The 233,279-nt window shown below is 35.7% G+C and overlaps 2 protein-coding genes and 2 non-coding genes across 9 annotated transcripts; 2 read left to right on the top strand and 2 right to left on the bottom strand.

Annotated features, from left to right (window-relative positions):
- The first annotated feature begins 23,013 nt into the window (after nucleotides 1-23,013).
- Herc4 (HECT and RLD domain containing E3 ubiquitin protein ligase 4) lies at nucleotides 23,014-206,935 on the top strand. Of its 5 annotated transcripts, none has more exons than XM_076834176.1 (26): nucleotides 23,014-23,273; nucleotides 24,521-24,551; nucleotides 25,016-25,319; nucleotides 48,297-48,456; nucleotides 60,324-60,400; nucleotides 63,909-64,130; nucleotides 65,265-65,356; nucleotides 68,199-68,329; nucleotides 90,562-90,722; nucleotides 96,694-96,770; nucleotides 97,423-97,547; nucleotides 99,188-99,247; nucleotides 99,367-99,478; nucleotides 99,962-100,151; nucleotides 101,530-101,702; nucleotides 112,352-112,471; nucleotides 121,026-121,049; nucleotides 123,318-123,416; nucleotides 124,822-124,989; nucleotides 125,222-125,365; nucleotides 150,386-150,552; nucleotides 151,217-151,283; nucleotides 153,618-153,700; nucleotides 157,696-157,879; nucleotides 160,833-160,935; nucleotides 205,816-206,935. In XM_076834176.1, coding segments are annotated over exons 3-26 (2,967 nt in total). In that variant the 5' UTR covers nucleotides 23,014-23,273; nucleotides 24,521-24,551; nucleotides 25,016-25,093; the 3' UTR covers nucleotides 205,818-206,935. The 5 variants fall into 5 exon arrangements, with proteins under 5 accessions (XP_076690291.1, XP_076690288.1, XP_076690287.1 ...); XM_076834173.1 differs by lacking the exon at nucleotides 205,816-206,935 and adding an exon at nucleotides 162,546-163,191 and having other exon boundaries at nucleotides 23,014-23,257; XM_076834172.1 differs by lacking the exon at nucleotides 205,816-206,935 and adding an exon at nucleotides 162,546-163,191.
- Nucleotides 167,148-194,380, bottom strand: Sirt1 (sirtuin 1). Of its 2 annotated transcripts, XM_076834177.1 has the most exons (9): nucleotides 193,895-194,380; nucleotides 191,744-191,860; nucleotides 189,153-189,394; nucleotides 186,212-186,364; nucleotides 175,128-175,275; nucleotides 174,306-174,385; nucleotides 173,590-173,776; nucleotides 170,651-171,205; nucleotides 167,148-168,359 (listed from the first exon to the last, which is right to left on the bottom strand). In XM_076834177.1, exons 1-9 carry the CDS (start codon nucleotides 194,307-194,309, stop codon nucleotides 168,031-168,033), a joined length of 2,226 nt encoding a protein of 741 aa, XP_076690292.1. In that variant the 5' UTR covers nucleotides 194,310-194,380; the 3' UTR covers nucleotides 167,148-168,030. The 2 variants fall into 2 exon arrangements, with proteins under 2 accessions (XP_076690292.1, XP_076690294.1); XM_076834179.1 differs by lacking the exons at nucleotides 186,212-186,364; nucleotides 189,153-189,394; nucleotides 191,744-191,860; nucleotides 193,895-194,380 and adding an exon at nucleotides 175,771-175,870.
- On the bottom strand, nucleotides 183,747-183,856 carry LOC143381703 (U6 spliceosomal RNA). The gene has a single exon (XR_013088873.1). It is a non-coding gene; the product is annotated as a U6 spliceosomal RNA (small nuclear RNA).
- Trnaa-ugc (transfer RNA alanine (anticodon UGC)) lies at nucleotides 191,279-191,363 on the top strand. Its single transcript has one exon. It is a non-coding gene; the product is annotated as a tRNA-Ala (tRNA).
- Nucleotides 206,936-233,279: the final 26,344 nt, after the last annotated feature.

Below are 233,279 nucleotides of genomic sequence, written 5' to 3'. Positions count from 1 at the left end.
ATAATTAGGCAGATAATAACTGTACTTGGAATTGGATTCCAACTCTAACAATTTTTTTTTTTTAACTAGGGATTAAACTCAGGATGCTTAACCACTGAGCCACATTTCCAACCATTCTTTCTTTATTTTTTAATTTTGAGACAAGATTGCCCTGAGTTGCTTAGGGCCTTGCTAAGTTGCTGAGACTGGCTTTGAATTTGCACTCCTCCTTCCTCTGCCTCCCAAGTCGCTGGGATTACAGGTGTGTGCCATTGTGCCCCGATCCAACTCTGCCACTTATTATCTGAGAAACTTTAAGCAAGTTATTGAAACTCTATGTCTACACTTGCTTATCTCTAAAAAAGAGGAGCCAGAATTATGAGCCTGCAGTCCCAGCACTGGGGAAGCTGAGACAGGGGAATCACTTGAGCTCAGAAGTTCTCTACCAGCCTGGGCAATGTAGCGAGACCCCAACACCCCATCAAAAAATAAATAAATACATAAATTAAAAAGGAAACTAGTAGCTATCTCTTAGGAATGCTGTAAGAATTGAGTTACTGTGCTCAGAACAATGTCTGGCTTCTGGCAAGTAGTCAATAAATGCTAACCACCATTATTTCCATCATTATTCTTCTAAAAATGTTTTTTAAAATAAACATCATTTGTACACAGTTGCGCTGAGCTGTAAACTTAAGGAAAGGCCAAAGGCTGAATGGACCTCCTAGACTGATGACTCAGTCCCAACAGCAGTTCAGGTTTCCCTACTGATTCAGTCCTTGGCTTCTTTCCTGAGACTGACAAGAATGTCAATTAGTGCCAAGAGTGATGAGTTTTCGTAACATGGGGTGCTGTCCATTAGAGATGTGAATCAGATCACTTACATCTTGTATAGAACACTGAGAGTGATCAACCAAGTTCAGATTCAACCCAATGACATATAGGTAAAATGCTTCTTGTTACCATGCTCCTGAACCATCTGCTTCTGAATTCTAAATTCTCAACTCACTCACTGCCAATGGGCTAAACATAGCTAAAGGATTTAAATTATAATTTGATCTGACAACCCAGGTATCAAACAAGATTTCTTCAGCCAAATAAGTAGAGTGGTGACAAATATTAGAACAGTATATCTACTCTACAGTATGTGCTTTATGACAAGAAAATAATAATTGAGGGTATTGGTGAATATCTATCTTATTTCTCATCTAATCTAAAAATGATGCATGGTATTTAACACAGACCAACAAAGGTATTGTTAAGGTAAGTGATTTAGAGGAGAGAAATCTAGGAAAATGGGAAATATCTTAGTCTTTCTGTGATCCTGAATTGTCTAATAGATTAATGTTGAATGCATACTAACATCCCATGTGGAATAAGACAAGGCAAATTTAGACCTACTAAGTAAACACTCTTAATGATAATGGTGGTGAACTGGGGCAGATGTTAAATACAAAGAACAATGATGACACATTATTTACATGATGAAGTGTTAACATTGTGTTTGAAAAATGTTTTATTGGTTTGTTTTTATTAGCTATTTCTCATCAGAATCCTGTCAACAGATCTGCTTTAATACTCATGTTTTACCTATGAAGAAACTGACATATGAAAATAACAATTAGAGTTATGTGGACATTCAATACCAGAAAAAAATTTAGGAGTTTTTATTTGCATAACTGGGCTTAGTGGCTCACACCTGTAATCCTAGGGACTCAGGAGCCTGAGGTGGGAGAATTTCAAATTAAGGCCAGCTTTAGCAATTTAGCAAAATACTCAGCAACTTAGTGAGACCATGTTTCAAAATAAAAAGTGCTGGAGATGGAGCTCAGGAGGAGAGTGTCTCTGAGCTCCATCCCCAGAACACCAGAAATACAATAACAAAAACAAAAACACCAGAGGTATTACTGCGTAGACCATAATTTATCTTTTAGGTTGTGGTAAATGTGATTTGTGTCCACATACCTAGAATGATATGATTTAGGAATTATTAGAAGTATTAGTTGATTTTTGTTGTTGTTATTGTTGCTAGAGATTGGACCTAGGGACACTTTACTACTGAACTGCAGTCCCAGCCCTTTTTATTTTTTATTTTGAGTGAGGGTCTTGACAGGTTGCTCAGGCTGGTCTTGAACTTGTGATCCTCCTGCCTCAGCCTCCTGAGTCACTGGGATTATAGGTGTGTGCCACCAGGCCCAGCTCAATTGATTTGTATACATTATCACTTATCCATCCAATTTATACCAAAAGATGAGATGTCTTAGCATCATAACTCCATTTTGATTCAATTTTGCAAGCAAAGATACTGATCAAAAATCTATTTTAGGAGATCGGGATGCATAGTGGTAGTAAGCTTGTGTAGCATGTATGAGGCCCTATGATCCCAAGTAACACACACACACACACACACACACACACACAAAATTTCTTTTAAATTTTATTTTCTGATAACACATTTTTTTTTTTCCATTTTGACTTGTGGTAAGATAAAATTTACCATTTTAACCATTCTTCAGTGTATGGGTTGGCATTAAGTATGTTCATACTGCTGTGCTACCAATCATCTCCAGAACTGTTTTCATCTTGCAAAACTGAAACTCTATACCCATAGAACAGAAACTCCCCAAACCTCTCATCCCCCTAACCCTGGCTTTCATCATTCCTCTTTCTGTGAATTTGACTACTCTTAACTCCATATAACCTATTCTCAATAAACATTAAATAATATTTTATTTAATTTCTTCAATTATTCACTTCTGTTCTGTCTCTAAAGTGTTGGTAAGGCACTGTTTTCAGGGTCCACAAAAGACTAGTCCTGGGTGCTCTGAGTTTGTTAAATTGTGAAATGGCAGGTACTTCAAATGGGTGTAAGGGGAACTTTGGGTGTGTGGTTTAGGATTGGCTCTCTCATCTTGCCAGTGCTGGGATGTTTCTGCAAACTATGATGAGAAAGAATTATTCATATGCACTGACTTTCACGTCTTCCATCTTTCAGTTACAAATACCCACTTTCTGTTTTCTTTGAATGTGTTTAAATGTAAGACCTAGTAAGATTATTTCAGAGAAGCATAATTTACATATCACGAGGAAAATTTTGTGATAAAACACTGTTAGCCAGGGGCTGGGAATATAGCTCAGTGATAGAACATTGTGCCAGGCCCTCAGTTTGATCCCCAGGGGGGAAAAAATTACTTCTAGCTACATTTTTAGAACATGGTTTTGTCAATTTCTAATTTCTCTAATACTTGAGAAAAATACAATGAACCTCAGCAAGGCCAAAAGCACTGGTTCTTAATCTTTTCAAGGATGAGGACTCCTTTTCCAACATTAAAAAAATATGTGGCTCTCTCAAGTGATGATAATTGTTATTTTTAAAGAAGTCCACCAATTTAGAAAATACCTAATGACAAAAAGAAACCATAAATTTAATACTTATTACTTCAAACATATTTGTATTTCATTGATTGTAACACTATCAGACAATATTATTTATTCTGTTTTCAGATAATCCTTAACGTACACATGGATTTTGGGATCCATTATAATTACTTCATGGTTCTCCAGGGTTCTTCCTCACAAGTTAGAAATCACTGATCAAAGGGAAAAAGCAGGTTTCAGCCCCAACTGTCTTCTCACTAGCTGTGCAATCTTGGGCAAATCATTCTATATACTTTAGTTACCTCATCTTTTCAGGGATTGCAAAATGAGGGAAATCTTTGTTTTGCTAATATCAGGAAACATCAATGAGTACAAAATTGAGATAATATATAACATTTAAAATCTAAATGTGATATACAAAATACAATGAGATATATAATTGAATTGGATATTGTAGAAAACACAGAGAAGCATCATAGAGCCCTCCTACACTCTGAAAATTAAAGTAGAAAATCAAAATACAATGAATAATACATGTAAATTTAGGTACTTTAAGAAAACAGCACATGTGTGCAAACCTATAATCCCAGCGGCTAGGAGGCTGAGGCAGTATGATCACAAGTTCAAAGCCAGCCTCAGCAATTTAGCTCAGCAAATTAGTTACGGTTTATGTGAAAGCCATTTAAAATTAGAATTCTGGCTGATGCAATAGTTTCTTGGGAATTTGGTTAATGTAAGTGCTTAAAATAACTGGGTCACTTTTTAAGAATGTTTGGAGAAAAAAAAAACACTTACATTTCTAAGTTTGGAAAGCTGAAAACCAGCAAGTGGAACTGGGTAATTTCATCAAGTAATTACAAGCTATAAATTCTTATGACAGGTAACCAAATGGACTTCTCTAAGAAGTACTCTTATAATTCAATGTATAACATTTAGCATGAAATAAACACAAGGCAGGTGTTTCTTGGAGAACTTGCCATAAAATATTTCCACAGTATAAACAATGGGTATGACATTTGACCTATGATCTGGTGTTATTCTATTCCTCTCCTCTCTCTCTTTTTCCTCTCTTGGTACTGGGGATTAAATCCAGGGTGCTTTTTACTTACCCTTTTTACTTTTTACTTTGAGATGATAGGGTCTCACTGAGTTGCTTAGAACCTTGCTAAATTGCTGAGGCTGGTTTTGAATTTGCAATCCTCCTGCCTCAATTCAGTCTCCTGAGTCTTTGGGATTACAGGCATATGCCACCATGCCTGTCTCAGTGTTACTATTTCTAATCTGGAGATGTAGATAAATTGAGGACAAGAGAAAATAAATAAGTTATTTAAGACCGTAATTGTTATCAATTCAAACTTGAAATTATAATTATGTGCCACCTGGTCTAGTATACAAAACTATTTTCTATGGCCTTTATGAAATAATATCACGGTTATATAATGTGCATATCCATGACTGTATCTCCCCTTCCTGTTTTTATAAGTACTTACTTATTGAGCAATCAAAGGATTAAGATTTTCTTTAAATCTGCTCTATAAGTTTTATAATATGAATAATGCTTAGGAAGGACAGAAATATGGCCATTTACTAAGAATCTAATACCTGTCTATTGTCTAGATACACTATATCTTACTTCATTTATTATTTACTAAAATGTCAGAATGTATACCATATACATTCTTTATAAATGCATATATTTCATTCCATCAAGTTGTATCAAAGATTATCATCAAATAAAAGTCATAATTATTGCAAATAACTTATTAATAATTTAATCACATATAACATTGACTTGCCACTAAAACTAAATAATGTTAGAGTAATGGTTGTTAAGTGTTCACAAAAAATGAAGACTGGAGGCAATGATGTTTCCCCTTTAGGATGAATCAACAGGTGATACTACAATAGGTTTCTCTTTTCTCTTGCCAACACTTGTTACTTATTTTTTTTTTTTAATTTTTAAAATATTTATTTTTAGTTGTAGTTGGACACAATACCTTTATTTTATTTATGTATTTTTATATGGTGCTGAGAATTGAACCCAGGGCCTCACACATGTTAGGCGAGTGTTCTACTGCTGAGCCACAACCTCAGCCCCACTTGTTTCTTTAAAAAGAAAAAGAACCACAAAAGACTACTGTATAATTCCATTTGTATGAAATGCCTAGGATAGGCAAATCTACAGAAGCAGAAAGTAAATTAGTGGTCGCCCAGGGCTGTGGGTGGGAAGATACGGGAGGAAAAGAGTGACAACTATTGGACACAGATTTGGGGAGAGTAGGGGGTGATGAAATGTTCTAAAATTGATTGTGGCAATTTTTTCACAACTCTGATATTATTCTAAAATCCACCAGGGCGTATATTCTAAATAGGTGAGTTGTATGGAAGGTGAATTATATCTCAAAAAAGTTATTATTTTTAGTTCTAAATTTCTGCCATTCAATTTCATAATCTCTCACCTGCATCCCACGCAGGCGATGGAATTGGGGTTCCTCTGTGTGAAATAGGCTAGCTGAGGAATAAAAGCTAATGAAGGGAAAACCACAGTACATGGGAAGTAATTTGTTAAAGCAGGGGTAGGACGGGTGGTGGATCTTAGGGATGGAACTTCCACCCTGGAAAGAAATCGAGCTGGGTCCTGCACTTGTTTTATTTATGAGTGGGAACATCAAAGCTTTTTGATGGAATGTTCTTTGCCAAATAAGGTAGAGGGTGGGCTGTCCAGTTCCCAGTGGGTTACTCCGGAGCTCCTAGAGCTGTCTCATTAGTAGAGTGGGTCAGAGATCTTATGCCCTGGGCAGTCTGATACACACGGGAAAGCTGGAATCATTCCCAAGGGGAGACCTAAGTCCCCCATGGCTCCGTACCCTCAAGTAGCTTTACAGGAGGCTTCCCCCAATAATCCCTTCAGTGAGTATCAAGAAATCCTTTTTTTGGGGAGGGTTTACAAGGAATTGAACTCAAGGGCAATTAACCACTGAGTCACATCCCCAGCCCTTTTTATTTCTTATTTTGAGACAGGGTCTCACTAAATTGCTAAGCCTGGCTAAATTGCTGAGGCTGACTTTCAACTTGAGTTCCTACTGTCTCAGCCTCCAGAGCTGCCAGGATTATAGGTAGGCACCACCATGCCTGGCCCCCCCCCCTTTTTTTTCTTTTTAAATTGGTACATCTCAAATATAAAGAATGGTGGGTTTCATTGTGGCAATGTTCACATTTACATAAAAACAATTTGATCAACTTTACTCCCCGATACCCTCTTTCCTCCTGAGAAACCCTCTTGATATCCAAAAAGGGTTTTAACATTAACAAGTTTTAACTTCAAAAACCAAAAGGTAAACTGGGCATGGTTATGCACCCATGTAGTCCCCAGTGATTTGGAAAGTTGAGGCAGGAGAATAGCAAGTTTGAAGCCAGTAACTCTAAAATTAAACAAAATTAAATTAAAAGATCTGGGGATGTTGTTCAGTGGTAAAGCACCCCTGGGTTCAATCCCCAGTAACAAAACAACAACAACAACAAAAAAGGCAATAAAACATGAATTCCAGCTCAGGAGACAGAAACTTATAGAAGTAATGGAGAAGGGACTGTGGCTATAGATCAGAGGTAGATCACTTGCCTAGAATGTACAAGCATGTCCTGGGTGCAATCCCCAGCAGCAGAAAAACAACAAAAAAACCCAATAGAGAATGATGGAAGAATACCCTGATGGGATGGTTCATGTAAAATCAACCATTACTAACTTTATCAAATAATATCAGAAAATTCTAATGCTTCGCAGGAGTTTATCATCTGTCCCCAATTAATTCAACTGCTTTGTACTTCATCCATGAAAAAAGCCCACTGTTGCCCATTGAGTCCTATTTGTTTCATCTCTAATCTTCCTTTCTGGCTCTGCAGTATTTCATCCTTTTCCTCTAATCATTTGCTGGTGCCCTTTATTCCTCTTTTCTATGTGATTTTACATATTTTCTGACATCCTCCCTATTTATTCCAACACTTGAAGCAGTGCTTACACACCCCAGAGAACTCCAATTTAATGAGCTGTTTGAATGAATACCATGGGTAAGGATGCATATAATTCTTTTTTGCTCTCTTAACTGTCAGATTCCTGGAGGCATGTCTTTACTGGGCAATATTCAATCTTTGAATTCTCTGGAAATTCCTTTAAGAAATCTCTTGCTTTGCCTCTCAAGTTGAGCTCCGAGAGTGGGCCTTACCTGGCACAAACAGCAGTGGAGCTCCAAAGGCTAAGGAAGTTTCCACAGGGACTCCCGGCCCCTCACCTCATTTGTTGAGGGCAATGGGAAGGCTGCCGTGGCTGTCCCTTCCTGGGCTTGCCCATCCTTCTAATTTTAGGCTGCTTCCTCATGCTGCTGCCATGGGTATCAAAGCATGTGGCTCCCCTTGGAGGAGCTATTTTCTCCTATGAGCCTCACTTGTTTGTTTCCAACTTCTCTCTCTTCTCCTTTCCTTTCCACCTCTGTGGGGCTGAACTATCTCTTTATTTCTCCCCTACTCCTTCCCATTAAACCCAGGAACTCGCACATGCTAGGCAAGTGCTCGTGCACTGAGCTACATCCCCAGCAACTTTTTACATTTTATTTATTTTTTGGTACTGGGGATCGAACACAGGGGCACCTAACTACTAAGCCACATCTCCAGACCTATTTTGTATTTTATTTAGAGACAGGGCCTCACTGAGTTGCTTAGTACCTCGCCACTGCTGAGGCTGGCTTTGAACTCCAGATCCCCTGTCTCAGCCTCCCGAGCCTCTGGGATTACAGATGTGCCACATTTTATTTTGAGTTTCGATAAATTGTTGAGGCTGGCCTGAAACTTGCGATCATCCTGCCTCAGCCTTCCAAGTAGCTGGGATTACAGGCCTATGCCACTCATGTCTGTGTAGAATTATTTCATACTTAAAAATTAAAAAAGAAAATCTTTCAGGGCCTGGGAATGCAACTCAGTGGTAGAGTGCCTGCTTAGCCTGTGCAAGAGCCTGGGTCCCATCCCTAGCTCCAAACAAAAACAAAACAACAACAGACAAAATAAAACAAAAACAAACAAACAAAAAACCCTTTCAGAATTATACTCAGTCTGATCTGAATTTACCTTCAAATCCAAGAGATCAAGGGAAAATTTTTACATTCGATTTTTTTTTTTTTTGGTACCAGGGATTGAACTCAGGGGCGCGTAACCACTGAGCTACATTCTTAGCCCTTTTTTATTTTGAGACAGGGTCTCACTAAGTTGCTTAGGGCCTTGCTAAATTGCTGAGACTGACTTTGTACTTGTGATCCTCCTGCCTCAGCCTCCCAAACCACTGGGATTATAGGCATGCACCACCGTGTCCTGCTTCACATTACATTTTATTTGTACCTGCTGAAAGCTAGAGTTCCAGATCATGTTTATCTAACAAATTTACTGGATTCCTATTATGGATAATATGTTATCCTAGGTCACAGAAATGCAATGATGAGCAAGGTAGACATGTATTTCACTGATGAAATCTTTTTTAAAAAATGTTTTAGTTATAGATGGACACAATACCTTTATTTTGATTTTTATTGATTTTTTTTTTAATGTGGTGCCAAAGATCGAACCTAGTGCCCCACACATGCTAGGAAGTGCTCTACTGCTGAGCTACAACCCTAGCCTCTCACTGATGAAATCTTTTTTTTTTTTTAATATTTATTTTTTAATTTTTCGGCGGACACATCATCATTGTTTGTATGTGGTGCTGAGGATCGAACCCAGGCCGCACGCATGCCAGGTGAGGGCGCTACCGCTTGAGTCACATCTCCAGCCCATGAAATCTTGATAACAGATTTAACAATTTCTACTATGTTCTGTGTCCTCTATTAAAATCTCGAAATAGGGGCTCAGGTTGTAGCTCAATGGTAAAGCACTTGCCTAGCGTATGTGAGACATTGGGTTTTATCCTTAGTACCACATAAAATAAATAAAACTGGGAGCAATGGAACACACCTGTAATCCCAGCAGCTAGGGAGGCTGAGATAGGAGGATCTCAAGTTCATAGCTAGCCTCAGCAAAAGCAAGGTGCTAAGAAAGTCAGTGAGATCCTAAATAAAATACAAAATAGGGCTGGGGATGTGGCTCAGTGGTTGAGTGTCCCTGAGTTCAATCCCTGGTACCCAAAATAAACAAACAAATAAAATAAAGAGACTGTGTCCATCTACAACTAAAAATAAAATTAAAAAGATTTGGCATATAGTTAGACTTGGTAGTGCATGCCTGTAATCCCAGCTTGGGAGACTGAGTCAGAAGGACTGAAAGTTTGAGGCCAGCCTCAGCAATTTAGCAAAAACCTATCTTAAAAAAAAAATAAATAGGATGGGGATGTAGTCAGGTGGTAAAGCACTCCTGGGTTCAATACCTAGTACTAGAAAAAGAAAGAAAAGAAAAAGAAGAAAACGATCTTGAAATATTAAAATCATGAGTAGAGCCTCTTTCCTCAGAGAGGTCACAGGTATTTCAATACATAGAGTGTGATTCAAAGAAACAGGTCTTATAAATTCCTGTTGAAATTTAGCATTGTGAAGATGAACAGATTCATTTATTCAGTTAATCAGTCAAAATGGACTTGAAGTGTTCTTTGAAAATGTTATCCTGCTAGACACTGGAGGTAATAAACAAAAGTACATATGCTATAGATCCCTCCCTTAGAAAGACTACAATATAAACAAGAAACAATTGTTAAATTCACAAAAAATTAATGGATGTTTAGTAAATATGTGTCAATTATTTGTTTGTGTGTGTGTGTGTGTGCGCGAGACACTAGGAATTGAAACCAGAGGAGCTCTATCATTGAGCTTAATTCCAGCCCTTTTTTATTTTGGGACAAGGTCTTGCTAGTTTGCTGAGGATCTTGTTAAACTGCCTAGGTTGGTCTTGAATTTGCAATCCTCCTGCCTCAGCCTCCCAATTTACAGATGTGTGCCACTGTGCCCAGCATGTTCACAGTCTTCCCTAAGGTCTTCTTAATTATCTTTTTCCCTAGAAATATGTATATTTATTTATTTTTGGTACCAGGGATTGAACTCAGGGGTACTCCACCACTGAGCTACATCCCAGCCCTATTTTGTATTTTATTTAGAGACAGGGTCTCACTGAGTTGCTTAGTGCCTTGCCTTTGCTGAGGCTGGCTTTGAACTCATGATCCTCCTATCTCAGCCTCTGGAGCCACCAGGATTACAAGCAAGCACCACTGCGCCTGGCTCTAGAAATATTTTTGAAAGATTTTTACAAACTAAATAAAGTTTGCTAATAATTTATTTCTCATATTTTAGTAATTAAAAATAAAAAATGGGGTGTTGGAGTTGTGGCTCAGTGGTAGAGTGCTCGCCTAGCACGTGTGAGGCCCTGGCTTTGATTCTCAGCACAACAGAAAAATAAATAAATAAAACAAAGGTATAAAAAAATAAAAAATAAAATTTTCCAGCTAGAACTTCTGACAAACATAAAACAACTTGTATTCATTTATTCTTAGGAATACATATCTAAAAAGATCTAAGTTCCTTACCTTCAGCTAGCAATCCAGTGATGGAGAATATAGGCAACTGATTATGCTGCAATGTGGCAAGCGCTATAGCAGAGGATGGCACCAAAGAGGAGGGTGTTTTATAATTGGCACAGATAGGGCAAGTCTTCAAAAAGGAAGGACTGCTTAAGTGAGTATTGAAAAATGAGAATCTTACTAGGTTGAAGAGACAATATGAACATGTAAGGCAATGGGGTGAGTATTGGGGGTGTATACCTACAACCCCAGCAACTTGGGAAGCTGAGGCAGGAAGATTCTAAATTCAAGGCCAGCCTTAGCAACTTCAAGGGATGTGGTTGCTGGGGCTATAGCTCATTGGTAGAGCACTTCTGGGTTCAATCCCTAGTAACTTCTCCCAAAGATATTTTTTAAAAATGTAGGGAGATGAGAAAGAGTGTACTTGATAATTCATAAAACCCGGATAATTTGTGATTTGGGGAATGTGGTCAGGGATAAGGTTGTAGAGGAGGATAAAGACTTGATTATGAAGGACTTTGAATGCTGATGATAAAGATTTTAAAGAACTATGATCAAATCAGCATTTAAGAAAGATCCACCTCAGTGACTGGGAGGTGAACCCAAGAGTCAAGACTATAGGTAGTTCATGGGCTGGGGCAGAAATTCAGGGTTGAATTAATGACAACCTGAACTGAGACCATGGCAGGAGAGATGAGGGTTGAAATAATTAAAATCCAAAAGCAAAAGCATACATTGTCTTCATATATTATTGATATAAACAAAAAGTTGTTTATTAATTTAAAGGATCTAAGTATGCAAGTGCAGTAGACAATATGGAAGCTCTATGCAATATTTTGAGATTTTCCTTTATACCCACCTGAACATTTTGTTATTCTATGGAGATAGAGGAATTGAAAAACCTAGAGAAAGCATTCTAGGATTTCAAAGTACAGATGATGACTATCAAGATAACAAGACATTTGGAAAGAGTAGTTGGGAAGAGATCCTGAGTAAAAATGAAAACCCCAAGATTCACTGAGTAAAATTATTTTGACCTCTATATGTGTTCAATACAGTTTGGAGTAAACTTGGTATATACTATACAATATTCTTGAAAAAATACTAGAATAATGTTCAATGTTATGTTAGCAGTATGCATCTCTTGGTGGTATTTTTATTGTTATTTTCTTCTTTATACTTTATTAAATTGCTATAAGCATTAATATCTTTCAATAAAAGCTATTTTAATGTTTGAAAATGGGAATTCCCTGAACTAAGAAAATTTAAATTTAAAACAGAAGAATTTTATACCAAAAAAGAGAAACCATTTTATCCAGTTTATTGGTAACTGAGTGAGAAAAGGATGATAGGATGTTTCACACTTACTATAGATTAATTTCAGTATATAATTAAATTATCTGACTTGCAATACTTTTAAAAAATGCTTCAAACTAAGAATAATTCTAACAGGTACAATTCCACAAGATTTTAAAAAATATATAGTTTTTAGACATTGATGGACCTGTATTTTATATGTGGCGCTGAGAATCGAACACAATGCCTTAACACATGCTAGGTAGTTAAGGACTCTACCAGTGAGCACAACCCCAGCCCAACCATAGGACTTTTATTTTATTGTCAACACCTGTCAGACTTGTGGATGGAAGCAATTTGAAAGTTATTGTTTAGAATTTAGCTTGCTGGGTAATACTTTCTTTTAAAGGTTGAACAAATGAAGTTGTGTGTTGTTAAGAGGAAACTGTACACGATTCTTCAATTTACTTCTTTTTTTTTAAGAGAGAGTGAGAGAGGAGAGAGAGAGAGAGAGAGAGAGAGAGAGAGAGAGAGAGAGAGAGAGAGATATGAGAGAATTTTAATATTTATTTTTTAGTTATCGGCGGACACAACATCTTTGTTTGTATGTGGTGCTGAGGATCGAACCGGGGCCACACGCATGCCAGGCGAGCACGCTACTGCTTGAGCCACATCCCCAGCCCCTCAATTTACTTCTTAAGATTCCATGTTTACAAAGAGTAGTGTTTCTTGTTTGGCTTCATATATATTTACATATATATACATATTTTAAAAACATCTTGGATTATGTAGTGTTTTTCCTGGGCAAACATTTCTGTCATTTTTCATATGGTTAAACTGTATTTAGTCAACATGGAGGTGGCAACTATAATTTATCTTCTAAGAACATTCTGTCCTTCTAGTGACTACTGCTCAATTGTTCCTTCAGGCTATCAGATCTTACAGCAAGATTATAAGAACACATTTTAAAAACTCTAATAAAAACTGTCCATAAAAATGTCAGTGCTTTAATTATTTCTGGATACCAGTTATTAGGACAGAAAAAGCACAAGTAACAGTAAACATATTTTTCCAAAAAAAGCATAAGTAACAGTAAACATTTTTTTAAAAATTGCATTTAATATGCATAAAAATATCTGTATGCTAAAGGCAACTAACAGTTGACTCTATAAACATAGAATGTATAGTTAACAAGAAAAATTCTGGGGGATGGGGCTAAAAAGTTTTTCTATTTCTTTGCTTTTATGGTCCTTTGTTTTGCTTTCATAAAATTTTCAATGCTTAACTAAGAATTTGAATGTGTCAATTCTATTTATAAAAAAGTGATGATCAAATAAGATGCTTAGCAAGGCTGTTTCCTTTATAACATTATTTTGAAAGTTATTAATAAAGGATTCAATAGATGAAGGTATTCATGCTCTGGCTAATTTCTGTTAAAAAAAAAAATAAGCAACACTGGGGCTGGGGATGTGGCTCAGTGGTAAAGCATTTGCCTGGCATGCAGGAGTGCCTGGGTTCCATCCCCAACACTGGAGAAAAGAAAAAAAGCAATATTGTTAATTTTACAAAGACGTGTAGTTACAATTAATTTCATTCCTGATCCTATTTGATGGCAGGGAGGCATGCCATTTAAAAAATATACATTAAAAATAAAGGGAGCTGGGGGATGGGGATGTGGCTCAATCGGTAGCGCCCTCACCTGGCATGCGCAGGGTGCTGGGTTGGATCCTCAGCACCACATAAAAATAAAAATGTTGTGTCCACTGAAAACTAAAAAAATAATAATAATAAAAAAAATAAAATAAAGGGAGCTGGGAATTTAGCTTTGTGGTGGAATGCTTGCCTAGCTTTCAAGGGGCTTTGGGTTTGATCCTCAGCACTTGGAAAAAAAGGAAGAATAAAAAATGAAAATATACACAAACAATCTTCTCAGACTGTATATATCTGACAGCTAATTAGAACTTTCCCGCTTCAACTATCTTTTTGGTTCTGGGGTTTGATCCCAGGGCACATACACATAATCACTGAGCTATACTTCCACCAGCCTCCAACTTCAAATATCTTTTTTGAAAGGTCTCATGACTTTTATGAAAGTGTGACTGATTAGCTCTAAAATTTGAGATTCCTCCTTATTATTGCCATCTTAATTTTTTATAAAGAAAACACATTTAAAAGATTCACAGTAGGCGCAATGGTGCATGCTTGTCGTCCCAGTGTCTCAACTGGTTGAGGCAGGAGGATTGCCAGTTTGAGGCCAACCTCAGCAATTTAATGAGCCCCTGTCTCAAAATGCAAAAGGCAGGGGCTGTAACTCAGTGGTAAAGTGCCCCTGGATTCAATATCAAATACCCAAATAAATAAATGGATTCATATAAGTATGGATCTCACACTATTACTTTAGTAATGCTCAGTATTAATTAGAACTCATAGAATCCTCATCTTATGATTACTGTGAGATAGTTAATTTGAAAGCACAGTTTTTTCATGCAATTTTATTCTTTACTGATATCAAAAACAAAGTAGTTTGAGAACATTTTCTGATGAGAAAGAGTAGTAACTAGAGTAATCGCATTACAATTCAAATGCATGAATACATCCCCACATACTGGTCAAGGTCCACATTACATGTGATTTTTCAAGTTTATGTCTGTTTTAATGTCATTTCAATTCCTGTAATTAGAGGATGGAAAACAAACACAAATAATCACAGGGTAATTAAAAAGAGAGCATTTAACATATTTCTAATATTCAAAATCGAAAGATACTATTGTTTTATACTGAGACACTGAGAAGGAAACTGAAGCCAGAAAATAAATTTGGAGTGGCAAAGGAGGTTGGGATGATTGTGAGAATGAAAGTTGAGAAGGATTCCTACAGTTAATGCTCAGAATTATTATTCTTTATGTTTAGATTGACATATTTCATAGCATATAATATAATCAATACAATTGTTTTGCTTGCATGTATTAAAATAAAGGTCCATATATTCCATTCTGCTTTCTCATTTATGTGGCAGGAGAGTTATTTCTCCTGTTTCATTTATTCCTGGGACTGGCCCATACCCATCTAACATAACAGTGAAAATATTTTTTTTATTTTTTTGTTGTAGATGGACAGAATGCTTTTATTTAATTTATTTATTTTTATGTGGTGCTTTTGAGGATTGAACCCAGTGCCTCACACATGCTAGGCAAGAACTCTGCTACTGAACCCCAGCCCCTAAAAAATTTTTTTATTGATAAAATTCAGAAGAAAGAAAGAAACTGCTATGGGAAGAATTATATCCCCCATAGAACTCATATGCTAAAATCCTATCCCCCAGTACTTTGGAAGGTGACTATAGTTGGAGATAGATCATTTAAAGAGGCAATTAAGGCAAAATGAGGTCACAAGAATAGGTCATAATCCAATATGACTGAAGTCTTTATAAGGAAAAAGACAAGGTTAGGACACAGAGAACACACAGACAAAAGGAAGACCTCTTGAACACACAGTGAGGAGGTGGCCATTTACAAGCCTAGGGTAGAGACCTTTAGAAAAAAATCAAACCGACTAACACCTTGATCTTGGACTTCTGGCCTCCAGAACCCTGAGGAAATAAGTCCCTTTATTTAAGCTGCCCCTCTGTGGTATTTTGTTATGGCTGCCATAGCAAATTAACACAGAAACACACTGTTGATTTTTTTAAACTTAAAGACAAAACAGAACATTTGGCTAGGCACAGTAGCATATGTAATTCTGGTAATTCCGGTAATTCCACAGACTGAAACAGGAGTATTGTAAGTTTGAGACCAGTAGGACAATTTAGCAAGACCCTGTCTCAAAATTAAAAATTAAAGGAATGGTGTGTGTGTGTGTGGTTCGGTGGTAGAAGGTCCCTAGGTTCAATCCCCAGTACCAGAAAATAACAACAACAACAAAAAAAACCAAAACACTTGATTTTTCCTGGTCAAAACTTATCTGTAAATATCACTACTATTCATCAATTGCACAAGTCAAAAAGTTACCAGTGGCTCTAATCCTGTGTGAGCCACCCATATTACAACCTTGTTGATCCTATCCCCAAAATGTGTTCTGAATCTACCTTCTTCACTTTATTTCCATTATTACCATCTTAGTCTCCACCATTATTATCTCCCATTTGGCTTTTTACAAAAGCCTTCTAAATAACTTCTTCAATTTTTACTCCTCTAATTCAGCAATCCTGTCCTGTTCAGCATCAGAAGTTATCTGTTCTTTTAGCATATACACTAACTACTTCTCTCCCCGCTTGGAATAGAACTCTTGGGCATGCCTACTTGATCCATCCTATTTCCAAGCATATTTAGTATACCTGTGCTTGACCTCCACTAATTTTCTCTCAGTTCCTAGAAAATGTCAAGTTCTTTTCTCCTCAAGGGCTTCATTTGTTCCCCTCACCTACAGGGTTTTCTCATCTCTTCATAGTGCTTGATCCTTCTTTCCTTATTTTCATATTTAATGACAACTCCTCCACTGAGACTTTCACTGTCCATCCTATTTCAAGGATTCACTATTCTTATTTCTACTCTTTTTTTGGTATTACAACTTACAATATACTTTTACTTGCCTACCTGATTGATTTTGTCTGTCTCTACTAGAATTGGAGAGCAGCACAGCTTAAGTGCTCAGTAAAGACTTGTTGAATGAATCTGGTGAAACATTTGCCTTGTGTATGTTTTAGGCTGATGCCATAATGCTAGAAAAAAAGCCAAGAAAAAAGATAACCTTGGAATTTTAAAGACAGGATGAAAAGAAGGAAACTCTCCAGATTAGAGGGACTCATTGAGGGACAAACAAGATATGGCTGAACAATTCCTTAATTCAATAGACCTAAACTTAGATTTAGGTCTATTGATAGATTCCTAAAGCAGGAATGGAAAAAAGTGACTAGAGGCTTTCCAGTTGCACACTCAAGATGGAACCTGTGATGTGACAATTGGTGACAAGTTCTTTTGTATGCTTAACAAATGTCCAAAATTCTAGACTAAAAAGATTATCTACAGGCAGAAGATACATAGATAATGTTGGTCTTCCACTCATCTGAAGAGATTTTCAAAATATATTTACTCCATAGGTCACCAGAAGGTAGGTGAGAGACACCACATTAAGGTTACAGAAAATTAGGAAAATGGAAGAACAGATATGACTTCTTTTTTTAAAAAATGTTTTTTAGTTGTTGATAGACCTTTATTTACTTATTTATATGTGGTGTGAGGCACCCAGTGCCTCACACAGCTAGCAAGTGGTCTACTGCTGAGCTACAACTTCAGTCCCCAGATATGACTTCTTGAAAAAGGATTGTAGTGGGTTGAATAGTGTTCCTCTCCAAATTCATGTCCACTTGGAAATTCAAATTATGACCTTATTTTGAAATGCTTTTGCAGATTTTTTCTTTGCAAATTATGGCTTTAAAGATAAAATTAAGTTATAGATCTAAATTAGGCAGACCCTAAATCCAAAGACTGGTGTCCTTATAAGGGAAAGGAGAGGCAGATCATAGAAACACAGGGAAGAAGCCTGTATGAAACTGGAAGTTGTAGTTATACTGCCACAAGCCAAAGGATGCCATAGCCATCAAAACCTAGAAGGATCAAGGAAAGATTTTTTTTTCTAAAACCCTTGGAGGGCATATGGAATCACCGACATCTTGATTTTCAACATTTGGACTTAAGAACTGTGAGAAATATTTCTATTGTTATAAGTCACCCAATTTGTGAGAGCAGCCCTAGGAAGTTAAACACAAAAATCAAAAGAAAATCAAGGAGTAATTTAATTTTTGTGCCATTTATTTGTTCCATTCCTTCAGTGGTACAAATAAACCCAAATTTGCAATCTTAGATACTTAGCCCTAAAATGTTTGCCATTTCTCAAACTATGTTTATCAAAACAGAAACTTCTAATCCACTCTAGGGGACCAAATAATTTGGTATGTAATTGATAAAATGCGGATCCTCCAAGCATTAATATTTTAAAAGTTTCATAAAAAATGAATAGCTTGACTTAAACCATATATAAACATGGATATATATTTTGCAGATGAAAGGAATATTTGATTAGCTAAAATTCCTACATTGAATTTTAGGTGAATATAATAATTATGTACTTCTACATTTTGAACCTATTTTGTTTTGGAAGCAAATAATATTTCTCTTACCAATGACATTTCATTTTATATCCAGGACTGAACCCAGTGGACTGAACTCACTTTTTCACTAAGCTACATCCCCATTTTTTACATTTTTATTCTTTATTTTGAGACAGAATTTAAGTTGCTGAGGGTCTTCCTAAACTGTTGAGGTTGGCCTCTAACTTAAATCTTCCTGCCTCAGTTTCCTGAGTATCTGGGATTACAGGACATTGTGCCTGGTTATCATTGCCATTTTAAAACCATAAGATTAATATTGTTTATAGAAATTTGGAAAATAGAGAAAAAATCTGCTCCAATCTCCAATGTAATGATTTCTACTATTTTAGCACATTTCTTTTTCTTTCTTTTTTTTTTTTTTTTTGTGGTATTGGGGATTGGATTGAGGAGTATTCTATCACTGATACACCCCGAGTCACTTTTTTTTTTTTGGTATTGGGGATTGAACCCAGGAGCATTTTACCTTTGAGACAGGATCTTTCTAAATTGCTTAGGGCCTCATTAAATTGCTGATGCTGGCCATGAATTTACAATCTTCCAGTCTCAGCCACCAGTCATGGGGTTACATGCGCATCACCAGCTCAGCCCTAGACCTGCCCTTGTACTCCCCTGCAGGCCTCAGTTTTTTTGTTTTTTACCAGTCTTTAAATTGCCAGGTTGTCTTTAAATTTGCAATCCTCCTGTCTCAGCCCTCCAAGTGGTTGAGATTAAAGGCATATGCCACTGTGGCTGGGTTCTTTTGCATTTTTTTAAAAAACATGGCTACAAGTAGGACATATAATTTTGTAGCCTCATTAAAAAATTGAATCATATACATTTTGTATTTGTATTTAAAATCACAATTTTATCAACCACATATCAAAATTTGCTTATGCAGTTCTCTAATATTGTAATTCAGGTTGCTTTTCATTTTTGCTATTTGAAATAATGCTACAATAAAAATCTTATTCATATTTTTGTTTGCTGCCTTTTTGTTTTTATCTCTCCTAATAGAATTGAGAGGGCGTCATATACTTGATGCTCAATAAAATTTTGTTAAATGCATCTTCTATTTTGTTAGGCTGGAACTCAGAAGTGATATAATACAGGTAAACAGTTTACTTGTGCAATATCTCACAATAAATATTGTTATTATCATGAAAAATATTAAGGAAAAATTTTTGGCTCTTAAAATATATTGTCAAATATATTTATTTATTAAAAGAATTGTGATAATTTACAATGCTGTCAGCACCATTAATTAATTCACTATTTCTCTCTCGTTTTTTTTTTTTTTTTTTGGTTGTTACAGAGAATTGAACCCGGGGGTGCTTTACTACTGAGCCACATCCTCAACCCTTTTTATTTTTTGAGATAAGGTCTCACTAAGTTGTTTAAAGCCCTGTTAAGTACTTAAAGAGGGTCTAGGGCTGAGCAGGTGACGTGCATGTAAATTGCTGAGACTGGCCTTGAATTTATAATCCTCCTGCTTCAGCTTCCTGAGCCACTGGGATAACAGGTGTGGACCACCATGTCTGGCTAATTCAACATTTCTTGAGTACATATTGTAGTCCAGAAACAGTTCAAGATGCTAAAGGACAGAGCCCTGAACAAAATAGACAAAATTCCTGCATTTATGGAATTTTCAGTATAGTGTAGGAGATAAAGTTATACATCTATTTACATAATATATAGAATATAATGTATGGATTAAATGTAATTGCTCATCTATTTCTTATTTATCTATATGTTACAACTAATAAACGTAATGTTGTATAGTTATGTGTTATATAATAAAATGTCATATGACTAAGAAGGAAAATAAAGCAGGATAAGGTAACAGGGAACAAGAAAGTGATTTTCTTGTGCAGGTTGATCAGGGAAGTTTGTGAGTAGAGACCTGAATGAAGTGAGACAAGATATAGCAGGAACAGTATGGGTGGATGGAAAGGAACAAGAACAGTGAGACAAGAATAAATAACTCTTTAAAGGATCTCTCAACCATCTGAACATTATCTTTTTAATTTGAAAATGGTCTGTAAAAAAAATCACTGTACTCATTAAAAAAAAAAAAAAAAAAGAAAGAAAGAAACGAAACTCCTATACTCTTGTTCTAATTTTTTCCCCCTGGTACTATGGAATGCATTTCCCAATATTTTCTTACCACTTCTAGTTTGGGAGAGGCTACTAGTAATGGTAAAAGCTAGCATTTACAAGATTCTTGACATATACAAGGCACTACATGTGATTTTATTATTATTATTGTCTTTTGCACTATTGGGAATTGTACCCAGCTACATTCTATTATGAGTATCCACGGTCCTTTTGATTTTTTGAGACAAGGTTTCACTAAATTGCCCAGGCTGTCCTCAAACTTGCTATCCTCCTGCCTAAGTTTCCCAAGTAACTAGGATTATAAGTGGGGCCACTGAGCCTATCATTTTATCTTATTAAATTCTCACAACAATCCACTTAGATTCGTACTATTAACATAGGAATTATGACTAAGTAATTTTCTGAAACGCAGAACGTAAGTAAATGTGTTTGGGGAGTTAGAAGGACAGAAGTCTGAAGTGAGCTGTAAGGTTTAGGCTCTGAATCCAGATAAACCAACACTAGCTATAGTCCCAGCTATTCTGGAGGTGGAGGCTGGACAATCTCAAGTTTGAAACCTGACTGGGTAACACAGGCAATACTGAGACTGAAAAAAAAAAAAAAAACCAGTCCCACAAGAAAGGAGGCTGTTAAGAATAAAGTATGTTTTGTGGGTAGTCCCTCCATTCCTAATGTTGAAATTACACTTTCTTTGCTAAGCATCTTTTTTATACTTATTTTTGTAACATACTGTTATCAGTTAAATTTGGTTCCTCCACAAGTTTAACCTAACCTCAGGTACCTGTGAGTGTGCCTTTATTGGGAAACAAGGTCTTTGTAGATGCAATTAAGTTATAAGCTCATAATGGATTATATAGGGTGGATCCTATCCAATAGCTGGTATCCTTATAGAAAGAGGGATATTGGGACTCAGAGGCACAGAGGAAACACCAAGAGAAGATGGAGGCAGGATTAAAGCGATGCTTCCACAAATACTGTCAAGAAAACTAGAAGAGGCATGGGAAAACTTTTCTCCCTGAAACTCCAAGAGGGAACCACCCAGCTGTCAATTTTTGTTCTTCTGATCTCCAGAACTGTGAGACAATAAATACTGCTGTTTTAATATACTGATTTGTGGTAATTTGTTATAGCAGCCCCAGGAAACTAACACATATTTAAACATATTCTAATATAGACACTTCATAATTTGAAATATATTTCTCAGTAAAAGATATACAGCCTTGTGGATTCCTTCTAGGATCTCAACATTCACTCTAAAGTCACAAGTCTTGGTAAATCTTAACTTCAAAATGCCTTGTGGCAAGTTCTCCAGTTTTAAAAGCGATTGCAGCCACTCCCCTGGTTATCCTGTTAGAAAGGTCTGTGTATCCTTGAGCATACATCCCTCATTAATCATTTAAACTTGAGAGACAGGGATGACTTGCATGAGATTTTGTTGGTCTTCCTCCTTTCGAGACTGACGATGATCAGATTACCAGTTACCAGGTTTCCTCAACTATTTCCTCCTAAGGATAAAAGAAAGTTGAAAGCGGTATTAATGGTTTCTCAGGAAGAGAGTCTGCCATTTTTCTTGATTATTATCGGCTTACCTTTTCTCCCCCACTCAGGTCTCGCTATGTTGCCCAGACCGATTTCCAACTGGACTCAAAGAATCTTCCTGCCTCAGCCTCCTGAGTGTGGGATTGGCTCTACATATACATATACAAGGCACTTGTACAGGCGCAGGCCACCACATCTGGTTCTGAACAAATCCTTTTTTCTTGCTGTCCACTCCATAGGACCTTTTCATGTTGTGAGTAAACGGACTCGGTTTTGGTAACAAGATGGTGTTAACACTGGCCCGTGAAATCCAGCTTTTTTTGAAGCAGGAACTCTAGCTATATGCCTTATTTACTTTTCTGATTGAGCTCTCCCAGGGAGAACTCAAAAAGTCTGAGCCAACGCTATATCAGGAACCTGAATTGGTGTTGATGATAATTAACGCGATAAGCTTCAGCCATTGCTATCAATATATCTCCCATCTTCAGATTAGCTCTAATTGAGTCTAGACCCGTCCGCCTTTACATAAAATGCAACCCCATCTTGGGGTTGCATCTGATTATTCAAAATCTCCTTAGGGAAGGGGAAAGGCAGAATAAAACAACGAAAATACTAATGTGGAGCAGAAAGACTAAATAAAGAGGTTTCTTTTTTTTTTTTTTTTTTCATAAAATGGCCCTTGTGCACGCAGAGCGTTAATAAAAACACAGACACCTTCTCTTGTCTTCACAAACTCCAGCTTCTGTATTTGGCGCTTCCCATTAGTCAAAGGAACGCAAAGCTGCCCACCGCGCAGGCGCATGTGTACCCTAGAAGGGTTCTGGCGCAGGCGCGCGTGCCGGGAAGTGGGCGGACTCGCGCGCGTGCTCCGCAGTTCACTTCCGGCAGGCCCCTCCCCCTCCCCCGGGTAGCCACCTCCTCCTCCCTTCTCCTCTCTGGCCTCTCCCTCAACTCTCCACCCCTTACGTTCTCCGCCCTGCTCGCTTTCAGTTCTTCCCCTCCCGCTCCATCCGGGTCGCTGACTGCTGTCTCCGGACTGGACAGTGGTGGCGGCTGCTTTTCTCTGAGGAACCTGGTAAAGTTTCACAGGGACCTGACCGGGGAGCAGCGGAGCAGCGGCCCGAAGCCGGAGGAGCCTTGGTGATCGCCGCCACTGGCTGAAGGAGGGTCCCAGGAGCTGGAGACGTGCTTTAGCAGTCGCGCAGCCTCGCTATTTGGGGAGGGGCCGCCCTCGGTCGCCTTGGGCTTTCCCTGCCCTGAGGGGCCGGGTGAGTCGTTGCCCGGGTGGGTTCGGGGGGCGTGTGGTGGCGTTAGGGAGGGGGCAGGCTGGGCTGGGCGGATACAGGCCGGCTAGGCGAAGGGCGCTTTCTCAGCGCTTCCTGGGGGTGAGGGGCGGGGGGTAGGGAAGGGTCGGTGCTCCGTGGCCCTCTGGCTGGAATGTCGCACCTCCCTGGGGAAGACCTCCTTTGGGCTGAGGCCGCCGGGTGCCCAGACTGGTCTACTGGCCTCTGCGTCTGGGAAGCTGCGGTAGTTGACTGGTCGGTCCGCGAGGTTGGGAGTGTGCAGACGATTTCCCTTCCCCGACCCGCGTGAGCTGGTGTAGGTGCCTGTTGAGGGACAGGATGGGAGTAAACTGCTTCTCATTCTCCTACCTGTTGCTGGAGAGAGAACGCTTTTCCCGTATCCCTTTAGGACTTTTAAGAGAAGAGTGGTTAAATCTAGGCGCGCTGAAATCGAGGATATTTTCCTGTCCTCCTCTTAAAACAAACGGGGGGAAAATACTGGAAGACAGTGCAGAACTCTCGGGAACTGTAGAGTTCTGATGCCCCAAAAGAATGAAATCAAACTTCTTTTAATGGATGGGTCATGGAATGGGACACCTTCGGCACTTGCTAGCCATAATGTAGAAAAATTGGTTTTGAAACTTTGAAGTTTTGGTGTAAGAAATGTAGGTGATTACAACAGGAATAATGTAGTAGTACCGGTATTATTTAATAACGTAGTGCATTTGAAAATTTGTGCAGGTTTAGACTGAGTAGACTATTTGTTATTTATTTCTTTGCAAGCGAAGAAATATTCAGTCAATGTACTGGAAAGTTCTACAGATTTCGCCACCAAACTATCAGTGTCCCAGCCCCCATTTCTGTTCTTGAAAAATCAGCAGTCCTGGTGGGGTGATTTTACAATTTTTTTCCCCCGTCTCTAAATAGTTGTCCCAGAGGTATACGTACACATAGACGTGGATTGCCCAGGGAGAATTTTTGAGTCAACTGCCGCTCCTAACACAAAATGTTGAATTTTGGGGAGGTCTTGATATTGAAATTGCGTATTTATTATAATCACATTAGTTTAGTGTTTAATTTGCAGTGAGGTTGGAATGTTAGTATTTTGACTAAGATCTCTGGAGGTGATTGTTTTAAAGTTAGGACTTAATAGAATTTTTTGTATGGCCTATTAGTATGAATAACTGAAAGTCATTTAAATTATTGGAAACTTAAATTTTTCCATTATTGGTTTTATTTCTTTTACAGAAAAGAACTTCAGTTTTCTGTTGATGTGGAGGTAGGTGTTGTATTATTTAATTATGCTATGATTTGAGGGAGATTGCAAGGTTATGCTTCTGCAGTTGGCTGTATACTTGACTTTGGAGGGGCATTAGAAAAACATCTTATTTCCTGCTCTTATTGAAATTATTTAAAGTAAAAACAAATAACTGATTAATTTCATCCACAGTTATTTTCATAAGTTTAATCTATCACAAGACAACAGAAAGCCAAAACTGGTTAGTGTTTTAAATTTTGCAAAGAGTTATAGAAAGTGACGAATTTTCCCAAAGCATTTTTGTATGGAGCATTTAAAAGTAAAACAACTAATTGGTTTTAGAAGCTAAATGATACTTATGTAGCATAGTTTAAAATGTTTAGTGTTTACTGTATAGTGATTATTGTAGCCTATCACTTGATCAAAGAGCAGTTATATATCTTGTTTCCTTTTGAAGTCATGTTAACTTTTTTCTGTCTCCTCAGACATAGGGTACCTCCAACTTCCCAGTGTTTCAGAAGTGAGTTTTGTATTGAAACTGGAAGACCAAAATAATTACAAGCATGTTGTGCTGGGGAAATGCATCCTTTGGACAACTAGGTTTGGGTGGAATCGATGAAGAAATTGTATTAGAGCCCAGAAAAAGTGACTTTTTTGTAAATAAAAAAGTCCGGGATGTAGGATGTGGACTCAGACATACTGTATTTGTTCTGGATGATGGAACTGTGTATACGTGTGGATGTAATGATCTAGGACAACTAGGCCATGAAAAATCCAGAAAAAAACCAGGTAAGTGGAAACATTTTCTTTTGTTATTTCTAATAATTATTTTTAAGTTTGAAGTATTGTATTTCTGTAGTCTTAAATCTATATTCTTTATCAAACTTTAAAAGCAAAGCAGGAGTTAATTATATCCTTAATATTTGCTTGCTTCTTTTGGTTTCTTTTTTTACTGTTATTATAAACCCTTATAGTATGGTGTGTAAAAAGTGAAATAGAGAAAACCAGCCTGCAGTGTATATACATCTTCTTTGGTATAAAGGAATATAGAACTCTTTAATAAGCTCAGTCACCCTTAACAGATTTTAATTTTGTAATTTATTTTGATGTTTTTGTATATCTGGGGGGGAACCCCATAAGATAATTTTATTTGGTTTAATCAGAAATATCATTTTTACTACCATAATTAGCTACTTTCAAGTATCAATGCTGTCTATGATGGTTTCATGAATATGAGGTATTCTGAGTTTTCAGTAGCTGATCAAGCAGAATTTAAAATAATTTTTTTAAGAAAATGAGAAATTTGAGGAATTTGGTAACATTTCATGTTCTGTTTTGCTGGATATCTTAAATATTTCTATATTTAGGAATATTACTATGTTTAACTTTTGATTATAACAAAAATTAGTATCTTAAGGTGGTAAATATGGGTAAGAATGCAACTATATTGACTTGGTTTCTTTAGACTTTAGCAGTAATGACACTTAAGTATTTTCTATTTTCTATCGCAGTTATTTTTTATAAGTTCATTTTTAAGTGGTTTCTGTTGTTAGTTACTTTTGAGAGTTAATACAGATATAATATATTCAGGCACCTTTCAGCTTTCATATCATCTCAACACCATGCCAAACTTCAATCTTCCGATAATGAAAATTGTAAATAATGTAGTTTTTTATCCTTTGTTGTGAGGGTCTTAATCTCTCTTGTCTCTTCTGCTTTAATTTGTAATTTAGTTTTAATGAATGATAATGGTACTTAATGTAGTTGGTTTAATTATTGTAGAACTCAAGGTAAATGGCAAGTTCCTTGTATCTCACTAAGAATATTTCATGGAATCTTACCAGATTTTCATAATTTCAGGCATTGAGATGTCACTTGGTAGAAATGAATGAATGGTACGGCTTTGATTTTTATCTGTGCCGTAGAGGCAAATGGGCCCTTTACTTTTTTTGTTTAGCTTTGGAAATTTTCATGGTATTGGGGCGTCTGCTCTTCTTTATATTTACCATGCTCCATAGAAATAACTGAACTTTGTATATCTATAATTTCGGAAAGGGTGAGGGCAAGTAGAAAATACAAAGCCAGCACATAAAAATTGTCAATACAGTTACTGCAGTTTTCTAAGATTAAGAAGATTTAATGTTATTAAACACTTGTTCTGTGTCCAGGACAAGGGTAGACACTGTATGCATAGCATGATGATAATGCCTGAAATAGCTTCTAATTTTATAGGTGAGATTCTGAGAAACTTAACTAGCCACTTCTTTGTGGTTTTATTGACATTGTGTTGATTGCATCGTGACATCTATATCATCCTATACTTTCATCCTGAAGAATTATGTGATAATACGAAGTTAGGAGTGTGGATTTCCTTAACTTAGGAAACCTCTTTAGGATTACCTCATTGTTGTCCAGGGTATGTACCACAGTCTGGAATAGAAACATGATAAAATGAGCTTTTTTTTTTCAGAAATTGAGCCTGGGTTGGGAGTTAAAAGCAAACATAAATGAAACAATTGGATAGAATTAAAATTTTAAATGATGTGCTGAATACTTTCAGTTCAGGAAATTTAAATGATGAGAAATGTCACTGTGGGATAGAATTAAAATAAGAGTTCAGGGAGAAAATGAGGGCTTAAGTTTAATATTGTCAACAATAGCTGAAAAATAAGTCTGGTATGGTAGTGCATGTGCATGCCTATAATCTCAGTGGCTGGGGGAGGGAGGCATGAGGAACAAAAGTTTGAGGCCAGCCTCAGCAAGAGGCCCTAAGCAACTTGGCGAGACCCTGTCTTAAAGTAAAAAAATAAAAAGGTTGGGGATGTGGCTCAGGGGTTAAGCACCCCTAGATTCAATCCTGGGCACATCCCACCCCCGAAAAAAATAAAAGTCTGGAGCTGAAATTGCTTAGTTTTATACAGGGAGGATTCTGATCCTGAAGAAAGTCTTTTATTATTAGAAGTCCTGGTTCAGTGATGATATATTGAAGTATTCCTAGGGTTCAGAGGTAGGAAAAAGTGAAAGTTCAAGGACAGTTGATTGTGATAGGGATTTCATTTTTTAACCTCAGTCTTGGTTTAAGCTGCTTTAGTAGTAAATTACGTGTTTGAAATAATTCCTAAATTCTGTAAATGTGCCCCTTTCCTAATCCTTTTTTAAATTTATGAGTTCGAGGAATGGATTAGAAGATAAAAAGTTGTTGGATCTTACTGGATTTTAAAGTCTTCTAGTAATTGAACCAGTCTGGTTGTATTTCTAGGATCATGTAGTAAGTAAGCATGGTTCATTTCATCAGAGCTTTAAATTTGTCAGAGAAATCAGAAAGAATGGAACTAAGAATTATTTCTAACATAGTTTGACTTTATAAACGTATCCTGTAACTAATAAGGAGTGAAAGAGAAAGAGTAAACCTCATTAATGATAAGTTATTCTTGAGTCACAATAATTTACTAGAGTACTTGGCTTTGTAGTTTAGTAAGTAGATTTGGCCTGTGGTCTGTTAGGAGAGTGTTTCCATTCTGGACATTTTCTGATCCACATAGAAAAGTTTTTTTTTTTTTTTTTGTTTTTTTTTGAGAGAGAGAGAAATTTTAATATTTATTTCTTAGTTTTCGGCGGACATAACATCTTTGTTTGTATGTGATGCTGAGGATCGAACCTGGGCCGCACGCATGCTAGGCGAGCTCGCTACCACTTGAGCCACATCCCCAGCCCACATAGAAAAGTTTAACTGATTTATTATACTAAGAATGTAGATTAAGTTCACATTCACCTCATTTCTCTTGTACGTGTATTCCCCTTGCTATGACTACTAGCTTTTTCTGAATTACATCCAGAGAGAGACTTTCTGTTTCATTTACATGTATTTTTCCTGTGTAAGAACTTTTTTGGGGGAGGTGGGGAGTGTTAGGGCCTATATTCAGAACTTTCTAATTAATCTTTTTAAGCTAGTGTCTCAATTTCCTTTTCCTTTTTAATTTTTTTTTGTACTGTCTAAAATTCTTCTTTTTTTTTTGTACTGGGAGTTGAACCTAGGGACACTCTACCACTGAGCTATATCCTCATTTTATTTTTTATTTTGAGACAGAGTCTTCTAAGGTGTTGAGAATCTACTAGATGCCAAAGTTGCCCTCGAATTTGTGATCCTTTTATCTCAGGTTCCCAAGTCTCTGGGATTACATGCATGAGCCACTGTGCATCTTGGTTTCTTAATCTTTTTCTTTTGGTACTGGGGATTGAACACTGGTACTTTACCACTGAGCTACATTCCTAGCCCTTTTTATTTTTATTTTGTGATGGATCTTACTAAGTTGCCCAGGCTGGCCTCAAACTTAACAATCTTTCTGCCATTCTCCTGCCTCAGTCTCCCAAATCCCTGTGATTGTAGGTGTGTGCCACCATGCCCTGCTGTGCCCCTCAATTTCTTAATTCATAACAAGTAAAAAATCTAACTTTCAGCAAGACATATAAGTCCATTTAAATGAATTGTTTTTTTACTTTCTTCCAAATTCACTTCTGAAAATTTTAAGATAACTTGTAGGAAGTATACTTTTCTTAACAAGTTTCTTTATGGAGTATATATCCAGTCATAGCTATAACTTGGTGACCATGGTCCTAAATGTTTCGTACACCTATTTCCATTTATTTCATTTTAGAAGTGATATTAAACTTTTATGACCATAATTTGTAAATGCTGTGTCATAATTCTATTTCAGTAGCTTTTTGTGCTTTGCAGAGTTCTTTCAGATGGTTTATCTCATTTAATCCTCTCAATAGTCTTTTAGGTAGTGCAAGTGTTGTGTTGCTCATTTTACAGAGAGGAAACTGAAGTTAAAAGAAGTTGAGACTAAAAACAGGGTTACTAGACTAGCAGACATTAAGACACCACTCTAAATCCTGTAGTTTTACTTTTATCCACAAAGATTTTACCCTGCCATAGTGAAACGGTAGAATATTTGTTCACCTAGGAAGAAAATAGTTGTCATTGGTATTTTAAAGTAATTCTGAAGGTAGGAAAAAAAATTTTTTAATTACTATTTTGTAACTAAGGTTATACAATTAAGACACCATGTTCTATTACCCCTTGTTGCATAAATTCAAGTCATTTTAAGAACCACATAAGATTGAGAGTTGTTTTCAAGATGTAATATCGTGCCATCACAAACTAAAAATCCAAGTATGTATAGTTTATTCTTGGATGGAAGACTAACTTGATTAGCAAAGCCAGTAGTAGGTAAAGTTTTGAATAATGTGATAAAATTAATTATAGTTTATACTTAGCATTTATAGAAGATAAAAAGATAATGAACATTGATTCTGTTTCCTGTATTACTGTAACAGTAATTTCTGTTGATCAGTCCAGTAATTAAATCTCACAGCAGTAATAACTTACTTTCTGCCTTTATTTTCTGTTCTGTTCTTTCTATTCACAAAATAAAAATCTGCAAATCAACTGTTCTATAAAATACAGTTGAAATTTAAAAAGTATAAGCATGGGAAATTATTTACTGGAGAGTGGGTTAAAAAATATCAAATATTTCTTACTGAACCAAAGAAATTCATTATGTTTTATAACTTACAAATTTCACAATATCTTCTAAGGAAGAGAAAGATGTAGGTGATATGATGACTTGAAAAAAAGTAATTACTGGGGTCAGGACTGCAAGCTTGCTTTGGACACTTGAGAAACATTAGTAGGCAAGAATCTGTCAAGTGTAGGGAAAAGAAAAACCCATAATGCAAACAGATACTACTGTTAGAGAGATGTATAATAATACTTTACTTTGTGTAGGACCCTACATCTGAGGAATATCAAGAGCATTACACAATAATTCATGGTTCCTTTCAAAATGCTTGTGACACAGTTTGCAAGAATTATCCTCATCTTAGGGGATAAATTTACGGAGAAATGGCAGCACAAGTTGGTAAGTAACTTGTCGAATAGCAGGTGACTGGTGAACAGCTGTAAATTGAGTCTGAAAGTTAAACCTACCAGTCCTCCTACCTTATTCTAAATTATACTTATGTTTAGAATTATTTGAGGCAGATCAAATATTAATGCACAGGTTGTTTTCCTTGCCATTCTGCTTGATGGCTTATCAAAATAAATTGTTGAGATGATAGCATTATGGTCATGACTCTGTGTGGTATGAGGAATACTGAATTTAAGTGCTGAGAATCAAACCCAGGGCTTCTTGCACATGAAGTAGGTACTCTACCAATGAGCTACATCCCTCAGCCCAAGAATATTTAGATAAAACATAAACTTACTGTGGTAACATCTAGACTTTTCTCATTTCTCTATGTGCGTATTTCCCTTTGTTGTCTTAACTGCTACGCTGTTAAGCTTTTTGTCCAAGGTCTATAGAAATTGCTGTGCAGGATTGATTTGGTGGCAAACATTGGAACTTGGATTTCTCACTTATATTGTATCAAGGCTATCATGTATATACATTTATCTGTCTTTGGGATGTATTGGTTTGGTGATGCTTTATGAAACTCAAACCAAACAAAAAATAGTAATAACAGTAGATGCCTGATCTGAGCAGATTTTAACAACTGGCAGCTTCTTTAGAGGGTTTTCTCTTTGTGTTTTTGTAGGGTTGGATGTGAATCACTTTCCTTAATAACAGGAATATCATAGATTTCTGTTTCAGGGTTTAGGCAGTTATCAAGGATTCTTGTTGGAAGGGACAGCCTAGGTGGTCCAGTGTCCATCATCTTAGGAGGTTCTTAGCATTCCATGTCCTTAGTATGTTATATGAATGTAGTGCTGTTAAGTTCATTCTCACAAACCCCATTTATTTTAAAAATTACTTTAGTACTTGGGTGATATATTAAAAAACTTACAGAGGACATGTACTCAATGAACTCATAGATTAAAATTGTGTTAGTAAAATGGATAGTGTTTATGAAGAAACCACATAATGAGCCCATAGCTTATTTCATTTCTGCTTCTCTGGGCTTGTTTTTCATGTTGATGGAATTAAAAAGCAGTAATTTTAAAATATTAATGAATTATGACAGTTTTTTATGTGCATTAAAGGCTATACTGTATAATCAATATACAAAAATTTATTCAAGTTACTATAGGCAAAAGAAATTTCTATCATTCTTTAAACCGTATAATATATATATATGTGTATATATATATATATATATACATATATAATTTTTTTTTTTTTAATCTGCGTATACTCTTTTGTCTTTTTAGCACAGTAGGATTTCAGTTTAGCCTTCCTTGATGGTGAGGAAAATATTCTGGAAGCCTTTAGTAATGTTTTCCACAAATTAATTGGAACTGTCCTAATTATTTTTATTTTTAAATTTTTTTGCAATGCTGGAGATTGAACCATAAGGACTTAAGCTTAAGCTTGCTAGGCAAGTGCTCTACATGTGTGCTGCATCTCCAGTTCTACTTTCTTATTAATATCAAGTTTAGCCTCATTTTATTCCTTTGCTAGGTGTCATTATTCTGAAATACACATTTTTAGTTTTTTTTTTTAAATAATTTTTTATTTTTATTATAAAAGTGTAACATGTTCTTCTTGCCTAGTATACCCTGGGTTGGTTCCTTAGTACCACAATCAAGTCAAAACAAAACAAAACAAATAAAAATAGTTCATGTTTGTGATACAAAAATTGGAAAGCATTTGAATATAAAAATTGACCCTAATGCCATCATGCATAGATAATAAAATTTTGGGACCTTTTCTGTACTCATGTTTCTGATTATAGTCTGAGAGTGTGTAATTCTAATGCAACTTTTTTTTTTTTTATAAAAAGTATTTTTTTCAATTTTCAAATATCATTGAGGGATATTGTGAATGATCATTTAACATTTCATTACTTAGATATACCAAAAATTTGGGTTTCTTTAATTTATTTTCAAATTTTTGTTATAAGTAATGCTGCCATGAATGTATATATTAATTTAGTGTTTATTTGCATCTGTTTATTTCTTAAGGAAAGAAAGTCTTAATTTTAGCTAGTCTAGAAGAAACAATAACTGAATTTAATTTAACGTATGTATGTGTTGCTAGGGATTGAATCCCAGGGTCTTATGCATGCTAGCTAAGTGTTCTGTCACTGAGTTACTTCCTTGGCCCTGTTTGAGATAGGTGTTGCTAAATTGTCCAAGCTGGTCTTCAATTTGCTATTTTTCTGCCTCAGTCTCATTGCTGGGCTTATATATGTGCATCACCATGCCCACATCACCATGTGCCAGGCATGGTGGCACATACCTGTAATCTCAGTGACTTGGAAGGCTCAAACAGGAGGATCTCAAGTTCAGGCCAGTCTGGGCCACGTAGTGAGAACCTGTCTTAAAATAAGCAGGGTTGGGGCTGGGAATGTGGCTCAAGCGGTAACGCGCTTGCCTGCCATGCGTGCGGCCCGGGTTTGATCCTCAGCACCACATACAAACAGAGATGTTGTGTCCACTGAATACTAAAAAAAATAAATATTAAAATTCTCTCTCTCTTCCTCTCTCTTTAAAAAAAAATATAAGCAGGGTTGGGGATGTAGTACTTCAGGTTCAATACTCAGTACAGGGTGAGGGGAGGGAGGTAAAAAGACAAAATTGAGGTCAGATTATAGAATTAAATTTAGGAGCTTGAATTTAATTTGGTTAATATCCACACAGATAGTTGGTCATGGGAATTAATATGGGTTACAAAAGGAAGGATTAGAAAGGAGAGAATTTGGGGTAAAGAAATTAGGCTGTGATAATAGTCCTTCAAAACAAGAAAGGAGCAGGTAAATGGAGGAGAGATTTGGGAAGCAGAAAGAATGGACAGGTTTTGATTTAAAAGTGAGTAGTAAGATGGGTAATGTGGTTCACGCCTTTAATCTCGTGACTTGGGAGGTTTGAACTGTGTTTCAAAGCCAACTTCAGCAGTTTTAGCAAGGCCCTAAGTAACTTAATGAGACCCTGTTTCAAAATAAAATATAAAAAGGCTGGGATGTGGCTCAGTGGCTAAATGCCCCTGGGTTCAATCCCTGCTATAAAAAGAAAAGGAAAAAAGAATAGTAAGTGTTAAGAACCAGATATGATTCCAGGTGTAATCATTAATAAAAATGAGAATCCAGGAAGAGAAGAAATATGAACTAGTTTTATTTTAGGAGGGGAGAGAAGATTCTGATGACTAAATTTTGTTGTAGATTTGGTAGCAATATTCAGTAGGTAGTAAGGAATTTAGTACCATATTCGAGGAGAATATATTAGGGCTAAAGGCACAAAATATTTCATTTCTAGTTTTGCTTTTCAAGTTTGGAGTAGGCTGACAATTCCAGTTGTAGATTTCTCTCCTTGATCCAGTGTATCAAGTAACTAATAATCTATTAACAATATTTAATTTTGCGCTTTTGAGAAGCTGTTTAAAATGCCTGGCAAATAGGATGTCTTTGTAAATTTAAGGTAACCTGAATTATTGCCTATTATGCTTCATCTGTTTTGTAATTTTTATATACAGATGAATGAAAATATCTGTTTGCCAGGTGCCTTCTGATATGATCATTTGGATTTTGTTAATAGGTTTATTTGCTTATACTTTAATGGATACAACCTGTTAATTACTATGTTTGCATTACTTCCAGGTTTTTCTAGGGAAAAAGCTTTTTGAAGTTATAAGTAATAACATAGATACAAGTTGTTTTGGTTGACTAATAGAAATAATTTTAACTATAAATTGGATATGTGCTGGCAGTTTAAGCAAGATCTCTTGGGAAATATGTTCTCTGAGGCAGTGCTATTTTTGTGATAGGGAAATGGAAGGCAGGGAAGGAATAGGCTATAAAAGAGGTCCTAAGGAGCAGCATTAGGAGTATCCGAAAACAACTGGAAAAAAGTGTTTTATTTCACCTGTTAGTTATTAGAAGTCTGATTTTGTTAATTTTAAGGATGGCATGATGAGAATAAAGTAGAGCTAAGATTGCTTCCTACAGTTGATTCCATCTATTTACAGATAGTGCAAGTATACTTTCTGATCCAAGGATAACTCGACTATGGATTTCATAACCAGGCTCTCTTAACAGGAATGAACTTTATGAATTTTTGAAGAGTAATTAGGTAAAATGCTGATTGGGTGTTACCAGAACAGAGGTTTATTCAGTTCAAAAGTTGAGTTAGTCCCTTTAACTGTGAATAAGGGGGGAAGTGTATATTTAGAAGTTGGTATGACTGTGTATATGAGAAGAAATATACAAACCGTAGTATTGGAGAAAAATTTAGTAATTAGTAATTATAATTAATTTATAATATTGAGAAACTATACTGCTGATATTAAGAAATATGTCAGGAACAATGATGAATTGATTACATCCTATCTAAAAGTCTTATAACCCTTGAAAAGTATGCATTTGTGCAGATTTATTTATCTATTTGTTTATTTATTTATTTATAGTACTGGAAATTGAACCCAGGAATGCTTTACCACTAAGCTGTAACCCCAGTCCTTTTTATTTTTTAATTTCGAGAGAGGGTCTCACAAAGTTATTGAGACTGGCCTCAAACTTTCCATCCTCCTTCCTCAGCTTCTGGAGTCACTGGGATTATAAGCATATACCACCACACCCAGCTTTATTTGCTCAGTTTTATAGGTGAGGAATATAATACTTTGATAGTTTATATAACTCATCCAAAGTTAAAATTAACACTTAGTAGAAACAATAGGCAGTTGGAACAATGGAAGAAAATACACCATTTGTAATGGGGGGGAAAAAAAGAGAAAGATGTAAAATAACCCAGGTATAGAGTAGTAAAAAATATGCAAGACCTGTATGAAGAATTAAAAGCACTACTGAGAACACAAAAACTTAAAACACATGAAAATCACATTTGTGAATAGGGATGCTCAGCCACATTAATCTGTTTTCTCTCGTTTGTAAAATATTGTGGGTCTAATAAATTCCAGTTGGTTTTTTGGGAACCAGACATGGTTTTTCAAATTTATATGGAAGTTGCTGGGAAAACTCTGAAAAATAGAGCAGTAATATGTTAAATTCAATATCAACATGTTTTAATTTAAAAACTGTAATAGTTACAATTATTCCAAATAGATGTATTAAACCAACAACCAAATATTAAAGCTAAGACATAAACCTATATCACCTTAAATCAATAGGGAATAGATTTAGGTGGCCACTATTCAGTAAATGGAATTGGAATGTAGGAATGACATCTAGAGAATAAAAATGCTGGGTTAATTTCTCATTCCAAGTACGTATTTAGATAAATTCCCAATAAGCCAAATATTTAAATGTAAAGACTAATAAAAGTACTAGAAGAAAACAGACAAATTTATTTTGGGGTCAGGGAAGCCTTCCTAACTAAAATGTGAATAGACATAAAAAAAAACTAAACTATTATTATAAAAGAAAAATAATAAGCTAAGCTGAAATTACTGTATACAAAGTTAAAAAGACAATTAGAAGGACATTGATGACTTTTGTTAAAGAAGTAAAGCAGTCCTGGAAACTAATGGGATAAAAACAACCCAATAGCAAAATGGACAAAGGATATGAAACAGGCAGTTTTACAGAAAAGGAGATACGATTTTTTTCTTTTATTTTTCCATTTTTTTATTGGTACATTATTATAGATAATGGATATGTTATGCCATGTTTATATATGCACATAACATAATTTGATCAGTTTCACCCCCTAGTATTTTCCCTTTCCCTCCACTCTTCTTCCCCTTGTCTGCTTGCTGTACTCTAAAAATATTTTTTATTTTTAATTTTTTGATTTTTATATTTTTGGTACCAGGGATTGAACCCATGGGTGCTTAATCATCAAGCCACATCCCCAGCACAGGGCCTCACTAAATTGCTTAAGAGTTTTACTAAACTGCTGAGGCTGTTCTGGAATTTGTGATCCTCCAGCCTCGGCCTCCAGAGCTGCTGGAATTATAGACAAGGACCACCACGCCCAGCTACGAATGGTTTTTTAATGAGTACAGTTTAACCTCATTCACATTAAGAGACATACAAAATAGTATGCTAAGGTAACCATTGTTTCCACATATGAGGTTAACAAAAATCCTTAGTTTTAAAAGAACACTGTCAGAATTGTCAGTATACAAGTATTTATATGTTTGTGTTAATGTAAATTGAGAAATCTCTACAGGGACGATTTGTTAGCATATGTCAGATTTACAAATGAGCATATCTTTTTATCTAAAAAGTTCCATTTCCAGGAAATTGTCTATTAGCTGTATTTGTAAAATAACATGTACTGCAACATTGTTTATAATGACAAGACATTAGAAACAATCTTAATGTCTTTTTGGAATTGGTAAAATAAATTATGGTCCACCTGATCAGTGTAATGCTGTCTAAGTTTTGAAAAGGATGAAAGAGTTCTTGGACTGACACAGGAAGAATTTTCATATACATTAAAAAGAGCAAAGTGTAGAACATTGTGTAGAAAACTGTATTTTGGGTAAGTCAAAAAGAAAAGTATACATTTATATTTATTTAGATACATTAAATAAAAACTCTGGAAGGATACATATAATTAATAACTGGTTACTATTGGTGGAGAGGTAGGAAAAAAATTGGTGAGAACTACGTTGATGGAGGACATAAATGTATTACTATCTCTCTCTATATTTTTTATTTCATTTATCTACTTTTTTTTGTAAGGGGTGAGTCTGGAATTAAAGTGCTTATATACAAATCCTGCTCTTTTGCTTATTAGGTTTGTTATCTTTTAGCATATTGCTTATTCTCTGTGTGCCTATGTGTCCTCTTCTGTAAAATTAGGATAATCGTACTAACTAGGGTGGTTGTAAGGATTAAGATAACATGTAGTACAAAGAATAATGTCTGGCATATGGTAAGTATTCAATAAATGTTTCCTTAAAAAAAAAGCTATTAGAGTGAGAATTTAAATTTAGGTGTGCCATATACTAATAACAGTATTATTATATTTGCCTAATGCCTGTTATATATAGAAACAATGCCTGTTCAGTATAGACTATGCTATTTACATGCTTGCCTCTAGATAGACAATGCCTGTCTTTTCATTTAGTAGCTATAGTTCAGGCTTTTACTCAACAAACAAGTTCTAGGCATGAAAGAACTTTGCATTTAGAGTTTAAATACCTTATTTGAGTTCTTTTTCAAGGATTATACCAAATTAAAAAAACAAACAAACAAACAAACTTGTGATGGTATTTTGGAATAAGGCATACAATGGATGGGTTCCTTTACCTTCAGACTTAAAAAATGATACAGAACAAGAAAAGATGCCATTTTTCTTGTGAGAAGAACATAAGTAATGGAAATTAGGTTGGTTATTGATTTTAATAGATTATTTCATGATGACTAATTATAAGGTATGGTTGGTGTGCTGATATTTTCATGTACATAGGTACTGCATACACTTTTAAACCCTGCCCTGCCCCTCCCAAAATGTTGAATTGACCTTAAAATTTAAAATAAATGCATTTGCTGGGTACAATGGCCACTTTGGGAGGCTGAGGCAGGAGGATCTCAAGTTCAAGGCCAGCTTCTGCAACTTAGCGAGACCCTGTCTCAAAATGAAAAGGACAGGATGTAGCTCAATGGTAAGGTACTTGGGGGGCAAGCATTATATTTAATAAATAAATAAAATGCATTAATTAATTAAATAAATGCATTTGATTATACCTTCTTACTCTTAATTTGCATTTGTAGTTATTTCCATATGAATCTAAGTAAATTTTTTGCTTTGTGTATGAATTTATTAATACAGACTGTGGGAAAAATTTAAACATCAAGAAAATAAAAAAGATAGTTATAACTGAAATTAAAATTAATAAATTTGGAGAACAAATGAGGAACGTTTGAAATGGAAACCATTGTGAGAAATGGAAAAGATAATGAAAACCATCTAGGTTCTCCAGTCTCCTTCTCTTCAAAACTGCAAAAATAACTTATCTTTGGGGTGTTAGATCAATGGTAGAACTCTTGCCTAGCATGTGTGAGGTCCTAGATTTGAACCCAGTACTAATATAAAATAACAACAACAAAGTCACTCATCCTTTTTTGTTTTTGTTAGTGCTTCTTGAACTCACCTAGGTTTAAACCTTAGATTCACTTTGTGGTCTGCTTCTTTGCCTATAACTCAAACATTAAATCAATTGCTAAAATGTTGTCACCTATTTTCTTAGTAACTCTTTTGTCTTTATTATTTTTGCAAATGGTTAACTCTGAATTCGAGCTAGTTGAACTATTGGGCCCTATCTCTGTCTAATATTCTTTGTTTTCATTCTACTTACATCATTTGTAGTCTATGCAAAAACTGTGGCAACAGTTCTGATTTCCCTGCTCCAATTTACCCTTCTTATTATTCCAAGTTAGTCTTTCTTATGGCATATTTTCATTTCTGTCTCTTGAAATTTCTCAGTTAAAATACCATCTCCTTTATACTACCTAGTCACGCTTATAAGTACTTAAAAGAAAAAATAACAACGACCTATGTATTATAAAATAAGCATATTGTGAAAACAAGTTATTAAAACATAATCTTGTTATATTTGCATATTAGCAAAAGACTATCAGGTCAGTAAATAGGGAAATGTTTATAACTGTGTTTTTCTGTGAATTAGGCATGGGGCACACTCATGGTATTATGAGGATTAAATTATTAGTCTTTAGTACAGTACTAGCATATAATCTATATGTATGTTAACTGTCTTTTGCAAATAGAATATGTAATAGGGGTTTGAACTTGTGAATATATCAGTTGTGAATTTCATAATTCAGATGTTTCTCCATATAAGGTTTTTTTAAAAATTTTTGCTTGTAAACTAACATATGTAAGTTATTTTAAATTAACTTTAAATTAAAATATTTTTTGTGGTGCTGGGGATCATGCCTTGTGCATGCTAGGCAAGTGCTCTACCACTGAACCATACCATTCTCCCCTAACTTTAAATTTTATAAGGAAATTTATATTTTGGGTATGGGTCATGCCATTCCAAATTCCTTTTGGTAACTATTGGTAATTTCAGAGAACAGAAGTTTTCATTTAATTTTTGAGATTTTAGTTTTTCTTTAATTCTGAATTTGTTTTGCAGTATAGCTTATGGTCATTATAAGCTGGATATTAGAGGTTCTTTCAAATGTGTCAAATAATTTTTACTTCATCTCACTTAAACAATATTTTTTTTCCTTTTCAGTAACAGAAAAATTTGTGTATTCAGTGAAATATCTTTTGCTAATTTGTTTTTGAAATAAAATTAACAATATGATTCTTCAAGGGAAAATAAATCTGACTATACTCCTTTTATATCTATAGAAAATAAGACTGTGTGTAACATCTTTTTTTAAAAAAATGGAATTTAGTAATACTTCAAATTTCATGATGGTATCTTGTGAACCTTAAAAGTTAAAATTTTTAGATGTGACTCTTAAGTGCACTTTACATTGCTCCATTTGGAGTTTTGAGTTGTTCAGAGAGAAAGGAAGAGGACATCTATTTTTAGCAACTATTGAGGCACGGTAGGATAAGATTTTGAAACTTACTGTCTGACAGAATTAAGCTCTGAACATCTCAAAAAAACCAAACCAAAACAAAACAAAGCAAAACAAAAAAACATAATATAGGTATTTAACAAAGTATATTCTTTTGACTTTTAGTGTTGTAGTTATCAAGATGGTTGTTTGTTACTATTCATAGCAATAATGTTTCCTATATCCCGATAATTTGAATATAGAATCAACAATATCTTTGATTATTGTTCATACTTTGTTGGAGTTTAGAGTCCCTCCTCCTTTCTTTGTGCAAGTGTTCTACCTGTAGCCCATCAAGATAATTTCTTTTCCTTCTTTTTTTTTTTCCCTTGCTGTGCTGGGGATTCAACCCAGAGCTTAACACGTTAGGCAAGTGCTATACCACTGAGCTGTTTTTTTTTTTTCTTTTTTTTTGTTTTTAATTAAAAAACAAAACAAACAACCAAAAAAACCCTAGGACTTCATGAAATTCATTGATACACTAAGTTAAGATTAACTATGGACTTGGGTCAGACTTGTTAACTGTAGTTTTCTACCAGATAGTCCCTGTTTAATGAACTGATTATGTTTTTAGAAAACTTTGGCTTGATTTCCTCTTAATTTTTTTCAGATTTTATTGTGTATATTTGAAGTTTACAACATGATATTTTGAGTTACATAGAGTATCTATCTATCTATATAGAAATTAACCTACCTATCTCACATAGTTACTTTTTGTGTATGACAAAGAGAAGTTAAAAATCCACTTAACAAAAATCCTTAATATAATAGAATTTTATTACCTTTAGTCCTTATTTGGTACATATAATCTCTAGACTTTCTTCTTCCTACCTATCTGCTGTTACATCCTTTAACCTACATCTCCCTATCTACCTCTTCCATGGTAATCTCTTTCATTCTCTTGTGTTTTAAGCTCTGTTTTTTTTTTGAGGTCAAATAATATTCATTGTGTGTGTGTGTGTGTGTGTGTGTGTGTGTGTGTGTATGAGTGTATGTGAGTGTGTGTCGTATTTTTAAAAATCTGCTTGTCAGTAGGCATTTAGGATTTTTCCATATCATGTTGATTATTGTGAATAATGCTGCAATGAACATGAGGGTGTAGATATCTTTATGAGGTGATTTCATCTCTTTTGGGTATTTTCAAAGAAGAGGTATTTCTAGATCATACAATAGGTACATTTTTAAAATTTCTTCAGCAACCTTCTTATTGTTTTCCATAATGCTCGTACCATATATATTCCTACCGACAATAAATAGAATGCGCTTTTCTTCACACCCTTGCCAACATTTGTTATTTTATTTTTCAAAAATATTTTTTAATTGTTGATGGACCTTTATTTTATTTATTTGTATGTGGTGCTGAGAATTATAGCCAGTGCCTCACACATGCAAAGCAAGTGCTCTACCACTGAGCTACAACCCCAGCCTCATTTTTTTTTTTTTTTTTTTTTTTAATAATATCCACCTGTACAGGAGTGAGGGGATGTTTCGGAGTGATTTTAATTGCATTTCCTGTATGATTAGTCATCTTCAACACCTTTTCATTATATCTGTTAGCCATTTTTGTGTCATCTTTGGAGAAATATCTGTTCAAGTACTTTTCCCATTTTTAGTCAGGTTATTGGTTTTTCTGCTTTTGAGTTGTAAGAGTTCTTTATAAAATTGTGATCTTAACTGTCTATCAGATATGTGATTTGCAATTATTTCTCCCAGTCCATGTTTTTGATTGTATCCTTTGCAGTGCAGAAGTTTTACAATTAGATATAGTCTCATTTACTTATATTTGTTTCTGTAGTATGAATTTTTGGTATGATGTCAAATTCAATATCAAGGAATTTTTCTCTTCTGGGAGTTTTTTTTTTAGAGGGTTAGAGGGGTTGGACTCAGGGATAGTCGACCACTGAGCCGCATCACCAGTCCTGTTTTGTATTTTATTTAGAGACAGGGTCTCACTGTCTCTAAATAAAATAGCTTAGCACTTCGTTTTTGCTGAGGCTGACTTTGAACTTGCAATCCTCTTACCCCAGCCTCCCAAGCTGCTAGGATTACAGGCGTATGCTACCGTGCCCAGCTCTTTTAGGAGTTTTATGGTTTCAGTACTTATATCTCTTACACCATTTTGACTTGGTTTTTCTGTGTGGTATAAGATAAGGCTCCAATTTTATTCTTTTACATGTGGAAATCCAGTTTTCCCTCCACCATTTATCAGAGATATCTGTTCCATTAGGTCTTCTTGGTGGCCTTGTTAAGAATTGGTTGACTGTGTATGTTTGGATTTATTTATGGGTTCTCTGTTCAGTAAGTTTATGTTTCTATGCCAGAACCATACTGTTTTGATTACTATAGTTTTGTAACAATTTTTCCCCGGGTGTTAGGTTTGAACCCATGGGCACTTTACTACTGAGCTACAGCCCTCCACACCCCCTTTTAATTAATTAATTAGGTCTATATAACAGAATGCATTTTGATTCATTGTACACAATTGCAGCACAGCTTTTCATTTTTTTGGTTGTACATGATATAGTGTTACACCATATTTTCAGTCATACAAGTACCTAGGGTAATGATGTTCATCTCATTCCACCATCTTTCCTGCTCCCATGCCCACTCTCTCCCTTTTGCACAAAGTTCCTCCATTTTTCCCATATCCCCCTCCCCCATTTATGGATCAGCATCCACTTATTCGGCCCACTTTTGTTCATTATTAGAACATTCGGCCCACTTTTGTTCATTATTATTGTTTTCAGAATAAAATACTCATTTTTATTTATTTCTTTATCCATTTACTTATTTTACGGTGCTGGGAATTGGACTCAGGGCCTTGTGCATGCTAGGTAAGCATGTTACCACTGATGGCCAAATTGCAGAGCCTGGCCTCACACTTGTGATCCTCAAGTCTTATTCTCCAAGTAGTTGGGATTACAGGTGTGCACCACAGTGCCTGATTTGTAATGTAATTTTAAATCAGAAAGTGTGATGCTACCAACTTTGTTTTTTCTTTTTCAGTATTATTTTGACTCTTTGTTTTTGATATTTATGAGTATGTCTTCATATGAATTTTAAGGTTGTTTCTTCTATTTCTGTAAAGAATGCCACTGGATTTTGGTTAGGGATTTCTTTTGATAGTATGGGCATTCTTTTCTATTAATATGGGATATTTTTCTGTTTATTTTTTCTATATTCATTTTTTTTTTTAATCAGTGTTTTATATTTCAATGGACTTTTTTTTTTTACTCCTTGGTTAAATTCTTTGGCATTTTATTAATAATTTTTATGCTACCATAAATGGGATTGTTTTCTTGATTTCTTTTTCAACTAGGTCACTTTGGGGGGGGGGGCGAGTATTGGGGATTGAACCCAGGGGTGCTTAACCACTGAACCATATCCCCAGACCTTTTTATTTTTTATTTTGAGACAGGGCCCTGCTAAGTTGCTGAGCCTGGCTTTGAACTTGCGATCCTCCTGCCTTAGCCTCCCAAGTTGCTGGAATTATAGGCAGGCACCACCATGCCTGTCTTCATTATTCAGCTAGGTCATTATCATTTAAAAAAAATTTTTTTTTTAGTACTAGGGATTGAGCCCAGGTGTGCTTCGCTTACTAAGCTACTTTTCTAGCCCTTTTTATTTTGAGATAGGTGCTTGATAAATTGCCTAGGGCCTCACTAAGTTGCTAGGGCTGGCCTCAAACTTGTGATACTTCTGCCTTTGTCTTCCAAGTTGCTGGGATTGCAGGCATGTACCACTGAGCCTGACTTAGGTCATTATTTTTGTATAGAAATGGTGCTGATTTTTGTATGTTGATTTTTGTATCCTTCAACTGGACTGGATCATTTATTATGTCTTAATGGGGGTTTTGGGTTTTTTGTTTTGTTTTGTTTTTTGTTTGTTTTTTTTGTATGATTTTGGGGGGATTTTCTACATGTAGAATCAAATCATCTGCAAATAAAGATGTTTAACTTCTTCCTTTCCAATATGGATACCTTTTAATTCTTCTAATCTTATTTCTTTTCCTAGTTTTTGAATTTCTGAAGCAGTTATCTGTTTTCAAAGTTGGTAACAGTAATTTAATGGGGCTAGAATTCTGGAAGAACAAAAATTGTTTAGGCTTTTTTAGTATGCAGAAAAGGACACTGAGCTCAGAACAGTTCAAAAGTGGAAATATTGATTTTTAATACATTGTTTTAAGTATTTCTCTAAGGCTCTAATTTTAAAAAGTATTTTAAAATTTTAATTTAATTTTTGAGTGTTAGAGCTCAAACCTAGAGCCTCACACATGCTATGGAAGTGCTCTACCACTGAGTTTATACCCATAGCCCAAATGTTTTTAAAATTAAATTGTTTTGAATAGGCAGTATATTCACAGGTTCAGATCAAAGCAATATATATTGAGAAGCTTTTGCATTTGACTGTTAAAATTTCCCCTCTGCCTGTATCCTTTATAGAACTGTCTTTGTTAATTTTTTAATTTGTGTTTCCAAAGTTTCTTCATGTAGACATAAGCAAATATATATTCTTATTCCCCCTTACCTTATTAAAAAAAAAAAAAAAAGGCAAATTGTGTATTCTCTTTTGACATCCTGCCACCCCTATCTTGTTAATATACCCTGGGAGAGCTTTCCATATCAGAATGCAAAGTAAAGTTTGCATTACTTTAGTATACCCTACCAGTATACTATTCAATGTGTACAAGGAATCCTTTTACGGATATTTAGAAAATTTTTAGGCTTTTACTCTTATATAGTGTTGAAAATTAAATTAAATTGTTTTGAATAGGCAGTGTATTCACATGCATTCGCACACACTCATGTTCAGTGTATCTGTAGGATAAATTCCTGAACATGGAATTGGTAGGTGGAAAGGGAAAACTCCTGTTTTGTTAGATAATGCCATGGCTGTTTTCTTCATAGAAGTTGTTCTATTTTGTACTCCCACTAACAGTATGCAACTGTGCCTTTTCCAGAAGTGAAAACGGGTACCTAGGTATGTGGTTCTTCTTCTTTTTTTTAATAGGCCTTATTTTATAGCAATTTTAGGTTCACAGCAACATTGAATGTTCTCATTACCCCTATGCCCAAACCCATACATGGATTACCTCTTCACCATTGATATTGTGCATCACAATGTGCATTTGTTAAAATCAATAAACCTACATCAACATGTTGTTATCACTAAATTCCATAGTTTACCTTTAGTTTACTCTTTGTGTGACTTATTCTAAGGGTTTTAACAAGCATATAATGGTGTGTATCCACCAATGCAGTATCATGAGGAATAGTTTTGACTGCCCTAAAAATACTCAGGGCTCTACCTGTTCATCCCTTCCTTGCCCAAACTTTGGCAGTCAGTCTTTTTACTGTCTCCATAGTTTTGCCTTTTCCAGAATGTCATCTATTTGGAATCTCATAGTATGTGGTCTTTTCAGATTAGTTTCTTTCACTTAGCAATATGTATTTTAAGTTTCTTACATGTCTTTTTGTGTCTTGATAGCCCATTCGTTTTTAGCATTGAATAATATTCTATTTTCAGGCTGTACCAATTTTGTTATCCATTTAACTAGTGAAGGTCGTGCTTGTATGCTTCCAAGTCTCAGAAATTATGATTAAAGCTGCTATAAACATCCATGTGTGGACATAGTTAAGTACCAAAGAATTCGATTGTTGGAATACTGGATCATGTATTTGATTATAGTTTGTAAGAATCCACCAAATTATCTTCCAATTACACTGAGCTATATCCCCAACCCTTTTATTTCTTATATTGAGACAAGAGCTTGCCTAGTTGCTAAGGGTCTCACTAAATTGTTGAGATTGGCCCCCACCAATGAGAGAACTCAAGTTGTTTCATATCCTTGCCAGCATTTGGTGTTGTCAGTGTTATAGATTTTGGCCATTCTAATAGGTGTGTAATTTGTATCTTCTTGTTTTAATTTGCAATGCCCAGATGGCATCCAGTATTGTGCCATCTGATCTTATGCCTACTTGCCATCTGTACATCTTCCTTGGTGAGATAGATACCTGTCTGAATCTTTTGCTATTTTGTAATTGAGTTGGTTTGTATTCTTAACTGTTGAATTTCAAAAATTCTGTGTATGTTTTGGATAAATCCTTTATCAACTGTCTTTGTAAATATTTTCCTCTGCTCTGGGACTTACCTCATTCTGTTGATAAAACTTTATTGATGGTTAGCCCATATAGAAAAGTATATTTTTGACTTTTCAGTGTAGTTTGAATGTATATTTCTTTCATTAGTGAAGTTGAACAACTTTGATATGATTAAGTGCTGTTTCTATTTTTCTGAGAACTTTCATTCAGTTCACATCTTATAGCCACTGATGTAAATTATGAATCTTTTTTTTTTTTTTTTTGCCTCTCAGAAGTCTTTAAAAATTGTGGAGGTTAGTTTTGCCCAGATGAGGAACATTTTTTCCCTGATTTTTTAAATCTGGTTCTCAACTTTGCTTTTATATTTAGTTTTGCTATAACAAGTAATTTTAATTCCCTCAAATTGGATACATGGGAATCTCTTCAGCTAATGATCTATCTTAAGAATTATTGTCTTCCAAAAGTCTTCCTAATGTTTTTAAGGATAACATAAGTATCTGTTGTTCCTATTGTCTTTTTTCTGTCTTACCATTAATTACATCCTTATTTCACCTGTTTATGCACAAATTGTAAACTCCTTGAGGATCAGAACTGTTTTATTCATTTTTGTGTATCTAGTGTCTGAACAATGTTAATAACAATGTTAATATTTGATATAAATGATTGTTCTTTGTTTCCTGGACTTTGATTTTATAACCATTGCTATCTAATTTAAGTACTCTTACTTTGTTATTGATGAACATTAGTTTTACCTGTCTTTTTTTTTTTTGCTACTTCCTTTTAGGGTTGTTCTGGAGAGAAATTGATTTATTTTGGGAACCTTTGTGAGACATAAGATCTTTTCTAAGTTTCACTTTTTTATTCATAATTAGATTTGTAGGAGTGTTTTGATGGAAGCAGATCCAAGTCCTTTTTCTTTCTTCTTTTTTTTTTTTTTTTTTTGTGGTGGTGGTGGTAGGGAAAACAGTGTTTTATATCTTTTTTTCCTTTTTTGTGTTTCTACAATGTAATTTTATAAAAACATTTAGATTACATACAAAAATGAGATTAAGTGTAAGCTTTCAGTTATTAACTCAATACTTTAAGGTAAGTAACTACAATAATAAATCATTATAGAGTTGTGTAGTTTCTTAGAGGAGATATCTAGGGCTAACCTCTCACTACATCTAGAAATCTAGATGTAGTAATCTAGAAACAATTTGAATTTCTCTACATGAAAGAATGTGAACCTCCTGTTGCAGTTTTTTCCATTATTGAATTGCTACATTTGTAAATGGAGCTAAAATGTGCCAAGAAACCCTAATTGATCCAGTTTTAATCACTTTGACACTAGGCTTTTAGTTTACTGAAGTCAGTAATTATAAATTTCTTACTAAACTAAAAAATATTAATTTAAATGGTATTTTTAAAAACCCCAAGTTTTTAATGGTACTAGTGAAACACTCACAAACATTGCACATCTCAAGGAAACTAGAGAAACAATTTCCATACTGATAATGTCAGTGGCTGTCTCCTTTACAGTCTGTTGAAGTCCAGTATTTTAAATGAATTTCTGGCTTAAAACTTGAACACATTTTAACCACATATGGAGTTTCATATTTGTTGATGTTAAAATGGCAGTCCACAAAAGAACCTATCAGTTATGGTCATGTTGCCTTTCTGTTCTTTACTCAGCATATCCAACAGATGCATTTTTTTTTTTTTAATGACATATGTAAAGAAGTTATTTTTCATTCAAAAATTACCAGTTCATATAACATTAATTTCAGAATCACTTCACTGCAGTGTCTGTATGGTATGTGTGGGTCAATTATGGTTTTATTGTTAAAGTCAAACAGCCAAGTTGTTTAAATGATTCTTTTTTTTTTAACCTGGACCCTTCTTTTATTGATAATGGTTTTGAATAGAGTGTACATTATGAGAGAATCTTTGTGAACTCTTCTTGACATTATGTATCCACTCAGAAAATTATCTGTATTTTACCACAACAATTATTACACATGGAGCATGAATTTGTTAGATTTTTCAAAATAACTGATTATTTTTAGTGTGTATTTAAACATTACCTTAGCTTTTTTTAAATGTAAAATGAAGATTGAATATATTATCATTGGAAGTTCAAAATTAGAATGTAACGTCTCTCTTCTTGACTTCTGTTCTGTAGAGCAGGTTGTTGCCCTGGATGCCCAAAATATCGTAGCTGTTTCATGTGGAGAAGCTCATACTTTAGCACTTAATGACAAGGGCCAGGTGTATGCTTGGGGTCTCGATTCTGATGGACAACTTGGCCTACTAGGATCAGAGGAATGTATCAGAGTACCCAGGTAACAAAGGTGACCACAAAGAGGTCCTTAATCTTTTAAAATGTGTTTGTTTATTTAAATCATTCTGCTTACTGTGAGCATGTAAGCATTGTCATCTAATTATTTCTTTCCTTTGAATCCTTTAAGAATTTTCTAGGTAAATTAAATTTGAGTTGACACACTTGGGTTGAACTATTTATTGATCAGCTACTTTTTAAAATATATTCTTATATTCCTCACATTCAACAGATTTTATGTTCATAAAGAAAAGGGACAGGGAATTCCTACTTTAAAATAACTTTTATCTTAGTAGCATGGACTGATTTAAGCTAAATATACTGTCTTGAATATCCCAGCTGTTGAAATATTTACTAAATATCAGTTGGTTCACGATACTCTTTTTTTCAGTGTGGTTTTTATTAACTATGGCAGTCTAAACATGCTTATTATAAAAAGAATTTGCTTTCCACTTTTTTGTTTTACTTAACAGTGATCACAGTTTAATTTATATTATTAATGTAGAATTGCAGAATTATTTCACAATTTAAAAATGATGCCTGATCAGTATTATAGTCTTACAGAATTGTATAGGACATAATCATTTTTTTAATATTAAAAACTGAGCATAAACAAATCTAGATAAAAATATAAAGATTTTAAATGAAGTATTTATTTCTTAAGATACTTAGATTTTTATATTATACAAATTCTGGTCTCTTTAAACCCTTTTGTTCTTTCTTCCTGGTGGTAATAGTTTTAGGGACAAAAGAACTCCAGGGAACCCCAAGATATTCTTATAACTATTTTTAGATTTATTCTAGGTAATAAAAAAATTTTTTTTTTGCACACATTTATGTGTTCTGTTTTTGACATTGATAAGGTTTGTTTTGATTTAAGGAAAATTTTGTGATAGGACTGGGGGTGTAGCTCAGTGGTAAAGCACTAGCCTAGTAGGTTCAATCCCCAGTGCATCCAAAAAAAAAAAAAGGTTGCAACTACTAGGGTAAAGTAGAACACAGGAGAAGATATATTTCAGAACAGTAATTTGCAGTTTGAAATTTAATGTTTGTTCTATTATTGAACTATCCATTGAGACATTTGGATACATCATATTCGTATGTTTTCCTTAGTCAACATATAACCAAATCCTGCAAAACTCCTAAAATTTGGTTCCTGTTGTTTCTTCTGCAATAACAACTAAATAACGTAATTCCCAGTTTGCTTATGATGTCCCTTAATGATGGTGCTGTTGGGAGAAAAATATTTTTCCTTAAACTGAGTAAATTAAATTTCTTCAGACAGTTTAGTTTTGACTTCTTTCAGAAAATGGTAATTTTTAATTAGATGGTTATTGACTAGATAATATAGAGCAACCGTAGAAACAGTGACCTTAAATTTAACCTACCCTTTACTGCTTTCATTGCTTCTTCCAAGTAATTTTTATAGAACAGGATTTTTAAGATAAGTTTTAAAAAAATATTTGTATTTTTCAGATGAAAAAGGACTTATATGTTAATCATCTTAATTGATTCATAGCAGAGCTTTCTAGTTTCCCTTATTTTTACTCTACCAGTTGCGTAATCCTCATTTTGTTGTGGTTCACTTCTGGCATTTCAGTACTGTGTAGGTGAAATAGTAAACAGAAAGAAAGGTAATTAAAAGGAGATAGTTTTATTGTGTGAGAATTTTATTTGAAGGTTGCCTATTGATTTTGCAGTGCTGGAGATCAAACTCTAGACCTCATGCATGTTAGTCAAGGACTCTACTACTGAGCCACCTGAAAAAGAACTGAGTTTTTTTTTGTTGTTGTTGTTTAAATATCTGACTTTGTATGTTAAACATCTGTATTAACTTAGGTATTATACTGTTTATCCTTCTCAGGTTTTCAAATTTTTATGTATTGGATCTGATTTGTATGAACATATATACATAGTTTTCACTAATTCTATGTTTTATAAAAGATTAGCAGAAATTTTCTTTTTAATTTTAGTACCAAATCATTTTTTAGATATAAGACTTATTTTCTAAGTACCAGATGTTAAACCAGTTTTGTAAGTTTCATGCACATTATCTATAAGGGGATTTCTAAAAATTAGTGTTGATAAATTTCCATATGAACAATCAGAAAACTGAAGATTCACATTAAGCTATTTCTCCTCCTCCTCCACTACAGGGATTGAATCCAGGGACTCAGGAATGCTAGGGAAGCCCTGTACTACTGAGCTACATCTCTACCCTCCTTATTTTTAATTTTGAGAGTGACTCACTAAGTTGCCCAAGCTGACCTTGAACTTGCTACCCTGCTGCCTCAGCCTCATGAGAAGCTGGGATTACAGGTGTGTGCCACCATACCTGGCAGGATATTACTTTCTTGACACAATTTTGGTTTGTTTTTTGGCTTGGTGCTGGTGATCGTTCTCAAGGCCTCATGTGTGATGGTCAAGTGCTTTACCACTGGGCTACATTTCCAGCCCCCAAAACCATTTTCATGCTTGCAGATAAGAACATGAAAATTAAGCAAAATTAAGCAACATTTCAAAATTAAAAGAATATGACAATAATAAATAGGTTACATCTGAAATTCTTACTAGTTGGCTAATTTTTTCCTACTTATAATTTTGTGTGGTTTTGAAGTCACTACTTTTTGGGGAAGGTGTGGAATTAGTCAATTATATCATCTATAGAGTTCCCTGTAGACTTGATTTCTGGCTAGATTTTTTTTTTAAAAAAAATGGAGAACATAATACTTGTATATAGAAAAAAGCTTAAATCTAACTTTACCTTCCTTTCTTTCTTTTTTTTTGGGGGGGAGGGGTACTAAATATTTAACCCAGGGGCACTTTGTCACTGAGCTATATTCCCAGTCCTTTTTATATTTTATTTTGAGACAGTCTCATTAAATTGCAGAGGCTGGCCTTTTAAGTCCAGCCTCTCAGACTTTCAGCAAAAAATTATAGCAGAATGATAGTAATGATAATTCTCATGAGTATATAAAACTATTTCTGGACTAATTAAACGTTCAAATTGTCATCTTGTTCAAAAATTTTATTTTCTTGACTCTTTTAAATATTTTGTATCTTTGCCTGATTTTGATATTTGAAAATTCAGAAACACTTTAGATTAAAGGGAAAAATTGTTTTTTTTGTTTTATTTTGGCAGTACTGGGGATTGAGCCTGCCTTTTGTATGCTAGGTAAGCTACCATTGAGCTATTCCCACAGTCCAGTGTATATCTTAATGGTAGAAATAGATTAGTTGTTAGCCTAAATTTTTTAAAGTTGAAAAAAAAGTTGGTGTTAAGGTTTAAAAAAATATTTTGACAATCTGGGAATTGAACGCAGGGCATCAGATATTTCTTCTGTTCCTCAGATACACCTTCTCTAGCCCCAACGTTAAGATTTTTCTTAAACCTAAAATTACTAGGAAAGTTGCTATTTACCTGGGAAAAAGAAAATTGTTCATTTGTGTAATTTTGTAGATGGAGACAATACCTTTATTTTACTTATTCATTTTTGTGTGGTGCTGAGAATCTAACCCAGTTCCTCACACATGCTAGGCAAGCTCTCTAACCACTGAGCTACAACCCCAGTTCTCCCCCCACCCCCCACCCCCCGTGTTTTATGGGAAAAATATTTAATGCTTTGGTTCCTCAATTTTTTTTTATTTTTTTCCTTTTTTGATACTAGGGATTGAATGCAGGGCCGCGTTCCACCTGAGTTCTACCTCTGACATTCCCAACCCTTTTTATTTGAGACAAGATCTTACAAAGTTTCTTGGGCTGGCCTTAAACTTGTGATCAGTCTCAGTCTCCTGAACCACTAGGATTATAGGCATGTGCTATCCGGTCCTCCTGGCTCAGCCTCCCAAGCTGCCAGGATTATAGGTGTGCATTACTGTGTCTGCCTTCTTCAACATTTTAATAATATAATGTAAAACTTTGTACTAGTCTTTGTTAGCAGTGATTGGAATTTTGTCTTTAGAAACCCAGCTAGTAGCAATGTTTAGTTGCTGTCTATATTGCCATTGTACAACTGTTGGACAAATGGAAGAATACAGCAGTACTAAACATATTAAGTATGCTAGAGCATATTGTCATATTTAGCAAACTGTCAAGAAAATTTTACTTTGGACCAAGATGGCAATTCAGATGTGTTTAATAAATCCAAAAATACCCATACCCCAAGACAAGGATGTATAAATCTGATTTCTGAGATTTAATCTTTTCTTTAAAATTTCAAACCACTTCAAAATTCATTCAATAATTCACTCAGTTCTTTGCAGTAGGTTATTTTAGTGATATCATTTAAAATGTTTGATGTGCTCTAAGCTTTAGTTACTTGAAATTTATAAGCAGAATAAAATATTTGCTCTAGAGTCTGAGTTCTTAATGTCTTTTCAGAGATGATTATTTGGGAATTTTCATGTTGTGTGTGTGCATACATATGTATACATTTATACTTATTTATAAATTTTATTATTTTATTTGCCTATTAAGTGCATTTAACTTATTTTGAAAATTGAAAACATTAAGCATATCTTTTGTGCTTGATAAAGAATTTTTTAAAAGTTTATTTTTAAAATCAATACATAGAAACAAAATTGTACATATTAATGAGGTATTGCGGTGTTTTGGTACATTAGGTTAACCATTTCTCCCCAAACATTTATCATTTCTTTATGGCAGAAACATTAAAATCCTTCTAGGTTTTTTTCTTTCTTTCTTTTTTTTTTAATGTATGTGTGTGGTGCTGGGGTTTGTAACCTAGGGCCTTGTGCAGCTTTTTGAGATAGACATTATATAGTTACTCTCTATGATTACTCTACTATCCAGTAACACACTGAAACTATAATGTACTCACTGACCAACCTTTCCCAATTCTTCTATTTCCTCTAATTTCCCCAGTTTGTAACCATCATACTACTTCTCAATTTCTATGAAATCAGCTTTTTATATTGCACATTAGTGAATCATGAAGTACTTGTCTTTCTATGCCTGGCTTACTTTATTTAACATTAATGATCTCCAGTTCCATTCATATTGTCACAAATAACAGGATTTCCTTCCTCTTTTTTTTTTTTTAATAGCTGAATCGTATTCCATTGTGTGTATGTACTACCTTTTCTTTATTCATTAGCTGATGGACACTTAGAATATTTCACTTCCTTGGCTGTTGTGAGTAGTGTTGTGTAATACAGATAACCCTTAGAGATAATGATTTCATTTCCTTTGGATATATACCCAGAAGTAGGATTGTTGGATTATGTGATAGTTCATTTTTTAAATTTTTAAATCCTTATTGCTTTTCATAATGGCTATACTAATTTACATTTATACCAACAGTGTGTAAGTGTTCACCTTATTCCACATCCTTGTCAGCACTTGTCATTTCAATAATAGTCATTTTTAAAAATATTTTTTAGTTGTTGATGGACCTTTATTTTATTTTTTGTATGTGGTGCTGAGAATTGAACCCAATGTGTCATACACGCTAGGCAAGCGTGCTGCCACTGAGCCACAACCCCAGCCCCAATACTCATTCTTAATAGAGTGAGGTGATGGCTCATTGTGGTTTTGATTTCCTTTTCCCTGATGATTAGTGAGTTGAGCATTTTTTTTACATAAGTGGTGGTCATTTTTAAGTCTTCTTTTGAGAAATGTCTATTTATATCTATTGCCTGTTTTTAAATCAGGTTATTTGCCTTTGAGTTTTATATGTTCTGGGTAGTAACCCTTTGTCAGATATTTTCTCCCATTCCAGTGTCCTAAAGCATTTTCTCTATGTTTTCTTATATAGTACTATATTATATTGGGTTTTATATTTAAGTATTCTTAAATGTTTTTATTTGTGTAGTATAGTTATCTGTGAGAGAGGATTTCATTTAATATAATCATACATGCATGGATTATGGTTAAATCTTTAACTCATTTTGAGTTGATTCCCCTCACCGTAACTGGTGAGATAGAGGGCTAGTCAGTCTCATTCTTTTGCATGTGGTTGTCCAATTTTTTTAGCACCTATTTAATGAAAAGTCTTTTTGTTTAATGTATATTTTTAGCACCTTTGTTGAATGTTGACTGTAGCTTTCTATCCTTCTTCATTGGCCTGTGTGTCTGTTTTATGTCAGAAACATGCTATTGGGATTATTATGGCTTTGTTTGTAATATACTTTGACAATTGTTTTTTTTTTTTTTTTTTGTTGTTGTTGTTGTTGTTCCATACACATTTTAGCTTTTTTTAAGTTCTTTGAAGAATGTCATTGATATTTTGATAGGGATTGCACTGAATGCATAGATCACTTTGAATGGCATGGAGATTTTAACAATATTTTGTTTTTTCCTCAATCATGAATTCAAATGTCTTTAACTTTGTGTGGGGCGGGCGGGGAATGGAATTGCTTTCTTGATACCTATTTCAGGTAGTTTGTTGTTGGCATGTATAGCAGTGCTACTGTTTTTATTTTTTAATTTTTTTTTTTTTTCTGGTAGTAGGGATGGAACCCAGGGGTTCTCTCCCACTGAGAGACTTTCCCAGCTCTCTTACAATTTCTACTTTTTATTTTTCATTTTGAGACAGAGTCTTGCTAAGTTGCTGAGCCTGGCCTCAAACTTGTAATTCTCTGCCTTAGCTTCCCCAGTCTCTGGGATTACAGGTGTGTGCCATCATGCCCAACTAGCACTACTGATTTTTATATGTTGATTTTGTATCCTGCAACTTTGCTGAATTCTTTAATTATAATAGTTTCTTGTTGGACTCCTTGGAGGTCTTTATATCATAAGATTATGTCGTATACAGTTACAAATTGACTTCCTTCTTTCCAATTTGGATGCCTCTATTTCTCTTGCCTGATTGCTCTGGCTAGAATTTCTAGTATTATGTTGAATAAAAGTGGTGAAAGAGGGCATCCTTGTTTTGTTTTGAGTTCTTAGTAAGCTTTCAGGTTTTCTATATTCAGTATAATGATAGTTTTGTTTTTGTTTTTGTTTTTTGGTGCCATGCTGTGGATCAAACACAGGGTCTTGTGCATATATATACAAGGCAAGTACTGTACCACTTAGTTATATCCTGAGCCCAGCTTTTTATACATGATCTTTATTATACTGAGGTATGTTTTTTCCATATCTCTTAGATTTAACAATTTTATCATCAAGGGATGTTGGATTTTATCAAATGAGTTCTCTGCATCTATTGAGATGATCATATAGCTTTTGTCCTTCTTTCTGTTAATGTGGTATATCACATTTATCAAATTGAATATGTTGACCCTGTCTTGCATCCCTGGGATGAATCTTTTTGATGTGCCGTTATCTTCAGTTAATATTTTATTGAGGATTTTTGCATCTATGCTTCTCAAAGTTGTTGTCCTGTAGTATTTTTGTTGTTGTTGTTGTGTCCTTGTCTGATTTTAGTGTCAGGGTAATGTGTATTTGGATTAATTCCCTTCTCTTCAATTTTTTTGGAATAATTTAAGAATTGTTGGGATGTAGTTTAGTGATAGAGAGCTGTCTAGCATGCATTAGTCCCTGAGTTCAGTCCCCAGCACTGCCATAAAAAAACAAAAACAAAAAAACAAGAATTGGCAGTAGTTTACTCACCAGTGAAACCATCTGTTCCTGGCTTTTCTTTTCTGGGAGACTTTTCTTTTGGGCGTGCTAAGGATTGAACCCAGGGCCCTGCCCCTGCTTGGCAAGCACTCTACCACTGAGTTCCAGCCCTACTGATTCAATCTCAGTACTTGTTATTGATCTGTTCAGGTTTTCTGTCTTCATGGTTTAATCTTGGTAAGCTGTTTGTATCCAGGAATTTGTCCTTTTCTGCTAGTTATCGAATTTTGTGGTGAAGAGTCATTCATAATAATCTCTTTTGAGCCCCTCAGTTGTAATGTCTCCTTTTTTTTAAAGATTTGTCTTTTCTTTGTTATTTTGACTAAGGGTTTGTTAGCTTTGTTTTTTTCAAAAAACCAATTCTTCATTTTTTTTTCATTATCTCTGCTCAGCCTTTTTTTTTTTTTTTTTTTTTAATTTTAGATGGACACAGTACCTTTATCTTATTTATTTTTATTTGGTGTTGATGATTGAACCTAGTGCCTCACACATGCTAGGCAAGCAGTTCACCACAGAGCTACAACCCTGGCCCAGCTTTTTTGTTTTAACCCCTCTTGTTCTTAATCTGTAAGATGCAATGATGGGTTTTTTTAGTTCTTCTGCTTTTTAAATATAGATGTTGATTGCTTAAAAACTCCCCTGTTAGTACTGTTTTTATTGTCTTACATAGATTTTGACATGTTGTGTTTTGATTTTCATTTGTTTGAAGAGGTTTTTGATTTCTTTCTTGTTGTTCAAGAATAAACTTGTGCACTGGGAATATAGTTCAGTGGTAGAGTGCTTGCCTAGTATGTGCAGGGCCCCGGATTCAATCCCCCATGTTGCATCCCCCCCCCAAAAGTTCCTTAATTTCTGTGTGTTTATATAGTTTCCAAATTATTTTACTTCATACATGTTTTTCAGTGCATTATAATTGTACATAATGTTGAGATTTATTTTTACTTGTTTGAGTTTTTAAAGTTTTTCATGTTATTGATTTCTAGGTTTTTGTTTGTTTGTGTTTGTTTTTGGTACCAGGGATTGAACCCAAGGGCACTTAACCACTGAGTCACATCCCCAGCCCTCTTTTGCATTTTATTTAGAGACAGGGTCTCACTAAGTTGTTTAGGCCCTTGCTAAGTTTCTGAGGTAGCTTTGACCTTGCAGTCTTCCTGTCTCAGCCTCTTGAGCTGCTGGGATTACAGGTGTATGCTACCTTGCTTAGCTTGATTTCGGTTTTGAAAAAAAAAATTGAGACCTGTTTTATAGCCTATTATATAATCTGCTCTGGAAGCTGTTCCACCTAGTGATAAGAAGAATGTATTCTGCATGTGTTGTTTGGAATGTCCTGTAGAAGTCTTTTAGGTCTGGTCCATTTGGTCTGTGGTGCAATTTAATTCTGCTCTTTCTCTGTTGACTTTTTGTCTGAATGAGATATCCATTGTGTAGGATAATAAAGTCCCTTACTATTATTTTATTGGAGTCTGTCTTTCCCTTTTAATACTTGATTTACATTTAGTGCCCCTATATTATGCATATATGTATTTAGAATCATTTCCTCTTGATGAGTTGACACCTTTATCATTGTACAGTGACTTTCTTTGCCTCTATTGCTTTTGATTTAAAGTCTGTTTTTATCTGATAGGATTATGGCTGCTGCTCCTTCTGGATTTAATTTGTGTAATACCTTACTATATTCCCTTACTTTAATTGTATGTGTGTCCTCTGAGGTAAAGTTGTTTTTTTTGTTTTTTTTTTTTAACAAACATTTAATTGGGTTTTATTTTTTCCTTTTTTTTAAAAAATCCATTCAAACACTTTGTATCTTTTAATTGGAGAATTTTTTTATCATTGACAGTGAAGGTAGTTATTGATAGGTGGCAAGATCTTAGTACAACCATATTGTAATTTGTTTTCTGGTGTTACTGTAGTTCTTCTTCTTTTTTTTTTTTTTTGCTTTCTTACTTTTACAGTTTTCCTTTGTGATTTTGTCATTTACTCTGGTAGTATGTTTTGATTCCTTATTAATCGTGTTTGTCTCTGCAGATTTTTGTGGATACCATAAGGCTTACAAAAAAAATCTTTTGATATAGCAACTATGCTGAAATAATAGCACCTTAACAAGATTGTAAGATTAAAAACAACAAAACAAAAAACCACTACTAAAAAATACTACACTTGACTCCATTCCTCTGCACATTTTGAATTTTTCATATCTCATTTTACATCTTTATTTATTGACATTAATATGGTCATTATGGTTTTGGTTTTCATCTTCATATTAAAAATATGAAAAGGTTACTTGTGATGAATTCTATAACATTCTGTTGTGATTAAGTATTTTCTAATTTGTTATCTGTGAAAAAATGGAACTTGGGAAAACAATGTAGTAAATTGTTACCATTCAGAATAATTTTTTTTTAATTTCTGAAAGCTGAGGAAACAAAGCAGATCCCTATCTCTGTTGTTAGTGTTTAATAATCTACTGGAAGATGAAAGGAGATACTTTTTTCTTCAACATAGTAATGCCACAGTAGAATGTATTTCTTTGTGTAATATGTACTCAAGAAATTAGCATTTGTGTTATAGGGCAGTATTTTGGAAAGGAGGGTCACTGAGTTTAAATTACTTTGCAAATTTAGAAGATTTTGGGTAAACTTTATGACTGATTTAATACTAAAGCTTCTGAGACTTTACAGATTCATTTATCCTTTAACAGTGCATTCCTTACATAGTATTTGCCTAGCACTATGGTAGGTATTAGGGATTCTAATGCATATAAGTTACATAGTCGGCCTTTATAGAACTTATTATTTAGCAGAGGAGATTAACATTAAATGAATACTATGTACACTGGTAATTAGTAATAACATGCTGTGAAGAAGAAAAGCATAGTGTTTTATGAGAATGTAGTATTTTGAAATGTTTGGTTTTGCAAGTTCAAGTAGATAACTGGAATAGTTTTTTCCCCAAAATATTAAATATAATGAACAGATGAATGAAAGACGTGTTTAGTGCACATAATAATAGTAAGTTTACTGTTTACTAAGAATAAACGGCATAGTTGTAATTTCCATGTTTTTTCATTCCTAATTCTTTCTGCATTACCAGTGTTTAATTTTGCTATTGGAAAAAAAAAACATTTTGTTACATTTGAAAATATGAAGCTACATTGGATCCTGCTAATTTGTTGGATTCTGCTAATTTGTTGGATTCTGCTAAATTTTAGCACTACAGACTCTCAAGCTTTGTAGTTAAGAACATAAATCCACTAAATAAAAATATATCTAATAGAACAATATGGAATTAGAGTAACTCTCCTTTTTCCTGCTCACAATTTGATTTGCTGAAGCTGCTTCCCGAAAATCATGGGTATCGACACTCTATTCAGAACTTGCTCTGGACTCTCATTTGGCAGAATCAGGTCAGATGGCAGTATCAGGTAAAGGGAAATAAGAAACATGTTTTTTATTCCCCCCCGCCCCTCCCCTTTTTTTCCTTGAAAGCATTCACTCAGGAAAAACAGTAGAAAGACCAGGAAAAGGGGAAGTATATAACATGATTTGGGATGGTTTGAAGCACAAGGTTAATAGATATTTGTAGTGGTTTTTTTTTTTTTTTTCTCCCCCAGTTAGCCTTTAGAATTGCATTGCAATTAAGCAAACATTAGAAAGGGAGGGTGGGATTATAGAAGTATTAGAACAAAACACAGATGACAGAAAATAAGATTTAACATATCAGTGATAATCATAAATGTGAGTTGATTAAATTTTCCTAGTAAGAAAGTTAGATGTCACTGATTGATTGATATGTAAACAAAAGGATGACCTAAAAGGAATAGATTTCATAATTTGTGAATTGGTAGAAAATATGATAGGAATCCTTATTGGTTCTAAGGAATCTAATAGAGAAGAACATGTATTAAACTAGACCAAACACCAATTTAAATCATGTACATTTATTTTACAAATATATTGCTTTCACACAGTATAGATTTTTTAAAATTTATAATAAAAGGAAATTCTGAATTGTCAGAGCACTATGAAGAGTATTTGACATGTGAACATTGTTCACTTTGCTTAAGTATTTTCTTTGAGGGTTTTTTCTTTCATAGCTTTTACTTTTTTTATATTTAGATCTTGATTACTGATTTTTTTTTAATATAAATTTTTTGGTAAATTGGCCTTAATTGAGGTCAGTATGAAACTCTGCACATAGTACGTATTCAGTAAATAGCATGAGTAAGTGACATTCAAGATCCATGTGTTAAATGGAATGAATTGATCCTGCTCTTTCTTCTTTTCTAGAAATATTAAAAGTTTGTCAGATATCCAGATAGTACAGGTTGCTTGCGGTTACTATCATTCACTTGCACTTTCTAAAGGTAAGCATTGTTTTTATTTTCTTCCAATTTATTACTGATGCTTTGAGCAGAAAGGGCTCTGACTTTTTAATCTTTTCCAAGATTGTCCTGGTTTTTCTTGATCCTTTTCATCCAATATAAATTTTAGTATTAGCTTGTCAGTTTTTTTAAACAAAGAACTTGATGGAATTTTGATATTTTGTTGTCTGTAAATGAATTCGAGAAAAATCTTTATAGTATTGAGTCTTGGGATCTTGAACATCTCTCTCTGTTTTTTAAGTCTTTTAACATTTTCCTTAGTATTTTGTTTTATGTGGAGAGATCTTATACGTTGTTTAATTAGTTTTTTTTAAACCTTTGTATAATTTATTTTTATGTGGTGCTGAGGATTGAACCCAGTGCCTCATATGTGCTAGGCAAGCACTCTATCACTAAACCAGCACCCCAGCCCTTTTATTAGATTTTTTTTTTTCCCTCTTAGGTGTGCATTTTTTTTTTTTTCTGTTTGTGAATGGTGTCATTTTTAGTTGTTTATTATAGTGACGAAATTTATTTTTGTTTTTAACTTTTCACATCATAATTAAAAACTATTTTTTCATAGCTGGGGAAGAATGGCCTCCAATCTCATTTTAAGCTCACAGATAAACTTTTTGTGACTAAAAGTAGAGAAAGTATTTAAACATACTGTTAGCTTTGTGTTCCTGTTTTACTGATTTTTTTAGTTGTTGATAGGCTTTATTTATTCATATGTGGTGCTGAGAATCACACATGCCAGGCAAGTGTACTACCACTGAGCCATAGCCCCAGCTCTTTTACTGATTTAATTTAATCTTTTTTTTTTTTTTTATTAATTTTTTTTAAATTTAATCTTTATATTCCAGCTGAGAACTAGGACATAGGTTAGTAAAGAATCTGCCATTCTTTTTCTTTTCTTTTTTAAGACCATTTATGAAAATAAGTTCCTGGGTCTTTTTTTTAATCATCATCATTATATTATTAAATTCAGTGAATGTCTAGGGTGAGCTACTATGAATAAAACACTGGGATAGAATTGTGAGGAAACAAACAAACCAAGACAGTTTTAGGGGCTTTAAAGTCTAGTGGGAGAGGCATATATCCAAATAGTTTGAGGAAGGAAAAAAATAGTTAATATTTTGATCAAGATAGAAGTAAAATCCTTTGAGGTAAATAAAAAGTCATTGGTTCTGATTAATAGAATGGTAGCATAAGGAGAAGATTGCTATTTGGTATGAGTCTTCAAAGATAAATAGAATTTAAGAAATATAGAATTATTAAGTGGTTGGAGTGTTGACAAAGGGGATAGTACTAGTAAAGACATGGAGCCAAGAAGGTGTTGTAATTGAGTATTGGCATATGGTTTTATGAATTGTGAAGGTTATGGGAGATATATTTCAGTTGAGGCTGAAATACAAACAAAAATGTGTTACAAAAAAGGACCTTTAGTGTTGTATTAAGGAATTTGGATTTCTGTAGGCATCAAGGAACGAGGCATCTCTGTATTCTTTGCTGTTGCTCTACTGCCTTCTTTTTTGATATTTTGGTATGTAGATCCAGCATATATTTAGACCCCAAGAATATACAAATGAGGGCAGTTTTCCATTTTGACCTTGTTTTTTTTTTTTTTGGTGTGTGTGTGTGTGTGTGTGTGTGTGTGTGTGTGTTACACAGCTTTATGCTTTAGTATCACATTCATCTAACAATTCGTTGAACATTTAGTGTGAACTAGGTACACTGTAGTATATAGTGATAGGCAATACATAGGCCCTCATGATACAGCCATACAATAATGATACATACTACCATATGGTTGTAAAAAAAAATAAAATAAAATAAAGTTTGAAGTATCTAGAACATTTAATAGGGAGGACTGTCCTTAATCTGGGTAATCAGGGAATGAAGACTTCTCCTGATAGAAAGTAGAAGGATACCAGATAAAGATGAGGGGAAGGTTTAAACAGAGGGAACAACAAATGTGTGAGGAGCAGCTATTGAAAAATTCAAAGGAAGACAACTGGGATTAGAGTACAGTGAGTGAAGGAAGATACGAAATGAGATTGGAAACATGTAGATCATACAAAGCCTTACATTCTTCAAAGTGTTGTCCCAAGAGCAATTAGAAGACACCAAATTTTTTTTTCAGGCAAACAAAATTACCAGATCTGCCTTTTTATAATATTGCTATGCAAATATGTAAATGTCTTGTATGTATATAGAACATTTCTGAGAGGCTGAGAGGACTTACTAGTAAAGGGTAGAAATAGTTGTCTTAGAAGAAGAATTTAGGGACTTAAATTATGGAGGGAAGCTTACTTTTTTAAAAATTTGATACTGGGACTTGAACCCCAGGGTCTCTTTACCTCTGAGCTACATTTCCAGTCCTTTTCCATTTTTTATTTTGAGACAAGATCTAAGTTGCTTAGGGCTTCACGTAAGTTGCTAAGGCTGGTCTGAAAGTTATGATCCTCCTGCCTCAGCCTCCCCAGTTGTTGGAATTATAGACACATGCTGCTGTACCTTATAGATGTTTGCTTTTTAAGTGTGTACGATTTTGTAGTAGGAATTTTTAAAAAATGCTTGTGTACTGTACTTGGGTTGTGGCTCAGTGGTAGAGCATTTGCCTAGCACTTGAGGCACTGGGTTTGATCCTCAGCACCACGTATAAACAAACAAATAAATATTTGTGCACTGAAGCACTTAACTAGTTTAATGCCAGTTGTTGGTTTAATAAAGATAAAAAGATGTCTGAAGTTATGAAATAGTCTGGCACTGGGGGAGTAAAACAAACAAACTGGGGAAACTTATATAGCCAGGTACAATGGTGAAGAACAGATCTGTCATATTTTTCTTTAGAAAGGAAATTATATATTATCTAGTGATATGGATATGTATGATATAAGAGAGGAGGGGTTATTAATGATGGTTCCCTAGTGTATTACTGAATAAGTTACTATGTTATTTATTGAAATGGGCAACACTAAAAAGAGGTACAGGTGTGGAAGATAGAGTGGAGATCATGAATTCAGTTTGGAACATGCTGAGTTAGAAGTGCATTTGACATATCCAAGTGTGAACGTCAGGTCAACACTGGGTTATATGGATTTTGCTCAGGAGAGATTTGAACTAATGATAGATTTTGAATGTGATCAGCATACAATTGATAATTGAAGTTTTGAGCTTTAGATATTGAGGAATATTAAAATAGAAGAATATTAAAAAGAGCTAGCTATTGTGAAGGATCGTAAGGACAAGATTATCCTTACTTAGATAATTCTCCATCAGTGTAATTAATCAAAATAAAATGTAGAATGTTCTTATAGATAATACTCTAGGTAGTATAAATGTTTTTTATGTTTATATGAAATAAATCTAAATGCTAAAAAGATCATGAATGTTTCCATCTACTGAGAGGAGCAATGTCCCAAAATAGCAGATGATCTTCAAATCAATTTTTTTTGTATGTTAATAATAATTTTGTGATTTTGTTATTTGTTTTATTTTTGTTTTACAGCAAGCGAAGTTTTTTGTTGGGGACAGAATAAATATGGCCAGTTGGGTTTAGGCATTGAATGTAAAAAGCAAGCTTCACCACAATTGATTAAGTCTTTGCTTGGAATTCCTTTCATGCAAGTTGCAGCTGGAGGAGCCCATAGTTTTGTACTTACTCTTTCTGGAGCTATCTTTGGATGGGGACGCAACAAATTTGGTCAGCTAGGTCTTAATGATGAAAATGGTAGGTTCTCATTATAGTTCAAATGTACTTTTTAAAAGACATGCTCTTTCGAGTTGAATGATTTTTATTGTGTCAGAAAAAAATGTGTTCATATTTTCAGAGGATAAGACTGATATGTTAATTTAAAAATATCTTTTGATAGCATTTTGAAGGAATGGTGGGAGGCAAAAAAGGTTTTATTGTAAATTATAGAAATTATATCTGAACAACATTTTTGGATGTTCCTTAAAAGACAGTTGAAGAGCATTCCTTCAGATTGGTAATCAGCATGTTTCATTATTGGCCACCATCAATTGAAAGAAGCCGTAAAATTATTTTGGGAAGGGGCTGGGTGCTTGCCAGAATACTGCCCCTCAAGAAAGGAAAACAAAACAAAAACTTCTGTAACCTGAAGTTTTAAATTTGTATTTCAGAGAAATACTTACATGATCTGGGTCATTAAATTAATTTTTTGGTTGCTTTCTCTTCTGACAGCGATGCTAGAGTCTTGACAATAAAATACTTTGAATCATAAGAAATTTTAACTATCTGAAACAATCAGGATCTTGGATATGATTTTTCATAACTGCAGTTGATTAGCCAATATGGTGCATTACAGAAATGGTAATTTCATGAAGTTCAGCATAATTGTGATGACTGAAATGTACAAAAGTGAGTTGTTGATCTAGTAACAACTGCTAATGATAAACAAATAATATTCTTAAAGAATTAACAAATAAATCTATATAAGAAAAATGTGCCATGATACAACAGTATATATCATTACTGCTACAAAAATAGCAGAAAATAGAGTTTTCAATCTACTAAGTAGAATCCTGTGAGCATAATCACAAGGTAAATATATAAAGAATGATGTGTATATAGAAAATTAGAAGCAGTTAAATAAATTTTTTAACTTCCTTGATTGCTTAGTCCTGTGCTTATTGGCATATAGGTTGCTTAACACTTAAGTATTTAAATCCTTACTTTATACAGTATAATGGATAGATAGTAGGCTCGTACTATAAAATCATTGACTCTTAGTTAAAATTATTCAGTCATCACTGTGTTGAGCTTGGGAAGCTGTGTAGAAAACACATTTAAAAGAATTTCAATTTAAAGAATATTGTTAACATCTCTTGTTGGAATTTTCAGATAGGTATGTTCCTAATTTACTAAAGTCACTAAGATCTCAGAAAATAGTTTATATTTGTTGCGGAGAAGATCATACAGCTGCGCTAACCAAGGTATTATACTCCTAAAACTTTATTATTACTCATAATAGTTCTTTCATAATTAGTGAATGTTTCATGATTTTTATATTAAAACTTTAGGTTGAAGTTGATGTTTCAAAAATAACTAGTAAAAAGACCTAGATTATTATTTATTCTTAAAAACAATTTGCATTAATTTTCAGCCTTAACATTATAAAATATGAATTATGAAATACTTCTTACATGTTATGTATATTGTGTTTCTCAACAGTTACATGAAATAACTGATTGAATAATATTTTTGAAAAAATTATCCCATTTTAGTTCATCAGACTTGCCATGCTATGTGTATCAGTCCCGTTTATATTACATAGCTTTATCTAATTTGAAGTTACCTTCTATTTACTTATAAACATTTTAGAACATGTAGTAGAGGAAACTTAATTTCTGTTATTTATAGCCTGAGTATTGGACAATTATAGTGAACTTTCAACACAGTTTGTCGATGGCTTTAACTTTTTCATCTCTCAGTTTCTTGGGTGTGTGCTAACTCACTATCAGTACTGCTTAGTTTTTTAGTGTCTAGGAGTTAAATGAAAATGAAAATATTCAGGCTGCAGATGTAGCTCAGTGTTAGAGTTCTTTCCCAGCATGAGAGAGCACCAATCCCCAGCATCAAAACCCAAAGCAATAGCAAAAAACTCCATTCTATTAACCTTAACTGAAAAAATATTTATTATAGTCATTCATGTGAACATAAAGAATTTGGCAAGGTTTTCATTGACTAAATTAGAAAATGGTGTTTTTATTTCTTTATCTTTGTCCTGCAAGTAGATAAAATTAAGAAGGAAATTATCTTTTAATAGACTTTTAAAATTCTGTACTTTTATTCTCTCATATTGAGAATTTTTGGCATGACGAAGATTGTTTTTAATCATTGTCAAATTTAGTGAATTTTAAAAAATGACCAATTATAGTAAGTTAATTTTTAAATATTTAATCTTACTTGCTGTTAGTAAGGAAGTCTTTACTGTAAGTACTTACCAATCCTGTTATGTTTTGTTGTTTTTTTTATCATTCAAATTACAATTGTAATCACTAAAGTCTTATTTTTAATCACTTTTTTTTAATAAATTTTAGTCATTCTGTCTTTGATATTTGAAAGAAATAATTCTATATAGAAATAACAAAAATATTTTGTGTCAAAATATGTTTCATATGGTATCTAATTTTGTGTGGTAATTTGTAATAAACTAATAATACTTTTCAGATTGAATCTATCAAATAACCATTTACTATCCCATTTACTATCCATTGAAAGTTTTAAAAAATGTTTTCTACCAATCTTCTGCATTTATCTTTCAGAAGACAATAATTGGTGATATTTGTTCACTAGAATTTTTGGCATACATTATTTTAAAGAAAACTAGATTTTAAAATTCCAAAAGTAAATATTTATTTTCCTTTAAGTTAGAATATATGCCTCATATCTATATATCTTCTACTTTTGTGAAAGAATTTCTTGTGCATAGATTAGCATTGCTTTATGAAGCAGCTTTCTTATGTAAATACCTACATTAGGATAACTGCATTAAGAAAGTTTTAAAAGCTGATTTTTAAAATACAATAAATGGAAAGACATGTAGTATTAGTGAGTATGGAGATACCACCAAAACATTCAGATTTTTTAAAGTTCATTTGCAAATTAATTATGTAAATCACATATAAATATACCTTTTGACTTAGCAATCCCACTTTTAAGAATCTACCCCAGAGATAATGAAATTTTACATCAAAGGTCATAGTTTTGCTATTAAAACAATTCCACAATAGCACACCTGTAATCCCAGCTAGGTAGGAGACTGAGGCAAAAGGATAATAAGTTTGAAGCAATCCCGGGCAACTTTGTGAGAACTTGTCTGAAAATAGATATTAAAAAGGACTGAGATACAACTCAGTTGTGGAGTAGTTGCCTAGTATCCATGAGGCTCCAGGAATGAGCCCCATTACTGCAAAAAGCAAAAATTCAAAACAAAGCATGGCCTGGATTTTAGATGACTTAAGAAGTTAGTATTAATTTTGTGAGTGTGGTAATAGTATTAAGATTCTGTATTTTTTGTTAGAGACTTGAGCCATCAAATATATATACACCTTGATGTGGGAATTGACTTGATGACCACAATTTACTTCAAAGCATTCCAGTGCTTTTTAAAATTTTCACATAAAGTACTTCTCAAAAAAGGTAAAGAGGAGGCATAAATATAATAAGATGTCCATTCTTTTTCCAGTTACTTTTGCCAGTTAGTGTAACTGAGCAGTGGCTGTATAATAATTGTATTTTCTTTCTACTTTTTACATTTGGTGCTTTCTATAAATTTTAAAAAGAAAAAAAAATTGTTTATAAAGAACATTTACATTGCACTATCTGCTTAAAATCACTATTTGTGCACTCTGGTTGCATGTACTTTATGCAGAGATTTATTTTCAAAGCATAATTAGCTTGCAAAATTTTATTATGGTACTATCTTTAGGTATTTGTGAAATTTTATAAATGTGTACTTCAAATTCAAGAATATAATGAGGTTAAAGGCAATGCAAATAAGTAATCATTTAGCAAAAAAATCAGCAACAACAAAAAATCCCCCAAACTTTAAGTCTTTCAATGTAAAATATGTGAAAATTATATACCTTTTGGACTGGAATTCTCTTATTTTGAAGACATTTTTTTCTTCAATGAATCATCTGTTAACTGTTAAATTTTGAAGACAATTATAAGAGACAAAATTGAGTCCATATGTAAGATCGGCTTATTTTTCTGAAAATCAGTTATTTTATTGATTTAGGCCTTCTAATAAATGGTTTTGTCTTTTTTTAGGAAGGTGGAGTGTTTACTTTTGGAGCTGGAGGATATGGTCAGTTGGGTCATAACTCTACCAGTCATGAAATAAACCCAAGGAAAGTTTTTGAACTTATGGGAAGCATCGTCACTCAGATTGCTTGTGGAAGGTAAGGTGTTCTAGAAAAGAGCATTTTGGTCTTGATGCTATTATTATTTAGGGTTTGTTTAGTAAATTGTTTTAGGTATCTAATAATCTGAAATGAAACATTTCCTGCTAAATGCTTAATTTGCTGCTAAGGAATCATCAGTATAGGAAAACCATCTTTTATGTAGTGGTTATATATTTTTTTTTTTTTTAAGGGAGTGCTCTCCTGTTTTTCATAGTTGCTGTATCATCTTATATTTCCACCAATAGTGCACAGATTTCCATTTTCTCCATATTCTTAATAACACTTGTTAGTTTTTCTTTTCTCTATGTTTTTATTTGTTCTTTTTGGTTATACATGACAGTAGAATATATTTTGACATATCATACATACATGAAGAATAACTTCCCACTTTTGTGATTATACATGATATGGTGTTACTCTGGTCGCATATTCATATTTGAATATAGGAAAGTTATGTCTGATTCATTCTACAGTCTTTCCCATTTCTCCCCTTTCCTTCCTCCCACTCCCCCAGTTGTTTTTTTTTCAAGTAGCCACCCTGGTAGGTGTGAGGTGGTATGTCAGTGTGGTTTTTCTTTAAATTTCCTTGATGTTTAGTGATACTGAGTATCTTTTCATGTGCTTACTGACTATATGTACACCTTTGGGGAAATGTTTGTCCAAATTCTATTCCCATTTTTGAACCTAGGTTTGGATTTTGTATAAAAGTTCTTTCTGTGTTCTAGATGTTAATCCTCTCTCATGATTTAGAGCTATTTTCTTCTGTTTTTTTGGGGGTTGCCCTTGTATTATGTTGATAGCGACTCCTCCCATTCCTTTGGCTAAATTGAATTGTTTCCTTATTATTGTGTGTGTGTGTGTGTGTGTGTGCGCGCGCGCGCGCGCGCGCGCTGGGGATTGAACTCAGGGCTTTGTGCATGCAAAGCAAGCACTCTGCCAATTGAGCTATACCCCAGCCCCTGTAATTCTTATTATACATATATAGCACAGTTTTTCATATCTGGTATATAAAGTATGTTCACGCCAATTCATGTCTTTATACATGTATTTTGTGGGGGTTTTTTTGCATTACAATTCTTATTACACATATATACCACAAATTTTCAAATTTCTGTTTGTATATAAATTATGTTGACACCCAGTTGAGTCTTCATACGTGTACTTTGGATAATGATGTCCATCACATTCCACCATCCTTGCTAATCCCCTTCCCCCTCCATTTCCCTCCCACCCCTCTTCCCTATCTAGAATTCATCTAATCCTCCCATTCTCCCCCTCCCTAGGGCGCTATGAGTCAGCCTCCTTATATCAGAGAAAACATTGGCATTTGTTTTTACAATTCTTATCACACATATTGAGCACTGTTTTTCATATCTCTGGTTGTATACTATTATCTTTACAGTATATATTTTATGAGGGTGTTGATGTATTGTCTGGGCTGACTCCAGGTTTCTGTCCTCAACTTCTTGAGTAGATAGGTATGGGCATGCACCCCTACACCTAATAATATCTTTTTTTTAAAAAAAATTTTGATTTATTATTTATTTATTTATTTATATGTGGTGCTGAGGATCAAACTACTTGCCTCACATGTGCTAGGCAAGCACTGTACCTCTGAGCCACAACCTAATAGTGTCTTTTGGTGCACAAAATTTTTTAGTTTTTATGAAGTCCTGTTCATCTACTTTGTTCTTTTGTTGCCTGGGTCTTTTGTGTCATATCCAAGAAATGATCACCAAATCCAGTTTTGCACTGTTTTCTTCTAAGTTTTATAAGTTTAATTTTTAGATTTAGATGGATGACTCATTAGAATTTAATTTTTGTGTGTGGTATGAAATAAGGATTCACCTTCATTCTTTAGTATGTAGATGTCTAATTTTCCCTGACCATTTATTTTATTTTTTTTTTTAATATTTTAAACATAATTTTACTCATTTCAATTTCTGCTGTGAAAGAAATTATTGTAATGTCTCACACTATGACAACTATGAGTAGTAAAGAATAGTTAGTATAACCAGTCATAAATACAATTTTTCAAATATGAAATCAAAACTGTATGTATTTGTCATTTTTATAATGGGTACATGGAATATACATTTCTATAGGTTTAATTTCCCTTACTCTCTTACAAATTGCACTTGTTATAATGAGGAATACTTATGATTTTAATTTTAAAAATAAACTATTTTGAAATATTATGTTCATTTTCAGATATTATATAGATATATGCAGAGTAGAAAGTAACTGTAGATACACATGAGGTAGGTAGATCTTATTCTCAAATCTTCACATCTTTCTGGTGCTTCCATGCGCTTTGCTATGAGACTTTGGAACTTCTTCCACTAGAAGTAATAATAGAGGTTTTGCAATTATTTCCTTTGGCCAATGAAATTGGACATAGAGGGTAATGAAACAGTTCATATTCTTAGAGTGTCTAATGATAGGCTAAGAGAAAAGCAGGCCTCAGGTAGTTAGTACAATGTTATTTTGGCCCCAAGAAGCAACACATTTGAATAAAACCTAACTTTGCCTTTGTCTGTAGCTAAGTCCTCTGAGCTGCAACCTGAAGAAGAACCCAATATTGTTCAGATGAACCACAGTTAACCTGTCTCCTAAGCTTTAGGGTAGATGCTTCTTGCACACCACTATAACTGTGATTGTTGATTATATAGCATTGTTGCAAACTTTCACAAAAGAAAAAATAAGTACACTAATTGATGATGAAATAAATGTATAAATTATTTCAACAAGGAATTAATCCAACATACTTCTGAACTCAATGCCAGTCTTTTTTTCTTTTTCTTTTCTTTTTTTTTTCTTTTTGTTACTGGGGATTGAATCCAGGAGTACTTAACTACTGAGTCACATCCCCAGTCCTTTTCATATTTTATTTAGAGACAAGGTATTGCTAAGTTGCTTAGAGCCTCATGAGTTGCTGAGCCTGGCTTTGAGCTCTTGATCCTCCTGCCTCAGCCTCACCAGCTGCTGGTGTGTGCCATGGCACTGGCCTCAGTGCCAGTCTTTTTTTTTTTTTTTTTTAATTTTAATTTTAATTTTCTTTTTTTCATCTTTCATACATTTGATTCAAGTGAGTTATGCACTTCCATTTTTACCCCAAATACAAATTGCAGAATCACATCAGTTACACATTCACCATATTTACATAATGCCATATTAGTGACTGTTGTATTCTGCTGCCTTTCCTATCCCCTACTATCCCCCCTCCCCTCCCCTCCCATCTTCCCTCTCTACCTCATCTGTTGTTGTTCAGTTCTCTCCCTTCCCCCCCCCTTCCCCTCCCAACCTCATATATGTGATTTCGTATAACGATGAGGGTTTCCTTCCGTTTCCATGCAATTTCCCTTCTCTCTCCCTTTCCCTCCCATCACTCATCTCAGTTTAATGTTAATCTTTTCCTCATGCTCTTTCCCCCTGTTCAGTTCTTAGTTACTCTCCTTAAATCAAAGAAGTCATTTGGCATTTGTTTTTTAAGGATTGGCTAGCTTCACTTAGCATAATCTGCTCTAATGCCATCCATTTCCCTGCAAATTCCATGATTTTGTCATTTTTTAGTGCTGCATAATACTCCATTGTGTATAGATGCCACATTTTTTTTTTTTTTTATCCATTCATCTATTGAAGGGCATCTAGGTTGGTTCCAGTCTAGCTATTGTGAATTGTGCTACTATGATCATTGATGTGGCAGTATCCCTATAGTATGCTCTTTTAAGGTCCTCAGGGAATAGTCCGAGGAGGGCGATAGCTGGGTCAAATGGTGGTTCCATTCCCAGCTTTCCCAGGAATCTCCATACTGCTTTCCATATTGGCCGCACCAATTTGCAGTCCCACCAGCAATGTACAAGTGTACCCTTTTCCCCACATCCTCGCCAGCACTTATTGTTGTTTGACTTCCTAATGGCTCCCAATCTTACTGGAGTGAGATGGTATCTTAGGGTGGTTTTGATTTGCATTTCTCTGACTGCTAGAGATGGTGAGCATTTTTACATGTACTTATTGATTGATTGTATGTCCTCTTCTGAGAAGTGTCTGTTCAGGTCCTTGGCCCATTTGTTGATTGGGTTATTTGTTATCTTATTGTGAGTTCTTTGTATATTCTGGAAATTAGGGCTCTATCTGAAGTGTGAGGAGTGAAGATTTGTTCCCAGGATGTAGGCTCCCTATTTACTTCTCTTATTGTTTCTCTTGCTGAGAAAAAACTTTTTAGTTTAAGTAAGTCCCATTTGTTTATTCTTGTTATTAACTCTTGGGCTATGGGCGTCCTATTAAGGAATTTGGAGCCTGACCCCATAATATGTAGATCGGAGCCAACTTTTTCTTCTGTCAGGTGCAGGGTCTCTGATTTGATATCAATCTCCTTGATCCATTTTGAGTTAACTTTTGTGCATGGCGAGAGAAAGGGATTCAGTTTCATTTTGTTGCATATAGATTTCCAATTTTCCCAGCACCATTTGTTGAAGATGCTATCCTTCCTCCATTGCATGTTTTTAGCCCCTTTATCAAATATAAGAAAGTTGTAATTTTGTGGATTGGTTTCTGTGTCCTCTATTCTGTATCATTGATCCACCTGCCTGTTTTGGTACCAGTACCATGCTGTTTTTGTTACTATTGCTTTGTAGTACAGTTTGAACTCTGGTATCGCTATACCTCCAGATTCACACTTCCTGCTTAGAATTGCTTTTGCTATTCTGGGTCTTTTGTTATTCCATATGAATTTCATGATTGCTTTATCTATTTCTACAAGAAATGCCATTGGGATTTTGATTGGCATTGCATTAAACCTGTAGAGAACTTTGGGTAATATCGCCATTTTGATGATGTTAGTTCTGCCTATCCATGAACAGGGCACATTTTTCCATCTTCTAAGATCTTCTTCTGTCTCTCTCTTTAGGGTTCTGTAGTTTTCATTGTATAAATCTTTCACCTCTTTTGTTAGGTTGATTCCCAAGTATTTTATTTTTTTTGAGGATATTGTGAATGGAGTGGTTTTCCTCATTTCCATTTCAGAAGTTTTGTTGCTGATATACAGGAATGCCTTTGATTTATGTGTGTTGATTTTATATCCTGCCACTTTGCTGAATTCATTTATTAACTCTAGCAGTTTCTTTGTAGACCCTTTTGGGTCTGTTAAGTATATTATCATGTCATCCGCAAATAGCGATAATTTAAGTTCTTCTTTTCCTATTTTTATGCCTTTAATTTCTTTTGTCTGTCTAATTGCTCTGGCTAGTATTTCAAGAACTAAATTGAATAGAAGTGGTGAGAGAGGGCATCCCTGTCTAGTTCCAGATTTTAGAGGGAATGCCTTCAGTTTTTCTCCATTTAGAATGATGCTAGCCTGAGGCTTAGCATATAAGCTTTTACAATGTTGAGGTAAGTTCCTGTTATCCCTACTTTTTCTAGTGTTTTGAACATAAAGGGATGCTGTACTTTGTCAAATGCTTTTTCTGCATCTATCGAGATGTGGTGAATAACATTTATTGATTTCCGTATATTGAACCAGCCTTGCATCCCAGGGATGAATCCTACTTGATCATGGTGCACAATTTTTTTGATATGCTTTTGCATTCGATTCGCCTGGATTTTATTGAGAATTTTTGCATCTAAGTTCATTAGAGATATTGGTCTATAGTTTTCTTTCTTTGAGGTGTCTTTGTCTGGTTTTGGGATCAGGGTTATGTTGGCCTCATAGAATGAATTTGGAAGAGCTTCTTTTTTTTCTATTTCTTGAAATAGCTTGAAAAGTATTGGTATTAATTCTTCTTTGAAGGTTTTGTAAAACTCTGCTGTATATCCATCCGGTCCAGGGCTTTTCTTAGTTGGTAGTCTTTTGATGGCCTCTTCAATTTCTTCTTTTGTTATTGGTCTGTTTAAATTTTGTGTGTCTTCCTGACTCAATCTGGGCAGATCATATGACTTGAGAAATTTATCGATATCTTCACTATCTTCTATTTTATTGGAATATAGGGTTTCAAAATACTTTTTAATTATCTTCTGTATTTCTGTAGTGTCTGTTGTGATATTGCCTTTTTCATCCCGTATGTTAGTAATTTGCGTTCTCTCTCTTCTTCTCTTCGTTAGCATGGCTAAGGGTCTGTCGATCTTATTTATTTTTTCAAAGAACCAACTTTTAGTTTTATCAATTTTTTCAATGGTTTTTTTTGTTTCAATTTTGTTGATTTCCGCTCTGATTTTAATTATTTCTTGTCTTCTGCTATATTTGCTGTTGTTTTGATCTTCCTTTTCTAAGGTTTTAAGATGTAGTGTGAGTTCATTTATTTGTTGGTTTTTTCTTTTTTTGAGGAATGAACTCCAGGAAATGAATTTCCCTCTTAAAACTGCTTTCATTGTGTCCCATAGATTCCAGTATGTTGTGTCTGTATTGTCGTTTATCTCTAGGAATTTTTTGATTTCCTCCTTTATATCTTCTGTAACCCATTGATCATTCAGTAACATATTGTTCATTTTCCAGGTGATGCAGGATTTTTCCTTCCTTCTTTTATCATTGATTTCCAGTTTCATTCCATTATGGTCAGATATGGTGCATGGTATTATCTCCACACCTTTATATTTACTGAGAGTCGCCCTATGGCATAATATATGGTCTATCTTTGAGTAGGATCCATGTGCTGCTGAGAAGAATGTGTATCCACTTGATGATGGTTGATATATTCTATATATGTCGGTTAAGTCTAGGTTATTGATTGCGTTATTGAGTTTTATAGTTTCTTTGTTCAGCTTTTGTCTAGAGGATCTGTCCAATGGCGAGAGCGGTGTGTTGAAGTCCCCCATAATTATTGTGTTGTGGTCTATTTGACTCTTGAACTTGAGGAGGGTTTGTTTTATGAACGTTGCAGCACCATTGTTTGGTGCATACAAATTGATAATTGTTATGTCTTGATGGTGGATGGTTCCTTTTAACAGTATATAGTGTCCTCCTTTATCCCTTTTGATTACCTTAGGTTTGAAGTTGACTTTATTCGATATGAGTATGGCCACTCCTGCTTGCTTCCGAGGGCCATGTGAGTGGTATGATTTTTCCCAACCTTTCACCTTCAGTCTGTGTATGTCTTTTCCTATCATATGAGTCTCCTGAAGGCAGCATATTGTTGGATTTGTTTTTTTAATCCAGGTTACTAGCCTATGTCTCTTGATTGGTGAATTTAAGCCATTAACATTTAAGGTTACAATTGAAATATGTTTTGTACTTCCAGTCATGTTTATTTATTTATTTATTTTAGATTGGCTAATTTTCCCTCTTTGGTTATTTTTCTCCCCCTTTACTGAGCTACCTCCCACTGTTAGTTTTGGTCGCTATTTTTCAATTCCTCTTCTTGTAATATTTTGCTCAAAATGCTTTGCAGTGCTGGTTTTCTGGCTGCGAATTCTTTTAGCTTTTGTTTATCGTGAAATATTTTAATTTCATTGTCAAATCTGAAGCTTAGTTTTGCTGGATAAAGTAATCTTGGTTGGAATCCATTATTTTTCAGTGTTTGAAATACGTTGTTCCAGGATCTTCTCGCTTTCAAAGTCTGTGATGAAAAATCAGTCGTTAACCTAATTGGTTTACCCCTAAATGTAATCTGCCTCCTTTCTCTCGTAGCTTTTAGTATTCTCTCCTTGTCCTGTATGTTAGCTATCTTCATAATTATGTGTCTTGGAGTTGGTCCATTATGGTTTTGGATGTTTGGGGTCCTGTAAGCTTCCAGGATTTGGCAATCCATTCCATCTTTCATCTCTGGGAAGTTTTCTAGTATTATCTAATTTAGTAAGCTATCCATTCCTTTGGACTGAACCTCTGTGCCTTCTTCTATCCCAATGACTCTCAAATTTGGTCTTTTGATGAGATCCCATATCTCTTGGATAGATTGCTCGTGAGATTTAAGCATCTTTTCTGTGTTGACTATGTTCTTTTCAAGTTGATAAACTTTGTCTTCATTATCTGATGTTCTGACTTCTACTTGATCTAGTCTGTTTGTAATATTCTCATTAGGCCTTTTAATCTGATTTATGGTTTCTTGCATTTCTATGATTACAGCTTGATTTTTTTTTAACACCTCTATCTCCTGGTAAAGCTCATTCTTTGCGGATTGAATTTGTGTGGTTAGTTCCTTTTCAAAAAAAACTTTCCATGCTTGGATTTGCTGTCTCATGTCTTCTCTAATATTCCGTTCCATCTGAGTTAGGTATGCCTTGATTTCTTTCCCTGTCCATGTTTCTGATTCTTCTAGGTCCTCCTGTATATTTAGGTTGTCCTGCATTGTTTGTAACCCTTTTTTCCCCTTGTTTTTTCATATTGTTCACGTTGCTTTCCAGCTCTGTTTGACTGCTTTGTAACTGCTTTCTCCTATACATTTATTTTGGCTTTGTATTTCTCTGTTGTCTCTCTTTTGTGTTGGGAGATTATGCCTAGAAATGTTGGGCTTTGTTGTACTTTAAAGCTGATTCATTCAATTCATATAAGGCTTCTAGGTTCTGTATGCATTTAATGATTTGCTGTTTGTTCTTAGGACTATATGTTTAGGTTAGCTGCTCTGGTGGTTCGATGGTTAGTATGTCTTGGCTACTTTAGAAGATTGCTCCACTGAAGGTGGATACTACCAGGCAATTGGATCAGGGTGTTGGTAGTAGCTAGGTATTTAGGAGTCTTATAGACAGCCTCGAGACATTCACCTATTTGCATTTAGACAATTACAGGAAATGGAAGATGTAATGCTTGGGATGAAAGTTGTGGGGTAGGGGAATGAAGGTGCTGTTAAAAAAGAAAAAAGGATAGAGAGAGAGATATGTGGAACAATAAAACTTGAAATGGGATAGACAGAGAGAAGGAAAAGGGGAGAAAGGAACAGAGAGAGATGAAGGAGAGAAAAAATTATCGACAACAGCAGCAACAACAACAACAACAACAACAAAAAATTAAAGTCTTAGAGATCCACCTTCTTCTCTTCCAGTAGGCGGAGCTGTGCCCTCTGAGCGGAGCTTCTGCTCTCTACCTGCTGAGAGCTATATCTGTAAGGCGTCTCCTGGGAGTCTCTCAGACTTGTCAGTCCAGAGCCATTTCACTTCTCCAGCCCTTAACCCCCTTCCTCCTATCAGCCTGCCAGCCAGGTCCTGTTCTCCAGAAGTGATTCCCCAAAGGTCTAGTTACACTTGCAGCCCCACCGCGTGTCCCTTTTAAGCCCCAGTGCTGTGGTAAACTGGCGGTTAAGACCTTGGGAGTCACCGCTGATGATATGGGGGGCTGGGGGTCGGGGATCCCCTCTGCTTCCCTACGGACACGACCCCTGAGAAGTCAATGAAGTTTCCTGGCTGATTGTATCAGAATGGGGAGTCACGCACCTGCTAAAGTGGATTCTGCTGGGAAGGAATTCTGCTGGGAAGGAATTCCGCCGGCGGAACTCTGATGACGTCACCTCTCTGCTATGGCGCGCCCCAGGCTCCTTGCGGAGTGTCCGGAGGGAGGGGTGGGACTGGTCTGGCCTGGTTGGTCTCCGCTCCTGGCTGGTGGAGGCTTGGCTAAAGACTTCTTCCTGCCAAGCTGTGTCTCGGAGTCTAGCAGGACCCAGTCACTTTGGCTGCGGGCGGGTGGACGGATCTGCAGCTGCGCCCGCGGTGCGCGGACTGTGGCTGGTGGATCCGCGTCTCGTGGCAGGGTTTGCTTGTCCGGGTCACACAGATGCTTCAAAAAAATCCTAGTAGCTCCCGGCCGGTCTCTTTTCAGTGAAATTTTGCTAGGAGATTCTCCGTTGGTAGAATCCAAGAGTTATCCTTGCGACTTTATGACCCCATCACTGGGGGTTTATTGAAAGCGCAGCCTCTCTGCCCGCCGCCATGTTGGATCCCCTTCCCTGACCATTTATATAAAAAAGAATGTTCTTTCCCCCAGTGAATGTTCATGGCATACTTGTTAAAAATCATTTGAACATATTAAGCTAGAATTTATTTCTGGGTTGTCTATTCTGCTCCATTGGTTTATATGCCAGCACACTCTGTTTTCATTACTAGACCTTTGTAATAAATTTTGAAATCCGGAAGTGTGAATTCATCAGTTTTTTTTATATTTTTTTTTCAAAATCATCTTAACTAATTGCAATCTCTTGATGCCATAGGAATTTTAGGGTGGGCTTTTCTAATTCTGCAAAAAAAAAAAAAAAATTGGAATTTTAATAGTATTTATACAGACTCTGAACATTGCTTTGTGTGTCATAAACATATCTTAATACGGTCTTCTGTCCAGAAACATGGTATGCTTATTTTTTTTAGCTTTTATTCTGCTGCTTTGCAGAACTTTCTTTATTGTAACAGATGGTTGTGTGTGTGTATGCACGCTTTAGTGTGTTCTACATATACAGTGATTTCATCTACCTCACATATAATTTTACTTCTCCCTTTCCAGTTTTCCATTTATTTACTGTTAAATTGTTCTGGCTTGAACATCAGGACTGTGTTGAATAGAAGTAGTGAAAGTGAGCATCTTTACCTTGTTTGTAATCTTAGAGAAGATCACAATCTTTGATCATTGAATATGATGTTCACTGTTAGGCCCCCCTGACCCCCACATTTTTTATTGGTGCATTATAGTTCTACATATTTATGGGATTTGTCATTACATATATGATTATGCACACAATATTATAATTTGGCCAGCATCACTCCCCAGCACTTACTCTTCTGTTCTCCCTCTTGCCAATTCCATGGTTCCTTTCTTTTACTAATATCTCTTTGATTTTTAGGAGATCCACTTCCACCTTTCGTTTACTTTTTCCTCTCAAGCTTCCACATATGAAAGAAAATACACAATCTTCTGAGTTTGACTTATTTTACTTGACATGATGGTTTTTAGTTCCATCCATTTTCCTGCAAATGCCATGATTTCATTTTTCTTTATGGCTGAATAAAATTCTGTTGTATATGTACGACATTTTCATCTATTCACGGATACCTATTGATGGATACCTAGGCTGGTTCCATAGTTTGGCTATTGTAAATTGTGCTGCTACAAACATGGGTGTGTATGTATCATGTAGTAAGATGATTTTAATTCTTTAAAATAAATACTGAGGAGTGCTATAGCTGAGTTATATTGTGGTTCCATGCCTAATTTTTTGAGGATTCTTTATACTGATTTCCATAGTGATTGTACTAATTGAGTCTCACCAACAGTGTAAATGTGTTTCTTATTCTCCACATCTTCTTTAACATTTATTGTTATTTGTATTCTGTACTCTTGATGATTGCCATTCTGATTGGCCTGAGATAGTGTTGATTTCTCTAGTTGCTAATTTTGTTGAACATTTTTTCAGGTATATCTTCTTTTGAGAATTGTCTGTTAAATTCATTTGCCCATTTATTAATTGGGCATTTGATTTTTTTGATGTAAAGTTTTTGAACTCTTTATGCATTCTAGATATTAATCCTCTGTGTCAGAACAATAGCTCGCAAGGATTTTCTCCCATTCTGAAGATTTTCTCTTGACATTCCTAATTGTTTTCTTTAGTCTGTGCAGAAGCTTTATAATTTGATGCCATCTAATTTGTTAACTCTTGATATTATTTCCTTAGTGTTAGGGGTCTTATTGAGAAATTCAATGCCTGTGTCTAAAAATTGGAATGTTGACCCTACATTTTCTTCTAGGAGTTGGATAGTTCCTGGTTTAATTCCACGGTCTTTGATCCATTTGTTGTTGATTCTTGTGCAAGGCAAGAGATAGGGTCTAGTTTTATTCTTCTATATATGGATGATCTGTTGCCCCAGCACCATTTGTTAAAAAAAAAGGCAGTCTTTTCTCTATAGTGTTTTTGGCACCTTTGTCAGGGATCAGATTACTATAGCTGTGTATTTGTCTCTTTACCTTTATTCTGTACCATTGGTCTGTATGTTTGTTTCTGTGCCAGTACTGTGCAGTTTTTGTTTCTGTAGCTCTCTGTAGTATATTTTAAAGTCACGTGTTGTGATACCTCCAGTATTACTTTTTTGGCTTAGAATTGCTTTTGCTCTTATGTGTCTCTTATTTTTTCTAATGAATTTTAGACCTTTTTTTCTAGTTTTATGAAGCATGTTGTTGGTATTTTGATGGGGATTGCATTGAATCGGTATATTGCTTTTGGTAGTATGGCAATTTTAACAATATTAATTCTGCCCATTCATGAACATGGGAGGTCTTCAGTCTTCTGAGGTTTTCTTCAGTGTTCTGTAGGTTTTTTTGGCAGGGGGAGGGGTGGGATTTAGCAATGATTTATTGGAAAAAACACCTGGACCTGGGTCCTGTGCAAGATGTTATGGGCGGATCTGGGCTGGGCCTGGGCTCCCTCCTTAGTCTGCTGGTGTGAACCTTTTCTGGAGGCTGGGCTCCAACCGATGCCTGCTGGTGGAGGGATGGGCCTGGGCCTACTCCAGTGTTCTGTGGTTTATAGAGGTCTTTCACCTCCTTGGTTAGATTTACTCTGAGGCATTTTATTTTGTTTTCTTTTTTTTTAGGCTATTGTGAATGGGATTGTTTTCCTAATTTCTTTCTTAGCAGTTTCATTGTTGATATATAGGAAAGCTATTGATTTTTGTAAATTGATTTTGTAAAATACTCTTTTGCCAAATTTGTTTATTAGCTGTAGCAGTCTTTGGTAGAGTGTTTGGTTGTTTTTATTATTCAGGTATAGGATCACATCATCTGCAAGCAGTGATAATTTGACCTCTTCCTTTTCTAGTTTTATCCCTTTTATATCCTTCTCTTCCCTAGTTGTCCTGGCTAGAATTTCTATAAAGGAAATGCTTTCAGTCCCCTCTCCCCCCCATTTACTGTGAGGTTGGCTTTGGGTTTTTCCTTCTGTCCTAGAAATTCTTTCTGTCCCTAGTTCTTCAGTGTTTTTATTATGAATGAGAGCTGAATTTTGTCAAAGGCCTTTCTGCATTGTTGAGATGACTAAGTTATCTTGTCCTTAATATTACTTATGTGATGAATTATTTTTATTGATGTGTGTGTGTGTATTTTAAATCTTTATTTTTATGTGGAGCTGAGAATCAAACCCAGTGCCTCACATGTGTGAGGCAGGTGCTCTACCCACTGAACTATAGCCCCAGCCCCTGATTTGTGTATATTAAATCATCCTTGCATCTCTGAAATAAAACCCAACTTGGGCATGGTGTACAATCTTCTTGGTATGTTGTAAAAACAATTTGCTAATATTTTACTTATCTAAATTAATCAGGGATATTGGTCTGTAGTTTTCTTTGCTTGATGTGTCCTTATCTGGTTTTGGTATGAATGTCATACTGGCTTCATAGTATAAATTTGGAAGTGTTCATCTCTTTTTATCCCTTTATATTTTGTGGACTATTTGAGGAGGATTGGCATTAATTCTTTAAAAGTTTGTTAGACTAGGTGAGAATCCATCTGGTCCTGCAGTCTTCTTGATTCAGTTTTTGGCACATCTTGTTTTTCTAGGAATATATCCATTTCTTCTAATTTTGCCAATGTGTTGGAGTATAAGTTTTCAAAATAGTTCCTAATGATCTGCTAGATTTCTGAGATGTCTGTGGTGATTTCTCCTTTTTTTTTTTTTTTAATCTCTAGTTATATTAACTTGATTTTTCTCTTTTTCTTTTGGTGATTTTGGCTAAGGATTTATTAATTTGTTTATATTTTCAAAGAATCAACTCTGATTCATCTGTCCTTTGTTGTTATTTTATTCTCATGTTCATTGATTTTGCCTCTGATCTTAAAAATTTTCTTCTAATGGCTTTAAAATTGGTTTTCTCTTCTTTCTCAAGGACTTTAAGATATATCATTAGGTTGTTTACTTGGGATCTTTCTGATTTTCTTATGTAGGCACTCATAGTTGTAAACTTTGCTGTTAGACCTGCCTTCATAGTGTCCAAGTGGTTCACTGTTCTCATTTGAGTCTAGTAATTTTCCAATTTCCCTTGATTTCTTCTATTACCGCTTTATCATCATTCAAAAGAGTATTTGTTCAGTCTCCATATGTTCATATGATTTCTTTAGGGTTTTGTCATATTTATTTATAATTTCATTCCATTGTGATCTGATAAGATATAAGGAATTGTATCAATGTTTTGTATTTGCTAAGAGTTGCTTTGTGGCCTAAATATATGGTCTATTTTGGAGAAGGTTTCATGAGCTGCTGAGAATAAAATGTATTAAGCTTTTGTTGGATGGAATATTCTGTAGATGTCTGTTAGGTCCATTTGATTTATAATATTTTTCAGGTACAGAGAGTCTTTACTGGGTTTATGTCTGGATGACCTATCTAAGGGTGATAGAAGTGTTTTGAATTCACCCAGTATTATTGTACTGGTGTCAGATATATCTGAGACTTCAATTTGAGTATTGTCTCTTTTGTGTAATTAGTTATACCCATGTTTGGGGCATTAAATATTTGTTATTGTTTTATCTAGTTGGATTGTTCCCTTTACCAATATGAGGTGAACTTATTTGTCTCTTCTGATGAATTTTGGTGTGAAATCTGTTTTATCCAATATGGGAGTAGCTATTTTGGCTTATTTGGGGGTTCCATTTTCATGGTATATCAATTTTCATCCTTTTACTTTCAGTTTGTGACTGTCTTTGCCTCTAAGTTGCATATCTTGCAAACCAATAATTGGGTCTAGTTTTTTAATCTATTCTGCCAACCTGTGTCTTTTATTTGGAGAGTTAAGACCATTTGCATTCACTGTTATAATAGAGGGATGTTTATTAATTCCTGCCATTTTGGTTTATTTATCATGTTTAATTTTGTCCTATTTTTCACTTGCTTAGCTACCCTTCCAATGAAATTTGTTCTTTTGTGAGCTCTGATGTTTGGTTTTTATTTCATTTGTGTTCAGTATTTCTTACTGCAATGCTGATTCCATAGCCATAAATTCTTCTAGTTTCTTTTCATCTTGGAAGGTTTTTATTTTATCTTTGATTTTTGAAGGATAGTTATGTTGTATGTAGCAGTCTTAGTTGATAGTTATTTTCTCTCAGGATTTGGAATATATTGTTCCAAGCCCTTCTGGCTTGTCCAGTTCATGCTGAGAAATCTGAATTGATTCTGATTGACTTGCCTCTAAATGTGACCTAATAGTTTTCTCTTGAGGATTTTAAAATTTTATCCTTGTTCTGTATGTTAGGGATTTTATTATGATGTGTTGTGGTTCTTTTTAGATCTTGTCTTTTTGGGGTTCTGAATGCCTCTTGTATCTGTATGGTCCATCTAATTTTGAAGGTTTGGAAAGTTTTCTGTTACTATTTCCCTGAAGAGTTTGTCCATTTCATTAGCCCATATCTCACAACCTTCCTAAATTCCAGTGATTCTTAAATTTCATCTATTAATGTTGTCCCAGAGTTCTTATATAGTCTGATCACAGTTTCTCTCTCTCCCTCTCTCTCCCTCTTTCGAATACTGTCTGAATGTTTATTGCTGGCCACTGTGTCTTCCAGCTCTGAGATTCTGTCTTCAGTATGGACTACTCCATTGGAGAGACTTTCAGCTGAACATTTTATTTGAATTACTGTGTCTTTCATTCATTTCCAAGATTTCTGTTTGGTTCTTTTTCAGTATTTCTATCTCCTTATTGAATTTCTCATTCATATTCTGTACTTTGTTTCTTTTTTTAAAGAAAAAAAGTAGATGTAGATGGACAGCATGCCTTTATTTTATTTATGTTTGTATGTGGTGCTAAGGTTTGAACCCAGTGCCTCACACATTACTAGCATGCACTCTGCCACTGAGCCACAGCCACAATCCCTGTACTGACTTTAACTCGCTGATTTTTCTCTGTTCCCTTGGAATTTATTGATCATTTTTATAATGATTCTTTGAATACCTTATCTAATATTTTCTCAACTTGATCTCGCTGAGTTGCTTAGTACCTTCCTGTTGTTGAGACTGTCTTTGAACTCATGATCCTCCTGTCTCAGCCTCCTGAGCTGCTGGGATTACAGGTGTGTGCCACCGCACCTGGCTTGGCACAGTTTTTACTTGCTGTAGTGTCCTAGAGTAATCTACATTGAGACCCATTTGTAGGTATGATATCCAAAGTCTTTGTTTATTTCTCTCTGTTTTTGCTATAGCTGTAGCATTGGCTATCTGTAGGTCAGACCTGGTGGCCCACCCCTAGACATTTGTACTTGGCCTGGTTGTCAGTTTGGGTTTTTGTCTCTTCTGTTTTTTTTTTTTTGTTTTTTTTTTTTTAAGTATAGCTGAAGAACGAGTATCATTAATTTGTGTGCGAAGCAAGGTGCGCTGACTTCATTGAGTTCAGCAGTAGAGTTCCTTCCTTGTGAACTTGTGATATCCCTGTAGGTTTCAGTACTTCATAGAGTAGGGGTAAACAATCAATAGCAATAACTAATGCAAACAGTATATGACATTAAACTAAATATTTGGTTCCTATCATAATATCTACAATGTTAATTGCCACAAAAAACAAATGGTAGGAGCACCAGTTGCCAACAGCAAACACAGTAAAAACAGCAAAAACAGTAAGTAACCATTAACTATCTAGCATGAAAACAAATAGCAGGTGTCAACTATAGTCATCCATAGGAACGGTATTAATGGTGGGGGCAGGAGTTATATAAATCAATTAGTGCTAAAAGTGGTAAGAATACAGTTAATTAACAGAAAAGAAAATGAGACAGAATGGTAGAAAAGAGTTTACAATTGCAAAAAGTGATAACAAAAATGCAGAAAACAGCATTTGATGGTTATAAGGAAGTAGAAAAAATACAAGTAACAAAGTGAAGGGTGAGCGAAAGATTAATAGAATTTGGCTATTACCATAAGAAGAGAAAGGTAAACAAGAGAAAGAGACAAATAAAAACAATAGAAAACAAAATCAAAATATACTAATCAAAAATCCTAATCCTCAAAAGACAAAGCAAAGAAAAATTAATAGTTTTAAAAATGCTAAAAATGAGGAAAAAAGAAAAAACATGTAATATATATCTATGAACCAATCAGTACAGCAACACACACACACACAAATAAAAAAGAAAAAGGAAAAAGATTCTTAATGAAAAATTAAGGAATCATTTCCACTGAGGTAGTCAAAATAGTGGATGGGAATAGATGGTCACTGTGCCTGACTTTCTTTCCATTTCTTCTTCAGCTGTTTGGTTTTTATTTCAGCTGTGTGCTTAGAGTGAGAACAAGGATTGAACATTATTAACCCCTTCCTCTTTTTGTGGTGCTCACCAAGTTTCTACTTGGAGTGGCATAAGACCATAGCTGTTTCAAATAATTCTCAGCTTCTCTTCTCCCAGTATGAGATAGGATGAAAGGGATAGGATAAAAGGGATGGGAAGTATTGTCAGGTGGTGTTTTATCTACAGAGACCAGATGGATGCACTCCCAGGGTGAGTCTGCTGCAGAATTTTTTTTTTTTTTTTTTGAACCGGGGATTGAACTCAGAGGCACTTGACCAATGAGCCACAACCCTAGCCCTATTTTGTGTTTTATTTTGAGACAGGGTCTCAACTGAGTTGCTTAGCACTTCATCATTGCTGAGGCTGACTTTGAACTTGCAATCCTCCTGCCTCAACCTCCGAGCCATTGGGATTACATACGTGTGACACAATGCCCTGTACTGCTGCAGAATTCTATGAGGGGAATTCTGTGGTGGGGCTTAGATCTAATCAGGCCTCAGGTGTTTTGTTGGGTGGTGTCTGCTCTGGAGAGATGTGATCAACATATCCCTAGGGCTTGGTGATTGCTGATATCTGCTGGAAGTCTGGATCTCTAGAGCCTCCCAAGGATTCTACTCATAGAGTATGAGGGCCAATCTTTCAACCCTTTCCCAGGCTTAGTCCCTGAGTGTATTCACACCTACCTGTTCAAATTCCTGACCCTGTTTCAGCTGGTTGTGTTATCTGCCAGACTCTTGAGTGAAGCAAATTGGGCTTCCTTTGCTTTTCCAACTTGAATCTTCCTGGGCAATACATTATCTGTACCTGTTTTCTTTCTGTTCTGTGAGATACACCCCAGGCCACACAATAGGTGCTTGCCAGGACAGTATAGGCATGTGTAAGATCTTGCGGTTTCCACAGCAGCAGCTGCAGTATGGCTGCCGCAGGATGGCTCTTGCCTCAGCTCTCCATGGCCATTTGGGAAACACTGGGCACTTTTTAACCACCAGTACATGGTGCAGCTTCTGAATCGACTAAGGGCAGACTGCCTTTCTGATATCAGGTTTCTCCTTACGAAATCTGTTACTGTTCTCTCTGTGCTGAAGCAGCATAGCTACTGCTACCACTGCTGCTGGCTAGTGTGGTTTTTCTTCTTTGTTTAAAGTACCCAAATTTCTGAGTCTCTTAAGACACTGTGTCCCATATTGAGTTTTAGTGAAATCCTGCATTCATCCTCCTCGCTGAGAAGCAGTACTCCTTCTGCTTGAATCCTGAGCCACAGAGCAATGAGGAATGCAACTTTCCTCTAGCCCCTACCTTCGACAGTCCATCATTGGGTTTTCTTTTGACTTTCCTTATTTTGGGTAGTTTTCCCTTCTTCCCAGTTTGTCAGGTTTTTGTTGTTTTGTTTATTTTATTGTAAAAGTGTGTTTAAGTTTGTCAAATGCTCTTTCTGTAGCTATTTGAATTATAATGTGTTGTTTTTCTCCTTCATTCTGTTAATAAGGTATACCACATTGTTTTTCTCCATTTTAAACCATCCTTGCATTCTAGGAGTAAATCTTGTTTGGTCAAGATTTATTTGGTGTATAATCATCTTAATGTGCTGGTGTTTTTTTATTGAAGATTTTATTGTACTTTATTGAAGGTTTTGTTTTGTCTTCTGCAGTACTAGGGATTGAACGTAGGAGATCCCCTGCCCTTTGTATTTTTTATTTTGAGACAGGGTATCACTTTTTTGCTGAGGCTGTCTTAGAACTTGAAAGTCTCCTGCATCAATTTCTCACATCGCTGGAGTTACAGACGCTCACCACTGTTCCAAACTATTGAGGATTTTTGCATCAGCATTAACAAGGAATAATGATCTATAGTTTTCGGCTTTGTTATGAGGACGGTGCTGACCTCATTGAATTAGTTAGGAGGTGTTTGGAGAAATCTGACAAGGATTCCCCCCCCCCCTCGAAATATCCAATCTCAGATGCTCTGTTTAAGCAACAAAAAAACATTCTCAGACATTCATAATAACCCTTTCTGTCACATTACTTTTTTTTTAGTTTATATTTTTTTCTGTTAACAGAGCCTTCCTTGCCCCTTTCCTGTGATGCTAGGGATCCTGCTGAAGGCCTTGTATATGCCAGGCATGTGCTGCAATTAGGAAGTTTAAGTCTTGTGTTCTTTAACATAGTAAGGTGATTATAGTGATTAATTTATTATATATTTCAAGAAACTGTTTAGTGAATGCTTACAATACAGAAATAATAAATGGTTGAGATGATAGATATACTCATTTCCATGTTTAATGTATTTAATGTGTTGTATGTATGTGTCAAAATAGCATACTGTACCCAATCACTACATATGATCATTGTGTGTCTGTTTAAAAAAATAATAAAGGACTAGAAGTTGTTAAGGATCTGCTTCATTAAATGCAAAAAGATTAGTAGAAATTTAAAAAGTGTATGTATTTGTGACTGGAGAAACATCTAATGACCTGGATTGAAGACCAAACACAGAAGCATATCTCTCTCAGCACCATGAAGATCATGAGTGAAGCAAAGTTTGTTTGTATTACTGAAAGAAAAGGCTAGACCTGACTATAATAAATTTATTGCTAGCTCTGTGTGGTTTAAATTATTCAGTCATCATTATTTATTACATCACGTGAAAGTAGTTAAGTGTGAGTGCTGATGTGAAGGCAGCTGAAGAATTTTTTGGAACTCTAGATAATTTGGTTATACAAGAAAATTACAATCCTGCACCTTTCCTTGGGTGTGTAATTGTGACTTATATCCCTCCATATATGTGGTTGCTTTTGAATGTCCTAGACCTCCCAACAGGGGAAGAAGGAAAAAAGGGAAGGAAGGATAAAAGGGGTGAGGGGAAGAAGAAAGAAAAGTCAAGTCTTCAGCCAGAATGAGAAGGGTACAACGATAGCTATCTACCTTTCTGCATCTTGGCAGTCAGAAATGATAATAAGTGATCAAAACTCCATTCCCAGTATCTGGATAAGGTCCGTATTGCCCACCCTGGCACCTGTAAGCTAATCCTGGAACATGTTCATTGATGTGTTATGCAGAGAAGCCAGATGAGTAGCTACTGCTGTGCTGAGAGCTGAGATTTTCTTGAATTAGCTACAATTTTCCATCTAACCCATCTCCAAGAAATTGCCAGCTTTGAATAGGCTAAATAGTTCAACAGTGGGTATATCAGATAGACTCTGCCAGTGTAATTGTTACGTAGGTGGGAAAACAGATTCTTGGTGTGTCCTAGGCTATAATTTTCTTAGAATTCTCCTGTCTAGCTACAGTTTTGAAAATCCTTCACCCTCCTGCTTTATCATGCCACTGTTGCCATAAATTAAGTACTGTATGTACTTGCAACTTGAATACCATCACCTTACTAAACTCCTACTAATAACTTATTTATGTATATAATCATATCTGTTAATCAGTTTAGTTGTTTCTTTCCGTTATTTTTATTTAACATTTATATAATTGTCTTGCCTTAATGTGTTGGGACACTAGTGTAATGTTAACTAGAAGTTCTGAAGATCAAAGAAACATCATGTCCTGTTTCTTTGTGGGAAAACTTCCAGTATTTCACAATTGTTTGTTACAAGATTTTTGTAGATAACCTTTATCAGATTAAGAAATTTTCGTTTATTACTACTTTTTATCATGAACAGATGCTAAGTTCTCAGCTTATTTCAGGATGATTATGATTTTTCCCTTTTAATCTGTTAAATTTCTATAAATTATGGCAAATTATGTTAATGAAATTTTCTAGTAAACAGCTTTGTTTTTCTGGAGTAACTGATTTGGTTATCAAGTTTAGTCTGACAAATTGAGAAATGTATCCTTATTTTCTATTTTTTAAAAGTAAAACCAAAAGGTTGGTAGAACTTGTCATTAAAGCCAGCTGGGCTTGGCATTTTTGTTTTTAAAAATTTAAAGACATTCTTTTATTTCTTTGGTGACTTCAAAGGTTGCTTTTGTTATTTCTTCTTAAGTCAGTTATTTGGAAGTGTTTTTTTTTTTTCTAAGAATTTAACTTTTTAGTTAAATTTTAAGCTCACTAAACATTTTTATGTCTGAGCTGGGTACAGAGAGGCACATTCCTATAATCCTAGTGACTTGGGAGACTGAGGTAGGAGGATTACAAGTTCAAGACCAACCTCAGCTACTTAGCAAGGCTCTCAGCAATTTAGTGAGACCCTGTCTAAAAAAAATAAAAAGGGCTACATAACAATTACACTGGCAGAGTCTATCTGATATACCCATTTTTGAATTAAGTGGCTCAGTGGTAAAGTGCCTCTGGATTAAATCCTCAGTACCAAAACCAGCAAAATAAAAAGGTAGGATATATTTTGGGAAGAGCCAACATTTGTTTAATTCTGCTCTAGAAGAATAGGAATGACTAAGTGAAAGACTACAGAAATAATCGTTGAGAATTTTTCAGACCTGACTAAAGACATAAAACCCAAGACCATAAGGCCTACTTAACAATATTTAACTTATTTGTAAACATAGTTAAAATATCAGAGTTGTACAGATTCATGGAGAGTAGATTGGTTTTCATTCTGTAGTTTCATAAGTTTGTTTTGACCATAGTACCTCCATAGGGGTCTGGAGTAATAAATATATTGATGGGTTTCCTTAGAAGAAGGAAACATTATTGCTGTTGTGATGGATGCCAGATTACTTGCTTAGTTCTTAGCCTAAATCTTTTTTTTTGAGTGGTGCCCAAAGACAAACAGGGAAAGTGGAAGAAGGACCTCCTTGGACATCTTAGTTGGATGCTACTCTTGTGCTGAATCATCTGTTGTAAGGGATTTTAGTATAAACCTTTGAACATTTAAAATTTGAATATTTTAAACTTGAGCATTTTCTGAACCATACTTGTGCAACCTACCTGTGTGATACTGAATTGATTTGTTATAGATTAAGGTTGTTGATATTGTACAAAAGTTTCATAGCAATTGTTTTTATTTATTTTTGAAGAGAAAAATTAATTTCAGTTATTATATTTTTCTTAATGTAAATTGTTTGGAATGTAATACTAAGTCTGAGGTTTTCTATCATTTTAGGCAGCATACTTCTGCTTTTGTCCCTTCATCAGGACGAATTTATTCTTTTGGTCTTGGTGGTAATGGGCAGCTGGGAACTGGTTCAACAAGCAATAGGAAAAGTCCTTTCACTGTAAAAGGAAATTGGTTTCCATATAATGGGCAATGTTCGATAGATAGTGGTAAGTAATATATTACAGCTGTGTTACACATACTCTAAGGTTTTCAATAAAATGTTGCTCTTAAGTGATGAAGCTTTTTATGTTTTTAAGTTAAAATAGCAAGTTTAAGAGCAATGCATATGGTTGCTTAATTTGTTTATTATATATAGTTAAGGAAATTTTTGATAAAGTGGTTTCTAGAGAGTGGATCATATAAGAACTAAGTGGTGGCTAGAAATCGATGAGAGGGAGTTTTTGTTTTTAAATTGGTAAAGTTAAAAATAACTAAACTAACCAACTAAACCATTTTTAAGTTCAACAGTATACAATTACTAAATACATTAATATTTTGTATAATCGTTCTCCAGGACTCTTCATCTTGTAGAATTAAAGCTCTGTGTCCATTAAACACCAGCACTTTATTACACCCCCACCACTATCATTGTGCTTTCTTTCTCTGAATTAGATTTGACTCTTAATGGAATCATATGATATTGTTTTTTCTAACTGGTTTACTTAGCATAATGTTATCAAGGTTCATCCATGTTGTAGCATGTGTCAGAGTTTTTTATTGTTATTTTTAAAGACTTAATGTTCCATTTTATGTTTGTACAACATCTAATTTTACTTACAGGCTTTACTTATTTTCACCATTTAGGCTATTGTGAATAATACTGTTGTGAACATGGGTGTACAAATATCTGAGATTCTGCTTTTAATTATTTTGGGTGTACACAGGAATTTAAATTATATATCAGAAACTAATTTTTTAAAGTTTAAAGTATATAAGTCTACCTATTCAAGATAGTAAATTTTTAATTTTCTTTTTATTCCCTTTTTGTTTTAGCAAAATGTGTATTTCTTTATTTTTATTTCTATTTTTGCAGTAGTTCTGGGTTTTTTATTGACATATAATATGAAATATTAGAAATATTTGATGCTATTTTTGCATTCCTTTGGTTACATGCTATAATGAAGATGTACTTCCTTTTTATGTTTTTTTTTACCATCCTAAATTGTTGAACCCAGTGTCCCACGAATGTGAGGCAAGCACTCTACCACTGAGCCACAACCCCAGCCCTCTTTTAAAGAACTTAATAATCAGATATGGTCACACTCTGAGGTATTGGGAGTTAGAATTTTAGATGTGAACTTTTTTTTTTTTTTTTTGTACCAGGGATCGAACACTGAGCCACATCCCTAGCTCTATTTTGTATTTTATTTAGAGACAGGGTCTCACTGAATTGCTTAGTGCCTCGCCTTTGATGAGGCTGGCTTTGAACTCGTGATCCTCCCTCCTCAGCCTTCCAAATGGCTGGGATTACAGGCATGTGCCACCATGCCCACTAGATGTGAACTTTTTGTGGGGACAATTCAGCACATCACAGGAAGGCAAAAATCAGTGTGAGAGGAAATTTGCACATTTCATTAAGATACATACAACCACAGTCCATTTGCTGTACAGGGGCAGAGAGATAAGGAAAGTACTGGGAGATGAGATTGTTTAAATTATGTAATGTCATGTATGAATATGGAATAATGATCCCACTATTATGTGTAATTATAATGCCCCTATTAAAAATAAATTAAAAACTTACTGGAAAAAAATGGTTTTAGATTTAGAAATCAAATTCCAGTTAAAACTTTCAAAGTAGATGGGCAGACCTGAAGTGAGTGAAATGATTTTTACCTTTACAAAATTTCTTGTTTTTCTTTTGTTTCCTGTCTTATTTCATATTCTCTTTCTTTCTTGAAACAATGGTAATTAAATGGTTTTGCAAAAAAACAAACAAAAAACAACAGTTAATAACTGAAGTATGAATTATAAGAGAAAAAATAATCATGTGTACTTAAAAAATTGTACTTGCTTACCTTTTTTACTAAAGTGACAATAAAATGGTTCAAAAAATACATAATATGGTTGAAAGTAATTTTAGCACTCTCATAAGTGAAAAACTTTGTTCTTTTCCTCCTTAAATAGTGAAAAGCAACATGAAGCATAGGAAATTATTCTAGTAAGACAGAATATGTGCTACCTGGAAGATTACACAAAAGTGTACAACAACATTTTATAGGCATGTATCAGTAAACAAATAAAAACCCCAGACTTTATGAAATTTGCTAAAATTTTAAACCATTTTAAAATCTTAGAGTCACATATAAACTCTAAGGCAAATAAAATCCTGTTACCTAATTGTGTTTTTAAACTTTTATGTTCTAGAAAAAAGTGATACTTTGGCTTTGTGAGTGTTCATGAGGCCAAAATAGTCTCTGTATTTTTAAGCTTTCTGGTTGTAGATATATACAATGCCTTTGTTTATTTTTATTTACTTTATGTGGTGCTGAGGATTGAACTTAGTGTCTAACATGTGCCAGGCAACTGCTCCACACTGAGTCACAACCCCAGCCCCAAAGGTGTTTTTTATGTTAACATGTAGTGCATTCATTATTGATGATCTTCAAGTAAATCAGTATTAAAATTTTTTTTAAGTTGCAATATGTTTAAGTATTAATTACATAAATAAAAGCCATTTGGAATGCTGAATTAAGTCCTAAGGGAGTAATTGTTTCAGAGACCATCAAAATGCCCCTTTTTCTTTTTAAAAAAATTCTGCAGTACTGGAGATTGAAACTGGGTACTCTACCACTGAGGTGTACCTCAACCCTTTTGTTTTTTTTTTGAGTCTGGGTGCCTCTGAGTTGCCCAGACTGGGCTTGAACTTGTGAACCTCCTGTGCCATTACAATTACAGGCATGTGTCACAGTGCCTGACCAAAGCTGTTCTCTTTTTGGGCTTGAGGTGTTGCTCATTGGAGCACGTTCTAAGATTACATGAGGCCCTGGATTTGATTCCTAGCTCTTCAAAGAAAAAAAAGAACTGTTTTTTTGTTTGTTTGTTTCAACAGTTTATAATTTTCTCTGATAGTAAATTTTGAAAGTGTAAGGAGAGAATGAATTAGCCCTTCTAAATGTGGCATCATATACTATAAAACTAAGAGTTAAATCAGATTATTGGTACACATATAGACATTCGATGAATCCTTGTATATGCATTGTATGTTGGACTTATTTCAGGTTCAAACTCCAGTTCAATGGCTGTTTGGAATAAGTGTCAAACAACAGTTTGGGGATAGAGGTAAAATGCCATAATTGTTTAGATTGTGTGTTGTAGTGGAGGGAGGTAATGCCTTTTCATTAGGACAAGGCATCACTAAATTTAGAAAATGAGGAAAAATTACTCAATACATGAAAATAGCAGGGACAGAAAAGTCAAGTCAGGTCCTAATCTCACAGTTTACATTAAAATATATTTGGGCTGGGGTTGTGGCTGAGAGGTAAAAGTGCTCACCTAGCATGTGCAAGGTCCTGGGTTCGATCCTTAGCACCACATAAAAATAAATAAATAAAATAAAGGTATTGTGTCCAACTACCACTAAAAATATTTAAACATAAATATAATATAATCAAGAGTAAAGTTCTTTTGTTGTTTTGTGGTATTGGGGGATTGAACCCAGGGGTTTCATTAGCCATCGGTACCATTGTACCATCAATAGCTACCATTGAACTATATCTCCAGTTCTTTTTCATTTTTTATTTTGAGATAGGATCTGACAGAGTTACTGAGGTTGGCTTTAAAGTTGGGGTCATCCTGCCTCAGTATGGGTATATTAGTTTGTTTTTGCACCTCTGTGAACGAAAGAACCTAACAGGAACAACTTAGAGGAGGGAACATTTATTTGGAGCTCGCCATTTCAGAGGTCTCAGTCCATAGACAGCCAAAGATAGCAAGGCTGAAGAGCAGGTTGGAGAAAAACACCTCATAGTGGCTTTGGGGACAGAGGAAAGGAGGGGAAGAGAGAAAGGGGAAAGGGCCAGGTCACAGGGAAGATGGATTTTTCCAGGGCATGCCCCCAGTAACCCATCTCTTTCATCTCCTCCCTACTTGCCTACAGTTATCAACCATTCAGTCCCATTCAAACTAGGATGGACTGATTATGTTACAGCTCTTAAATTCCAATCATTTCAACTTTAAACATTACTACATTAACAAAGGAGCTTTTAGAAAAAAAAGTTTATAATAATTACAACCTAAGGTTAGTATTGTAAATATCAAAAGTGTTTTTTTCATGTTGATGAGGAAGACATTGAAATATCCAGCAGATAAATAAGACATTAATAAGATACCCAATAGATAAAGGAAATTAATGTTAATAAAAAATACAGAAATTTATTACCTCTTTAGTATCAAAGAAATGCAAATTTAAAAAACAAACGGATAGTTAATAAACGCACATGATTGTGTACTAACATTCCCTTTCCTATTACAGGGTTACTGTATAGTAGATTGGGGGAAGCTAATTGTCCAGCTAAAATAGGAAGAAATAATGGAGCCTATATTACCATTTTAAACGCACAATGAATTAATGTTCTAAGCATTGAGCACGAGTGCTTCCAGGAATCACAAAAAAAGGAACTGAACCCGACATTGTGTTTCCTGATGGAAGAATACCCCCCAAACCCCCAGTATAGTAGTTTTACTGAAATAAGGTGTGATTGAAGCCTTTTTTTTTTTTTAGAGAGAGAGAGAGAGATTTTTTTTTTTTTTTTTTTTTTAATATTTGTTTTTTAGTTTTCGGTGGACACAACATCGTTGTTTGTATGTGATTCTGAGGATCGAACCCGGGCCACACGCGTGCCAGGCGAGCGCTCTACACATCCCCAGCCACATCCCCAGCCCCCAGCAATATTGGGAGAAACCATAAATATAATAAGCAAATTAAATCTCCAGCAAGTTGTACATGATAAATGACTAGATTTCTCAGACTTTTTGGAGTATCAGTTGGAAGGAAATTAAGGAAACTAATTTCTAGTGCCTAACCCAGCTCCTATCAACCCATTCATGTTTTCTAGATTAGTTATCCATCTTCTAGGGAATTTTTAGTGAGCAGAATCACTTAGGGACAAATAAGCAACATATTAATAAATCTTTTTGGGGAAGGAACAATTTCATGTATACTTGTGAGAATGATGTGATTTTTTAAATTAAACAATCAGCTTAATCTGTTCTTGAAATATATTTTGGTCATAGGGCATTCTTGTGACTTGTGAAAACTTTTTTTGTTAATGTTTTGAACTCTGAAGCTTTTATTACTATGTGCTAAGCTAGAAGAAATTTATTTTATATTGTTTATTCATATTGCCAAATATTTACTTAGTTATTTTACAAATGAAACACTTTACTTGATAGTAGGGAATAATAAAGAAAATTAAGATGTGGTCCTTGAAGAGAATTTGTAATTCTCTGTAGCAGGTATGGTAACTAATAATATAAGGTGAAGAAATAGAAAACTAAAGAGATGGAGGTCATGTATTATATTTAGAAATAACTAGCTTTAATTTATAGTAGCTGTGTGTGTGTCATCTTTTAAGTATATATTGAAAGAGGAACTGATTTTGCATTATAAAGTATTCACTCAAGTTTTAATTTTTATTGTGTGTATATATGTGTGTATATACACAACAAACACACACACACACATATAGATAGATGTTTTTTAGTTGTCAATGGACCTTTATTTTTTATTATGTATATGTGGTGCTGAGAATCGAACCCAATACCTCACACATGCTAGGCAAGCACTCTACTACTGAGCCACAACCTCAGCTGAGTATCCTTTGTTTAATTTTAAGCTATCTTGCAGCTTTCATTCTGTTTTTATATTATCTTTAGTTTAAATTGAAATGTAATGAGGTAGACTAATTCTTGCATGTATGCCAAAAGGATGAATTGTAAACTTATTAAATGCTGCTTATGCTTGTGGAATCATTGAACATTCATCCTTTGGTCTGTCTCATCTTCAGAGCAATCAGAATATTTCATGAGTGGAAGGTCTAATTAAATTAGATGAGTATGACAAATTCAGTAGTAATGTGATGTTCTGGAAAATGTTGTGTTTTGGATTCTAATTTTTGCATTTTATTTGTATTACAGATTCTGAAGAATATTTCTGTGTAAAAAGAATTTTCTCAGGTGGAGATCAAAGCTTTTCACATTACTCTAGTCCCCAGGTAATAATAGTCATGTAAATTATTTAGCTAAATAATTAAAAAATTTTTTTTCATTTGTTCTTCTTAGTTATACATGACAGTAGAATGTATTTTGCCATACTATACATACATAGAGTTGTATATGATGTGGAGTTAACATTGGTTGTATATTTATATAGAAGAACATAGGAATGTAATGTCCAATTTATTCTAATGTCTTTCCTATTCGCATCCCCTCTCCCTTCCCTTCATTCCCTTTTGTCTAATCCAGTGAACTTCTGTTCTCCCTTTCCCTCTTGTTGTATGTTAGCATTCATATAGGAGATCATTTGGGATTTGTTTTTTTGGGGATTGGCTTATTTCACTTGGCATGATAGTCTCCAGTTCCATCTATTTACCAGCAAATGCCAATATTTCATTCTTTTATGGCTGTAGCTCAATAATTTCGAGGAAGTTTTAAAATACTTTATGTTCTTTACATGTTACAGAGTAGTTGCTTTAATTTTTATCCAAGACTAGAAAATTTATATTTTGATTTATAGGCTAAGTTTTTTGTTTCATGTGTTTACTGGAGATTAACTTTTGTTAAAAAATATATACTAGGAGGTTCTTAGTTTTGAATTATAGATAACACCCCTTCCCTTTGACTAATCTCCTTAATTTTATAATTTAGACTTGTGGGCCACCAGATGACTTCAGATGTCCAGATCCTTCAAAGCAGATCTGGACAGTGAATGAAACTCTGATTCAAAAATGGCTAAGCTATCCCTCTGGAAGGTTTCCTGTGGAGATAGCCAAGTAAGGAAAGCATATTACCTACACAAAGACAAACTCAACTTCTCAACCTTGTGGTAGAGTAACCTTTACTGGGAATTTTCATTTCAGTATAATTTCATTGAAGTTCACTCACTGCATGGTTTATATGTATAAAATTTAAATATTTATAATTTTCATAATGAGTATTTTTTAAAGAATTTAAACTTTATTTTGTTTGTTGTTTATTTATTTTTATGTGGTGCTGAAGATTGAACTCAGGGCCTCACCCATCCCTAGGCAAGCACTCTACTACTGAGCTACAACCACAGCCCATAATGAATCTTTTTAAAGATCTCATTTAAATTTGTACAAGTTTCAGTTCTAACGTAGATATGTTAAATGATAAACTGTGGAATTAGCTATTTTGGGATTTGAAATATGTCCCCTTTGACGACATAATAATCACTCTTAATTTTTATACTCTCTGAAAGACTTGAATACTTCTTTTTTCTTGAATATTGTGCTTATAAATTAATTTGTCTAGTACCGGTCAATGACAGACCTCTGTTATTTGGTCAGTGTACTGCCCTGGTCCCATGAGATTATAATGGAGCTAAAAAATTTCTGTTGTCTAGTGACATTGTAGCTGTCATAACACAATGCATTACTTGTGTTTGTGGTGATGTTGGTGTAAACACTGCATTGCCAGTTACATACAAGTATAGCACATTTACTTATGTACAGTGGTTAATAACTTGATGATAAATGACTTTATTAGTGTAAATGTTTACTATACTGTGCCTTTTATTGTTACTTTAGAGTTTGCAGTACAACAGTATGTTATGCTACATTGTCAGTAATTTCATACATCTTGTATTTGCCGAGTATCTAGAGTGCATCACTCTTTCTTGTGCTTTATTTAATCTTGAGTGGTTTTGTCAATCATAGTCCTAAGAGCAATAGACTATGGATATACACTATATAGCCTAGGTATGTAGTAGGCTATGATGAATTGTTGAATGCCCCATTTCTCAGAACATTCTCTTTTGTTAAATGATGTATGACTATTTAAGCTGTTTTGTTATTTTAGATGTCTAAAAATTTTCTGAAAATCCCAGTGTAGGCCTGAACAATAGCACCCATGGTTACCAAATATCCAGGGTTATCCAGTGACCAAGATTATCATTATACCATGTAGAATTTTACAAATTAAATGTGCATGCTTAAAAAAAACACTTAAGAACATTGGCCAGGGACAGTGGCATATACCTTCAATTCAAGCTACTCTGGAGGATAAGGCAGGAGGATTGTAAACTTGAGGCCAGCGGGGAAATTCAGGGAGATCCTGTCTCAAAAGGACTAGGGAGTGGAATTCATTCTTAGCACAGGTGAGGCCCTGGGTTCAAACCCCAGTTTTGCAAAAAATAATGTAAGAATATCATATTTGTTTGATAAATTAGAAGATGAAAAGCACATTTGAGAAAATTAGAGCATACAATTATACCTTTTCAGACATTACATAATCTTCAGTAAGTTACATAATTCTGATTCATTTTAATTGGGTGTTGTTTAGAGGAGTGCTCTGTACCGTTAAATATTAGATTGACTGTTCATTTTCATTTCTGTAAAAAATGGCAAACAAAAATCATTTTTTGTGACTTTTTAAAAAAATTTCTTTTTAGTGAGATAGATGGAACATTTTCTTCATCTGGTTGCCTAAATGGAAGTTTTCTAGCTGTTAGGTAAGTGGCAATTCCTTGGTTTGCTGAAACTTTATAAATTTATTGTATTAAATATATATTAAGGTGAATAATGTTATAAAACTTTGATTTTTTTTAATTGTCATTTTTTTCTTCTTTAGCAATGATGATCACTATAGAACAGGTACCAGGTTTCCAGGGGTTGATATGAATGCTGCTAGGCTTTTATTCCACAAACTTATACAACCTGATCATCCTCAGATATCTCAACAGGTTTGTTTTTAAAGTATTTCATTTTTATAATATTTACCTGAGGTTTTGATTCCATGTTATTTTATGTGTTGTAACCTAATTAACTTCACTGTTTCATGGACTCCTTATGATGTCCTTCATGTAATTTTATTACATGCACTAATAGAAGAATTAAAATTGGGCTTCATTTTATAGCATTTGTAATTTAGCTGTCAGAGATCTGTGTATCTTTCCAAATGTTAATAGGTTCTGAATTAAAATCATTGTTTTGGTTGAGTCTGTTTATGATTATAGAGGTAGAATATTTATTAGACTTTCACACAAGATTTTTAAAGTTATCTTGGCAGTGCTTAGGCATTAATTTTCATTGTGCTCCACAGTACATTTATTGTATGATATTGTCTTATCTTTTTATTTCTTCACCTTTTCACGTTTGCTATAATACCAATTTTTTAAGTGAATTCATTTTAAATGAAGTAGGTTTTACTTTTTGTCAAAATATAGGTGGCAGCTAGTTTGGAAAAGAATCTTATACCTAAACTGACTAGCTCATTACCTGATGTTGAAGCATTGAGGTTTTATCTTACTCTACCAGAATGTCCTCTGATGAGTGATTCCAACAATTTCACAACAATAGCAATTCCCTTTGGTACAGCTCTTGTGAACCTAGAAAAGGCACCACTGAAAGTACTCGGTAAGAATTTCAGTATTTTTTCTTTTGAAACCTTTTCTCTTTAAATGGAAAATGTTGTTAAGTTCTTTTTGCTGTTTGACATTTTGCTGCCTTTCTTTTTTGACATAGTTCTACAGGGAAAAATAAAGCTATTTTTCCTTTTGTCGCTTTTTTTCCCTAGTCATTTGCTTCTAATTGTTGGAGTTGCTGAAAGCAAAACTTGTTAGATACAGAATTTTAATTAAACATAGCAGCAGAATTGGTATCAAGAAAGAAAAATTGTTATCTTTATTTCTCTCCCTCATTGCCTTGAGAGTGATCTTGCTATTAAAGAAGTAAACAAGGAAGAAACAATTAAAACTGAATAAACATGGGTTTTATATCATCCTTGAACCCTGATGGTCAACCCTTTGCCTCATGTTTTCTTTGCTTGCTGATTTCCTAATGTTTGATTTTATTTTTCTGCTTGTAGACAAGATTTTATTCCTCATCTAATCTAGCAGTTCTGTCTCTATTTGCTGTTTTTTTTTGGCCTAACCTTTTCTCACTTTAATCTTTCTAAATTATATGGATTTCATTTCTGACTCCTAATCTTTATAGTTTGCTTGCTACATTTAATCCATTGCTTTCCTTTCTGATAGTATTTGCTAAATATATGGAGTGGAAATATATGAGTAATAAAATAAGTACAAGAGCTTTTAAGATGGTGGGTGAGCAGAGGAAGCAACAAGCAAGGGATGGAATACTGGAATCTGAGGAAATTAGCTAGTAATAGAAGAGTGAAGCAGGAATTCATATTATTTTCCTATTTCAGAAGATTTCTTTTTCCCTACTTGATTCATGAGATTGTAATATTTATAGTTAACAATAAATTGTGAATGTGGAAAACGACATACATGTTACAACTTTACATTATTAAGTTTCCAGGAGTTTCTTGCATTGTAAAGTTGGTGCTGTACAACATTTCAGCTTTATAGTAAGCTGAGAGATAAAATGTGGAAAGATCCATAAATATTAGAGCAAAATCATTTTTAAGTGTATTTAATTTTAAACATCAAAATTCTGATAACAAAACACTGTAATAACTGGTTTTAATATTAGGTACAGGTATATGGTGGATTTTAAAACATAATGTAGGAAACCAATAGTGTAAATTCATAGGCTTTTTATACTTTATTTTTTCTTTGAGCACTTTTATGGACAGTATATTTTAACTTGGTGGTGTTTGGGTTGGGGGGTGTTGGACACTGTAGACATGTTATATAAAATATTGCTATGTGCACCTTCTTGGGATTTTCAAAGGTTAAAGAATCCCTGCTTTAGAAGAAAGTCAGTTTGGTTTTGAAAATTGTGAATTTTTTTTATTCATTTTATTTGCATGTTCACCCTTTAATAACAGAAAACTGGTGGTCAATACTTGAACCTCCACTATTCTTCAAGATAGTAGAACTTTTTAAGGAAGTTGTGGTACATCTTTTGAAACTCTACAAGATCGGCATTCCCCCTTCTGAAAGAAGAATTTTCAACAGTTTTCTTCATACTGCATTAAAGGTTTTAGAAATATTACATAGGGTATGTCCAATAGTTCCTTTATTTTTCTCTTTTCCCATTCCTACTAACAGATTGATAATGTTCATTTTAACATTAATATATTACATATTTAGATTGGCATAAAATATAAAAATTTGGAAACATTTGTAGTTTGTTTTAAATGAAATAGTATATCTGTACTTCAGAGTTTTGGTCTTACTTCAATAGGCATTTATAAATAACTTGTTTATAGTTGGGCAGAACAATAGCATACTAATGAATTAGAATTCTTATATTTTTCTTGTGAAGAACATAATTTGTTTAATAATACTTTTTTTTGTTAGTTATAAGTGGTTCTTATATGAAAAAGAGTGGGCCCTAGTTATTTTTATGAATATTTAAGCTTATGGTTCTTTTGATATTAGATACTAAAGGCCTCAAAGTAGAATGTTTCATTTGAAACAAATGACTAATTTGAAATTGGAACCATATGTAATTCATTAATTTGCCTATTGTTCTTTCCTGCCCTTCTTCCCAGTGTAAGAAATAGTACCCTTTACACTTGTAGCAGTACAGTTATATGAAGAAGTAGAATCTCAGCTGTTTCATTAAAGATGGATTTGAGTCATCCCTGACAGTTGGTAGGTATATCTTTGTTATGCCATTTGGTATTTTTGAGTTATTATTTAGATGAGACATGACCTAAGGGAGAAGCATTTGTTTCTAGCCTATAGAGTGGCTGAAAACCTCAGATGAATCTTTAATCTTTAGTTTCTTTTCCTTAACAGCTTCTTTGTATTTCCAGATTCTTCTTGCCTAGTGATCAGGTATATAAGGGGATAAAGGAGATAGTCCTTTTGTTCTCTGTAAGAAAAAAGCCTTATGGATAATTTATTTTCCTTTTTATTCTTTTAGTGAAGCTCCCGAGTATTTTTCTCAACTGCTTAACTTTCTGAACTTTTTCCTTTTTTAGTATGTCTGAGATTCCTAGAGAAAACTAATTTCTCATTATAATTAAAGAAATGAAAGCCATTTCTTTCCTAAAGAACAGGTCATTGCCCAGAACACAGCTTTCTTGCAGCATATCAGGGTCTGGGTCTGCAGCAAACTGCTGTAATGAGGATACTCTTAACTTCATGGGATGGGTCTCTCCCTTTCCATATACCTTTTGCCTAGGATTCAAGACATTAATTAGATTTTTTTTTTCTTTCCTCTGAACAACTTCTTCCTACTATATCTGCAAACCATTTCTTTTCAGGTGGACCTATTCATAAGTGATTACTCAGTCTGTTTGTCTTCGTTGTTTACTTATCTTTATTCCCCCTGTTAAAAATACTATTTTTCCTTAGCTGTGGCTTTTTCCACAAAAAAAAAAGAGAAGGGAGGATCAAGGGAGGAAATCGAACATTTTGTCTTTCATAACTACGGAAGGGACTTGAATAAGTAACTTATTTGCCTAGCTCAGAAACCTCAATCTCTACCAAGGAAAAAAGATACAGAGTTCTATTTCTAAAGGCTTTTTTTTTGTGGGGGGAGGGTAAGATTAAAATCTGGAGTCAGGCAACACTTTATTCCATGGAATAGAATAAGTATTCCTCAGTAACTTTTTTGATGGAACCATACTAGGATCCAGTTTTTTGTTAGGTTAATTTTCCCTTCACCTTCAACTAACATTTATTGCTTGCTAACAATGTCCAGAATTGGAACCTCTTCTGTGTGAGCACTTTGTATATATTACTCATTTAACTTTTGAAAACCCCATAGTGTTGGTATTTTGCCCATTTTTAGACTGGAAAATGAATCTGAACATTAAAGATCATGAACCAGTGAGTAGCACAATTGAAATATAAATCCGTATCTACTTCCAGTGTCCCTGCTGGATCCAGTGTTTCTCTGTGTTAGTATATACAGTAACATGTTTAGGAAGGGGATTTGCTTTTATGTTAAACCTCTCAATCTTCTGGATGGCAGATACTATGGTATTATGTTATGAGACCTGGATTAGGAATCAGAAGATCACAGTTTTAATCCTTTCTTATGCTGCTTCATACCAGTGTGATTTTTGAACAAGTATTTCTCTTCGTTATATATGTAAATGAACAGTTATATGCAAAGTAATTAAAATACCAACCCCAGTAGTTTTCTAGGATTGATGTATGGTTTAAATATTATAATATATGTATGTTGTTATACATTCCAAAGTCATCATTATGACACATCACCATTTGGGTGGAAAACCACTTATTTTGATTTGATTTATTGGGTTAAAAGGAAACTGGGTTCTTGTTATTAAATACTTTAAAGCAGAATAATACTGGTTGAATCAGAGTCTCTCTCTCTTTCTTTTTCTCTCCCCCTCTCTCTCTCTCCTTCCCTCCCTCCCCCCACCCTCTGTCTTTGGTATTGGGGATTGACCCCAGGGATGCTTTGCTACTGAGCTATATTCCCACCCCCTTTTTATATTTTGAGACAGGGTCTCACTAAGATGCTGATGCTGGCCTCAAAGTTGTAATCCTCATGCCTCAGCTTCCTGAATTGCTGTGATTGCAGTTGTGTGCTACCATGCCTGGCTGGGATGAATCTCTTAAGCATCTCCTTCTGGATGTCCTTAATGCAGTCAGTTATCTTTACCTCTTACTTTAGAGAAAACTTGTCTTCATCCTATTCTACCATAAATAAATACCTATGGATAATTAGCCACCAGGGATGATTCATTTTCTTCTTTAAAGAAACCCAAGTTACTTATCAGAAACTTTTTTTTTAAGACACTCTCTGACAACCGTATACATTATGTTTGACAACCGTATACATTCTTCTTTCTGCTCCATGGTTAAGAATTAGGGAAAAATTCCTCTGTTTCCTTCTTGACCTAACCCTGGAGCAGGATTAGAAACTAGAAACTGCATATTGTGTTTCCTGTTCATTATAGGTTATGTGGATGTTCTTGTTCCTCCCATATGTCATGTCCTTTGGAAAGCTTTTGAATTAAAAATCATTTCCTGTGCTCCAAATGGCATCATAAGAAAAATACCTTTGGTACCTGCTGTCAGGAATGGACATATCAGAAATAAGTTTACTGGCAAGTAATTGGGTTATTTCTGAGTTTTCACACAGGACATTGTAGTGATACTAGTATGACAAAAGAAAAGCCTTATACTATCTGTCCAGCTTAGTTGCTATATATTGTGCTGATCTTCTCAATCAGTGATTTTTTTCAAAGTTTTTTTTTTTCTTTTGCAAGGACCTCTTAAATAATATATGTACTCAATATACCACCCCTGAACTGAAGTTTGTAAACCAGGATTCTAAATTGTAATTAAAATATTAAATAAAAGTATTATAATAAAACATATACAGATTTTATGTATTTTAAGTAGTAATTCTGAATGTATAGATTGTTTTGAACTTCTGCCATGTGATCTCTTCTGTTTTTATTTTGTGAATATTTATTGAGTGCCTACTGTATGCTTATCATTATATTAGATAATAGGAATGCAATGATAACTAAAAGATGTGATTTCTGCCCTTGTTGAGCTTATAAAATCAAGGGGAGTTGTACATATACAAGTAAATAAACATTTATGGTATACATGGTAAGTGCTTGATTAGGAAAAATGTAGGTTGCTAACTCTGAATGGTTAAGGAAGACTTCTTGGGACAAAGGATGTCTTGTTAATCATCTACCTATAGATTTTTATTCTATTTTTTGAAACTCTTGATTTTTATGTGTTAATTTGTAATGTATGTCTTCTGGGATTAATCTTATGTTCCATATCTGATTTTCCTATTTTAAAAGCAGTGTTAATTAGTTTTCTCTTTAGTAATCAAATCAGTGGATCTGAATTAACTACCAGCCAGAAGCTTTTCACAAGTCTTTAAGTTTGAAATTAATCTGTTTTTGAAGCAAACCTGTTTTTTCATCATTAATTTTAATTCTAGTATATTAGCATTTCTCTTAAGAAAACTTACATAGCCAATATTCACAAGATATGCAGACTGCCAATTACACCATAGTTTCTTTCCTTTTAGGAGAAAATATTAAAATATTAAGGATAAAATATATATACTAGTTCAATGGAACATGAACGATCCAGGGTCATTAAATTTTAGAGTGACTAATGTGACTTAAATGTGATTAGAAGCATATATTTATAAATTTGAATATGGGGAGGGAAACCATCGTGTTTTGTATAATTGTGGGGGGGTCTTATTTTTATTTTTTGGAAAAGGAGTTTGGCTAATGATTTTAATTGTTTAAAGCAAAATACTAAAACCTCTAGGGCCTGATAGTAAATATTTTATGCTTTGCAAGACACAGTTTTTGTCTCTCAACTCTGCTGTAGACAGCATGTAAGTGGATGGATATGGATGTTTTTCAGTAAAACATTATTTATGAAAACAGTGGGTGATATGTAGGCCACAAATGGTTGTTTGCTGAACTCTTGCTCTACGATGAAGATTTTGATCATAAAGTAGGTGCCTTTGTTTTATTTGAAAAGCCAGTGATAGAAGTTTCACTCTAGTCTCTTTCTTCCAGATGAGTACCTTAGCCACAGTAAAAAATTAATCAAAACAGTGAACAAAAAAAAAGCTCAAAGTGCTTTTGTCACTGAATAGAGTGGTGACAAAAATCAACTTTGTACTAAAAATAGTATTATTAAGTCTGTACTTAAATTGGGTTATCTGTACTTAAAAGAGTAAGCCAAAGAAGCAACCATTTTAAACATTCATAAAAGAAGAAATGTGCTAAATATATATTATATGCATTTATATATGCAGATATGGATATATTTTAGCAATTAGAGAGTATGAATTAAGAATGCATTGTATGAGAGATGCTAATATAGGTCAGTCGTAGATTGTGTACTTATTATGAAACACTCAGCTTCAGCCCCCAGTATTGAGGGTATGGGGAACGCTTGATGTTAGAGAGGCTTGTGACTCTTCCTTATGTGACCTAGGTTGACTTGACTGAATTCTAAGTCTTAGTATATTCATCTATATGATAATAATAATAGTTTCTATTTCATGGGATTATTTAAATGAGTTTGGGTACAGAAGATGTACTTGTATTTCATAATGACAGCTAACATTATTGGAACATAAAGTTTGAGTGAATTTCAAGGTAAAGTTTAATTTCATTCAAAATTTTAGCTTGCCATCTTGATATGAAGGGTAAAGACCTGACATTCCTTCTCCCCTCTCCAGGAAGGAAGTAGTAGTGGTAGAAAGTATATATGTGTTCTTATTTTCCTTTGGACTTCAGAACAAAAGGTTGAAAAACATGGAAATTTTATAAGCTGTTCTCTTTACCAAAAATTTGGACAACACATTTAATAAAAATGTACAGACATACAGATGGGTAAACTGTATACATATTTCTTATTTGTCCAAATGTTCATTTCATATTTATTGAGCACTGTTTGGAAGCTGGCATTGTCTGGGTAGATTTACACCTCTACTAGATGATTTCTTTCGTTCCTGTTCAGACGTTGCTTAGTTGATTTAGTTAGTATGTATGTGAATTTCGGGGGAAAAAAAAGTAAAGTTGCTTTTGTTATTTCCCATAGGAAACTCAGCTAGTTTAGTTTGTTAGATCAACTTTCTTTATTTCTTTTGATAATTTATTTTTCTTCTCCTGAGTAAAACATCTCTCATGTTAGTATTTGAATCATTTTGTTTTACTCCTTACCTCACTTTAGGCTGCTGCCACAGTGAGGTAAGGAGTAAAACAAAATGATTCAAATACTAACATGAATCATTTTGCTGTCTCCTTTAAGGAAAAGGGTGCTCAGTTAGGTCTTTGAGGTAAATTTTTCTCTTGAGCTATTTTGATAGCCCTCCAATTACTTAAAAACAGTTTGATACCAAATTCCTTATCCTTCCCAGCTCCTACTCTTGCCCCACTAAGATTGACTTCTTTCCTGGCCTGTGTAATTGTATGTGTATTACCAGCTTCCGCTGCCCCTTTATTGAAGGGTTAAAATATTAAAATTGTTTTTAACCCTTCACTTGACTTTTCTATTTATTTAGCTACCCATCACTTCTCCATTTTTAAAAATTTATTTATTTATTTGGTATTGGGGGTTGAGGCAGGGGCATTTGGTCCTTTTTCTGTTTTTTACTTTGAGACAGGGTTTCACTAAATTGCTGAGGCTGGCCTCGAACTTATAATCTTCTTGCCTCAGTCTCCCCAGTAATTGGAATTATAGGAATGTGCCATCACACCTCGCTTCCATTCATTCTATCACTTTACTCAAACTTTATTTCCCCATGTATTGGTTCTTGCCACAATATGATGTACAACAAAACATGCCCAAACTCAATGAATAGTGAGCATTTATTCTAATTCTTACTAGAGTGAACTGTGTTTTGGCCTGAAACCTAGACTGTTTAGCTCATCCTAGCTTCTAGTTGCACTTTGGTCCAGTTTTGAACCATGTAGTTTTCCTATTCTGTGGACCAGCGGTTCATCTGTGGCAAATATATATAAATTTTGTCTCCTTTAGTTCATGTTATTCTCTGCCTAAAATGGTCTCCATCAAACTTTACTTCTTGACATCCTTTTTACTTTCCCTCTTAATTTATTTATATTTCATTTTATTTCAAGTTAGTATTTTGTAATAAAATATTAAAAGACAAATAAAATTAACATCTGTATGCTTCCTTTCTAGATTTAGCAGTTAACTTGCTGTCAAATTTGTTTTTCTCTATTTTTATATATACATTTTCATAAATCATTTTAAAGTATAAAGCAGATATCACCCTTTAATACTTCAGCATTTGCTAAGAATACAGGCATTTTTCTAATAATAGTAGTATCATTCAAGGAATTTATAGTCCTAGAATATCATCTATCCAGAGATATTTAAATTTTCTCATTTGTAATAATTTTTTTTCAATCAATTGTTTAAAAACTGGAGTCCGGTTAATTTCATTGTTTGCATTTGTTTATTCAATCTTGTTATTCTCTTTTCCAATCCACAAACGTGTATATCTCTTCATTTATTTAGCTCTCTTTATTTTCTCTCAACAATGTATTGTAGTTTTCAGAGGTCTTTTACATTTTTAAAAAAGTCACTCCTAAGCTGAGCGTGGTAGTGTATATCTATAATCCTAAACACCTGAGAGACCAAGACAGTAGAATCCCAAGTTTGAGGCCAGCCTTGTTAACTTAGTATGAGACCATCTCAAAATAAAAAGTAAAAAAGGGTAAAGGATGTAGCTGGGTGGTAAAGTACTGTGGTACTGCAAATATATAAATAATTTAAATATATAAATAATCCCCAGTACCGCAAATACATAAATAATTTAAAAATTAAAAATTATTTGTAAATATTTTATGTTCTTGACTGTATTGTAAATAATTGTTTTTATTTTCAGTTTCTTATTGCTAGTATGGAGATATTCAGTTGAATTTTTGAATATTGAATTTTCACCCTGTGGTCTAGTTAAATTATTTAAGTACTAATTGTTTCCTTATAGATTGATTTGAATTTGAGCACACAGTCATGCTATCTTCTTGCCATATATATATTTTGTGTCGGGGGATGGTTGGATTCTGCTCCATCCCCCCCAACCCTTACCATAATTACCAGGGATTCTAATACAATATGAATTTAATGATTACAGTGGTCATCCTTGCCTATTTCCCATATCTTTGAAAGAATTAAATACTTCACCTGTATTTCAAATACTTTAACTGTAAGGGTTTTGTTTTTTGATTTTTGGTAGATGGCTTCGACTATTTGAAGAAGTTTCCTTCTGTTCTGGTTTGCTGGGTGTGTTTATTATGAATGCATACTATTGAATTTTATCAGATGCTTTTTCTGCATCAAGATGGTTAAATCAACCTTGCACTATAGAAATGAATTACACTTTAGCATTATGTGCTTTACTTTATTGTTGTATCTAATTTGCTAATATTTTGTGACAGACTGTCCATGTTCATGAGGCATGTTGATCAGTAATTTTTATTTCTCCTATTGTCAGTTTATGCTTTCAAAGTTATTCTGGCTTCAAAAAAATGAATTAAGAAATGATCCCTCTTAAATAAAGAAAATATTGATATTATTTGTTCCTGACATGTTTGGTAGAGGACCAGTAGTTTAGCTCAGTAGTAGAGGCTTGCCTAGCATATATACGCCTTGGGTTTGATCCCCAGCACTGAAAGAAAAAAAAAAAAAACTGATTCACTAATGAAATCATATTGGTTCTAGAGTTTTCTTTCAGGAAAATTTTATATTAAAATATAGGGCATTTCAAGTTTCCTGTTTCTTCTTCAGTCAGTTTTTTGTTGTTGTTGTTTTGATATTTTTTTAGTTGAGTTGGGCACAATATCTTTATTTTATTTATTTATTTTTATGTGGTGCTGAGGATCGAACCCAGCACCTTGCACGTGCTAGGCGAGCACTGTACTGCTCAGCCCCAGCCCCAGCCCCATTGAGTCAGTTTTTATTGATAAGCCATCTATGTGCTAAGATCTTTTTTATGCCTTACAATAGTAATTTGTGTCTCCTCTTTGTCAGTCTGGCCAGAGGCATATCATCTTTTTAAAAAACCTATTTCTTTTTTTCTTTCTGTTTTCTGTTTTCTTTCATTGATTTATGTTTTCTTTCACTTGATTTGTCCTTTATTTATTTTTTTATTTTATTTATTTATTTTTTTTTATGTCCTGTTTTACCAGCATCCCACAAATTTTGGTATGTTTTTAGTTTTCAGTTCAAAATATTTTCCTAAAATCCCTATCTTCTGGTTTCATCATCTGGGTCATCTCTGAATCTGACTCTGTTGATTGTTTTGTTTCTAGACACTTTGTTTTGTTCTTTGTTTACTTGCTTTTTGGTATGTTTCATAAGTTTGAGTTGTAATAAAGTATGAGCTGAAGTAAACTCAAAGCCTGTAAATGGGTACACCTCATCTTTCTGGCTATTAGTGTGGCAATTAAGTCAGTCTAATCAGGAGTTAAGCTGGAATTGAGTGTTTGTTTGTTTGTTTGTTTGTTTGTTTTAGTTACTGTAATTGCACCACAAGCCTCAGATTCCCCAGATATTGCTTTGGTTTTAGAGTAAAAGTGGGTGTCAAAGAGTTCTTTTCTAGTTCTGCTTGCCTGCTCCATAGAGGGATTTCTCTTCTCATTCTTCTCCCTCATCAGTAGTATACTTGAGTTGATTGTTACTTGGTGCTTTCAAGATTGTTAGAGGGGAGGGGAGAGAAAGTCTTCTTTTTCTTGCTCTTATTTAAATTATGTGTACCCGAATCTCAAGATGGGACTTAAGAGTTGTGCCCCTCCTCCCTCTAGGAGCCAGATTCTTCTTTGTGTCTTTAGTGTGTCTTGTGTGGAAGTGAGGTTATGAGGAATTTCCAAATATATTTTTTCTTACTGATTTTTAATTCCATTATGGACAGGGAATATATTTTATATACTTTGGATTGCTTTCTTTTGTTTGTTGGAGGGTATCTTCCCCACCCCAAAGTCTCACCATATGTATTCATGTTTTAAGAGTTTGCCAAAGAGGTGAGGGGAAACTACATGCAGATTTCGGGGCTTTCCCCTCTGGATTCCTTTCTATGATTTTTTTCCTTCCTCATTCTCTGGCCAGGCCAGCAGTCCCTATCTCTCTGACGTATGTATGGCTCCTCTCTGGTAAGATGTCTGTTTTCTGCCTGATCTCTTATCTCCTACTGCTCATGCTGATTTGGGAGTAAAATATGTTTTCTGTAGGTAATTAATTGTTTCCATGCCTTTTTTTTTTTTTTTTTTTTTTTGCCTTATTTGGGCTGCTCTCCAGTATTTTTATGTATTTGCTTTATTATATATGGTCCAGAGTTTGTAAATTGTTTTTGTCAGATGGATTAATTACAAATTATTCTGCCATATCTACCCCCAGAATTCCTCTACTCTCTTTTAATTTGGAACAACTCTCTCCTTTCTGTCCCCATTACCTTGACTTTTTATAAGTCCTGGCAAATAGTAAAAGTCCCACAATCTGGATTTCTCTGGTTGTTTTTTCATGGATGTAATTCCTTATTTCTCCTCTGAACTGGAATTTAGATCACAAGAGTTGATTAAATTCAAGTTTTCTTTTGATACGTAATGTTGTGTATATTTCCTTTTTTTGCACTATTATTAGAAACACAGCATTTAATTATCCCAGTATTGTTAATGATTACTTTGATCACTTGGTTAAGGTCATTCTCTACATTGTAAAGAGTTATTTCTCCCTTTGTAATTATCAAGTAATCTGTGGGGTGATAATCTGTGCCCTCTTCATTTTTCACATCTTATCTGTATGTCACCACTTAAAGTTTATTCTAATGAGATGTTAGATTATGTCACTTAACAAGCATTAGCTATTACTACTGTTATTTAAGTCCCTTACTCTAACCTGAAGTCCTTATGGTTTCTAGTTTATTCTAATATACCTTAATTATATATATTTTGTTCCATCTTATGGTTATAAAGATATTTACATCCCTCTTTTCTATTAGTTTTGTGTACTGAATGCAGTTGTCACATCTATGAATATGGTAGCACTTAACTAGCATATTGCATATAGTAGGCACTCAGTAATTATTTTTTTACAGGAAGTGAAAATTAGCTAAGAAACCACCAAAGGCTTTTTCTAATTAAACATTTTTCAGTCTCTGTCATTGATTAAACTTAATTATACTTTTTTTTTTTTTTTTAGGTAAATGAGAAGGCAGGACAGATTATACAGTATGATAAATTTTATATCCATGAAGTACAAGAATTGATAGACATAAGGAATGATTATATCAATTGGGTCCAGCAGCAGGCCTATGGAATGGTATGTTTCCCATGCATTGTGTGATTTCATTTTTGTATGTCATTTGCTCTAATATATAAGTAATGAGTGTTTTTGAAACACTCAAGTTTTTTCAGAGCTTATTTTTCAAATAAAAACACATTACAGTGGAGTAGCTATATTTGTAAGCAAACATCCTCCTCTTCTACCAAAGACAAAACAGAGACAGATTACATTTTTCTAAAGAAAAATGCAAATGTGACATGAATTTTCAACTCTCATTTGTTTTCTATGAGCTTCTTGTTTCTCTAATGCTGAAATACTAGAGTCTCTGATAATAGAACTCTAAGAAGGTGTTATTGTTGTGGGACCAGTGCTTCAAAATCAGAAGAAAACTCTAGGATTCTGTTTTTGATTTTTCCTTTTATGTGTTTAATTTTATTTTAGATTATTTATGTATATTCATATATTGCATACTTCTTTGCATCTAGCTAAGTGTTTAATAAATAGACAATATTCCATTAAAATAGTAGCTTAACTTTATAAAACTTTAATTAGGCACATGTAATTTTAATTTAGAAATGGGTAAATAGCTAGATACAAAGAAGCTTTAATATTTATGTTTGCTAGCCATTTTAATATACTTGAAGTCAACTTTTCTGCTTCCAGAGCAGGTAATTTGTATCTAGTGGTTATAGAAGTGGTTTTTGTTTCTTGTTGGGCACCACCTATAAGCTTTTGTATTAAACATTCTTGGCAGTTTACTCACCAGCAATTCTGGTAGTGTCTGGAATGTGTCAGGTAGAGATTTTTAAAAAAGGACAGTACTTTTTGAACTTGGTTTGCATGTTATTTTTAGGATACTCTCACTTTTAAGAATCAAGACACTGGTAGAACATCTCTCCTTTCCTTAGTACTTGACTAGGAGAGACTCATTGGGTTTTTGTTTGTTTGTTTGTTTTCTTCTCTAGAATCACTGGGAGATGAGATCAGGTTTATGGCCATTTTTTAGGTTTAGATCTATTTATTTGTCATTCAACAAATACTTATTGAGAATCTCCTGTGTAAGAGGTACTACTATTTGAAATACATTGGTAAACCAGGTACATAAGGGCCCAAGTTTTCATGGAACTCATAATCTAATGGGCAAGATTAACATTAATCAAAGCAAAAAATATCAGTGAATAATATATACTATGCAGAGAATTAAAATCAGGGAACATTGTGAAGAATATTTTTGCGGTTGGGCCATCAGAAAATGCTTGTCTGCCAAAGTATGAGTAATAGTCTGATGAGAAGGATCAGCTTTGTTAGATCAGAGTAGGGAAAATTTCAAGAAAATGAAAATCTAGTGGAAAACCATAGGTGCAAATAAACTTAACATGTTTAAAAGATAAAGTCAGTATATACAGCTAAAATATTGGGATGAAGGGGAGTCAGAGAAATGGAAATGGACTAGATCATGAAGAGGTTAGTAAATTGGGATTAGGAATTGGAATTTTATCTAATAAAATTTATTATGATAAACCATTGGTGGTAAGCGGTGGGAAGTATAATCTGATTTATATTTTTGATCACTTCATGGGCTGTGTAGAAGAATGAAGTATGGGAAATAGGGCAAAAGTGGGAGACCAGTGAAAAGGCTATTTTAGAAAACTAGGGGAGAGGGGCTGGGGATGTGGCTCAAGCGGTAGCGCGCTTGCCTGGCATGCGTGCGGCCTGGGTTCGATCCTCAGCACCACATACAAACAAAGATGTTGTGTCCGCCAAAAACTAAAAAAATAAATAAATATTTAAAAAAGAAAAGAAAACTAGGGGAGAGAGAATGGTGGGTTTGATGAAAATAGCAGTTGTGTAGACTAAAGAAGGAAATGGATTTGGAATACTTCTTGAAGGTAAATGGGACAAGTGTCAGGACAAAAATCACTGATAAATTGGCTATAAGGTGAGGAAAGAAGAGAAATCCACTAGGGTATTAAAAAGGAGTGGCAGGTGAGGTAGGAGAAAAAATAGGAGTGTTTTGAAAACCAAAACTAAAAAGTAATGAGAGCCTGTGTTGAATGCTGCTCAGAAAGAGAACAAAACTGTAGAAGTAAGCAGTGAATTTGGTTACAAGGTTATAAGTAATCTTGATAATGGCATTCTATAGTTGGGGTATTGCTAAAAAAGAAAATTGGAATATAGAAAGCAGTATCAACAACTGTGGGAATACTTTTGAGAAGGTCTGCTTTGAAGTTGAGCAAAAAAGTCAACTGGTGCCTGGAAGGGATAGTTTTTTAAACAAGAAAATAACTAACCTCAGAAAAGTTTTGAACAAGTATTTCCTTTTTCCTTTCCTATTTGAATAAAATCTCTACCCTAGGCAAAACTCTTCTTTCAAAGCACCTGTGAGAGAAGTAGAAATAACTTAATTTCTTGAGTTTTTTAACCTTTCCTCAGCAAGACTTGTTTGGGGATTCATATTTTATCTTTGAATATACTGAAATGGCATTCTACAGGACATAACAGATGCTTAACTACAGTGTAAAAGTAATTAAATTTGTTTACCACTGAGAAAAATTGTTGCCCATGATATACTACGTAGGGCACCATAGGTCTTTGAACAGCATTTTTGAAGCTGTAGTGACAAACCTTTTTAAAGAAAAACAACTTCTTAAGAAGCCCTATGTTTACTTACATATTTGTATGATTATCTTAAATACATATTTATACACATTAAACTAGTTCTAAACTCTACTCCTAAGCTCTTAAAAGAACTATAAAACCATAACAAATTTATAACTGTAAATAACACTACATATTTTTAATTCAAATTAATTTGATGTGGAGGATGATTATGTTCTGATTAGGAATTCCAGCTCACAACATAAACATTGGTAGAAAGCAGTGTAATCTAAGAGTGTCTAAGTTCAAATTCTACCTAAGCATTCATTCAGTTCTGTGTCCTTGGAGAAATCATCTGATTTCTTTAAGGTAATAGTACCTACTATATACAGTTGAGATAAGTGACCTGATCTCTCTGAAGTATTTAAGGTAGTTCCTGGCACATAGTTAAGTCTTACTAAATGGTGCTTATTACTACTGGCAGGCTGACACAGGCTGTTCGTTTGGCAGTAGTCTCTTTTTGAAGTGTCTGATAACTGTCCTCTTGCTGCATTTCTGTGTCTGCACAATAATGAAACATTTGCCTTTAGAATGAGATGTGATATTCATTTTTCTTTTCCTCATAGATTGCATCATTTAAGTATAAAGTCTTACACAATTACATCTTGTTGGATGATAGAACCATTGCAGGCATTGAAATTTCATGCAGTACTGGCTTTTTATAATACTGGGATGTTTATAATATTTATAGGATATAAATTTAAAGGATATATATTTATAGGATATAAATTGTCTTAGTTTTAAGTTTGACTAAAATTTTTTGTTATTGATCAAAAAAACACTAAATTTAAAACCATCCCAGAGCACTCATAAACTCTCTAAGCATATATCTCCTGGGCATCTACAAACCCAGTTTGAGAAACCATGTGTTGGAAACACTGAGAAAAATTGTTGCCCATGACATACTACCTAGGGCACCATAGGTCTTTGAGCAGCCAAGAGCACTGTGAATTATATCACTTGTCCTTTAACCAAAATTTATATCTGTTAATATAAATCATAAACAACATGCATTTGACCAAGTTAATAGAAATGATACCTGTGATACATTTTTTTTTTAAAGTAATTGTACTGTGGGGAAAAGGTATTGTTTGAATGTTCACTTGTCAGTTTGATAGTTCTGTCATCCAAATTCACTGTAGTATATAGTGATAGTGATTATCATATCAAATTGAATCTCATTAGGGAGCTATTTCAGCACTACTGTTTTCTGATAAGAGCAAGGCATTAAGGTCTACCTTTCTGTTCCTGGTCCTCTTTGCCTTCTCATTCTCTTAAATCTATTATATGGTTAAGACACTTGAGAATTACCCACACATTTTTCCTTTCTCTCCATTTACTGACAGACATGAAATTAAATAGGTGGTTGTGGCAGTGAAAGCTTATTCTTTATTTAATTTTCAAAGTGGATTTAATAGAAATCAGAATCCAGAATCCATGACTTTGGTTTGTTTTGATCTCTCTTTGGGAATGAAGGACTGACAACCTACTTTAAAGGTCTTCATACAATTTTTAAATAATTTTTTAGTCTATAGTATGACATCTGACCTCAGAGAGCTACTTTTTTTTGAGAATGCAACATACTTTAACAGAGAACTCTTAATGATCTCTCTTCCCAAATAAGATTATACTTTCATGGCTAGTCTTAATACTGGGTTGAATGCCATGTTGACCCTATAAATCAAGTTTTAAAGAATCTGTTTTGTGATAATATAGTGTTTGTGTATATGTATTTGTATATACATATGAATATACACATGTGCACATATGTATTTACATACTTATACACACAAATTTGTGTACTATTATTGATCAACAGTTATGGTCTTGAAATAATTTCATTGCTTCAGTGAGAAAAAGTTTAAAATATTCTTTGATAGAACATAATGACGAACAATAGTAAGAAACTTGTTTCTCTTAGTAACCATTTTATTATGTATGTTTGTATGCATACACACATCTTGTATATGTTAAATATAATAAAATTTATTTTTAAAGTCATAATTTTATATACATATATAAATATAAAGCTTTATCTTGTGCTAAATACTACAAGAAAATTATTTTGTCTTTATGCCATAATTTGTTGGGATTCTCCCCGCCCCCCCCATTACCTTTCTTTTCCAGTGAAGGACTTTTAAGAATCCATCAAGAATCCATTATGATTCCTAAATCTTAATAACTAATAGTTCTTGACTTTCCTTAAACAGGTTGATCATCGTTAATTTCAGAATCCAAAGATGCTCAAAAAGTTTTGGACTTTGGAGCACTTTGGATTTTGGACTCTCAAATTAGGTTTCCTCAATCAGTAAAGTGTATGCAATATTCCCAAATCTGGTCCCAAACACTTCAGCTAAGGGATATGTCCTTTTGTTTTGCTGAGATTTCCTAATTTTCCACCTCATCCCCTTCCATTCTCCTGTCCTTTTTCATGTCTTTCTGGTTAAATGTCTTTGTGAAATCTTTGCTTGATTTCTTTTACTCCTGCTAGTTACTATCTAGTCTGTGGTTTTGTTCCCAAGGCTCTGATTTTGATGTGTGAAAATATGCAATTGGATTCCTTTGCTTTTTATCTCCCTCTGCTTGTGACCCTTTGGCAACATAAAAGGAGCATGTATATTTTGTCTTTTTCTCTTTTTTTATCTTCTGCTATTTGGTGATTTTTTCTACTTCCTTGATTCGGTACTGACTTGCACATCTCATACCCTCATTTAACTTTGCTGTTGAATTGCTTATGAAAACACCTTAGTTAGTAGGTAACTACCGAACTCTTTGCCATTTTTCTTCCCCTTTTATACATTTTATTACTATACATGCATATCAATATATAGCGAATAAAAATTGACACATTAAGCATAAAATATAGAAGGGTCTAAATTGGGGCTATCGTGTTTGAATTACAGTGAGATTCAAGTTGTTTTTTTAAGATTTATTTTTTTCAAAAACTGGAATATGCTTATGTGAGACACATGCCAGATCCAAATGACTTTAGACTTTGTTTTGTTTTGTACCAGAGATTGAACTCAGGAGAGCTTAACCACTGAGCCACATCTCTAGCACCCCCCCCCCCCTTTTTTGGTACCAGGAATCTAATTCAGGGGCACTTGACCACTGAGCAACATCCCCAGCCCTATTTTGTATTTTATTTAAAGACAAGTCTCACTAAGTTGCTTAGCGCCTCGCCATTGCTGAGGCTGGCTTTTATCTCGCGATCCTCCTGTTTTAGCCTCCAGAGCCCCTGGGATTATGGGCATGTGCTACTTCGCCCATCCTTTAGCCCTTTTTAAAAGTTGCCGAGGCTGGCTTTGAACTTGCATTCCTCCTGCCTCAGCCTCCCAAATCGTTAGGATTATAGGTGTGTGTTCTGCACCCAACTGCCTTAGACCATTTGTACTAACAAAAATAATGGGTAAATTTGTGAGAATTTTAGCCCTTGATACCACATATGTCACAAATCTTACTTATTCAATATTAATGGTGCTATGCCTGAATCATCACTGTATTTGTGCTATGGAATTAACTTGTTGCATATTGTCTGTGGATAGCTGCCGAGATAGCAACATGACCTGCTCACCAGCAAAATAAATAAAAAGATAGACTTGTGGAACAGCTGAATAGAGAAGCTTTGGGAAGATATACCAGTATTTAACTTGCCTAAGTTGAGTTTCTTCCCCATTTAATAAAATAAGGATGTTGACTAAAGTATATTTGTACTCCCTTGTAGTTGTAGTATTTCCCAGAAAAATCCATTATTTACAACACTAATGTTTGTTTTGCTTTTTTTAAAGCTCCCTTATCATTTTTAAAGACATTAATACGTTGCAGGAATTCTTGGAGTGATCATAATGTCATATTCTTGCTCTATGCATTAGATCATCAAACATAATTTAGAAATATTTATTTCTCTTTTAACTGCCAAGACCACCCTTTTTATTTGAGTTGCCTTAATTAATGTTCAGTATTTTTTCTTTATATCTTCTCAGAGTAATTCTGTATTATGCCCCTTGTTTACAAAAACTAAAATAAAAAATCATTGATGTTTAAAGCATCCTTAGTGAAGTCCAGTTTAGATCATGAAATCCTAACTTTGAACACTTCATCTAGTCCTTTGTCATTCCACCTTCTGGGACATCAAGTAGCTGAAATTAGACACACCTTAACCCAGTTTCAAGTTGCTCACTTAAGTAACAGCTAATAGTGCTGCATATGTGGATTTAGAGCTAGTTTAGCAATAAACCTTCAGTTGACCTCACAGTTTTTTTGCCACGACCACTACCACTTTTCTTTCCTTCCAGATTTCCTTTGACAGTACTACTTTGTTGAATTATATTTGAGCTACTTTACAACACTAATGTTTATTCTGTCTTATTTTATCTTCCCCCTTCAATACTGGGAATCAAACCCAGAGAGTGCTCTACCATTGAGTTTTACCCCCAGCCCTGAAAGAAACTATTGTCAGTTATTTTCTTTCTTAGAAAAGGATTTGCATAGAGTCATGTTTGGTTATATTTATACTACTTTGGCTGTAAGTACAGTATAGTGAGAAACCTTAATTAAATCTTTGCTAATATCTTAAAGCCTCCAGTGAAATTCATCAAGGCGTATGAAAATTTAGCCAACTACAAAGTTAGAAATTCCACACAGGACTATCCTCACTTCTGATACCAATTGCCAGCTAGGGTAAGGGATGTGTTCCCCAGACTACACTCAGACTCACAGCACTCTCGGAAAACTATTAGACTGATAATTGCAGTTTACTACAGGGAAAGGATACATATTAAAATGTCCAAGGGAAGAAGCACATACAGCAGAGTCTAAGGTCCCAAAGACAAAATATCTTGCTTTTCTTTCCCGGGAAGTTATGGGTTAGTTACCTGCATTGGTGTCTGTGATATCACAAAAGATTGTTAACCAGTGAAACTCACCTGAACCCTGGTGCCCAGAGTATTTATTGGGACTCAGTCACATCCTGCTTATGTGGCTGACCTTTTCTAGAGATATAACTGGTATCATATGACCCAAGGCCCCATGGTAAATCACATTGTTATATTGTCCATGGATAAAGACCTTAGGCAAATAAAGACACTCCTATCAGACTTAGTATTTCAAACGCCTATAGATTACCTCTCAGCAGCCTAGGGCAAATACCCTATCTTTGGTTAAAATTAGTTCTTCATTACATAAGGCACCATCCACAGATTTAGTGATATATCTGAAGTTTCTAGTACTTTTCATGAATCTAAACCATATATGGAAGCATTCCAAAAGAAAGTGTACTTTCCTTTTCAAGGAAATGGTAAGCTTTCATTATAATTTCCATTATTACCTTCATAAATGTATATTTTCTTCTACTTAACCTCAGTGTTTTGTTTTTAAAAATACATAATATAAAATATCTTGTTTTTTTAACATTCAATAAATACCTCAAGATAAAAAAAAATCTTGTATTTAACTTGTTTTTGGCAAATAAAAATGAGTGGTGGCTTATTATCCTTCAGGTTGTCTCCATGTAGCATTTTAATGTGTTAAACACTTGACTTTGTCCAGATTAACCAAGGCTTTTAAAGTCAGAGATATTTTCTCAGTAAAGAATCTGAGCCATAAAATTATTTCTTCAAGATGACATCAGGTTTAGGACTAGTTTCCTTATTCTACCTAAATTCTACAAATGGGGATACTTATTTGCTGAAACCAAATTTTATTATATTCAGGCTTTGATAATTTTAGGATCACAGGATACCTAAAACAAACTGTTACACTTACATAAGGGGCATATGGGAAGGGTAAGTTTTGTTGTAGATGTATTTTCTACCTTGTTAATTCAATATTCAACTGTAGCAAAGCATATGAAATGCTACTTTGAATAGAAATAAATTTGGACACTAACATTGATCTTTCCTCATTATTGTTGCATTCTGCACTGCTGTTTTAGGATGTCAGCCATGGATTAACTGAGGTAAGTTTGGTGTAATAGTCTTGTGTCCAGAATAGATATACTGTTTTTCCAAAAATTCCCCTTTGTGTGATTAAAAAAAAAAAAAAAAAGTGTGTGTGTGTGTGTGTGTTTTTAAAAGTTGTCTATACAGATTGTTCTGTATAACATTTCAGAAGAATTTTCTGAATATTTAAACTTACTTTAGTTAACATTACTCTGTATGATGCCTTTCAATAAGATTGCTTTAAAAAATAGTTGCTCTTCTCCTTATCTTCCAGTATAAAATGCAATGTTCCCTTAGGGGGGGAAAAACTTTTAAAATTTGACAAATGGCTACCTAATAAAGCAAAGAATACTTTAGAGATGTAAAATGATTATTTCTAAAACTAATAATTGATATTTGAAATGGTCACTAAATTAAACTTTGTATAATCATCTTTTTTACTTTGTCTCATGTATTTAATGTATCAAATTTGACCTAAGTAATCAGTAGCCCTGAACCACCTTTTAATTCTTGGGAACATTATAGCACTTCTTTTCTCTGTTATAGATGTTAGGTTTTGCTTTGCTTTTTTGTTTATGTATTTGATAGTCTTTTCCCAGCATTTGAACCAATGAAGTACTTTGAGTTAGATTGAAATTACACGTTTTATATTGTTTGCTTCCTCATTCTCAAACAGAAGTAGTACATAAATCAGTTAAACAGGGCTGGAAATACAGCTCAATGGTAGGGTGCTTGCCTGGCATGCACAAAACCCTGAGTTCCATCCTAGCACTGCAAAACAAAAAAGAGAAAAAGGAAATTATTTTGAAGCCAAAGGGGACTTTAGAAATATCTAAATCTTTTTGAGTTTCAGAGAAGTAAAATGACTCCATGATCTGTAGCTAAGTTAAAACAAATACAGGATAGAAGCAAACTTTGTCACATACAAATATTGAAGAGTGATCATTGACTGTAAAATGCATGTAACTTAGCATGTGTCTTATATATTGAGAACAAAGTTGAAAGTGATTAGACAATATTTGATTAGTTTGGTTTTGGTGGCCCAAGGTGAGAGAGAGAAATAAAAATAATACAGATATAGGATAGGAAAGAGCTGGAAACAGTATCATTTTAAGAATTGTTAAGCTGGGCACAGTGGGGCACACCTGTAATCCCAGTGGCTCTGGAGGCTGAGGCAGGAGGATTGCAAGTTCAGAGCCAGCCTTAGCAAAAGTGAGGTGCTGTAAGCCAACTCAGTGAATCCCTATCTTTAAGTAAAATTCAAAATAAAGCTGGGGATGTGGCTCAGTGGTTAAGGGCCCCCAAGTTCAATTCCTGGTTACACCTCTGCCCCCCAAAAAAAGAATGGTCAGAAAAATTGGGAATGTTTCGCACAGAATAAAGACAATTGAGGGAAAGCATGGTTAGGACCTCAAATATTTAAACCATGTACACTTGCCTACAGAGGCAAAACAAAGGCAAGTGATATATAGAAATACAGGTTCAGACAATATAAAGAACTTTCTAGTCACTTAAAAAGAAGGGTATTGTTTCATATTCTTTTTTGAAAGCCTCATAGCAGAGATTATCTCAGAGCTGACACAAAAATATTACCTTGTTGGGTAGATGGTAGAAATAGTCATCCTCTAACTGCAAGAATGTGTGATTACTGATTATAATTCTTTGTATTTTTATGTACTGTTAGAATAGCATTCAGTCACTGTGTTAGGATAAATAAATGTAAAGTGTCTTAATGGTACTCTGAGATCAGCTCTCATAACTTTTAACAGCCAACAGAATAATAACACTAATGAAAAATTATCTTGAATGTTAAATGTGTGAAAATGTTCTTTGGTTCATAATTTTGGCAATGCCACTCACTATGTATCTGCTATATGAAGGATGGGGTGATTAATTTTCTGTGGTTTCAGTTGCTAGGATAGTTGTCCTAACATGTTAGAGCTGGACATAGTGTTTAACATGGGAGCTCTCAATTGTAGAATAAACCTAATTCATTGAAACTTAGAGTTAACATATGCTAAGTAAAAGATACTTGTTATTTATGATTTTACAGGCTCTTAACTATATGGTTACCTCCTAAAATTAGGAATTAGACTTATTCAAGTACTTTATGTAATTATCAGTAAAAATTCTATATTCAGAAATAAGCAACATGTTTTCTTCGTAATTCCCGAACTAGATAACTAAATAAACCAAGAATGTGATCATCTTTACAAGATATTACAGCACCCACAGCAAATATATCACAAATCACTTGAACTAATATATTGATTTTTTATTTCCAGTTGGCAGATATCCCTGTTACAATCTGTACATATCCATTTGTATTTGATGCCCAAGCAAAAACTACTCTGTTACAAACAGATGCAGTTTTACAGATGCAGGTAAAATATTGTATAATAACCTGATTTGAGAATATTTTAAAAATTGTTTTGGTGATGTTTTTAAAAAATAAATATTTGATACTTTCCCATAATCAGTAATCTTCGGGGACATTTTGTAACATTGTAGTGTGTCATTTACAGAGTACCTTGAGTAGCCAGAAAGAAGACTTGTGTACCTATGAGAACTACTTACAAAAAAGTGCTCTGATGGAGATAGAATAATTTATCCTTAAAAGATTATATGTTATTTTTTCATTATATAAATATGTGATTTTTCTTACTAGTTTACTTGATATTGTTAACTTGTTTCAAAATCTTTGTTCTCTGTCATTTATATACATAGTAAAAAATATAAATAACTAGAGATGAGTTGATATTCAAGTGGGAAGCATCTGTTTACTTGTTAGGAGGATATGAAATTTCCTTGAATAAAGTTTTAATAATAAAATCTTTTCCTGAGGTTGGTAATCGTAATCTTTTATTCCTCTCTCCTGTTCCTTTCTTCCTGATTTTTCCTGTTTTTGAGTATTTTTTTTCATTCCTAATGAAGATTTTTAGTTTATATTACATTTAATTTTAGTTTACATTATGACTTTGAAGAGTTACAGTAGATTTGCTTTATCACTTGTAAATAAAAAAGATGTTGAATTTACTCAGGTATAGAATGTATGACTATAAGTGCTAAGGATTAAGAAAACAATTAAAAAAGAGATTTGAACATTTAATATTCTAAAAAGACTTTTAAAAAATCAAAAACACCCAAATTTTTATTCTTTTCAGATAAATGAATTTGTTTTTCTAAGTCCTTCCAAACATTTTAATAATAAATAGTAGGGAGTATTTTAGAGATGTGCTCATTTTCATCACCAGATAAAATATTTTTGTAGGGTTGTATATATTAACAGCTAGTAAACCAGTATTTTTTTAAAAAAAATTCTTTCTTAAAATAATTTAATGACTTGTGCTTTAAATATGGTATATTTTGTTTTAGAACAAGATACAATGTACTTCCTTGGCCAAATTGTTTTATAGTCTCTTTAAAGGTTTGTTTTATTCTGTTTTTTTTTTTTTTTTTTTTTTTTTTGCTTCTCTCTCCATCCTGACCCTGCAGTTATTATTACATCTTTAGGAAAAAACAGTGCTCAGATTTAGCAAGATTCTGTGCTTGCTTACCTTAATAATTTTGTGAGTTCTGCATTAATATAAAAATTTTCAAAAGGGTATGCTTTATGGTCAGTTTGCTAAGTTCTTATGCTATAACTAGATGCTGTGTGAATTCAATAATTTAGGAATTATTCTTGAAATTATAGCATACCATCTAACCGATAGTAGATGTTAGCCTGTACAGTCACAGTAGCTTCTTCATAGCATTGCTATTAAAATTTTTTAATCTTTTGTTTTCTAGATGGCTATTGACCAGGCCCACAGACAGAACGTCTCTTCTCTTTTTCTCCCAGTGATTGAATCTGTGAATCCCTGCTTAATCCTAGTGGTGCGTAGAGAAAATATTGTAGGAGATGCAATGGAAGTCCTTAGGAAAACAAAGAACATAGATTACAAAAAGCCACTCAAGGTAATTTGCCAGATTCTTTTGTATAATTGGGACTTTTATTTAGAAGCTCTTTTAAGTTTTCTTGTTTTTAGTGTATCTTTGAGACTTAATAAATAAAATAATATAATTACAAAATTTATAAAAACCTGTGAATTGCTGAACTCTTATTAGTAATATATAGCATGTTACAAGGCCTCCACAATTTACCATATTTTCTTACAGTTTATTCAGTGTTTGGGTTTTGCTATTTTAGGTTATATTTGTTGGAGAAGATGCTGTGGATGCAGGAGGGGTACGAAAAGAATTTTTTTTGCTCATCATGAGGGAATTATTGGATCCTAAATATGGCATGTTTAGATATTATGAAGATTCCAGGCTCATTTGGTTTTCAGATAAGGTAAAATATCCAACCATCTAATTTACTACTTTGTATATATGTGTAGATTAATCAAATTACCCCAGAAACAGAGTTATTACTGAATTCCTGACATATTTTGTTCAGAGATCTGCTTTAATACAATTTGAAAAATTTTAAACTATTAGATTAAGAGTTGTCAAAACACATTAATGCTTACCATGTATTTCAGATTATACAAAATTTAATAAGGAATGGTTACCCTGAAAATAATGTTGACCTTTTCCTTCTGTTTACTTCAGTTTGGGAATTGAATCATAATTGCTAGAATAACTTTTCTTCTGGGAAGAGCTAATTTATCATCAGAGGTTATTTATGTTTCTTTTTGGGAAGAGTTGGCAAACTATGGTATATGGGCCAAAATCTTGCCACCACATATTTTTATAGATAAAGTCATACTCATTACCTGTTATCTGTGTCTGCTTTTGAGCTATAACAACAGAAAGAGTTCAGCAGATATAATCCAACAGAGCCTAAAATAATTACATCTGGCTCTTTTCAGAAAAAAATTTGCTGACTTATGATTAAGTAAAATGAATGGTTTAGTTTGCCACAACTCAGTTAAAAGGTATTTTAATTGAATATTTATGTCATAAAAATCTTTATTATTTAGTTTTTCTTCCACTGGCTGTCTTGTGTGATAATAACAGTCATTGATGCTCAGTACCTGAGCATTAATTTTTTAGAGGTTGCAAATATTGCTACTGTGATTCTAATATTTCTTTTTTATTTCCTAATTTGGATATTTCTATATAGAGAAATTTTCCTACACTGTTTGATTCCTTAGTTCCAGTAGGTTGAGTTGATTCTCAAGTTGGTATGGAAAAGGGTTCTATTTAGTTACTAATCTTTTAAAAGAATAAGTCTGGGGGCTGGAGTTGTGGCTCAGTGATAGAGCGCTTGCCTAGCACATGTGAGGTACTGGGTTCGGTTCTCAGCACCACATATAAATAAATAAAATAAAGATCCATTGACAACAATATTAAAAAAAAAATAAGCCTGTTCATTAGGGATCTCAGTGTTGATAATTCATTTTTTGGTTTATTTTCAAGTACTACTTTGTTTTCATGGATTTCAATATATTTGGTATTTTTTAATACATTGTATATGTTATTTTTATTAATGCTCATATTTTCCTGTCTTTGTCCAGGATTTGTTGCTTAGTTCTAAACTAAACTAAATTGTTGCTTAGTTCCCTTGAAGTAATTTTAGTACTTCTCGGCAACCCCTTGATGCCGGGTGTACTTGTTGGACAAGCTGTTCCAGACTTAAACATTTATTATCTAACAATACTGCCAGTATTATGATTAGCGAAAAATTTTTTTTAAATTGTTCTTTTTGTCCTTATCCTATGTGCTAATAGATACACAGCTAAAGAATGTTTTGATATCACTTGAAATTCTTATATACTGGTTATTCCACCAATAAAAACATTTAAATTGTGTTTTATTTTCAGGGATTCCTTGTTTAATTTAGTTTTAGAAGAAGATAAAATATTTATTTAGTTCCAAAGTTAAATCTATAAAATAAGATATTAAAAAAGTTAAAATTTAACCTATTTACTCCCTATAAACTAGTTTAAAACTATAACTTAGTTTTAAAATAAATTTTGTGAATTAGCCCTTTTTTTTTTTTTAACAAATACAAGTAGGCTGCAATATATTATATACCAAAGTCAGTTTTATTATTTTGTCTGTGGTCATGTAAGCTATTGTCATTGCTGAAACCTAGGTGAAGGATATGTGGAAACTCCAGTATTGCAATTCTTGAATCTTTAAAGTGTTTTAAAATTGGTATTTTTAAAAATCAGGGTATAGTGTACATGTTTTATCAAGAGGAGACCTTTTAGCTTGGTATGGTGGCACGTGCCAGTACTCAGGAGGATTTGACAGTAAAATTGACTAGTTCAAGGCTGGCTTAGGCAACATAATGAGACCCTGTCTCAAAATAAAACTTTAAAAAGAGCTGGGTTTAGCTCAGTGGTGGAGTGCTTTCCTAGCATGCACAGATCCTGGGTTCATTTCCAAGTACTGCTAAATAAATAAACAATTTGGGTGGGAAATTATAGCATGTTTGCATGTTGTGATTAATTACTGAGAAAGTAAAAACACTGCTGTCAATTGTAGGAGCAAGATCCTTTAGTTGCAAAGAAAGGATAGGTTTATGTAGTAGTGGAGGATTGACTATAATTAGATATATAGATCTGTATTAGGAGGGAAGGCTCAAGAGGGGTTGGGGGGAGAGTGTGAGAGAGAGAGAGAGAGAGAGAGAGAGAGAGAGAGAGAGAGAGAGTGTGTGTGTATGTACAGATGACTTGATAATTTTGATAGTAGGAGGTTGTCAAAATTCTTGGAACTGATTCTGGTTTACAATGAAATAATACACAAAGTCTTTAAAGAGTTAAGGTACAGAAAATGTATAGAAGATTTGAGGAAGGAGAAGGTGTGAAGTTATCCTGAGGGGAATGGAAAAATAAGTTAACCATATAAATAAATGTAGGATTAGACTGGCAATCTTCAAGACTCACTTGAAGCTTAACGTTACTAAATTTAAAATGAAACCAGTTTGCATGGATAGAGGTAAAGACAAAGACTGTTGATTTGAACAAGGTTGTGGTTTTTAGCAAGTGAGTATGGCAAAAGAGAATGATTATATTAATGTATCATGGAATTTAAGCTTTAAGAGGACTTGATGTGGAGATAATATCAATAAGTAATTGTTGAAGTCAATAGCTTGTAGATATTGGTAGAATCAAATTGTAAGAGGAACTGAGAAAGTCAGAGATACTGATAAATTAGAGAAAGCTTGCATTTGAGATTTGGAGTATTCCGTATAACCATGGGAATGAGATGTGATGAAGACATGATTATTAGAAATAAAAGCAAGTCTGGGATCTAAGAAGCTACTGTGTGTAATTGCTGATGTTTCAATCTCCTGTTGTACCCTCTAGCTGAAAGATTTGTAAATTTTGTTGATCTTTTAGTTAGTAGAAACAACTTCTGGCTTTCTTGCTTCAATGTATTTACCTATTCTATATATTTTATCTCCACTTTAATCTTTTATTTTTATTTTCTTTATTCTACAGATTGTTTTTCCTAGCTCCTTAGGATGTAAAGTTAGTTGTTAACTTGAGGTTCTTTTCCTTCTGAACATTGCTTTCTTTGTATCCCATAAGTTTTCAAATATTATGTTTTCATCTTTCTAGTCTAAGTATTTTTTAATTTTCTTTTTGATTTCTTCTTTGTTGGTTGTTTTTAAAGAGTGTATTGCTTAATTTCTACATTTTTCTACTTCCCAGATTTCCTTCTGATACTAATTTCTAATTTCATTGCATTGTGGTTGGAGATTTTTTTAAATCATTCTAGTCTTTTTTAAATTATTGAGATTTGTTTTCTGACACAGCATATTGTTTAGCCTGGATAGTGTTCCATGTACACTTTTAAAGAATGTGTATTCTAGCTGGGCGTGGTGGCATAGGCCTGTAATCCTAATGGTTCTGAGGGTCGGGCATTCAAGACCAGCCTCAGCAATTTAGCAAGATACTAAGCAACTCAGTGAGAACCTGATACAAAATAGGGCTGCGGATGTGGCTCAGTGGTTGAGTGCCCCTGAGTTTAATCCCCAGTACTCCCCGCCCCCCACCAAAAAATAAGAAAAAAAGAATGTGTATTCTTCTATATTGGGTAGAGTGTTTTATGTATGTCTGTTAGGTCTCAATTTATAATATTTTTCTTTTTTCCTGACTTATCTGTCTAGTTGTTTTAGTCATTATTGCAAGTGGGTTTTTTTTTTTTAAGAGAGAGAGAATTTTTTAATATTTAGTTATTTATTTTAGTTTTCAGCGGACACAACATCTTTCTATGTGGTGCTGAGGATCGAACCCGGGCCGCACGCGTGCCAGGCGAGCACTCTACCGCTTGAGCCACATCCCCAGCCACTGCAAGTGGGATCTTAAAGCCACTGACTCTAATTATAGAATAACATTTCTCCCTTCAGTGTATTTTGTAGTTGTGTTGTTAATACATGTTTGTAGTTGTTACAACTTCTTGATGAATTCTTTTCTCAGCATGCCTTTGTCTTTTCTAACAATTTTGTCTAGTATTAGTTTATTTTGTCTATTATTAGCATATTCATTTCAACTCTCTTTTATTAATATCATGGAATATCTTTCTTCCAAGCTTTCATTTTCATTTTACTTGTATCTGTGGATCTAAGATAAGTCAGTAGGGCTGGGGATGTGGCTCAAGCGGTAGCGTGCTCGCCTGGCATGCGTGCGACCCGGGTTCAAACCTCAGCACCACATACAAAGATGTTGTGTCCACCGATAACTAAAAAATAAATATTAAAAAAATAATAATAAGATAAGTCAGTAGATCGTATATAGTTGGATCTTGTTTAAAACATTCTGCCAGTCTTTGATTGCAGAGTTTAATCATTTACATTTAAAGTAATTCATAAAGAAATGATTTTATTTTGCTCTTTTTTAATATATATCATACTTTTTTTGTTAATTCCTCCATTACTGCCCTTTTGGTGTTTGTTTTTTTTATGTACTTACTTTGATTTCCTGCTTATTTCCTTTTCTGTTTAGTTATTTTCTTACTGTTGCCTTGGAGTTATAATTAACATCTTAAATTTGTAATAGTGTAGTTTGAATTAATACCAACTCCGACTTCAATGGTCTGTAGGAACTCTGCTATTAAATACCTTTGTCTCCTACTTTGTTGTTACATGTTACGTCTTTGTATATTGTGTGCCCATTAACATCGATTTATATTTATTTTATATATGTTTTAAACATTATACAAAAAAGGAGTTAAAATTAAAAATGCAAAAATGCTGGCTTTTATATTTATCTGTATAGCTACCTTTGCCAGAATTCTTTTTCTATGACTTTGTATTACTGTGATGCATCCTTTCATCAGCCTGATGAAGATTTTAGCATTTCTTGTAGGAAGTTCCACTAAGCTACATCTCCAGCCTTTTTTTTTTTTATTGTTGGTTGTTCAAAACATTACATAGTTCTTGATATATCATATTTCACACTTTGATTCAAGTGGGTTATGAACTCCCATTTTTACCCCACATACAGATTGCAGAATCACATCAGTTACACATCCATTGATTTATATATTGCCATACTAGTGTCTGTTGTATTCTGCTGCCTTTCCTATCTTTTACTATCCCCCCTCCCCTCCCCTCTTCTCTCTCGACCCCCTCTACTGCAGTTCGTATCTCCCCCTTATATTATTTTTCCCTTTCCCCTCGCTTCCTCTTATATGTAATTTTGTATAACCCTGTGGGTCTCCTTCCATTTCCATGCAATTTCCCTTCTCCCTCCCTTTCCCTCCCACCTCTCATCCCTGTTTAATGTTAATTTTCTTCTCATGCTCTTCATCCCTACTCTGTTCTTAGTTACTCTCCTTATATCAAAGAAGACATTTGGCATTTGTTTTTTAGGGATTGGCTGGCTTCACTTAGCATAATCTGCTCTAATGCCATCCATTTCCCTCCAAATTCTATGATTTTGTCATTTTTTAATGCAGAGTAATACTCCATTGTGTATAAATGCCACATTTTTTTTATCCATTCGTCTATTGAAGGGCATCTAGGTTGGTTCCACAGTCTTGCTATTGTGAATTATGCTGCTATGAACATTGATGTAGCAGTGTCCCTGTAGCATGCTCTATTTAGGTCTTTAGGGAGTAAACCGAGAAGGGGAATAGCTGGGTCAAATGGTGGTTCCATTTTCAGCTTTCCAAGAAATCTCCATACTGCTTTCCAGATTGGCTGCACCAATTTGCAGTCCCACCAACAATGAACAAGTGTACCCTTTTCCCCACATCCTCACCAGCACTTGTTGTTGTTTGACTTCATAATGGCTGCCAATCTTACTGGAGTGAGATGGTATCTTAGGGTGGTTTTGATTTGCATTTCTCTGACTGCTAGAGATGGTGAGCATTTTTTCATGTACTTGTTGATTGATTGTATGTCCTCCTCTGAGAAGTGTCTGTTCAGGTCCTTGGCCCATTTGTTGATTGGGTTATTTGTTATCTTAATGTCTAATTTTTTGAGTTCTTTGTATACTCTGGATATTAGGGCTCTATCTGAAGTGTGAGGAGTAAAGATTTGTTCCCAGGATGTAGGCTCCCTATTTACCTCTCTTATTGTTTCTTTTGCCGAGAAAAAACTTTTTAGTTTGAGTAAGTCCCATTTGTTGATTCTAGTTATTAACTCTTGTGCTATGGGTGTCCTATTGAGGAATTTGGATCCCGATCTCACAGTATGTAGATTGTAGCCAACTTTTTCTTCTATCAGACGCCGTGTCTCTGATTTGATATCAAGCTCCTTGATCCATTTTGAGTTAACTTTTGTGCATGGCGAGAGAAAGGGATTCAGATTCATTTTGTTGCATATGGATTTCCAGTTTTCCCAGCACCATTTGTTGAAGATGCTATCCTTCCTCCATTGCATGCTTTTAGCCCCTTTATCAAATATAAGATAGTTGTAGTTTTGTGGATTGGTTTCTGTGTCCTCTATTCTGTACCATTGGTCCACCCGCCTGTTTTGGTACCAGTACCATGCTGTTTTTGTTACTATTGCTCTGTAGTATAGTTTGAAGTCTGGTATCGCTATACCGCCTGATTCACCCTTCCTGCTTAGCATTGTTTTTGCTATTCTGGGTCTTTTATTTTTCCATATGAATTTCATGATTGCTTTCTCTATTTCTATAAGAAATGCCATTGGGATTTTGATTGGCATTGCATTAAACCTATAGAGAACTTTTGGTAATATCGCCATTTTGATGATGTTAGTTCTGCCTATCCATGAACAGGGTATATTTTTCCATCTTCTACGATCTTCTTCTATTTCTCTCTTTAGGGTTCTGTAGTTTTCATTGTATAAGTCTTTCACCTCTTTTGTTAGGTTGATTCCCAAGTATTTTATTTTTGGGGGGGATATTGTGAATGGAGTGGTTGTCCTCATTTCCATTTCAGAGGATTTGTCCCTGATATACAGGAATGCCTTTGATTTATACGTGTTGATTTTATATCCTGCCACTTTGCTGAATTCATTTATTAGCTCTAATAGTTTCTTTGTAGACCCTTTTGGGTCTGCTAGGTATAGAATCATGTCATCTGCAAATAGTGATAATTTAAGTTCTTCTTTTCCTATTTTTATGCCTTTAATTTCTTTCGTCTGTCTAATTGCTCTGGCCAGTGTTTCGAGAACTATGTTGAACAGAAGTGGTGAGAGAGGGCATCCCTGTCTTGTTCCAGATTTTAGAGGGAATGCCTTCAATTTTTCTCCATTCAGAATGATGAGGAAATGATGAGGAAAATGATGAGGAAAATCTATGCTAAGCCTGAGGCTTAGCATAGATTGCTTTTACAATGTTGAGGTAAGTTCCTGTTATCCCTAGTTTTTCTAGTGTTTTGAACATAAAGGGATGCTGTACTTTGTCGAATGCTTTTTCTGCATCTATCGAGATGATCATATGGTTCTTATTTTTAAGTCTGTTGATGTGGTGAATAACATTTATTGATTTCCGTATATTGAACCAGCCTTGCATCCCAGGGATGAATCCTACTTGATCATGGTGCACAATTTTTTTGATATGTTTTTGAATCTGATTCGCCAGAATTTTATTGAGGATTTTTGCATCTAGGTTCATTAGAGATATTGGTCTGTGGTTTTCTTTCTTTGAAGTGTCTTTGTCTGGTTTAGGAATCAGGGTGATGTTGGCCTCGCAGAATGAATTTGGAAGTTCTCCCTCTTTTTCTATTTCCTGAAATAGCTTGAAAAGTATGGTATTAGTTCCTCTTTAAAGGTTTTGTAAAACTCTGTTGTATACTCATCTGGTCCTGGGCTTTTCTTAGTTGGTAGTCTTTTGATGGTTTCTTCTATTTCCTCAATTGATATTGGTCTGTTTGGGTTGTCTATATCCTCCTGCCTCAATCTGGGAAGGTTATATGACTTAAGAAATTTATCGATGCCTTCACTATCTTCTATTTTATTGGAGTATAAGGATTCAAAATAGTTTCTGATTATCTTCTGTATTTCTGAAGTGTCTGTTGTGATATTGCCTTTTTTATCCCGTATGCTAGTAATTTGATTTCTCTCTCTTCTTCTCTTCGTTAGCATGGCTAAGGGTCTGTCGATTTTATTTATTTTTTCAAAGAACCAACTTTTAGTTTTGTCAATCTTTTCAATTGTTTCTTTTGTTTCGATTTCATTAATTTCAGCTCTAATTTTAATTATTTCTTGCCTTCTACTTCTTTTGCTGTTGTTTTGCTCTTCTTTTTCTAGGATTTTGAGATGAAGTATGAGATCATTTATTTGTTGGTTTTTTCTTTTTTTAAGGAATGAACTCCAAGCAATGAATTTTCCTCTTAGAACTGCTTTCAATGTGTCCCATAGATTCCGATATGTTGTGTCTGTGTTTTCATTTATCTCTAAGAATTTTTTAATTTCCTCCTTGATGTCTTCTATAACCCATTGATCATTTAGTAACCTATTGTTCATTCTCCAAGTGATGCATGTTTTTTCCTTCCTTCTTTTATCGTTGATTTTCAGTTTCATTCCATTATGATCAGATAAGATGCATGGTATTATCTCTACTCCTTTATATTGTCTAAGAGTTGCCCTGTGACATAATATATGATCTATTTTTGAGAAGGATCCATGTGCTGCTGAGAAAAAAGTGTAACTGCTTGATGTTGGGTGGTATATTCTATATATATCAATTAAGTCTAGGTTATTAATTGTGTTATTGAGTTCTATAGTTTCCTTATTCAACTTTTGTTTGGAAGATCTGTCCAGTGGTGAGAGAGGTGTGTTGAAGTCTCCCATGATTATTGTATGGTGGTCTATTAGACTCTTAAAGTTGAGAAGAGTTTGCTTGATGAACATAGCTGCACCATTGTTTGGGGCATATATATTTATGATTGTTATGTCTTGTTGGTGTACGGTTCCCTTGAGCAGTATGTAGTGTCCCTCTTTATCCCTTTTGATTAACTTTGGCTTGAAATCTATTTTATTTGATATGAGTATGGACACTCCTGCTTGTTTCCGAAGTCCATATGAGTGATATGATTTTTCCCAACCTTTCACCTTCAGTCTATGTATGTCTTTTCCTATCAAATGCGTCTCCTGAAGGCAGCATATTGTTGGGTCTTGTTTTGTGATCCATTCTACTAGCCTGTGTCTCTTGATTGGTGAGTTTAAGCCATTAACATTTAGGGTTATTATTGAGAAATGGGTTGTTCTTCCAGCCATATTTGTTTATTTATGTTACTAAACATGGTTTGTTTTCCTTTTTGATTATTTTTCCCCCCTTTACTGTCCTACCTCCCACTGTTGGTTTTCATTGTTATTTTCCATTTCCTCTTCCTGTAATGTTTTGCCGAGGATGTTTTGAAGAGATGGTTTTCTAGCTGCAAATTCTTTTAACTTTTGTTTATCGTGGAAGGTTTTAATTTCATCTTCCATCCTGAAGCTTAATTTTGCTGGATACACAATTCTTGGTTGGAACCCATTTTCGTTCAGTGTTTGAAATATGTTATTCCAGGATCTTCTAGCGTTCAGAGTCTGTGTTGAAAGATCAGCTGTTATCCTGATTGGTTTATCCCTAAATGTAATCTGCTTCCTTTCTCTTGTAGCTTTTAAAATTCTCTCCTTATTCTGTATGTTGGGCATTGCCGCAGTCTCTCGCTGGGCACAAATCACGAGTCTCCACACAGCTTGTAGATTCAAACAGCAATTCTTTATTCCCGAACTCACACCGGCCGTCTACAAACACGTTCTGGGGGAATCCACGTTCTCTTCCCAAATCCACTCCGTTCTCTGCCCAAATCCTCTCCTGCCTAAATCCACACCGCATGGGCTTCTGTCTCTCAAAAAAATACTGTCTGACCCTAAGCACTCAAGAGGAACTCAGCAGCAGGATACGCCCTATTCCAAAAGAGGAACACCCTAATCTCCTATTACTAAACCACCCTATTCTAAAGGGGAAACACCCTACTCTCCTATTATGCTAAACTGCCCTATTCTAAAGGGGGAACACCCTAAACACGGATCCTGCCCTGGTCCTTGAGCAAGGTCACCTTTCAGAAGTCCTTCCACTAGACAGCATGGGAGTAAGCTGGCAAGGAATTTGTCATACCTACTTGGCTGATGGCTCCCAGCATCTCCCCCCTTCTGATTAATTAAACAACAAGTAATGTGGCTTAAGGACCGTGCCTGGTAGGTTGTCCAGTTCAACATATGGCTCTTACCCGTCATTGGAAAACTGACCTTTAGGCGTCAGCCTCCTGTCTTAGGTTGATACCACTGCAACTGGATCATACCCGTCACTGACTACCGGTCCAGCATACAGCCATACTTGTGGATAGGTCTATGCACCAGTGGGGGGGTGAGGTTCTTTGCCTCACCTCTGTTGGCCCCCAAATTTGGCCTTGGTGCCAGTGGGGGAGTGAGGTTAATGTGGCTTAAGGACCGCGCCTGGTAGGTTGTCCAATTCAACATATGGTTCTTACCCGTCATCGGAAAACTGACCTTTAGGTAACTGACCTTTAGGCGTCAGCCTCCTGTCTTAGGTTGATACCATTGCAATTGGATCATACCCGTCACTGACTGCTGGTCCAGCATATAGCCATTGGCCCCCAAATTTAGACCATCACTAGCAGAAGGGAGGAGGATACAGAAATGCCACGACACCAAGCCAATTGACAGTTCCTTTGGAAAAATTGCATCATTGGTGACACCATCAGCAAAGATCACTGGTGACACCATCAGCAAAGATATGCCAGCATTACCACAATTTGCTGCACTAAACATAGTTACATAGTCCAGGCAAGTTCTGTAAGCAGTTCAAAGGGGAGGAATCTATCAATCTGTCCGTCTCCTCCCAAAGTCCGTTTCCTCCCAAAGTAAGTTGACTCCTTGATTGAGCATACTTGTTGAGTTATATTCATTGGGATGAAGATAGGAATTCTGGCAATGATGCTAAAAAGACATTAACCTGAAAAGAATTATTAAATATAATGAAAAGGAAAGGTGAAAGTAAACAAACAGATCTGTTAACCTACTTAAAAAACAATCCTTAACAGCTGTTTACCTGATTTAAATTAGTAAACAAGCAGATATGTTAAGCACCTTTAAAAACAATCTTTAACAGCTGTTTACCTAATTTAAATTAAGCCATTTAAATCACGTGAATAAAAAGTAAATAATTCGGATCCATTTTCTCATGAGCGCTCCTCATATATGAAATATGAACATACGCACACACAGACATATAACACAAAACACAAATGTGCAAACAAACGTACAACACATAAGATAATAATAAAGGCCTTGTAGCTTTACCTAGGTGAAATCTCCATTGCAATGTTTAAAAACTCTATAGTCAAAAAAAAATAAAACTGATCAGAAAAACATTAACCTAGGTTTGTGTGAGCTCAAAAAATAAAAATAGAACCTTATGATGTGGAAAAATGCAATAATAAAATAGATATTGAAAAAAGCATCCTTGTTAATCACTGTTGCAGATGTAAGAATGGCCAAGCTGGAGTTCTGGATATCAGCTGTTATGGATTTGAGTCAAATCATCTTCTTTTCGATTCGTAGAAATTGCTTTAGTTAGTCTTTCTGGAATCCAAATCGGCTGCTGTTCTCCCTGTGGAAACACACAAACAGAGCCCCGACTCCAGACAATCACTGGGTCTGGACCTTTCCATTGTCCTGTTAGAATATCTTTCCAAAGAACTTTAGGCTTATGCACATTTTTTGGATACATATGCCTTTCTGCAGCACTAAGTCCTGATGAATCCAAATTTAAAAAGTTTAGAGTAAAAAGTGTTATTTTAAGTTTATCTTTGGGGGATATATACCCCTTTCCAATTCCCTCTTTTTGCTTTAATAAGTACGTTTTAATAGTTTGATGAGCTCTTTCAACTATGCCTTGTCCCTGTGGATTGTATGGAATTCCTGTTATATGAGTAATACCAAATGATGAGCAAAATTGTTTAAAAGAGGTAGAGGTATAGCCAGGACCGTTATCGGTTTTTAACTGTTTAGGAACACCCACAGTGGCAAAATTTTGTAAGCAATGAGCTATAACATCTTTAGTTTTTTCTCCGGCATGAAGGGAGCCCATCAAAAATCCGGAAGAAGTATCAATTGTAACATGTAAATATTTTAATTTTCCAAATTCTGGCAAGTGTGTGACGTCCATCTGCCAAATATGGTTAGGTATCAGTCCTCTAGGATTGACTCCAAGATTAACTTGTGGTAAAAAGGTCACACAATTTTGACATTGTTTTATTATATGTCTGGCTTGTTCTTTAGTTATTTTAAAACGCTTTTGTAAAGTATTAGCATTAACATGGAATTTTTTATGAAAATTCATAGCTTCTTCTAGTGTAGAGAAAATATGTATGTCATGTGTAGTTTTATCTGCTAAATCGTTGCCCAAACTAAGGGCTCCAGGCAATCCTGTATGTGCTCTAATATGTCCTATAAAGAATGGATCTTTTCTGTCCCAGATTAGACTTTGTATAGTGGAAAACAAAGAGAAAACAGTAGAAGAAGGGGAAATCCTACCAGCATCTTCAAGAGATACTATAGCATTAACTACATACTGACTATCAGAAAATAAATTAAATACAGAATCTTTAAACATTAAAAAAGCTTGTAATACTGCATTAAGCTCTACCTTTTGAGCTGATTGTTTGGGTACTAAAAATGTAAAAGTTTGATCAGGGGTAACTACTGCTGCTGTACCATTATTTGACCCATCAGTGAATATATTTGGAGCATTCATGATAGGGGTTTTTCTTGTCATTTTTGGAAAAACTACAGGATGCTTAGACCAAAAAGACAACAAAGGATTAGATGGTAAGTGATTATCAAATGAAACATTAGATTTACACATGATTATTGCCCAAGTATTTAACTCATTAGCTAACTCATCAATTTGATCCATAGTATATGGAGTAATAATTTTATTGGGAGAAATTCCAAACACTCCCTTCGCTGCTTTTATTCCTTTGAGTATTAATTGTCCTACAGCCTCAGGATACCTAGTAAGAATAGTGTTAGGAGAATAAGATAAATGTATCCACAATAATGGACCTTCTTGCCAAAATACTCCTGTAGGAATATTTTTTGTTGGTAGTACAATAAATAATAAAGGCAAACTTATATCAATTCTATCCAAATGTATATTTTCCATATATGTTTCAATAATTTTCAATGCCTTTCTTGCTTCAGGAGTTAACATGCGAGGTGAGTTTGGATCTGATGGACCTTTTAGAATATCAAATAAAGGTCCCAACTCTCCTGTTGGTATGCCTAGATAAGGCCTTATCCAATTTATGTCTCCCAATAACTTTTGAAAGTCGTTAAGTGACTTGAGTTGATCTACTCGTATTTGAATTTTTGGTGGACGGACCATGGTTGAGGATAATAGAACTCCTAAATAATTAATTGGAAAATTTAATTGTACTTTATCTATTGCTATTTCTAGATTATAATTTTTTAATAAGTTTGTAAGTGTGGCATAACATTCCAGCAATATGTTTTTATCTTTATGTGCCAATAATACATCATCCATATAGTGAAATATTTGTAGTTCAGGATTTTGATTTCTAAGTGGCTGGATTGCTTTATTAACATATATTTGACACATAGTTGGACTGTTAGCCATCCCTTGAGGGAGTACTTTCCATTCATATCTCTGATCAGGACCTTCATGATTTAATGCAGGGATAGTAAATGCAAAACGTGGACTATCCTCGGGATGAATTGGAATTGAAAAAAAAACAATCTTTAATATCTATGGCTAAAACATGCCAGGTTTTTGGCAAAGCAGACAATTGAGGAATCCCTGATTGAGCAGGTCCCATAATAACCATTTCATTATTAATGGCTCTTAAATCTTGCAATAATCTCCATTTACCAGATTTCTTTTTAATGACAAAAATGGGAGTATTATGGGGAGATATGGAAGGTTGTATATGTCCTTCCGCTAATTGTTGTTTGACCAGATCATGGGCTACTTGTATCTTTTCTTTAGTCAGGGGCCACTGAGGAACCCACACTGGTCTTTCTGATTTCCAAGTAATTTTGATTGTCTCAGTGGCCCTTTCTGAAAATCCAACCCATGTCTGTCTGTTCCTTGATCTATTTGAATTGGTGCTGCTATACCTTGTCCTTGTTTTCCTAATCTTTTTTCTTTCCTAAAACCTTGTCTAGCCCTAGTAGTGGGCGCATTAGGATTGATGTTATTTGTTAATGTCAAACCTAATTGATCTAGGACATCTCGTCCCCATAAATTTATAGGAAGATGATCCAATACATAGGGCTGTATAGTTCCCTCACAACCTTCAGGATCCTTCCAATCTAATATCATTGCACTTCTATGGGGATTAGTAGCCACTCCTAGGCCTCGAAGCGTTTGAGTGGCTTGTTGTAATGGCCAATGTTTTGGCCATTCCTTACTAGATATGATGCTAAGGTCTGCACCTGTGTCCAGTAGCCCATTAAAGTCGTGTCCTTGAATATTTAGTTTTAACATTGGGCGAGAATCTAAATTTAAAGACAACATAGCCCAATCTACACCTGTGGAGCCTAATCCCCTGGAACCTCTTTCTACACTATGACTAGGAAATTTATTATGTAGGCTGGGTATTATTAACAACTGTGCTATTCTGTCTCCAGGTGAAATTACTGATATACCTCTTGGAGAACTAGCTATAATTTTTATTTCACCTACATAATCGGGATCAATTACCCCGGGACTTATCATAAGTCCTTTTAATGTAGATGAACTACGTCCCAATAATAAGCCTACTGTCCCTTGGGGAAGAGGTCCTTTTATTCCTGTGGGAATGATTTGAATTCCCATCTCTGGAGTTAGTACTGCTCTGGCAGAGGCGCAGATGTCCAACCCTGCGCTCCCTCGGGTTTGTCTGATGAGGGATTTAATGGACAATGTGTCCTGGGCACTACTCTGATGGTGTTGCTGGGTTCCTCCACTGCCCCGTATATTTGTGGTTGTGGGCCCCGGAGCATTGGGCCCGGCTGTCCGTTTTTTGGCAACGGAGCCTGATGCCTTTCTCCACGGTATCGTGGGTAAATACCTGGTCCTTTTCCGTTTTTTGGTAAGGGAGTACCCTCTATGGTAGTTTGAGAACGGCATTCATTAGCCCAATGTCTCCCTCTACGGCATCGTGGGCAAATAACCGGTATTCTATTTCTTTGATACCTAGTTTTGTTAAATCCTCCTCCTATGGGGCAACTCCTTTTAAAATGTCCTGTTTGTTCACAATCATAGCATGTTTTTGGCCTGGTATCTAAAGCCTGTTGTACTGCAGCTGCCAAGACTTGCCCTTGTTCATTAATATCTCTACATAATTTAATATATGTGTTTAAATCTTCATGTCTCCATGGTCTAATAACCTCTCTGCAGCAACGATTTGCTTGGTCATAAGCCAGTTGTTTTATTAATGGCATTGCTTGTTCCGTATCCCCAAAAATTTTGGCAGCCGTTTGAATTAGCCTATCTACAAAGTCAGCGTAAGGTTCATTAGCTCTCTGTATTACCTTAGATAGCTGACCTTGTAAATCTCCATGTCCTTGTAAAGTCTTCCATGCCCTAACTGCGTCTGCAGCAATTTGTGCATATATAGCAGGATCATATTCAATTTGTTGCCGCTGACCCTCATAAGGTCCTTTTCCTAGCAACATTTCTAAATTTCTTTGAGGGTAACCGGCTGCTGCATTTCTCCTAGCTGTCTCTGCACAAAATTCCTCATTGGCAACCTTCCATAACAAATATTGTCCTCCATTTAGCACAGATTTACACATGCTAGCCCAATCTGCTGGCGTCATGTCCAAGTTAGTAATGGACTCGACCATGCTCACCGTGAAGGGAGCTTGGGAACCATAGGTTGTTACAGCCTCTTTTAACTGCTTCACTGTTTTAAAATCTAAAGCACGGTGAATTCGCTGCCCTCCTACCTGTTCAAGTACAGGGCATGCTAATCTTTGAGGTCCTGTCTCAGGATTCCATTTATCAACTACGGGGTTTGAGGGCCACTCAGCTGTCTCTATTGGTGGGGCTGTTGGTTGAATTAAACCCTCTTGTGATAAAACGGAGTTAGTAACAGCCTCCTGTTGTGGCCTTTTTCCTAACAACCCCTTTTCCTTTAAATTTTCTTCCTCTGTCTGACTAGCTGGAGAGACCTTCTCTTTTGCTTGATCTAAAATGTCTTTCACCATGTTCTGAACCTCTAACAATTTACTTAACATCTTTTCAGTTTGTTTTAATCTACTATAAAGATAACGCAACCCAATAAGATAACACAAAACAAAACCGAAACTGAATGAAGCAAAAACAGAATAAAAAATCGTTGTATCAATTTTCTCTTCCTCAGGGCCGACAAACTTCAAACCTTTAGTCAACCATTTTTTCCAGTTTGCCTGAGAAATTTCTAGGGATAGGCAGCTTGAAAGAAAAACAAAATAAATCAAAAGAAGAACACATTGTTTTCTGAAATGGTCACCCATTCTCTCGCCTTCCCTCAGGGGCGAGCAATTTCACTTACCTCCAAGTTTCAGACGTTCCGCGTACGGGCCACCAGATGCCGCAGTCTCTCGCTGGGCACAAATCACGAGTCTCCACACAGCTTGTAGATTCAAACAGCAATTCTTTATTCCCGAACTCACACCGGCCGTCTACAAACACGTTCTGGGGGAATCCACGTTCTCTTCCCAAATCCACTCCGTTCTCTGCCCAAATCCTCTCCTGCCTAAATCCACACCGCATGGGCTTCTGTCTCTCAAAAAAATACTGTCTGACCCTAAGCACTCAAGAGGAACTCAGCAGCAGGATACGCCCTATTCCAAAAGAGGAACACCCTAATCTCCTATTACTAAACCACCCTATTCTAAAGGGGAAACACCCTACTCTCCTATTATGCTAAACTGCCCTATTCTAAAGGGGGAACACCCTAAACACGGATCCTGCCCTGGTCCTTGAGCAAGGTCACCTTTCAGAAGTCCTTCCACTAGACAGCATGGGAGTAAGCTGGCAAGGAATTTGTCATACCTACTTGGCTGATGGCTCCCAGCAGGGCATCTTCATTATAATGTGTCTAGGTGTGGATCTCTTATGATTTTGCACATTCGGCGTCCTGTAGGCTTCTAGGATTTGGGATTCTGTCTCATTTTTCAAGTCTGGGAAGTTTTCTCATGTGATTTCATTGAATAGGTTGCTCATTCCTTTGGTTTCGACCTCTATACCTTCCTGTATCTCAATGACTCTTAAGTTTGGTCTCTTTATATTATCCCATATTTCTTGGGTGTTCTGCTCATGGTTTCTTAACAGTCTTGCTGAGCTGTCTATGTTCTTTTCAAGTTGAAATACTTTGTCTTCATTGTCTGATGTTCTATCTTCTAGGTGTTCTACTCTGCTGGTAGTATTCTCAATTGAGTTTTTAAGTTGGTTTATTGTTTCCTGCATTTCTAGGATTTCTGTTTGTTTGTTTTTTATTACCTCTATCTCCCTGTATAGTTGATCTTTTGCTTCTTGGATTTGTTTATGTAATACATTGTCGAAGTGGTCGAAGTGATCTTTCAATGTCTGATTTTGCTGTCTAATGTCTTCCTTGAGACTCCAGATCATCTGAAGCATGTATATCCTGAATTCTTTATCTGACATTCCATCTGATGCAGCTATTACCTCTTCTAAAGTTGAGTTGACCTGCATTGCTTGTGGTCCTTTCTTTCCTTGTCTTTTCATATTGCTCGTGTTTCTGCTTGGTGAAACTGTTGTGTTTTTGAAATTTTCACCCTATATATTTATATTGCTCTTGTATAATTGAAAAGTCTCCCTTGCAGGGGCGGGCGGCGGCTCTGCTCCTCCTCCAATTGGGGTGATCTGTCTACCACGCTGGCGGGCCCCTGGGATTGTTCTGCCGGTCGGTCGCAGGTCTGCCTACCTTGGAGGGTGATGTGTCTACCATGCCGGCAGGCCGCTGGGCCTGTTCCTCTGGTCGGTTGTAGGTCTGCCTACCTCGCAGGCACGGGCGGCGGCTCTGCTCTGCCCCTATTCCAAACTTGGTGATGTGTCTGCCGTGCCGGCAGGCCGCTGGGCCTGATCTGCCAGTCGGTCACAGGCCTGCCTACCTTGCGGGTGCAGGTGGTGGCTCTGCTCTGCCCCTGCTCCAATTGGGGTGTCGTGACTACCACGCCGGCAGGTCGCTGGGCCTGTTCTGGGCGCAGGCTGCGCCTCTGTTCTGCCCCTACTCCAATTGGGGTGTCGTGACTGCCACGCCGGCAGGTCGCTGGACCTGTTCCAGGCGCGGGCGGCTCTACTCTGTCCCTACTCCAATTGGGGTGACGTGACTACCACGCTGTCGGGCCGCTGGGCCTGCTCCGGCTGCGGGTGAAGGCTCTGCTCTGCCCCTACTCCAATTGGGGTGACATGTCTACCACACCAGCAGGCCACTGGGCCTGATCCGCCGCTCGGTCGCAGGTCTGCCTACCTTGCGGGCGCGGGTGGCGGCTCTGCTCTGCCCCTACTCCAATTGGGGTGACGTGACTACCATGCCAGCGGGTCGTCGGGCCTGTTCCGGATGCGGGCGGCGGCTCTGCTCTGCCCCTACTCCAATTGGGGTGACGTGACTGCCACGCTGGCGGGCCGCTGGGCCTGTTCCGCCGGTTGGTCGCAGGTCTGTACCTTGCGGGCTCGGGCGGCGGCTCTGGTCTGCCCCTGCTACAAATGGGGTGACGTGACTGCCATGCCAGCGGGTCTCTGAGCCTGTTCCGGGCGCGGGCGGCGGCTCTGTTCGGCCCCCACTCCAGCCGGGGCGACGCGACACCACGCCGGCGGGTCGCTGGGCCTGTTCCGGGCGCGGATGGCAGCTCTGCTCCTCCCCTCTGGCCTCCACAGTATTCAGCAGGACCCGGATCGAGAATCAGTTTCTGCAGGTTCTTTATCCCTGGGCCAGAGCAGTTCCGGGAGTCAGAATTCGGCCTCTCCGGGCTTGGTGCATGCTCCGATAGGAGCAGGCTCCAAGAAGCAGTTTCCACAGGTTCTATAGCCCTGGGCCCGTGCAGCTCCGGGAGCCGGAACTCGGCCGCTCCCGGCTCGGTGTGTGTTCCGATAGGAGCAGGCTCCAAGAAGCAGTTTCCGCGGGTTATTTAGCAGTAAGTCTGAGCAATTTGTCTGCGAGACGCAGACAAATGTCAACCTGAAATTACCTGTTCTATAGCTGAAAGAGCTGCGATCAGTCGAAAACAAGGATGGTGACGTCAGCTCTCCAAGATGGTGGCCGCTGGCTTCCTCCGTGGTCTGACCGGTGTGGAGAACCGAACTGGACCGTTTCCTTCCCCCATCTCAAACCCAGAATTCAGCTCCGAGCTCAGCAAATGCACAGCTGGCAGGAGCCCGCAGAATCAGCAGCGCTCCAGCCTTTTTATTTAATTCATTTATTTATTTATCTTAGAAAAAAGGTCTTGCTAAATTGTGAAACTGGTCTCAAACATGCAGTCCTTCCTGCCTCAATGTCCTGAGTCTCTGGGATTATAGGAATGCATCATCACATCCTGGCATTCCACTATTTTTTGACAATCATGGTTTTTGATGGGAAATCAGCTGTTAATGTCAATGAGGAACATTAGTATACAATAAGTTTTTTTTTTCTCTTAGTAATTAGTTTTTGATGCTTTGTGTTGAGTTCATCTTGATAGAAGCTTTTTGCCTTATTTAAACATCTAGATTCATGACCTTTATCAAATTTGGGAAGTTTTCAGTCACTTCTTCAAGTATTCCACCCCACCTCCTATTCCCCACCCTCATCCTCCCACTTTTGGGACTTCCACTATGTTTGATGGAACATTTGATACCTCACAGTACTCTCTTCGTTTTTCTTCTTTGGGCTTTAATTTTTTTCCACCCCTCAGACTGGTAATCTCAATTGACCTAGCTTTATGTTTGCTGATTCTTTTTCTTCTCAAATCTCTTATTACACCTTTTGAGTCAATTTTTTTGTTTCAGTGATTATACTTTATAACTTCAGAATTTTTTATTCCTTTTTATGCACTCTATCCTGTATTGACATTTTGTATTCAGTGACACATCGTTATATTTTTTCTGTAACTTTCTCTATTTGTCTCTCTTTGGTACCAGGGATTGAACCCAGCTGTGCTTAACCACTTAGCCACATTCCCAACCCTTTTTATTTTTTTTCTTTTGATGCATGACCTTGCTAAGTTGCCGGGGCTGGCTTTGAACTTGTGATACTCTTCCTCAGCCTCCCAGGCCACTGGGCTTACAGACATTCGTCATTACAACTGGCCAGTTTTCTGTGATTCTTAGTCTGTGGTTTCTTTTAGCTCTTTAAGCATATTTAAGATTGTTGATTTAAAATCTTTGGCTAAGTCTAATGCTTTCTACAAGGCAGTTTATACTTTTGTGTGTGTGTGAATAAGCCATATCTTTGTCTTTTTTTCTGGTATGTTTTGGTTGAATACTGAGCACTAAATGTTACAATGTGGATACTATGGAAGTCATATTCTCTCCATTCCCTGTGAGTTTGTTCTTGCTGCTTGTTTAATTACTTTTCTAAATCATTTTGTTTGCAAAGTCTGATATTCTTTATATATGACAACTGATGTTTGCTCTGTTAGCTTAGAGGTCAGCTGGTGATTGATAAAAGATTTACTTAAATACCTGGGCCGAAGAAGAGGAAGCAAAATACTCTTCCAGTCTTTGCATGCTGCCTCTGTCTTGAGTACCTCTTCAGTGCTTAGCTAACCTATATGCAAATTTGACTTAGCATATACTTCCTTCTTGCACATTTTCTAAAGATTAACTAAGTAAAAACTCAGAGTCTTCTCTTTTCTTATTTGAACACATGTTCAGCTCTGGACATGCACCTGACTATATGCCTTTAAATGCTTTTGACTATAGGCACTCAATAGGGAAACTGCGTAAAATCTGTGAGGGCCCTCAGAGGCCATGAAAGCAAAGGTAAGCCCTTGAGCTAATCTTCAGGGAGCTACCAGATGCCTCAAAGACATAACCACTGTCCTTTGAAAATAAGGTCCATATTGTTCTGTCTAGTGCCAGCAACCTACAAGAAATGTTGCCATCATCATAGCCACCACTCAGCTGTAGAGTGGGGCATGATAAGGGGTTAAGCAACTTCTTCCTAAAGTATTCTCCTTGCTAGTTTTTTATTAGTTTCCAGCATTCCAGAAGAGTTCATTCTGACATTTTTTGCCATCTTAAGATTCATTGTTTTTGTGAAGGGATGGAGTTTTACTTTCCCTCTTCTGCCAGTTTCCGTGACATTACCCTTTATTTGGGTAGAAGACAATAGAATCCAGTTCATTTTTCAAGGATATACTTACTACCTTTTCTTATTACTTAGAGGACAGTGATTATTGCTCTCCTTTCTGCCCTCCCACCCCTACTCCCAATTTTAAATGTTTATTTTATTTTCCACACTCCTCTTATTCCTCTGGGTATTTTTTTAAGCACCTTGTTTTTTAAAAAAAATATTTATTTAATTGTAGATTAACACACAGTATCTTTATTTATTTTTATGTGGTGCTGAGGATTGAACCCAGTGCCTCACACATTCGAGGCAAGCACTTGACCGCTGAGCTACAGCCCAGCCCATCTGGGTGTTTTTTGTAGTTGTTGTTTTTCTTTTTTTGAGTGGTCATTGTCTCTTTATTCATTTAAGAATGTGGCATTGAAAGCTTAGATGTGTGGATATATATGCATTTATAGATTTACAGGTTCTATCCTTTCAAGCGGAAGCAATTGTTATCATATTTAGGTTTTTTAACAGTTGAGGTTTAAAGAAAGATTGTTACCTTGGCTGTCTATTTTAGTAGTGTTCTGAATGCTGGAAGGGAAAGCAGTGATTCTCATTGTTCATAGTATAGACCCTTATCAGATCCCCTTGTTTTCAGTGCAGTACCCTCATCATCAGCTGTCTTAGATTTAGAGCTTTTTTGGTTCAGCCTCTCTAGAAAAAGAAAGGACTTTCACCTAAACATCCTGTTTTCAGTCTCTTAATACCTACTAGGCTAACTGTAACTTTTACAGGCATTTTTATTCCTAGTTCCTGAGTTTGCAGCACAGATTAGCAATAAGATTACTTCTGTTTTCTTCTTTACTAAATCAGTTACCAACAATCCATCTACCCTTCATGTTTCGAAATGGCATTAATATATCTTCAGTGCTAGTAATCCTCATTTAGAAAGTTTCAAAAGGGAAAGTTCCACATAATTTAAGAAGGGCTTTCTAAGCATAAACACAATATAAGACGACCTGGTAGAAAAAGACTTAAGTTGGCCACTGAAAACTGTGTTACTTATGCATAACAGAAAACATAAATTTTTTTTTTTAAAGAAAGAGTGAGAGAGAGTGAGAAAGAGGGAGAGAGAGAGAGAATTTTAATATTTATTTTCTAGTATTTGGCGGACACAAAATCTTTGTCTGTATGTGGTGCTGAGGATCGAACCTGGGTCGCACGCATGCCAGGCGAGCGCGCTACCGCTTGAGCCACATCTCCAGCCCCTGAAAACATAAATTTTTTTAATATTTGTTTTTTAGTTGTGGTTGGACACAATTTCGTTTATTTATTTATTTTTTTATGTGGTGCTTAGGATTGAACCTAGGGCCTCGCATGTGCTAGGCGAGTGCTCTGCCCCCCCCAATCACTGAACCACAATCCCAGCCCAACAGAAAACATAAAATTTAAAAAGCATAGATAGCATAGTTGGGCATGGTGATCCACACCTATGATCCAAGCTACTCTGGAGGTTGAGGCAGGAAGATCTCAAGTTAGAGTCCAGTTTAGATAACTTAGTGAGATCCTCATCTCAAAATAAAAGGGCTGGGGACATGGCTTAGTGGCAAAACACTCACTTAGCATGTACAACATTCTGGGCTGGATCCTCAGTCATGCCCCCTGCCTCAAAAGGCATATATATATAATAATAATAAATGTGACATAGGATGATACTCATATTATATGAACAATTTTAATACAAATACATAAGAAAAATATTATTCCCCCCAAAATAAGTGGGCTTAGTACAAGAAATTTCATGAGTTCAATATCATTAATAGTGAAAAATGTATACTAAAGTAAATTGTCATTTTAAAACCCATGACAAAAAAGCATTTGTTGTGTATATAGTACGTATGACATTGTGTATATATAGTATGTATGACATTGTGTATATAGTATGTATATGTGACATTTTTCTGGACTGAAGTGGTAGAAGAATCTAGAACAGATAATCAGTAAACGTTTTAACTATCTTTTGAATTAGAAATTCTTCCTTAAGAAGCAAAGCTATGTGTGGTAGTATGTGCCAGTAGTCATAGTTACTTTTGAAGCCGAGGCAGGAGGATAATTTAAACCCATGTATTTGAGACCAGTCTGGGCAGCAAAACAAGACCCCTTTCAGTAAAAAAGGATGTTCTTGCCCTACCCCAGTTTTTCTGATGCTGAGAATTGAACATTTTTTGAGGATTGCTAAATTGCCTGAGCTGGCCTTGACTTGTGATCTTATGCCCTAGCCTCCTGACTAACTGGGATTGCTGTTGTGTGTTATCATGCATGACTATTTGTCTTCCTTTGAAAACACTGAGGCTAGCTAGTGACTGAACTAGGTCTATAACCCAAGTCTAATTTAAAAAAAAAAAAAAAAAAATTCTCTTAATCATTCTTTTCACAGAATTTTTTATGTGTATATTTTACTACTTTGAGCATGAGGAAAAAAAGTACTTTCAGGTTTCTTTTTGTTTTGTTTTTGCAATGCTGGGATTGAACCCAAGGATGTTTTACCACTGAACTATATTATAGCCCATTTGTATTTTTTATTTTGAGACAGGGTCTTGCTGAGTTGAGGCTGGTCTCAAACTTCCCATTTTCCTTGCCTCAGCCTCCCTAGTTGCTGGGATTATACGTGTGCCTCCCAGTTAGACTTTGATTAATTGATTTTTTAAGCTTTGTTTTAATCTATATTTTCAACTGTAGTAAAATAGCTGATTTAGCAAATCATCATGCTTTTTGCATGATGTAATGTGCAACTATTAAAAACCATGTTCTGGGGCTGGGGATGTGGCTCCAGCGGTAGCGCGCTCGCCTGGCATGCGTGCGGCCCAGGTTCGATCCTCAGCACCACATACAAACAAAGATGTTGTGTCCGCCGATAACTAAAAAATAAATATGAAAATTCTCTCTCTCTCTCCCTCTCTCACTCTCTCTTAAAAAAAAAAAAAAAACATGTTCTGGAAGAACATTTAATGAATGACATAAGAAAATACTCATGGGTAATTGGAAAAATGAAATAAAAGTTTGAATATAGTATTTTTAAATTATTTCTCTGAATTTATAGTAGATGGAAATATTTTAGTAACATACATATTAATGGATTCAGAGTGATGGTTTTGTATATGCATATACCCTATGCATCCACCTCTCCCTCTTTCAACTTTCAGGTTGACTAGATTGCAGATATATTTTCTTTTTTGTGTTTTTTTTTTTTTCAAATAATATGTATTTTTTTTTAAACCAGGAAAAAAATGTTATAGTGCACATTTTACCTTTAATTTAGTGTTGCTTTTTTTTTTTTTTTTAAATAGTGCCTAGAATCAAACCCAGGTTACCCAGGGTTTTGCCCATGCCAGACAAATGTACTACCACTGAACTATATACATTCCAAGACTAATTACTTCATGACATGGAACTGCCCCCCCCCAAAAAAAAAAAAACGGTTGTGAAGTCATATATATATGTTGTAGAGAACTTTAATAGTGATATTATGCTATGGAGATACTAATGCAATGTTTGAAATTTTTTTCTTGTTCATTACTTTTTCTTCTATTTGTAATCAGAAGAAAATTTAATGTTTTAACTTGAAAGATAAGTCTAACCTTTTTTTCCTTATATTTATTATTAGACATTTGAAGACAGTGATTTGTTCCACTTGATTGGTGTTATCTGTGGATTAGCTATTTATAATTTCACTATTGTGGACCTCCATTTTCCTTTGGCTTTATATAAGAAACTCCTGAAAAAGAAACCATCCCTTGATGATTTGAAGGAACTAATGCCTGATGTTGGGAGGTTAGTTGTAAAAAAGTATCAAGGGTAGGATTTGGGAGATAAGAAATGGGAAATGTACAGAAAATTTTCCTTCTAGGATTAATATTATTTTTCTATTAAATTTCTGAAATAAATTGCATTCTAAATAAATGAATATACATCCTATTACCGAAATCAAAATTTTCTACCTTAAAGACTGATCTTCAGTATAAAGACTAAATTTTTCAGTGAATGTCTGAAGTTTTGTCTTCAGTGCTTGATTTTTAGTGATTTAAAAGTACTTTACATATACCATATAATAAATGAATGAAGATAGTGTTTTCTGAGAGTGGTTAAATAATTTATTTGGACCTCTGATTATACCCTCATTTCTACTTTGAACATACAAAATTTTTTCAAATTTATTACATAAAATGGAGTAAAAATTACATATAAATAAGAACAAATGCTGAAAATGGGTTGATACATGGTGTTTTTATTCAGAGGAAGAAAGAAAACTTGTTTTTTCCCCCAATGTTATTTGTAAGTTTGACAGTGTACATACTCTGTTCTGAAACAAATGTAAAAATACAAATTAATGAAAGGATTTTATCAAAAGGGAATGAGAAATACGTGCTTAATGCAAACAAAATAGTCAAAATACTTAATGATATTTTACCTTAAAGAAATATACATTGTTTTACAGAAGTATGCAACAATTATTGGATTATCCAGAAGATGATATAGAGGAAACATTTTGTCTAAATTTTACGGTAAGATGAAAAACATAAATTAGTCTGATTATTCATCATCCCTTTTATTTAACAGCTTTGCCTTATAGTTTCATTTTGAAGATGCAACTCTTAATCTTTTAGCTAACATTTATTGAGCATTTGCTATGTGCTAGACACAATATATATGTTGTTCCATTTTATCCTCAATAATCCTGTGAGGTTAATATCATCCTATTTTACAGATGAAGGAAGCTAAAATTAATAATTATATATTAGAATGGGTACTCAAATCCAGCTATGTGACTTCAAACCTTATGTACTTTATTATTATGCTGAAATGGTGGAGCACTCCTGTAATCTCAGCAACTGGGGAGGCGTGGGCAGGAAGATCAGAAGTTTGAGGTCAGGGGCTGGGTTGTGGCTCAGCGGTAGAGTGCTTGCCTTGCATGTGGAAGGCCCTGGGTTCGATCCTCAACACCACATAAAAATAAATAAAATAAAGTTATTGTGTCCAACTACAACTAAAAACAATAAATATTAAAAAAAAAAAAAAAAAAAAAAAAACGTTTGAGGTCAGCCTGGGTCTTGGGGATGTAACTCAGTAGGGATAGCATTTTCATAGCAAGCTCAAGGCCCCTTTAATCTCCAGTACCACCAAAAAAAAGATAGGCAAAAGATCCTTATCCAAGTGTTTGTTTTTGAATCTGTGATTCTGTATTTACAGAGAAGCAAGGGGTTATTGTAATATGAATAACCTTGCAACTTAAAAGATTAATTTCCCCAGATATATCTCTTTCTGTTTTCTTACTCGTTTTGTCTTACTCACTGTTGGATGATTTAGTATGATACGTATGCAAATTCATTGCAATGTTATTTGGAAATGAAATTGCAAACCCTGTAAAAGATGCAAAATTTTATTAAGTTAGCAAAAAGAGATGTTGAATGGCTGATCTAGTCACATACTAAGCCATTGACAAATGAGAATCTGCCAAAAATAGACCAGTTGGCAATTAAAGAAGAGAAAATCAACAAGGATGATGATAAGGCACTTCAGAAGGGAACATTTAAATATTGTGAATTTCACACTTGAAAAAATGGTAAAGCCTTCATTCTATTTTTAATTTTTTTTTACATACATATTTTTTATTTCAAATTAGAAACCTGATTCTCAGCATAGCTTCCAAAAAATACCCGTAATAAGATTCCATGTTACACAACTGTCTACTAGCTACATGATATCAGGAACATTCTATATCGCGCTCGCCTGGCATGCACGGGGCGCTGGGTTCGATCCTCAGCACCACATACAAATAAAATAACGATATTGTGTTCACCAAAAACTAAAAAAAAATACATATATTAAAAAATTCTCTCTCTAAAAAAAAAAAAAAAGAACAATGGGAAAACTTCCATTGTATCTCTTCATTAATGCCAAATTGTATCATATTACACAGAATTGTTTCATACACCTTTGATTTTTTTTTTTTTTAAGCCTCTTGGCGTACATTTTCAGAACTTGATGTTTACTCTATTTATCCATGTATTAAATTGATGTATTAAGTCTGAAATCCTGCTCCCCTCTGGTCTTTCAGAATACTGCCCATCCTTCTTTCTACAAGTTTTAGGTAAAATTAAACTTTCCTTCCTGTGTGGTCTGGTAAAATTTTGTTTTATGGCATTGTTTTATTGTAATGATTGTTTATAGATCACATTTTCTCCTTTTTTATTAGATGGTAAACTTTAGAGCAGAGATGTGTTCATTTCTTACTTATCATTTCCTTTTCTACCATAGTATTTTTACAGATGCTAGATTTTCATAAAAGAGGATAATATTCCCAAAAAGGAGTAAAGGAAGGATATAGAAGTGGGAATGGCATTGTTTGTTTAAAAAATAATTAGACAAGTATGAAAAATAAAAGTTGCAAAATAGCCAAACACCTGTGATTAAACATTTTGCAGATAGAGTAATATGGGAGAATAGTAGTAATGTGGGAAGAATGCATAACTCTTCTAAGCTGAATACATTCTGATAGTTTGATTCAGTCACTCTTCTAAGGAAAATATCCTAATTTTCTACTATGTTCTAAATATTTTGTTCTAAATATATATGTTCACAATATATTCTGTTTCCTGTGCTTAAGTAACCAAACATTTGATAATTTATAATTAGTCATAGTAAGATATCAAAATACTAGAGTATGAAAATTCCTAGTTGTGGCTTTAAGCAGAATTCATAAATAAGTGATGGTGCAGAATTTTGTCTCAAATTTATTAGTTATATCTATGAGACAAAAGGAAGAATATAATAGTAGATTATTAAAATACTAAGTTTTGAGTCTGACATTGACTTTTTTTAAAAATTTAAATTAATAGATCACAGTTGAAAACTTTGGTGCAACTGAAGTGAAAGAGCTGGTTCTAAATGGTGCAGACACAGCTGTTAACAAACAAAATCGGTAAGTGAATTATAGCAGCATCAGTGGGAGTGATTAAAATTGTAGGGCTTCCCCCACCCCGCCCCGAGAAACATGTCACAACCCTTAGTTTTTAACTCAGGTAAAACTTGGACTGTTTCATGAAGAACTAATATGCCTCTGCTCCTGAAATGCCCTTAAGACATCAATAAAGGAATGAAAAGATCATAAATAAAAAAACAAAAGTGAGAGGAGATTGTAGCAAATGCAGTTTTGGAAGCTAGAAAATAGTGCTTAGTTAAGATTGCAAACCAGGGCTGAGGTTGTAGGTCAGTGGTAGAGCACTTGCCTCGCATGTGTGAGGCCCTGGGTTCGATCCCCAGCACCACATAACAGTCTACAACTAAAAAATAAAGATTGCAAACCCAGAAAGCTGCAATGTAGAATGGAGCGGAATTGCTAAGAAGACTACCAGTTCATATTGTAGAAAAAGGCCCAAGCACTAAGAGTAAAAAACATCCTTTTGCAAAGTGCATGGAGTTTGTAAACTATTTTTAAAAGAAGCAGTTAGAAACCTTTCCCTTAACATATCCAGTAACCTGGCAAATGTCCTTCTCTAGCTTAGGCAGGAGATTAGAAATATACCTTTTAGAGACATTCAACTGAAGGGACTGTGGTTTAAGATACCTAGGCATAGCTATGGGAAAGGAGCTGAACTGAAAATAGGGAGATGACGTGAAATTCTACAGCTCCCTCTTTCTTGACCCTTTGTATTAGAAGATTCTTTTCTGAAGAAACTGCCTATGTTTTATATGTGAATGGCTAGCCAGTGAGTAGACATTTAAGGAAGGACCAAAACAGTTCAAAAGAATGGCAAGGAACAGGAACAATGCAGAATAAAGAATAAACTTCAAAAGAAACTGAAGTTCGTATCTTCAAGGTGCCAACATCCAGATGGATACTTTTAAAAACTGAGAGGAAAAATTTATTGGAAGAAATGGAATGAATGAAATTTGTCAAAGAAAATGGTACCCAGAAACTTCCCAGAACTGAAGTTTGGGAAGCCTTTCACGATTGAAAGCAGGGGAAGTAGGAAAAAAAGACACATACCAAGGCAAAACATACAAACTAAATCCTTCCAGGGGAGAAAAAAAGCAGACGACATACAAAGAATTAGGAATCAGAATATCATCATCAGACTTGTAAGAACAACTCTAGGAAGCTAGAAAATTTAAATTCTGGGAGAAAAAGCATTTTAATTCTGTATTCAAATTATCATGTCATTATATATAAACATTTTCATATGTGCACATTCTCATAGAACCTACTTCTGATGTCTCCATCTCAGATATGTTGTACCAACCAAAATAAGTAATTAAACCAGGATAGAGGAAGGTACAGGATACAATATAAGAGAGAGGCAAAGAGGATTCTTTTGAAGGAACAAAAGCTGTGTAGAAGTTTCTCAAAGAGTTAACAATCTGGGTTAGAGCAAGAGTTTGAAGGAAATTAGGAGAAAAATCCAACTGATGGCTACCTGATATGATTTGAATGAGTATGGAGGAAATTGACAATTGTTTTGGAGAAGTTAGGGATAAAGTAGCACATGAAGGAACACATTATAATTTTTGTTTTAAGAAAAGGTAAACACAGGGTCTGGGGTTATGGCTCAGCAGTAGAGCACTCAGCACGTGCAAGGCCCTGGGTTCGAGCCTCAGCACCACATATAAATAAATAAAATAAAGGTGTTGTGTCCAACTACAATTAAAAAATTTAAAAAACTACATATAAAAAAGAAAAGATAAACAGAATACCCTGCTGCTCAATTATGAATAATATTTTTAATTATAAAAGTGTTAATAGTGAATACTGAACCAAAATCATTATAAAATGAGAATTTTGGGGGAGAAAAATGAGAGCAGAGCAATTAAGTAAAAAGTAAATCTTTACCTTTCCTAATAGGTATTGAGTTCATTATATAACATTTAAGATTGAAAAATCAAAGAATAACCCTAGAACTATGTTGGCAGATGCTTGAAGATAAATATCAAAAGGAATAGCAAGAAAGAGTTGGCTTCAAATAGCAGGAATTTCTGGTAGATAAATGCAGGACAGAAAGCGCTTTGTTTTCTTCTATTTTGTCTTTAGACAAAGCTAACAGTGGGTTTGGCTAGGGATATGATCCAAACATTGTAATCCTGTGTTGAGAGCCACAGCCAGAGGGGCCTCAGCAAACTTCCAGCTGATGATTGGCTCATAGCGGCCCCAGCAAACTTTCAGCTGCCAGCTAATTGGCTCTTCTGCGGTGATGCTCATTGGGCTGTTTCCCTGCCCTTTCAAACCAGGGAGCTGCTCATTGGGGAACTCTTTTGGCTCTGCCCACGCAACCCAGCCAATCTGCCTCAAGAGCAGGAGGAGTTGGGGCATAGAGAGGCTTGTGGGAAGCCGGTGGTGGCAGTTGGACTCTGAGGGAATTCCTGAAGAGCTCATGTGGTGCAGCGTGTGTTCTAAAAATAAAGTTCGTTTTTGCTTGATAAGTGGCTCCTGAATTGTGCCCAGCCAGACTGCGGCAATCCTGACTTGATTACTTAGAAGCTGTATGACTTTAAATAGATAGTTGATATCTCCATGCCTCAGTCGTCTTTTCTGTAAAATAGAATACTCAATTATATGTACTTCATGGGGTTATTTTGAGGTTTGGGTGAGGCAATAATTTTAAGATAGGACCTATCTAGCACATGTATGTGCTCAGTAAATGTTGGCTATTAGAATTATTACTACCAATAATAAACTATGCATATATGTCTTACCTTGTAAAATAAAACTGTTGTTAAAATTAATTAAAACTTTTGAAGCACTTCTAGCTTTTTTTTTTAGGTTTTTGAAAAACTTTGGTTTAGATTTTTTTCTTGCTTTTAAAAAGTTCCTGAAAATTATTTCATTTATATTATTGAGAAATTATTTTAAGAATTTTGACAAAAAGTATGTAAAATTATTTAGCCTTTTGTGCTGAGGGTCTAATTAGTATAGATGAAATTTAACTTTCTAAATGGATGGATTGTAAAATTATTATTTTTTAAAAATTATTTTTTCTCATCTGACTCTAACATTGTATCCTATTAGTTTTTCCTTAGGCCCACCAGGTTTTTATTTTACAATGGCCTCCTTTAGCCAGTTTTTCTGCTACCTATAAATTTAGTTTGGGATTACTTTTATAACTGGGTAAGAATATTTGTAGATGCTTAAGTTTACTCATATTCCCATTTACAGAAACATTATTATTTGCAAGACAAGGATATGAAATACTGAAATCATTCTCCAGTGCCTGTTCTCATTATTTGTTTAACTGAATTGCTTCATAAAAATGTTTGTGAATAGCAAAACAAAACAAATTGATTAAAATTTTTTGTTATTCTAGTTAAAGAAGTTTCCCTTTTTTCTGTACAGTATTTTTTGTATCCTAAGAGACAGAAGACAATCAACTGTGTATGTGTGTCTGTATACTGCACACATTTAAAGAAAAATAAACTTATAGTCTTTTAATGATTATCCTAAAAGAATATTTAATACCTGCTACGTGGTGGTTGTTTTTGAAAATAAATTTTTGTTCAGATTCCTTGGAGTCCGAGGAGAAAGACTCTTCTGTCAAATAATCTGAGTCCCAAAGCTCTCATTTTTTCACCACACAATATTTGTAACAGATCACTCTTTTAGGAATGCATGTGAGGTGATACTACAAATTTTCATTAATTTGTGACTTTTGAAATTATTTTGTTAGCCATTTATATCATTCTGTTCATTAGCAAATGATATTTTTCTATTAGGAATAGTCTAAGAATGCTTTATGGGTATATCTTAATTTTTAATAGATCTATTATTATAAATATAACTTTGTCCCCTTTGAGTCAGTCCTGTTCATGTTTTTTCTGTTTTATATAGTTAAGTAGCAAAAGGCTTAGGAGCACAGTTTTAATTAGACTATGTTATATGTTCTACATAAGTGATTTTTATGCATGTATGTATATTTTTATTTCTAGGCAGGAGTTTGTTGATGCTTATGTGGATTACATATTCAATAAATCAGTGGCTTCCTTATTTGATGCCTTTCACGCTGGCTTTCATAAGGTCTGTGGAGGAAAAGTTCTTCTGCTTTTCCAGCCTAATGAACTACAATCAATGGTTATTGGAAATACAAATTATGATTGGAAAGAACTGGAAAAGGTAGGAAAAAACCAAATCTATGACATTATTTAAATGGAAAGACCAAGACCATGGCTTATTGGTAGAAGTCCTGCCCTTCTAGTTTTCATTTTTATACAATTACTTCATTTTTATAAAGACACTCTACTGTTTTTGCTCCACGATGAATATTGAACTGTTTTTGAATTGAGGGTAGCAGTTTTATATTTTGTGGGTTTGGTGGTAGAGATAGAGAAAAATGTCATCTGGACCACAGGCAGAATAGAAGCCCCAGACAAAATGGTGGGTTTTCATTCTGCCTCAGTCTTGGTAAACCGTTGTGAAAAGCATTTGCAATGCATAAGATTTTTTCTCTGATTAATCTCAGTGTTTAATTTTTTGCAGAGAAATAATGAGTATGATCTTCATTTCTGGTGCCTTATCTTTTTTTTTTTTTTTTCTTAAGAGAGAGAGAATTTTAATGCTTATTTTTTAGTTTTCGGTGGACACAACATCTTTGTTTGTATGTGGTGCTGAGGATCGAACCCAGGCTGCACGCATGGCAGGCGAGCCCTCTACCGCTTCAGCCACATCCCCAGCCCTGGTGCCTTATGTTTAGGGAGAAAATTAGGAAAGTTTTATTTTCTTCTCCAAGTAATTCTCAAGTATTTCTTCAGTTAACATTTAGTAAAATTGCTAGATTAGGTCAGCTTTAAGAAATAAGGTTATGGGCTGGGGTTGTGGCTCAGTGGTGGAGTGCTCACCTAGCATGTGTGAGGCTCTGGGTTCAATCTTCAGCACCACATAAAAATAAATAAATAAAGATATTGTATCCAACTACAACTAAAAATTTAAAAAAATAAAATAAGGTTAACAATCATTTTTCTAACTAATGTAGCCTCCTCTGATATAATTTTTGCAGTTTAGCAGTTAACACGTATTTGCTATATGATCTAGCAATCCTAATCCCAAGTATTATGTTCATCTAAAAATCTGTAAATGAAGAGGGAAGTAGGGAATTCTTGTTTAATGGTCACACAGAGTTTCAGTTTTAAAAGATGAAAAGAATTTTAGATATGGATGGTGGTGGTGATTGCACAACAGTGTGAAATACTTAATGTTACTGAACTGTATATTTACAGATGTTTAAGATATAAATGGATACATGCATTTCTTACAGTTTTAAAATATATGGCTTTTTTTAACTCAGTTAAAAAAATGGGAAGATAGTGTAGCCCAGGAAATCAGCATTCCCCCATACAATTTAGAGGTATAAGAGTGATCTTTCCACCTCTCTTTCTTCATCCCCACTGACATGTTCATAATCTAACTTCAAACAAGTTAATAAATTAAACATCACTTAGAAATCAAGTTATTTTCTCAAATTTTTTGGAAGTACATTAATTATTTTGCACATTTGGATAATCAAGAATTCAGTGATTGAGATAGTCATAGCTACAAATAGCAAGAGCCCAAAATTCAAGAAACCCATTAGCAAATATTTATTCAGCCTCTAATGAGGTCCTATGCAAGAGATTGGGGAGATGATAGTCAATAAGATTGAGACATAGTCTTTGCCCTCTGATAAGGAAGCTAACTACTTTTAATTGCGTTGTGATGAATACAAGAGGAGAGTAAGGGTTTAGTGAATGGCACCTACGGAGGAACATGCTTGTTAAATGTGGAAAAGAGTCTCATTAGATGGGAAATTCTGCAAGGTAAGTCAGGACTTCATTCACTGGAATTTCCCCACTGCCCAAAACTTTTAACTCTCAGTTGAATAAATCAGTGATTGAACTAGGTGACATTTTAATCTGAGCCCTAAAAAATAAGTAGAAATTAGCTTGTTGAAGAAGTCTTTTCTATATTGCCTATGCCTAAGGGAACAGTATGTCCAAAAATAACATTTGTCAGGCATGGTGGAACATGCCTATAATCCTAGAGACTCTGGAGGCTAAGGCAGCAGGAGGGTTGCAAGTTCAAAGCCAGACTCAGCAACTTATAGAGACCCTGTATTAAAATAAAAAAGGATTTGGGTCGTGGCTCAGTGGTTAAGTACCTGTGAGTTCAATCCCTGTTATTTAAAAAAGAAAAAAAACCTTGAAAACAAGAACAGAGAAAACATTATTTTACATAGTTTGTGTCAGGAATGGTTTAGCTAGGTAGTTTGGCTCCAGGATTTCTGATGATGGTATAGTCACAATATTGACTGGCACCACTGCCATCCAAAGGCTTGATAAAGGATATTCATTTCAACAAGGATACATAGTCATATATGGCTGTTGGCACCATAATGATGTCTGTCCATAGTAGGGCTATTTGAGTGTCTTCACGAAATATCCCCCCATAAGTGTGATCTGAAAGAGTGATTGAAGCCACAGAGGGTTATTTTTATTGTTTATGATCTAACCTGATAAGTCACACATTTTTCATATCAGGTTCCCTAATGATTACATAGGTCAGGCTCATTCAATATGGAATGTGGTAGTACACAAGAACATGAATACCAGGAGGCTTATTGAGGACCATCTTTGAAACTACCACAGAAAATTATTAGTGTTGCTCTTAGTAGCATTTTTGTAAAGGAAAAATACAATGTAAAAATAACATGACTTCTATTCAGGAGTAAAAAAAATTTTAATTATAGGTAATTAAAAAAATTTTTAATTATAGGTAATTTCCATGTTGGAAATTCAGTAATCCTTGAACATTATTTTAGTATTTCTAGTTTATCCTTATTCACATAATTACTTACAAAGATTATAGTCCTATCTTGTTTTTGGAAGAGGTTTCTGGTGGTTCATCTGTTTTTCTCTTTCTCCTGGAATATAAGAGTGTCAAATTGCAAAATGCCCAGGAAATGTTGGGTAATCATCTGCATTGCACATTTCAGATTCCTGGACCATGGTGTCTTTATGGGCTAAGGAATTCAATTTGCCAAATTAAGACAAAACTAATATTCCTTAATCCTAATAAGAGGTTATATTGTTTTTAGAATACAGAATACAAAGGGGAGTATTGGGCAGAACATCCTACGATAAAAATTTTTTGGGAAGTATTTCATGAATTACCATTGGAAAAGAAAAAACAATTCCTGTGTAAGTATTTCTAGTTTCATATTTTATGAGGTGGGAATCTTAATATTAAACTAATTCTCATAGAATATTGACTGGTTCTCTTTGGATTAGATTTTTTTTCATAGTATTTTTCTAAAAATCTTAAATTGGAATAATTTTTACTTTAAAATATGAACTATCATCTTAATTGCTTGTTTTCTTTTATCTCAAAGGCCAAGTTCAGTTTGCCTCCAAAATATTGTTGGTTTTTAGAAATAAAACAGGAATTGGGGCTGGGGTTGTGGCTTAGAGGCAGAGCGCTTGTCTCTTGCACATGTGAGGCACTGGGCTTCGTCCTCAGCACCACATAAAAATAAATGAACAAAATAAAAGACATTGTGTCCATCTATAACTAAAATTTAAAAATAAAAACCAGGAATCAAAATAAACTGGGATTGTAGAATCCTTTTAGATTTCTAAAAAGATCTTTAGACAATCTAGCTCTTTTCTATGTTTGCTCTTTTCTTTTTCTCTTTGATTCCACATTTCTAGGAATTTCTGTAGAAAGTATCTTTTTTTTTTTTTCTTTCTCCAGACCTTAGTTCCTTCATCTACAGCCTCATGTCTGTTGTGTTTTTCATCTTGTTAAAATCTGAGTCCAATTGAAGTTTGACCTTTTTCGGGGGGGAGTAGTACTGGGGATTGAATCCCGGGGCACTTTACCACTGAGGTACATCTTATCTCTTCTTATTTTTTTGAGACAGAATCTCGCTAAGTTGTTGAGGGTTTTGCTAAATTGCCAAGTCTAGCCTCAAACTTGGTGATCCTTCTGCCTGCCTCAGTCTCTCAAGTCATTGGGATTACAAGTGTGCACCACTGTGCCCGGCCCTATTTTAAAAAGTTGTCAAAATTTATGTTCTCAATCAGTAACATTCCTTTAGTATTCCCTGCTATTGCCAAGAACATTTTGGCTATCTTTTCTTGATATCTTTTCTTTTCTTGAGAATTGCCAAATATCAGGATGAATCTTGCTTGATGCATCCTGTATCATAAGGATAGTAAATTATTATTCTTTGGAAAAACAATTTGAGTTTTGGCTCACTATTAACAATTTTCTATCAAAAGTAATAGGAACAAATAGAGAAGGGTATGTTTTTGTTTTTGTTTTAACTGTGTTTTTGGGCTGGGCCTGGGGCTCAGTGGTAGCACACTTGCCTGCCATGTGTGAGGCATTAGGTTCCATTCTCAGAACCAAACATAGACAAACAAATAAAGGTCTATCGACAACTTTAAAAATATATTTTTTAAAAAACCTGCATTTTTATTTGGCTTTTTAACTAATTCTAAATGGCTCTTCCCAAAAGAAGGTCAGTAACAGTAGTCATTACTGTTTCAAAGAATGTCAGTAGTAGTAGTAGTCATTAATTCATCAAATGTTTATTGAATATTGAATACTTTCTGTATACCAATATTAAGATTACTCTTTTAAAGGAAAAAAAAGGTGTATAGGTGGGTAATTAGAATGCATTTTGAAAATCTTCCACAAATTCTGGAAGCAGATGTTCACATAAAGTTGTGCTATAGAACTGCACTAGGTATTCTTAGCTACTATATGCTGTTGTGTGAATGATTTTCCCCCCCCCCCCCGGCAGTGTTTTTGACAGGTAGCGATCGCATTCCTATTCTTGGTATGAAGAGTCTGAAACTAGTCATCCAGTCAACAGGAGGTGGTGAGGAATATCTCCCAGTTTCCCACACCTGTTTTAATCTTCTAGATCTTCCAAAATACTCAGAAAAAGAAACTCTACGCCGTAAACTGATCCAAGCTATTGATCACAATGAAGGCTTCAGTTTAATATAACTTCAGAGTATTTAGTTTAGTGCATAAGCATTAAACTACTTGTGTTTTTCTTGTGGTGATGAATTCAGCAAAGTGTCAGGTACTATTATAATTCCTACTTGCAAAATGTTTAATGCTATGAGTATTCATGAAAGCCAAAAAATATTAAAAGAAAAATGAATTAATTGTTATTAAACTTATTGTACAGAACCATGAATTTTTCCCCATCTTCCTCATGAACATACAAATATTGTGAATACATTAAAGTTTTACTAACATAAATTTTAAGAGTTTGCATATTTCAAGAATGATCTGTGAGTGCATGGAAATGTTGCTTAATTTTTCTTCAATCACTGGGTGGAAAGCCTTTAACTTTGGCCTGAAATAGTCATTTGATTATTTTTCCATTTTGTAAATAATGTTAAGTTTTGTAATAAAATAGTTATGTTCTGATACCAGTACAGTTTCTATGGTTGTAATTGAACTGACTCTTAAGGGTTAAAAATTATGAATTAATCTTATCTAAGCTGGGCATATATATATAACTCAGTGTTAGAGCACTTGCCTAGCATGTGTGAGGCCCTAGGTTCCATCGCCATTACACTTTTTTTTTTTTTTTTTTAAAGCATGTTTCTAACACAGTGTGATTTTTTTTTTTTTTTTTCCTGGAATGTCTGTGCAAACTTGAGTTTACAGATAGGAGTTATACTAAAAAATTTGTAGTTCTGCCCTCTTTTGTGAATCTTGAGATGCTGATAGATGGGAGGTTATCAAAAAGCTTATTTATATTTAGAAATGGAAGAATTTTGTCTCTATAGTTGCCATAGAGAAACTTTGGCTAGTAAGAAAACCAGTCACTGGATTTTTAGCTTCCAAAATTATTGATTCTGTGGGTTAGTATTTAGTCAGAATTTTTAGTACTTGAGAACTATTTCCTTGAATTTTCAGAAACAAATCTTTTTATGGTGCTGATGCTTAGTTATCTCATGTCATTAAATTGTAAAAGCGAGTTGAGTTGATGCAATACATGTGACTTTCTGCTATAATGCAAATATTTATTTTTTAAATTTATAGAAATATGCCGTGAAAACTGTTTAATAAAGAATTTATTGGTTTGATATTTAAACTTTCAGTGGCTCTCGTAAGATTCAAAAATCTTCAAAAAGTGGGCTCTCAGGGAGTTAAATGTGTTTGATAGAGGTCCAGTCTATCTGTAATTCCAAAATAAAAAAACCCTGAAAATTTTATTACATTTTATAACAGACCTAATCAGAACTGTTGGCTATTTATACTATTAACCAATTGGGACTAGCAACCCCTGCAGAGTACTGCATATTTGCTAAAATTCATAATTCCAAAATAAAACAAGCAGAGGGCTTCAGTAAGGAATCATGGACCCATACTTTTCAGAAGTTTAACTTAAAAAACAAAAACAAAAACAAAAAACTATAGGCGTCTTTCATAGGTAAAGCACTAAAAAACAATATTCTTAAGGTGATTTCCTTGAAATGGCATTCTTTCCTATGGGAATTTTTCCGTGTACCTGGTAATATTACCATTTCTCTGCACCCATTCCTTGAGGGTGGTGATTTTCCAAATGCAAATTATGTGTCAGGTGCTTTTTTCATTAGTAACCTTTGTAGCTATGAAGCTCATCTGTGAAAAAGCAGCCACTTTGGATTAACACTGAGTTCTGTATCAAGAACATTGCAGTTTATCTGTGATCACACCTGTACAAAGCTTAACTTGGGTAAGTGATAACATTTTTCTCCCTCAGTTACAGTCTGTAATATAACAAGTCTGTAATGTAACAAGAGATTCATGATTAAACTATGCCATTGAAGATTTTCAAATTGCTATTTGTTTTATAAAATTAGGAAAAATCTCCTTTGCTTTGAAATCAGAGTAGCAGGTAGGTAAATATTGAATTTGTTGTCATTGACTGGTTATTGAGTTAGCTAAACTTGAAAATACTTTTCTCTCTACACAGATGTCAGGGTGGTAGCCTTCTTATAGGATCCATTTATATAGTTTGTAGTATCCATGTTTCCTAACAGATTTTTGCCCTTATAGATTTTTACTGTTTAGTTTAGCAAAAGGTCCAGAATCAAAGTGAAATTATACCATGAAGAGCATGGGTAAACTTGTCTGAAGGCAAGGTCGGATATCTCCTCTTCTGAGTCCCCTCCCCAGCCCTTGTGCATTTTGGCCATCCAAAGCTCCTTGTGATAGTTTCACTCATCTCCTCTGCTAAAGAATTCACATATCCTTAGCTCCTTGCGCTTGCCAGTGTTTGCTTTTCATACTGACCGGGGTAGGGTCATAGCTCAGTGGTATAGTACTTTCCCAGCATGACTGTATGAGGCACTGGGTTTGATTCTCAGCACTGCACTGTTTTTTTTTTTTTTTTAACAAAAACTTTATTATAAACAATAACTTGATTTTTTAATGTCAGTTCTATTCCTTTGTTTCTCAAACTTGACTATACTTTTGAACTACCTGGGGGTGGGTGCTTTTTAGTACAAGCCCTGCTTTGTGCCAGTTAAATATGTATTCATATTCCTAAGAGGGGAGGCGTTCTAAACTTCCTCAGGTGAGTATTAATTTCTTCATAACTGAAGTATCCTACTTTGAGTTTAAGGCGGAGTGGCTTATTTAGATCTTTGTCCATTTGGTGTACATACACTCCTGGCTTATAGGTTTAGGAGTTGAGACTTGTTTCAAATAAAACTGCACTAAGAAAAAAAAAATCCGTCGTATTTCATTCAAAATAGGGTATTACTATCAAGTGAAAGAGTATATACAGAAACTAAAATAGCTGTATAGTGTTGAGTAACAGCTTAAACTAGGTATTGCTAAGTCATTGATACTTTCCAATCTGTGCATATGTGGAATTTCAGGGATTAATTGGGGATTAAAGCTAATTTCTCTAGGGCTGACAGAACAAGGGCACTATTTTTGTTAAATCTGCCTAGCAAGTTGTCTGGGGAGGAAGGTATGACACCTGAGAACAGGAAACTGCCAGTCAAGTCTTTATTCATTACATGCATTCTAATGTGCATTTTTTCAGCCTCTTAAATTTAAGTACTGTCTCAAAAACTTCAATGGATTGGACTAAAAAGGTTCTGTGGTAAGCCTCAAAAATTGATGTGGGCTATTGGGCATGATGTCATATGCCTGGAATCCCACTTGGAAGCTAAGGCAGCTTTTGAAGGATAACCTTGAGCCTAGGAGTTTGAGGGAAGCCTAAAAAGAGGTTTTAGGACAAACCACTTCTTGGGGAGGCGGTAACTGGGGATTGAATCCAGGGGCACTTGACCACTGAGCCGGGTTTACACACACCTCACTTTTGCTTTTGAACTCTCAATTCTCCTGCCTCACAAGCTGCTGGTCTGTGCCATCACTATGCCTTAGACAACAGTTGAAATACTAACTTTTGGTGATAGTACAATCAAGCACAGTCAGTACGGGGCTCAGTCAAGACTTTTATAAATTGGCAGGCAGCATCTAATAAATACAGTCCTCAAAGCTGTATAAATCTTGAAAAATTTAAAAATGTTATATAACTTATAAACAATGTAAATTAACAGGAAAAAAGTCAAATGACAATTTTAATAGACTTTAAAACAGTGTACAAGTATAAAACACTGGTTTTGTATTTCAAAAGTTGGAGGAAGATATCCAGTCATTAAACAGTCTACAAAACATATGCCAGTAGATTACATAAAAGACTATGTACAATATAAAAAGAGCTGAAAACAGTCTTCACTGTAAAAATAATTTAAAACAAATTTTTCAATTTAAAATATCATCTATAGCACAAACACATCATGCAAATGGAAAACTAAATATACTGCATTCTTTAGTGTAGCCAAATAAGTTCAGATTGAGACATCTTTTAGGTAGGGAAATGGCCGTTCAATATAATTTTCTACTCTGGCAGTAATGGTCCTAGCTGGGTATTGTATTCATAAAGAACAGCTATGTTTCAAACCCTCTTTATTGTAATAAATACTAAACCAACATAAGAATATAATTTGGGGGTAATGTTCAAAAAAAGGTCTGGAAAATAAATGTTTTCTGTGACTTTATAAAATAGGAGAAGCTTCTGTAATTGAAAAGTTGATCTCTAGTTTTAAGGCAGGCTAAGCTTTTAAATAACTAGTTTTTTATAACTATTCTGCTATTACAAGTTAAAAGTTCCTCCCCATAATACCAGGCTAGCAGTTTGGTATTCGTTACACCAAATCCTCCCAACAGGAGACATGTACTTTCTGGCTGAATTGTTATTAACATCTTATTACTTTGGAACTGTAATCAGGGACCTGTTGTTTTCTTCATTGATGGAAAAACAGCAGTCCAGAATATTACACTCTCCCCAGTAGAAGTACCATTATTACAGATTCAGAAAGGCTTTGCATATTCATATCTTGGCAGTTTAATACTTGTGGAAAAGGATCAATGCAAGCTCTACCACAGTGATAGGTACTTAAACAACAATGGCAAATATTTCAAAACTAAGGAGATCCAGGCAGGCACTATTGTTTCTAGAGCAACTGAAACATTTCCAAAGCATTCACTTTTTTTTTTTTTAGGTTAGTTTTATGAGCCAATATAGACGTCACTACATGTCTGTAGGAAGTACAAAAGCCATCTTCAATTGAACAATAAATACAATACTCCTGAAACGAAACTCTTAGCACCAAAGTCAGTGCTCTCCCGAATATTTCTGACTTTCTACTTACATTGCATGTCATTTTTAATTTTAAAAAAGTTAGCTGCCACAAGTCTTGGAAAATGCCAGTGTTTAAAAATAGGTAATTGTGCTAAAGAATCAAAAGTTCAGCAGAACAGATATTTTGAGGACTTCAAACCATTCAATGTTACAAAGAAAAGTGTGAAATAACCATTCTTTGGTCTAGATAAGCTGTTCCCTTTACATTAATTTAACATTCCAATGGCTTTTTGAAAACTTTAAAATGTTGAAACTCACTAGGCAAAAACGAAATTATACATACATACAGATGTATCATACAAATGAAACTTTAAAAGAAAGTCATGACCAACAGCTGACTAAAGATACTTAGTACCTTTCTTTAAAAAGTTAGTGTTGAGTGTACAAGTACAGGAATGGAAGTTAAAAAATTATCCATGAAAAAACAATCTACTTGACCAGTCTATAAATATTACACCTTCTGTTTTCCTTGCTCTATTGAGTTCACAAGTAAACATTCATTTTGACATGCTAAAGTTCCTAATGCTGGTGGAACAATTCCTGTACCTGGACAATTATTACATTATGATTTGTTTGCTGGATAGTTAATGTCTGTTACTTCCTGTTTTATGGATATAGCTTCATTAACTGCCTCTTGATCGCCTCCATCAGCTGCAAATCCAGTTCCTCCAGCTCTTTCCAGAACATCAGCATCATCTTCCAGGCCATTGTAGAATTCTTCAATTTCACTTTCATCTTCCATGGGTTCTTCTAAACTTGGACTCTGACATGTACCACTATCACTGTTACTGCCACAAGAACTAGAGGATAAGACGTCATCTTCAGAGTCTGAATATACTTCAGCGCCATGGAAAATGTAACGATTTGGTGGTAAAAACAGGTATTGATTACCTGAAATATAGTAATAAATGAAATGTTAGACTTAATTCAGTCTAGTTAGACAGTCTGGAGTCCAGTGTAGGTTCTATCTGCCTTTAATCACTAGACATTATAATTTTGTTTTAAAGCAAGAACTGTGAGTCCTGGATTTAAATATTAGTTCTTTGTACAGGTAGCTGTTTCCTTATGTGGAGAATGAAATAATTTTAATCCTGATTTTAAAATGAAAAAAGAGAAATTCAACAATTCCTTTTTAAGAAATTTGAAATTAGATACCCAATTCAAATTCATTAAATAAAATTTCTCTAAAGCACGTTTTAGAAGTATTTCATCTAACATTTCCATTTAACTTTTTTCCAGCCTGCACTTAATAGTGAATATCTTCATCTCCCCACCATTCAGAATGCAGTTTTTAGATACTGGCATCCATAGCCCCACCACCCAGTCTAAGAAACCTGTACTTTTTTTTAGTGCTCAGGATTGAACCCAGGGCCCCCAGAATCTCAGAGTCCTGTAGATATAGGTTAATGACAACAACAAGAAGCTCATTTCCTCCCCTTAAGCCATGGATACTAGGTCAAGAAGAACTCCTTAAGATGTGTGGGGTTTTTTTTGTTTTTGTTTTTATTTTGTTTGGAGATGGACAGAATGACTTTTTATGTGGTGCTAAGGCTCTAACCCAGTGCTTCTGCTAGGCAAATGCTGCTCTGCCACTGAACCATAACCCAAAACTGATGTGACAGTCCGCTACATATTGTGAAAAACACTTATTTCAAATCAGTATTAATTTTCATGGTTGGAGTAGGAAGTCAAGTACTTTTATTCCAGTGGCAAGACAGAAAACCCCTAGCAGCACTTGGGTCATGTTCAGTGTTTAAAAAAAAAATTAAAAATGGTGACCAGGAAGCATTTTATGTGCAAAAGGAGGCTTTTGTCTGCTCTTGTGAATTAAATGGTAGGAAACAAGGAGCCTTTAAATGAGTCCCAGCGTATGATTATATTACACTTTTGTTTATATAATTTTAGCTCATGACTTAAAAACATTATATTCTGCCCTAGCCTCACTGGAGAACTGGGGAAGTACTAGTTACCAAGACTCTAATTTAGCCTTCTAGCCAGGTGTGGTAGCACATGACTGTAATCCTAGTAGGTAGGTAGGCTGAGACAGGAGGATCTCAGTTCAGCAACTCAGTGAGACCCTGTCTCTAAAAGGGCTGAGAATATGGCTCCTTGGTTAAGCACCCCTGGGTTCAATCCCCTGGTATAACCTAATCTCCAAGTAGAACCTACTTTTTGTACCCACAAGTTATAAATGATGCTGAGGCAGATCAGAGTTAACTAGTGGGTACAAAAAGTAGGTTAACTTGTAGGGAAAAGGCCCTAAAACAACTTCAGGTGAACTAAAAATTTACATACTACTAGAACACTTAATCTCCATACCATCAACAAGTTTTATGTAAACGTGTATTATGTTTGAAGGTATGCAAAACTGTTAGGCCCAAGTTAAAGCAGATATCTACTTTTAACCCTGACTAAATTATGACCTTCCCATGTATGCTGCTTCTACTAAAACATCACCCTTCAAAAAGCAGCTTTTCTCACTTGTGTTAATACTAATTGATAGATTGCATATATCAAAAGGATAGATGCTATTCCTGATATTCAGTGGAGAAGAATGTTTTCCAGATCTGAGACTGTACATTGTAGTGGTAAAGAGAGCAGCCTCTGAGGTGAAAGACCTGGAATACAATCTGGCTCTCTCTGCACTTCCTAGTTGTTACCTTGTATGATGTTGCACATAATCCTCTTGGTCTTCCATTTTCCCACCTGAAACAGGGAAGTAATAATACTTCCTACCTCATGAGTTAGTTTAAAATTAAATGTTAGATATGTGTATGAAGCAACTGACCCACATTAAGCATACAAACAAATCATTTCTACCAGTTAAGAATTTTCAGTGGCAGAGTATATAATATAAACCTATTCTCAATATTTATCTTCCATTTTTCTTCCCATCCCCTGGAGAAACAACATATAGCATACCATTAAAAGCAAACACTCTTCACTCTTTCCTGTATTATGTACTCTTTCCTGTATTATGTATTACCCGTCTGTGACTTCTGAACTTCACACAATTTTCAATTCAACTATGGAAAGCTACCCAAATCAGGGCTGGGGATTCAGCTCAGCAGTGAAACACTTGGAGCTTCCCCAATCAACTAACCTGCCAAAACTGCTAGTTTGTCCCACACACACAAAAAAAAAGTTTTATAATAATCATACTTTCCAACAAAATTTCTTACCATCAAGCCGCTTACTAATCTGTTCTTTTGCAAGTCTGTTGGGCCAGCACTTTCTCACTGTTTCAGCAACTGAAGTTCTTTCACCTTTCTCACCAGTATTGGAACCAACATCTTTCAAATCTGGATTTTCCACATTAACACACTCAACATTTCTAGTAGAAGTCTGTACTTCCTGTGATTTTTCTTCCACACAACTCTTTGATTCAGATACATCCAAATCATCATTAGTCTTCGCTGTTTGGTTTAAAAGTGTAACAATCACTGAAGAATCTGGTGGTGAAGTTCTTTCTGGTGAACTTGATTCTTCTGAAATATTTAGAGGTGTTGGTGGCAACTCTGATAAATGGACCAATTCTTTTTGTGTTCGTGGAGGTTTTTCGGTAATTTCTGAAAGCTTTACAGGGTTACAGCAAAGTTTGGCGTATTCACCACCTAACCTATGACACAATTCATTAATTATGACATCACAGTCTCCAAGAAGTTCTACATCAAAATGCAGATGAGGCAGAGGTTCCCTATTAATTAATATCTGAGGCACTTCGTGTGGTATGGAACCTAAAAACAGGGTAAAAAGAAAGTTAGGAATTGAAGGTGAGCTAATAAAACCATAACATGCATCCTGCAAAAAAAAAAAAAAAAAAAAAGCAAGCCTGAATTCCAAATAAAAGATACCCTCCACTGCTATCAAGGGGCTGGGGTTGTGGCTCAGCGGTAGAGCGCTTTGAGAGCCTTAGTTCAATCCTCAGCACCACATTAAAATAAAGGTATTGTGTCCAACTAAAAAGTAAAAAAAAAGATATCGAACAAGTGAGAAGCATTAAAGCATCCCAGTTTCTGATCTTGCCAGGTTGGTTACCTCTGAGCAATCTTGTAACTTTCCATTCTGACCTCAATTTCCTTCTCTGTAGAGAATGGGAATAATGTCATTACTTAATTCTTGACACAAAGGTGTTTAGCTCCTGATACAAAGGTTAAAAGCCATACAGACATATTCTACACTACTTACCAAAAACTTTTTTTACATTTTCAAAAAACCATATTTGCCTATTACCAACACTATTACCCCACAGGCACAAGCCTGTAATCCTAGCGTCTTGGTAGGCTGAGACAGGAGAATTCCAAGTTCAAAGCCAGCCTCAGCAATTCAACAAGGCCCTAAACAATTTAGTAAGACCCTGTTTCACTAAGTTTAAAAAACTGGGACTGAGGGCTAGGATTATAGCTCAGTGGTAGAGTGCTCATCTTGCATATGGAAGGCAGTGGGCTTGGTCCTCAGCACCACATTAAAAAAAAAAAAAAAGCTGGGCTGAGGTTGTGGCTTAGTGGTAGAGTACTTGCCTTGCATGCATGGTGCACTGGGTTCAATCCCCAGCACCACATAAAAAAAAAAAAAACTAAATAAACAAGGGTATTGTGTTTATCATATTCATATATATATAATATATATTATATATATATAATTTTTTTTTTTAAAGGCACAGGAGGATAGCTGAGGATGTGGCTCAGTGGTTAAGTGCCCCTGGGTCAATCCCTGGTACCAAAAATAAATAAATAAAGCTTTTAAGGCAGAGAAATCCAGGTATGGTATCTTGGGCCTATTGTTCCAACTATTTGGGAAGGTAAGGCAGGAAGATCACTTGAGCCCAAGAGTTCAAGAACAGCCCAAGTAAGAAAGTAAGAACCCTATTTTTTAAAAGAAAAGGAAAAAACTGTGCTAGATGTGTAACTCACTCAGTGGTTGAGTGCCTACTAAACATGCATCAATCCCAAGGCCACAAAAGAATAGGGAGCTTACACTACTAAATTACGTTCATTTAATTACAAATCACCTATGTTCTACTGCACAAGGATTTCACAGCTATTTAGGAAAGACTGAGTTAAGTGATAAAGCCACCAGATGTAAGACAAATACAGAGTTAAGGAGTTTGACTCATGTTTCTTGTGTTTACCTATTTGATTTACTGATATAAAACCATTTAATTCTCCGTTTTTGGTGTCTGATTGTCTGCTCTTGTCCTCCCATTTATAAAAAGACACATCTGATATATTTGAAATATCCTTCTCATTTCCCTGGCTTCATTACAGGACAGAAAGAAGGTAGTATGAAAGCATGTTAAAGAAACTTCCCAAAACACTCCTTTGGTTTATGTAAGCTAGAGCCATGTATTACCATTATGACGTGCCATAACTGTCATTACTACAAGAAGAGACTATCATTTTGAATCCCTAAATTCTATCTTACACAAGTATGTTACACTTCTAATAAGTTGTGCATTTGAAAAATGTGAAAGGTCAAAAACTAATATCATGGGCTGGGGTTGTGACTCAGTGGCAGAGTGTTTGCCTAGAATGTGTGAGGCACTGGGTTCGATGTCAGCACCACACCTTTATTTATTTATTTAGAACATATAAATAAAATAAAGGTCCATTAACAACTAAAAAAATACTTAAGAAAAAAACATCAATACAAATAATTTCTTAATGTAAACAAATCAAAACTAAACTCTGCCACATTAAACACACTGCATTAAAAAGTCTAAGTTGAAGCTGGGTGTGGAACAGTGGCACATACCTAGAAATCCCACCTACTCTTTAGTCTGAGGCAGGAGGATCACAAGTTTGAGGCTGGCCTCTGCAACTTAGAAACTCTGTCTCAAAAAAACTAGAAATATACCTCACTCAGTGCATTTTCCCTTCATCTGGATTTTCCATGAGTAAGAACTAAAATTTAGTATTCCTTCTGTTTTGACATCCCCCGGCCCTCATTAAATATCATTTGCAATAACCCGCATACACAAAAATATCATCTAAAAAATATAGCTTAGCTCGTTACCACTTTCTAAATAGGAAAGTGGTAAGATCACTAGAGCCTATTATACAGATCCATAACCTGTGGTATCATATGCAGAAAAATTCCTCCAAAACCATCACTAACTTACTTGGAATTAGTGCTACTGGTCTTACTTTCAGGGAAGACCCAATAACAATAAGGAGATCGACTTCGTCTTTGTCATACTTCATGGCTCTATGAAACTGTTCTGGTAAATTTTCACCAAAAAAGACAATCTCTGGTTTCATGATAGCAAGTGGTTCATCAGCTGGGCACCTAGGACATCGAGGAACTACCTGCATGTTCCAGATATGGGTTGAGATGAAGTGAAAGAAAGTTCCAAGTTAGTAGTAGTCAGTATTTCCACACTTTTTAAAAAATGCATTTCAGAATTATCATAGAAAATAGAAAAGCTGTAGAATAAAAGGTAGGGAAAATTGGATACAATCTAAATGTCAATTTTAAGTTTACTGATACTCAATGAAACATTTTCCTGTATTTTTTCACAGTATTTTTATGTTTTGAGGATTACCACAACTCCTTTAAAGGATCCAAATCTGACATCACTAAAAAGGAGAGAAAGGAGAAAAACTAACATAGCAGCTTCTTTCTTGTGACCTGGGTTTTTACTTTAGGCTTATATAACAAAGGAGCCAATTTAATGATTTCAAGGTATTACTGTATTTCATTAGAATTCCCAATGGCAACACTTTCTTCCTGGACATTTCCCTGTCTCATAAATATTTGCAGGGGTGGAGGGTACTGGTGGCTAAGGAAGAACAGATCAGGGATGAGCACATTCCTAAAATGTGGGTGATTAATTACCTGATTAAAAATATCTCCTCGTACAGCTTCACAGTCAACTTTATATTTACAAATCAGGCAAGATGCTGTTGCAAAGGAACCTAGAAGCAACCAACATGTATATGGTTTATTAAAGTAATATGTTTCTTAAACATAAAGTTTAACACTATAGAAGTTACAACAATTTTAAGAGATTCCACATGGAAATTTAGAGAAAATGAAAAAAATACACGTAATACATGGAGACAATTCAATCCTCAGCTGTGAAACACAGATGTAATTGTGTTTTCTAAAACTACTCTTAAATAACTCCACCAGGGCGAAAACTCTTCAGGATATTAAGGTTCCAATTTTAATATCTTAGTTCAACAGATGTGTTTTAGAAACTTTACAGAAACAATCTCATGTTACTGCAATATCTTCTAAAATGAAAAGTATATTAATATTGGTTGGGCACAGTGGCACAAGCCTATAATCCCAGTGACTTTGGAGGTTGAGATGTGAGAATCAAAACTTCAAGACCAGTCTCAGCAACTTAGCAAGGCCCAGTCTCAAAATAAATTTTTAAAAAAGGGCTAAGGACGCAGCTCAGTGGTAAAGCACCTCTGGGTTCAATTCCCAGTACCCAAAAAAAAAAAAAAAAAAAAAAAGTGTATTACTATTTGGTATTATACTTCTGATTTCATTATTTTGCATTCTATTTTTCTTAGATTATCTTCAACTAATCAGATAACATGTTAATGATGTTTAAACTCTCATTACTGGAGGGCAGCTTGCTTTCTAATGCTGTTTTTTCCTAAGAAACTAAATAAATTACCAAAAGCCATTTTGAAGTTTACTAACCATGACATTGAATTATCCTTTGGATTCCTGCAACCTGTTCCAAGGTATCTATATTCTGAGTATAGTTGCGAAGTAGTTTTCCTTCCTTATCTGACAAGGCTATGAATTTGTGACATAGAGATGGTTGGAACTGTCCAGGATATATTTCCTACATAATGCAAAAGGTAGAAAAAGCTAATGTTAATAAAATAACTGTAACAGGCATCCTGCTTAGGTTTAACAAAAAACTACAATTGATAATTCCCCATATATAATTTTAAAACAAAATACATGAACATTTTAAAGCATCTTGATGGATGCAACACACACCTAGAAAAAGGATTTTTGCTGTAATATGTATAAAACTCAGCAATTAGTGAACTTGGCCCCTTGAAGAAATGACCAGGTTGACCCATAAACATCACTAATAAATGACTCCTTAGGATATCAGATTTTTGCTGGCTGCAAATTCAGATTTTTGTTTAAGGAAAAAGGGGAAAAGTTTACACTGAAATTACAGATATCAAAAGTACGGTGACTTTTTAAAAAACTAAAAAAAGGGCTCTGTCAACATACGAATATTTAAAAAAATTTTTTTTTGATTCATCATTCATTATAAATATCAACCTGTTGGAAGTTTAAAGCTAAAGTTTTAATTCCTTACCAAAATTGTTTTCCTTCCACTGCACAGGCACATACTGGTATAGTATAGAGTTGCTCATGAATGCTGAGTTGCTGGATTTTGTGTGTGTGTTTTTCCCCCCAAATAATGCTTCAATGCTGTTTCTTCTTTAAAAACAAAGAATTCAGATATACACATGGCAAAAAGATCAGAGAAAAAGTATCAATTTTGGTCCTCCCAACTTTTGACAGTGTTTTTTATTCAATTTCATTTAGTAAGTGACTATGGCAAAGGAAGTTTCTTCTCTACTTTTCTTTAAAGTAGTAGCACTATCATCTACTTACTTCCTTACCATTCATTACAGGCTCTAACCCATTATAATGCTAGCCAAAAAAAAAAAAAAAAAAATACATCCATCAATAGGGACCTGGTTATGTAAATATAGCACATCCATAACGTGGAATATGCAGCCATAAAAAACGAGGGAGACCTAGATGCACTGACCTGGAAAATGGCCCATAACATGTAGGGGGAAAAAAAAAAAAAGTCACCAGTGTGTATAGTTTTGTTTTGTTGCTAACTAAACAAAAATGGAAAATTATGTATATACAGATAGGTCCATAAGAACAAGCCAGGAAGAATACAAACAAGTTGTAAATAGAGTTGGGGTAATTTTCACTTCTGACATTATACCAAAAACGTTTAATCATGAGATTACAGATAACTACTTTTTAGCTATTTCACATCTCAAATTTTAAAAACACTTTTCCATTCAACAAAAGAATACCTTCTAGATAAAACTTAATACACTTTTCCCATGATGGTAAGTATATGTCCATATGCTGCTAAAAATCTATTATACAAAAATCCAAAATTTTTGCCTTTCAAACGTTTCAAAAAAAATTCAAGAATAACTCTTTGCAAAGAAAGAAATGAATAACTGCAATTAAAAAAAACAGAAAATGCATATAAGTAGCAGCAGCAAAAGAAGAGTTTATTAATAGAAGACTAAATATAATGGTGTAGCACAACTCAGTTGTGCTATACCATCATCTCCTACCCAGGATACTTTGTTTTATTGCCTTTACACTCAGAAAATTAAATATTCTAGCACTAAAGTACCTTCTGGGAAGATCTTTTAGCATATTTTGACCAAAATTAGAAAAAGGCTAGGAACAGATAAAATAGAATCTCTATAAAGCAGTAGGCAGATTGATAAAAGCATGCCAAACACAGAACAGGAAGGACGACTAACTCCAGGGCACAGTCAGAAGACAGGAGTTCTTCTAAGATTGTATCTATCCTCCTTGAATTACTACATGTCTTAACTGTTCTCTTTCAAAGGTGAGAGTAAGGAATGCAATAATGTGTGGAATGCTAGATTTCACATATATGCTAGTTTCCCCTTCTTGTCCAACCTGTTCAAGATAGAGGATAATGTATGAAAAACTTTTATTTTATAATCCTACATTTTACATGTGAAAACCTAAATGATGAGTCTTAGCTTTATTTTCTTTCTAATATGAAGAGGACCATGTCAATTTAAATATAGTATTCAACTATAAAGAATATAATCAAATTATTCAGGACTATTTTAACAGAAACCAGTTCTAAGACTCTTAATTTGAGAAGTTTGCTGAAAACTAAATGGTCTATAATTTTTAGATACGATACAGACAACTCTTTCACATTAGAAGTATTACATGATAGCCAGCCTTGTTCTAAGCAAGTCCTTTTAAGGAACCAGTAATGAGGGTTGGGCCACTCTTGAGGAAATCAAAGGTTTAAGGTAAAAAAGGGATCCTTCCACACAGCTGTGTATGAAAAGACACAAATAACCCAGGATTAGCCACCAACCAATGTGGTCAAAGCTAAAGCTCAGAACTACCTATGGAATGAATCTCAGCGTTTTCCTGTGAAAATAAGGGCTTTCCTCCAGTGATGCTCTCTGCTTTTAACCTCAGGTTTCTAACAATACAAATAAAAGACCCTAAAAACACAACTGTAATCACGGCCCCTGAAAACTAAAAAGATTCTTTGAAGTCTTAAGAGTTTATAAATCAGAGGAAGGCACACTGTTGAAAGAGAAGTAAAAAAGATTAAAGTAGTACACCATCATCTACTTCCTTCCTTACCATTCGTTACAGGCTCTAACCCATTATAATGCTAGCCAAAAAGAACTAGACAAACTAGCCAAAAAATTCTCCAGTTAAGGAGAATACTCATTATCTTATTTCACTCATTCTGTAAAATCACCCAAATAGACTACTCAATCTTTTTTTTAAATATTTTCAGTTGTAGATGGACACAATACCTTTATTTATTCTTTTAATATTTATTTTTATGTGATGCTGAGGATTGAACCCAGTGCCTCACACATGCTAGGCAAGGGCTACACTGCTGAGCCACAGCCCCAACTCCACTACTTAGTATCTTAATCAGTACTTAAAACCCTAACCCTAACCTGACAAATTCAACTGCTGTGCCAGTACACTGGCACACAGTAATCCCAACAACTCAGGCTGAAGCAGAAGGATCACAAGTTCAAAACTAGCCTCGGCATTTGCCAGTAAATGGATGGAGCTGAAGAATATGAGGCTAAGTGAAATAAGCCAATACCAAAGAACCAAAGGCCTGATGTTTTCTCTGATGTGCAGATGCTAATTTACAGTCAGGGGAGAGGGGCACTAGGGAATAGATCAGATAGAAGGGAATGAACGGAAAGGAGGGCATATGGGGATAGGAATGATAGAATGCATCAGACATAATTACCCTATGTGCATATGATTATACAATCTATATAACTACATCACGCACAAGAATGAGAAGTTATACTCCATTTATGAGAGATGCGTCAAAGCATCCTACTATCACGTATAACTAACTAGAATACAGAAAATGAACACTGTACCATTAAAAAAAAAAACAGTCTCAGCAACATATCAACACAGTAACTCAGCAAGACAGTGTCTCTAAATAAAATAGAAAAAATGGGCTAAGGATGTAACTAAGTGGCTAAACACCTCTGGGTTCAATCCATGGTACCAAGTTTATACCTTTAGGAATCTTTGTTGAACATACATGTGTACACAGGACCACAGACAGTAAATATTTTAGGTATTAGACCATATGGTTTATGTGTATATATGGTCTCTGTCACTACACAAGCTCTCCTTTATAATGCAAAAGTAGCTATAGATAATATATAAATGAGAATGGTTGTGTTCCAATAAAACTTCATGTACAATGACATCAGAATTTCATGGAAGTTCACACTCCATGAAATATTCTTTTGACTTTTTTCCCAGCAATTTAAAACCTCATCGTTAGCTGGGGAGGCAACAGGGGGAAGATATTGGTCAATGGACACAAAATCTCAGAAAGGGAGAATGAGTTCACCAATATCTATTGTACAACATGGAGATTATAATTAGTAACAAGTGTATTATATTCTTGAAAACTGCTGAGTGTAGATTGTGAATGTTCTTATCCAAAAATAAGTATGTGAATGTTATTTAGTTTGATTTAGTCATTCCATAAGGAAAAAATATATCAAAACATGTTGTACACTATAAACACAATTTTTATTTGCCCATTTACATGAATAATAATATATCACTTTAATAAGCAGTGGGTGAAATCTGATCTGATCATACATTATAATTTTAAAAAGCTGACATAAAAAGTAGGGTAACTTCTATTCTAACCTAACACAAAGGAATTCCAATTAATGAAACTATTAGCTACTATTTAATGAAATTTTAGTATATACTTAGGTATAATAAGCCCTTATATTTTGTATTTATTATAATTCCACACATAAAATTCAGGGCTGGGTTTTTATATTTTAAAAGGTTAAAGAAAAATAATATGTCAGAGACCCTATGTGACCCATAAAGCAGGGCACATATTTACTATCTGACCCTTTGTGGAAAGTTTGCTGACCCTGTTCTAGACATATATTCTTTTTTTTTTTTTTTTAAATTTTTAGTTGTAGATGGACACAATGTCTCTATTTTATTTATTTACTTTTATGTGGTGCTGAGGACCCAAGCCAGTGCCTCACACATTAGATAGGCAAGTGTTCTACCACTGACCTACAGCCCCAGCCCATATATTCCCATTTTACAAATGAAAACAAAAACAAAACAAAGAAATAATTTATCAATTTGTTAACAGGAACCATAAGTAGCAGAGTTAGCATTTACACCTAGTATCAATACAAAAGTCCTGTTCTTAACTGCCTTTCCAATTTTATGCTTCAGCCTCAAATTTTCTATTTTTCTTTTGGACTAAGCACCATTTTTCTTAGGTTACAAACTAGTCTAATTGAGCAAGACTAGTTTGGTAAGTCCACCTTATTTTGCTCAATTTCATAGGATTACTACAGGCTGGAATTCCACTAACCCGAACATAAAAACACTCTTCAAAAAAACATATTCCCTAAAATCAGTATGAAGAAAAGCCCCTTGGGCTGGGGACATAGCTCAGTTGGTAGAGTGCTTGCCTAGCATGCACAAGTAAGTCCCTGGGTTCAATCCCCAGCTCCCACCAAAAAAAGAAAAGCCCTTGAAATGGGGGGAAAAATGGCTAAGAACAAAACAATAATTAGAAGATACACACAGGACCAGAAGTAAAAGTAGTCATCCACACTAATTAAAACAGAATACTAAGGGCTAGTGGTATAGCTGGTGGGGGGAGGGGGAGGAAGCTCTAGATAAAAATCTAGGGCCAATAAGTAAATAATAAAGATAAAACAACAGGGGCTGGGATTGTAGCTTAGTGGTAGAGTGCTTGCCTAGCACGTGTGAGGCACTTGGTTCGATTCTCATATAAATAAGTGAGTAAATAAATAAATAAATAAAGGTACATTGACCTTAAAAAAAAAAAAAGGATAAAACAAAAGACAAGAACATTAACATGCTAATTTGTTACCTATCATACATTTATAATTTCAAACCTGCTAAATAACCCTAGATTAAAAAAAAAATCTCTAATACCCACCGTTAGGAGATTAATTACATTATGTACAACTTCAAGACAAAGTACTATACAGCCCCCACCCGCCTCCCCCATGAGATTATCTGTTAAGTACCATTTATTTCCAAGAATACTAAGCAAGAAGCTTAGCATGGTGGCACACTCCTCTAATTCCAGCTTACTCGGGGAGGCCGATCACAAGTTTGAGGCCAGCCATGGTCAACTTAGCAAGAGCCTATCTCAAAATAAAAATTAAAACGACTGGGATACAGCTCTGTGGTAGAGCACTGCAGAGCTCAATCTCCCAGAACTGAAAAAATAAATAATAACACGTTAGACTGGCAGTGTTGCTCAGTGGTACAGCACTTGCCTACCACAGACAAGGCACTGGATTCCATCCCTAGAATGACCAAAAGAAAAAAAAAGTTAATACTTATAATGTATTGTGGGTTTTTTTTTTGAGAGGGTCAGGGGATGTAATAAGGACATGCTAAGTCAAACTTCTCACATATGTGTGATGAAAGTGTATTTTATTTCAACCTTTTCTGGTAGGAATTTATCTAAAGCTAAGGAAAAAAATGAACTTGCAATTTCTCTCTCAGGAATTTATCTTAAGAACAATGGCAATATACCAAAAAGGATAACTGTAGCAACACTATTTGGATGTCCTAAATATGCACTTTCACAATTATAGTATACCTATTGATCATCATTATATAACATTAAAAAGTATTTATGCTGGGCATGGTAGTACACACCTATAATTCCAGTTACTCAATTGGCTCAGGCAGGAAGACGGGGAAGATCGAGGCAAGACTGGGCCACTTAACAAGACTCTGTCTCAAAAAAATAAAAAGGACTGGGAATGTAGCTGAGTGGTAAAGTTTGGTACTGGGTTTAATCCCTAATACCAAAAAGGAAAAAATAAAAGTATTCCAGTGTCTGACAGAAGAGTTTGTAGGAAATCCAGAGCAGTTCAGAGAACTGCTTTTATTATAAAGGTGTAATATAATATTCAACTCTAAGTACTACAATGACACATATATACATGTAACATGTACATGGGTATTAACATGATCTTCAGATGAATGAAACTACAGCGACTACATTTTTCTTTTGCTTGCATTCTTTGACTTTTTAGGTAATGAGCTTGTTTTAAAACTCAATTTGGGGCTGGGGTATACTTCAGTGGTTAAGCGTTTGTCCAGCAAGCATAAGAGCTTTGATCCCTAGGGCCACCAAGAAAAAAAAATATTAAAACTCCTTTATCTTTATAACTACATGATCTGATAAGTTTGCATACACTATTTAAAGCAGTAGTTTATCATATATAAAATAACACATTTTTGGAATGAGGTTCATAAAAATTTAGATCATATTTCTTCCTCTAGCTTTTCTTGAACTTCAATCACTTCAAGGAAAGAACAATCACTGAATATTTATAACTATGACCACAACTCGTCAATTTAAGTTCTTAGTCAGGTGTGGTGGTGCATAACTGTAATCTCAGCAACCTGGGAGGTTGAGAAAGGAGGAGCACAAGTTCAAGGCCAGCCTCAGAACTTAGGCACTGTCTCAAAATAAAAACAAAAGGGAAAAGTAAAAAAAAAAGAAAAAGACTGGAGATCTAGCTCAGCTATAAAGTGTCCCTCAGTTAAATTCCCAGCATGACTTAAAAACACTAAGTTCTTATTAAGCAGAAGAATAAGACCATGGTTCAGAATATAACTATCACTTTAAAACTAGCCTTAACTATTCTTGTACAAAAGAATTCAAAATGGTACCACATGGAAACATACTATAATATGCTGATGCTAAATGACAGCAATTTTGCAGGGGACACTGACCCTTTCTACCATACATTTTTAAATGTCAAGTCTGGTAGCAGGTGTTTACAGCATTTAGTGGGCGGAAGAAAGCAATGCTGCTAAACACTTTGAGACCCAGTAAAGCTCCCATAGCAAAGAATTATCCAGTCCAAAGTTAATAGTGCTGAGTTGGCAGAGCAAGCACATGGCATGCACAAGAGGTCCTGGGTTCAATTTCCAGAACCAAAAAGAAACAAACAAACAAAAAAAACCCCGCTCTTAATGGACCAGTAACCTTTTCAATATGCCTCTCCTTTACATTCCCAATATCAGTGAAATCTAAATATCTTCTCAATAATCACATACAACCAATGGCTTAATTTGGTGTAGAAATTATCTTTCTTCCAAAATATCTAAATTTCACCAGTATTTCCTTTTTTCATGGCTTCATACTAAATTCATTTTCATTCATAACTAGCAAAATTCACAAGCCATTTTATGAACTTTCCATCTAGTTATAGTGACCAGCAGAAAAGCTGAAGTTAGGCTGAGTTATAGCTCAGTGGTAGAGTACTTGCCTAGCATAAGAAAGGCCCTGAATTCTATATACATACACAAAAGTGTATGTTGTTCTTTGTTCTTGGAAGGTTTAGGAATCTTTATTTGCATATTCTCCATTATTTGGGTACTGTCCTGCATTCCTTGTTGTTTCTCCTAATCCTTTTCCTAGTTATTTTTAGACCCAAATTAACTCATATTTTCTCTCCTACCTATATTATTAAGTACTACTGCAGTAAGCAGATGCTTTCTTCCTAATGTGAGAATTAAAGTACAAAGAATTATATATGAATAATAATTAAAGATTAGTTTAATTAGCTCTTAACATAAATGAAAACAAAAAAGCAATCAAGCAAATTTTTATGTAAATGGTATTAGAAATAATTTTAAAGACAAATAAATGAAAAAATGTTGACCTTTTTCTCCTCCCAAGTAATATAAAATCTGCAAGGCAATAGTGCTTAAGAACTACTTTAACACATTTAGTGGTTTTTTCCCCCATTCATAGAACTTTTACTCCACTTGCATGAAGTAAATACATGTGTTCCTAACAATTAGGCTTAGATTGTTCATGAAAATTTCTTAAGGCATTAAACAAAGCTAGCCATCATCTCAAGTTATTTCCCTGTTAATTATTTTTTAGCATGTTAGAGAAGTATCGAGAAATATACAATATGTGTGGAAGGCTTCATGAATTTTCATGTCTTCTTTGCTCAGGGGCCATGATAATCTTCTCTGTAACATTCCAATTTTAGTATATGTGCTACAAGAGAAGCAAGCACTAATAACTAGTGTGCCTTTTCTGTTGTAACTTTTATTTCTATTTTCCTTTATGCTTTCTCTAGATTTCTATTAAAATTTTAAGTTTTAGGATTGTCTTTATCAGGGTAATTATTTCTACAGCTTTTCATATGTTAAAGTTAGTTTAAACTTAAGATAAGGTCTTACTATGTTGACTAGGCTGATCTAGAACTCCTGGGCTCAAGCAATCCTGCTTCAGCCTCTAGAAACATGAGCTATAGCACCCAATTTGGTTCCCACATTTTCCTAAGTGTCAGTTTACCACATTGGAAAAAAAGCTCATAAAAATCTGCTTTTTAAGGGCTGAGGCTGTAGCTCAGTGGTAAAGTGCTTACCTTGCGTGTGTGAGGCACTGGGATCAATCCTCAACACCACATTAAAAACAAAGATTTTTTTAAAAATCTGCTCTTTAAAATAACTGAACTCTTAATTTTAGATATCTAACTGCACTGTATAAGTAGGAAATTTATCTTCATGGGATAGTTTAAAAAGCCAACAAGAGTTAATTTTGGAAATATAGAAATACCCACCCCCCAATTTAACAGCAAAAATCTTGGGACCATTATAGAAAATTCAGTAGTAAATTAAGTTTTTATAATGAGATCTAAGATCAAAGTAACTTCTAGTTACCTGCTGGCCTTCTAGAAGTATAAAGGTCTACTAATTAGAGCTGCTATAATGCCAATATCCTAGGTCCAAATCAAGAGATCTATAATTAAGTGATCTTTCCTTGGTCTTCAAAACCATGCTGCAGTCCACTAGCACTAATAGATTAAAACAGTGCATCTTCACTAATCTGTAATATTTTGTAATGAACAACCAAGTGTCTGCTCTAAAGGTCAGATATAGATGACCACCATTATTGCTGATACATGAAGTAAAAAGTTTGAAATTTGGGGGCTGGGGTTGTAGCTCAGTGGTTGAGCGCTTGCCTCGCATGCGTGAGGCACTGGGTTCGATCCTCAGCACCACATAAAATAAATAAATAAACAAAGATATTAAAAAAAAAAGTTTGAAATTTTGGTAAGTTTCAAGTTAAGTTTGAAGGATTCAAATACTCTTGACTGCCTGAAAACTTTTCAAATACAGCTTAAATCATATATATGAACTTTTAATATGATTTCCCATCTTATTCTAATATACATTTGATGTATTACACTGGGACAAAACAAACTTTTTTAGATAGGGACCAATTTAAATTAACACCCATTGTTTTGAATTAGAAGGATTTTTCTTATAGTAATGTAAATATTATGGTTTAAAAGTATATGAAGACACCCTTAAAAATTCAGGTTTACTTATTTAATTTCTGGATTCACTGAAAAATAGTCTCTTTCAAAAAGGCCCTTTTGAATGTACAACCAACTTTAATCATCTTTATCCATAAGACCAAACTACAGGAGGAAAAACCCATGTTTTCTAATGTCTAAAATCTCTTAGGCATGGTATAATGATTAAACTTTATAGCAGAGCTACACAAGAGATATATAAATTTTCTAGTAATCACATTAAAGTGAAAATTTTAAATATATTTTACTTTACCCATTATTGATTCCATATAATCAATATCTGTTAGTATTTAATAAATGAAATTAACAAAAATTTTATTTTTCTGAACCAAGGTCTCTAAAATCCAGTATGTCTTCAGTACTTCATGCTTCAACTACTCAACAGCTACATGCAGTAGTAATGGCTTCTGTACTGAACAGAGTGATTCTAGAGACCAATTTATTGACAAAAATGCAATCTCAGAATCTTCTCCACCCTTAATTACAAATGATTTTTTAGGCTACTACAAAACATACCAGAGTAAGCTGAGCACAGTGGCAGATGCTTATAATCTCACCATTCAGGAGGCTGAGGCAAAAGGATAGCAAGTTGGAGGCTAGACTCTGCAACTCAGACCCCCAACTCAAAATAAAAAATTAAAAGGGCTAGGGATGTAGTTCAGTGGTAGAGAGCTTGCCTATTATGCACAAAGCCCTGGGTTCTATCCCCAGTGACACACACACAAAAGTAGATGTTATGATCTTCACAACTCAATAAGAAATATTGAATGTCAAAATAGTTACATCACTTCTATATGGTCTATGAACTCCCAAAGAGAAGCCCAGACCGTGAATAAAGTACATATTTAAAGTTAAAAAATAAGATAGTCTTTTCTGGAAAGTAAACTCAATACTAAAATAAAGAAAACTCCTGACTAATCTTACATCACCATAGTAATAGCATCGCTTAACAGACAATGCATTCAGAAAGCGTAAAAAACCCTATACATGAACAAAATACTTTTTTATGAGAGGCCACCAAATAAGCAATAAGAAAGTTAGTAGTACCTTTGCAAACTTGAAGAACGGTCTTGGATCTTTTCTGAAATATTCAATATCAAACATTGCTTGAGGATCTGGAAGATCAGGGAAGTCTACTGCAAGACGAGCATAAATACCATCTCTTGACCTGAAGTCAGGTATTCCACATGAAACAGATACCTGAAATATGCATGGCATAATTTGTACAATTAACTCTTCCACCTTTATAATTAGTAGCTCTCTTACCATACAATTTTAGAGGAGAGCTGAAAAATAAAATTTTGGTTTGAAATATTTTGGGGAGAACAGAAATACCACCTTACCCTGATTTCAAATAAAAGTAATAACACCCAAATAAATGAGTCTAATTAAAACTGCCACATATTCTGTTTTTAATGGTGTTAATAAGGAATTTTAAATCAGGATAATTTTAAACCTTTAAGCATTTAATGAACAAATTAAAGCAATTGCAATCTGATTGAAAAGGGAATAAACCAATTCAATCATTTAACTAGAAAGCAGGCAAGAATTTCTACCACAATTATTTCCCAAGAAATCGCTCTTATATGGTCAATATCCTTCTACCCTCAAGAATACTAAATTCCTATGTTTTCTTTAAAAATTATTTTGCAACCAGACATGATGCCATGATCCCAGAGACTCGGAAGGCTAAGGAAAAAGGATTTCAAATTTGAGACCAGCCTCAGAAATTTAGGAAGATCGTCTAAAAATAAAAAAATAAAGAACTGGGGTTATAACTCGGTGTTAACACATCCCTGGGGTTCAATCCCCAATACCACAAAAAATAAACTATGTTGCAAGATGGGCATGGTGTACCCTTATAGTGCCAGCTACCCAGTAGGCTGAGGATAGCTTAAGCTCAGGAGTTTTAGACCAGCCTGGGCAACACGTCAGACCCCATCTCAAAAAATAAATAAAAAACTACATCGCATTATATTTCAGCTCCTAATTTTTAAAAATATTTTTTAATTGTTGATGGACCTTTATTTTATTCATTTATTTATATGTGGTGCTGAGAATTGAACCCAGTGCCTCACACATGAGAGGCAAGTGCTCTACCACTGAGCCACAACCACAGCCCGATCCTAATTTTTAAAAAACAGATTTAGACACTATGCTTATTCTACAAATAAACCCTGACATTTCAAACAGAGAATTCAAAACTTTTACACACACACACATTTGGTACTGAGGATTGAAACTATTGGCAATTTTATTACTGTGCTACATCACCAATCCTTTTTTTAAAATTAATTATTCTAAGAAAGGTCTTGCTAAATTTTTTAGGCCAGCCTTGAACTAGTAATACTCCTGCCTCAACCTCTTAAATCATTGGAATTATAGGCATGTACCATAGCAGCACTATGCTAAAATTTTATTTTATTTTATAATTTTACTGGAGTTGACTTCACCTTGACCTCAGAGTAAAACAAACTTATCAAAATCACATCTGTGGGGCTGGGGATGTGGCTCAAGCGGTAGCACGCTCGCCTGGCATGCGTGCGGCCGAGGTTCGATCCTCAGCACCACATACAGACAAAGATGTTGTGTCCGCCGATAACTGAAAAATAAATATTAAAAATTTAAAAAAAAAAAAAAAAAAAAAAATCACATCTGTGAACAAAATCTAACTATCCTGGAACTTGAATGTAGCTCAGTGGCAGAGCACATGCTTACCATGTTTAAGGCTCAATCCCCAGCAACAAGAACTTAAACAAGAACCAGCTGGGGCACGGTGGCACTCGCCTGTAATTCCAACAGCTCAGGAGGCTGAGGCAGAAGGATCACAAGTAAAAAGTTAACCTCAACAACTTGGCAAGGCCCTAAGCAACTTAGCAAAACCCTTTCTCAAAATTAAAAAAAAAAGGGGGGGTGGGGGGTGGGGGGCATGGCTGGGGATGTGGCTCAGTGGTAAAGCACTCCTAGATTCAATCCCTAATACCAAAAAAAAAAGTTAACTATTCTTGATATTATTTAATAACAATCGTTCACAACTAAAAATGATAGAGAACTCACACCTATAATCCCAGCAATTTGGGAGGCTGAGGCAGGAGGATCATGAGTTCAAAACCAGCCTCAGCAACTTAGTGAGGCCCTAAGCAACCTAGCAACATCCTGTCTCTAAAATATAAAAAAAAGGGCTGGGGATGTGGCCCAGTGGTTAAGTGCCCTGGGTTCAATCCCCAATACAAAAAAAAAGAAAGAAAGAAAGAAAACAGGACTGAATTTTACTCCTACAGTTGCTCTGTTTGCTAACACACAATGTACTCTATTCAACACATAATACATAACAGTCTTAGGTAAAGTCAAATGAAAAATGTCAAATTACCACAATCCTACAATAGTAGAGCACATGACTTATGTATGAAGCCCTGGTCAAACCCCAGTACTGCTAAATAAATAAATATATATAAATGTAAATAAAATTAAAAATGACCTGCCCCCCACCAAAAAAAAAAAAAAAATCACCATAATCCTATCATTTTCAAATGACAAAAAGACAGGAATCTGTTACCTTCCCAACACTAAGTTTTTCATTTGTGAATATCAATTACATTTCTGATTTCTCCATGAAGACTGACCAAATAAACAGCATCTCCACCTAGATCCTGACTTACCATAACAAAAGCAGAATCACAATTCCCTGCATCTCCCTGAAGAGCTGTGGTATAATATAGGCCAAAAAAAAATCTTGCCTTAACTCCTATTACCTACTATGCCATAGATAGAAGCAAATATTTTTTAAAGGCTGTTAGATTTTTCAGAGTCTTTTCTCAAAAACTGAACCAATTTAGCAACTGCACTGCACTCAGATTTTGGCAGTTTCCAAACATCCATTCTAATTAAGGATGAATTCTCCTAAACCAGAAAAAAAGTTCCTTAATTAGAAAAAGAATAAGATAAAACCACCTCTTCCTTTTATAGGTGTTTTATACATCTTACATACCCCAGCTCCAGTTAGAACTATTATTTTTTTGCACTCTTGCAGTAATTTCACAGCATCTTCAATTGTATTAATATCTTTTCTTTTTTTTCTTTTTGGTGGTTCTGAAAGGATATTAATAACAATCTGCCACAGTGTCATATCATCCAATTCAGGTGGAGGAATTGTTTCCGGTAGTAAATCTTTAAGAATTGTTCGAGGATCTGTGCCAATCATGAGATGTTGCTGAACAAAAGTATATGGACCTATGTTAAGAAGAAAAAGATTCAGGTCAAATCTACTTCCAAGAAACTTTTAAAAAATCTCAATTTTCTGAAATAATGCATTAGTAATCTCTAAGGTTATTTTGCAAAGAAAGAAAATGCAACTTATTTTCTTCTCAAGATACCCTTAATGCTATGTACCAATGAGATTAAGAAGATCAAGAGTTAGTGCCCTCTTAACCTATAAATATGTATTTCAAAAGAGTCAACTGAGGGATGGAGAGGGTCCAGTGGTAGAACATATGGTTTAGCATATACCAGGCCCCAGGTTCAAACCCCAGCATCAAAAAAATTTTAAGATGAATTAACTGTAAGTTTTTATGGTTAAAATCTAATATCATTCACTATAACTTATAACAAAATCATTTACAAAGTTGTTCTATAAATCATTACAGAAAAGACTCTACCAATCCTAAAAGTCCATGTTATTTATCAGGGACATAGGGAAAAAAAAGTCTAGGCTGTAGTTGTAGCTCAGTGTTAGAACACCTGCCTAGCATATGAGGCACTGGGTTCAATCCTCAGGACCACATAAAAATAAATAAATAAAAGTATTGTGTCCATCTACATAATACTTTTATTTATTTAAAAATAAATAAAAACATTTATAAAAATCTATATGTAAATAACATTTTTAAAAATTTTTCCATTATAAACCTTCATTTTGATCTTTACCAGTCTCCCAAGATGACTCATACAATGTTTATGTTTTTTAAATATTAATTATTCTTTCGCCCTGAAGTTGCTCAGATCAGATTCCTAGCTTGAGAAAATAAACAATATCAACATTAAAAAGGAACTAACTAGTTATCACTATGTTTAGATAGTCAAGGCATCTGAAAAAGCTAGAGTACCAAAATTTTTTAAAAATCACTTTTTAAGATGGTTATGTTACATCTTTGGTATAAAAATCTGATATTGCAGGGCTGGGGGCATAGCTCAGTGGTAGAACACTTACCTAGCATGTGCAGAACTCTGGGTTTAATCCCCAATACAAGAGGCAGAGGGAGAAGGAAAGACAACTTTCCCATTCTCTAACTTTGTAAATACTTACTAAGCACAAACTATGTATAAAGCATTGTACCTACATTGACACAACAGTAGTTAAAGAAACTCAAAAACCCCTGCCTGGGAGTAGAACCACCATTTGACCCAGCGGACCCCTCTCCTCAGTCTATACCCAAAAAACTTAAAAAGAGCATACTATAGGGACAAAGCCACATCAATGTTTATAGCAGCACATTTCACAATAGCTAAAATGTGGAGCCAACCTAGATGCCCTTCAATAGATGAAGGGATTTTAAAAAAAAAAAAGTGGCATATATATACACAATGAAATTTTACTCAGCAATAAAAGAGAATAAAACCATGGCATTTGCAGGTAAATGGATGGAGTTAAAGAGAAGATAATGCCAAGTGAAGTTAGCTAATCCCAAAAAAACAATTCTGAATGTTTTCTTTGATATAAGGAGGCTGATTCATAGTGGGATAGGGAGATGGAGCATGGGAGGAATAGACAAACTCTAGATAGGGCAGAGGGATGGGAAGGGTAAGGGAGGGGGCATGGGGTTAGAAATAATGGTGAAATGTGATGATCATTATTATCCAATGTACATGAATAAAGACATGAATTGGTGTGAATATACTTTGTATACAACCAGAGATATGAAAAATCGTGCTCTAATGTGTATATGTGTAATCGGGCTCTATATGTGTATATGTGTAATAAGAATTGTAATGCATTCCACTGTTATATAATTTATGTATACATATATATCTCCTGCCTCTGTGGAGCTTGTATTCAAGCACAAGAAGCATCACTGGAAACACCAGGTTTAGAACTTGTTAAAACCTGTTAAGTGGGTTGGGAGTATAGCTCAGTTGGTAGAGTGCTTGCCTTGCATGCACAAGGCCCTGGGTTCAATCCCCAGTACCATAAACAAAAAACCCTGTTAAGTGATATTATGAAAAAGTATAAAGGAGATGTAAAGTGAGGAAGAAAGAAACTAACTAAAGGAAGAGCATTCCACAAAGAAGATACAAGTGAACATAGGTTTAAGAAGGACTTAGCTGTTAGAGAAATAGCATAAGTTAACTTTCATTAGCCTAAGCTGCTTAGAAACAATAACTGAGGACTGGGGGTTTACAGGTCTGTGGTAAAGCATTTGCCTAACCATACACAGGTTTGATCTTAGCACAGCAAAACAAAAACTTGCCATATAACCACGTACCTAAAAAGCTCACCAGTTAAAAGGCAGAGAATTAAAAGTTGGTATAAAAAAAAAATACAGAAAGAAAAATATATTCCAAAGCTGCACAGCTCTACTATACCTATCCGTGGCCTTGGAGTCCAATCACTAGAGCTTGCGTGTGAAGCTCTATCATCCTCATCACTTTCACAGGAATGAAAACCATTGGTGATAATTTCATCACTAAACAGAAGATTATCTGCAAAAGAAATCAAAAGTAATTTAAGGATGCTGAAACAATCTGCATCTAAAATGTATGAAGACCCATAATGATTATGATGCAATCATTCTCATAGAATAAAACATTTAACAAAATGAATGTATTTAAAAACGTCTGTGGGGTCAATCTGCACCATTTATAGGAGCAGTTTTCTCATCCTTAGAGATTCTGTTCAGAATCTAAGTTTCAGCCCATCTAAATCTAGAAATTAAGTAAGTATACTTTTCAAAGTATACTTAAAAAAAAAAAAAATAGTCAGATGTGGTGGCAAATGCCTGTAAACCCAGACTCTGGAGGCTGAGGCAGAAGGATCACAAGTTCCAGACCAGGCTCAGCAACTTAGCCAGCCCCTAAGCAACTTAGACCCTGTCTCAAAAAATAAAAAGGGCTGAAGACCTGAAGACGTGGGATGTGGCTCAGTGGTTAAGCACCCCTGGGTTCAATCTCTGGTGACAAAAAAAAAAAAAAAAAAGGAAAGAGGGTTTAGAGTGCTTGTCTCATATGCACAAAGCCCTGGGTTCAATCCCCAGCACCACAAAAAAAAAAAAAAAAGAAAGAAAGAAAAAAGAAAGTACGAACGAACAAGAAATACTAGGTGACAGTACTGACCAAATTCTATTGTTATATCATGTGCATGTGCAAACATGTAAAATTGTAACCCACCATTTTTATAATTATAATGCACCAATAAAAAGATGAGCCAAAAAGGAAAATAAAAGAAAATAAATGTTTTAAAAACCAAAATAGAAAAAAAGTAGGTTGGGGTGTAGCTCAGTGGTGGAGTTACTTGTACAAGACCCTTGGGTAGATCTCCCACAAAATAAAGAAATAATAATAATAATCTAGTTAAACTGAATTTGTCAGTCACAAAGGAATTTAATAAATTTGTAAAAAGAGATTTACCCAAACGTCATAGAAATCACAGGGTTGTATTTTAAGAAATAAAATCTAGGAAAAACATCTAAAAGAAAGAGAGAGATTTACACAAAAGTGCCACTCTAGTGACAAACCCCCTCACTCCCTGAAGTTTGCACTTTTATATAACACTAAACATACTAAGCTAACTGTGCATTACTCTTCCCTATTCAGCTGTTTCTTGAAATCAAAGGCTGTTTTACCAGTCCCTAATGCACAGGTTCTTTTTCACATGTGGCCAAATGGGCTTACTAGATGGACCTGACACAATATAAAACAAAGACCCACACCTACCCAGGGCAGCAACTCATGAGATCACAGACCCGAAACCCTCACCTCAAGGATGACATAATGCAATACACCACCTCTGGCTTCAGAATACCAAAATTATGTCAATTTGTGTTTCGGAATTACTACGTACAAAAGTATTACACTAAAACTAAAACCACTATAAGAAATGATTGGAAGAAAAATAATATTCATAAAAGTATTCTAAAAGTACTATCACTCTCCTGTGCCCACTTGTCAACTGCATCACAGAGTGTAATGACTTTGAAAACAGGCATGTTCCTTAAATATCAGAGGCTTTTTAAGAAACACCTTTGCTCTTTTAAAATCTCAAACTTTTTAAGGTGAAAACCAGTGACCCTCAAAAACAGCACAGGTGTCAGTCAGCTTGCAAAAGCAATTGCAAAAGGACCGGTCAGCCAGAAGTTGCAGACTTCAGTGTACTTTAAGAAGGGGGGGGGGGGAGAATAAAAACCTTTAACAAAAGCAATATGGTAAGAGGGTAGGAGAGAAGCAAAAAAGTTATTTTAGAAACAACTGCGAGAGCCTGCAGACCTGGCGACTGCGCAAAGCAGCTCAGGCGGGCCGCGGACTGAGTGAAGGGAGGGAGCAAGTCGGCGCACAGCTCCCGCAGCACGGCCCACAGCCCTTAAGGGCGCAGGCGAGTGGAGGGCGGTAGTGGAGAAAGGGACGCCGCGGAGCCAGCCACGAGCCCCCTGCCCGCTCCAAAGACCCCGCAACCTGACGCTAGGAGGGGCCCCAAAGAGGGAAAAGGGGATGCGCAGTCCCGGTCGCCCGCGCCCTGCGCACCTCGGTACCCAATCGCCGCCGCCGCCGCCGCCTCTTCCTCCTCCTCGCCCTCCTCGTCGTCGTCGTCGTAGAAGTCTTCGGCCGGCGGCGGCTCCCGGGATAGGCCCTGCAGGCCCGGCCCATTGTCTCCTTCTCCGGCCGCTGCCGTTGCCTGGGCCTCTCGCTCCCCACCCGCCGCTGCCGCCTCCCGCCACAGCGCCGCCGCAGCCGCCGGGCAGCCCCCGGCCGCCGGTGGCACCTCTCGCTCCGGGGCCGCCCCACTGGGCTCGCCCAGGCTCCGCCCGAGGCCAGGACCTTCTCTCCGCGGCCTCTTGCGGAGCGGCTCTCCGGCGGGCGGCGATGCGGCCTCCCTCTCGGCCGCTGCTGCCGAGGGGGAGCCGCCGGGCTGAAGGGCGAGCGCCGCCTCGTCCGCCATCTTCCAACTGCCTCTCTGGCCCTCCTCCCTCGCCTCCTCTGCTCCCGCTCGACGCGCGGCACTGGCGCCCCCGCGGCTTGGGCTGCGGGAGATTTAAACCCCGTCACGTGACCCGCCCCCTCGCCGCCCCCGCCCTCCCGCCACTCCCGCCACCCACGCGGGCCGGACCACAACACCGCGGGTCACGTGGCGGGCGGAGGCCCAGGCGTCTTCGGCTCTGCTGGGGCAGGGAGGAAGCGCGGCCTTGCCTGCCTCCGGCCCCACCCCTCGGTAGCCGGCGTGTGGTGCAGCCAAACTCGCCCCTTGGCGGCTTTTCAACTTCTTGTTCAAACCGTCCTCAAATCACTACCGCCGGGGTGTCTGAAGTCAGGGTTCACACTGCGAGTTCCACTTCTGCCTGAAGTGGACACCTTGCCCGTTGTAGTCCTGTGTAGACTTAGCTAAGGGTTAAAACGGCCCTGAGAGGAGATAAGGAATGAAACTGGCTGAGGCTTAGCTTCCAGAAATATGTTGGATAGTGGGTGTAGGAAGTAGAGGCGAGAGGGCACAGCTTCTGCCCCAGGGTTCTCACACCATTCTGACGAGTCTCCTTTAGCACATTTTTCTCCTTAGTCAATTGCTTTTTCCCTCTGTCACTTGTGGGGTGGTATGAATTGTCGGATCCTTAAAGGCATTTGTCCCCCTGGAAAGACCTTTGGCCTGGGGGCTTTCTGGCCTCAGAATTGGCCCCAAATTGTGGGTGAATCCCCACCTTTGAGACCATTATCTCACATGAATAATTACTGTGGTAGTGTAGGCTTAAGCAGGAGGATTGCAAGTTTGATGCTGGCCTGAACAACTTATGGAAGTCTCGTCTCAAAAATAAGAGGGCTGGGGATGTAGCTCAATGATAGCCCCTAGGTTCAATCCCCAGTACCTGCTTCAAAGTGTAATGGATCAAATGGGATAGCATGGGAGAGAGCACAGAAAGAACAGGACTTGGCCCCTATGCACATCTGTTTGGTTTATGTTTGTGGTCCATTCTTTTTCTGAACCCATTTTTTTCTCATCTCTAAAATGACAATACCCATTTTAAAGGGTCATGTGGTAATTAAATGAGATAACTAGGCTGTATAGTGAGGAATACAAAGTTCAAAAACTCCATAGCTAGCCTTAACTAAAGACCTTATTACACATGATAGATCTTTAGCCAGTGCTTGGTATGGCATAGGTCTGGAGTGCTGCATTTTATGCACGTATGGGGCCTCTCCAAGTTTATAGTACGGCATTCCTTAAATTTAACATGGGCCCTGACTTTATTGCACCAATTATCTGGGTCCCCTTAGGCAATCAATTTAAGCTCTGTTTCTTCAAAATAAGAATGTTGGAAACATATCTAAGTTCCCATCTACATCTAAAAGTATCTCAAGTAAGACTTGAGACTCTCCCCTTATAACTAGTTACTTTTCCCTTCTGAAAGTGATTATATCTCATTCTAGAATCCTTAAAATCATCTTTGAAGTCTTCCTCTAACCAATCAAAGACCAAATCCTATTGTCTTTCCTTCCCTTTTACGCTCTTGCTGATTCCTGACTACACAGGCATGACTCCTCCTGGCTGATCTATTTGGCCCAGTTTTCTGTCTACTGTGTGTATTTTATCCTACAAAATATTTCATGAATGGATTTTCAACCACAGTAGTGGACTGTATGTATGAAATTTTGACAGCCTGTATCCCATCAAAGTAGAAACAAAATCCCTCCTAGCTTTCTTAAGAAAAGGATGTCTGTAAGCTTATATATCCTGTTGCATATTATTGTGTGTCAAACTTGCCTTGACCACCTTATTAATACACTCTAAATTAAGCTTCTCACATTGTAGGCCACTTGTGGTGTTTGTGAATTACAAGGAATACTATATGATCAATATGATTTTTAGTGTGCTGAAAGTTCAGAGTTGCAGTATGCATGCAGGTAAGATAAATGAGAGAGAAATTTTATTCAGGAAAACGAAAAATTCCCAACTACACATCTGGTCTACCAGTCGTTACACACAACTTACCTGAATCTCAAGTCATTTTCTGATCTTTAGTTTGCAGTTACATTCGTTTTTTTTTCAGATATTCTCTCAAACTTGCCTTGACCACCTGATTTTTTTTTTTAGCATTAATACACTCTGAAATAAGCTTCTCACATTGTAGACCTTTTTTTTTTATTATGAGGAAGCTCTTCAAGTTCTTATATAGAAGGATCTCCAAGCTGCACAGTATGAGACAAAGGAAAATGTGAAAAAGTAAAAGGGACGTGTGTGTGCCACATATTAGTTATCTTTTTGCATACTTCTATCCCTAGAATGAGTGCTATTGCCCCTTATTTAGTATATTATTAAATACATTAACCCTATTTTATTTAACTTAATTAATTAATTTGGTCAATCTGGGGCTTAAACCCAAGGCCTCCAACATGCTGAGCAAGCACTCTACCCCAAGTTACAACCCCAACTCCATTATAATTTTTTGAAACTACCAAGCTGAGGGCTAGGCCCTGAGCTCTGATGACCTCATCAAGCCCCTAACATCCCATGAAGCCTAAGAAGTTGGCTAGCTTTCCTGTTTTACACCCTTTTATTTTAAATCTCTAGGCTGGGCTGTGGGTATAGCTCAGTGGTACAGCACTTGCATAGCATGCTCCAGACTCTGTGTTAGATCCCCAGAAACACTCAGGAACACATGCACATGCATACCCTGTATATGCTATTCCTTCATGACTTAATGTATGTTATTTTGTCTTTTTGACAAGGTTGTAAGACACATATACTTCCCAACAGGTCTTAGTATTCTGTATCTTATCAAACACCATTTGAAATTTCCTGGGGCTTCCAAACTAAGTAAATAGACTAGTAATCAACCTGCCTTCCACTGGTGTTAGATAGACCTAGATCAATCATTCTTTTTTTTTTTTTTTAAGAATCTTTTAATTTTTTAGGTCTGGATGGACACAACACAATGCCTTTATTTTTATGTGGTGCTGAGGATCGAACCCGGGTCCTGCCCGTGCTAGGCGAGCTCTACTGCGAAGCCACAATCCTAGCCCCTACCTAGATCAATCATTCTTTTTTTTTTTTTTTTTAAAGAGAGAGTGAGAGAGGAGAGAGAGAGAGAGAGAGAGAGAGAGAGAGAATTTTTAATATTTATTTTTTAGTTCTTGGCGGACACAACATCTGTGTTTGTATGCGGTGCTGAGGATCGAACCCCGGCTGCACGGGTGCCAGGAGAGCGCACTACCGCTTGAGCCACATCCCCAGCCCCGATCAATCATTCTTAACTGGGTTGATTTTGTCCCCCTATGCTCAGAGGACATTTGGCAATTTCTTAACTGGGGTGATTTTGTCCCCTCTGCTCAGAGGATATTTGGCAATCCAGAGACTTTTTTAAGCTGGGGCTGTGGCTCAAGCGGTAGCGTGCTCGCCTGGCATGCATGCGGCCCGGGTTCAGTCCTCAGCACCACATAAAAACAAAGATGTTGTGACCGCCAAATACTAAAGAATAAATATTTAAAAAAAAAAAAAAAAAGTACCAGAGACTTTTTTAAAAATATTTTTTTCAAGTTGTAAATGGACACAATACACTTATTTATTTATTTGTAGTGCTGAGGATTGAACCCAGTGCCTCAAACATGCCAGGCAAGTGTTCTATCACTAAACCACAACCCCAGCCCCCATATTTTTTTGATTATTACAACTGAGAGGAGGATATACTACTGACATCCAGCCTGTGTATGCCAGGGATGCTCCAAAACATTCTACAAACACAGAGGATAGCCCTCCACAAGAAAGGATTATTTATTCAAAAAGTTAACAGTCCATGTTTGAGAAACTCTGGCCTAGAGTTTCAAGTACATAGGACAAATGTTCCTGGGCTCTAAATGATAAAGATTCCCAAAGGAATGAGGGGCCAAGTTTTTATCAGCAAGGTTAAGTTGCAAAGTAGCATAGAGGCAATTATTTTCAAACGTTGGTTTCAGCAACAGAATCCATTTTTTTTTTTTTTTTTTGGTAATGCTAGGGATTGAACTCAGAGACACTCAAACACTTAGCCACATCCTCAGCCCTATTTTGTATTTTATTTAGAGACAAGGTCTCACTGAGTTGCTTAGCACTTTGCCATTGTTGAGACTGGCTTTGAACTCTATCCTCCTTCCTCAGCCTCTTGAGCCTCTGGTATTACAGGTGTGCGCCACCTGGCCCAGCTGTTGGAGACCTTAACTCTATTGTATAGTATAGGTACATTTTTTTTAATATTAAAAAGAATCCCAGGAATCAATAGAAAAAGAGCGATAGCCCAGTTGAAAATGAAGAGTTCAGAATGACCACACCTGCACACCTGGCTCTAAAATCTTTTTTTCCACTGGGTGTGGCTCAGTGGTAGAGCCTATGCCTAGCATGCACAAGGCCCTGGGTTCCATCCCTAGCACTACCACTCCCACAAAAAATTTTTGTGAATAAATATTAGTTATTACTAGAATAAGATATTTTGCATCAGTTAGCTCTGAAATACCTTACCCATGTACGTAAATGGACATAAATGGAAGGAATTTTGTTATATTGATGTCATCTAATTCTTTGAACTTTCTAGATTTATACCACAATTCACTTTGTTTTCAAAAAGCATTTTTGATGAATTTCTAGCTAACAATTTGATTAGTTTCTCCTTTTCAAAAGGATTTGTTAGTTGTGAGAGTCACTTTCTCATTTTGTGGGAAGTTCATCTCAACTTACCAACAAACTACTAATTGTATACAGTTTTCTTCTAACAGAGGCACCTTTTTAAAGAAAGTTTTAGGACTATTAAATATTGTTAAATTCAATACAACACTTTTTTTTGAGAGAGAGAGAATTTTTTAGTTTTCAGTGGACACATCTTTATTTTTATGTGGTGCTGAGGATGGAACCCAGCGCCCGGCGCATGCCATGCGAGTGCGTTTCTGCTTGAGTCACATCCCCAGCCCTCAATACAACACTTTTAATAAACTTACCAGGTACTTTGAATATGTTTTTCTCAAAACCTTGAAGTTCCAGCAGAATATTGTGGCACATACCTGTAATATTCAGGAGGCTGAGGAAGGAGGGTTGAAAGTTCAGTGGCCAGTTTCAGCAACTTAAACCTTGTGACAAAATAAAATGAAAAACAGGGCTGAAATGTAGCTTAGCAATAAAGTATGCCTGGGCTAAATCCTTAGTACCACAAACAAAGCCTTGAAGTTGCAGATTTAGCTTTACTATGAATACTACAATGAAGTCCAGTAGAAATATAATTATGTATGATTACAATTTTTCTTTTTTCTTTTCTTTTGGTATGAGGAATTGAATTCTGAGGTGCTTTACCACTGAGCCTCATCCCCAGCCCTTTTTAAAATTTTGTTACAGGGTCTCACTAAATTGTTTAGGGCCTTACTGAGTTATTGAGGCTGGCTTTGAATTTGTAATCCTTCTGCCTCAAACTCCCAGGTCACCAGAATTGCAGACTGACACCATCATATCCACCTAATTTTTTTTTTTTTAATATTTATTTTTCAGCTATCGGGGGACACAACATCTTTGTTTGTGTGTGGTGCTGAGGATCGAACCCGGGCCGCACGCATGCCAGGCGAGCGCGCTACCGCTTGAGCCACATCCCCAGCCCCTAATTATAATTTTTCTATTAGCCACACTAAAAATGTTAGCAACGGGCTGGGGAGTGTAGCTCAGTGGTCTTGTCTAACATGTTCAAGGCCATAGATTTCATTCCCAGCACTGAAAAAAAGTTAGAAACAGTTGAAATTAATTTTATAATGCATTTCACTTGGATAGATATATAAAAATCATAATTCAACATGTAATCAGCATTATAAAATTTATGCTAGTAAATTTTGGTTTATAAATTAAAATTTTATTTCTTCAATTATGTTAGCCACGCTTAAAGAGCTCAGGAGCCACACATGGCTAATGGCTACTGTTTGGACAGTGTAGGTACAGAAAATGTCCACCATTTACTGTAACCAGAGTTAGTCTTCATTAACCTAATTATCAAAATTACATTTGAGAGCTGGATCTATAACTCAGTAGCAGAGTGCCTAGCATGCTCAAGGTCTTGAGTTCGAACCCCAGCCCTGAAAATTAAAAAAAAAAAAAAATTAAAGGATGTATCACATAAAATAGATTGTTTTTAAACAGTCAAATAAGATTAAAACAACTTTGGTTTAATATAAATCTGATTAATTTTGTTTTTGCAGTACTAGAGACTGAACCAGAGGCACTTGACCACTGAGCTACATCACAGTTTTTTTTTTTTTCAAAGAGAGAGAGAGAGAGAGAGATTTTAAATATTTATTTATTTTTTTTAGTTTTCAGCAGACACAACATCTTTGTTTGTATGTGGTGCTGAGGATCGAACCCGGGCCGCACGCATGCCAGTTGAGCACGCTACCCCTTGAGCCACATCCCCAGCCCTCCTCAGGATTCTTGCTCCCTAGTGTGCATATACTCTATTATCCCCTGACCTTGAATGTGGGCAGTACCTCTGAATATGATGAGATAGACACTTCTTTAATTAGATTATGCAGTTGGCTCTCCATATCAGCCCTCTGAGACTTCAAGTTCTGCATCAATAGATTCAGCTAACAATGGATCTAAAGTATTGAGCATGTGTCTATATTGAACATGCACAGACTTTTTTTGTCATTACTTGCTAAACAATATAGCATAACAAATATTTATGTAGTATTTACATTGTATTAGGTATTAAGATAATGCAGAGATTATTTAAAATATATAGGAGGATGTGCAGGTTATATGCAAATACTATACCATTTCATATAAGGCTCTTGTGAATCTGACAATTTTGATATCCCCAGGGTTTGAACCCAATCCTCCACAGGTATAGAGGGATGACAGTATTATATAGGACTGTTTTAGAACACTCAAGAGAGTCTCTGGTTAATTCTTAAGAAAGATGCTAAGCTGTGAGAGTGCTTGTGAGAACACTTCATGGCAAAGAACTGAAAGTGCATCTTGCAGCTGAGAGCAGATGGCTTACAGCCAGTGAAGAAACTGTGACCTCAGTCCGACAACCACAGGCGCTAAATTGTGTCAACAACCAGTAAAGCTTAAAAGATGACCCCAAGCCCCAAATAAGACTGAAATCTGAGACTACACCTTGACTGCAGCCTGTGAGACCCCATTAAAAGACTCAGTTCAACTCTGTTGAGATTCCTGACTCCTGGAAACTGAAATAAGAAATGTGTCTTTTTTGAGTCACTAAGTTCCTAGTTCCTGGTAATGTGCCAAGCAAAACAGAAAACAAATATGAATGGGTTGTAGTAAGTAAACAAATGTTTTGATATGATTTGATAAAGCATGTTCTAGCTAATATTGAATAATCCACACAAACTCTAAAATAAATTAGGTTAAGTGTTTACTAATGGTTTTTATTCAGTGTCAAAAACTTGAAAAATTTGGTACTCCCAAGGAGATTTTACAGTTACATTTAAAAGAATCAGTATAATGTATCTGGACTGCTACAGTTACTCAATTGTGTTTTTCCATTCAGTGACACATCATAGGATTAATAGGATTAATATTGTAACGAAAGAGAATTTGAAAACTTAAATTCTTTTTTTTTTTGGAACTGGAAATAAAACCAAGTGGGGTTTAACCACTGAAGCCACATCCCCAGCCATACACACACACACACACACACACACACATACACACATATTATTTAGAGACAGGGTCTCACTAACCAACCAGTGATTCGCTCTAAGAGGATTAATGTTAAAGGGGCCATTTCCATTGACTTGGCGGCATCTTAGAATTGTCATATGTGGACATTGTCACACTGAAGTAATATTCAGGATGGAGGTGGGTCATGACTTTTCTTTGTAAACTGGACAAGAGTTGTTGTGAAGGGGAAATGGGGAAGAATAATTTGGGTCATGGCATGAGAGGGTACATGTTGAAATTTAAAGTGTGAAAGTAGAATTTCTTTCTTTTTTTAATATTTGTTTTTTAGTTGTAGATGGACACAATACCTTTATTTTATTTTAAATGTGGTGCTGAGGATCGGACCCAGGGCCTTGCATGTGCTAGGCGAGCGCTCTACCGCTGAGCCACAATCCCAGCCCTGAAAATAGAATTCCTTAAAATTAAATTTTAGAATTTGTTAAAATTCTACACACCTACACATCCCCTAAAAAATCATCAGTTCTCTCTCTAGTTTGAAGACCTTGGTCCTACAATATGTATTTCTTCAGGTTAATATTTCTTATTGTTTTTATTTGTATCCCATCCTTCCCTCTTTTAACACCAGACATGGCATATAATAGACCCTCAGTAAACACGGCCTCTAGGTGGGTGGGTACAGGGAGATTGCCAGAAATAGGATTCCTCTGCCTGGACAGGGCTTGATAACCTGTAATCATATCTTGGCTTCCTAATTCTCCATTAAAGTCATTTCCTGTCAGCCATCTTTTATCACTTTATTACTTTAGAAAGGCAGATTACATGTGAAATAATCCATTTCCCTCCAATAGTTCTAAATTCAACTAAGATTTATGGAACCTTGTGCAAAAACTCTGTGGGTTTTTTTTGTAGTATGTATGTGGGGAGAAGTGAGATTCAGAGATAAGAGGCAGCAGATTCCTGAGGTTCAAGAGCTAATAATCCAGATGGGCAATTGGTTTCACAGACATAAAATTTGGCCACCGGACCATTCATTTTAAGGGTCCTGAAGATCTCACGATTCAAACTTCATAAATTTTAAGATTAATTTGGAGAATAGAGCAGGGAGGAAGAGCAGGAAGAAAAGATTAACATTAAACAGAGACATGAGGTGGGAGGGAAAGGGAGAGAAAAGGGGAATTGCATGGAAACGGAGGGAGACCCTCATTGTTATACTAAATTACATATAAGAGGTTGTAAGTGGAGTGGGAAAATAAACAAGGTGAGAAATGAATTACAGTAGGAGGGGTAGAGAGAGAAGATGGGAGGGGAGGGGAGGAGGGATACTAGAGGATAGGAAAGGTAGCAGAATACAACAGGTACTAGTTTGGTATTATGTAAAAATGTGGATGTGTAACCCATGTGATTCTGCAATCTGTACTTGGGGTAAAAAAGGGAGTTCATAACTCACTTGAAGCTAATGTATGCTAATGTATGAAATATAATATGTCAAGAGCTTTGTAGGGTTTTGAACAACCAATAAAAAAAAAAAAAGATTAATTTGGACAAAGAATTGTGGCAAAGCGATTTCTGTTTAGAAGCTAAAGTATCAACGATATTTACAATGAACTCCCCAGTCTCGAAATCATGGAATTCTTGATGATTTTTTTTTTTTTTTCCCAGTGCTGGGAATCAAACTCAGGGCTTTGTGCATTCTAGATAAGCCCTCTACCACTAAACTCCAGCCCCGGAGTCTTAATGAATTTTTTAATCTGGGAAATTTACATTAGTTCAAAATTTACACATTTAACCTTCTTATAATGTCTGCCTTGTCCAAGGAAGAAAAGCACTGTTATATTAAATGTTTTGAGGAATTCCCTTATTCTGTAAATTAAAAAGCGGTACTTGGAGTTCTCTGATGTCATTTAGCCTAGTGTCCTGAACTTGATAGGTAGACAACAAATGAGTATTGCCATGAACTCACTCTCAAGGTGCAGCATACATGTGTGGAAATCAGTTTTAGAAAAACCTAAACAAGTCAAGAGAGACTTTTAAGGAGAAGGGATGCCTGTGTGTGTGTGTGTGTGTGTTTTGTAAATTAAGGGACCTTTAAAATTAGGGAAAAAAAAAAAAAAGGGATGGAAGGAGGCAGCTTTGCTTTGCCTGAGGCTAGAACACAGGCTGAGTATGGCCTTGGGATTTTCACTTCCCCTATGCCCAGTTCAGCTTTTAGGGCAAAGAGGGGAGAAGGGGCACTTGTTCTTCCCTCCTTGTTGGTTCTTCCCCTCTCAAACTCAAGGAAGACACAAAACCCGAAATGAACTGTAAGAGGGCTGATCTGAAAACACACAAAAGCCAACTCAGGGCATTGTCGAGGGACTGATTTGCAGGAGGATGGTCTTCCCAGTGTAACAGGGGTTCACTTGATGCTTTGCCTGTTTCCCTTGTGGCTTCGAAACTTACTTGTCTTTTTTCTTTTTCCCAATCTTCTTCTCCCTGAACTTCTTCATCCTGATCTCTCCTCCCTAATCTCCTTTTCTCTGACTCACCTCTATCCTGGTAGAATCACAGCCTTTGGGATAGGAGTTCCTATTTTTCTCCTTTTCTCAAAACCATGTCCTCGTTAAAAGATTGGCATGGGGACAAGGACCGAACTTTTGGCATCATGAGCAGCAGATCTCCATTTCAGTTGAGAGCAGGAGAGGGGATACATAGAGAAGCAGAATGATTCTAGGTCAGAGTTCAGGCCCATGAGTGATTTGAAGGTTGAGAAGGAATCAAAATTAAAATCGAAAAGTAGGATCTTAAACTTTATTGTAAACGGTGTGATAGAAGTTTCTAGAGTTCTAGAGCAAAAAATGCTCAGTGAATCTTTGAAGGGCACCATAGTATAGACCAAAGAATGGAATTTTCAGGGTAGTCAGGCATTCAATAAGTTCTAACCTTGACTTGTTATTAAAATCTTTTGGGGTATTTGTAAAAATCCTGATGCTGAGGTTGACTGCATTGAGATCTCTAAGGATGGGACCCTGATTATATATTTTTTTTAATTTTCTTTTTTTAAGCAAATGACAAAGACCCAGTTTACCAGATTTTTAAACCTAAACTTAACATTACATATTTAAACAATTGTCAAAACTTTACTAAGTTGCCAGCATTCATGCACAACTAGAAAATATCCTTAAATTTATATTAAACCAGAAATGTATTACCATTAATGCATTAATATCTTTCATTACTAAATACTGAAAAAAAAAACAAAAACAAATTACTTCTACAGGAGCCTCATCCTGGCAATGTTAGCTCACAGCAGGCTGACACTACTTGGCTCACATGTCAAACACAATGGGAAGCAGATCCATGCTGGTGTTAGAATACAATCTTGTCCTAGCACTACTCAAAGTCAAGGCTCACCTTGGATTACGTTTAATAAAAAAGCAAAGTGCATACAGAGATTACAACAATTTTAAAGACAAAAAAAAAAAAAGGTCCTATTGTGTGGTCCCAACAATAAACTCAAAAGTCTATGACAAATAGGGGCTCCGATGAGCTGTTTATAAATACTTTAGATTAGGTACAATTATACTGAAAGTCGAGTTCGTCTGAAATCTTCAAAAAAATGTTCCTGTTAATCCTCAAATGGTGCTTGTTATAATTTAACATTTCTGTTAAATGCGTGCGTTGAATTACTTGTTATTCAAGCGTAGCAGCTGCTCCTTACCATTTATCGTTAAGGACTTTAACTGGCTGTCTTCTTCAACTTCTACTCTTTCTTAACCATTCTCAACAATTCTTTTTGTAGTGATTTTTCTCCCATTTACTATTTTGGTAGAAGTTGATATTGATTTGAAGTTACCCATCCGGCTGCCACCAAATGATGTAGAAGAGAATGAAGTAAGGCCACAGTGACCTAGTGACCCAAATGAAGTAAATCCTGTATCAAATGCAGAAAATCCACCTCCAAATGTTGGAAATCCACTGAAAGCGGAGAAAAATGAGCCTGCACCTCGGTTTCTGCTTCATCGGGGACCTCTTCGGTTCCCAAAAAAGTCTTCAAATGTATCTTCAAAGAAGTCGAAGGAAAATGGGTCCCTTCCACCAAAAAAGTCCCTGAAGACATCATCTGGGTTCCGGAATGTGAAGCCAAACTCAAATGGACCTTCAAAATGACTTCCACCTCCACCTCCACCATTTAAGCCTTCTTTGCCATACTTGTCATAGATGTCCCCTTTTTTAGCATCTGATAACACCTCATATGCCTCAGCTACTTGTTTGAATTTCCTCTCTGCTTCTTCTTTATTCTCAGGATTTTTATCTGGATGCCACTTTAGTGCAAGTTTCCGGTATGCCTTTTTGATATCCTCGAGTGAGGCATGTCTCTGCACGCCTAGAACTTCATAGTAATCCACCATGTTTTAACAGATTGTTGGAACAACTCCGAGGACGCGGCGGACGGTACCGGTCGGACGGACAGGTGCTCACGGTGCGGCACGGCTGCGCTGGTGGCGACGGCAGCGCCTGATTATATTTTAAAACTGTTTCTCAGCTTATTCCAATGGGCAGTGCAGGCTGCTCTGGGAGGAAATGAGGAGGCCCACCTCTTGCCTTCCAGGCAAATACTTACAACCTTCAAATTAGTGTATCCTGAGTCAAACTACTTGATGTTCTCCAGTTTAAGTACTCAAGGTTAGGACTTAATTGGTATTTTTAGTCTATATTCCACAAGAATTATGAGGGGTCCTGGGAATTGAACTAACCCTAACCCTGGGGCACTTTACCAAGGAGACCTATCCCCCAGTCCTTTTTAATTTTTAATTTTGAGAGAAGGTCTCACAAAATTGCTTAGAACCTTGTTAAATTGCTGAGGCTGGCCTTGAACTTGTGATCCCCTGCCTCAGGCTCTCAAATCACTGGGATTACAGGTGTATGCCACTGTACACCCCCCCCCCCATCATGCCCAAGTCCTTTTTATTTTTATTTTCAGACTGGGTCTTGCTAAATTGCAGAGGCTGACCTTGAACTTGTGATCTTTCTGCCTCAGCCTTCTGTTATGCTCGAATTTGGGATCCCCAAAAGACCACCAGAGACTAAGATGGATGTAAGCAGCAAAGAGGTATTTACTGCGAGCTAACTCGGTCCTCCATGCGCACACAGCAACTGGTGACGCTGAGAGGCCCCGAGCCCAGGGTTTGCAGCAGTTTTATACATTCTTTGGGGAAGGCAGGGATCCCACATACATCATAGCATCTCTTAGCAAATCATCACACACCGGGGAAAATCAAATAACAACTCTAAAACATGATTAGCGGGTCTGGGGATGTGGCTCAAGCAGTAGCGCGCTCGCCTGGAATACGTGCGGCCCGGGTTCGATCCTCAGCACCACATACAAAGATGATGTGTCTGCCGAAAACTAAAAAATAAACATTAAAATTCTCTCTCTCTCTCAAAAAAAAAAAAAAAAAAAAAAAAAACATGATTAGCACATTCACTGGTGGGAACAAGTTGGGTAGGGGTGATTGGTTAGTACAAGAGGGGGATTCGTTTTAACTTATTGGTTTAAGCTATGAGGGGAGTACGTGCTGAATTACATGGTTTCCCAACATGTTATCAACCACCATAAACTACTGGGAGGGTCATCTGGTCATCTGGCATCCCAGGTATTTTCCCTGTCTCATGCTGATGAGTGGTTGCTAGGGGGTTGCTATGGGTCCCCACCTAGCCTGACTGAGTCAGGGACACAAGGCGCAGCAGATCTCTCCTGTTATTTGTAGATAAACAACTCAGCAGGGTGGGTACGTGCCTAGGAGTGCTCTGTGGGTTTTTCCAAGGACAAGGGTCACATCCCCTTCCTTGGACAGGCTTTGCTCTGAGGTAGAGGCTGGTTTTTCACATCCACATCTTATTGCTGGGCAAAGAGGGAAGAAGGGGCAGGCACCATAATGCTTGGCTAGCTCCCTTATCTTGTCTTTCTCTCTCTCTCTCTCTTTTTTTTTTTTTTTTTTTTTTTGGTGGTGCTGGGGATTGAACCAAGGGCCTTGTGTATCCCTCTACCAACTGAGCTATATACCCAGCCCCTGTCCCCTTAACTTTTAATTGAAGTAAAAGGAACAGTGAGATGCTTTACTATTGACTTGCATTTTTATTAATTTTTTTTTTGTTTTGTTTTTTGAGATAGGGGGGCACTGAATCCCTAGGCTCAAATGATCCTCCTGCCTCTGCCTCCTAAGGAGCTGAGATCCTTGCCCAGCTTGGTGGGTGTTGATAATGACCACACCCATGTAACCATCACCCCAGTCAAGGTATAGAATTTCCCAGCTGGGTACAGTGGCACATGCCTGCAATCCCATCAGCTCGGGAGGCTGAGACAGGAGGATGGCAAGTTCAAAACCAGCCTCAGCAAAAGCAAGGTGCTAAGCCACTCAGTGAGATCCTGTATACAAAACAGGGCTGGGAATGAGGCTCAGTGGTCCTGTGCCTCTGAGTTCAATCCCTGGTATTCCCCCTCCCCCACCACCACCCCCTACAAAAAAAAAAAAAAAAAGATATAGAATTTTCCATCAACCCATAATGTTCCTTCATGCCCTTTATAGTTAATCTTTAGTCTCCACTTCCCCCTATAGACAACCACTCTTCTGGTTTCTATTTTTATAGATCAACTTTGCCTGTTAATGAGTGAACTTCATTAAAATTTAATTACACAAATCACAAGCTACACATTTTCACAGTGATTTTTTTTTTTTTGTGTGTGTGTGTGTGTGTGTGACAGGGTATGGAGGTGCACAGTGGTCTTTTTAAAGACACAAAGAATATCATGTTAGTTCTTGTTGAAAACCTTATAACGGCTCCCTATTACTGTTGGAATGAAATCTAGACCTCTCCCTGAGGAAAGAGAGGCCTTACTTCTCTTTTAAAATAATTATCTATTCTTGTCATATTTTTCAATGTGGTAATATACATAACAGAATTTACTATTTTAGCCAGGCATAGTGGAATATACCTATAGTCCCAGATACTAAAGAGGTTAGGCAAGAGGATCTCTTGGGCCCATGAGTTCAAGACCAGTTGGGCAACAATATAGAGAGACCCCATCTCAAAAAGAATTTACTGTTTTAACCATTGTTAAGAACATTCATATGTCGTGCAAAATCACTGTTAGGTTGGTGGTGGTGACTTAGAACAAAGCAACCCGTGCAGGAAAGAAACATCAGTCAGGCGCCTTCGGAAATGCCTATCAATCAGCGGGATCTCCTGATTAATGCCTGTCAATCAGCAGGACCCCTTGGCCAATTCTGGATTTCAGACAGTTCCCCCAACCGACTCCAGCGGGACAAGGGACTCTAAAAACACCTTTTCCAGGGGCTGGGATGTGGCTCAAATGGTGGTGCACTCGCCTGGCATGTGTGAGGCACTGGGTTAGATCCTCAGCACCACATAAGTATAAAATAAAGATATTGTGTCCACCTAAAACTTATATATATATATATATATATATATATATATATATATATATATATATATATACCTTTTCCTGTCCCAAACCCTTCCCTTTTTAAATCTGTCTCCTTTGGTCACCACCCACCTTGCCTGATCTCACAATCACTACTATACATTCCCAGGACCTGCCATCATTCCAGAAAGAAGTTGTGTACTCCTTAAACAATAACTTTCTATTCTTCCTTCCCCACAACCTATTATAACCTCTATTCTACTTTCTGTCTCTGTGAATTTGCCACTCTGACCACACAATACTTGTTCTTTTATGTCTGGCTTATTTCACTTAGCATAATGCCTTCAGGATTCACCCCTATTGTAACCTGTATCAGAATCCTACTCTTTTTTTAAGGCCAAGTAATATTCCATTGTGTGTTTATACTACCACATTTTGTTTAACTATTTTACCTAACAACATTTGGAGCTTTTTCACATTGAGCTTTTGTGAATAATGCTGATTTTGTCATTGTGAGAACATCATAGAGTGTACTTATGCAGATTGAATTGGTATAGGTCAATCACTTCATATGACCTCTTGCAATTAAGAGACCCAGTAAAGGTGAGCTGTAGGAGACTGCTGCTAGTGTAACATGACACACTTTTTTATAGTAAGCTTTAAAACAAACAAATAGAAGGAATACATTTCAAAATAATGATAAAAATATAGTAGGTACATAAATCAGTAACATGGCCATTTATCATCCTTACCAAGTATTACATATTATACATAATTGCATATGTTATATTTCCATATGACTGGCAGTACAGTAGGCTTGTTTATGCCACTCATCATCACAAACGTGAGAAATACATTGCACTATTATGTTAAGACAGCCATGATATTAGTAGATGATAGGGATTTTTCAGCTTGATTTTAATCTTATAGGACCACCATTATATTTGTGGCCTGTCATTGATAGAAACATTGATTGGTGGTATATGACTGTTATGGTAATTTAATTTTAAAACTGTCAATCCCTCCCACTTCACCCACAAAGAAGGGTATGGCCCTCTTTCGTTCACCACCATATCCCAGTCCCTAGCTCAGAGACTGAAACATGTTAGGTGCTAAATAAAAATTTATTAAAATAAATGGACAAAATGGTTTAATTCTTCAACATATTATCTCAGAAAAATGATAAGAGGAATAGAGAAGAAAGGCAATAAGATGTAGGTGGTAGTTCTCCATCGGAGAACTGCTCCTTTTTTGACTTTGAGTAGCAAAAAAGAAGAATAAATGCTACATACAATGACAGAACATTTGGAAGTGGGTGAAGATAACCTGGTTTGGTGGCTTTTCTGGAACTCAGCTACCTCATCTTTAAAATGTGGGAGCAGGAAAAAAATATGGGAGCAATCTAGAAGTTTTCATTCATACTGCCTCATTCCTATTCAGCATTGAAAATAAATTGAGTTGTTTTCCATAGTTATAAAGACTGGGGATCACTACCAGCATTTGTCAGTTCAGAGCACTAGGAAGGCTAAATGTCCTGCAATGTTTGAGACAGTCCTGCATCTTATATCATCCAAATACCAGTGTTGAGAAACATTCATAATAGTATTCCATGAGTCTATTGTGCACGGCCTGTCGTTCCCCACATTGTCATACTTCATAGGTACTTAAGTTACCTCATTAAGACAAATTATCTATAATCCAAACTAAAAGAACTCAAGAGTAGATAGAATATCAGGGTATAATTCATATCTGTAGTATATATTTCATAGGATCTATGTAGAAACCATCATATTTCTTAATCTTTGTCGTAGGCTCATTTCTGTTGCTATAACAAATACTACAGACTGGATCATTTATAAAGAATAAAGGTTTGTTCAGCTCATCATACTAGAGACTGGGAAATCCAAGGTCAGGGGCTACAGTGGTGAGGGCCTTCTTCCTAATGGCATGCTCTGTAGAGTCTCCAAGTGGTGCAGGGCATCACATGGTGAGGAAGTGCATGAGTCAAAGCTGCTGGGCACAGTAGTGCACACCTGTAATCCCAGGAACTAAGGAGGCTGAGGCAGAAAGAGCAGAAATTCAAGGCCAGCCTTAGCAACTTAGTGAGGTCCTAAGTAACTTAGCGAGACCCTGTCTCAAATGAAAAATAAAAAGGGCTGGGGATGTGGTTCAGTGGTTAAGTGCCCCAGAGTTCAATCCCCAGTACCGAGAGAGAGAGAGAGAGAGAGAGAGAGAGAGAGAGAGAGAGAGAGACACTAAGCCAAAGCTGGCACTTATAACAGAACCACTCTCAAGATAACCCATTAACCCATTAATCTAAGAAGAGATTAATGAATACTTCATGAAGGCAGACCCCCTCAAGATCCAATCGCCTCTTAAGGATTCCACCTCTTAATACCTTACAAAGGGAATTAAACTTCGACATGAGTTTTGGTGAAGATATTCAAACCATAGTGTACCCTTTCCATTTTTCTTATATAGTTTTTTTTTTCTAGTTTTTCTGTTTAAAATTATTCTTGTTTGGTTTTTGCAGTGCTGGGGATTGAACCCAGGGCCTTGCATGTAGCTGAGCTATTACCCAAAGCCCCAAGAGCACACTACTTTCATTTATTTATTTATTTATGGGTACCAGGTATTGAACTCAAGGGTTTTAACCACTAAGCCATATACCCAGCCTTTTTTATTTTTATTTTTAGTTGTTGATGGACTTTATTTTCTTTTCTTATTTTTATGTGGTGCTGAGGATCGAACCCAGTGCTTCATGCATGCTAGTAGAGCACGCTACCACTGAGCCACAATCCCAGTCCCCCTTTTTATTTTTTATTTAGAAACAGGGTCACTGAGTTGCTTAGGGACTCACTAAGTTGTTGAGGCTGGCTTTGAACCTGCAATCCTCCTGCCTCAGCCTCCCGAGCTGCTGGGATTACAGATGTGCACCACAAGCTTACTAGTTTTAAATGAGTTTAAGTAATTAAGACAATTTGACTCTATTTTTCTTCCTTAGTAGATATATAGGTAGGAGTCAATCTTCATTTGAGAAACAAGGCTCAAAGCAGAGCAGCATCAAGATTACACTGAGACCCTTCCTGTGGTATGGTTGATATTATTTATTATTTATTTTTATTTTGGGGGTGCTTATGATCAAATCCAGGACCTTCTCTGCATGCTAGGATAGTGCTCTACCATCCAACTATATTCCCAGCCCATAGATGATATTTTTTAGTGTTGGGTTTCCTAGTTTTACCCATCAGATTTGACCATTATAGTAATGAAGGAGACTATATTTGCTCAATGTGGTCTCATCTTCATATACTCTAAGGTCTTTGCCTACTCTAAGATCCTATGTCATTTCAAGAAAACATGGAGGAAACAACACAAATCTCCATTGACTGATGTGTAGATAAATATGGCAGGTCTCAACGAAGACATACAAATGGCCACAAAGAGTATGGGAAAAAAATGTTCAACATCACAAATCATCAGGGAAACGCAAATCAAAACCACAACGAGATATCATCTTACCCACGTTAGAATGGATATCATCAAAAACACAAAATATAACAAATTCTGGTGAGGGTGTGGCAGAAAGGGAAACTCATGTGTTGTTGTTGGGAATATAAATTAGTACAGCCAGGGGAGCTGGGGTTGTGGCTCAGTGATAGAGTGCTTGCCTGGCATATGTGAGGCACTGGATTCGATCCTCAGCCCCACAAAAAAATAAATAAATAGAATAAAGGTATGAAAAAATTTAAAAAATAGTACAGCCATTATGGAAAACAGTATGTAGTTTCCTCAAAATACCAACAACAGAATTATCATATAATACAGCAGTTGAAATGTATGTATCCAAAAGAAAACAAAATAATTTTATCAAATATATACCTGCACTCCCATGTTTCTGCTGCACTATTCACAATATCCAAGATATGGAATCTGCCAAGATGCCCTTTGACAGATGAATGGATAAAGAAAATCATATACACAATCATTCTCTCTCTCTCTCTGTGTGTCTCTGTCTCTGTCTCTCTCTCTCTCACATACACACACACACACACACACACACACACACACAAGATGAAACATTATTCAACCTTAAGAAATATGAAATCCTGTCATTTGCAGCAACAGAGATGGAACTGAGGACATCATTTTAAGAGAAATAAGTCAGGCATAGAAAGACAAATACCACATTTTCACTAATTTGTGGAAGCTTTTTAGGTGTCTCATAAAATTAGAGAGTAAAATGGTGGTCAATAGAAGCTAGGTAGAATAGGGAAGCTAGGTAGAATACAAGTACCAAAATAAAGTTAGAGAGGAGTAATTAGTTCTAGTGTTCTTTAGTGCCATAGACTATGATCTTCAACAATTTATTATGTATTTCAAAATAACTACAGAAGAATCCAATGGGTTTTCGTTTTGTTTTTGGTACCAGGGATTGAACCTAGGGGTACTTAACCATTGAGCCACATCCCCAGCCCACTTTTTTTTTTTTTTTTTTGTATTTTATTTAGAGACAGAGTCTCCCTGAGTTGCTTAGAGCCTTACTAAGTTTTTGAGGCTGGTTTTGAACTTGAGATTCACCTGCTTCAGCCCCCGAGCTGTTGGGATTACAGGCATGTGCCATTGTGCCCAGCCTCCAAAGGTTCCTAACACATAAAATGATAAATATTTGAAATGGAAATTCTAATTACCCTGATTTGATCATTTCACACTGTCTACATGTATCAAATTGTCATACTGCACCCCATAAATTTGCGCAAATATTATGCCAAATTAAAAAGTAGACTAGGAATAGAGCTCTGTGTCAGAGAGCTTGCCTCGCATGCGCAAGCCCTGGGTGACCCCAGCACCACAGGCTGAAAAAAATCAGTGTTTTAAATATTCCTTGTGTGTGTGGATTTCCAATTAAAACTGAATTACAGTTTTCCTTATAAGGCTTAGGAATGCAAAATGGCTGAGCTATTTTCCCAATGTTTTCTATCACTTTACCTATATGTCTTCTGTCTTTACTATGTCTTTTACTTAAAGTGTTACAAATATGTTCTTGGGGAAAATACTCAAATATTTAGACTCTTTCCTTCTTCTTCTTCTTCTTTTTTTTTTTTTTTTTTGATATCGGGAACTAAACTCAGGGACGCTTAACCACCAAGTCACATCTCCAACCTCTTTTTTTTTTTTTAATTTAGCACAGGGCTGGGGATGTGGCTCAAGTGGCAGCGTGCTCACCTGGCATGCGTGCGACCCAGGTTCGATTCTCAACCCGGGTTCGATTCTCAGCACCACGTATAAACAAAGATGTTGTGTCCGCCAATAACTAAAAAATAAATATTAAAAAAATTCTCTCTCTCTCTCCCTCTCTCTCTCTCTCTCTCCCCTCTCTCACTCTCTCTAAAAAAAAAAAAAATTTAGCACAATGCTCTTTAGTTCATTGTACTCAATGGAGCACATTTTTGACTTCTCTGGTTGTACCCAAAGTAGGGTCATAGCATTTGTGCAATCATACATGTCCCTAGGGTAATGATGTCCATCTCATTCCACCATCTTTCCTACCTCCATCCCCCATGCTCCCTCCCCTGTCCCCTTTGCCCCAAACAATGTTCCTCCACTCATCTCATGCTCTCCTCCCAATAGTATCCATTTATCAGAGAAAATATTTGGCCTTTGGTATTTTGGGATTGACTTACTTTGCTTAGCATGATATTCTCTAACTCCATCCAATTACCTGCAATGCCATAATTTTATTCTCTTTTATTGCTGAGTAATATTTCATTGTGTATATATACTACAGTTTCTTTATCCACATCCATACAAGGGCATCTAGGTTGGTTCCACAGTTTGGCTATTGTGAGTTGTGCTGCTATGTACATTGATGTGGCCACATCCTTGTAGTATGCTGTTTTTAAGTCCTTTGGTTATAGATAGAGGAGTGGGATAGCTGGATCAAATGGTGGTTCCATTCCAAGTTTTCTAAGGAATCTCCATACTGTTTGTCAGATTGGCTTCACCAATTTGCAGTCCCACTAGCAATATATGAGTGTGACTTTTTCCTCCCATCCTTGCCAACACTTATTGTCGCTTGTATTCTTGATAACTGCCATTCTGACTGGAGTGAGATAAAATATTAGAGTAGTTTTAATTTGCATTTCTCTAATTGCTAGAGATGTTGAACATTTTTTCATACATTTGTTGATCGCTTGTATATCTTCTATGAGAAGTGTCTGTTCAGTTCCTTAGCCCATTTATTGACTGGGTTATTTGTTTTTTTGGTGTTAAGTTTTTTGAGTTCCTTATATATCCTGGAGATTAGTGCTCTATCTGATGAGTGTGTGGCAAAAAATTGGTCCTAAAATGTGGGTTCTCTCTTCACCTCATTGATTATTTCTTTTGCTGAGAAAAAACTTTTTAGTTTGATTCCATCCCATTTATTGATTCTTGATTTTATTTCTTGTGCTTTAGGAATCTTGTTAAGGAAGTTGGGGCCTAATCCCACATATGAAGATTTGGGCCTACTTTTTCTTCTATTAGGCATAGGATCTCTGTTCTAATTCCCAGGTCCTTGATCTACTTTGAGTTAATTTTTGTGCATGGTAAGAGATAGGGGTTTAGTTTCATTTTGCTGCATATGGATTTCTAGTTTTCCTAGCACTATTCGTTGAAGAGGTCATATTTTCTCCAATGTGTGTTTCTGGAGTCTTTGTCTAGTATAAGATAACTGTATTTATGTGGGTTTGTCTCTGTGTCTTCTATTCTGTACCATTGGTCTACATCTCTATTTTGGTGCCAATATCATGCCATTTTTGTTACTGTAGTTTTGTAATATAGTTTAAAGTCTGGTATTGTGATGCCTCCTGCTTCACTCTTCTTGCTAAGGATGGCTTTGGCTATTCTGGGGCTCTTATTTTTCCAAATGAATTTCATGATTGTTTTTTCTATATCTATAAGGAATGATGTTGGGATTTTAATTGGAATCACATTGAATCTGTACAGTGCTTTAGGTAGTTATAGCCATTTTGACAATATTAATTCTGCCTATCCAGGAGCATGGGAGATCTTTCCATCTTCTGAGGTCTTCTTCAATCTCTTTAGTGTTCTCTAGTTTTCATTGTAGAAGTCTTTCACCTCTTTTGTTAACTTGATTCCCAAGTTTTTTTGTTTTTTTTTTTTTGAGGCTATTGTGAATGGGGTAGTTTTCCTAATTTCTCTTTCAGAGGATTCATCACTGATGTATAGAAATACTTTTGATTTATGGGTATTGATTTTATATCCTGCTACTTTGGTGAATTAATTTATTAATTCTAGAAATTTTCTGATGGAGTTTTTTGGATCTTCATAGAATCCTGTTGTTGGCAAATAGCGATAGTTTGAGTTCTTCTCTTCCTATTTGTATCCCTTTAATTTCTTTCATTTATCTAATTGCTCTGGCTTGAGTTTCAAGAACTATGTTGAATAGAAGTGGTGAAAGAGGGCATGCCTGTCTTGTTCTAGTTTTAGTAGGAATGTTTCCAATTTTTCTCCACTTAGAATGATTATGGCCTTGGGTTTAGCATAGATAGCTTTTACAATGTTGGGGTATGTTCCTCCTATCCCTATTTTTTCTATGTTTTGAACATGAAAGGGTGCTGTATTTTGTCAAATGCTTTCTCTGCATCAATTGATATAATCATATGATTCTTACCTTTTAAGTCTATTGATGTGATGAATTACATTTATTGATTTCTGTATGTTGAACCAACTTTGCATCCCTGGAATGAACCCCACTTGATTATGGTGTACAATTTTTTTTTTTTTTTTTGTACTCGGGATTGAACTTGGAGGCACTCAACCACTGAGCCACATCCCCAGCCCTTTTTTTTTTTTCTTTAGAGAGAGAGAGAGAGAGAGAGAGAGAGATGTTTTTTTTAATATTTATTTTTTAGTTCGCGGCAGACACAACATCTTTGTTTGTATGTGGTGCTGAGGATGGAACCTGGGCCGCACGCATGCCAGGCGAGTGCGCTACTGCTTGAGCCACATCCCCAGCACCTCCAGCCCTTTTTTGTATTTTATTTAGAGACAGGGTCTCACTGAGTCCCTTAGCACCTTGCTTTTGCTGAGGCTGGTGTGATGATGGCCTTAGGCCTGAGCCTAAGCAACTCCATTTTAAAAATTTCAGTTTGAAACCTACCGTCTCACTAGGCACACCCACAGAATCCTCCAGTATGTCACAAATAAGTTACTTCCCCTCACCTGATAAAGGGAGTGAAGCCCCTGGCAGGCTGTCCTTGCCTGATAAGAGGGAAAGGCGAGAAGATCAGGGTGGAGACCACTGGATCAGAATTTTCTGACCCCAGAGTAAATGATGTCATGGAGAAATATGGTGGTAGCTGATAAGGATTGAAAGCGGTGGGGGGGGGGGTCAAAATCCTCCAAATTTAGTATAAATAATAGAGGTGATGAACAGGGATTCAGCCAGCCGAAACAAGGATGCACTGGAGCTGGAGAGCCTGAAGAGGACCTGTCATCCCATCACTTGTCATGGTTCCTGATCCTCTGTGTGATCCTCACTGCTCTCACACTCAATTGCCTTGTCTGGACCTTGGTGAGAGCCACAACTTCTCCCTACGACCCTCTCCTCAACCAGTCGTCCACTACATGCCAGGAAAATCCTGCCTTGGTTCTGGACTTGGTCACCGTGGTCTAAGTGAGTGTGCATCTGCTGGACATAAAGCCTAAGGCTTAAGATTTTTGAACTTAGCATGCAGAGGAAATGTCTGTCTTTAGCCTATCATGATTAAGTGTGTTTTGCAGTGCTTAGAATTAATCTAGAATTGTCTGCTGTGAATTGATTATGTCTATTGCAGTGCCTAGCACTAGGATTGTCGTTTTCTTAATAAAGAATCTATAGAGTGAAATTGTATTGAGTAAATTGAGTGAATAAAGCATTGAAAGGGGCAGAAGCACGTGGACATTCCTTATTTCTCCCCTTGACCTCATACATCACAATTTTGCCCCCTCTCGACCGTTGGCTTTGAATTTACAATCTTCCTGCGTCAGCCTCCCGAGCTGATAGGATTACAGGCATGTGCCTCTGAGCCTGGCTATGGTGCACAATTTTTAAATATGCTTTTGTATTTGATTTGCCAGAATTTATGGAGAATTTTTGCATCTATGTTCATCAGGGATATTGGTCTGAAAATTTCTTTCCTTGATGTATCTCTGTCCGGTTTGGGTATCAGGATGATACTAGCCTCATAGAATGAGTTTGGAAAGGTTCCCTCCTTTTCTATTTCATGGAATGATTTTAGGAGTATTGGTATTAATTCTTCTTTGTAGGTCTTGTAGAACTCAGCTGTGAATCCGTCTGGCCCCAGGCTCTTCTTGGTAGGTAGACTTTTGATGTAGTCTTCTACTTCCTTGCTTGAATTTGTTCTGTTTAAATTGTGTATGTCCTCCTGGTTCAATTTGGGGATCATATGCCTCTAGAAATTTGTTGGTGTCTTTGAGGTTTTCTAATTGTTTCTTTAGTTTCAATTTCATTGATTTCAGCCATGATTTTTATATTTCTGGTCTCCTTCTACTTTAGGTGTTGGTTTGTTCTTCTTTTTCTAGGGCTTTGGGCTATAAAACGCTAGGTAGTTTATTTGTTAACTTTTTCTTTTTTTAAATGAATAAGCTTAGTGCAATGAACTTTTCTTTCTTTCTTTTTTTTTTTTTTAAAGAGAGAGTGAGAGAGGGAGAGAGAGAGAGAATTTTTTTTTAATATTTATTTATTTTAGTTATCGGCTGACACAACATCTTTGTGTGTGGTGCTGAGGATCGAACCCGGGCCGCATGCATGCCAGGCGAGCCACATCCCCAGCCCCTGAACTTTTCTCTTAGCACTGTCTTCATAGTATCCCAGAGATTTTGATATCTTATATCAGAATTTTCACTTACCTCTAAGAAGTTTTTGTATCGCCTCCCTGATGTCTGCTGTTGATGTGGGCCAGCCATGAACTCTGAGTGTGTGTGAGCTATCAGCATGAGCACATGAGTGGCCGGACTGACGTTGCCTCTCTGTTTAGGCTGGTGACATATGTGTCCTTTTCGCTTACTCTGCCTATGATTCCCACATAGCACCTGAGATGGGTGTGGCCTTCCAAGATGTCAGTCAATCTGCTGACTGCAAGACATCACCAAGCTAGACTCAACCCCCTGAAACCTGACCCTTTGCCTTATATGGAAAGAACATTCCATTGAACCTCCCTTTGTGTGTCCCCCCTATATGGGAATAAATAATTCAGGTAGCTTTCTCTCTTTTTCTTTCTTGCCTTGCCCCCTTTGTGGGAACTGGGTAAAAGAAGCCACGATAGAACCCAAAGAAAAAGATATTTTTTCTGTCTTTGATTATTTTGGGCCAGCCCAGTTTACTCGGAGTGACCCTGATTGATTTAGCAGTGTGTTGCGGAATTCTGTTATCCATGCATCATTCAGTAGTGTATTATTTAGTCTCTAGGTGTTGGAGTAGCTTCTATTTTTAATTTCATCGTTGATATCTAATTTTATCCCATTATGGTCAGATAGATTGCAGGGTACTATCTCTATTTTTTTGTATTTGCTAAGACTTGCTTTGTGGCCTAACATATGGTCTATTTTAGAGAAGGATCCATGTGCTGCTGAGAAAAAAGTGCATTTGCTTGTTGAGGGATGGAATATTCTGTATATGTCTTTAAAGTCTAAATTATTGTTTATTGAGTTCTATAGTTTCTTTGTTTAGTTTTTGTTTGGCAGATCTACCCAGTGGTGAGAAAGGTGTGTTAAAGTCACCCAAGATTACTGTGTTGTGGTCAATTTGACTCTTGAACTTGAGAAGAGTTTGTTTGATGAACATAGCTGCACCATTGTTTGGAACATAGATATTTATGATTGTTATGTCTTGTTGATGTATAAATCCCTTAAGCAGTATGAAAGGTCCTACTTTATCCCTTTTTACTAGTTTTGGTTTGAAGATCACTTTATTTGATATGAGGATGGAAACCCCTGCTTGTTTACATGGTCCATGTGAGTGGTACGTTGTTTTCCCACCCTTTTACTTTCATTCAGTGGACGTCTTTTACTATGAGTCTTTTGAAGGTAGCATGTCGTTGGATCTTTTTTTTTAATCCAATCTGCCAGTCTATGTCGTGTGTGTGTGTGTGTGTGTGTGTGTGTGTAGTGTGTGTGTGTGTGGTGCTGGGGATTGAACCCAGGGCCTGTGCATATGAGGCAAGCACCCTGCCAACTGAGCTATATCCCCAGCCCCTGTCTATGTCTTTTAATTGATGGGTGTAGGCCATTCAGGGTTATTATTGAAATATGTTTCGTATTCCTGGTCATTTTGGTTTATTTTTAGTTTTTAACTTCACTTGGTTTCTCTTTGATTGGCCTTTTCTTTAGTGTAGTTCCTCCCTTTGCAGATTTTCATTGCTGTTTTTCATTTCCTCCTCATGGAATATTTTACCAAGAATGTTGTGTAGAACAGGCTTTCTTGCTGTAAATTCTTTAAATTTTTTTTAACATGGAATGTTTTTATTTCATCATCAAATCTGAAGTTTAATTTTGCTAGATATAAGATTCGGGGTTGGCATTCATTTTCTTTCAGAGCTTGGTATATGTTGTTCCAGGATCTTCTGGCCTTGAGGGTCTGCCTGGGCTGAAAAATCTGCTGAGATCTGAGTTGATTTCCCTCTATATATAATCTGATTCTTCTCTCTTGCAGCCTTTAAAATTCTATCCTTATTCTGTATGCTGGTCATTTTAATTATAATGTGCCTTGGTGTAGATCTGTTATAATTTTGTGTATTTGGTGTCCTGTAAGCCTCTTGTATTTGATTTTCCAATTCATTAATCATTTTGGGGAAATTTTCTGATATTATTTCATTGAAAAGATTGTACGTTCCTTTGGTTTGAAACTCTGTGCCTTCCTCTATCCGGATATCTTGGACTTTTTTTTTTTTTTTTTTTTTTTTTTTTTTGATGTTATCCCAGAATTCTTGGATGTTCTGTTCATGATTTCTTAGCATCTTCACTATGTGGTCAAGTTTGATTTCCAGATTTTTATTTTATCTTCATTGTCTGAGGTCCTGTCTTTCAAGTGATCTAGTCTATTGGTGATGCTTTCTATTTAGTTTTTTATTTGGTTTATTGTTTCTTTCATTTCAAGGATTTCCATTTTTTTCTCTCAAAATCTCTAGCTCTTTCTTGGAGTAATCTTTTGTTATCTGTATTTGATGTCTTATCTCTTTGTGGGAGTGATCAATTTTTGCCTGTATTTGCTCACTTAGATCATTCTTTAATTTGCAGATCATTTTAATCATGTACATTCTGAACCCCTTCTCTGTCTTTTCATCTACTGCACTGTCAATGGATTCTATTGTTACAGTATCTTGTTTGTTTGGGGCACCTTCTCCCCTTGTTTTTCCATGTTGCTTATGAGTCTTCTTCTCTTGCAGTGCGGATCTCAGGCGTTGCAGTTTCTACTCTATAATCTTGTAGTGTCCCTGCAGGACAGGAATACCTTAGCTTTAAGGGGGATATCAATGTTTACCACACCCAATGCAACTAATATGCAGCCATAAATCAATTAGCTTCTATTTAGACACAGTTTGCTGCTATAAATAGAAATGACAGGCACGGTTATCTTCTACCATATAGCCAGTAGGTTCACATCAGGGTTTACAATTTCTATTGGTGGACAGTATGTGTGTGTGTGTGTGTGTGTGTGTGTGTGTGTGTGTGTAGAGTGTGATGTTTATGAAATAGGATATGAGAACGTAGAGGTATTCGATTATAGAACAAGTGGAAGGGGAATCAACAGAAGTTGGCTGTTATCAGGAGGAAAAAAAGAGAGAGAGGCAGCCCCATGCAAGTCTCCCTCTTGCCTCTGCCACAGGATGATGTCTGTTAGCACACCTAGTAGGATACCTCTGGTGCAACCGGGACCTTGGTGATGGCCCTCCAGGTCCTGGCTGTTGTCCCTAGTTGGTGGTAACAATGGCACAAGCCTGTAGGTACCTTGCTGTTGGGCTTCCAGGCCTCAGTTGGTGTCCCAAGATGGAATCTGCCCTAACTAAATGTGGCAGAGGACGTGGCAGCGGAGGTAACCCAAGATGGAGGTGGAGGTGTTCCAAGATGTAGGCAACCTCTTTCAGAGAGGGGGCTGGAAGGATGGGTTATGCGGTGGCATTGGGCATCCTGTTCGGTGATGGCACACTGTAGCGTGTGGTGCTGCAATGGTCAGCTGCCTCCTGGCTCTGTTCCTTGTTCTACAGTGGAGATTACCACGTGGAAAGGGTTATGGTGGTGGTAGTAGGGTCCCAAGATGAAGGTGGTTTGGGTGCAGTTACATGTTGGTGGATAGGGAACCGCAGCACAAGTGCGGTGTTCCTCTTTGCAGGGGTGCAGTGTTTCCTGGCTCTGCGTGAGACAGATTGCAGTGGGTGAGGTCCTGGCTCTGGGTGAGCCCAGTCCTTTTTTATATTTTATTAGGCAGGGTCTCCTTGAATTGCTCAGGGCCTCACTAAGTTGCTGCGACTGAGTTTGAACTCCCAAACCTCCTGCTTCAGCCTCCCAAGTTGCTGGGATTACAGGTGTGCACCACTGTGGCTCCTGGATTACACGTTTTCTAATATTTAAATATTAAGTTCAAATATTTAAATATGTTCAAACTTTTAAATGTTTTGGTGTCTGTTGTGTAAGTATTTTCTTGCTGTTTAAATTTGGATAAAGTATACCTTTATTCTTAGAGGTTGTCAGAAAGTTGAAGAGTTTAGCCTCTGCCTTTGGAGGTGGTCAGAAACTTTGAAAGGAGTTGCTCTTTCCTTATGTTTGTTTTTGATTTGAGGTGTGTGGGTCTTGTTGTGTTGCCCAGGCAACAGTTCAAACTGAAGACCTCCTGACTCAGATTCCTAAATAGCTGGAATTATAGGCACTCACCACTGTGCCTGGTGGGAATTCCTCTTTTTATAGGTGAAATTAAACCGAGCAATAAATAAAACCCCAATTATTTGACTGTGGTGATGGTTGTGAATAAAAAGCATTGTTATATACTTTAAGTGGTATGTGAATTAGCCAGGCATGGTAGTATACATGGCTAGGGAAGCTGGGCCTGGAGGATTGCAAGTTCAAAGCCAGCTTCAGCAATTTAGTGAGGCCCTAGGTAACTTGGTGAGACCCTGTCTCTAAATAAAAATATAAAAATGGCTGGGGGGGCTGGGGATGTGTCTCAAGCGGTAGCGTGCTCGCCTGGCATGCGTGCAGCCCGGGTTCGATCCTCAGCACCACATACAGACAAAGATGTTGTGTCTGCCGAGAACTAAAAAATAAATATTAAAAAAATTCTCTCTCTCTCTCTCTCTTAAAAAAAAAAATGGCTGGGGATGTGGATCAGTGCTTAAGCAACCCTATGTTCAATCCCTGGTACACACACACGCACACATACACACAAATACACACACACACAAATACACACACACACATATTCATAGGTACACATATAAATATAAAAATATATACTGTATATAAATATATATTAAAATACAAAATATATATACACATAAATAAATAAATGGTATGTGAATTATTATATATCAATAAAGTTATTTTAAAATGTGAAAAGGCATTTAGCTTTATATATATATATATGTAGAAAAATGAAAAAAAATCAAAACAATAACATTTTTCATCCATTAGATTGGCAAACAAAATATCTATAATACTCATGGGCAAGGGTGTGGGAAATGGGTGTTTTTTTTATACCATTGGTGTGATTATAAATTGAGACAACCTTCTTGAAAACAAGTTTGGTAAGACTTTTTTTTTTTTTTTTTGTACTGGGAATTGAATGCAGGAATGCTTAACCACTGAGCCACATCTCTAGTGCTTTCATTTTGAGACAGGGTCTTGCTACCTTGCTCAGGGCCTCGCTAAATTGCTGAGCCTGGCCTTGAACTTATGATCCTCCTGTCTTAGCCTTCCCAGTTGGTGGGATTGCAGGCATTCACCATCACGACTGGTGGTAAGAATCTTTTACACATATCTTTTACTTTAGACATTCTACTGCCAGGAATTTATTCTCCTGTACATTTATCAAGCATGAAAGTAATTACTGCAACACTGTTTACAATAAGAAAAACTGAAAATAACCAACAGACCATCAGTAGAGAATCGAGTAAAATAAATTATAAATTTATATAAATCTTAAAAGCTGTTCAGCTATTCTATTTAAAGAATGAAGGTGCAGAACAGTATACATACTATGTTGCTATAAGAATAAGAGAATATGTTTTTGAGTACAGAATATATAATAAATTAATACAAATGGTTACATAATTGAGGGGGAACTAGATAGATGGGAGATGAAAGTGGATATGAGATTTTTCACTGAATACCTTTTATATTATTTTAATTTTATTATTAATTAATTAACTAATTTATTTATTTTTGGTACCAGGGATTGAACCCAGGGACACTTAACCACTGAGCTACATTCTCAGCCCTTTATTTTATTAGAGACAGTGTCTCTCTGAGTTGCTTAGGGCCTCACTAAGTTGCTGAGGCTGAGTTTGAACTCAAATCCTCCTGCCTCAGCCTCCCCTAGTTGCTGGAATTACAGGCATGTGCCAGTACTCCCGGCTTTACTTTATTTTTTATTTTTGAGTCATGTAAATATTTAACCTAAAGAGTCAAATAAACTAAGAGTATATTAACAAAATATTAACACTTACCCATGTATAATAAAAATAAAGCCACAAAATAGTATTTACAGCATTCTTTCACTTTTTCTATTGAAAAAATGCTTTTGAGTTCTTAATTCATGTTCTGGACAGTAGAGATATGGAAGTAAACAAGGCAGCCAAGGCTCCTATTCTCATGGAGGTTTTGGTAGTGAATAAACAGACAAGAATATAAACAAACAAGGTAATTTCAAACAGTGATGGTGAGTGACTTGACAGGAATCACGAAAGGCATCTCTGTGGAACTGACACATGCACTGACACCTCAGTGAAGAGGTTCTGAGAGCAGGAAGGGGTCCAGGAAGACAATATAGTGAGTGCAAAGGTCCTGAGGCTGAAAAAGCTTGGTGAGTTTGAAGATCTGGAATATAGTCTGCATAGCAGGCACAGAGTGGTAAGATGAAGTCAGAGTGGTTGTTGGAGTATAAGTAAAAGGATAAACATGTTTGTATGTACATTGAAACTATTGGGAAGGATAAAAGCAGCTGTATAAATAGGAATTGGAGATGAGGGTCAGTAGAACTCTTTAGATTTTTTTTTTTTTTTTTTTGTGGTTGTTGTTGTTTTTAGACATACATGACAGTACAGTGTATTCTGACATGGAATAAACTTATTTTAATTAAGATCCCATACATGTGGTTGTACATGGATGTAGAGTTTCACTGGTGGTGTATCATATATGAACATAGGAAAGTCATGTCTGATTCACTCTATTGTCTTTCCTATTCCTAACCCCACTCCCTTCCCTTCATTCCCCTTTGTCTAATCCACTGAACTATTCTTCCCCAGCCCTCTCCTTTGGTTTTCTTTGAGTAAGGTTTGGATTTAAAAATATTTAAAAAAATTTACGATTAACCTGTAATTTCAGAGACTTTGGAGGCTGATACAGGAGGATTGCAAGTTTGAGCCTCGCCTCACCAATTTAGTGAGATCCTGTCTCAAAAAAATAAGAATTGGGGATGTAACTCAGTGGTTAGAGAACCTCTGGGTTTAATCCCCAGTACTTTTCACATATACAACATACAAACACACACACAACTCATGAAATAATAAATATGGTTCAAGGGGAAAAAAATGCGAGTATTGAACAGGAATCAAGAAAAGTAAATACAATACTGTGCCTAAAAGCACGATGATTCCTTTGGTTCTAGTCCCTCTAGTGGTGATCATGAGGTAGTGCTGGTGACTCTGATCAAGCACAGGCATCTTGTAATGAGAACTAAGTGGATAGGGTGGTGGTCAGTTTTAAAGCTTAGCCTGCCTGAGGTTCTGATCCAATCCCAGAAACCCACCAAAATCTGTAATTGAACTCTGAAATATTCAGAAGAAGTTTCAATTCTTGAAATCATCTGATTTTAGACCATATGCATTAAACTTGCCAAATGATGGATGGAGAAAAACTGAAAAATCACTATAGTGATCCCTCCAGACACAGAGTAGATATCATGAAACAGGTACCAGCAAAGTCTTTAGTTTTTACAATTCAAACATCAAGAAAACTCCCCAGTATGATTGTCTTGAAACTTAATGACTTAAATACTCTGGCCCCGGTCACCATCTCTTCTGAGCTTTTCTCAGGTCTATACTGTTTTGTCTTCTCTTCACCTGGACAAAACTACTTCTTCCTCCCTTCTTGGTCATATCTCCTCTTCTATGTGGTTTCCCCAACAACTCTTTCATTCTCTCCTTAACTCACCCCTTAGCATCTGTCAACCAGGATAACAATAGCTGATATTTATGGAGCTATTATTACATACTAGATACCACATGTTATCCTGCTCAATCCTTAAATCAATCCTGTGAGGAAGGGGCTATTACTATCCCCTGTATAGATGGAAAAGTGCAATCTGAGGCACAAGATCATTAAGTAGGATCCCACAGCGGTTAAATCTGGGATTTGAATCTGATTTTAGACCATAGGCATTTAACCAGTACATTATCCTTGAGTATATATATATTTTGCTACTTGGATAGCTATTGAATATATATTTGCATACATACATATCAGAAGTATAAATTCACATGTCTATAAGGGGGCCAGAATGAGAGTGCAGAGAACTTGACATTTTGAATTGATCTATGGCTCACAAGTTCAGTCTTGTCTCTTTAATTGCAATGCAAGTTCCTTATGGGAAGAACCACTAAAATAGATTCCTTTTATACCCCCACAGCAAATACCACGTTCTCAAGCAACTTTTGCCTAGCCACTAGTGTGCTCATGAATATTACTCTATATTTATATTTCACTCCCTTTTGCCAGACATTTATTTGGCAAGCTGAGTTTTCACAGAATCATATAGTATCTTTGAATTTATCACTGAATTAAATGGATTCTCTAAATTTACCAGAGAGGATGAAACCTAGGACATAAAAATAATTCATTATAAGTCATTGTTTTTAAAAAAAAAAATATATATATATATATATATATATATATATATATATATATATATATATATATTTAGCTGTTGATGGATCTTTATTTTATTTATTTATATGCGGTGCTGAGAATTGAACCCAGGGCCTCACATATGCTAGGCAAGCACTCTACTACTGAACCCACAACCCCAGCCCTCATTGTTTTTATTCTATTAATATTTTCCATCAGATTAATATCCTAGGTCTAGGTGACACCTTGCTCTACATTAGAATCACTCTAGGGAGCTCTAAAAAAATACCCACGTCCCACCCTGAGATTTCTTTTTAATTGGTGTTCAGGAAGGTCTTAGCACATAAGTGTTAATGCAGCTTCGAAGTGATTCCAATACTTTTCCTCATATTTTTTACTGGTGCATTATAATTGTACATAATGGTGGGATTCATTGTTACCTATTCTTACATGCAACCTAATATAATAATATAATTTGGTCATTATCATTCCCTAGGATTTCCCTTTTCCCTCCCCCACTCCTGTCCCTTTCCTCTACTCTGCTGATCTCCCTTCTATTTTCATGAGATTCAACCCTCCCCACAACTTTCTTTTCCTTTGTCCTCTCTAGTTTCCACATATGAGAGAAAACATACAACCCCTGACTTTCCGAGTTTGGCTTATTTCACTTAACACAGTGTTTGTTCTCAAGTTCATCCATTTCCCATAAATGACATCATTTCATTCTTTATGGCTGAATAAAACTCTGTTGTAAATATATACCATATTTTCTTTTCTTTTTTTTTAAAGAGAGAGAGAGAGAGAATTTATATATATAAATTATATATATATATATATATATATATATATATATATATATTTTTTTTTTTTTTTTTTTTTTTTTTTTTTTTTTTAGTTTTCAGCGGACACAACATCTTTGTTTGTATGTGGTGCTGAGGATCGAACCCGGGCCGCATGCATGCCAGGCGAGCATGCTACCGCTTGAGCCACATCCCCAGCCCTATACCATATTTTCTTTATCCACTCATTCATTGATGTACACCTATGCTAGTTTCATAGTTTGGCTATTGTAAATCTGGCTGCTATAAAAAATGGATATGCAAACAAAAATATGGGTATGCATGTATTGCTACACTATGATGACCTTAACTCTTTAGAAGAAATACCAAGGACTGGTAAAGCTGGGTCATCTGGTGGTTCCAAGGAATAATTCCAAATACTTACATAGTGCTGGATATGCAGCTCAGGGGTAGAGTGCTTGCCTAGTATGCGGAAGGCCCTGGACTTAATCCCCAACACTGTAAAAAGGAAAGAAATAAACCCAATAGATACTTACAAAGTTTGCTATGCAAGTGACATACATTTTGCTGTGATAAGAACAATATGGAATTTACTTTCCCTCCCCATGAGGAGGTTTTGCCACTCCACATATATGTGGTGATTGGTCTCAACTATTAGACTTTAGAATATATATAGACGGAGGATTTTGACAGACACTGAAAACTTAGGCTGTGGCAAGGTTACTTTCTTTTCTTTTCTTTTTTTAAGAGAGAGAGAGAGAGAGAGAGAGAGAGAGAGAAGTTTATTATTTATTTTTTAGTTCTCGGTGGACACAACATCTTTGTTTGTATGTGGTGGTGAGGATCGAACCTGGGCCGCACGCATGCCAGGCGAGCGCGCTACCGCTTGAGCCACATCCCCTTGAGGCCATTCTGATGCCTTGCCCTGCAATACTAGCGTCCCTTTCTAGGATGAAGGGATCTTGTAGGTCTCTGCTGCACTGGTCAATTCATTTCTCTTGAGACCCTCTTGTAGGACAGTAAGCCTCAAACTTTGATTAAATTTTAAATCCACAGAGAACTACTTCCATTCTACTTGAGCAACTAGACTTTAATAATTGGGTGAAATTGAAACTTATCATTCTACGGTTAATTTACCTCATCTATTGAGTATATTCCTTGTGACATTTGTTCTTATTTTCCCTCTTTAAGCATTGTGAAAAAAACCATCTATTTGTATGGGAATAACTATATGGTTCATAAAATCATGTTCTTATTTTAATCATACAAAGTACTAAGTGATTGTAAAGTACAGTCAGAGGATCACTGGTCTAGGTTCTTGGAATCAGGACTCATAGGATCAGGGAATCACATATCTTAACTGTTATCTCATGAGTAATCGTATCCAGGCTCATGCCTTTAAGTAATTATTTACCTGTAACTATCTTCATTATCTGGTTACTGCCTGACTACTAATATACTCCACCACAATTCTAGTTGAGAAGAAAAAAAATAGGGGGGTATTTAAGTGCTTGTTTCCTAGTCATTCTCAAAGAATTTCATTCTAACTCTTTCAAATAAATCTGTTAAATAGAAGACCCAAAGTAATAATTTTGTGAATTGTTCCTTTACTAACAGATGGTGTATTAACCACTTTTCTATATACAATAACAAATTAAGGGGGTGGTGGTAGTAAAATGCATGTTTAGGATGCCATGGGCTTGATTTTCCTCTATCTCCCTCAACACAAATTTTTAAAAATTGGAAACACATATCAAAAATTCATAAAGAATAAAAAAGCATCCAGTATAGTTTATCTCCAATTTCTGTACTCAGCCCATCTAGTCCCCACCCCCATAAAAATAACTACTCTTACGGGTTTCTTGTATATTCTTCCAGAGATATTATTATTTTTATTATTTATTTTGGGCAGTGCTGGGGATCAAACCCCGGGCTATATGCATACTAGACAAGCACTTTACCATGAAGTTACACTCCCAGCCCTTCTAGAGATATTATTATCATAATAATAGTTATCATAATAATAGTTCAAATTTTTTGGCTTCAAATAGGAATCTTTAGTCCCTCACCTTTTTTAAAAAAAATGTTTTTATTAGTTGCTCAAAACATTACAATGATCTTGACATATCATACATTTGATTCAAATGGGGAGTCCCTCACCTTTTTTTAAAAAAATAGTTTTTAGTTGTAGATGGACACAATACCTTTATTTATTTATTTATTTATTTATTTATTTATTTATTTATTTATTTTATGTGGTGCTGAGGATTGAACCCAGGGTTTCACACATGGGAGACAAGTGCTCTACCACTGAGCCACAATCCCAGGCCCCCTCATCTCCTTTTTGACAAATATTTTAATATCTGAGAGTAAAGATACTAAGGTTAGAGGTAAATAATGATTGCACCTGTGTTAGAGGCTGAAAAGATCTCAGACGTCACTCACTCTGCCCCTTGCTATTCCAAGTGTGGTCCCTAGATAAGCATGAACTTCACTTGGGTGCTTGTTAGAAATCACAGACATTATCCAGACATCGTGAAGCAAAATTTGCATCTTTTTTCTTAAGTGCTGGGGATCAAACCAGGGCCTTGAACACACTATGCAAGCACTCTACCACTGAGCTACATTCCCAGCTAAAAGCTGCATCTTAACCAGATCTCTAGGTGATTTAGGGGCACTTTAAAGTTTGAGAATTACTCTTTTGGCCCAATATCCTTCACAAATCAAGAAGACATGGCGGAGCAAGGAGTCAGTGGAGATCTGATACTGGAAATCAGGTCTCCAGACACCTTGTCTAGTGCATTTTGTACCATGCCAAAATTTGCCAGATAATATGATTTAGTGTTTTCTTTTTAAATTTTTAAAAATTTGTTCCAATTAGTTATACATGACAGCTTTGTGACACATCATACATAAATGGAGTATAACTTCTCATTTGTCAGGTAGTCCATGATGTAGAGTTACAAAGGTACACATATGCACATAGGGTGCTATAGTGTTTTATGTACTTTCTTCCCCATGAACTTTGAAGTCACACATGGCAGGGTTTAAACTCTATCTTTACCACTGGCATATAATTGGAGTGTTTTAAAATTTATAGGAGGCCATTGATTTGGTCTGATTTTCTGCTCAAGGCTTAACAGATGAAACCAAAATGGGATTACTCATGCTGAACTTCAACATCACCAAGCTAAAACTAAGTCTTTTTATCTGATTGATTCTGGAAACTCAGTCCTTGTTTCTGTTTTGATAAAAAGAAAAAAAGTTTCACCAATTTGCTAACAAAGGAGAAACACAGGGGATTCCTACCCCAGAGGCTGTAATTTTTCCTGCCAGGGGGAAAACCCGGCTTTAAAAAGAGGAACATGACTTGGGAGGCTGAAGAAGGAGGATTGCCAAGTTTGAGGTTAGTGTCAGCAATGTTAGTGAGACTGTCTCAAAGAAAAGAATAAAAAGGTCTGGGGAGGGCTGGGTTGTGGCTCAGTGGTAAAGTGCTTGCCTAGCACATGTGAGGCACTGGGTTTGATCTGGCACTACACTAAAAAAAAAATAAATAAATAAATATTGTGTCATCTACAACTAAAAAAAAAAAAAAAAGTTTGGGGATGTAGCTCAGGGGTAAAGCTTCCCTGGGTTCAATTCCTGGTACCAAAACAAAACCAAAACCAAATAAAAAAAGAATATAAGAGCTGGGATAATAATATTATCAGTAGATATAATTGATAAGTTTCCAGGGGGTATCCTGGAGAAAGTCATTGCTCCAGTTCCCGGGTTTGGAGTTTCTTAATTCTTGTGGGCAGTGATATTCTTTAGGCAGTGAAGCATGCCTTAGTTTAGCCTGGGACGGGGGAAAAAAATGCTAGTCTTGTTTCCCTTGCTTTTAGGAAGGGGGAGAGGGAAAGTAAGAAAAGGCGGAATTGCCAGTTTTAAAATAAGCAACCGGTGGACAGGCAGCAAGGTTTATACCCAAAGCGTAAGGTGGATCCCCATTCTATCACCTTCCAAGACATCAGGGGAGAGGAAGCCAGGAGACAGGGAGAGAACATAGCCAAATCCCCAAATAGACCCGTGTTAGCTAGCATAATTAGGACATAAGTTCCCTATGCTGTAACCTTTACAAAGAAAGCAACTTCGAAACCACCAATCAGCTTTTTGTTCTGTTTCTGCTTTTCTCAGCCTTTTTCTGCCCATAAAGCCATCCTGCTCAGCTCATTGAACTGAGTTGTTGCTTGATTCTAGAAATGCGGACAAGTCAATTAAGACCCCTTAAGCTACATTTGTTGTAACTTTGTCTTTTGAAAGGTGGTTATTATACTCCCTATTGTTACTGTTTAAAAATGAATAAAACTGGGGTTGGGGGTGTAGCTCAGTGGTACAGGACGGTGCCTAGCATGCCTGAGGCCCCGGGTTAGAACCCTCGCATCACACATACAGAAATGAACACCCCCCCCCCTCAAAAAAAAAAAAAAAAAACCCAAAAAAACTAAAAAACAAAACAAAACAAAAAAACCCTCTTACTTTTTAGAGCACTTTAGGTTCACAACATAATGGAGTGGAAAGCACAGAGTTCCCAGACACCCCGTCTCCCCAACTCCACAAAAAAACCCTATTATTAACATCCTGTGCACTATTATTAGTCTTAACAATGGGATTAATAGCATTTGTCATCACACCTGATTACAACTTCCAAATAGTCCAACAATCTTTGAAGACCACTTATAAATCCTTTTTTATGTTTGACTTAACAGAACTTTTCAACACATTCTATTCTTGGATCAGGACGCTTTTTTGCTTTGTAAGACAGCGAGGAATCTTATTCCCTGTTTTACAAAATGGAGGGACAGAAGCCTAGGGCATGTAAGGTCCTGGAAAGGCTGTTTTCTTTCCCATGGACCTTGAGCTCGAACGGATCAGTAGCCTCTGAAGAGC

Source organism: Callospermophilus lateralis, chromosome 15, assembly GCF_048772815.1.
Source record: "Callospermophilus lateralis isolate mCalLat2 chromosome 15, mCalLat2.hap1, whole genome shotgun sequence".
In the NCBI taxonomy this organism is placed as follows: domain Eukaryota; kingdom Metazoa; phylum Chordata; class Mammalia; order Rodentia; family Sciuridae; genus Callospermophilus; species Callospermophilus lateralis.
Note: the sequence above shows the minus strand (reverse complement) of the source record. Positions and strands in the feature narration are given on the sequence as shown.

Bases quoted from the DNA above. Each gene is read 5' to 3' on its own strand.
- Herc4 (XM_076834173.1), top strand. From the start codon at position 25,094: ATGTTGTGCTGGGGAAATGCATCCTTTGGACAACTAGGTTTGGGTGGA. The intron at 112,472-121,025 runs GTATGTTTCCCA...CTGCTGTTTTAG, and splicing joins AGCAGCAGGCCTATGGAATG to GATGTCAGCCATGGATTAAC. The intron at 121,050-123,317 runs GTAAGTTTGGTG...TTTTATTTCCAG, and splicing joins TCAGCCATGGATTAACTGAG to TTGGCAGATATCCCTGTTAC.
- Sirt1 (XM_076834177.1), bottom strand. From the start codon at position 194,309: ATGGCGGACGAGGCGGCGCTCGCCCTTCAGCCCGGCGGCTCCCCCTCG. The intron at 186,365-189,152 runs GTATGTAAGATG...TGCATATTTCAG, and splicing joins TAGTTCTAACTGGAGCTGGG to GTATCTGTTTCATGTGGAAT. The intron at 171,206-173,589 runs GTAAGTTAGTGA...CCCTGTTTTTAG, and splicing joins ACCAGTAGCACTAATTCCAA to GTTCCATACCACACGAAGTG.